The 288,358-nt window shown below is 46.7% G+C and overlaps 2 protein-coding genes across 2 annotated transcripts; both read left to right on the forward strand.

Annotated features, from left to right (window-relative positions):
* Positions 1-23,479: 23,479 nt before the first annotated feature.
* Positions 23,480-159,017, forward strand: LOC142243821 (neural-cadherin-like). The gene is made up of 35 exons (XM_075316025.1): positions 23,480-23,507; positions 24,781-25,434; positions 76,023-76,217; positions 76,452-76,677; positions 77,722-77,926; positions 80,691-80,802; positions 80,909-81,158; positions 82,700-82,842; positions 82,978-83,150; positions 91,198-91,366; positions 91,554-91,724; positions 91,816-91,988; positions 92,243-92,410; positions 94,171-94,420; positions 98,033-98,160; positions 100,904-101,090; positions 103,487-103,630; positions 108,516-108,799; positions 109,292-110,909; positions 115,862-115,952; positions 116,831-117,015; positions 122,993-123,228; positions 123,390-123,667; positions 126,194-126,408; positions 131,609-131,736; positions 132,447-132,571; positions 137,337-137,460; positions 137,587-137,767; positions 137,846-138,009; positions 146,451-146,715; positions 147,592-147,772; positions 148,350-148,603; positions 151,919-152,070; positions 155,313-155,372; positions 158,604-159,017. Exons 1-35 carry the CDS (start codon positions 23,480-23,482, stop codon positions 159,015-159,017), a joined length of 8,331 nt encoding a protein of 2,776 aa, XP_075172140.1.
* A 70,429-nt stretch (positions 159,018-229,446) lies between these two features.
* On the forward strand, positions 229,447-277,773 carry TP53INP1 (tumor protein p53 inducible nuclear protein 1). Its single transcript, XM_075316227.1, has 4 exons — positions 229,447-229,538; positions 270,219-270,476; positions 272,542-272,884; positions 276,839-277,773. Exons 2-4 carry the CDS (start codon positions 270,365-270,367, stop codon positions 277,089-277,091), a joined length of 708 nt encoding a protein of 235 aa, XP_075172342.1. The 5' UTR covers positions 229,447-229,538; positions 270,219-270,364; the 3' UTR covers positions 277,092-277,773.
* The last annotated feature ends 10,585 nt before the right edge of the window (positions 277,774-288,358 follow it).

Here is a 288,358-nt window from a genome sequence, read left to right on the forward strand (position 1 = left end):
TTGGAGGTGGTCTGTGGATTGTCCTTGACTGTTCTCACCATTCTTCTTCTCTGCCTTTCTGATATTTTTCTTGGCCTGCCACTTCTGGGCTTAACAAGAACTGTACCTGTGTTCTTCCATATCCTTACTATGTTCCTCACAGTGGAAACTGACAGTTTAAATCTCTGAGACAACTTTTTGTATCCTTCCCCTGAACAACTATGTTGAATATTCTTTGTTTTCAGATCATTTGAGAGTTATTTTGAGGAGCCCATGATGCCACTCTTCATAGGAGATTCAAATAGGAGAACAACTTGCAAGTGGCCACCTTAAATACCTTTTCTCATGATTGGATACACCTGCCTATGAAGTTCAAAGCTCAATGAGGTTACAAAACCAATTTAGTGCTTTAGTAAGTCAGTAAAAAGTAGTTAGGAGTGTTCAAATCAAGAAATTGATAAGGGTGCCCATACTTTTGCACCGGTCAAATTTTGTTTAAATGCGGATTGCACATTTTCTGTTAGTACAATAAACCTCATTTCAATCCAGATATATTACTCAGTCCATCAGTTATTAGATATATGAAACTGAAATAGCTGTTGAAAAAACCCAAATTGTTATAAAGAAAAAAGGTTAACATTAACAGGGGTACCCAAACTTTTTCATATGACTGTATCTAGGATTTGATTTGCTGTTAGAGGCAGCACTGTAACATGGGGACCCAGAACCATGAGGGATTTGGATACTGCATTTAAAGAGAAAGAGCGTGTAGTACCCTGTGACAACCTGATAGTCCAGGGGCGTCACACTAGATCTTGGAGGAAGAGTCAATCCTTATTTATTTGCTTTTAAGGGGCTAGAAAAGGCCTAGGTAAATGAGGCATTTAGCGTAGAATATTTAGCCCGGAACAGGTCAGTGCCGTAAGGTATTACCGCACATTTCACCAGGTCGGTGGTGACTTCATGGACTGAGAGGACCGACATGTCTATAGAGCAAATTTGTAAGGCGGCACCCTAGTCTTCTCTTTCCACCTTTTTTTTTACAAGCGTTGGTCCCTCCCTAGAGAATATTTTATCTAGCAGAATCTCTCTGGTAGTGCTGTCGCGGGCGGGGAGGAGGGTGTCAACACTGCGCTCTCCCACTGCTCGGGTCCGGCCGACGCTGCTCTGCGGCTGCTGCTGCTGCTCGGTGGCTCGAGCGATGGGCCGGATCCCGGGGACTCGAGCGGCACTCCTCGCCCGTGAGTGAAAGGGGGGTTGGTTGTTTTGGTGGTGGGGAATTTGGTGATTGTCCGTGACGCCACCCACGGTTGTGGTGATTTTAGTGACACCACCGCTGCTCTGAACGGGGATCCCGGGAGCGGTGACTGGAGCAGCTAGGTTGTTGGTCCTCCCCTCCGTGGGTAGGGGGTTGATGGTCCCGGGGCCCGGTGATGGGGTTGGACAGGGTGTCAGGCGGGTTATGGGGCCTGGAGAGGTGCAGGGACGCGGGGGCAGCGCTGTGCCATACGGAACTGTGGTACTCACTCAGCCTGAGACGTTGACACAGTTCACGGTAAAACACATGGCTGGAAAGATGGTTCCCACGGACGGCTGCTGTTGCTTTTCCCCGGTATTTAACCGTGACTGTCTCTTTCCCTGCACCTAGTACTTCGGTTGGTAGCGATGGGTTCCCACCGGTAACCCGCTCCCCGGCTTGGATATGGACCGGAGGAGCCCCTTCTTTGCCCGCAGGCGCTGGCCCTGAGAAACTGGTGCCTTGGCGGTGGCGGTGTCTCTCCCACACGGTTGGACTTTTGCCTTCAATCGGGACTTGGTTGTTTAGAGACCCGGAGGTCCCCCTCACTGACGGATTTGGCAAATTACGGCGACTCCAAGCCTTGCCGGGATCCGAAAGGCCCCTGCCAATGGTGCTGGCCTCACTTTGTGTACCGCTCCGGTACCGCCGGGCCACCACCCGTCCACGGTCCTTTCGGCAACTCTGATCGGCCACTCCTGCAGACGGTCACCGCCATCTGCTAACCTTGCTTTCTCCATCCGGGGCACACACCCGGACGCTCTCAGTCAGCTTGGCTTGCTCCACTGCCACTTCACTTTACTCCTTCTACTTTCACCTCCAACACTAATCTGAGCTCTTTTCCCGCCTCCAGGACTGTGAACTCCTCGGTGGGTGGAGACCAACCGCCTGGCTCCACCCCCTGGTGTGAACATCAGCCCCTGGAGGAAGGCAACAAGGATTTCTGGTCTAGCTTTGGTGTACCTATCCGGGGTGTAGGGTGTGGTGATGTAGTTACCTGTGACCCCTGGCTTGCCCAGGGCGTCACATTCCCCCTTAGCAAAATGCAGACCGTCCGCGGGCTGCCCGTCCAACACCGGTTTTATTTTTCTGAAAAAAAAAGGTAAGAAAAACACAATACATTTAAAATAACATCATCCCACAACGGGAGGCACTTTTCTTAAACGTTACGGTAACAAACGGTTACGGCTTCCGCTCTCACCCACCCAAGTAACCTTGCCCTGATGCTGCCCCTAAGAAACAGGCAGCACCCCTTGACCCCAGTCCTGCACCAAGTTACCCGAGCGGGATCTGTCCTTTCTAGGGGACCCACGTCCATGGGGAGCCCCTAGAACCCCCAGAGGAATGCCACCGGTTCCTGTGGTGGCTGGGCCCCAGCCTGCTCCACTGCGGGCCCTTCCTCCAATCTGCCTCTCCGGAGGCGGCAACGGTTGGAAGCGGTAACAAGATTAATTATTTACAACCCACTAATGTTTGTGGTTGCCCTGCAAGTTCACGGGCTTGTCCGTAAGGAGTCCCTTACACAAAACAACTTTTTCCAACGGTCCCCACGGGGACAACGGTGCCAGCAACGGCCGGTTTTAAATCAGCAGTTGACAATCAGATGACTTTTCAGCAATTATTCATTTTCATTTTTCAAAACTTTAAACTTTACAGCACACACAGGTGGTCCCAACGGGGACAATGACAACGGTATTCCGCTGCCTTTTGCTGCTCAACAGTCCATTCTCACTCGCGGGGCTCTAGTGCCACCTTCACATGGTGCACCGCTGTGGACCCCGATGGTAGCTCGCTGCGGGTGATCGTCCTCCATATTCATGCGGGCATGCACATCCGCTCTATACCCTTCTCGCACATCGATCTCCCTGCGCAGCTGCCTTTGCCGCCGCTCCCAGTATGGAGCACTTTCTGCTTGCTCCGGTTCAGCGTGTGCAGGGGACGGACCCAGCCAGAGTCCCTCCGTGTCGGCTACGACCGGCACCTCCAGTAATGAGGGACCCTGCTGTGACATGGCCTGCTCTGCCTCCTGGCAGCTGCATCCCCGCCGTGCCTCCGGTGCATCTTTGCTGACGGCCTCAGCCTTCGGCTTCTTCCATGGAAGCGGGTCAGGGTGGTCACGGGCTTCTGCTGCAGGTCGGTCCGCCGGGGCGGACTGGCAGGGTACCGCTACCGGTGGTGGTGGTAGCGGGCCTAGTGGCGGGGCAGCAGCAGCCAACACGGGTAGCGGGGGAGGTAGCAGGGCGAACGGGTATGGACCGGGTCCCTCAGCCGCGATGACCGACCCACTAGGGGTACAGGGGCGTGGGTCTCTTACCCTCCCTTCCAAGACTCCCTCCACCTCGCGTCTCCGTGTGGCCGCCACCACTTCCGCCATGTCGGCCTCCCACTCCTCCAGGAAGAGCTGCATGCAGACCTGCAGACGGCTGCTTAGCTGGACGGTCCGGACTTCCACCCACGCCACCGTGCCGGGCGCGGGGACCACGGTGTTGTTGGTCGGACTCAGCATCTTTAGCAGCGGCCTCTTCCAGGAACCAGCAAATGGCCGCAGGGTCCTGGCGTCCCCGCTTCTATCGCCGCACTCACATGCGTCCAGCCGCCATTTCGTCCCCCTTAGCCTCTTTCCGTCTCCTCCTTTATCGGAGCGGGGTTTTGGCCTTCGCGCCTCCACTACTCGAGAAGACGCTCGAGCGGGAACTTTCCGCGCCAAAGATGGCGGCTTCTGAAAATTTTCGGCCGGACACCTCCGGCGGTCACACAAGGCGCACTTCCACCAATCGGTAGAACGGTAGGATCCTGTTCGTGACGCCAAGTTGTCGCGGGCGGGGAGGAGGGTGTCAACGCTGCGCTCTCCCACTGCTCGGGTCCGGCCGCCGCTGCTCTGCGGCTGCTGCTGCTCGGTGGCTCGAGCGATGGGCCGGATCCCGGGGACTCGAGCGGCACTCCTCGCCCGTGAGTGAAAGGGGGGTTGGTTGTTTTGGTGGTGGGGAATTTGGTGATTGTCCGTGACGCCACCCACGGTTGTGGTGATTTTAGTGACACCACCGCTGCTCTGAACGGGGATCCCGGGAGCGGTGACTGGAGCAGCTAGGTTGTTGGTCCTCCCCTCCGTGGGTAGAGGGTTGACAGTCCCGGGGCCCGGTGATGGGGTTGGACAGGGTGTCAGGCGGGTTATGGCGCCTGGAGAGGTGCAGGGACGCGGGGGCAGCGCTGTGCCATACGGCACTGTGGTACTCACTCAGCCTGAGACGTTGACACAGTTCACGGTAAAACACACGGCTGGAAAGACAGTTCCCACGGACGGCTGCTGTTGCTTTTCCCCGGTAGTTAACGGTGACTGTCTCTTTCCCTGCACCTAGTACTTCGGTTGGTAGCGATGGGTTCCCACCGGTAACCCGCTCCCCGGCTTGGACCGGAGGAGCCCCTTCTTTGCCCGCAGGCGCTGGCCCTGAGAAACTGGTGCCTTGGCGGTGGCGGTGTCTCTCCCACACGGTTGGACTTTTGCCTTCAATCGGGACTTGGTTGTTTAGAGACCCGGAGGTCCCCCTCACTGACGGATTTGGCAAATTACGGTGACTCCAAGCCTTGCCGGGATCCGAAAGGCCCCTGCCAATGGTGCTGGCCTCACTTTGTGTACCGCTCCGGTACCGCCGGGCCACCACCCATCCACGGTCCTTTCGGCAACTCTGATCGGCCACTCCTGCAGACGGTCACCGCCGTCTGCTAACCTTGCTGTCTCCGTCCGGGGCACACACCCGGACGCTCTCAGTCAGCTTGGCTTGCTCCACTGCCACTTCACTTTACTCCTTCTACTTTCACCTCCAACACTAATCTGAGCTCTTTTCCCGCCTCCAGGACTGTGAACTCCTCGGTGGGTGGAGACCAACCGCCTGGCTCCACCCCTGGTGTGAACATCAGCCCCTGGAGGAAGGCAACAAGGATTTCTGGTCTAGCTTTGGTGTACCTATCCGTGGTGTAGGGTTTGGTGATGTTGTTACCTGTGACCCCTGGCTTGCCCAGGGCGTCACAGTGCTGTCATTGGGGAAGGGAACAAACTAAAATACATACCGGTAATGTATTTTACCAGAGCCCATGACAGCGCCACTACTCCACCCCCCCCCCCTTTTTTTTCCTGAGAATTTCGCGCTTGGTGTTTTAAGCCACAGTTTCGTGGCAGTGTAGTGTGATTGGTGACAGTAACTATTAATATGGTTTCTGGTAATCCTCTCTGGTCCTGTAACCTTACTGATGCGGAGGAGTGGTGCCACCTTTTTATTTCAGTGGGTTTCCTGTCCTAAGAATGGTGGACCTCTCTCTGATGGTGCTGTCATGGGCTCTGGAAAACACCATTACCATTAAGTAACTTAGATTTTCGTATGGTGTATAATAAATGCTCTTGCCATATTCATAGAGTTTTGTTGACAGCTCATAGCCTTATTTAGATGTCCATATCTTTTTTGGCAAGTGAATAAAAGATAGTCTTTCATCAGTGTGCTGGATCCAATTTTGTCTGTCTGTACAATTTTAGCATTACTATCTACTTTCCTAAGGGTATGTACCCACGATCAGGACTCACTAGGTCTTGGACGCAGTGAGTCCTGACCTTTGCATCAGCGGGTCTCCTCTGCAGGAGAACGCAGCTGCTAGTACCCACGATCAGGGTTCGTGCGGCTGCGGTCTGCTCGCTGTGTTCTCCCTATGGAGGACGCATGTGAATCAGCAGCAAACAATTGACCGTCTGCGGTCTGGAAAGCCGCACCGCAGGTCAGTGTTTGCTGCGGAAAAAACAAGCACAGTGGGCACGGGATTTCTAGAAATCCATCCACTGTGCTTGTACTGTACAACGCAGCGTTTTGGACGCAGCTGAAGCATGCTATGTCCAAAGCGCACCAAACACTGATTGTGGGCTCGCACCCTAATACCTAAAAAGTGGGAAAAAAAAAAGAATTAAAAAATTCAATCTACCCATTAAACAGTAAATAATGGACAACATCTATGTGATATTTTTTCAGATTTTTCCTCCAAGGACCAATTGATTTGAGTGACTCAGATTGATCTGTAACTTGGATCAAAAACCTGTACATCATCATTTTTTGGGGGGAGGGGGATACTTGCTCTGGAAAACCATATGGACATGTGAACAGCTCCATAAACTATAATGAATATGTTCTACTTGAGAAAACTCCGGCCAGAAGACACAAACACAAACATCAGAAGCCTTAGATAAGTGGTTTTCAGTGTGAACTGTGACATGGCTTTATCCGCATTTCCAGTACTCAGTAGAAATCTATCATTCAGCTTGATTTGTAATGTCTTGGTCATTAGCCCAGTAATTATCATCAGACAATGTTTTCGTGGCCTTTACTTCCATTTCTCCACTAATGTGTCCTCTTGTCGTCATGATTGTCATTTTGACAATCATAATCCCATTTGCTGGCTATGATCGTTCTGAGCTCCCCTGTACATTGGACATAATGAGCTTATTTTGGTAACTGAGAATTTAATTCCATTTTAATATCCTATATCAAATTCCCAGTAATGGATAACAATTGAGGAGTCGGTTACTATGTACATTGTATACTTTATTAAATTTTAAGGGGTTTACAATAACAGGGGAGGGGGTAATTGAAGTATTTAAAATGCATTCTTAAAAATATTGTTGAAATAACAAAGAAGGGGAAGAGGAAGGCTAAAAGTGGATGGGAAGGGGTATTGGAGGGGAAGTGGGAATGGAAGGAGTTAGGGAATATAAAGGGGGAGGAGAAAGGGAAGAAGGAAGACGTTGAGGCAATTCGTTAAGTTTCAAAGTCAAACAAGATTATAAACTCATATTCATTTAGCACAGTATATAAACACATTCGGAAATAACATATTACATTTATATTATTTAGATAATGTCAAGGAACTAATTCAAAACAAGGTTTGGCATGTATTTCTGGGACCAAAGAGACCATCATATTTTATATCTTTGATAGTTTTTTTCTTTTAACGCAATATTATACTCATATAAATTATGAGCTGAAACCCTGTCCATAACTTCTGAAATAGATGGGATTCTTTCTTCTCTCCAGTTGGCTGCTAATAAATTCTTAATAACTAAGAAAATGTGACAGACAATGTATCTATACTTTTTCTCATATTCTTCTAACCCTATGGAAAGAATAACCAATTCTGGAGTAAGATTTATATCTTTTGTAGTCAATTGCTTTAAGAGGTCTCTGACTTTCTTCCATAAGGGTTTAAGTAAAGGACATCCCCAGAAAATGTGGATAAAGGATCCATTTTTCCCGCAACCTCTCCAACATAGTGGTGAGTTTTCAGCAGAAAACTTGCACAACTTTAGAGGGGTATAGTACCATCTGGAATACACTTTATAATATGTCTCCTGAAGAGAAGCACAGGTTGTTACTATGTACATTGTACAACAGGATTGTGCCAATTCTTAGAATCATTATTATTAGTGTTATTAAAGAGGTGGTTCACTACTTAGTTTTCCAAGCCACATCGATATAACGTTGAGAAACAAGGCTTCTCTAAAATACATTGTGTTGGCAATTGTGCTTTTGAGCGGTCCCCATAACCCCGGGCTCCGTGACTTCTGATGTCCAGTTGACCTGACACCACCGAGGTGGCCCCAGTCTCCGTGAGTGACTGGGCTGTGGGCAGCGTGTCACCGCTCATCACAGCCCAGCATTGCTCCTGCTTGTGGCGCTCTGCAGTGAAGGAGAGAGTGAGTAGATGCTAGGCTGTGACGAGTGGTGAAACGCCGCCCACAGCCCAGTCACTCACGGAGACTGGAGCCAGCCCCGTGGTGTCAGGTCAACTGGAAGTTGACGTGATATCATCGGACATCAAAGCTCACAGAGCCCGGGGATCACGTGATGGAGATGAGCGGACCGCAATAGCTTCGCTCACAGGCACTATTGCCAACACAAGGTATTTGAGAGAAGCCTTGTGTCTCAACGTTATATTGATGTGGCTAGTAAAGCTATGTAGTGAACCACGCTTTTAAAGCTCTCATTTTAGGCCAAAGGGATTATTAGAGTCTGCATGTTCTCTGGTGTTAGTGGTTCGTTTGTGGTGAACAATTGTTGACTTTCACATTGTGTCTTGGGAATAAAGGTTCTTCAGGGTTGGAGCTGCAATACCAGGCCAGGCCATAAGCAAGAGTCGCGCTGTTTGTAGAAAAATGTAGACTCTTTTTCTGATCACAGACTACTCGTTTAAATCGTCAAGTGCAGAGACATTATGTCTGTATACTAATAATCGCTCATCACTCTGTATGGCAGCTTATTAACTAGAGCTATTTTAACAAAAATCAGTGGCCGGATGGATCCAAATGCACAGTATATGTTTATGTAATATACATAAAAACTAGGGATGAGTGAGCCCTGCCATGGTCAGGTTTTTGGTGCTTGAAACGATCAGTAGGATGCCCAACATAAAACCTTTATTTTGCCCAAAAACAATGCTGATCATAATTAGAGAACAGCAATGACTGTACCACAGAGAAAGATTATAAGTACATTTTCTGAAGGTAATAACAGTCACCAATCAGTAAGAAGTGTACAGGCCTTTGCTTTGAATGACTTCAGCACATCTGCAGCTACAGGACATCACTAGTAGAGATGAACGATGTTCGATTCGAACCGTTCACCAATTTCAAATTCAAATTGTTTTGGGCGGTGTACGAGTCCTTCGACGAACTCGAACAATTTGGTTCACGTTCGACCGTTCGAGTTACCGTTCGATAACGGTTCGCTCACCAAAAGCGTGTCTTTTCACAGTAAGGCTATGTGTGCACGTTGCGTATTTGCATGCGTCCTGCATCCCTAGCACAATCCCTCTCTCTTTCCTACTCACTGATCAGCTACCCGGCTGTCACAAAGCTCCGGCAGCTTTTCCTCTTTTGAAAATGGCTGCCGCTTATTATTCAATCTGGTATTGCCTGCTTACCCCGCCCACCGGCGCCCGTGATTGATTGCAGTCAGACACGCTCCCACGCTGAGTGACAGCTGTCTCACTGCAACCAATCACAGCCGCCAGTGGGAGAGTCTATATCATGCAGTAAAATAATAAATAGATAATTAAAAAAAAAAACTGCTGTTCGCCGCAATCTGAATACCAGCCAAGATGAAGCTACATGGCTGAAGGCTGGTATTGTCAGGATGGGGAGCGCCACGTTATGGGGAGCCCACCACCCTAACAATATCAGCCAGCAGCCGCATGGAATTGTCACATCTATTAGATGCGACAGTCCCGGGACTCTACCCGGCTCATCCCGAATTGCCCTGGTGCGGTGGCAATCGAGGTGATAAGGAGTTAAGTCCTAAGGTTAATCATGGCAGGCGTCTCCCCGAGATACCTTCCATGACTAACCTGTAAGTGAAAGTAAATAAACACATACACACCTTTATTTGGAATAAAAAACAAACAAAACCCCCTCCTTTACCACTTTATTAATCCCCAAACACCCATCCAGGTCAGAAGTAATCCACACGACGCTTTCAGCTCTGCTACATGAAGCTGACAGGGAGTGCCGTAGAACATGACAGCTCTGTGTCAGCTCCACGCAGCAACTGAAGTGAGCCGCGCTGTCACCGGAGACTTCACTCAGGTAGTGCCTGCGTGTGATCTCTCTCTCTCATGACCTGTCCCCAGCTGTATCGTGTCTCACATGTCTAATCACAGCCTGGTTTTTTATGTGATATTACCTATTCAAAATATGCTGCATCATGTGCTGTGATATTGCTGCGACCATTGTTCTTTTACACTGGGATTTCTTTGGGTCATGGCATTAATTACTGCATCTACACTCCCCATGTGGAAGGTGGACCCACGTGTTTTTCATCTGTGACATCCTTATGAACCTGATCATTGTTTAATGCACCTGTGTAACTGTATTTATGTCACTTTTTTGCTACTATATCTAAATTGAATAAATGTATTGTTATATTTTTGCAAAAAAGTTGTGTTGATCTTTGATTGATTGGTCTCACATGTGACCATGACTACGCTTTCCCCTGGTCATCCTAGTTTGCATACGCTAGTGGATGAAGTATGCGGAGCCTTGCAGTTCTGCTCCCCCTGCCTCTCCCTCCAGCTTACAGTCCTGGATGGAGGATGCTGAACATTGTAGTTCTGCAGCTCCTGTCTGCTATCCTCCATACACTAGTGGATGAAGTATGCTGATGTGACGCCCTGGGCAAGCCAGGGGTCACAGGTCACAACACCAACATGCACCCCACATTCCCTGCAGGAACACCAAGGTCAGAACACAAATCCTTGTTGCCTTCCTCCAGGGGCTGATGTCCACACCAGGGGGTGGGCCAGGCGGTTGGCTCCGCCCACCGAGGAGTTCACAGCTCTGGAGGCGGGAAAACCAGGCAGTTAGCTCAGGGAAGAGCTTGAGTGAGGCGTGAAGTTGAGATTAAGTGGAGAGTTCAAAGTGAGAGGAAGGAGAAGGAAGACAGTGAGAGTAGTGACAGAGAAAGTGACAGTTGAAAAGCCTGAAGTTAGTCCGGGTGTGTGCCCCGGACTGAGACAGCAAGGTTGGCAGACGGCGGTGACCGTCTGCAGGAGAGGCTACTTGGAGGTTGCCGAAAGGACCATGGATGGGTGGTGGCCATATACGAAGAGAAGCCAGCACCAGTGGCAGGGGCCTTTTCGGATCCCGGCAAGGCTAGTAGTCGCCATAATTTGCCAAATCCATCAGTGAAGGGGACCTCCGGGTCTCCCAGCAGCAAAGTCCCGATTGAAGGCAACAGTCCGACCGTGAAGGGGAGACACCGCCACCGCCAAGGCACCAGTTTCCCAGGGCCAGCGCCTGCGGGCAAGAGAGGGGCTCCTCCGTCTCATATCCAAGCTGGGGAGCGGGTTACCGGTGGGAATCCATCGCTACCAAAGAACCGTACTTAGGTGCAGGGAAGTGACCGTCACCGCTAACTGCAGGGAACATCAGCACCGTAGCCGTCCGAGGGACCCGTCCAACCAGCCGTTTGTTTACCGTGAACTGTGTCATCATCCTTGGGCTAAGTGAGTACCTCCGTGCCGGGCGGCACAGCGCTACTCCTGCGTCCCTGCACCTCCACAGGCCCCATAACCTGCCTGTCCACCATCCCAACCCCATAACTGGGCCCCGGGACCACCAAACCCCCTACCCACGGAGGGGCCAATCAACAACTAGCTGCTCCATACCACCACTCCCGGGATCCCCAGACAGAGCAGCGGTGGTGTCCATACAATCACCACAACCGTGGGTGGCGTCACAGACAATAAATTATCCCAAAAACCAAACCACTTTCACTCATGGGCGAGGAGCGCCGCTCGAGTCCCCGGGATCCGGCCCATCACTCGAGCCACTGAGCAGCAGCAGGCTGCAGCAGCAGCGGCAGCCGGACCCGAGCAGTGGGAGAGCGCAGCGTCCCCTCCTCCGCCCGCGACAACTTGGCGTCACAAACAGGATCTTACCGCTCTGCCGTTGGGTAGAGGTGCGCCTTGTGACCGCCGGAGGTGTCCGGCTGAAAAAGTTCAGAAGCCGCCATCTTTGGCGCGAAGAGTTCCCGCTCGAGCGTCTTCTTGAGTAGCAGAGGCGCGAAGGCCAAAACCCCGCCCCGATAGAGGAGGGGCCGGAAAGAAGCTAAGGGGAACGAAATGGCGACTGAATACATGTAGCCGCGGCTACAAAAGCAGGGACGCCAGGACCCTGTGGCCATCTTGTTGCTAGTTCCTGGAAAGCACGACTGCCGAGATGTCCGCTCCAGCTAATAACAGCGAGACCCCCGCACCTGGCACGGCTATGTGGTTGAGGGACCGGACCGTCCCACTGAGTAATCGTCTGCAGGCCCACATGCAACTCCTCCTGGAGGAGTGGGACACCGACATGGCGGACGTGGTGGCTGCTATGTGGCGACGCGAGGTGGAAGAGGATTTGGAGGAGCGGGTAAGAGACCCATGCCCCTGTATTCCTGAAGGATCGGCCATTGGAGCTGAGGAGCCCGGGACCGTGGCCTGGATGAAGGCCCGGGTAATTCAATTCCACCAGCGTCAGCAGGATCAGATCTTCCGGATGATGGAGCAGTGGACCAACGAGGTGGAGATGCTGATTACAACTGCCCCGATGTACGGAGGGGGAATAGATGTAACAGAGTCAACTGGTGACCCACGTCCCTATGTCCTACCAGGACCGGCCGCTGCGGCTGAGGGTCCCGGCCTGGTCTCGGCCTATGCATCACCCTTGCTGTTATTTATGGGGTGCCTCAGTGTAAACTCGCCTGATCTGCTGCTCCGTGCTACCGCAGAAGGGTCTGAAGTGCTGTATGCTGGAGGCCAGGAGGCTGCGGCAGCTGGCGGTAACCCGCCTGACGCAGGAACAAGAGATGATGACTCCGGCCCCAGCCCCGGGTCCGCTGCTGAGTTTGAAGAGGCAAGTGAGCGTTCCCGCTATGTAGGAGACCCAGTGGTTTTCCATACCCCGCGTACCGGTGGAAATGGGTACCGGGTACCCCTGTCACAGCAGGCATGTCAGTGCATGTTTGATATGCTGGTGGAGGGGGATGGATCCGCCTTAGCTGAGGACTCTGAGTGATGGCAGCAGGACACCGTTGCACAGTCCCCGTTGGGACCACCTGCTTGTTTTAAAAGTTTGAAAGTTTTGAAAAAGTTTGCAAATGAAAGTTGAAAGATGATAAGTGAAATGGGACCAAGGATTAACCTGATTGTCAACCGTGATTGGAAAACCGGCCGTTGCCGGCATTGTTGTCCCCGTGGGGACCATCCACAATGTTTTGCATAGGGAACTCTCTATGGACAAGCCCGTGAACTTGCAGGGCAACCACAAACGTTAAGTGGCATGTAAATAAAATATGTTTGTTGCAGCACCGTTACCGCCTCCGGAGAGGCAGGTTGGAGGGAGGGACCGCAGTAGAGCAGGCTGGGGCCCAGCCACCACAGCATCTGGTGGCTACCCTCTGGAGGGGAAGGACAGATCCCGCTCGGGTAACTTGGTTCAGGACTGGGGTCAAGGGATGCTGCCTGTTTTCTAGGGGCAGCATCAGGGCCAGGTTACTTGGGTGGGAGAGAGCGGCAGCAGCAACCGTTTAAAATGTTCCGTAACGTTTAAGTACCGTGCCTCCCGCTGTGGGATGAAGTTATTATACTTGTGTTTATGTTTTATCTTTTTCAGAAAAAAAAAAAAGAGGAAAATAAAACCGGTGTTGGACGGGCAGCCTGAGGACGGTCTGCGTTTTGCTAAGGGGGAATGTGACGCCCTGGGCAAGCCAGGGGTCACAGGTCACAACACCAACATGCACCCCACATTCCCTGCAGGAACACTAAGGTCAGAACACAAATCCTTGTTGCCTTCCTCCAGGGGCTGATGTCCACACCAGGGGGTGGGCCAGGCGGTTGGCTCCGCCCACCGAGGAGTTCACAGCCCTGGAGGTGGGAAAACCAGGCAGTTAGCTCAGGGAAGAGCTTGAGTGAGGAGTGAAGTTGAGATTAAAGGCTGCTTTACATGGTACGATCGATTGTGCGATTTCACAATCGATCGTACCCGCCCCCGTCCTTTCTGCGTCACGGGCAAATCGCTGCCCGTGTCGCACAAAGTTAGTAACCCCCGTCACACATACTTACCTCTCGTGCGACCTCGCTGTGGGCGGCGAATGTCCACTTCCTGAAGTGGGAGGGACGTTTGGCGTCACAGCGACGTCACACGGCCGCCGGCCAATAGAAGCGGAGGGGCGGAGATGAGCAGGATGTAAACATCCCGCCCACCTCCTTCCTTCCACATAGAGCCGGCGGCGGCCGCGGGAGGCAGGTGAGCTGGTCATCGTTCCCGTGGTGTCACACGGAGCGGCGTGTGCTACCACGGAAACGATGATCAACCAAATTAAACGATATTATGGAACCTAACGAGCAGTACCCGACTCACGATTTGTGAGCGATACTGCGTCGCTAGGAGGTGTCACACAGGCCGGCATCGCCAGCGATGCCGGATGTGCGTCACAAAAACCGTGACCCCGATGATCTATCGCACGATAGATTGTCTGGTGTAAAGCAGCCTTAAGTGGAGAGTTCAAAGTGAGAGGAAGGAGAAGGAAGACAGTGAGAGTAGTGACAGAGAAAGTGACAGTTGAAAAGCCTGAAGTTAATCCGGGTGTGTGCCCCTGACTGAGACAGCAAGGTTGGCAGACGGCGGTGACCGTCTGCAGGAGAGGCTACTTGGAGGTTGCCGAAAGGACCGTGGACAGGTGGTGGCCCGGCGGGACCGGAGCGGTATACGAAGAGAAGCCAGCACCAGTGGCAGGGGCCTTTCGGATCCCGGCAACGCTAGGAGTCGCCATAATTTGCCAAATCCGTCAGTGAAGGGGACCTCCGGGTCTCCCAGCAGCAAAGTCCTGATTGAAGGCAACAGTCCGACCGTGAAGGGGAGACACCGCCACCGCCAAGGCACCAGTTTCCCAGGGCCAGCGCCTGCGGGCAAGAGAGGGGCTCCTCCGGCTCATATCCAAGCTGGGGAGCGGGTTACCGGTGGGAATCCATCGCTACCAAAGAACCGTACTTAGGTGCAGGGAAGTGACCGTCACCGCTAACTGCAGGGAACATCAGCACCGTAGCCGTCCGAGGGACCTGTCCAACCAGCCGTTTGTTTACCGTGAACTGTGTCATCATCCTTGGGCTGAGTGAGTACCTCCGTGCCGGGCGGCACAGCGCTACCCCTGCGTCCCTGCACCTCCACAGGCCCCATAACCCGCCTGTCCACCATCCCAACCCCATCACTGGGCCCCGGGACCACGAAACCCCCTACCCACGGAGGGGCCAATCAACAACTAGCTGCTCCATACCACCACTCCCGGGATCCCCAGACAGAGCAGCGGTGGTGTCCATACAATCACCACAACCGTGGGTGGCGTCACGGACAATAAATTATCCCAAAAACCAAACCCCTTTCACTCACGGGCGAGGAGCGCCGCTCGAGTCCCCGGGATCCGGCCCATCGCTCGAGCCACTAAGCAGCAGCAGGCCGCAGCAGCGGCAGCCGGACCCGAGCAGTGGGAGAGCGCAGCGTCCCCTCCTCCGCCCGCGACACTGAGCCTTGTAGTTCTGCTCCCCCTGCCTCTCCCTCCAGCATACAGTCCTGGATGGAGCATGCTGAGCCTTATAGTTCTGCAGCTGTCTGCTCTCCTGTATACACTAGTGGAGAATGAAGAACATATTGAAGAAGGAAATGACATTAGACCTTTTTTTCTACAATCTTTAAAAACACACAAAAACGCAGTGAGCAAAACGCAGCCAAAAACGCAAAAAAAGTTATTTAAATAATTAAAAAAAAAATATGTGGGCTCCAGCTGCATTTTTTGTATTGGTAGCTAAGGATAATCCAAGCAGCTACTGGCTGCTAAACCCCACTGCTTGGTGTTACCTTCACTGGCAATTGAAAATCCAGGGAAGCATTTTTCATTTTTTTTAAGTTTTTTGCCAAAAAACTAAAAAAAAATAATGACGTGGGCTTCGCTATATTTTTGTATGTTAGCCAGGTACAGCAGGCAGGTAAGGCTGCCCGCAACTCCCAGCTGCCTATTTGTACCCAGCTGGGAACTAAAAATATAGGGAAGCCCTTTTTTTATTATTTCATGAATTTCATGAAATACTAAAAAAAAAAACCAAAAAAAACGACATCGGCTATGCTTCATTTTTGTGTCCAGCCAGGTACAACTAGGCAGCTGGGGATTGGAATCCACAGCACAGATTGGCCCGAGCTTTCTGGGCCCCTCCGCTGTGAATTGCAGTCCGCAGCCACCCCAGAAAATGGTGCTTTCATAGAAGCGCAATCTTTTGGCGCTGTATCCAACTCTTCCAGCTGCCCTGATGCCGGGTGGCTCGCTGGGTAATAAGGGGTTAATACTAGCTTTGTTTTTCTAGCTAGTATTAAGCCAGAGATTCTTAATGTCAGGCAAGTTTGACCCGGCCATTAAGAATCTCCCATAAAGGGTTAAAAAAAAGACACCACACAGAGAAAAAATACTTTAATAGAAATAAATACACAAACACACTTACAGACTCCATGTTTATTACTGCCTCTCACCCCTCCACGATCCTGGTCTTCTGTCTTCTTTCTCCTTCAACCCATGTAGCTCTGCTACATCAGACAGCACTGCATGGGATGAAGAACGCTGCTACTCCCGTGCAGTCTAATCACTCAATGAGTGAGCAGAGGCTGCGAGTTGGTAAGCGGTGACGTCACCGCTGCCACCGTTGCAATACTAACCTGACAGGCGGGTTACTATAGCAACGGTGATCTCCGATCACCTGATTCCGGATGCCGCTATTCACCGGCTGCGGCATCCAGTCCCTGCATGTGGGCTGACTCTGTAAAGAGTGCCGACATGCAGGACCGGCGAGCCAAGCATGTGCCCAAGCATCTTTCCGGTACTCGCCCAGTATACTGAGTACGGAGATGCTCAGGCGAGCACCGCATACTGGTGAGATGCACTGACAGGACCTAGCATGACGTCATAGCCATGTGACCAGTCTGTAGCCAATGAGATAATACACACGTGACTGGTCACATGGCTATGACATAATGGAAAGGTCCTATCATCAGTGCTGGTTACCGGGAGGACGCAGCAATGATCGAAAGGAGAAGCGGCGGGAGACAGAGTGCAGGATACGTCGCGGGACCTGTAAGTATAATGGCAATGTTTATTTTTAACTATGTGTATATGTATAATGTGTTTGTATGTATTTGTGTTTTCCTGCCATTGTTTTCAATGGGGCTCGAAGATGTTCGTCGAATGTTCGCCGAACACACCCGCCGTTTGACGAACCGAACTTGAACACTAGGGGGGTGGCTCATCTCTAATCACTAGTCTCTCCAGGACTGCCACTAGGAATTTCAGGGCCCCATACTGGCAACATTTTTTGGGCCCCCTTGACACTCCGCCTAGGCTCGACCCCAGCTCCACCTCCACCCCTCAAACCTTCGACAGTCTCACTGCCACTCTTGGAAAAACATGTATGTGTGTGTCATGGCCAAAAGTCATGGCCAAAAGTGTGAGCAGTCTTGAAGTTGTTCCAGAAAATTAAGTATTTTCCTCAGAAATGTAATAATACATCCCCTACACCGCCACTCTCCATAATATCTCTCCCACACTGCTCTTATGTATAATATTGCCCCAGACACCCTGCCTCTCTGTATAATATCCCCCACATACACTGAACCTCTGTATAATATCCCCCACACACACTGCTCCTCTGTATAATATCCAACACACACACAATGACCCTCTGTATAATATCCCCTACACACACTGCCCCTCTGTATAATATCGCCCCCACACACCACACACTGCCCCTCTGTATAATGTTTCTCCCATCTGCTGCCCCTCTGCATATTATCACCCCACACAAGCTGCCCCTCTTTATAATATCCTCCCACACAATGCCCCTCTGTATATCGCCCCACACACCCTACCCCTCAGTATACTATCCCCCCACACAAACATTGTTCCTCTGTATAATATGTCCTCCTCCTGGAATATATATCCCCTTCCGGGTATATGTGCCCATCCAGGTTTATTTGTCCCCTTCCTAGCATTTGTGTCCTCCTTCTGGTATTTATGTCCCCATTATGGGCCCCTCCTGGTATATAAGACCTCATCCTGGTTTATTTGTCCCCATCCTGGTATGTATGTCCCATCCTGGGCCCCTCCTGGTATGTATATCACTCTAATGGGCACATTCTGGGATATGTGTCCTCATCCTGGTTTCTGTCTCTTTCCTGGTATACATGTCCTTTTCTTGGTATACATATCCCCTTCCAGGTCTCCTCCTGGTGTATATAGCCCTCTCCTGGGCACATTCTGGTATATATGTCCCCATCCTGGTTTCTGTCCCTTTCCTGATATATTTGTCCTCCTCCTGCAATATATAGCCGTCTCCTGGGAACATTCTGGTATATATGTCCCCATTCTGGTTTATGTCCCCTTCCTGATATATACCAGAATGTGCCCAGGAAAATGGCTATATATACCATTGGGACAAATATATGTCCCCATCCTGGTTTCTTTCCCCTTCCTGGCATATTTGTCCTCTTTCTAGTATATATGTCTCCATCCTGGTATATATGTCCCATATGTCCCATCCTGGAGCCCTCCTAGCATGTAAATCCATCTCCTTGGCACATTCTGATATATATGTCTCCATCCTGGTTTCTGTCCCCTTTCTGATATATATATATTTTTATATATATATATATATATATATATATAAAAAAGTCCTTCTCCTGGTATATATGTCTCCCACCTGGGCTCTTCCTGGAATATTTTTATGCCGCAAAAAAGGAAAAAAAATTACTCACCCTCCCTGGCTCCCACGTCACGGGGTGAGCTCTCTGATCCGCAATGAATTTCAGCTGGATGTGCGCCCTCTGACACGCATCCAGTTGAAGCAAAGCAGGGACTGGGGTGAGCGGGCCCCCGCCACCCATGGCCATCGTCCGACTCCTGTCTTCAGCTTACTGAGCGCTTACCAATACCGGTCAGCTGCTGTGTCCTCGCCACCTCCATGGCTCTGTTATCCACAGCAGTGTGATGAAGTCGTAGAGTTATGACCTAATCACGCTGCTGAACGCTGGGCTGTGGGATGACGCATCGGCGCCCTGCTCTGCCTCACTGACCTTGCCAGCAGCACATGGATAATTTGCATGCGCTGCCCCTGAAGCACTAGTTGGCATGCAAATTAGCCAGTGCAGTGGCCGAAGTGATACTGCCGGGTCCCTCTGCTGCAGTGACCGGGTCTTAATAAAGCTAAGTACAGTGCCTACAAGTAGTATTCAACCCCCTGCAGATTTAGCAGGTTTACACATTCCCAATTAACTTGGCATTGTGACATTTGGACTGTAGATCAGCCTGGAAGTGTGAAATGCACTGCAGCAAAAAAGAATGTTATTTCTTTTTTTTTTTTTTTTTTTTTTAAATTGTGGAAGGTTTATTCAGAGGGTCATTTATTATTCAACCCCTCAAACCACCAGAATTCTGTTTGGTTCCCCTAAAGTATAAAGAAGTATTTCAGGCACAAAGAACAATGAGCTTCACATGTTTGGATTAATTATCTCTTTTTCCAGCCTTTTCTGACTAATTAAGACCCTCCCCAAACTTGTGAACAGCACTCATACTTGGTCAACATGGGAAAGACAAAGGAGCATTCCAAGGCCATCAGAGACAAGATCGTGGAGGGTCACAAGGCTGGCAAGGGGTACAAAACCCTTTCCAAGGAGTTGGGCCTACCTGTCTCCACTGTTGGGAGCATCATCTGGAAGTGGAAGGCTTATGGAACTACTGTTAGCCTTCCACGGCCTGGACAGCCTTTGAAAGTTTCCACCCGTGCCGAGGCCAGGCTTGTCCGAAGAGTCACGGCTAACCCAAGGACAACAAGGAAGGAGCTCCGGGAAGATCTCATGGCAGTGGGGACATTGGTTTCAGTCAATACCATAAGTAACGTACTCCACCGCAATGGTCTCCGTTCCAGACGAGCCCGTAAGGTACCTTTACTTTCAAAGCGTCATGTCAAGGCTCGTCTACAGTTTGCTCATGATCACTTGGAGGACTCTGAGACAGACTGGTTCAAGGTTCTCTGGTCTGATGAGACCAAGATCGAGATCTTTGGTGCCAACCACACACGTGACGTTTGGAGACTGGATGGCACTGCATACGACCCCAAGAATACCATCCCTACAGTCAAGCATGGTGGTGGCAGCATCATGCTGTGGGGCTGTTTCTCAGCCAAGGGGCCTGGCCATCTGGTCCGCATCCATGGGAAGATGTGTTATGGTTAATATTTTATATTAGGTTAGATTATCATTTAAGCAATTTATATATAAATATATCTTTGATAATTTTGTACTTTTATATTAGCTTCATAAGTGTTATTCATAAAAGCAATAACACAGGGTGTACTCTTTGTTATAAAGATGCTTTTAGTCTCAAAGGTCTTTGTTAATGAATGTCCAGAAAACTGGACAGAACTAGACTTAGGAATGCAGCAGGATCCATAATTTACGATCTTGTTTTTGTCAACCTATATACCCATTTAAGGTAATCTATTAGGTCATGCCCCTTTCTTTGTGACAGTAATAAAACTAGTGTCTTGGGCATCTGAGATTTCAGACAAAGCCTGGTACACGGACATTAACTGTGTGTTCGTGTGTTTGTCTCCGATGCATCGCTATTAATTGGACCAACACTGGCAGATCTGGAGATCACTTTGTATCTCACCCTAAATTAGCTCTCCCAAGAAAGTGGTTTCCACGACAGAACGATAGCACGGCCTACCTGGAGATTTTGGCCAAGAACCTCCGCTCCTCCATCAAGGATCTTAAGATGGGTCGTCATTTCATCTTCCAACAAGACAACGACCTAAAGCACACAGCCAAGAAAACCAAGGCCTGGTTCAAGAGGGAAAAAATCAAGGTGTTGCAGTGGCCTAGTCAGTCTCCTGACCTTAACCCAATTGAAAACTTGTGGAAGGAGCTCAAGATTAAAGTCCACATGAGACACCCAAAGAACCTAGATAACTTGGAGAAGATCTGCATGGAGGAGTGGGCCAAGATAACTCCAGAGACCTGTGCCGGCCTGATCAGGTCTTATAAAAGACGATTATTAGCTGTAATTGCAAACAAGGGTTATTCCACAAAATATTAAACCTAGGGGTTGAATAATAATTGACCCACACTTTTATGTTGAAAATTTATTAAAATTTAACTGAGCAACATAACTTGTTGGTTTGTAAGATTTATGCATCTGTTAATAAATCCTGCTCTTGTTTGAAGTTTGCAGGCTCTAACTTATTTGCATCTTATCAAACCTGCTAAATCTGCAGGGGGTTGAATACTACTTGTAGGCACTGTAATTACCCTGGGCCCGGCTGGGCCCCACTGTTCGCAGTGCCCCATACACCATCATAGTTGTCAAGCCCTGATGGCGGCCCTGAGTCTCTCACACTGCTCTTGTGTGATTTTGGTCTACTCTTCTTCCATACTCTTCCACAGTTCTTTGACTGTTATGGTTTTCTTGACCATAACTTTGTCACCTAGGATTTTCCAGAGATTTTCTATTAGGTTTATTGCTTCAATGTTTCATTGTTTCAATGTTTTCTGTTTCAAAGAACTGCTTTATCTGTTTTGCTGTGTGACAGGGGGCATTGTCCTGCATGAAAGTTGCTGACTGATTGAGTGATGAACGCAAGTAAGGAACCATGTGTTGTTAAAGAAGGTTGTTACACACTTGCATTCAATCTGCCATGTAGCTTTATGAGAGATTCAACTGCTGCAGAAAACATTTTCCAAACCCTGATACTCCCTCCATCTTTCACTGACTTCTTAACACAATTTGGGTTCAGTCTTTCCCCAGTTTGTCAACATACGTATATGCTTTAAAGCATCACTAAAATTAACTAAGGACCACATCTCCTCTGTCCACACAACATGCTCCTCACCAAAGGTGAGTCTAGCTTTATGATAATTTCTGCTAATGAGAGGTAGAGGTTTGGTCACTGTAGAGTGGGCTTTCAGTCCAAATGCTCTTAAATGTTATGACACTGTATAACGAGACAGATCCTTACCCTGTTCAGTGCTGAACTTGCGAGCAATTCCAGCTGCAGTGTTGAAACGATTACCCATGGAGATTCTCCGCATTATCTTGTCCTCTTTTGCATTTGTCTTTTGAGGACTACCAGCTTTCTTGGGGGATTTGAAAGAGTTTGTAATGTTGTGAAGATTCAATATTCTATCAATCACAGTCTTGGAAAGACCAACTTCTCTTGCTATGGCTGATAGGGTCACCCCTTTTACCTTGATCTGGAAAACCTGCTGCTGGAGGGTTTCAGTCACTTTGGAATGGCACACCATTTTTGCAAAGTCAGTGCAACCTGGAAAGTTAGGCTGCCAGTTAAATAGGGTTTGTCAGATAATTAAGGTGCCAGATTAACAACAATAACTTGCAAGTATCTGAAAGTGTTCTCTAATTTTGATCACAGTTCTTTTTCATTTATCTAATTTACATTTTTATTATGTGCTTTTGAAAAAAATAAATTTATGAAATAAGCTTAAAATACTGTTAGTTTACTCATGTTAGGATATAATCACATAGGACGACACAATGACTGCAACATTTAGGAAATTGTATGTTGTTCTCTATTTTTCTCCAGTGTACATGACATTTACATTCCATAATTCATCACATTTGGTATTTTGGTAGCATTGAAATCTCTGAAAATTATAACTTTTTCCCCATATTTCCTCCCCTGTCCAGACATTTAATTTCCTTTTCGTGCCAAAGAAACTAAATATCCCATTGTTACCACCATGATCTTCTAAGCAATAGAGATTAATCAATGTAGAATAATAAATGTAGAAAAGCATGGAAGGAATTGTACATAAGCTGTATAACAGGAGCAAAGTCAGAAATACACAGCCCAAATGAAAAAAAATAAATAAATAATAATTCAGCAAGATACAAATTAATCAATGTTTATTAACCGCCAGGAGATTTTCCATTTTCGTTTTTTTCACTCCCCTTCTTCCGAGAGCCGTAACTTTTTTATTTTTCTGTCAACCTTGCCATATGATTGCTTTTTTTTTGCGGGACGAGTTGTACTTTTAAATTAAACCATATGTTTTACCGTATAGTGTACTGAAAAATGGCAAAAACAATTCCAAGTGCGAAAAAATTGCAAACAAAAAGTGCGATTGCATGATGGTTTTTGGGATATTTTATTCACCGTGTTCCCCGCTGCATGCATTAAATCGCGCTGTCACATTTTGACAGCACGATCTAAGGGGTTAACAGGTGCGGGTGGATCACGGATCCACCTATGCCTGCGAGGCACACATGTCTGCTGTACAAATCATCAGACATGTGAGGGGATCACCGGAGACTCACCACAGCAGCCGGTGGTGATTACCCCAACATGATTTAGGACGTACCGGTACGTCTTCGGTCGTGAAAGGGTTAAATAAAATGACCAGAACAACAGGGACCAGATGAGGAACACCAGGGGGTAAGTGATGCAAGAATGAATGACAATATAATGAATATACAAAATAACATACCACAGTTTGGACATTTATCTGGTGTTGGGAGGCGTCTCTCTCCAGGCACCTCATTCTGGGTGATTGCTCTGCTTCATTAGGGAGCAACCTCATTCGGAATGCCGTCATTCGTAGTTCCTGACTGCAGTAAGTTCTTTGGCTACTGTTTGTGCTTTAATATTGTCCTCCTACCCGCACCTGTTGCGCCTCTCCTCCCGTGTCCCTGACTCTGATGTTGTTCCCCAGCTCCTGACCTCCAGCTTGTACCCTGACCTCGGCTCCGCTGCCCCCTAGTGTACCTTACGTGACTTCCAGGCTTCTGACCTCCGTCTTGTGCTTGGATTTCAGCTTTGCTTCATCCCTGTGTTCCATATGTGACCTCCTGCTCCTGACCTCCAGTTTGTTTGACTTCCCCGTCTCTAGTTGCATCTGGTGACACCTGGTGATAGCTCGTTATACTGTCTATATATTGTTCTTGCACAGGGGCCCATTTCTGTTTGTGTCCGCCAGTGGTCAATCCACACCAGAAGGTGGCTCTGCGGTTCCTGTGATGGTGTCGGTCAGCCCCACATTTTGGCACCGTCTTCTTTCCTCGTCATGACCCTCCATGGTCCTATTTTTATAATTATTTTATTATATATGATTAAAAACTGATGAATTTGTATCTTGGTGCAATGGACTCTTTTTCTGTTTTCTGCAAAGTGCTATAATGCTCCTGGTTTCTATTTCCATTTGCGAAATCTGATAAATGTTCCACTATTCTTATCTTTTTTTTTAATTTTGTATCCGATATACTTACTATTGCAGGATGTGATATATTGTGTGGTATACAGTATATGGTTGGAAAGACATTATTTATATGGAACATAAAGGAATTATTTTTCACCTTTATGTCGAATACTTAGTCTATGTTGGATTTGGTCATGAGAAGAATACGAGGCAATCCATCTGATCAGGAGTTGGGTGACATCAGCTATACCATTTATATGACGTACAATACATTGTCTATATTGTGCACATTGTCCATCATATTAAATATAAAAAAAATATTTTGTGCAAAGCGGGCAATTTTCAATTCTTTTTGGATGATTCTTGATGAAGACCATTCCTGGGTATCAGTGGTGTTTGATGCCATGTAATAAGAGTAATGCTGCCTGGCTGCGTTGCACATTGTCACTGGGGGTGGGGAGTGTCCTGAGTCTATGGAGCAGGATGACAGGAGCTTAGAGCTCTCACATTGCATCTGGCTGGATCTCACCCTTGAACTCCGCAAACTTCCCAGCCAGAATTCTCCTGCTGACTCCATACTCGGAGCTGTGTAATCTAATGATGCTTCTGTGGCCAGGGTCTGTGATCTGCGGCAGAAGACCCCATGACTACACTAGAAGCTTTCATATCCTTCTGATGCTTCTTGTCATAGAATGCTGGGCTGTCAACCAGCAAATGTCAACATTTAGGAAGCCAAATTTGGATCAAGGAATCCTCATCTGCCCTTTGAAAGAAGTAGAAGACATGGGGTATCAAGGACAGGATCTGAAGACACATGGTAACTTCACAAAAACAAGAAAAGTACCACTTAAATCAAGAAGGGGATGCAGAAAAAGAAATTTAGTGATGCAAGGTATCTTCACCAATGTAGCAAAATCTACTGTGAAGACGCCGGTCGTTGCTCTTAACGCCCATGCATCTTATAGACCGGGGATTGCTAGACATCTTTCATTTCCAGAGGAACCACGAAAGATGTCAACGGTTTCCACTACGTACCCCACATCTTTTCTACCAAACCCAGTTACTCTTATGCTTCCTCCCTTCACCTCCAAATATAGACATATTCGCTCCATATTCCCCCCAGCCATTTCTTCATCCTACACTGTGCGAGTTCCTTCAGGGGGAGCCCTTGGGGAGACCGTCTTTACAATTCCAGACAGGAGATACCGGGGTAAATGGTTTGAAATCAGCTGGCCCTCCAACCCTCCTGTGAGGATAGAAAGTGGATCTGGTCGGCTGTATCTAACCCATAAATTGCAAGGTGGACAGACAGAAATACAAGTGAAAGTGCATAATCTGGAGCAAGGTAAGGAACGGCCATCATGCCGTTATTGTAATGCATGGGGATCCCAATTTTGTCTAAAGCTTAAAGAACCATTCCCATTAAATTTTCTATTCCCAAAACCTGTGTAACTGTGCATGTAATGTATTGCAAGTGCCTTAATATACTCACCCCCTGTTTGGTTTTGAAAAGTAACCGTTACTGGCTAGCACATGATGTTTTCATGATTTTTTTAGTGTTTCTTAAAGCCAGAAAGTTGACATTTGAAATGACTTTAGTTTTGTGCCATGTCAGGTAAAGGCACTGGGGAGATGGCTGTCATTACATCTTCAATAAATGCCCAAGTTCACATTGAAATTTTGGACACTTTTCTTATCCCATCAATTGAAAGGATGTTTTGGGATGATGAAATCATTTATCAAGATGATAATGCATCCTGCCATAGCGCTGTCTTCCCGTTTCCAGCGCTGCTCCGATCCTCTTCTCACTCACATAACTGCAAATTCAACTAGCCAGATCACACTGGGGTTTATGTGTAAGCGAGGCTCCATAGACTTACATTGTAAGGGCTAGGACACACGGCGAGTAAAACGGTCCGAGTGGAATGAGATAAAAAAATCGCATTCCACCCGGACCCTTGTTATTCTATGGGACCGCTCCAATTGCCCATTATTTTCTCAGCTCTAATCGGACCGATCTGTTTTCACTCGCACCCATAGATAAACATTGCATTGCACTTGGATGACACCAGAGTGTAGTGCGATAATCGCATCAGCTGATATTGGAGGAGATAGGTAGATTAATACCTCCCTCTCCTCCGCAGCTGTGATCCGATCGCAAGATCGGATCACAGTGGCATGACACTCGGCTTACACTCGCAGCACAGCGGGAGCCAAGAGTCGCATTGGATGCCATACGCTTGTATGGGCCCAGCCTTAAAGTGACTTCGCACATAAACCCCAGTGTGATCCGGCAAGTCAAAATTGCAGCCATGTGAGTGAGAAGAGGACAAGAGCGATGCTGAAAACAGGAGAAGGCGTAGATCGGAGAGTGTATTATGGCTATGTGTGCATATTGAGTATTTGGCTTCACAAATTTCTGCACCACTTCTGACGAGAACAGCGCTGCATTTTTGCCTAGTTTTCGGTGCATTATAAAAAAACACTGCACAAACATTAAAAGAATTGATATTCTGCAGATTATTTTCTGCACCAAATCTTCAATGGAAAAAAACAAAGGCATAAGGATTTCACTGCGGTTTTGTGTCAAAACTGCACTAAAAAAGCATCAAGAACGCTATCAAAACTCTCTGTGTGCACACAGCCTAATGCAGGTGGGGTTGGATTACAAGACAATTTTCTGTCCATCCAAGAAAAACAGTCTGATCATTCTGATCAGATTATGATCTGACTTTGATCAGAGTAGGATTAGGTTTTCTCGGAAGTGAAAAGAAAAAAAATAGTTTCTCCACCTTCTCCATTATGTCAAATCTATGAAAATCAAACCACACTTGGACCCACAGACTTGCATTGATCACACTGGAATCAAAATCGGACATGCCTCTGATTTTTTCCTCCAACCACTCGGTTCAAGAAAAAAAAATTGTACTTGTACATAACCCTATAGATGATCATGGGTACAAGTGCTATTCATAAAAACCACGGTTAGCACTTGCCTGAGATAATCAGTTGTGTGCACAAGCCCTTACATTACATTACATATACATTTACACAGGTTTAGGGAATAAAAAAATGTTGGGAGTGCTTCATTAATTTCTAGATCATGAAAAATGTTACAACTTTCTAATTTACTTTGTCCTCGATTCATCGCCTATATTTTTTCTCTGTCTTGTCATTGTTTTTCCCTGGTAAAACCATCTAGCGGTAATATCAGTGTCATCTGCTGAGCTTCCACTATACCCACAATTAGTTTGTGCCACCGTAGTTATCATGGTTACCTGGTTAGGGGCTCACTCAGATGTTTTGCCTCCCCTGAGCTGAACCCGTAGCTATGCCACTGCCTGTATGACATGCTAATATGTGTAGGGACTGGTCGCATGGGCGTTAGTTCCTGCACTCATTCTGCTCTCTTAGCATGGTAGTACACCCAAAGGTACGTGCTAACATACTAGCCAATGCAGCATCATCATTGGTGACACACGTACCTGTGTCTACTGTCACCACAGGGCTGAAGTCCTGGCATTTCCAGTCATGTGCCATATGAAGCCGAGTGTACGCGCTTCAGAGAGGTCTAGTGCGCATGACTGGAAGTGGAGGGACTTCGGATCAGCACTGACAGCGAACACAGATACGTGTGTCACTGCTGATGATGCTGCAGTAAATAACATGTTAGCACGAACCTGTGGGCGGAATGAGCCCATGAACTAATGCCTTTGCGACTAATCCCCGCGCTCATTAGCATATCATAAAGGATCTTTAAAAATTCTTTTACTAAAGATCTCTTTATCTATTGTATGCTAGTGTATACAGGGACAGTTAGGCAGGGATTAGCAATATTGCATCTGACAGGTTCACCTTTATATACAACCCCTGACAAAAATTATGGACTCACCTGGCTCTGAGGATGTTCATTCAGTTTTTGACTTTTGTTTAAAAAAAGCAGATCACAGACATGGCACCAAACTAAAGTCATTTCAAATGTCAACTCTCTGGCTTTATGAAACACTAAAAAAAAATCATGAAAACAATGTGCTAGCCAGTAACAGTTACTTTTCAAGACAAAAAGAGGGAAAAAATTATGGAATCATGAAAAACAAACAAAAGAACACTCCAATACATCACTATTTTTGTGTTGCACCACCTCTGGCTTTTATAACAGCTTACAGTCTCTGAGGCATGGACTTAATGAGTGACAAACAGTACTCTTCTTCAATCTGGCTCCACCTTTCTCTGATTGCTATTACCAGATCAGCTTTGCAGGTTGGAGCCTAGTCATGGACCATTTTCTTCAGCTTGCACCAAAGATTTTCAATTGGATTGAGATCCGGACTATTTGCAGGCCATGTCATTGATCTCATGTGTATTCTTTCAAGGAATGTTTTCACAGTTTTTGCTCTATGGCAGGATGCATTATCATCTTGATAAATGATTTCATCATCACAAAACATCCTTTCAATTGATGGGATAAGAAAAGTGTCCAAAATTTCAATGTGAACTTGGGCATTTATTGAAGATGTAATGACAGCCATCTCCCCAGTGCCTTTTCCTGACATGCAGCCCCATATCATCAATGACTGTGGAAATTTACATGTTCTCTTCCGGCAGTCATCTTTTTATTGTTTAGCATTTCTGTATGTAAATCCCATTTCCTTTAGGCGGTTTCTTACAGTTTGGTCCCAGACATTAACTTCAGTTTCCTCCCATTCATTCCTCATTTGGTTTTGTTGTGCAGTTCCTGTTTTGGAAACATATTGCTTTAATTTTCCTGTCTTAATGCTTTGATGTCTTCCTTGGTCTACCAGTATGTTTGCCTTTTACAACCTTCCAATGTTGTTTGTATTTGGTCCAGATTTTAGACATAGCTGACTGAACAACCAACATCTTTTGCAACATTGCGTGACAATTTACCCTCTTTTAAAAGTTTGATAATCTTCTCCTTTCTTTCAATTGATATCTCTCATGTTGGAGCCATGTGTTATGATCCGGAACCATGGAAGACAACCATAAATCATTGGTAAAAGGTGACAAGAGCATTGACAACTAATCTGGCCGCCATCCCCTTACTAACCATCACAACTAGAAGTAGCCGAGGGGTGAACTAACATCCTGTGCACCGCGAACCCAGCCGGAGAACTAGCTATCCTAAAGGAAGGAAAGATGAATAACTCTCTGCCTCAGAAAATAGATAAAGAATAGCAAGCCCCCCACATTCAAAGACTGCGGTGATATAGGAAAACACAATACACAGATGATAGCATTAGCAAAAGGTGAGGCCCTACTGACTAAATAGGACAGGACAGGAAAGGGACTGATGGTGGCTAGAGAAAAACCCTGCAAAAATCCAACAACCTGATAGTACAAAAAAGCCCTCAGATCGCTAGATCTGAACTCCGTCCTATACCAGGCGCTCTTGTCATACCAATGAACAGAAAGCAGGAACCATTACAAATTCAAGAAGCAACAAACACATAGACTTATACGAGCAATACTCCAAACATAGCTGCAGGGAGCTTTCCAGCTAAGCAACTGAGAGGGAAGATCCCTGCATGCAAATAAACTGAAAACAACCACAGCAAATGACAAACTCAAATAAGAACAAAAAGAACCAAACAAAAATAAAGAGCCAAGCACTTATCTGGGGTAGATGTGGTCTGGAGCAGGATGAAGCAGGCTGGTGAACAAAGAACAACTGACATCCGGCATAGCCTGCTAAGAGACCAGGGTTTAAATAAGCAGAGAGTTAGCAATGGAAACGCCCATTGCTCAACACACCTGGTCTCTGTCCAAACCATTCCTAGCCACAAGAGGGAGCCTCACAGCAGCCAAAGCATAACTGACATTCACAACAGCCATGATTCATGTCAGTCCACTTGGTGCAACAGATCTCCAAGATGTGATCACTCCTTTTTAGATGCAAACTAACGAGCAGATCTTATTTGATGCAGGTGTTAGTTTTGGGAATTAATTTACAGGGTGATTCCATAATTTTTCCCCCTGTTTGGTTTTGTAAAGTAACCGTTACTGGCTAGCACATTATGTTTTCATGATTTTTTTTTAGTGTTTCTTAAAGCCAGAAAGTTCCCCATTGAAATGACTTTAGTTTTGTGCCATGTCTGTGATCTGCTTTTTTTAAACAAAAGTAAACAACTGAATTAACATCCTCAGAGCCAGGTGAGTCGATAGTTTTTGCCAGGGGTTGTGAAACAAAAGCCAAGAACATCTGGATAATGAAACTGGCACACATATTGTTGAAGGCTGAAAGAAACAGAAAATATCGCTATGACCATAATGAATTTGGTGCCAAAAATAAAAATGCTTAAAGAATAAATTCTTACTGCACCATTGTTTTTTTTTTTTTAAATAAAGATCTATGTTTGCTGTGAATGGTAATAGTTTAGACTTCAAGTGTAAAGGTGGCTTTACACGCTACGAGATCGCTAAAGCGTTCTCGTTGGGGTCACGGAATTTGTGACGCACATCTGGCCGCGTTAGCGATGTCGTTGCGTGTGACACCTATTAGCGATTTTGAATCATTGCAAAAACGTTCAAAATCGCTAATCGGTGACATGCCCCCCTCTTCCCAAATATCGTTGCTGCTGCAGTAACGATGGTGTTCCTCGTGTCTGCGGCAGCACACATCGCTCCGTGTGACACCGCAGGAACGAGGAACCTCTCCTTACCTGCCTCCCGCCAGCAATGAGGAAGGAAGGAGGTGGGCGGGATGTTCGTCCCGCTCATCTCTGCCTCTCCGCTTTGATTGGGCGGCCGCTTAGTGACGTCGCTGTACGCTGAACGAACCGCCCCCTTAGAAAGGAGGCAGTTCGCCGGTCACAGCGACGTCGCAGAGCATGTATGTGCGTTTGACGTTGCCGTAGCGATAATGTTCGCTACAGCAGCGATCACCACATATCGGGCATACGATGGGGGCGGGTGCTATCACGCTCGACATCGCTAGTATCGGCTAGCGATGTCGCAGCGTGTAAAGCGGCCTTTAGACAAATGTAGATACTTCTACAGGTTAGAGTTTGTCAATTTCTCATAATTGTGCAAAACACATACAGATCTCTCTATTGTTCTTATGGTTTGCTTCTATGTTTCAGTACAATTCATTTTAAATGTTCCAGTCTGCAGTCCACAAGGCAGCAAAGTAATGAGAACTATTAGATCAGTTCATGGTCTCAGTCTCTGGATATAAATAGAATGTAATGTTATTGTGAAGCCCCTGGACTAGTCAGGTCGTCACAGGGTACTGCACGCTCTTTATCTCTTAGTGCAGGACTCAACCCCCCATGGTTCTGGGTTCCCAACTTGTAGTACTGCCTCCATCAGCATCCAAAATCCCAACCACACCTCACACCACACCCTGTCAGACACACCAGTGGGCTGCTGAGCTGGAATAGGGGCGCCCACCTAGGAGTCGGGCAGACTGGTGGGAGGGAGGAAGTGGAGAGCAGAGCTTAGAGTCAGTTGAGAGTAGCCCTCGAGTAGTGAGGAGCTGGGGGAGTTTGTGGCTCCCTGGGTGTTAGAAGTTGGGTCGTAGACGGTGGTCCTGGCCAGGAGGAGTCGGAGATCTGGTCGCATGGTATTGGATCTGGGTGCCTGGACCTAGCCTTGGAGGATGGTCAGCAGCTCGAGTTTAATAGCCAGTTCGGGACCGAAAGCGGTACTAGACCCTAGGTTGGGGAGTAGCTTAAGGCAACCCGGCAATTAACCTGCGGAGGAAAGTAACTTTATGGACTGTCCCCAAGAAGCTCAGAGATCAGGGTAGTAGCGCAACGAGGGGTATAGGGCTTTCCAACCCAAGCAGCCCACTGAAATCCCACACGTGAGCCCTTGAGAGCACAGCTCCTTTATCCCAAAAAGGAGGGAGCGGGGCCCGGACAACTTTGTGCCTACGGGCCACACGGACACTAAACAATTTGTGCACGGAGGCAGGCTCCGGACCACCGGGCAGTACTGCAGGGGACGGATACCCAGATGGGCTCCCCCAAGAGGGCAGCGGCATCCAGAGACTTGGTTCACCTTGTTGTCAGTGTCTTCTTTGCAGCTGCACCACCACCAAATTTTCCTGAGTGATTACATGGTCCTCCCCTGCTTCCAGCTGGCCCTGCGCACCCCCCGCTTCACCATCTTTCAGAGTCCCGAGGTCTCCCCTACCCGTGGAGGGAACGTCATCTGGCTGCCCTGCTCCATCTCCTCCGGTTACTCCCATCAGCAGCGGCGGTACTCCCTTACTGCAAACCATGGGTGGCGTCACAAACTCTTATCCCCTGTAAATAGCCCCATTTACAGATTTGAGAGGCCGCAAGCCCCCCGAGTCTGGAGACCCTCAAGCCACAGCAGCAGACCCCGGATCCGAGCGGTTTGACCGCTGTAGTGGCGGTACATTGTCATTCAATGACAGAGAGCAGAGAATATGACTAGTGAGAAAACAGAACATGAAGTCTACTAGGAATTGCACATCTGTTCATCATACAGTTAAAGGGAATATGTCATCATGTTTTTACTATTTAATCTGAAAACAGTATGATGTAGGGGCAGAGACCCTGATTCCAGGGATGTCACTTTTTCGTCATCTTGCTGTAGTTTCAATACAATCAGCAGGAGATTAGCACTGCAGAACTAGGTGTCCTGTGCCAGGCAGTCCAGCTAATCTGTGTAACTCTTCTCTCACCACTGATTGACCGATATCGATGAGTTAGATGATGCTGTTTTTCTTTTCTTGGGAAATCTTCTTCATGGCTGCTCCTCGATTCGAACCAGTGAGCTTTCCCTCTAGAATCAACTTAATAACACCCTGATCTATTAGGGACTGTGAGAACAGGTTCTAATTTGTAGTATACAGGAAGAAATTTTTTTTCCACCACCAGGAGCAAAAGAATAACAATTCAGTGACATGACAAGAATCTGCATAGCTAAATAGTTGCAAGTCAAATTTATGTATGAGATATCCAAGATGATTGTCTATAAAATGAAGGTAGTCTCACGTTCAAAGCTGTAGTGGATGGTGAATATGGAGCCTGAAAGTAAATAGTTCAAAACATTGTTACCCTTTTGTGTCGCGGGCGGAGGAGGGGGGACGCTGCGCTCTCCCACTGCTCGGGTCCGGCTGCTGCTGCTGCTCGGTGGTGGCTCGAGTGGTGGGCCGGATTCCGGGGACTCGAGCGGCGTTCCTCGCCCGTGAGGGAAAAGGGGCTTTGATTGTGGGGATTTGATATTGTCCGTGACGCCACCCACGGTTGTGGTGAGATTGGTTACACCACCGCTGCTCTGGACGGGGATCCCGGGAGCGATGACAGGGAGCAGCTTGGATGTTGGTTCTCCCCTCCGTGGGTAGGGGGTTGGTTGTCCCGGGGCCCGGTGATGGGGTAGGGATGGATGGCAGGCAGATTACGGGGCCTGGTGAGGTGCAGGGTCGCGGGGGGCAGCGCTGTGCCGCACGGCACGGTGGTACTCACTCAGCCAGTAACACAGAGTCTCCGGTAAAACAAACGGCTGGATGGACGGGTCCCACACACGGCTGCGGTGTTTCTCCTCCCGGCAGGTTGATGGTGACTGCCTTTCCCTGCACCTGTGTAGTGTGTACGGTTCCAATGGGTTCCCACCGGTAACTCGCTCCCCAGCTTGGATATGTGCTGAAGGAGCCCCTTTTGCCCGCAGGCTCTGGCCCTGGGAACTTTAGCCTTGGCGGTGACTGTGTTTCCCTCTAACGGTTGGACTGTTGCCTTCTATCGGGATTTGGCTGCTGGGAAACCCAGGAGGTTCCCTTCGCTAACGGATTTGACAAATTGCACGGCGACTCCTAGCCTTGTCGGGGTCCGTAAGCCCCTGCCGGATGGTGCTGGCTTCTCTTTGCGTACCGGTCCGGTACCGCCGGGCCACCGCCCGTCCACGGTCCTTACGGCTAGCTCCAATAGGCCTCTCCTGCAGACGGTCACCACCGTCTGCCAACCTTGCTGTTCCGTCCGGGCCACACACCCGGACCACTTTCTGTCTGCTCCTCTACCACTTCACTCCTTCCACTTCCAACTCTAAAACTTAACTCCCTCCTTTTCCCACCTCCAGGACTGTGAACTCCTCGGTGGGCGGGACCAACTGCCTGGCCCACCCCCTGGTGTGGACATCAGTCCCTGGAGGGAGGCAACAAGGATTTTGTTTGACTTAGGTGTGCCTGACCGGGGTGTGGGATGTGTTGGTGTAGTACCTGTGACGTCCTGGCTTGTCCAGGGCACCACATTTGCTCCTCAGTGTACATTGTGTGTATAGCTGCGTGACTATAAAGCTATGGTGTAAGGGGTTGATCACTTTTTGACTATAAACTATTCAGCTGTAACGTATAGGGGGGAAGAAATCTGTAAGAAGTATTCAGTATCCTTCCAGTGCCACCAAATGGAAAATTAAAGCGCACCAATCACCAGGATTTTCCTATATAACCTAAAGCCAGTGCTATGCTGGCACTATCAGTTATCTAACTATTAGTTGTCATCTTGGATGCATAAGTTTTGAAACACAAGCAAGTAAAGATTGTAAAATGAGCAGCAGTTTGAATGACAGCAGCTGCCGATCAGCTGATGGTTGGGGTGGGTTTTCATAGTGATTCCCGCCCCCTACCTGTCCATCTCCTGTTATTTATGCTAATTCTATTATAATAATTAGCAAGCTGGACGTGGTAATAGAGATAATGAACAATTTAGCGATATACCACTAAATACCAAAATACGCCTAAAATATACCTTTTATTCATAAATGTTTAAAAACGTGATAGTGTATAGTAAAATCATAACAACTAGCACATGCCACCGTATGGTAGGGCGAGAGAATAAACAGTTCTCCCTCACTCCATGCACCATACACAGAGCTGTTATCTTAGATATATCATACGTGTGCGATGCACAACACACTATAGGGAAACTTGGTACAACATCATCCCCTTATACCACAGTTTTTCCCTTATATCCACAGCCTGTACCAAAACAGTGACTCACCCAGTATACAGCATTAATCAATCACTGTCAACCACCCACCGTCAGGGAAGCCCAAATAAGTAAAAGGAACAATCTCACCACGGTATCGGTGTTGTTTATATGGGGTCAAATCCTCCTACTGTGGTCACTGTTTAAACATCAGATAAGTGGGTCATTTCTGGGTCCCCCGGTTTTTTTTCCAGGTACTCCATAGGATCCAGTTCTCAACCACCTCTGACTCAATAAATCGCTCCACTCTCAACGCGTTTCCCTTCTCATCAGGAGAGCGGCGTATATGGATACAGAGAGTGTCCTCACACCAATGGACACATGCTATTAAAAAAGAACGGTAATCAGTCTCAAAAACATTCTACAATAATAATGGGCTAGCGGTGTTCCCCTATAGCCTACTTACCGCGATTATGGCCTCCTCCGTGTACCGACCTACACAGCCATATCACGTATGCTAAATCGCGGGTATTTAAAGCCGCCGCCGCTATGGCGTGTGACGTCACTTCCGTCTGAACCAACACGTGACCGGAAGTTGCGTGCGCCACCCGATGACGCGTGCGCGTCACCATAACGCATGGTGGAACGCATCCCATTGCGCTTGCGCAGTCGCCATGGGAGCGTTCACTCCCCGCATACACTCAAATTTATTTAACCCCATCACTCCTGAATGGGTAAAAGGTGCCAGGTTCAAGGGGCAGCTCCCTCAACTACCATGCAATTATGGGAACCCGCCGCAGTGTGGTAACCACCAAACGGCAGGCGGGTAGTCCAGATAAATACAGCATAAGCTTTTAGGGCAAGGAAAACCTCATTTCTGCGGTAAAAAAACAAAGGCAAAGTAAAGCCCCCCAGAAAAAGAAATTGATTGTACAAATCAGTGCACACCCCAAAAGCTACTTCAAAACAATTACAAAGACGTCATTCATTATAGTTAAAAACGGGACAAGGATCATCTTTCCCTCCAGACCGTTTTTGGCGAAGGCCCTACCGGGGCAAAATATGATAGGAGGAGAAAAAGAACCCTTCACCATGCTAACTATTAGTCTCAAAACACTAGTCCCAACTTTCTCCTACCTATCATGTGGGGGTCGGCACCCTAAAAGGACGGTGATTGGCGCCCCCACTCGGCCGGCGACTGGCCCTCCTACTCACTAGGCCTACACACTACACAAAGGGTGCAAAGGACAGTGTTTCATTCAAGCACCTTGGTTTTGTAGTGCCCAGCCAGTAGATCCATTTAGTTTCTTGTCTCAAGATCCTATTGTCCCAGTCCCCCCCCCTTGGTGGTACTGGTATCACATCAATTCCCTGGAAGGAGATAAATTTAGGGTCACCCTGGTGTTCATCATTAATGTGCCGTGCCAGAGAGGTATCATTTTTTAATCTGATGTCCCGGAGGTGTTCTCCTATTCTTCTTCTCAGCTCCCTCTTGGTTTTTCCTACATATTCCTTATTACATCTGCATGTAGCTTTGTAAATGACTCCTCTAGATTTACAATTGATGAAGTTCTTAATTTCATATTCTTTATTCATCACGTTCGAAAAGAAATGCTTACCAGTTTTTATAAAATTACAGGCTAAGCAGTTACCACATCTAAAGCACCCATTCACCTCACTTGGAAGCCATGTTTTTTTCAAGCTGTTATTCTTGGGGGTAGCAAAGTGGCTATGTACCAATCTTTCTTTTATCGAGCGCGCCTTTTTATAGGTAACCGATGGATAGTCTGTTAAAAGTGGAGCAATATCCTCATCCATTTTCAAAATGGACCAATGTTTTTTTAGTATGTTACGTACCTCCTCTGCGCCATTGTTGTAAGTTGTGATGAACCTGATGGGTTCCTCTTTTTTATCCTCTACTGATGAAGTACTCAGAATCTTATTTCTCTCTCTACACCTTACTTCTGAAAATGCCTGATTAATCACCTTGCTGGGGTATCCTCTATCTTTTAGGCGATCACTCAGGTCCGATGACTGTTTGAGAAAAAGCCCCTCCTCCGAGCAATTCCTCTTCAATCTTAAAAACTGCCCCTTTGGGATACCTTTTTTAAGGCTCGTGGGATGCCCGCTCTCCCATCGCAACAAAGAATTCGTCGCGGTGGGTTTTCGGTATGTGCTTGTGACAATCTCACCTCCTTCATTTTTTTCTATCAATACATCCAAAAACGGCAGTTTTTTACTATTCACCTCAAAAGTGAACCTAAGGCCCAAGTTGTTATCATTAAGTATCGAAACCATCTCCGAGAGTTCAGTCTCTGACCCTCTCCACAGCATGAAAACGTCGTCGATAAAGCGACACCATAAGAGAATTTTGTCTCTATCAATCATAGACTCCTCTCCGAACACCACAGTCTCCTCCCACCAGCCCAGGGTTAAATTTGCGTAGGATGGGGCACTAGGACTCCCCATCGCAGTCCCCCTGAGCTGGTGGAAGAAGGATCCCCCAAACAGAAATGTATTACATTTCAGGCCATAATCTAACAATTCCAACACAAATTGGTTGTGGTGTACAAACTGCCTACCCCTTTTTTTTAGAAAGTATTCAATTGCTCTTAGCCCTACACTATGTTCAATAGATGAGTATAGGGATTCAACATCTATACTAACTAGTAAGGTGTCATCATCAATTGTCACGTCTTCCAGTTTTCTCAAAAGATCAGTGGTGTCTCTTAGATATGAGTCTAAGGCCAAAACAAAGGGTCTCAGAATTTTATCAATATAGAGACCTGAGTTCTGAGTAATACTGCCTATCCCCGACACAATGGGTCTCCCCTTTAGGGGTTCAAGACCCTTGTGAATCTTGGGTAGACAGTAAAACGTGGGGATAATCGGGAAGGACGGAAGCATGAAATCAAATTCGGTTTTATCAATCAGATTATCAGTTATGGCTCTAGAGAGAATATCCTTCAGCCGTCCAAGGTATGAATACTTCAGCCGTCCAAGGTATGAATACCTTGGACGGCTGAAGGATATTCTCTCTAGAGCCATAACTGATAATCTGATTGATAAAACTGAATTTGATTTCATGCTTCCGTCCTTCCCGATTATCCCCACGTTTTACTGTCTACCCAAGATTCACAAGGGTCTTGAACCCCTAAAGGGGAGACCCATTGTGTCGGGGATAGGCAGTTTTACTCAGAACTCAGGTCTCTATATTGATAAAATTCTGAGACCCTTTGTTTTGGCCTTAGACTCATATCTAAGAGACACCACTGATCTTTTGAGAAAACTGGAAGACGTGACGATTGATGATGACACCTTACTAGTTAGTATAGATGTTGAATCCCTATACTCATCTATTGAACATAGTGTAGGGCTAAGAGCAATTGAATACTTTCTAAAAAAAAGGGGTAGGCAGTTTGTACACCACAACCAATTTGTGTTGGAATTGTTAGATTATGGCCTGAAATGTAATACATTTCTGTTTGGGGGATCCTTCTTCCACCAGCTCAGGGGGACTGCGATGGGGAGTCCTAGTGCCCCATCCTATGCAAATTTAACCCTGGGCTGGTGGGAGGAGACTGTGGTGTTCGGAGAGGAGTCTATGATTGATAGAGACAAAATTCTCTTATGGTGTCGCTTTATCGACGACGTTTTCATGCTGTGGAGAGGGTCAGAGACTGAACTCTCGGAGATGGTTTCGATACTTAATGATAACAACTTGGGCCTTAGGTTCACTTTTGAGGTGAATAGTAAAAAACTGCCGTTTTTGGATGTATTGATAGAAAAAAATGAAGGAGGTGAGATTGTCACAAGCACATACCGAAAACCCACCGCGACGAATTCTTTGTTGCGATGGGAGAGCGGGCATCCCACGAGCCTTAAAAAAGGTATCCCAAAGGGGCAGTTTTTAAGATTGAAGAGGAATTGCTCGGAGGAGGGGCTTTTTCTCAAACAGTCATCGGACCTGAGTGATCGCCTAAAAGATAGAGGATACCCCAGCAAGGTGATTAATCAGGCATTTTCAGAAGTAAGGTGTAGAGAGAGAAATAAGATTCTGAGTACTTCATCAGTAGAGGATAAAAAAGAGGAACCCATCAGGTTCATCACAACTTACAACAATGGCGCAGAGGAGGTACGTAACATACTAAAAAAACATTGGTCCATTTTGAAAATGGATGAGGATATTGCTCCACTTTTAACAGACTATCCATCGGTTACCTATAAAAAGGCGCGCTCGATAAAAGAAAGATTGGTACATAGCCACTTTGCTACCCCCAAGAATAACAGCTTGAAAAAAACATGGCTTCCAAGTGAGGTGAATGGGTGCTTTAGATGTGGTAACTGCTTAGCCTGTAATTTTATAAAAACTGGTAAGCATTTCTTTTCGAACGTGATGAATAAAGAATATGAAATTAAGAACTTCATCAATTGTAAATCTAGAGGAGTCATTTACAAAGCTACATGCAGATGTAATAAGGAATATGTAGGAAAAACCAAGAGGGAGCTGAGAAGAAGAATAGGAGAACACCTCCGGGACATCAGATTAAAAAATGATACCTCTCTGGCACGGCACATTAATGATGAACACCAGGGTGACCCTAAATTTATCTCCTTCCAGGGAATTGATGTGATACCAGTACCACCAAGGGGGGGGGACTGGGACAATAGGATCTTGAGACAAGAAACTAAATGGATCTACTGGCTGGGCACTACAAAACCAAGGGGCTTGAATGAAACACTGTCCTTTGCACCCTTTGTGTAGTGTGTAGGCCTAGTGAGTAGGAGGGCCAGTCGCCGGCCGAGTGGGGGCGCCAATCACCGTCCTTTTAGGGTGCCGACCCCCACATGATAGGTAGGAGAAAGTTGGGACTAGTGTTTTGAGACTAATAGTTAGCATGGTGAAGGGTTCTTTTTCTCCTCCTATCATATTTTGCCCCGGTAGGGCCTTCGCCAAAAACGGTCTGGAGGGAAAGATGATCCTTGTCCCGTTTTTAACTATAATGAATGACGTCTTTGTAATTGTTTTGAAGTAGCTTTTGGGGTGTGCACTGATTTGTACAATCAATTTCTTTTTCTGGGGGGCTTTACTTTGCCTTTGTTTTTTTACCGCAGAAATGAGGTTTTCCTTGCCCTAAAAGCTTATGCTGTATTTATCTGGACTACCCGCCTGCCGTTTGGTGGTTACCACACTGCGGCGGGTTCCCATAATTGCATGGTAGTTGAGGGAGCTGCCCCTTAAACCTGGCACCTTTTACCCATTCAGGAGTGATGGGGTTAAATAAATTTGAGTGTATGCGGGGAGTGAACGCTCCCATGGCGACTGCGCAAGCGCAATGGGATGCGTTCCACCATGCGTTATGGTGACGCGCACGCGTCATCGGGTGGCGCACGCAACTTCCGGTCACGTGTTGGTTCAGACGGAAGTGACGTCACACGCCATAGCGGCGGCGGCTTTAAATACCCGCGATTTAGCATACGTGATATGGCTGTGTAGGTCGGTACACGGAGGAGGCCATAATCGCGGTAAGTAGGCTATAGGGGAACACCGCTAGCCCATTATTATTGTAGAATGTTTTTGAGACTGATTACCGTTCTTTTTTAATAGCATGTGTCCATTGGTGTGAGGACACTCTCTGTATCCATATACGCCGCTCTCCTGATGAGAAGGGAAACGCGTTGAGAGTGGAGCGATTTATTGAGTCAGAGGTGGTTGAGAACTGGATCCTATGGAGTACCTGGAAAAAAAACCGGGGGACCCAGAAATGACCCACTTATCTGATGTCTAAACAGTGACCACAGTAGGAGGATTTGACCCCATATAAACAACACCGATACCGTGGTGAGATTGTTCCTTTTACTTATTTGGGCTTCCCTGACGGTGGGTGGTTGACAGTGATTGATTAATGCTGTATACTGGGTGAGTCACTGTTTTGGTACAGGCTGTGGATATAAGGGAAAAACTGTGGTATAAGGGGATGATGTTGTACCAAGTTTCCCTATAGTGTGTTGTGCATCGCACACGTATGATATATCTAAGATAACAGCTCTGTGTATGGTGCATGGAGTGAGGGAGAACTGTTTATTCTCTCGCCCTACCATACGGTGGCATGTGCTAGTTGTTATGATTTTACTATACACTATCACGTTTTTAAACATTTATGAATAAAAGGTATATTTTAGGCGTATTTTGGTATTTAGTGGTATATCGCTAAATTGTTAATTCTATTATAGAATAGTTTTACTGTGACGAGAAAGACCTGTGCTGATGTCATACCCATGTGACCAGAAGGGGCGGGGCCTCAGCCAACATAGCTGATACCAGGAACCAACATTATTTTTCTGTTTGCTGAGGCCCCGCCCCTTCTGTCCACATGAGTATGGCATCAGCACAGGTCCTTCTAGTCACAGTAAAACGATTCTATAATAGAATTAGAATAAATAACATAGGAAGGACGGACAGGCCGGGGGCGAGAATCATATATGAATATTCACCCCAGCTATCAGCTGATCGGCAGCTGCTGTCATTCAAAAAGCTGCTCATTTTACAATCTTTACTTGCTTGTGTTTTAAAACCTATACATCCGAGCGGACGGCTAAAGGTATGTATAGAATCAGCCTGGTGAATTAGACTAAAAGTATAATTTCAAAACTTACTTCCCTTCCAGATGTGGGGAGTCACATTATCAATACCCTCACCCTTATTATGGGTGCAAATGAAAATGTTTTTAAAAGGTTTTATATAAACTACACAATTCCAACTTAATTAGCTTTGCCCTTGGTTGATTGCACAATGTTTCTCTATGGTTAACAGCATCATATTCTATTAATGAACAATTAGTTATATAATTTGTGTTCCCTAAAGAAGACTATAAAATAGTCCTTCTTATTCCATTATGTTTTGTATATATTTCTCTTGAGTTACGTTTCATATGACTTTTTTTTTTAACTGGGTCGATGTTATAACAGGTCTCCTAAGTGTATCCGGAGCTCTGATGGCCATATATCGATAGTGTATCTGCCCTTAGGGAAGAAATGGTAATGAACGATGTAGTTCAAGGTTATTTGATTGTGTAACCATTTATACTGCGCTTTATGAAGAGTAAACACCAAAGGGGGCTGCTATGGTTTATTTCATAAGACAAATTCATATATTGTATATTCTTAGATGTTTATTGTGAACAACATTACATTCAATCCGAGGTGACCGGACGTTGCATTTTTATTAATAACTGCAATTTATAAATGTATTAATAAATCTTTTATTTAACACCGACTGTAACTCAGAACTACAAAACATATACAGCTGCACACTGAAATGCAAACAATGAATAAATGAACTCTGGCATTGCATTACTGCTATAGGAATATTTGAAAAAAGAGATGTTTAGCTTACAGTATGTATTGGCCAATGCATGTGAGCCTGATGACCAACAGCAAGGTAATCTCTATATCTGTAAATGCCACTATCTGGGTAAAAAAAAACTCCATGTCTGGGAATAATGCCACTATCTGGGTTAAAGGGGTGATTCACCCATATTTTTTATTGTCTAGTTCGATATTATATTGAGAAACAATGTTTCTCTCAAATACCTTGTGTTGTCAATAGTGCCTGTGAGAGGCGCTATTGCAGACCGCTGTTCCCCGTCCAGTGACGTACCCGTCCAATGCTGCCACGTCACATCCGTGCAGCCGGCTACAGTCTTCCAGACTCTGAGCTGTGAGCGGTGTTTCACTGCTGTCACAGCCCATTTGCTCCCCCCTCCTCCTCCCTCCTCCCTCCTAGCACAGCACGGCGCGTCTCCTGCTCCCCCCTCCCTCCTCCCTCCTCGCAGAATGCTGCAAATAAGAGACGTGCTGTGAGGGAGGTGGGAGGAGGAGCAGGGAGCAGATGGGCTCAGAATGTAGCCGGCTGCACGGATGTGACGAGGCAGCATTGGACGGGTACGTCACTGGACAGGGAGCAGCGGTCTGCAATAGCGCCTCTCACAGGCACTATTGACAACACAAGGTATTTGAGAGAAACATTGTTTCTCAATATAATATCGATCTAGACAATAAAAAATATGGGTGAACCACCCCTTTAAAACCTTCATGTCTAGGCAGCTAGATTCCAGCTATAAAGGGGAGTGAACACAGCCTAGTTATAGGGCGGAGTGCTCAATTAGAAAGAGGTGCTCTATAATTATACAAAAAGAATGACCCGCACATCCAATAGGTGTGAACAGGTGCTAGCTGAAAAAAACATTGTAACTACGAAACATATACAGCTGCACACTGAAATGTTAACAATGAATAAATGAATTCTGGCATTGCATTACTGCTATAGGAATATTTGAAAAAGAAAAAAAAAAAAAAGAGATGTTTAGCTTATGTATTGGCCAGTGCATAAGCTAAACATCTCTTTTTTCAAATATTCCTATAGCAGTAATGCAATGCCAGAATCCATTTATTCATTGTTAGCTTTGTAGTGTGCAGCTGTATATGTTTCGTAGTTACAATGTTTTTTTCAGCTAGCACCTGTTCACACCTATTGGATGTGCGGGTCAGTCTTTTTGTATATTTGTAACTCAGAACTGTCACTTGGCATAAATACAGTACTCGGAAACGTTTCAGGCAGCTGTGGATAAAATGCTGCAAAATAAGAAATAGAAGTGTTAATATTTTTGTATATTTATAAACATTATCACAATGCAAAGTGAATAAACAAAAGATAGATCTAAATCAAATCATTAATTGGCCTGACCTCCCTTTGCCTTCAAAACAGCAATAATTTTTCTAGTTACTTGCACTAAGTTCTGAAGGAACTCTGCAGGGAGGTTGCTCCAAACATCTTGGAGAACTAAAGCGGGCTTTACACACTACGATATTTATAGCAATTGCTAGCGATATCGTACGCAAAAGCACCCGCCCCCGTCGTGCATGCGATATCGTGTGATCGCTGCCGCAGCGAACATTATCGCTACGGCAGCGTCACATGCACTTACAGTCAGGGCCAGAAATATTTGGACAGTGACACAAGTTTTGTTATTTTAGCTGTTTACAAAAACATGTTCAGAAATACAATTATATATATAATATGGGCTGAAAGTGCACACTCCCAGCTGCAATATGAGAGTTTTCACATCCAAATCGGAGAAAGGGTTTAGGAATCATAGCTCTGTAATGCATAGCCTCCTCTTTTTCAAGGGACCAAAAGTAATTGGACAAGGGACTCTAAGGGCTGCAATTAACTCTGAAGGCATCTCCCTCGTTAACCTGTAATTAATGAAGTAGTTAAAAGGTCTGGGGTTGATTACAGGTGTGTGGTTTTGCATTTGGAAGCTGTTGCTGTGACCAGACAACATGCGGGCTAAGGAACTCTCAATTGAGGTGAAGCAAAACATCCTGAGGCTGAAAAAAAAGAAAAAATCCATCAGAGAGATAGCAGACATGCTTGGAGTAGCAAAATCAACAGTCGGTACATTCTGAGAAAAAAGGAATTGACTGGTGAGCTTGGGAACTCAAAAAGGCCTGGGCGTCCACGGATGACAACAGTGGTGGATGATCGCCGCATACTTTCTTTGGTGAAGAAGAACCCGTTCACAACATCAACTGAAGTCCAGAACACTCTCAGTGAAGTAGGTGTATCTGTCTCTAAGTCAACAGTAAAGAGAAGACTCCATGAAAGTAAATACAAAGGGTTCACATCTAGATGCAAACCATTCATCAATTCCAAAAATAGACAGGCCAGAGTTAAATTTGCTGAAGAACACCTCATGAAGCCAGCTCAGTTCTGGAAAAGTATTCTATGGACAGATGAGACAAAGATCAACCTGTACCAGAATGATGGGAAGAAAAAAGTTTGGAGAAGAAAGGGAACGGCACATGATCCAAGGCACACCACATCCTCTGTAAAACATGGTGGAGGCAACGTGATGGCATGGGCATGCATGGCTTTCAATGGCACTGGGTCACTTGTGTTTATTGATGACATAACAGCAGACAAGAGTAGCCGGATGAATTCTGAAGTGTACAGGGATATACTTTCAGCCCAGATTCAGCCAAATGCCGCAAAGTTGATCGGACGGCGCTTCATAGTACAGATGGACAATGACCCCAAGCATACAGCCAAAGCTACCCAGGAGTTCATGAGCGCAAAAAAGTGGAACATTCTGCAATGGCCAAGTCAATCACCAGATCTTAACTCAATTGAGCATGCATTTCACTTGCTCAAATCCAGACTTAAGACGGAAAGACCCACAAACAAGCAAGACCTGAAGGCTGCGGCTGTAAAGGCCTGGCAAAGCATTAAAAAGGAGGAAACCCAGCGTTTGGTGATGTCCATGGGTTCCAGACTTAAGGCAGTGATTGCCTCCAAAGGATTCGCAACAAAATATTGAAAATAAAAATATTTTGTTTGGGTTTGGTTTATTTGTCCAATTACTTTTGACCTCCTAAAATGTGGAGTGTTTGTAAAGAAATGTGTACAATTCCTACAATTTCTATCAGATATTTTTGTTCAAACCTTCAAATTAAACGTTACAATCTGCACTTGAATTCTGTTGTAGAGGTTTCATTTCAAATCCAATGTGGTGGCATGCAGAGCCCAACTCGCGAAAATTGTGTCACTGTCCAAATATTTCTGGACCTAACTGTACGTGGTCGGCGGCATCGCTGTGACTGCCGAACAATCCCTGGCTCAAGGGGGAGGTGCGTTCGGCGTCACCGCGACGTCACTAAGCGGCCGGCCAATCAAAGTGGAGGGGCGGAGATGAGCGGAACGAACATCCCGCCCACCTTCTTCCTTCCTCATTGCCGGCGGGACGCAGGTAAGGTGAGGTTCCTCACTCCTGCGGTGTCACACTCAGCGATGTGTGCTGCCGCAGGAACGAGGAACAACATCTTTAAACAACCATTAACAATTTTTGGTTTTAGGACGACCTCTCCATGGTGAATGATTTTCACCACTTTGAAGGACGTTTAAGGTCGCTGGTAAGTGTTACACGCTGCGATACTGTTAATGGCGCCGGATGTGCGTCACTAACGACGTGACCCCGACGATAAAACATTAACGATATCGTAGCGTGTAAAGCCCCCTTAACCCCAGATCTTGTGCAATCCTTCTGTCTCTTTATTTAATCCCAAACAAACTTGATGATGATGAGATCAGGGCTCTGTGGAGCCGGATCATTACTTCAAGGACTCCATCTTATTCCTTACCCTGTATATAGTTAAATACATTGTCTAAGTGTTTGGAGTCATTGTTTAGCTGCAGAATGAAATTGGAGACAATCATACACCTCCATAATGGTATGGTTTGATGGATACAGTGACAAGCAAAAGAGCAACAATGTTTTGACCTTTTTATTTTCAGGCTCTGTATCTCACCATCCATTACAGCTTTGAGCGTAAGACAACCTTTATTTTATAGACACTCATCTTGGCTATCTCATACATCAGTTTGACTTGCAACTATTTAGCCCATGATTAGTTATGCAGATTCTTCTCATGTCACTCTATTGTTTCCATTATGCTCTTGGTGTTTGAAAATCTTTTTCTTCCTGTATACTACAAATTACAACCTGTTCTCACATTCCCTAACAGCTCAGTGTGTTATTAGGTTGATTCCCAAGCAAAAAGTCACTGTTTCGAATTAAGGAGCAGCCATGAAGAAGATTTCCCAAGAAAAGAGAAACAGCATCATCCAGCTCATCGATAGTAGTCTTTTCGCCAAGAAAATTGGCAAAGCGCGTCATGTGAGTGCCATGACAGTTGGAAGAATACAAAATGAATTTGTCTATCCATTCAAAAGCCAAGAGGTGATGTCCAGGCAAAATATCGGAGTCAACAAGTCGGCTCATCACAAGGTCTATCAGTTCTGGTGTGACAAACATGGCAGTGGAGGCGGCTCATATGCTTCGTAGTAGTAAGATCACAGGCCTAAATTTCAAGCACCGTGAAGAAGCCTCAACTTCAATATCATCATAAGACACCTCAGCTCGACTTTGCAATGAAATATGAAAAGTGGACAGTAGAAGATTGGAAACAGGTGATTTGAAGTGATGAGACAAAAGTCAATATACTAGGCTCTGATGGGTGCAAATAGCTCTGGAAGAAACAAGGGAAAAAGGGGCTAACGGATCAAGAAACTGATAGAACCGTCAAGTTCAGTGGAGGAAGCCTGATAATATGATGTTCTTTCACAGCCAAAGGCGTTGGATATTTGACCAGGATCGATGGTGGTCTCAATGCTGAGCTATATGTTAGTATCCTACAAGATGAGATACTTCATACAATCGAGTACTATGGGTATAAGAAGGACAACGTAGTCTACCAACAGGTCAACGACCCAAAGCATACGTCAAGATTGGAGAACAAAAGGTTCAATGACAATGAAGTACAGGTGCTGGATTGTCCCATACAGTCCTCAGACCTCAACCCAAGCAAATACTTGTGGGTAGAGTTGAAGAAAAAGATGTATACATACCCAAGTAATTCGACCGGTTTGCACCATTATTGTCCATGTAGAAGAGCCCTGGAATCATATTTTGGTCAAGACATGCTTGTATCTGATCAAGAGCATGTCCAGAAGAATTCAGGCTGTCTTGAAAGCCAAAGAAGATTGACAAAATACTAACAAAATAATAAAAAATTAAATTTAAATTTTTAGGAGCAAAACCTAACCTAATAAATAACACCCTGATCTATTAGGGACTGTGAGAACAGGTTGTAATTTGTAGTATACAGGAAGATTTTTTTTTCCACCACCAGGAGCAAAAGAGTAACAATTCAGTGACATGACAAGAATCTGCATAACTAATCATGGACTAAATAGTTGCAAGTAAAATGTATGTATGAGATAGACAATATGATTGTCTGTAAAATGAAGATAGTCTCACTCTCAAAGCTGTAGTGGATGATGAGTATCTGCTTGTATTTTTCAGCATTGAGGACACCCTTAATCTTGACCATATCCCTAATTCCATTTGCTGAAATGCAGCCCCTAACCTTCTAGTATCATCCACATGCTTTTCTGTTCCTGCAATCAATATTGTTCCACTCTCCAGCCCTCCACCCAACAAACTGCCTTCCATTACAGCCATACTTTTCACATTTTGACTCATCGGTCCAAACCATCTGCTGCCATTTTTTTGCATTCAAGTTCCTGTGTTTTCCTGCATAGTTGAGTCACTTGGTGTTGTTTCCATGTCAAAGGTATGGCTTTTTGGCTAGAAGTCTTCTATGAAGACCACTTCTGGACAGACTTTTCTAAACAGTAGATGGGTGTAGCTGGGTCCCACTAATTGTTGCCCTGAGCTCATGGCACTGCAATACATATTCCAAAGTGGAATGAAATTAAGAATGATGTGTCTTTAATCTGCTGCACCAAGTTTTCTTGATCAACCACTGCGTCCATGGTCTTCAGTATTGCAAATATCTTGGTGTCCTCAAGACTTGGAAAAACAGACAGATACTTATCCATTTTACAATACCATTGACTTTAAATTCATCAGGATTATGACTTCAAAAATTTGCCTGGGAGAGAACTTGATGATGCAGTATAACTACCTTGTGTCTTGTTGCGGAGCTCAGTCTTGCGTGTGTGACCTGTGACCCTCACCTTAGTAGCAGAGTTTGGCAGTTTCAACCTTCATATGAAATAATGATCGTTATCACCTGTTTGATACAATTGATACGGTCCAACAATATCCGTTGAGTTTTTGACGCTGCAGAATTTCTGCATCATATCCGCACTTTAGGTTACTGCATTTTTATTGCGTTTTTGACTGAGTTTTTAGTTTTTGTTTGGTGTGCCAACCTTTGAATAAAGTTGTTTTGTTTTTGAAACTTCCTGGTATTTACATTATTAGATGCGGATTATATGCGTTTGTGATGCATTTCCACCTTGTAAACACAACAAAAATGCATGTGTGTCTTTTACCTGCGGATTTTCTGCATCTAATCCAAGTCTATGAGGAAAATCTGCACTGGAAACGAAATTGACATGTTATGGATTGGAAAAACGCACCGCAGGTCAGTTTACGCAGCGTAAAAAAGAATCACAGAGGATATGAGATTTCTATTAATCCCATCCACTTTGCTAGAACTGTAAAATGCTGCATTTTTGATGCAACAAATAAAACGCGGCATCAAAAATAGGAGTCACACTGATCATGGGTACATACCCTAATCCTGCAAAATCCCAGACTTTCTGCAAGTGTATCTTGATAATTGATGCTTTGATGCTGGTTTGAAGGTAAAGAGTGGTCACACCAAATATCGATGTGATTTATAAAAATATACAGTATATGTACAGGGTGGTCCAAAAGTAGGTGGACAGAAAATAATAACATTTATTTTGATTTATATATAAAATTATATTTACTAACACAAGCATAACATTGACAATTAAATTTTATTCCGAACAATCATACAAAAGCCCTTAAATTTTATCAACGCAGGTGCTGAAACTGTTTTCCATTACAATTTGCTTTGCTTTGACGTCTGCCTATTTCGCTTCTACAAACATTTTTGCACAAGTCTCTTTGGGTATTAATTTCTTGAAATGCATCTCTTATGTAATTTTTCAAATCACTGACTCTTTTTGGTTTTCGACTATAAACTTTGTCCTTGAGTACAGCCCAAAAGATAAAATCCATTGGGGTCAAGTCTGGTGAACGTGCCGGCCAATCAAGTGGGCCTCTTCGGCCAATCCATTTATTAGGAAATGTTTCATCAAGATACTCGCGGACTACTCTTGAATGGAAATAAAGGTTGGAAATGAAGGTCATTTGAATTAGGTTGTTGCGGTAACTGGGGAAAAACTTGATTCAACAGAATTTCGAGATACTTATCTCCTGTGACTGTTCCATCAAAATATATTAAATATAAATCCAGCGCAATCACATGGAATATTAAAAAGTTGTCTTCTTTATTGATAGTTTTTCATAAAATCCAAAAGGTACATGCAGCATAAAAATAAAGGATGCCCAGGTCAGAGCGACGCGTTTCAACAAACTGTCTTAATCATGGTCAAAAGATATTGGTCGGGGGCGTGGCTTGAGCTTGATGGCAGGCAGACGTGCTCTGTAGGAGCTCTTGCAGGCTGAGGTGGCAAATAACATAGCAAAACCCACCTGGCACTCTCTAACATGCCGGGGAAGAGAGGCACAGCACCACAGACCGGACCACCAGCCCTGAGAAGCAGCAGCGCAGCAGTGGATCGTCTGTTCAAAGGGGGGAAGCTCTCTCCGGTCTCCAGGCCTGCTCCAGTAATGGCACCTGCATCCATGAGGCAGGGGCCTGCAGCAACAGCAGCCGTCAGTGGTGGCAGCGGGACAGAAGTGGCGGTGGCGATGCATAGCGTGCAGGTACAGGGCGGTACCGTCAGAGATCAGCTGGGACCGAGATCTCTGCTTTCGTCACAGAGACCAGTGGTGCAGGGGTATACAGGAGGTGAGGCTGCTGCACAGAATACTCAGAAGGAGGGGGGCGGTGGAGTTCAGGCCCCACAGCAGAGCTTGATGAGCCAGGCTGGTGAAGAGAGCAGGAGTCTGGGCACTGATGGAGATATGCATGGGGGTAATGAAAGCAGGGCCTCCCAGGCATGTCAGGAGTTGTCAGGCTCCCAAAGCAGTCAATCCCCACACAGTCAGGGGAACCAAAATGGAGGTCAGATCACACAAGGAGTTAACCCAGGAAGCTCCACTGTGGATACAGAGCGCATCCTGCAGCTGCTGGCTGCTCTCCCCACTAAACATGACCTGGACAATCTAGTTACTAAAATGGAGGCGGCACATGAGAGGGCTCTGTCCATTGTGAAAGGGGACATTGATGCTCTGGATACACGCACCACTGCAGTGGAGAATGATGTGTTTACACTATTTGAAAGAGTTAACACACTGGAACAAACTCTATCCAAAGCCAGTACACACCTGCAAAATGTCGCCATCCTGTTAGATGATCAAGAAAACAGGGGGAGGCGAAATAATATTCGTTTGAAAGGCATCCCAGAAGAGATAGCAGCAGCTGCCCTCCTTAAGTCTGTAACTTTAATTTTCAACAAAGTGATGGGAGCTGCAGAGGACTCCACTTATGTGATCGACAGAGTCCACAGAGTGTTCCGCCAGGGGCCGGGTGACACAGCACAGCCGAGAGATGTTCTGTGCAGACTGCATTACTACACGGATAAAGAAGCCATACTGAGGAAGGCATGGGTCCATGGAACCGTCTCTTACGAAGGGTCTGAAATCAAGCTTTTTCCTGACATATCGGCCAGAACCCTATATATGAGGCGTCAGCTCCTCCCTATTCTACAAAAAATTAAAGAGAAAGGAGCATCTTACAGATGGGGACATCCATTTCACCTAATAGTACGCCATAATGGAGACCAATATCTGCTGAAGCGGCCGGAGGAGGTGCAGGGTCTCTTCCAATTTCTTGATACACCGGCAGTGGAGATCCCTAACTGGCTACATATGGACAGACCCGCCGGGTTACCCCAAAGAAGAAGAGAACGTGGACGCCGCCGTGCAAGACCTCAGAAGAGTTCCAGGGATCCCAAGCCGGCCGGAGAATCTTCCCAGGAGAAGCCAGATTGAAGACTTGGGTCTGATTGCGGTTTTCTATCTTGTGGTGGGGGGAGCGGGAGATGTGGGAGGATGGCCCCTTATAGGCCAGACGCGAACTTAAATATTGGGTTAATTGCTACTTGAAATGTATTTGTCTCTCTTTTCTTGGGTGGCAGGGAGAGAGGTGGAGAGATTATTATTCCCCCTCTATGCTCTCTTTTATCCGTTTGTGTTCCTCCCTTTTCTCTCTTTTTCTCTCCCTCTTCTCTCTCTCTCTTCCCTCTCTTTCTCCTCTCTCTTCTTGCTCCTCCTTTTCTCTCTCGTCCCTTTCTCTCTTTCTTCTCTCTCTGCTCCGTCGTTTCTCTTTCGCCCCTTTTTCTCTCTTCCTCCACTCTCTCTCTTCTTTATCTTTTTCTCCCCTTTTCTATCTCATTCGCTCTCCCTTTCACACCCCCTCTCTTTGTCTCTCTCTCCCCCTAAGGGGGTCTCACATGGACCCTTCAATTGATAATGTTGATGGATAGTCTGATAAACGTGTTGTTCTTCTAAAAAATGTGCCTCTCACTGCCCTGTCGTGTAACGGGGGGGTGAGACGTGGGTTTTCAGTTCACTATAATATTGTCATTTCTGCCTCGAGCTTGTTTAGCTTTTGCCCTTGGTCTTCCACGCACCCCAAGGGTGGTTCTCCCATCTGGAGAGCACCAGGTCTCTAAGTTCTTCAGAGACTGCATAGTTTTATTGTGTGAAACTTACTGGCCATTCCTTTAGGCCAGCTGTTACTGTTCATATTTTCTGTCTGCTAATACTTATCGCTTTTTTTTTTTGTTTCTCTCTCTCTGCTCTTTCTTCTCTGCTGCTAGTTCTTTTTTCTACCTGATTCTTGATTCCCCCCCCCCCCCCCCGATCCTTACCCCACTTTCCCGTATCCGGTCAGTGTTTTGTAGGGGGTTCAACACTGTTCCTGACCCAACATGCATAAACCAGGGAACTCGGAGGTGAAATGTGGGACATTGAATGTGAAAGGTTTACATAGCCCGGGTAAGAGGTCTATCCTGGCAAATACGTTAAAAAAAATGGGGGTCCAAATTGCTTTCTTGCAAGAAACGCATCTCTGCAAACATAAACCGTTTAAATTGACATCACGCTGGTTCCCTGAGGCGTATCATAGCTTCTTGCCGGACCCGAAGTCTCGAGGTACTAGTATTCTTGTCTCGCGCTCCATCCCTTGGGAATTCATGGACTCTCGCAGTGATGACAGGGGACGGCTATTGTTGGTGAAGGGCAGGATCGCTACGCATATTTACACATTAGCTTCTATATACCTCCCCAATGTGGGGCAAATTGATACCCTGGCCGGATTTGTTGAAACTATGGAGGATTTCGTGGAGGGGACACTCATTATGGGGGGGATTTCAATATTGCTCTAAACCCAGCTCAGGACACCTCCTCGGGGGCCTCTGCACATCCTACATCAGCCCTCCGCAGGCTGCGGTACTTATTACATGAGCAGCAGCTCGTGGACACATGGAGATTGTTGCACCCGACTGACAGGGATTACTCTTTCTATTCAAATGCACATGGTGTATACTCCAGATTGGACTACTTTTTTGTAAAACATAAAGACCTCAAAAGGATCTCCAAAGCCCAGATAAATAGCATAACATTCTCTGACCATGCACTTTGCACTGTGTCTATGCTGCTACAGTCTCCGTTTCCACAGCAGTGGCAATGGAGACTGAACACTTCCCTACTGGAGGACCCTGAAAGCCTTCAGTCAGTACAGAACTCCCTGACTGAATACTTTACGTTAAACGCGGGTGGGGATACATCACCAACGACGGTCTGGGAGGCCCACAAATGTGTTATTCGAGTGGTTCTCATACAGCAAGTGGCAAGAAGAAAGAGGGAAAGGGAACTAGAGGTTAACAGACTGCTAACACAGCTGAGAGATCTGGAGACACAACATAAGCAGATGCCCTCGGCGGAGGTGGGGGGAACCTTATTCAAAGTCCGGGACGAGCTACGGAAACTACTTAACAGCAAGGCAAAAGGGGTCCTTAATAGATGCCGTAGACATTTTTATGAATACGGGAACAAGTGTAGCAAGACATTAGCGAGAGCACTCAGACAACAACAGGCGACAACCTTTATATCAAAAATTTCCCCTACACACCCTCAGGGATCAATATTACATTCTTCGGCAGAAATTGCGGAGACGTTCCAAAAATTCTATGCATCCTTATATAATTTAGAGACACATGACCCCACTTTGTCAAAATCATCTATTAAAAGTAACATTTCAGAGTACATCAGAGAAGCAAAAATGCCGCGGTTGACAGACTCCGAGATAGCCGCATTGGAAACTCCAATTTCAAATCAAGAGCTGGTGGGCGCAATAGGGTCATCCAAATCGGGAAAGGCACCTGGGCCTGATGGACTCCCCCTCGTATACTACAAAAAACTTAGGAGATTATATCCCCACACCTCCTGTCAGCCTTTAATTCTAGGGCTTCAGAGGGCTCAACTCCCAATGCAGATTCATTGAGAGCACACATCACGGTAATACCTAAGATGGGGAAAGACCCAACACAATGTGCTAGCTATCGCCCGATATCCCTGTTGAATGTGGATACAAAATTATTTGCTAAAATCCTTGCAAGCAGGCTGGCACCTCTGATCTCTCAAATAATCCACCCAGATCAGGCAGGGTTTATGGCGGGTCGTGAGGCACGTGATAACACAGTTAAGGCCATTAATTTGATATATAAAGCTAAAAGTGGGGGTCTACCCTCTATCCTGCTGTCAACTGATGCCAAAAAGGCTTTTGATAGAGTGGATTGGACCTTTATGGAAGCCACGCTCGGGTGTCTGGGGTTGGGAAGTGGAATGATGGGTTGGATCATGTCTTTATACTCGGTACCCTCGGCGAGAGTCCGAGTGAATGGGATTCTGTCGGACCCGATTAAAATATCTAATGGCACCCGTCAGGGATGTCCGCTGTCTCCCTTAATCTTCATCTTGACGCTAGAACCCTTCCTCAGACACGTACGAGCCAACTCAGATATTGCGGGTATTGGGGTGGGCCATGTTACGCACAAAGTAGCTGCATATGCGGACGATCTCCTGTTTTTCGTTTCAGCCCCCAAGATCTCCCTGCCCAACTTAATGAGGGAATTCCGGAGATACTCCAGTTTATCAAATTTCAAGATAAATTTCACGAAATCTGAGGCCCTTAACATAAATCTCTCATCCAAAGAGGTGGAAGAGTTGAAGGGATCGTTTAATTTCCGATGGGCATCCCAATCTCTAAATTACCTGGGGATACGGCTGACTGGGGATCTCGGTCTGCTCTACTCTCAGAATTTCCCGTCTCTGCTGTCTTCCATTAGGTGAGACTGTGACAGATGGGGGAAATCATTATTCTCTTGGTTTGGCAGAAGCCAGATTTACAAAATGAATATCTTACCTAGAATTCTATATCTACTGCAGGCGCTCCCAATCAAAATACCCTCAGGATTTTTCAAATCTCTGGAGTCCATTCAGTCCTCCTTCATTTGGGCAGGTAAATCGGTACGAATAAAAAGAGCTATTTTGCACAGGACCAAGTGTAGGGGGGGGATTGGGCTGCCAGACATGAGAAGGTATCATTTAGCAGGTCATCTAACTAGAATGATTGATTGGTGCAGGAATGGGTCTCAAAAGGCTTGGATACAAATTGAACAGTCCTTTTCCCCAATTCCCCTCAACAAATTGCCATGGGTGCTCTCGGAGGTCCCTGCAAGCTTGAAAACACATCCAACTATCGGGTCAACTGTGAAATACTGTAATACGGGGAAGGTGCAATCAGAAATGTTACCCAGGCAATCGAGCTTGACGCCAATCCTGAGCCATCCTGCCTTTGAGCCAGGCAGAGCGGATGCAGTTTTTCAGTCTTGGGTTCGGGGCGGGGTGGATCGGGTAGAGGACTTTGGAAACCGGGACACCTGGCCGTCGGTAGAGGGATTGGCAGCTAAACAGGATCCCAGCTCACTTGGTCATTGGAGATGCTTGCAACTGGCACACTTTTTCAGTAGCCTTCCAGCCAGATCCCTCTTTCAGCGACCCAAGACACAGTTTGAACAAATATGTATGGGACCAGGCACGATACGGCATTCTCTTTCGGCAGTATATTCGCTCCTATCTTCGCCCCCGGACCAACAAATCCCCCCTTTTGCTTCACAGTGGGAACGGGATCTGGGAATCCAGCTGACACCAACACAGTGGGAAAGGGTCTTAAGATTGGCGCACACATCCTCCATCAGCTCCAGGTTTCAAGAGGCTAGCTACAAGCTGCTAACCAGATGGTACAGAGTACCTTCGAGGTTACATGCGATGTTCCCAACGGTTGATCCCATGTGCTGGCGGTGTGGCACAGCAGAGGGCAACATTCTACACGTGTTCTGGGAATGTGAGGCGATCCGGCCCTTCTGGAGGGGAGTGTCTGATATAATTTCACGGGTGACGGGTGGAGAGGAGGAATTGGGACCTGCTGCCGCCCTGTTACATCACTGCGGGACTTCTGAAAAAATATACAAAAAATCTCTGAGGAAATTCCTCATCATGGCGGCGAGAGTGTGCATCCCAGAGAGATGGAGGAGCACGGCACCCCCCTCGCTGGTTCAATGGATCAATAAGGTCAATGACCTCATGTATATGGAGGATCTAACTTCATCATTACACAACTCATATGAGAAATTTTGGGCCACGTGGAGGGAGTGGATGGACTTCCAGCACTCGGAGGACTATGGTGCTCTGGTGGGCAGTGTTGAGGCGGCTGAGGGAACCACAGAAGGTAGTACATAAGCGGATCCCCAGACCCCACCCCACCCCTTGTTACCCTCACCTGGCCCCTCCACCTCCCAGCCCCCCCACCACCCCTTCTTACCCTCACCTGGCCCCTTCACCTCCCAGCCCCCCCCACCCCTTCTTACCCTCACCTGGCCCTTCCACCTCCCAGCCCTCCCCCCCACCACCCTCCTCCTTTTCCCCAGTTTCTCACTCTTTTCCATTCTTTGTTTTATTTCTCTTGCTTTCTTTCTGGTCTTTTCCTCTTTCGCTTCTTACTATTCTTGGTGAGTTACGTATGTTACCTGTTAAATGTGAATTTATTCTTTGAAAAAGCTAGATGGAACCCTGAATGTCTATACACCTGAAAGGGAGCATTTGCGGGAACATTTTCTGTCACAATGTAAAAATGTAAAGTGTGCCTTATGTCCTATTTTTTGGTGTGTTGAATGTATCTTACAAAGGTCCATTTGATCTTAAGAACTGTTACGTGTACTGTTAAAGGATTACATTTATAAATAAAAGAATTTAAAAAAAAAAAAGATATTGGTCCTAAAATACCAAAACTTGAAATACCACCCCAAACATTGACACCAGGTTCACTTAGTTCTTGCTCTAATGTTAAATGCATGTTCTCTTTATCACTCCACATAATGTTATCTAAAATTACTGGATTTTCTTCAATTTCGTTAAGCATAATCTCACTAAATTGCAGCCGCGTGTCTGGATCATCCTCCAATAAACCATGAATTAGACGTGGACGATAAGCTTTCCACCCAATAGATTTCAGGATTCACATGATAGAAGCTCGTGAACTTCCCAATTCTAAAGAGACTCTTCTGATGGACTTTTTTGGACTCTGAACAAATGTTTCAGGAACAAGTTGGTTATTATTTTCTGTACAGGCTGTTTTGGGTCGACCAGTTTTTGGAGCATTAAGGATTGAGCCAGTGGCATCGAATTTGTCACGAATGCGGTAAATGGTTTGTCTCTTTGGGGCTTGAGTACCAAATGTTTCAACCCAATTTGCTCTAACGGTTTCAGCATTTTTAGATTTCCAATACTCTTTTAAAATCCATTTTCTTTTATCTGTATTTAAATTATTTGTCATTATGGGTTATCTGAATTATCCAAAAAGAAAACAAATTTGGGGGAGATTTATCTGTGAAAACTGGATCTGGAAACTGACTCAGTTGCCCTTAGCAACCAATCAGATTCCACCTTTCATTTTCCAAAGAGTCTGTGAAAAATGAAAAGCGGAATCTGATTGGTTGCTAAGGGCAACTGAGTAAGTTTCACTTTACACCATGTTTGATAAATCTTCCCCTTCATAACCCTATTACACATACTGTCCACCTACTTTTGGACCACCATATATATATATATATATATATATATATATATATACAGTACATACCAAAAGTTTGGACACACCTTCTCATTCAAAGAGTTTTCTTTATTTTCATGACATGAAAATTGTAGATTCACATTGAAGGCATCAAAACTGTGAATTAACACATGTTGAATGAAATACTTAACAAAAAAGTATAAAACAAATGAAAATATGTCTTATATTCTAGGGTCTTCAAAGTAGCCACCTTTTGCTTTGATTACTGCTTTGCACACTCTTGGCATTCTCTTGATGAGCGTCAAGAGGTAGCAAGAGGTAGTCACCAGAAATGGTCTTCCAACAGTCTTGAAGGAGTTCCCAGAGATGCTTAGCACTTGTTGGCCCTTTTGCCTTCACTCTGCGGTCCAACTCACCCCAAACCATCTTGATTGGGTTCAGGTCTGGTGACTGTGGAGGCCAGGTCATCTGGCATATCACCCCTTCGCTCTCCTTCTTAGTCAAATAGCCTTTACACAGCCTGGAGGTGTGTTTGGGGTCATTGTCATGTTGAAAAATAAATGATGGTTCAACTAAACGCAAACCGGATTGAATAGCATGCTGCTGCAAGATGCTGTGGAAACCATGCTTGTTCAGTATGCCTTCAATTTTGAGTAAATCCCCAACAGTGCCACCAGCAAAGCACCCCCACACCATCACACCTCCTCCTCCATGCTTCACGGTGGGAACCAGGCATGTAGAGTCCATCCGTTCCCTTTTCTGCCTCGCACAAAGACACGGTGGTTGGATCCAAAGATCTCAAATTTGGACTCATCAGACCAAAGCAGAGATTTCCACTGGTCTAATGTCCATTCCCTGTGTTCTTTAGCCCAAACAAGTCTCTTCTGCTTGTTGCCTGTCCTTAGCAGTGGTTTCCTAGCAGCTATTTTACCATGAAGGCCTGCCGCACAAAGTCTTCTCTTAACAGTTGTTCTAAAGATGTGCCTGCTGCTAGAACTCTGTGTGGCGTTGACCTGGTCTCTAATCTGAGCGGCTGTTAAGCTTCTGAGGCTGCTGACTTGTATAAACTTATCCTCCGCAGCAGGGTGACTCTTGGTCTTCCTTTCCTGGGGTGGGCCTCATGTGAGCCAGTTTCTTTGTAGCGTTTGATGGTTTTTGCCACTGCACTTGGGGACACTTTCAAAGTTTTACCAATTTTTCGGACTGACTGACCTTCATTTCTTAAAGTAATGATGGCCACTCGTTTTTCTTTACTTAGCTGCTTGTTTCTTGCCATAATACAAATTCTAACAGTCTATTCAGTAGGACTATCAGCTGTGTATCCACCGGACTTCTGCACAACACAACTGATGGTCCCAACCCCATTTATAAGACAAGAAATCCCACTTATTAAACCTGACAGGGCACACCTGTGAAGTGAAAAACATTTCCGGTGACTACCTCTTGAAGCTTATCAAGAGAATGCCAAGAGTGTGCAAAGCAGTAATCAAAGCAAAAGGTGTCTACTTTGAAGAACATAGAATATAAGACATATTTTTAGTTGTTTCACACTTTTTTGTTAAGTATTTCATTCCACATGTGTTAATTCATAGTTTTGATGACTTCAATGTGAATCTACAGTTTTCAGAGTCATGAAAATAAAGAAAACTCTTTGGATGAGAAGGTGTGTCTAAATGTTTGGTCTGTACTGTATATATATACTGTATATAGATGGATATATATACTATGATGGCCGAAAGTGTAGGAAACCTTGATATTGTTCCAGAAAATTAACTATCTCTCCCAGACAAATATTACTGTTACACATGTTCTGTTGTACTTGTTAATTCCTTTAAAAAAAGACAAATTTGACATGATTTTTTGCAAAACCCCCAAAATGGACCAAACTAAATTGTTCGCACCTTTCCAATTTCAAATAGTGGGTAAAAACTTTGTTTCAAGCAAGTGAAGCTCGCTCAAAGTCACCTATGGCCAGTAACAGGTGTGGGCAATATGAAAATCACACCTTAAAACCACATAAAAGATGAGAAGTTGACTCAATCTTTTTATTGTGTGTCTGTGCATGCCACACTATGTATAAAGAACAGAAAGAGTAGAAGAGAACTTTCTGAGGACTTGAGAAGCAAAATTTACCCACAATTTTGGAAGGTGCCAACAATTTTTGCCCTTCACATTTTTGGGGTTTTATGTGAAATTATGTTTTGTTTTAATAACACAAAGAAAATAAACATGTGGGTAACAAATTGTGTAATTCCAGTATTTTTATGGGACAATTTCAAGGGTGCCAACACTTTCAGCCATAACTGTATACGGTATATATGGAAGAACCCATTCGTAATAGTTCATTTTTCCTGAAGTTCCTCCCAGGAGAACTGACGCATTACACAGTTTCCATTGAAGTGGATATAATGGGTTATTTAGAGGGAAAGGCTGTTTGGCGCTCTAAACCAGACTCCCCATTAAGTGTAAAGTCTGAAAAAATCCTCACTATGCAAATTACAGGAATATAAAGAGGTAAAGTCATTTCAATAATGAAACCAAGTGAGTGAAGTAATATAAACTGATCTCAGCCGTAAAAAACATTTTCATCCCTAGCAGTTGGCGGAGCCTAAAAATTCTTTTGTGGACCTATATGAGTGAATAAACATCAAACCGTGACTTTTTCTACATGTAGTAACTCAGGCTTACTTTTAATTACACCTTCAGTGAGGCTCATTTTCATTATATCCAGACAGTCGAGTGCAGACAGACGTGGTGGTCACAATAAAGGATAAAATCAACCATGCTCAAAAGATTAAACACGTATTGAATATGGCACATATTAAACTCACTAATCCCAAGACCCTACAAGTTGCATCGTGGTCTTTCTCCTAAATGAATAGGAGAGCTTCAACCTGACTCAATGAGCCACTTGATTGGATTATTTAAGATTTTTCCTGTCCGATTCCTTTTGTTGTTCCCTTTTCACACAGAGATCCCATATTCCTTAAGCACTATAATCATTTATATGGTCTAATGAAACATCTGGGTAGCCGTTCCTGTTCTAAAGCAGGAATGTTGTTCTTCTATTTGCAGGATTTATGGATTGCTTCACTTTCATACGTAAAGATTACATTATGTGCATAACTTAAGGGAAAGTTTAAACTAACTTTGTAATTATTATTATGGTTTATTATTAAAGTGGCATTTATTCCATGGCGCTTTACAAGTGAAAAGGGTATAGATAACAAACAAGTACAGTACAATAATCATGAACAATACAAGGCACAGACTGGTACAGGAGGAGAGAGGACTCTGCCCACGAGGGATCACAGTCTACAAGGGATGGATGAGGATACAGAAGGTGAGGGTAGAGCTGGTTGCACAGTGGTGTACTGGTCTGAGGATTATTGTAGGTTGTAGGCTTGTCGGAAGAGGTGGGTCTTGAGGTTCCTTTTGAAGCTTTCCATGGTAGCTGAGAGTCTGATATGCTGGGGTAGAGCGTTCCAGAGTATGGGGGAGGCACGGGAGAAATCTTGTATGCGATTGTGGGAAGAGGAGATAAGAGAGGAGTGGAGAAGGAGATCTTATAAGGATCTGAGGTTGCGTGCAGGTAGGTACCGAGAGACTAGGTCACAGCTGTATGGAGGAGACAGGTTATAGATGGCTTTGTATGTCATGGTTAGTGTTTTGAACTGGAGTCTGTGTGCAATGTGAAGCCAGTGAAGGGATTGACAGAGTGGCGAGGCCAGGGAATAGTGGGTGGATTAGTCGGGCCCCAGAGTTTAGGATAGATTGGAGGGGAGCAAGAGTGCTAGAAGGGAGGCCAGAGAGCAGGAGGTTGCAGTAATTGAGACGGGAGATAATGAGGGCATGTGTCGCGGGCGGGGAGGAGGGTGACAACGCTGCGCTCTCCCACAGCTCGGGCCCGGCCGCCGCTGCTCTGCGGCTACTGCTGCTCGGTGGCTCGAGCGATGGGCCGGATCCCGGGGACTCGAGCGGCGCTCCTCGCCCGTGAGTGAAAGGGGCTGATTGTTGGTGGGGGATTTGGTTAATGTCCGTGACGCCACCCACGGTTGTGGTGATTCCGGTGCCACCACCGCTGCTCTGTACGGGGATCCTGGGAGCGGTGACAGGGAGCAGCTGAGTTGGTGATTCTCCCCTCCGTGGGCAGGGGGCTGGCTGTCCGGGGCCCGGTGATGGGGTTGGGATGGTTGACAGGCGGGTTATGGGGCCTGTTGAGGTGCAGGGACGCAGGGGCAGCGCTGTGCCGCACGGCACGGAAGTGCTCACTCAGCCCAAGGATGATGACACAGTTCACGGTAAACAAGCGGCTGGTTGGACGGGTCCCTCGGACGGCTGCGGTGTTGATGTTCCCTGCAAGTTAGCGGTGACTGTCTCTTCCCTGCACCTAAATACGGTTGTTGGTAGCGATCGGTTCCCACCGGTAACCCGCTCCCCGGCTTGGATATGGGCCGGAGGAGCCCCTCTTTTCCCGCAGGCGCTGGCCCTGAGGTACTGGTGCCTTGGCAGTGGCGGTGTCCCTCTCTCACGGTTGGACCTTTGCCTTTCATTCGGGACTTTGCTGTTTAGAGACCCAGGAGGTCCCCTTCACTGACGGATTTGGCAAATTGTACGGCGACTCCAAGCCTTGCCGGGATCCGAAAGGCCCCTGCCAATGGTGCTGGCCTCTCTTTGTGTACCGTATGCACACCAGTGACTATGTAAGGGAAATACATGTAATAGCAGAAACTGCTGTGTGAATACTGACTTGAAAAATCCAATAGCTATATGTAAGAGTGAAAATGTGAAAAATGGAATCTGCATTACTGCCATGAACATATGAATCAAGAGAAATTTAGCTACTGAATTGATCAATGCAATAGAGCCCCAACACTACGCCAAAGTATTTCTCTACGTTGGGGTCCCTAGCTTGTGTATGTCCTCTCATGCAGTTAAAAAACTTACCGTGTATGGGAAGCTGAGACCCAGGCTATTTATGCGTATGATATGGATTGGCAATAGGTGTGGTTGGGGAGGGTTCACAAACGAAAAACTACTAACAAATAAGGAATAACGTTTGGAACACCATTCTAAGTCTGAACTGGGTGCAAAAACCTAAAAAAAACATCACTATGGGGATATAAGGTATGCACACCAGTGACTATGTAAGGGGAATACATGTAATAGCAGAAACTGCTGTGTGAATACTGACTTGAAAAATCCAATAGCTATATGTAAGAGTGAAAATGTGAAAAATGGAATCTGCATTACTGCCATGAACATATGAATCAAGAGAAATTTAGCTACTGAATTGATCAATGCAATAGAGCCCCAACACTACGCCAAAGTATTTCTCTACGTTGGGGTCCCTAGCTTGTGTGTGTCCTCTCATGCAGTTAAAAAACTTACCGTGTATGGGAAGCTGAGACCCAGGCTATTTATGTGTATGATATGGATTGGCAATAGGTGTGGTTGAGGAGGGTTCACAAACGAAAAACTACTAACAAATAAGGAATAACGTTTGGAACACCATTCTAAGTCTGAACTGGGTGCAAAAACCTAAAAAAAACATCACTATGGGGAGATAAGGTATGCACACCAGTGACTATGTAAGGGGAATACATGTAATAGCAGAAACTGCATGTATTCCCCTTACATAGTCACTGGTGTGCATACCTTATCTCCCCATAGTGATGTTTTTTTAGGTTTTTGCACCCAGTTCAGACTTAGAATGGTGTTCCAAACGTTATTCCTTATCTCTTTGTGTACCGGTCCAGTACTGCCGGGCCACCACCCGTCCACGGTCCTTTCGGTAACTCCAATCAGCCACTCCTACAGACGGTCACCGCCGTCTGTCAACCTTGCTGTCTCGTCCGGGGCACACACCCGGACGCTCTCAGTCAGTTTTTGGTTGCTCTACTGCCACTTCACTGCTCTCTCTTCCACTCCTCAACTCCTCTCCAACTAATCTGTTCGTTTTCCCGCCTCCAGGACTGTGAACTCCTCGGTGGGTGGAGGCCAACTGCCTGGCTCCACCCCCTGGTGTGATCATCAGCCCCTGGAGGAGGGCAACAAGGGTTTGTGTTTTGACTACGGTGTTCTTGCAGGGAATGTGGGGTGTGTGGTGATGTTGTGACCTGTGACCCCTGGCTTGCCCAGGGCGTCACATTCCCCCTTAGCAAAACGCAGACCGTCCTCGGGCTGCCCGTCCAACACCGGTTTTATTTTTCTGAAAAAAGGATAAGAAAACGGTAAACAGGTTTACAAATATACTAACTTCATCCCACATCGGGAGGCACTTTTCTTAAACGTTGCAAACGGTTAACGGTTACGGTTTCCGCTCTCACCCACCCAAGCAACCTGGCCCTGATGCTGCCCCTAAGAAACAGGCAGCACCCCTTGACCCCAGTCCTGCACCAAGTTACCCGAGCGGGATCTGTCCTTTCCAGGGGACCCACGTCCATGGGGAGCCCCTGGAACCCCCAGAGGGTAGCCACCGGTTCCTGTGGTGGCTGGGCCCCAGCCTGCTCCACTGCGGACCCTCCCTCCAATCTCCCTCTCCGGAGGCGGCAATTGCGGAAACGGTAACGGAACTTATTTACAAGCCACTGAGTTTGTGGTTGCCCTGCGAGTTCTCGGGCTTGTCCATAGGAGTTCCTATGCAAAAACTTTTTAAACGGTCCCCACGGGGACAGCGGTGCCGGCAACGGCCGGTTGCAAATCACGGTTGGATAATCAGGTTACTGTTCGGTAATCATTCACTTTCATTTTCAAACTTTTAAAACTTTTCAACACAAACACACTTTTTCATTCCCCCTCTTTTACAGGACAGTTTCCCTGTACACAAGTGGGGGTCTACCTAGGTTGGGATGAGTGGACCTCCGGGGTCCGGTGTCAGTGGTGACAGACAGCGGGGAAGAAGTAACAATCAGTTCCTCTTCCCTGTCAATGTGTGGGGCAGACAGAGGCATAGGGGGATTGGGCACAGATTCATCCCTGGGCACTGACACTGGCTCACGGTTGACCGCTTCCATCACTTCTTCATCCACGGGTTGTGGGAACAGTATCACTGGAAGAATCACCGCGCCGTTCTGCGTAGGCCAGTCTGCTGGGAAGTCACCCATCACAGTGTGGATTACCTTTTTTGCTTTCTCCGCCGGTCTAGGAGCTGGAACTTCAGCCACTGCCCTTAATGCTGGTGGGCACCTCTTCAGATGGTCCCTGGAAACCGTGGTCGACGTGCCCCCTTGGTCTCGGCTGATTTGGTAGGCCTTCCCATCTCCCCATTCTGTGGGCTGTATAACATATGGGGTTTGCTCCCATTGATCATCCAGCTTGTGGGTTCTCCTCTTCCGCTTCAATACTACATCTCCGGGTTGCAAAGGGCCAGCAGCCACCTTCTGGTTGAAGCGTCGCTCCTGCTGCTCCCGACTCCGACTCAAGTTTTTCTCAACAAAGTCTTGAATCTGTCGGTACTGTGCCCTCCGCCAGGTATCCCATTCAGCTGTCGAAGGGAGTGCTTCTGGGGCTTCCAATCCCATTTCCAGGTCCACCGGCAGTCGGCCGGGGCGAGCCCTCATCAGGTATGCTGGGGTGCACTTCGTTGAGCAGGAAGGGATGTTGTTGTACATGTCGACCAAGTCAGGTAGCTTTTCTGGCCACAAGTTCCGCTCCTCTAGCGGCAACATCTCGAGGAGGCCAAGGACCAAATGGTTCATCTTCTCACACATGCCGTTGGTTTGGGCATGGTAAGGTGTGGTCCGGATCTTCTTGCAGCCGTACAGCTGGCAAAACTCCTGGAACACCTCCGCTTCAAAGGCTGGGCCTTGGTCAGTGAGCACCTTCTCAGGGTATCCATGTGGTCGACAGAAATAAGCTTGGAATGCTCTAGCGGCAGTACGGCCTGTCAGGTCTTTGACTGGAACAACCACCATGAATCTTGAGTAGTGATCCACTATGGTGAGAGCGTAGGTGTACCCACTTCGGCTGGGGGTTAGCTTCACATGGTCCAGGGCGACCAGCTCCAGCGGTTGATGTGTGATGATCGGGCGTAGGGGCGCCTTCTGGCTGGCTTCGTCTTTCCTCCTCAAGGTGCACGGGCCGCACTCTCGGCACCAAGCCTCTACAGACTCCTGCATCCCGCTCCAATAGAACCGCTCTCTCAACAGCATCTCCAGTTTCTTCCATCCGAAGTGTTCAGCACCGTCATGGTATGCCTGTAGAACGGTGGGCACACTAACTTGGGGAATCACCAACTGGCGGATTTTCTCATGAGTCTTTGGGTTAATTAGCTCACGGTACAACTTTCCTTGGTGTAGGTACAGCCGAGTCCGCTCTTTCCACAGGCGTTGGGCTTCAGCTGGGGCGGCAGGGTCTATTCCAACAGCGCCTTGCTCCACCAGGATCTTGACTAGGCGGACAACAGGTGCCTGGTTTTGAGCTTCCTGCCACTCTTGTCCGGGCAGCGTATCCAGGTTCACTCGTTGTTGGTGAACATGCACCTTCTCAGTTGGTGGCTGATGAAATGCAGGCAACTCGATCTCTTCGTGGTCGTCATCCTCGCACCCTTCTTCTGACAAGTGAGGCATCCGAGAGAGTGCATCAGCATTAACATTGGCACGGCCGGCCCGGTATTTGATGGTGAAGTTGTAGTTGGCTAGTCTGGCCACCCACCGCTGTTCTAACGCGCCCAGTTTGGCCGTGTCCAGGTGGGTCAGCGGGTTGTTATCCGTGAAAGCGGTGAATTTTGCTGCGGCCAGATAATGGCGGAACCGCTCGGTGTTAGCCCACACCAGCGCCAGGAGCTCGAGCTTGAAGGAGCTGTAATTCTCAGGGTTCCTTTCAGTCTGTCGGAGCTTTCAGCTAGCATAAGCAATCACTCTTTCCTTCCCGTCTTGGACCTGGGATAAGACGGCCCCCAAGCCCACATTGCTGGCATCGGTGTAGAGGATGAACGGGTGACTGTAATCAGGATACGCTAGGATCTCCTCCCCGGTCAAGGCCGCCTTCAGCTGGTGGAAGGATTCCTCATGCCTCCCTTCCCACACCAGCGGGGCTCCAAGAGGTTTACCACCTTTGGTCTGTCCCACGAGGAGGTCTTGCATGGGGGCAGCCATCTTCGTGTACCCTTTGATGAAGCGACGGTAGTACCCCACGAGACCCAGAAACTGCCTTACCTCCCTCACTGTGGTTGGCCTCGGCCAGTCTTGGATGGCAGTGATTTTCTCGGGGTCAGGGGTGACACCTTCAGCACCTACCACATGCCCCAGGTACTGCCCTCTGGGTTTCAGCAGATGACACTTGGAAGGCTTCAACTTCATCCCGTACTTGGCAAGAGACGCAAACACCTCAGCCAGGTGCTCCAGGTGGGCCTCATACGTCTGGGAGTACACAATCACATCATCTAGGTATAACAGGACGGTCTCGAAATTCAGATGCCCTAGACAACATTCCATAAGCCGTTGGAAGGTTCCAGGGGCGTTGCACAGCCCAAACGGCATACTATTGAACTCACATAGCCCCATTGGGGTGGTGAAGACAGTTTTCTCCCGGTCTTCGGGTGCTACAGCTACTTGCCAGTACCCGCTGGTGAGGTCAAGGGTAGAGAAGTAGTTTGCGGTTCTCAGTGCGGCCAAGGACTCTTCAATACAGGGCAGTGGATAAGCATCTTTATGCGTTATTTGGTTAATCTTCCGGTAATCCACACACATCCGCATGGTGCTATCCTTCTTCTTAACCAGCACCAACGGGGCGGCCCAGGGACTACAGCTGTCCCTGATAACCCCTGCCTCTTTCATGTTCCTCAACATGTCCTTGGCACACTGGTAGTGTGCAGGGGGAATAGGCCTGTACCTCTCTTTGATAGGGGGGTTTCCACCGGTGGCGATATGGTGTTGAACCCCTTTAATCTGCCCAAAGTCTAGGGGATGTTTACTAAAAACCTGCTCATACTCCTGTACCACCCGGTATACCCCTTCTTTGTGATGTGTAGGGGTATCGTCAGTGCCTTCATGTAGTTGTTGACACCACTCATCTAACTCCCTTTGGGGTGGGTGAGTGCTGGCAGTCGGTGGTGAGGTGGGGGGAACTGTCTCGTGGATGGTGTGGGGATCCAGAGTGAGCAACTTGGCAAGTGTAGCATATCGGGGAAGTCTGACTTCTTCCTCCCCGCAGTTCAGCACCCTCACAGGCACTCTCCCCTTCTTTACGTCTACCACCCCTCGGGCGGCCATTACTGTGGGCCAGTGCTCGGAGGGCATGGGTTCTATCACAGCGGGGTAGTCACGCCCCTGGGGTCCTACTGCTGCCCTACACCAAATCATCATCTCACTCCTGGGAGGCACAATCAATGGGGCAACATCCATCACTCTTACCCCACCAATCTCTCCTCCTGTTGAGTTCACATGTTGACGGTACATTAATGCTCGGATCTCACGCTGTACAGCTCTCTGTCGACTCCCTGCCGCCGTGGCGGCCAACTGCTGCAGTAGGGCCAACACATCACTCATACAGTGCTCCATCACATTGGTCCCTAGTACTATCTTTGGGTTATGATCGCTGGGTTCATTCATTATCACAATCATACCCTGGTGTTGCAGTTCAGCTCGTCCCACGGTCATGGCTACTTGTTTGTATCCCACCTGGGTCAATGGGAGTCCATCAGCAGCAATCAGCGTGATACTAGTATCTGGGGGAGCCAACTCGTCTGTCCCCCAATACCGTTGATACAATGTGTATGGTATGGTGGTTACCTGTGATCCAGTGTCCAGGAGAGCCATCACCGGTATGCCGTCCACAGCCACGGGGATGATGGGTCGGGCTCCGATATTCCGGTTCCGCCAGTCCGGGGGGCCATGGGGTTCTACTCCTGAGGATTGGCCCGTGGCCCCAGGGGTTGCTCGTTTAACGGGCACTGTCGGAAGTAATGGCCAGGTTTGCTGCACTTGTAACAGATTAGGGGTCTGTTCCGTAGATCATTAGCCCTTCTCCGCTGCATCCAGGGAACATCCTCAGGGCTGTCGGCGAGTTGTATCTTTGCCGGAGGCTGAGGTCTGGTCAGAGGCTGGAGTGCGGCGAGGATCTTGGCAAGGTCTCCATCCATGCGGCGGACCTGGGCAGCCAGTTCTTCTACTGTGCTGCTTGGAGCTGTAGGTACTGGAGATGCTGGTAGGGCAGGGGCCACTACAACGGGGGCTGTCTCAACTGGCCAGGGGGCGGATTCCAAGACTTCCGAAGCTGGGGGCTGCAGAGCTTTAATGGCCCGTTCCTTTAACACAGCAAAGTCCACATCAGGGTGCTCTAGGGCCCACAGCCGGAGCTGTTTGCGATCCTCATCCCCTGCACAAACTGCTCTACCAACATTTTGTTGCTGTCCGCCTCATTGATGGTGTCTACCCGCTTCAGTGTGCGGAGGGCGGTTTGCAGACGTAAAGCGTAGTCCCGAAACACTGTCCGCAGGTCGTTGCCGGCATTGGTAAAACTGCATCCTCAGCTCGGCCTCAATACGGGTCTCAAAGGCAGTCTGTAGTTTCTCAAAGATGGTGGCTACAGAGGACCGGTCCCCCTCGGCCCAGGTCTCCGCCTCCTGCTCAGCCGCGCCGGTTAGCTGCCCCAGCACTACCGCTGCACGTTGCTTATCAGTCATGGGGTATAATTCTAAGAGCGGGCTAAGCTTCTTCCGGAAGACCTGTAACGCATCAGGTTTCCCGTTGTACTGCGGCAGCCAGGTAGCTCCGGGCACATAGGGCAAGGAGAACGGCATTACCTGAGTGAGAGCTGGGGCCGTGGTGCCCCCCGCCAGCGCGGCAGGGACCTGGGCAGGCCCGTTCCCATCCACGGGTGCCCCGGCGGCTGCGACCGCCGCTCCTCCAGTGGCTCCGTCGGGCGCAGACATCTTGTTTCCGTCCCCCTTAGCCTCTTTCCAGCTCCTCCTCTATCGGGGCGGGGTTTTGGCCTTCGCGCCTCCACTACTCGAGAAGATGCTTGAGCGGGGCTTTTTCGCGCCCAAGATGGCGGCTTTCCAAATTTTCCTGCCGGACACCTCCGGCGGTAACAAGGCGTACCTCTACCAGACGGCAGAGCGGTAGGATCCTGCTCGTGACGCCAAGTTGTCGCGGGCGGGGAGGACGCTGCGCTCTCCAACAGCTCGGGCCCAGCCGCCGCTGCTCTGCGGCTACTGCTGCTCGGTGGCTCGAGCGATGGGCCGGATCCCGGGGACTCGAGCGGCGCTCCTCGCCCGTGAGTGAAAGGGGCTGATTGTTGGTGGGGGATTTGGTTAATGTCCGTGACGCCACCCACGGTTGTGGTGATTCCGGTGCCACCACCGCTGCTCTGTACGGGGATCCCGGGAGCGGTGACAGGGAGCAGCTGAGTTGGTGATTCTCCCCTCCGTGGGCAGGGGGCTGGCTGTCCCGGGGCCCGGTGATGGGGTTGGGATGGTTGACAGGCGGGTTATGGGGCCTGTTGAGGTGCAGGGACGCAGGGGCAGTGCTATGCCGCACGGCACGGAGGTACTCACTCAGCCCAAGGATGATGACACAGTTCACGGTAAACAAGCGGCTGGTTGGACGGGTCCCTCGGACGGCTGCGGTGTTGATGTTCCCTGCAAGTTAGCGGTGACTGTCTCTTCCCTGCACCTAAATACAGTTGTTGGTAGCGATGGGTTCCCACCGGTAACCCGCTCCCCGGCTTGGACATGGGCCGGAGGAGCCCCTCTTTGCCCGCAGGCGCTGGCCCTGAGGTACTGGTGCCTTGGCGGTGGCGGTGTCCCTCTCTCACGGTTGGACCTTTGCCTTCAATCGGGACTTTGCTGTTTAGAGACCCAGGAGGTCCCCTTCACTGACGGATTTGGCAAATTGTACGGCGACTCCAAGCCTTGCCGGGATCCGAAAGGCCCCTGCCAATGGTGCTGGCCTCTCTTTGTGTACCGGTCCAGTACTGCCGGGCCACCACCCGTCCACGGTCCTTTCGGTAACTCCAATCAGCCACTCCTACAGACGGTCACCGCCGTCTGCCAACCTTGCTGTCTCGTCCGGGGCACACACCCGGACGCTCTCAGTCAGTTTTTGGTTGCTCTACTGCCACTTCACTGCTCTCTCTTCCACTCCTCAACTCCTCTCCAACTAATCTGTTCGTTTTCCCGCCTCCAGGACTGTGAACTCCTCGGTGGGTGGAGACCAACCGCCTGGCTCCACCCCCTGGTGTGATCATCAGCCCCTGGAGGAGGGCAACAAGGGTTTGTGTTTTGACTACGGTGTTCTTGCAGGAAATGTGGGGTGTGTGGTGATGTTGTGACCTGTGACCCCTGGCTTGCCCAGGGCGTCACACATGCACTAGTGGTTTTGCGGATTTTTGGTTAAGGGAGGTGTGCTGCCCAGTTCTCGGCAGCCGAGCCGCTCGGGTCCGGACCTTCTGTGGGTGGCTCGAGGGTCTCCGGACCCGGGAGTCCTGCAGTCACTTCGATCAAAAGGGGGCTGGAGGTTTGGGGACGTAGGTGTATAGCCGGAGCCGTGTTAAGTTCGTGACGGGATGTGGTGAAGGTGGACACCACCGCTGCAGTAACGGGGCACCTGGGGGAGATGTTGCGCAGCAAGATGTTAACCCCTCCGTGGGTAGGGATTGTGGCCCCGGGACCCGTTTGGGGGATGGCGGTGCAGGGAGATGGTGGAGGAAGGTTGAACTAGATGGACCTAGGTCTTTTTTCAACCTAAGTAACTATGTAACTATGTAACTATGTAACTATGGTGGTCGGTGCCCGCAGCCGGCTGTAGTCTGGTCCACCAACCCGGTTGGTGGTCTCTGCCTTTCTCCTGCACCTGTTTGTGATGGTGGACTACCTGCGCTTGCAACTTCAGGAGTCCGCTCCCCGGTTTGTGGTTGCATGAGGAGCCCTTTGCCCGCAGACGCTGGCCGTGGGATCTCTCTGCCGTGGCGGTGGCTTTCTATCCCCCTCGTTGGGCTGTTGCCTTTAGTCGGGACTTTGGATGGGACAGGACCTCTAGTCCTGCCGCAATCAGTTAATTAGCTACCCCCCAGTAGCTTCTGGATCTGAGTACCCCCCATTGTGCTCCGGTTTCCAAGTTGGTTCCCCGGGTCGGTACCGGCGGGCCACTAACCTGTCCAGGTCCACCTCGGTTCCACCGAGCCGTCTTCCTGGCTCCTGCAAACAGAGGCCTCCGTCTGCCTCCTAGCCAGCAGTACCAGGGCTCCTACCCTGGCACCGGTTCAGTTTGGGTCTTTCCTTTGCTGGAGCTGCACACAGCTTCAGCCCACACCTCTCCTCTTGACCGCTCGACTTCACTTCTCTACTCGACTACACTTTCCCACCCCAGGCTGTCTGAGACTCCTAGGTGGGCGTCTTCCAACCGCCTGGTTTCGCCCCCTGGTGTGTCCATCAAGCACTGAGGGGGGTGACTAGGGTTTTAAATGTTTGGCTGCTGTCACCTTGTTAGGGGACTGGTGTAGTGTGGGGCCCTATCTGTGACTACCTGGCTCGGCCAGGACGTCACAAATGCACGAATCCGGGAAATATTTTTTGAGTTGTAGTCGGCAGGAAGTGAAGAGGGCTTGGATGTGTGGCTTGAAGGATAGAGCAGATTGGAGGCTTACTCCGAGGCAACAAGCTTGCGAGACTGGGAAGAGTGAGCAGCCATAAACGTTGATTGATAGGCTTCTTATTATCAGACTAGTCCCATACACAAATTGCATATGTGACTGGGGTGCACGTGACGGTTCATGGGCTTGTCTGCATTGCTGAGGGGAGAATGAGTTACATACCATTACATGTACTTTTCTATTTCATGAAACATATGAGAATAGTGAGTGCTTTTGTATTTTTTCTATGTGAACCTAAGTTAGTCATGACAACTTTCACATTGTTTAAAATTGGTCATTGTTGTGTAAACTAGAGCCAGGTCCACTAAGTAAATAATTAGTCTCTTGGTAGTCTACGACTTAGAGGAAAGTGACGGCCTGTCTCACTTGCAAGATGCCCTTGGGAAAGATGTCTGTTCTTCCGTCTCTGGTATTAAGTTTTCTGGCTATGGTACTTGACCACACAGTCTGGTCCTCTTGCAATGGTGATATTCAGTGTTCATTCTTTGGGTTTCTCGATAATGGAATGAGGTTTTCAGCCTTCAAGTTCTTCGGTAATGGGATGGGGTAGTCGGTTTATGGGTTTTTCGTCGATGGGATGGGGTATTCTGTCTTCGGGTTCTTTGCCGATGGGATAAGGTATTCAGTCTTCGGGTTCCTCGGTGATTGAATGGGGTATTCAGTCTATGGGTTCCTTGATAATGGAATGGGATATATAGTCTCTGGGTTCCTCGGCGATGGGATGGGGCATTCCATCTTTAGGTTCCTCAGAGAGCTGTGGGACTTATGCCTTCTATGGTCACAGCAAACTTCCAGATGCCTTCCACTGAAGATGACACAGACTCACTCTGTAGCATGTTTGGCCTGTCCTCAAGTTCCTCTTCCCTCTTGCTGGTTTGCCTTTTATATTTCACAACTGCACCACAGTTGTCAGCTGACCCGGTGCTCCCTGCTAATCTTTCTTTCGAGTAAACACATTCCTTACTAACTGGTTACGGTATACTCTGGTTCATTATCAGAGGGCGATGCAAGCTTCCCAATGTTGTAGAGCATGGAATAAGGATCTCTCTCACAGTTGTCCACCTGGACATCACGGTGACCAAAAATAAGTGTGTCTGAATCCAACATTGCTTTCTTTAGGCTGGTTTCACTCATTTTCATTTTTACTGTCTTTTTGTATGCAGTTTTCTCAGCTAAGTACATGAGTGAATACAAATGGGAGATTGGTCAGTCTTTTTTCTATACTTTCCTTCATTTTGAATTTACTCTTGTGTTTGGTAAATAAAAAAAAACTTCACCAAAAACTTATAGAAAACAATAAAAAGTGAACTATCTTGGATGTTCACTACATAATTTCCAGCTTAGATGGTGGACATCATGTAAGCTCCACTCGTGGTTTCTTGCAACGTTGAACTTGGCAGTACAACAAATTATTTTCCTTTGCTTCACCCAGATGTTGTACAATACTAGTGTTGTACTAGTTATAGCTGTAGGGGATGCTGAGGTAGTTGCCTTGCATAAAAAAAATATATATATTAAATATCCCTCAAGGGCTATTCAGTTTTATATATCCTTGGTCAACAACAATGCCTTTTATATGATAAGCATATCTTAACAGATCAAGTCAACAAACCTTGCATAAATCAATAAAAATTGTCGCATATAAGAAACATTGTAATTTATCTTATCAAAGAAATATAAAAATAATATTTTTTTTTCTCCATTTTTGAGCCACTTTTTCCACTCTGTCTGCCTTACCGTAGAATGGATGGTAACCAGTAGTAATCAACAGCTCATTTAAGAACACTGATAGACTTTTCATGTTTTCTTTTTAATTAACAAATAGTCCAGAAATTATCCTTCTTCTCATTAATTTTTAACCAGGCAGCCCACTCTGTCCTGAATACTGACTTATACTGATGGTGTCGCTGTCAGAAGTAACATCATTCTGCTGTGACAGAGATGAGTGGGTCACCATGCATTCCATAACTTTCTCCATTTTATCCACACTTATACACTTGCCAGAACCAAAGGAATACAATTGTAATGTGTGTTTAGTAGTACTACTCTGGATCACTAAAGTTGGTGGTGGTGCATCTGCCAGCAGCTGCCAAATTCCCTCCTTTGCCATTGTCACTTTTACCGTACATTTTGTATAACACTAAAATTAATTTTAGACATCCTTTTCAACCCCAATTGTTTCATCTTTGCCAAAGACACCAATACAAGAAATGCTACGCAGCTAGATACACGTACAGGTAGCAAATGTAAAACAGGAGTGCAAAAACAGACATACAAAGCTAAATGTCTACTTTTTTATTCTTTTTTATTCTTAAACAAAATTCTACTTTGTTTCCAAAAATGAAGTAATATGAAATGCTAGGTAGGTAGATATCCAAAAAGTTGGTACCACCTGCAACACAGTGTAACATGTTCAAATGTAAAATTGTATTAGTAAAATATGTAAAAACAAAAAATGTTTGCCATACACACACTTTGTAAAAAATGTTTCTTCTTTGTAAAATATATTTGCCATACACACACTTTGTAAGCTAGAAAGTTAAAGCAAACAGTTAAAGCTAGGCAGTTAAAATAGTCTGGACTTTGGATAATTTTAATTTGTATTTTTTAAAAAAAAAATTACTGCCCCTTCACAAGGATTGCACAAGAAATTCAAAGATTCAATACTGTTGCTTGTGATAAACAAGCACACTGTCTCTAATGTCAGATTATTTTTTTATCTATAAAAATATTTGTGTTGTCTTGCAGCTGCTTCTAGTGCTTTAACAGTGAATAAAAAATGTAGAATAGTAATTCAAATGCACTACTGATGCCAGGTATTGCCCCTTCAGAAAGATTGCACAAGAAATGCAAAGATTCAGTACTGTTGCTTGTGATAAGCAAGCACACTATCTCTAATGTCAGATTATGTTTTTTTTCTGTAAAAAATATTGTGTTGTCTTGCAGCTGCTTTTAGTATATTAACAGTGAAGACAAAAAATGTATAATAGTAATTCAAATGCACTACAGATGCCAGCTATTGCCCCTTCAGAAAGATTGCACAAGAAATGCAAAGATTTGGTACTGTTGCTTGTGGTAGGCAAGCACACTATTGCTAATGTCAGATTATTTTTTTCTGTAAAAATATTGTGTTGTCTTGCAGCTGCTTTCTAGTGCATTAACAGTGAAGAAAAAAATGTATAATAGTAATTCAAATGCACTACAGATGCCAGCTATACTATATCACTGATCAAGCACACTGAGTCTGACACTGCTGCTGACATCTCTTCTATCTCTCTCGCCCACTGTCAATTGAATCTTTGTATTATTCATTGCAGACTGCTACACTCATCCTCTTCTGTACTGCAGTTGTATTACACATTACTGTGTACAATATTTGTCCAATGTTTTAGTGCTTTCTCTTCCTATTTCTATTGGTTCTGACGTTGTCTCTCTTTCCTGATTCACCCTAAAATGGCTGCTGCATTCATTAATCCCATTCATTCTCAATGGGACTGCCGCAGATAGTGAGCGCTTTGCTTGAATGGTCTTCAGCATGCACACGCATGTTTGATTTCTGCTCCATACAGTTCTTCATTCTTGGGATCAGTAGGGATCCCCAGGGGTCGGAAATAGGGGATAACGTCTAAACTTGGCACAACCCCTTTAATCCAACTCAAGGATGATTTCTTAACACAATGTAACATTTTTCTGTTTTCAGATGGTGACTGGTATATGTGCCATATCACCATTGTTGTTCCAAGAGAGGAGAGCTTGGAGTGGACCATGTACCCATTCCCTTACCTGGCTTGTGTGGACCCCGAAGCACCAAAAGGCACTATTGTATACCAGCTGTTAGCACATTACTACAATGATGAAAGCTCCGGGGGTGGCATATCTTACCATCTCATGGAAGGTAATTTATATTTTAGTTTATGCTATATCTTACCTACCAGCATTATACTCTTGTAAAACTTTACTAAATGTTTTCCACTATTCTTTTTTATTACCCCAGTAACTCTAAAATACTTTGTAAGGTTTTGTGTATACAGCTCATATGCCAAGCAATGGCTATCTGAAAATCCAAAAAATCACATGTAAACAAAAGTTATATTTTGCCGTGTTCTGAAATTTTTACCTTCTATAAAAGGTGCCGACCAATGCTTTAGGGTGGATAAAGAATCTGGAGTTATCAGTACAACCGGTTTACCATTAATGTGGAACAAGGAATATGCCCTGACCGTTCAGGCCACGGACAAACATGCAAAAAAGAGTCCTTATGCTTCTATCTCCATCTTGGTTGGATTACGACCACCACAGTTTACCAATATGACGTACAGTCTGTTTGTCCCAGAAAGCACAGCTGTTGGGGAAAAGTAAGTAGAAACCTCAATTATATGAAGACTTTTGGTATTGATAGGGAAATAGACATGTAAGTGCAGGCAGCTCGATGGGCACTGCTCCATACTCAAAAAAGACAATAAGCTTCTCCATTCATGATGATTTCATTCCAAAGAAATGATCATGTAAAGTTACTCCAGTGCCTCATTCAGTTATCCATTTTTATGTACATGTCCTATCTGTGTTTTTCAAGGATTGAACACAACCAAGTGTTCAGAAAAATGGAGACTTGTCCGTTTTTTATCTAATTCATGGATCATACTATCACGCTGAGTATGTGGAAATACCAAGCGAATGGCGAAAAGGGAGGAAAGGGAAAAGGGAAACCCTGTGTCTAGGGAAAGGGAACATAGTGACCCCTGAGCAAACCTTCCACTGGCTCCTGGCTCCCCTGACCACCCTAGATAAGTTCTGCACCTATGCACTCAGCAGGATACTTGGTCCTTGCTGACCCTGAACTTGGCCCTAGGTAAGAAATGGATGGGATGAGTGCTAGGCAACCCCACTAAGTTCTAAAGAAGACAAAGGGAGCACAAACAGGGGAAAACAAAACAAACAACTTATTTCCAAGATGAATCAGTGAGGGGAACAGCAACAAACAATAATGTTTCTCCAGATGAATACAAGCCAACTGCTTGCACTCAAGACCGGATAGAAATTTAACTCTATCACCAGAAAACATCAAAGGGAAATGCAGGTATTTAAGCATTTAGAAAGAGAAAAGACAAAGCATAGAAGGAGCACACCACCAACAATCACAATAAATTATTAAATTTTCTTAATACAAAACAACCATAGGTTAAAACACACAAAATCACTAAATGCCAAAGATGTTAAACATGAGCCAACAGTAGATAACGAGAAACCCCATCAGTAGTACAATGCTATAAAGGGATATCATATTTCAACCTCTATTGTAAAAAAATAGAATAAATGCTGGACACCACACTGGAAAGTTGTTTTTTTTTATATGCAAAATGAATTAAATTTTAAATCTTTTTGATTATTTTTTTTTCTAGGATGGCGGTTGTGGAAGCTGTGTCCTTCCAAAGCAAGTCTATCACTTACACCTTACTAATGAATCCAAGTGGTCTGTTCAACATTAATCAAGAGAGCGGGGAGCTGAGCCTGACACAGTCTGTGGATTATGAGAGTGAACATCATCTTTATCACTTGTTGGTGAAGGCTCTGGAGGCAGAAAGTGGACTCAGCAGTGTCACTGAGGTATTGGGCTGACCATGCTGTTAGGGGGTTAACCAAAGAATCTACTTTAGATTTCTAATTGCCATTAATCAGGGAATATATGTAATTGAGGTAAGGTCATATATAGAAAAGAGGTAGCCTCATAGCAAATCTTTCAATGAGTCCCTTAGTATAGGTGATCAACATTTTGTGACAAGACACCCCCTTTAATTACTTCCAAGCAGGCCACCCATAGACTATTAACATCCTGGGGGTCTGTGTTCTATCGTTTTAAAAAGCCATTGTAAACTAGAGCACTGTACGCAATCGTGCTGCTCTTGGAGATAGTAGACGGCTATCAGACACAGTCATAATCCCCATTGAGAAGGCAGAGACAGTTTGTGACCACCTATGCCTTCTCTATTGGTACAGTATATACTGTACATAGTGCTGAACAAATACAGTGTATAGAGTAACAGGAAGCATTTACCATGTTTCCTCCTCCAGTCATGTAATTGCTGGCTGTAGGGATAGAGCAGGAGTGTCTGGGTCCTAGGAGACTCAGTCAGTTCTGCCATGCAGACAGGAGGCTGAATTTCCCCTGTAACTGGGGCTAATATACCAGCCCTGGTTACAGTGGAAATCAGATTTAAAAAATAAATATATAAGAGATTAAATGCCCACCAAAAGGTCTTTTATGACATTATTATTATTATTATTATTATTATTATTAATAATAATAATAATTAATAAACACATTTTAAAAAAATATTTGCAAAAGTCACATTGCATTAGATCAATTAAAGGGGTTATCGGGAACTTTTGTGCTCTATGGGGATAAGAACTTATCTGCATGTAGTTGCTAACTACCTACCTCTTCTGCCATGCAACGATCTCGCCTGGCTCAGAGCAGTCATTAACTGCTCCTTGCAGTAACTCTCCTGCTTCCTGTGACGCATCAACAGAATAGTTTCTTTTTTTACACTCTGACCTGTCAACGGGGCATTACTCCCAATGTCCTGTTGATTGACAGCTGGCTCCACACAGTTGGATAGGATATATTTTATCCCAATTCTAGTTATCACTGTCAGTATCAACAATGGAAAAAGTTGGGAAAGGGTTGATTAAACCCAGGAAGAGATTGTTTTAGTTTAGACTTTAAAGATTGATCAGGAACTGCACTAGCTAAAGTGGTGAAGTTAGCCAGTAAAAAGGAGTAAGAGTGTAAAAGGAGTAGAGATGTAAAAGGGATAGGTATGTGTCATACCAGGTGAAAGGGGGCACCTGGCGAATGGTGCAACACAAAGCAAAGACCAGGGAAGATGTAACGGAAAGCCCTGATGATAGGCAGGGTCAACTAACACTCACCTCAGTCTGAACCTTGCACTGTCTAATGCCCTAGACGGGTCCTTCCCCCATGCACCGTCATGTGCCTAGGTCCTTGCTGGCCCAGAAATTGCCATGGCTAGTGTGTGTGTGCTAGTCTCGCTACTGCAATAAAACAACTCGAGGAAGGCAAGAGAAATGGGTGGGAAAGACACAACAAATAGCGCTCCTAAGTTTCTCCAGCAGGAAACTTCACAGCCTGCAACTGAAATGAACATCTCAGCTTCTCCAGAGACAGGCTCCTTCAAAGTAGTCGGCTATAGAAGATTTATAAAATCTATCACCGGCATGGAGTGAAGCCAGGAGTGGGTAAATATAGTGGAAGGGAGTCATAATAAGAGGATGCAGCTGTGATTAAGACTATGAGTAATCACAACCAGAAAGGAAAAGGTCCTTAACCCTTCCACTCCAATACTCTTTGGATTCCACAGAGGACCTGCGGTCAATTGAGAGTTGATACCTACTGATCCCAGATCCCCTAAAGGTAACACTTGTGACGTTATGACTTTACACCAAATTGCACCTTTTAAAGAAATTAGCGCATCTTTCAGCTTCTGTGCGCCAAAGACGTAAATGTTTTCAAGTCACTGAGTAAATTAAAGCTACTTTAATGGAGTAACATTATCAATAATTTTTCGAGCCACACACCCTCCTGCTAACCACCATTTATTTTTCAAAAAAGTTGGCTGAGCTGGAGGAAAAATGCCAAAATTGCAATACTTCAAACTGTTTTACGACATTTGATGAATCAGCCCCTAAGGGGTACTTTGCACGCTGCGTCATCGCTAGCCGATGATAGCGATGCCGAGTGCGATAGTACCCGGCCCCGTCGCACATGCGATATCTTGTGATAGCTGCCGTAGCAAACATTATCGCTACGGCAGCTTCACACGCACTTACCTGGACGGCGACGGCGCTGTGACTGCCAAAGAATCCCTCCTTCAAGGAGGCGGTGCGTTCGGCAACACAGCGACGTCATCGCGACGTCACTAATCGGCTGGCCAATAGAAGCGGAGGGGCGGAGATGAGCGGGATGTAAACATCCCACCCACCTTCTCCCTTCCGCATTGCCTGTGGACGGCGGGCACAGGTAAGGAGATGTTTGTCGCTCCTGCGGCTTCACACACAGCGATGTGTGGAGCTGCAGGAACGACAAACAACATGGTACCTGTGGACACACCGACATTATGAAAATGAACGATGTGACACAGATCACCGATTTTTGACTGTTTCACGCTCGTTCATCTTCTCTCCTAGGCTTTACACGTTGCGATGTCATTACCGGCGCCAGATGTACGTACGTCACTTTCGATTTGACCCCGACAATATCGCAGTAGCGATGTTGCAACGTGCAAAGTACCCCTTAGTGTTTAATTAAAAATGTCTTCTAGATTTCTGCTGTAATTATCTTAATACTCAGGTCATAATACACATCACCGATGATAATGACTGCTCCCCCGAGTTCCGTAAATCGATTTACAGTCAGGACAGCATTGTAGAGGATATTCCCGTGGGCACATCCATCTTACAAGGTGCAGTATATTTTTCAATTCCACCAATCAATAGAAGTCCTATGGTTTATTGTGCATTTGTATATAATGTAAGTCCATAACAGCTATTATGCTATTTGTACATTAGTTACAGCACAGGATTGTGACTCCGGGAGCAATGCAGAGATTTCTTACTTCACCCAGATCTCTGAATTCTCCATCACATCACAAGGAGTTATCCTGTCCAGGCAGAGATTGGACTATGAACGAGCCCACCACATGTATGAGTTTGTAGTGATTGCTGTTGACAAAGGAAACCCTCCTCGTACAGGAACAGCGTCAGTGCGTCTGCGGATGTCCAATATCAATGACGAAGCGCCTGTTTTCTCCCAAACTTTGTAAGTACCATTACATTAAACCATTAATATCCAATCCAGCCTTAGTACAGCAGCTGGGCAGCAATGTAACACTATTATACACTGTAGATTATTTCTATATATGAGGGAAGTAGTGTTTTCCAAAATGACAGGTGTGAGGAGCTGGCCATGGATTAAAAACTATATGACCGAAGGACGTAGAGCGGACCTTTTCTAGCACAGAGTGCCGGCTATGTCGATCTTATTGCTGTTTGATTCGAGATGTGCTGGCTCTCAGTTTAAGATGCTTTTGATGGAGGGTCTCAGGGGCTTAAGCCATTGTTTTCCCTGAAACAGAATGTCAATCCCAGCCTGTCTCCATGGACTCTAATATAATCAGTCCTACAGTAAGATTCATTGTCCTGCACTTAATATGTGGTTCTGCATCTTTGGCTTCCTCAATACACAACTTTTTAGACTGGGCTTCTGGAATCTACTCCATACTTTCAGCTACATGTAGAAGATATTTATAGGCATGGGTGTCAGCACTTCTGTCCTTCCATGGTGCTGATCCCAGGAGAGGGCAATCAATAAGCCACATGTTTGGACAGTGATTTGGTGCTTTGACATGCAGGGGTGAGGAGCTGTTGCTTCGGCCAGGTACTGGTGCCAATGAATGGACTATAGAGATTGGAGCTGGATACATGTGCTACAGTCGTGATATCCGTCATCTGGATTTGAGCAACTATCCTGAGGACAATTGTTGCTGTCTGTAGCTTGAAATATGCTGCCGTCTCAGCATCCATTGTGTCTGGAGGAGCATAGGCTGTCACTGCAGACTACCCCTGGAAGATATAAAAGCTGTGACCCAACCAAAGGTGGGTAGACAGTGGGTATCACCTGGTATCACCGGTTTGAGATCTCGTAGACTGGGGTCATCTCATTTTGACCATCTACCCGAAGTTTCTGTAAGACCGCATACGGAAAAAATAAAAATAATTGCATCGTTAACCTGTCTAGGTGATTAATACAACCAACAACCTCAGTTCTTCACAACAGGTTCTCTTTAAAGGATCTATTTATAAAAGAGGTGTTTCTGAACATATTTAGAGACCAATTCATCAAGACTGACATTTCTGGAGTAGAAAATGGCAGCAATGAATTGAACAAGTAGCCGTGGCCACTCAGAGGACGACCCTTTCCCAGGCAATTCTCATTTCGACGGAGCTAATTCAAGATGGCGTGAAAACGACAAAAGTCTCAACATTTTTGTACAATTCCACATTATGCAAACATTTTGCAGATTTCAAATGTTTTTATACCATCCCTCTGGCGTAAAAGCTTTGATAAATCATCCTGATGTTGTTCTGGACATGTCCAGTGCTAAAAAAAAAATCAATGTATCTCGTACTGGAAAGTTTCTTTCCTTTTTTTGTGATCCCAAAATGTCCTCAGGCCATTTTTTGATTCCACGTTCCCTTTAAGTGGTTATTGATGTAGAATTGACTTACATATCTTTTGATAATTGTTCCTCACAGTCTACTTTATAGTAATTATGATCATGTCTATATAATCATTTCTAGATATAACACCTTCTTGTCAGAAGATGCAGGACCAAACACATTGGTGGCCACGGTTCATGCAAAAGATCCCGATGGAGACAACGTATCATATTTCATTGTTGAAGGAAATGAAGAGGGAAATTTCGAGTTGGACAGTCAGAAAGGTAGAAACCACCTAATTTCCACGCAAACGCACATAAATATCTACTGCTATATGTTGACTATGCTATACTATGTTACTATACTATGTTTTATATGAGGAATAATTCTCATTACCCATAATTCAATGTGTCCTACAGGTATCTTAAAACTACGTAGAACCCCATTGCCAAGGTTGCCGAAAACCCAGTATATATTGAACGTCTCTGCAGTGGATGATAACTCCTCGGGTGGACCTTCAAGTCTGAGCAGCTTTTCACAAGTAATTGTAGGGATAAATGATGTTAATAACCACAAGCCCATCTTCCGTGAGGTGAGAAGACCATTGCAGATGTGTATTGTCATTCAAAATATTCACTTATGTTTTCTAAAAGGTCAAATTTATATTTTTTTTCATAAATCAATTAAAGACATGAAAAAAAGACATTTTGTAATATATCTTATCAAAATAATCTTTCTCATAATTCTCAAATTACGTGTAGAATCCGACTTTCCAAGAGGTAGGACATGACAGTTTGTGAACTTGCAGCAGAATGTCTCCATAGAAATTTAAAAACACCAACTGTCATCTCCTATTTCAGTATGGATATGTGAGAAAGCTCCAGAAAGTTTCTGCACCAAAAAATGCATTTTGTGGCTGAAAAACGCACCAATAACTAGAAAAAAAAAAAAATGTTTTTGGAGTACATTTTTATTACCTTTTTTAAGAGAATTCATTTACTGGAAGGGCTAAAAAACGCAGGAAGGAATGGACCAACAATTGACATGCTGCTTTTTTTTTCTGTACTAATAACTGCAAGGAAAAAAGAAGCAACGCGCGCACAGCACTTCTGATTTCTTATAGACTTTGCTGGCATAAGGACAGACATACAGATTTCAGCAACAAACTGTACGATAAACTGCAATGAAAACTACACCGTGCACCAGGGTCGCCAGTAGGAACTTCAGGGCCCCATACTGGCAATATTTTTGGGGCCCCTTGAGACTCCGCCCAGGTTCCATCACAGCTCTGCTTCCACCCCTCAAACCTTCCACAGTCTCACCGCCACTCTTGGAAAAACATATATACACAAAGTCATGGCCAAAAATGTTAGCACACTTAGTTATTCCAGAAAATGAAGTATTTCCCTCAGAAAATTAATAATACACCTACTACACCACCCCTCTCCATAGTACACCCTGTACACAATACACCCTCTACACCGCCCCTCTTCATAATATCTCTCCCACACTGCCGCTATGTGTAATATCCCTCCACACACACTGCCCCTCTGTATAATATACCCCCACACAATGCCCCTCTGTTTATCTCTCCCACACACAATGCCCCTCTGTATAATATCCCCCATACACACTGCTCCTCTGTATAATATCTCTCCCACACACTTCCTCCCTGTATATCCCCCAAAAACACTGCCTCTCTGTAGAATATCCCCCCACACACTGCCTTTCTGTATAATATCCCTCACATACGCTGCCCCTCTGTATACTATCCTCCACACAAGCTGCCCCTCTGTATAATATACTTCCACACACACTGCCCCTCTGTATATAACCCCACACACACTACCCCTCTCTATAGCATCCCTCGCTGACACACACTGCCCCTCTGTATAATATCACCTAATACACACACTGCTTCTGTGTATAACATCCCCCCCCACACACACACACGCACACACCATGCTCCTTGCAACACTTTGTTAAGAAAGAAGTAGTGGGCACCACAGTGTAATAAATATAAATAAAGGGAGGGGTGCTAACAAAAACTATGCAAAAAATGAATTGTAACATGAGCGGAAAAAAACTGCATAGTAAAAATGCGCACACCCAGCTATTTATATACAGTATAAACATGTCTTTTATTGATACAAAACATACAAAACATATAAGGCTGACAAAAACAAAAGGTTAAAAACATGATTGACAAGAGAAAAAGAATGGATGAAATAGGGGGATGGACATAATAATCCTATACTTCAACCTTTGTTTTATCTCAGCCTTATATGTTTTGTATCAAGAAAAGCCAAATATAACTATCTATCTATATATACACACATATATATATATATATATATATATATATATCCCCCTCCTGGTATAATCCCCATCTCGGGTGAGTCCTGGTATATATCTACTCCTCCTTGTCTGTATGTCCCTTTCTTTGTATATATATCTACATCCTGAGCCCTTCTTGGTATGCATGCCCCCTCCTGGTATATATGTCCCCATCCTTGTTTATTTGTCCCTTTTCTGGTATATTTGTCCTCCTCCTGGGCCCCTCCTGGTATATACAGTATGTCCCCATCCTGGTTTATACAGTTGTACAGGAAAAAGTCTGCATCTTTCAAGAAAATCATGATTTATGTAAGACAATGCTTCTTCACATGAATCAAAGACTCTACTCGGCTGCCAGTAAAGGCCTTAAAAATTAAAAAATAATGACTTGGCCTCATCCTCACTGGACCTAAACCCTATTGAGAACTTGTGGGCCATTCTCATAATGGGAGATTCATGGTGAAGGAAAATAGTCACCTCTCCGATCAGTATCTATGATTGGTGCTGCCCAAAAAGTTGATAATCGACAAATTAAGAAACTGACAAACTCCATGGATGGAAGACGAATGGCTGTTATTGAAAAGAAAGGCGACTACATCACAATATTGGTCACTGATCATTTTTTGAAATGTATTTTTGTACATTTTGAACTGGTAATTATTCACATTTTAACACATGAAAATATACAATCAAGATGGGAAAACATACGTTTTCATTTAGTTGCCCAATAATGCTGCACATATAGATATTCTGCTAAGGAACATATAACTTTTCACTTTCTTAAATATTCAAGTCCATTAAACTTTTGTATTAACAGCCTGTGCACTGTAGTACAGACCAGACGTTTGGGCACACCTTCTCATTCAATGAGTTTTCTTTATTTTCATGGCTCTGAAAACTGTAGATTCACACTGAAGGCATCACAACTATGAATTAACACATGTAGAATGAAATACTTAACAAAAAAATGTGAAACAACTGATAATATATCTTATATTCTAGGTTCTTCAAAGTAGCCACCTTTTGCTTTGATTACTGCTTTGCACACTCTTGGCATTCTCTTTTTTTTTAAATTCTTTATTTTTAAGTGAAAACCTTCAACATAACATAATACAGTTCTTATGACCAATCAGGCCAATTTGCGTTACAATACATATATCATTAACAAGATGCCAAACGGGAAATATATATTTGTATCTTGCTGAATAACGTTCCTTCATATATCTCCTCCCAGGTTCCTGATAAGTCTAGGTTCCACCACACTAGGTTCTTCAAAGTAGCCCCGTTTTGCTTTGATTACTGCTTTGTACACTCTTGGTATTCTCTTGATGAGCTTCAAGAGGTAGTCACCGGAAATAGTCTTCCAACAGTCTTGAAGGAGTTCCCAGAGATGCTTAGCACTTGTTGGCCCTTTTGCCTTCACTCTGCGGTCCAGCTCACCCCAAACCATCTCGATTGGGTTCAGGTCTGGTGACTGTGCAGGCCAGGTCATCTGGGGTAACACCCCATCACTCTCCGTCTTAGTCAAATAGCCCTTACACAGCCTGGAGGTGTGTTTGGGGTCATTGTCCTGTTGAAAAATAAATGATGGTCCAACTAAGCGCAAACCGGATAGAATAGCATACTGCCGCAAGATGCTGTGGTAGGCATGCTGGTTCAGTATGCCTTCAATTTTGAATAAATCCCCAACAGTGTCACCAGCAAAGCACCCCCACACCATCACACCTCCTCCTCCATGCTTCACGGTGGGGACCAGGCATGTAGAGTCCATCCGTTCACCTTTTCTGCGTCGCACAAAGACACGGTGGTTGGATCCAAAGATCTAAAATTTGGACTCATCAGAACCTAAGCACAGATTTCCACTGGTCTAATGTCCATTTCTCGTGTTCTTTAGCCCAAACAAGTCTCTTCTGCTTGTTGTCTGTCCTTGGCAGTGGTTTCCTAGCAGCTATTTTACCATGAAGGCCTGCTGCACAAAGTCTCCTCTTAAGAGTTGTTCTAGAGATGTGTCTGCTGCTAGAACTCTGTGTGGCATTGACATGGTCTCTAATCTGAGCTGATGTTAACCTGCGATTTCTGAGGCTGGTGACTCGAATAAACTTATCCTCCGCAGCAGAGATGACTCTAGGTCTTCCTTTCCTGGGGTGGGCCTCATGTGAGCCAGTTTCTTTGTAGCGTTTGATGGTTTTTACCACTGCACTTGGGGACACTTTCAAAGTTTTACCAATTTTTTGAACTGACTGACCTTCATTTCTTAAAGTAATGATGGCCACTCGTTTTTCTTTACTTAGAATTTGTATTATGGCAAGAAAAAAACAGCTAACAGTCTATTCAGTAGGACTATCAGCTGTGTATCCACCAGACTTTTGCACAACAAAACTGATGGCCCCAACCCCATTTATAAGGCAAGAAATCCCACTTATTAAACCTGACAGGGCACACCTGTGAAGTGAAAACCATTTCCGGTGACTACCTATTGAAGCTCATCAAGAGAATGCCAAGAGTGTGCAAAGCAGTAATCACAGAAAAAGGTGGATACTTTGAAGAACCTAGAATATAAGACATATTTTCAGTCATTTCACAATTTTTTGTTAAGTATTTCATTCCACATGTGTTAATTCATAGTTTTGATGCCTTCAATGTGAATCTACAACTTTCAGAGTCATGAAAATAAAGAAAATTCTGAATGAGAAGGTGTGTCCAAACTGCTGGTATGTACTGTGTATACATATAAATATATATATACAGTCATATGAAAAAGTTTGGGCACCCCTATTAATGTTAACCTTTTTTCTTTATAACAATTTGGGTTTTTGCAACAGCTATTTCGGTTTCATATATCTAATAACTGATGGACTGAGTAATATTTCTGGATTGAAATGAGGATTATTGTACTAACAGAAAATGTGCAATCTGCATTTAAACAAAATTTGACCCGTGCAAAAGTATGGGCACCTCAACATAAAAGTGACATCAATATTTTGTAGATCCTCCTTTTGCAAAAATCACAGCCTCTAGTCGCTGCCTGTAGCTTTTAATGAGTTACTGGATCCTGGATGAAGGTATATTTGACCATTCCTGTTTACAAAACAATTCCAGTTCAGTTAAGTTTGAGGGTCGCCGAGCATGGACAGCACGCTTCAAATCATCCCACAGATTTTCAATGATAATCAGGTCTGGGGACTGGGATGGCCATTCCAGAACATTGTAATTGTTCCTCTGCATGAATGCCTGAGTAGATTTGGAGCGGTGTTTTGGATCATTGTCTTGCTGAAATATCCATCCCCTGCGTAACTTCAACTTCGTCACTGATTCTTGCACATTATTGTCAAAAATCTGCTGATACTGAGTTGAATCCATGCGACCCTCAACTTTAACAAGATTCCCGGTGCCGGCATTGGCCACACAGCCCCAAAGCATGATGGAACCTCCACCAAATTTTACTGTGGGTAGCAAGTGCTTTTCTTGGAATGCCGTGGTTTTTTGCCTCCATGCATAACGCCTTTTTGTATGACCAAACAACTCAATCTTTGTTTCATCAGTCCACAGGACCTTCTTCCTAAATGTAACTGGCTTGTCCAAATGAGCTTTGGCATACCTCAGGCGACTCTGTTTGTGGCGTGCTTGCAGAAACAGCATCTTTCGCATCACTCTCCCATACAGCTTCTCCTTGTGCAACGTGCGCCTTATTGTTGACCGATGCACATTGACACCATCTGCAGCAAGATGATGCTGCAGGTCTTTGGAGGTGGTCTGTGGATTGTCCTTGACTGTTCTCACCATTCTTCTTCTCTGCCTTTCTGATATTTTTCTTGGCCTGCCACTTCTGGGCTTAACAAGAACTGTACCTGTGTTCTTCCATTTCCTTACTATGTTCCTCACAGTGGAAACTGACAGTTTAAATCTCTGAGACAACTTTTTGTATCCTTCCCCTGAACAACTATGTTGAATAATCTTTGTTTTCAAATCATTTGAGAGTTCTTTTGAGGAGCCCATGATGCCATGTGGCGCCCTGGACAAGCCAGGGGCCACAGGTAACAACACACACACACACACCCACCCCCAGCAGTTCACAGCAGTCATCCCCAGTGAGACCTGATTTCTTCCTCGGGTTCAGAAGGACACACCAGGTGGGCGGAGCCAGGCAGATGGGCACGCCCACCGAGGAGTTTAGCTGGCCTGAGGCAGGAAACAAGTGGAGACAAGTCCAGGCAGAGGAAGAGAGAGGAGGTCTGCAGAGAGGCAGACTCAGACTGGGGCCTAGGTTGGAGCCTAGGTCCCTCGTGTTGTCAGTGAGGCAGAGGTAGTGGCCGTCTGCAGGAGCCGGGAAGACAGTCTTGGTGGAACCGTAGGTAGCCGGGACAGGGTAGTGGCCCGTCCGGTACCGAACCGGGGAGCCAGCTGGAAACCAGAGCACAGGAGGAGCGTACACAAAGGGGCAGGAAAGGACTTATACTATCAAACTGGGTCAGGGGAAAAACACCGCAGCCGCCTGTGGGACCCATCCATCCAGCCGTTTGTTTGACCAGAGACTCCGTGTAAATTACTGGCTGAGTGAGTACCACCGTGCCGCGCAGCACAGCGCTGCCCCCGCGACCCTGCACCTCACCAGGCCCCGTAACCCACCTGCCATCCCTAACCCTCACCCGGGCCCCGGGACGACCAACCCCCCTACCCACGGAGGGGAGAAACAACATCCAAGCTGCCCCCTGTCACCGCTCCCGGGATCCCCGTCCAGAGCAGCGGTGGTGCCACAACCTCACCACAACCGTGGGTGGCGTCACGGACAACATCAATCCCCAAAACCATTCCCCTTTTCAATCACGGGCGAGGAACGCCGCTCGAGTCCCCGGCATCCGGCCCACCGCTCGAGCCACCACCGAGCAGCAGCAGCCGGACCCGAGCAGTGAGTGAGCGCAGCGTCCCCTCGTCCGCCCGCGACAGCCACTCTTCATAGGAGATTCAAATAGGAGAACAACTTGCAAGTGGCCACCTTAAATACCTTTTCTCATGATTGGATACACCTGCCTATGAAGTTCAAAGCTCAATGAGGTTACAAAACCAATTTAGTGCTTTAGTAAGTCAGTAAAAAGTAGTTAGGAGTGTTCAAATCAAGAAATTGATGAGGGTGCCCATACTTTTGCACCAGTCAAATTTTGTTTAAATGCGGATTGCACATTTTCTGTTCGTACAATAAACCTCATTTAAATCCAGAAATATTACTCAGTCCATCAGTTATTAGATATATGAAACTGAAATAGCAAAAACCCAAATTGTTATAAAGAAAAAAGGTTAACATTAATAGGGGTGCCCAAACTTTTTCATATGACTGTATAGTATATACTGTATATCTTTCTACCTATCTATATATACTATGAATCTTTTCAGCTTCTCCTGCTATATTGCTATATAACATGTTGCCCACAGATTGCACAGAATTTCCAAGCTGCTTTGCGTTTGCAAGTTATTTCTTAGGTTCATTAATTATTCATGCCTTAAAGGGAAGCTGTCAGGTCCAATATGCACCCAGAACCACGAGCAGTTCTGTTTGCATATTGCTAATCCCTGCCTAACTATCACTAGTAGCATGAAGATATCTTTTGAAAAATTATTTCTAAAGATCCCTTATGATATGCTAATGAGCGCAGGGATTAGTTGCAAGGGTGTTACTTCACCCAACTAGTTTGCATTCTTAGCATGCCCACAGAGACGGTGATGCGTGTACCTGTGTCCATCGTCACTGCCTCAGAAGCTGGGTTTAGGTTCAGTGTTCTCCCCCGGCACTTCCGGTCATACGCACTATGAAGTCAAGTGTACGCGTCCCGGCTTCAGAGAGGTTTAGTGTGCATGACTGGAAGTGCAGGGAAAGCGCACTGAGCCTAAATCCAGTGTCTGAGGCTGTGACAACAGACACAGATACACGCGTCACTGCTGATGACGCTAGGCATTGAGTAGCATGTTAGGACGTCCCTGTGGTTCTGCTAACATGCTAAGAGGGCGGACTAGTCGGAGTAGATAACATAATTGCGACTAGTCCCTGGGCTCATTAGCATATCATAAAAGATCTTTAGAAATACTTTTTCTAAAGATTTCTTTATCTATGCTAGTGTATACAGGGACAGTTAGGCAGGGATTAGCGATATGCACCCAGAACTGCTCGTGGTTCTGGGTGTATATTGCACTTAACAGGTTCACTTTAAAAATGTGAGTTCTTGTGTCTTTCCTCTCACTTTTAACAACTCAAATAATTGTCTTTTCCAACTTCCCCTCCCCCTATTTTATATTTCTATATATTTCCATAGTGTTTGCAATATAGTAAGAATTCACGGGTTTTGGAGAATCAGCCTCCTGGTACCTTTGTGCTACAAGTAGAAGCTCATGATGCAGATAATGGTTTAAATGGAGAAGTGAAATATGGATTAATGCGTAGAGAAGGCTCTAGCCCTGCATTTACTATTGAAGCCTATACGGGTAAAATAAACTCATAGTTATTATGAATTCTAAATAGTTTGCAGAAAATAAAAAATATAGGCAGATAAAAGTATCCTATCCTGAGATTATCCTGATCTGCAGGCTACACATAACTTATAATTAATATAATAAAAAATATAAATGTTCCACAATTTGAGTAGTCATCTGACCATTTTTGTAAATGTAGGTATAATCACTACCGCTAAGAGCTTTGATCGAGAGAAGCAAGGGGACTATACCATCTCAGTGACCGCTACAGATCAAGCTCAACATCCCTTAATTGGTATTTGCCAAATTACAATTTTTGTGGCTGATGTGAACGACAATGACCCCAAATTCGAGAACAGTCGTTACCAATGTGAGTGGGCCCCACATCTCAATAATGGCTAATAATGTAGGAATACCAGTAAGATCTCATCCTTACCTTACCTTTATCTTATCCTTTCTAGATTTTCTTTGTGAAGACACACCGGTTGGTACAAGTTTTCTTCGGATTGCTGCTCTAGATGATGACCAAGGAGTCAATGCTGCAATCAGATACTCAATTTTAGTGCAACAGCCAGAATATTTCAAGATCAACCCCAGCAAAGGATGGGTTTATGTCAACCATCCAATATCCCAAGTAACTATGAAAAAGGGTCTGCTTTTTCTTCCGTTAACAGCACCAATCTTGTCCATAGGCTGTGTCTGGTACAGCAGCTGATCCCTATTTAGTTGAATGGGATGGAGCTTCAAGTATTCGAGAGTGCAACCAAAAGAGCATGTATTCCAATTCACTTACTACGTGCACAATTTAAACATATTTTATTTGAAGTAAATAATATGTAAGATTTTTTTCCATGTTAAGAAGGTTTTCCATCTTCTAATTTTGCCTAGATTTCTTGTATCACTCGACACATTATTGCCAAAGATGGAGGTAACCGAAGCTCAAGTGTGGAGCTTTCAGTGACCATCACTAATGTTCTCAACCAGCCTCCTCGGTGGGAACAGGCAAGATACTGGGTGTCCACCCCTGAAAATATTACTTGTGATTCAAAAATTGCGGTATGTAGTAAAACATCTGAAATTCACATCAGTACTAGTACACAGGCTCTATATATACTAGTGGCCATCATTCACCTACACACACCACAATCCCTTTTTGTTAACAGCGTCCCTTGATAAAATTAGTCTGATCACTGGGTGTACTGCTTAAACCCCGAATCTGCAGGATAAATATTCCACTCCGCTATAGAGCCACCACTAGACTAATAAAGTTTATAAAGTCTATATACCGTGCTACCGGAAAATAAGACAGGGTCTTATATGTTTTTTGCTCCGAAAGATGGGCTAAAGGGTGCTTTACACGCTGCGACATCGCTATCGATATATCGTCGGGGTCACGTCGTTAGTGACGCACATCCGGCGTCGTTAGCGACATCGCAGTGTGTGACACCAAGGAGCGACGATCAACGAGCGCAAAAACGTGGAAAATCGTTGCTCGTTGACACGTCGTTCCTTTTCCAAATATCGTTGCTGCTGCAGGTACAATGTTGTTCGTCGTTCCTGCGGCAGCACACATTGCTGTGTGTGACACCGCAGGAACGACGAACATTTCCTTACCTGAATCCACCGGCAATGAGGAAGGAAGGAGGTGGGCGGCATGTTCCGGCCGCCCATCTCCACCCGTCCTCTGCTATTGGGTGGCCGCTTAGTGATGCCACTGTGACGCCGCACGAACTGCCCCCTTAGAAAGGAAGCGGATCGCCGGCCAGAGCGACGTCGCAGGGTAGGTAAGTCCGTGTGACGGGTGTTAGCAATGTTGTGTGCCACGGGTAGCGATTTGCCCGTGACGCACAACCAACGGGGGCGGGTACGCTCGCTAGAGATATCGGTACTGATATTACAGTGTGTAAAGTACCCTTAAGGCTTACTTTCAGGAGATGTCTTATTTTTTTATGAGCTGCAATCCACATTTATTCTTGAACGAAAAAAACAACAATAATTCAAATATAGTCATATCGCATTCTGGAACATCAACATAAGTCTCCAAACCCTGTGTGTAACACGTGTGTATCTATCTATTTATTATCTATCTATTTATCTATCTATGCACACACAAATGCCTGTCTCCTCTTCATCTTTATACTCCTACAATTAGAGAATTTTGGTCACATGACATGATGTCACAAAGGTCCTTAAGCAGTCTTATCATCAGGATATAAAGGCTGGAGGTACTGTGAAATTGGCCAGCTCACTCTCCTTCTCCCAAATGCCAGTCCTGCATACCAGCCTCTGTCCTGTTCAGTTATTTTAGACTTCTGCAATTAAGAGTCCTTTGGTCACATGACTGTGAAGTCATTAAAGGTCCTTAAACAATCTTAACCTTGGAATACAAATGTTGGGCTCCCTAAAAGAGTGGGGGCACAGTTAGATTCTGACCCTGACTGTAAGTAGGGATTATTTTTGGAGTAGGTCTTATATTTCAGGCATACTTCAAAAATCCTGTAAAATCATGCTAGGGCTTATTTTCGGGGTAGGTCTTATTTTCAGGGAAAAATGGGTAGCTTGTGGACAGGTTCAATACTCCAGAATGGGGGAGGTTCTCCAATCTGAACTTTACAGATGTAAAAACTGACTAATTTGGGACTAGAAAATGGGTTTTTACAAAATTAAACAATCTCTTTGCATACACATTATATATACACATTCCAAAATTATAAAATCACCATTGTTGACTTTTTTTAATGTTATTGAATTCAGATGAGCTAACTACCGTAGATTTTGAATAGATAGTGTACAAGTAATCTCTGTTTTTATTGTAGACCGTGAAAGCTACATCTCTGCTTGATGATCCTCAAGTCACATACAACATGGAGGAAGGCCTTGTACCAGAGACCAATAATCCCATCTTCTTCTACCTGAAGACTAACAAAGCGGTTGGTTCAGCCTCCATATTTGTGTCTGAACCATTGGATTATGAAAGGACCAAGTTCTATACCTTGAGGATCCGAGCTCAGAACGTGGCCACTGTTCCTCTAGCTTCTTTCACAACTTTTTATGTCAACGTGACTGGTGAGCAGCCTAGGGTGTAATGATGAGTGTACTTCAGTTTGCTTAGAGCTTAAAAACATATACACTGCTCGAAAAAATGAAGGGAGCACTTGGACATCACAGTATAACCCCAAATAACTTACACATTGGGGATATGAATCAGGGATAGCCAGCCTAAGGCAGGCTTTGCACACTACGACATCGCAGGTGCGATGTCGATGGGGTCAAATCGAAAGTGATGCATATCCGGCGTCGCAAATCGATATTGTAGTGTGCAAATCCTTTTTGATACGATTAACGCGCAAAAGCGCCGTTATCGTATCATCGGTGTAGGGTCCGATATTTCCATAATGCCGGTGCAGCGACAGGTACGATGTAGTTCCTCGTTCCTGCGGCAGCACACATCGCTGTGTGTGAAGCCGCAAGAGCGAGGAACATCTCCTACCTGCGACCCGGCTGCAATGCGGAAGGAAGGAGGTGGGCGGGATGTTTACATCCTGCTCATCTCCGCCCCTCCGCTGCTATTGGCCGCCTGCCGTGTGACGTCGCTGTGACGCCGCATGACCCGCCCCCTTAGGAAGGAGGCAGGTCGCCGGCCAGAGCGACATCGCACGGCAGGTGATTGCATGTGACGTCGGCGTAGCGATAATGTTCGCTACGCCAGCAATCACAAGATATAGCTGCTGTGACGGGGGCGGGGACTATCGCGCTCGACATTGCAGCATTGGCTTGCGATGTCGCAGCGTGCAAAGTACCCCTTAGTTATTGTGAACCATTTTCCCCTTCTTTGGTGCAAATGACAGTGACAGCAGGAACACTGGTGAGAAAATAGCAAGACCACCCCCAAAATGGGAATGGTTTTGCAGTTGGTGGCCACAGATAACACTAGGCAACAACATTTCAAAACTTGTCTGGTTCAGAAATCAAATTAACCATTTCTTAATGATTTTGATGTGCTGAATTCAAATATGACTAGGAAAACTGTTATTTGGCTCTAGTTTCCATGAAATCGAAGAGTTTGCATCTTACTGTTACATAAATTAATAAATAATTATAACATGTAGTTATTACTTCTCCAAATATAAAACTGCACATGTATTGTCAAACAAATTTTATTTGTATTTAAATCTAGTATATAAATAATTCACATGTCTAAGCACTTTGAACAATTATAATTTTAACTATTAATATATGTTATTGCACAATACAAAATATGTCCTTAGTCACTGGATACTCGGCTCCTTTTTACTTGTCTCTTGTATTCAAGCATTGGATTATATCTCTGGTGATTGTCCAACAGTAGTCTGCAGCATCGAAGGGTTCCAATTACCCTGATATGTTTTCCATAGTCACAATTTCTTGGTGAAATCGCTCACCGTGCTCGTCACTCACTGCTCCCCAGTTTGGTGCAAAGAAGTCTAGATGCAAATGCAAGAGATGAATCTTTAATGACAAGTTACAGCCAAGATTATGATACGCCTGAAGTTTTACCACCAGCTCTTTATAGTTGCCTGACTTGGTGTTTCCAAGGAAATTTGTTACCACTAACTGGAATGCTAACCATGCAACCTTTTCCTTGCCACGCAGTAAACGGTGAAACTTCTCATCTTCGGAAGCACACGACTCTGAGGACCAATGAAGACTCCTTCCTTTACCTTTCTCAACCTTGGAAATTTACAAATGAGATACTTGAATGCGTCTGCATTTTTGTCCATTGCCTTTACGAAGTTTTTCATGAGACCCAACTTGATATGCAATGGAGGTAACAAAATTTTCTGTGGTTCAACAAGTGCTGGATGAAGAACATTTTTAGTCCCCGGCTGCAGTGCTTTTCTGAGGGGCTGGTCTCTTTTCTTGTAGTGTTCTTGTCTTGTTCGACTGTGACATTCACATAGGAAACAACAGTACTTTGTGTAACCAACCTGGAGACCAAGCATCAGGGCAACCACCTTTAAGTCATCACAGAGGAACTGATCCTGATCCTTGTCCTGATCCCCTATTTTGCAACCAAAATACAGGTTGTAGGCTTTCTTAATTTCTAGAAGTCAAGTTTCAAATTTGTGACTCAAAAGTCACCTCACCAAAGATATAGCAGACGTTTTCTGCTTTATTAATGCAAGTCCGAGGCATCACTGAATAGCTGAACGATGATATCAGTCGACCGCTGAAAATGCTGTGTGACTGATAGAGGGAGAACATGCCCCTTTTATAGAGTTGTGTGATGCATGTTTAATTAGGACTGCAACATCTTTCTTTCTTTGGCATCTACCATTGGTCATTAGAGATGATGAAATACTTATGACTCAATTCACTAGGCATTTGGAGATGATGCAATATTGATGAAGCAATCCATTAGTCAGTTGGATGGTGCAAAACTGATGATGCAAAGCTGATGATGTATTCCTTGCCTAGCGTTGTATCAAAAGCTGTGAGAAATATTGACGCACCCCTGTATCATAAAAACTAGAGCCAATTTCAAAATTTAAGCATCATTTTCATTTTCAGCACCCCAAAATTAGTTCAGTCCAACTGTTTACATGTCTGAACCAATTTTGCTGTTGACTAGTGTAATTACTTTTTCCTCTAGTTTAGCATTTAGTTAGTGTCCTTGTCACTACTGGTGACACGAGAAAGCACCTGCAGACCATTCAGGTTGCACAGGTAGTCCAGCACCTCCAGGAAGGCACATCCATACATATAATTTCAAGCATGCTTAGACTAGCCACATCATGGCAAACATCAAGCATCGTTGGACTAGCCACAGCAGGTTTGAGCTAGCAATGAGACATGGACTTAGTTTTGGATACAATAATGAGTCCTAACTAAAAACGGTACAACATAGACAGCTTCGGGTGGAAATCATTAGCTGATGGGGTCTTTTATACATTTTTTAGGGTATTTCAGCAATAAGATAAAACTCTCACGATGATATGACCAGTGTGAGAAAAGCAGGCTTTATACGCTACAACAAATCTGACGAGGTGTCGGCGGGGTCACGTCGTAAATGACGCACATCCGGTATCGGTATCGCGATTGAACGTAAAACTGTTCATCGCATACACGTCGTTCATTTCCTTAAAATTGAATATCGGATTGTTCAATGTTCCCGAGGCAGCACACATCGCAGTGTGTGAACACATCTTACCTGCATCCCACGGCTCCCACCGGCAATGCGGAAGGAAGGAGGTGGGTGGGATGTTTACGTCCCGCTCATCTCCGCCCCTCCGCTTCTATTGGCTGGCTGCCGCGTGACGTCGCTGTGACGCCGAACATCCCTCCCACTCTAGGAAATGGATGTTCGCCGCCCACATCGAGGTCGTATGGAAGGGTAAGTACGTGTGACGGCAAATAATCGTTTGTGCGACACGGTCAACAAATTGAATGTGCCGCACATACGATGGGGGCGGGTACGATCGCATACGATATCGTATGTGATATCGTAAAGTGTAAAGCAGGCTTAATGGCACCATTCACAATGCAATTTATTGTAAATTAAACCAGTGCTGACAATAGACCCGATACAAGAGCATGGATATCAGTAAGGAGATCGTTTTCACCATGTTGCCTTAGCTTCTGCTTACTTACCTGCTACCAACTTGCTAGAGAGACTTCTTCCCTTTGTGTCCTTTACAGATGTCAATGACAATGTCCCGTTCTTCACCTCATCTACTTATGAAGTGACTTTGCCAGAGGATACAGACATTGGTTCATCGATAGTAGAAGTTAAAGCAACTGATCAAGACTCAGGACTTCACGGAAAGGTCCTCTCTTGTACTATCACTAACTGAAACTTACAGAGAACAAAAAGGTCAAATAACAGTTGGGAATTGTGCACAGAGATCAATTACATATGTTGTTCCAAGCATAGAGGTTCTCCCTTATCTATACTGTCTTATAGAAAAGCATGTTCTACTACACCAGGGGTCTCCAATCTGTGGCTCGAGAGCCCATGATGTGTGGCTTTCGGCTATCTGCCAGCTACAGTAGGTGGATTTGCACCAGATCTTGCAAACATTTTCTGATGGTGACATTTGTGAGTAGCCCCAGATAGAAGAGCAGATCTAAATGGGGTATGAACCCCCGGATATTGCTTTACTGCCTTGGTGTGGTGATTTCTGTGGAAAGGCTTTGGCTGTCATTATACTGGTAATGGGGACATTGTGTGTCACTACTGTGAGTGGCGGAAGCTAAATGTGGCTTTCGACCTTCTCTCAGAGCTGAATGGAGCTCTCGACCCTCTCTCAGAGCTGAATGAGGCTCTCGACCCTCTCTCAGAGCTGAATGTGGCTCGCAACCCTTTCTCAGAGCTGAAGGTGGCTCGCAACCCTCTCTCGGAGCTGGATGTGGCTCGCGATTCACTCTCAAAGCTGGATGTGGCTCGCAACCCTCTCTCAGAACTGGATGTGGCTCACAACCCTCTCTCAGAGCTGGATGTGGCTCGCGACCCTCTCTCAGAGCTGGATGTGGCTCTCGACCCTCTCTCAGAGCTGAATGTGGCTCGCAACCCTTTCTCAGAGCTGAAGGTGGCTCGCAACCCTCTCTCGGAGCTGGATGTGGCTCGCGATTCACTCTCAAAGCTGGATGTGGCTCGCAACCCTCTCTCAGAACTGGATGTGGCTCACAACCCTCTCTCAGAGCTGGATGTGGCTCGTGACCCTCTCTCAGAGCTGGATGTGGCTTGCAACCCTCTCTCAGAGCTGGATGTGGCTCGCGACCCTCTCTCAGAACTGGATGTGGTTTGCGACCCTCTCTCAGAGCTGAATGTGGCTTGTGACCCTCTCTCGAACTAGATGTGGCTCTCAAGGTCAGAAAGGTTAGGGACCACTGTACTACACTATTCCATCCTTTTTGTTTTCAGTATACCATATAACTGCTTTGCAGGGTTAAAAAGCATATTGTTTGGGCTTTTGTTGGGTGCAAAGAGCGGATGTACTTTGCATTTCCCAGTGTGCGCAGTAGGCCATTATCAAAATCCTAATGCAAACAGACCCCAAAACTTAACTCCACCATACTTACTTGCTTATATTCTGCTCTGTCCAATTGTTTATCATGAGGAAGACATCAGAAGGCATCTAAAAGTTCATGGTGTATTTCCATCAATTAGTTGAAAGGATATTGACATGTTGGCTATTTATAAGGATTCTGTCACCAGGTTTTAATGCTCCATCCAAGAGCAGCATAATATAGGGACAGAAACCCTGATTCCAGTGATGTGTCACTTACTGGACTGCTTTCTGTCATTTTGATAAAATTAATGTTTTATCCACTACAGATCTCCCTTTTTGTCTGATAGCCGAGCTCTGTAAAGCCCCCCACACCAGTGATTGGCAGCTTTGTGCTCATGCACAGTGGACATAGAAACCTGTCAGTCAGTTGTGGTGGCAGCGGAGTTATACAAAGCTCATAAATATAGTTGACTACCTGGAAGCAGGTTTACTAGTCCTCTAATGATAATCTCCTACTGCTAAAACAGTGATTTTATGAAAAGTACACTAAGCAGTTCAGAAAGTGACACATCGCTGGAATCAGGATCTCTGTTTATATATTATGCTGCACTTAGATTTGGTGTCAATATCTTGGTGACAGATTCCTTTTAAAGGAATGTGCCCCTATAAGCTGCGACCACCACCAGTGAGCCCCTATATACCGCATTCTAGATACTGTATATAAGAGCCCATTCCACTCTGTACAAGGTAAATAACAGCTTTTATTATATTCACTTGCGGATCAGTCTGGTTGGATGGGCGTTGCTGGTCTCGATCTGGCGTCTCCTATCTTCTTGTAATCGCCGTCCTCCTTCCCTGCTGTGGATGACATGTCTTACATCATCTACACAGTGTCCGCCATTGTGTTCCTCTCCCTAACCTTCTGAAAAGAGATCAAACAATTGTAGTATATATGTGCAGGCGGTCCTTGACCTTTCACTGCGCCTGCGCATGACAATACTTTGCTCCACCTGCAGCACGGTAGAGCTAATTGCGTATGCGCTGGAGCGCAATGGAGGACACCGTGTGGATGACGTTGGAGGCGTCATGCACATGGAGCTAAGAAAGAGGACGGCGATCGCAAGAAGAGAGGAGGCGCCAGACTGAGATCAGTGACGCCCATCGTATTTGGCCGCCCGGCAGGTGAGTATAATGAAAGATATTTTTTTACATTATACAGAGCAGCCTTGGATCTTATATACAGTATTCTAGAATGCTATATATAAAAGCTTACTGGTAGTGGTCGCAGCTCATAAGGGACAAATCTGGTGACAGGTTCCCTTTAAGAAGTATGCAGAGGATATAGCATGTATTATGTATGTATGTATTATAGATGTTGGGCCTACAAATATCTTGAGACGGAGGCCCCACATGGAGTTTCAAAAATTGGCAAACAAGTATAGTCATTCATGAAATAGGTGGAACTCACATCCATCAGACATTTATGGCATATCACGTGGATAAGCCATAAATGTCTGAATTGGAAATACCCCTTTAATTTTTCTTTTGTTATGTACAGGTACAATACGTGATACTGAAAGATGTCAATGAAGACTACAAACATTTCACAATAAACCCTGAGACAGGAGTGATATACACAGCAACTTTGTATGACCGGGAGAAACAAGCTTCCTATGTGATTGAGGTTCAGTCTCAGGATGGCACGGGGTCAGCTCGGCCTGGAGCACAAGGACAGCCCAACACAGGTTAGGACAGACGATCTTTCTAACAATTGTAATTTCCAATGAGTAAGGAATATGCAAACGAGTAAGGTCCTGCCGCGCTAAAAGTTGTACAGCAGACAACTGCATACACATATATACACAGTCAGCGTCGGACTGGAGCACCCTGGGCCCACTAGAGAAAATCATTCTTGGGGCCCACTATCTGGTTACATAGAATTAAATATAAGACCACCAATTGTGTGGTAAAACCTGCTAATATCAGGGTATAATACAAGGTAATATACTTCTTAAAGCCCCTCTCCAGGGTATTTTTTCTTCTACCGCTGGATTGGGGGTTCTCATCCATGGTCCCTGACCTAACTTTTATACTTGGACTGCTGGCCCTGTTTTCAGCTCATGAAGCGCTTACCTTTCCCGCTGCGGCTTTACATTGCCTGCAGCAGTGTGATGATGTCGCAGCTTGATGACTTCATCAGACTGCTGCACACTGGGCTGTAGAATGACATGCCCTGCTCTGCTCCATTGACCCTGGGCCAACCACATGGCTAATTTGCATGGGAAGTGCATCACATGCAAATTAGCCTTGTGGTAGCGTTGCTGTGGAGTTGGGCCCGACACGGGGTTTAATAAAGCAAAGTAAGTACTTCGGCCGGGCCCAGACCCCTCTTCACCAGGCTCCATCAGTAAGGGCAGTAATGCCTGATGGTGGCCCTGCCAGCAGATGACTGTGCCTGGGCCCACCGGAGGAACCTCCGGTTCTTTATTAGGCCAGTCCAACCCTGGGCACAGTGTACAATGACAAGCTGCACTAGCCCAGAAAGTAACATTTAGTATATTATTGCGGAACAAAGAAACATTATCTAATTGAGTGGTATATGTACAAGGTACTGGAATGACAGGAACTTGTTTTAAGTATCTATAAATAGAGAGTATGCAAAAAACAATGTCTATACAACAAAAGGGAGGTTCTGGCAACATCCACTTATTAATAGTGATGTCCTGTATCTGGAAAGACAGGGTATTCTTGTTGTTGTGTACTGTCCAATGTGTGGGGATCCCCAACGTCCTATGCAGTGTACATGTATAATAAAAAAAGGACAGAAAAAAGTACAAAAAGCTAGGTGTAAATAAGCCCCAAGGGTACATTCACTTAGGACAAAAAAAAAATCTATCATAGATTTTATCATAAATTCCATGACAAATCCTCAAAGAACGATTTTGTAGCAGATTGTGTTGTGGATTAAGGCCCTGTTACATGCAACGACGTATCTAACGATATATCGCCGGGGTCACGGATTCCATGACGCACATCCGGCATCGTTAGCGACGTCGTTTCGTGTGACACCAACGAACAGCCGTTAACTATCAAAAATACTCAACTTATCGTTGATCGTTGACACGTCATTAATTTTCATAAAATCGTTGATTGTTGAGGTCGCAGGTTGTTCGTCATTCGCGAGGCAGCACACATCGCTACGTGTGACACCTCCGGAACGACGAACTACAGCTTACCTGCGGCCGCTGGCAATGAGGAAGGAAGGAGGTGGGCGGGATGTCACGGCCGCTCATCTCCGCCCCTCTGCTTCTATTGGACAGCTGCCGTGTGACATCGCTGTGATGCCGCTCAAACCGCCCCCTTAGAAAGGAGGCGGTTCGCTGGCAACAGCGACGTCGCTAGGCAGGTAAGTCCGTGTGACGGCTCCTAACGATTTTGTGCACCATGGGCAGCGATTTGCCCGTGACGCACAAACGACAGGGGCGAGTGCTTTCACCAGCGATATCACTAGCGATATCGCTGCGTGTAACACCCCCTTTAGCCACAGAAGTTTTCACTTCGGAAACTTTGGCTGTTTCACAAGGGTTTCATAGGCACCATGTGTACATGTCCTTAGAGCTTATTCAGAGATCATTTTTTCTTGTAGAAATTACATTCGTGTTTTTCTCACCTATGATTGTCTATGGCCCTATGGGGATATTTTCATGTCCAATTTCTTTGTTGGACCGAGTGGTCTGCACAAAAGGACAGAGACATGTTCGAGTTTCATCTGAGTCTGAGATCAAACTCGCCAATGCAAGGCTATAGGTCCATGAAAAAATCAAATCCCATCCATATATCACTTCACGAACTGTTGGATGCTTGAAGCTGGAGAAACCTCCATCATTTATTTTTTCATCTGAGAAAAACTAATCAAATTCTGATGGTAAAAACTGACAAGGACCAAACTCTGCTCAAGAGCACTGATGAAATTCGGACCGTTTTTTTGTGTACGAAAAAAATCAGTGGCGTGTGAAGAAGCCCTTGCAGAAAAATTGCAGCAAAAAACTCACATAACAAGGAACATCACATCCTAGATAAGATGATCGCATTGGGGTAAAGCCTAAATGTGAAAATGACTTGTGATCTGTCTTCTCCTTAGATACGGCCTATGTGAGAATATTTGTAAGTGATGTCAATGACAATGCTCCAATGTTCCCACAGCAGAGATATGAGACCAGTGTGCAAGAAGATAAGGATATGGGTTATGTTGTCATGACTGTAAGTGCTGTTGATGAAGATGAAGGTAAAATCTTTATTATTTTAATTTGCCTTATTTGTTTTTAATGGGGTATTTTTGTCACAAAATTAATGATTCTCATAGACAAAACATGTCTAAATAAAAATAGTGTCATGCAGTGTGCTGCTCTATATGCACCAGATATCATGGCGACTTTGAACTCTGTTCACACTGCAGAGTCTGACTTGCCATCTGGTACCTCTGTGTTGATTAGTGAGAGCCGGACGTCGACCAGTTTTGTACTCGCTGGTGGTCAGTCTGGCAGGAGTTAATTCCTGTTAGCCTGTGAGTTGCTGCTGGAGTCACAGGTTACTGAAGACCTATCACACCCGCCTCCGCTCTTTAAAAGATGGTGGATCCTGTTCCTCCATGACAAATATAGCAAAAGCAATACCGGTCTTGGTGCATGGTGATTCAGCTTCTGAAGAACTGCTGTATATTATCATGGTGTGGAGATACTCTTCTCATTGTGTATTTCCTTCCTTTTCTTTATTCCCCCCCCTGCACATATTGTCTTTACCTCCAGGAGTGACTGCAGTGCGTTAGCTTTAGTTCCTCCCTGTCTGTCTATTTGTGTGGGGATTTATCACTCCAGTCCCAGCCCCCTCCTGTGGTGGGGATATAAGACCAGGGCTTGTCAGAAGTTAGGGTTAAGCTGGGGGTCCAGATCTCGCCACCATCATGTGTACCTCTGTGATAAGAGACAGTTAGAGGCTCCCCTAGCCTGAGGGCCAGTTTAGGATCTCCGAATCCTAGTCACTTCAGTACTATCGTGACAATTATCAATACTTTGACCAACCCTAATCACCCTTAACCATGCTTTCAATAATACATCCTCTAGACAAAGCCTTTTAGGTTCATTTAAACGGGTTGTGCACTATTAATGCAAACCCCTTCTTATTCAATGTTTCCCCCCAGGGAAACTAATAAAGCCTATACTCGCCTACCATACTTGCACCCTTCCAGCGGTGTCTGAGATTACAGTGGTGTGAGGTTGTGATGTCACGCAAGCCCTACGCCCAATCAGTGCTGACTTCCTACTCCCTGCCTTCTGGCTAAATGAGTTAATCAACAGGAAGTGACCACTGCGGCTGCCCTCACTTCCTGTTGATTGTTCATTTGGTCCGAAGGCAGGAAGTAGGAAGTCGGTGCTGATTAGATGTGGGGCTCACGTGCCATCACAACCCCACGTGAACTCGGCACCATAAGCCCGGACACCGTTGCAGTGGCACCGACACAGGAGGCAAATATAGTCTTTACTATTTTACCTGGGGAAAACATGTGGAATTAGAAGGGGTTGTCCTAATAGTGCACAACCCTTTTTAAGTTCATATCTATTAATGGATGTCTGCCTTTGCAATACAATACATAAGTGCCAATACAGAAGTGTCAGTAATGTCATCCACATAGTAATTGCTATATCATCGAGAAAGTAACATTGCTGGATGCATACAGAATGAACTGCTATTGTAACATCTATAGACAACCAAACAGCCAATTAGAACAATTGCAAAAATCCCTAAAGTTATTATGCAATGATTAAAGAGATTGTCCAACTCTTTTTTTTTTTTCTTTAAGCAATCAACATCGTGTAAAATTAAAATAAAGCTTCTGTGTACTCACCTACGGTGAATATGTCCTCTTCTAGTCTTCACTCACCAAAAACTGTCTGTCTAGAGAAGGAAAAGGTTTGATAAGGGGAAATCTGCAGCACTCAGGGTATGTGTATATGATGTCTTACAGGGGATTCTGTCAGGAATCAACCTGAAAAAGCGCTCAATAAACTTTAAAAAAATAAAGATATGCACTGCAATGTCAAAACAACTTGCTGTGGTTATGTTCTGTCTTTTCCAACTCTGGAGGCAGATTCTCATGCAGATCATTGTCCAGCCATAGCCAGGAACAGGTAATTTACATGTAAGAAAAACATGGATTTCTCTCTAATAAGACATAGAATCACAGACATCAAGGTGTCATTTTATTCAACTTGAATGACCTACATGCCCATATAGATGGCTCAGGAGGGGTGATCCTACTAACAGATTTCCTTTAAGACCCTCTTCACACGTCAGTGAAAAACACACGTTTTCACTGACTTGATAAAAGTGAGTATGTCCCATAATTTTGGCACACATGTGATCTCCATGTGCTAATAGTGATAATACACAGAGATCAAGCACTTATACCTGTCCACGCCGCTGCTGTCCGTGGTGCTGAAGTCTGCCGCGATGCTGTGTCCGGCTGTTGCTGTCTCCAAACTGCTGCTACTTCCGAGTCGGCTGTGCAGTGAATATGCATGGGCATAATTAGCCGGCCTGGAAGCAGAGACAGCAGTGGCTGAAGATAGCATCACTGGAGACGGGTGAGTTTAAAAAGCTTTTTATTTTAAATGTACATGTTTTTTCTGGTACGTTTTTCATCGTGGGACATCAGTGATGCCGAAGAAGAACGGACTTGTCACTGTTGGGAACACACGGACACACATGTGCGCCACACAAAAACACAGTCAGTGAGAAATCACTAATGTGTGCGCAGTCCCATTGATTTTAATGGCTCTACCTATGTCCGTGAGTCTGGTATGTATAAAAACTTCAACATCCGTACCAGAATCACTGACGTGTGAGAGGGGCCTAAAGCGGGCTTTACACGAGACAAACTATCTTGCGATGCATCGTCGGGGTCACGGATTTCATGACGCACATCCGGCATCGTACACGATGTCGTCTCGTGTAACACCTCTGAGCAACGCAGTATCGCTCACAAATCGTGAGTCGTGTACGTGTTACTCAGTTCCATAATATCGTTTATTTTCAATGGCGCTGATTGTTCATCGTACCCGGGGTAGCACACATCGCAGTGTGTGACACCCCGGGAACAATGAACACATCTTACCTGCATCACACGGCTCCCGCTGGCAATGCAGAAGGAAGGAGGTGGGCGGGATGTTTACGCCTCGCTCATCTCCGCCCCTCCGCTTCTATTGGCCGGCGGCTGGGTGACGTCGCTGTGACGCTGAACGTCCCTCTCCCTTCAGGAAGAGGATGTTCCCCGCCCACAGCGACGTCGCCCGGGAGGTAAGTATGTGTGACGGGGGGGGTTACCGACTTTGTGCGCCACGGGCAACGATTTGCCCACGACGCACAAATGACGGGGGCGGGTACGATCGATCGTGAAATCGCACGATCGGTCGACCCGTGTAAAGCAGGCTTTAGGCTGTGGTCAAACAATCATATGAAAAATAGTCTGATTTTCATCCGTATTGTCATGCAGGTGTCTGTATTTGACATCCACGTGACGTTCTTGTGGCATCTGTGTTTATACATGAACATTTTAAAATGTACATGATCAAAAACAGTTTCCTAGGGGAATAAATGCAATAAATCTGTAAAAATCAAACGTAATATGGATTTTTTTTTTTCATGCACTCATAGTGTCATCTGAGACATGGAAGAGAACAGTGCATACTCTGTCCATGTGAAAAAAACGGTCATCTGATCCGGCCTATTGAATTACATTGATCTTATTGCAGTCCAATTTTTACGTGGACATCTGCATAATATTCTTGTCTGAACAAGCCCTAAATGTTACAGCAGCAGTTAACAAATTTTAGTCTCTTCAATTCCCCTTCAAATCTCAGTCCATCTCATGGCCACAGCATAACAGTATAAGCTCTTGCGTTCTTTCACTTCTCGGTTACTTTCTCACTCTCTCCCTGACAGACGCTTCTGTTTGCAGCCCTTCTGGCACATGTTTTTACCATATTTATTAACACACTCATACAACAGGCCTCACAATCTTGGTGGCAACTTTTCACCATCTAGATTCTTCACAATCTCGGTGACAATCTCCTCACCGTCCACCATGACACAGGCCTCTTGACTGATACAGCCCAGCTATGCTTTTCCTGGGATTAAGTAGTCTCTACTTCAGGTGGCATCCCTTCTAAGATCCACATTTACACTTATTGGGTGATCTCTTCCTCCTCCACCCAAGACATTCAATGAGGAAATCTGTGACTATTGTAACTATTACCCTCTCCACATGCCGTCTGCAACTGACCGTGAAAGCCAACCTCTGGCACCATATCCCAGCCACACTCAGGTCTCCAAACAGGCAAACGCATTACCCCCCAGGTGGAGACCAGCACGACCAAGATTGGAGGGGAGGAAATTATCTCTTGTAGACCACTTACAGCATATTAAAAGGACGAAGTTGGGGTGGAGCATCACCATTCCCACTCTTTTGGGACAGTGTGATAGTCCCATCCATCCTCCCTAGGAGAAAAATTATTTACGAGTGGGTTTTCAGGGGTGGGGAAGGTTTATCGGGTCATAGTGAGCTTAGGCAGTTTTTGGTGGGTCGTAGAAGTTGTTTAAATTTGTCTGGTGGATCCAACTGGGTATGGATCCCCTCATTAGCAAATAATGGTTGGTTACCTAATGATTTTTGGGGGGATCCCGGTGTAGATTGTCGGGCCCCCAAGTGTGTTTGTTTAATGGAGAAAAATAACACTTTGAGTTTTGGTGCTCCCTAGCCTGTGTGGGTAACAGCAGGGAGTAAGTTGGTTTACGGTTTGGTAATATGAATCACCAGGTTTTGTAGCTTCAAGGACTTTATCTAGTTTTTTGTATTTTTCTGTTATGTGCTTGTTCGATAAAATGGCTGCCATGGCCAAAATTATCCCCAAAAAATAGTGTCGGAGTCATTATTGTTAGATAAGGAGGGATCCGTGGGGTGGGATGTCTCTGAGGGGAATTCCTGAATCTACAATGCTAGGGTCATGGACAACACACTTTAGGTGATAAGTATTCTTTAATATTATGAGAACCTTTGTTATGCCATGTGGATTATGAGGAGATCTTTGGTTAAAATGTTGTATTATTCTATTCAGGTGCCAATGGCAAACTAAGATACCAAATCACCTGCGGGAATGACAAAGGAATATTTGATGTGGAGCAAGAGACTGGAAGAATATATATAACCCAAAGACTGGACTATGAGCAGGAGACACAATTTGAGCTTAGTCTGGTGGCATCAGATGGAAAGTGGGAGAATCATACCTGTGTCGTTATCAATGTGATCAACCTAAATGATGAGCCGCCTGTCTTCACACAGAGTGAATATCAGAACAGCATTCTGGAGGAACAGACAGATCTCCCCATACTTGTACTGCAGGTAAGCATTTGGCTCCGATTCATCAAAGTTTTTGTCATATTTCTGGTATAAAACACCTTAAAAAGTCTCAAAATGCTTGCGCATCTTGAGGTTCCGCAAAGGTTTTGTGACTTTTGGCATCTTCATGCCACTCCTGGTCAGATTTGCCAAATTAGGCAGGATGGTTGAGTGGTGATGACCTCCTAATTTAGTGGCGTAACATACACCAGAAATATACTCCAGTTCCTCTTTGGAGTAACATTCCTGGCCTAGAATATGGAGGTGGACACCAGTGCCGCCAGTGATAAGATGCACCTAAATCATTAAGTAATGATTGCCGGGCATCTGACTCCTAAACTCCCCTTCATTAAGATTAGCATGAACAATGCCAGTCTTCGTTAATCGTTCCCAAAGTATTAGAAGTTTTAGGGAGGAAATGGAACCATTGATCTCGTTGTACTCAATTGTATCTGCAAAACTGTGTTTATATTGTCTCTTATCAATTTTATGCAGGTTTCAGCTATCGATCCTGATGAAGACGCAGATTCAAGTTATCTCCGATACAGTTTACATGGGCAAGGTGCCAACATTGAATTTGTCATTGACCAACTCAATGGAAAAATCTTTGTACATAAGACTCTAGACCGAGAACAACGTTCTACTTGGTGTCTCCTTGTTCTTGCCACAGATGAGAATGGTGAAGGACTGACAGGTTTTGCTGACGTTATTATTGATATTAAAGATGTAAATGACAACCCACCAAGGTTCCTTTGCATGTATGATGGCTGCTTCATGGGATACATCCCAGAAAACTCCCCAGCAGATACTACAGTTATGGAGATTTCGGCACTAGACTTAGATGATCCAAAGTCTGGAAAGAATGCCATTTTGACGTACAGAATAGTCCAAAATGTCAAGAATGAAATAAACCTAAACTTATTTGCAATTCATCCATCCACAGGCGCCATATATACTGTGCTGGGTTCTTTGGATCGGGAGAAGGAGGATAGATATTTAATTGTGATAGAAGCAAAGGATGGAGGAGGTCTAACCGGGACTGGCACTGCCACCATCCTAGTATCAGATGTGAATGACCATGCTCCAGTGTTCACACAGAAAATTTACACGGCCTTGGTTCCTGAAAGCTCTGGTATAAACAGTGAAGTGACTGTTCTACAAGCCTGGGACAACGATGAAGGAGAAAATGCAATGATGGTGTTCAGTATTATTGGAGGAGATGATGACCGCAAATTCTTTATAGAGACAGATAAAATCCATAAACGGGGTATCATTCGTCTTAGGAAGAGAATGGACTATGAAAAACCCCATGAGAGATCCTTTAATCTGACCATAAAAGTAGAGGATATGGACTTCTTTAATGTTGCCTCCTGTATTATTCATGTCGAAGACTCAAATGACCATGCCCCTTTGTTCTACCCACAGTTTTATGACATTGCCCCATTGCCCGAAGATGTTCCGGTTGGCACAACAGTGGCTCAGATATCAGCCTTGGATCTAGATTCAGGATTGAATGGCATGTTTTCCTACCGTATTCTGAATTCTTCAGATCCTGGCTGCCAGTTTTCTCTAGTTGGTGATGGATACATTGTAGTCTCTAAACCATTAGATAGGGAAACATCTCCCCATCACCGGCTGGTGGTATTGGCTACCGACATGGGAGAACCAGCGCTTACAGGAAGTACAACCATATTCTTAAGCCTTCAAGATCTCAATGACAATGCTCCTGGATTTGAAGCCCAATATAGTCCCATGATTTGGGAAAATACAGAGTATCCGCATGTCGTGCAAATAAATAAAACATCAACACTTTTATATGCTGCAGACAATGACACAATGGAAAATGGTTCTCCTTTTGCCTTCTACTTATTGACTGATCCTCAAGACACCAATGACTTCAGTTTAAAAGACTTCCACAATGGGAGCGCCATGATCACTGCTCTGCACAGTTTTGACAGAGAATTGCAAAAAGTTTATTACTTAACAATCTTAATCACTGATAGTGGACGTCCTCCCATGACTTCAACCAATACCTTAACAATCCTAATAGGGGACAGAAATGACCATCCTCATTCTGCTGGAAACATGGATTGCATTGTCTACACATATAAGGGTAAGACCACATAAGACCACAAATTGAAAGTTCAGCTGTCTTATTTCAAGAAAATAATAATTTGCTTATTCTGCCTTTTTGCAAATTTGTTGGAACAGGAAGTGCAGTCACACCGATTCTTACTTTTGACTTCGCCTTTGATTTAGTTCATGTTACATGGAGGACACTGGAGCCTCTTCCAATGTTGCCTCCATAACTCCAGTAGACTCACTGGATAGGGCCACATGGATGTACAGCCACCCTTCCCAATTCTGGCAGCAAGAGGGTGTGGGGTTCGGCTTCCCAACATTTCTTTTTTGCTCGGTGAGCTCCACTTATTACCCATTAGTTCTTAAAAAAAAACCCACAAAAAGCTGCATCTCCAAATATAGCAAGTGTGAACAGGTGCTATCTGCTAAAACTACACAAAATACAAACCAAGGGATATAGCAGCACTCTGTAGGCGCTAATGTAGCACCCCACGGGGAAGGTGGTCAACCTACTCGTTGTCGAGCAGTCGCAGGTTGGGTCAGGCGATGTCACGGGTGGCCTTGCCCGCTTCCGTTGCCCCAAGGCGTACAACAAATGAAGGGAAAGCAGGGTGGTTGGGAAAGTTTGTCGTGACGCCACCTGTGGTATGCGGCCAGGAAGTAGCTGCAGCAGAATTCCTCACTGGGGCAGGTGTTATGGTAGCCGGGATGGTGTCGCTCCCCACAGGCCGAGCAGGTCCTGGGTGGATGACGAGGGCAGTAGTCCACGGGAGCACCGACGCGTGGGGTGACGGCAACGGCAAAGACAGGGACAACACAGGGGGCTGCAGTTCAAAGTTTTTTTACTCACAGTTCTTAAGAGGCCCCGGTCTCTGCTGCGAAGGGCCTCAGCCGGTCACAGGTAAATCAGAAGCAATCACAGGTGTCTGTGGAGTGTGAGACCTCCCTTCCTTGCACTTGGTTGTGGATCCCCGTGGCTTGGGGACCCCAGTGTCTTTGTTAAGTGTCCTGTCCTGTATTCAGGTGGCGCGGATCTTCGCTGTGGGGCTTGGCTGCAATCCCAACCCTGGATCATATGTGTCACTGTGCTCCAGGAAAATGGGTGGTGGGCGATAGGACTTGAAATCCCCATCCCCTGCAGATTCTGGCAGACAACATAGAGTATAATCTGCCCTAGGGCTTCTGCACCCTGGCACTGTGGGAACGGTTAGGCTCGACCTCCATCTACCATGTTCTCCTTTGTCTCACCATCTCCACTGGTTACCTCTCACCCTCTTCCAGTCTGGCCGGTTCCACCTAGAAGAGCTCTGAAGCACTCCTTCCAGGTACCGTGTTGTTCAAAATCTCAGACTATTCTCCTTTCCCGAGATAGCTTTGAAGCACTCATCCTGTGCGGTCTCCCTGAGGGGAGCTGGGTTGCACCCCCCCCCCCCAGGGACCTGTTTTTGCTTCTCTGTACCAGAATGATCTGACCAGAAACTGTGTCTACTCAGTTCTTCAGGCAGCCCCCACTCTTAGGATGACTACTTGGTGGTTGCCCTGGTAATCGGGAACTTCCTGTGTTGTATATCTAGCTGACTCATGGGCTGGGGATTGTGTAAGTGAAACAAACACCAGTGATTAACCCCCCTCTTACCCGGAATGAATACTACATCTTAAAAGAGATGCAGTACCCTGTGGCGACTGATCCGCAGGGGTGCCACACTAAGACATAGGCAAACATAGAATATATGAAAATTAAACTGCATTAATGCTATATAAAAAATACTTAGAAAATTTAAGGTTCTTTGCTCAAAAATTTTAGTATGAGAAGATTTAGATATAGACGGATGCTCTTAGTTAATTGACCATTCAAAAGTATGTCGACCCATTAAAAATATTTAACTTTATTATAGATAATTAAAATATATAATCAGACAAACACAAAAACACACAATGTGGTTGTCAGATGTGATTAATACACACTACGTAGTAAGGTGTTTGGGATCAGTTGTAAGGGATCAATGTGCAGTGAGGGAATATACACGGTATATATTACCTAATGTAGGTGTCGCGGGCGGAGGAGGGGACGCTGCGCTCTCCCACTGCTCGGGTCCGGCCTCTGCTGCTGCGGCTGCTGCTGCTAGGTGGTGGCTCGAGCGGTGGGCCGGATCCCGGGGACTCGAGCGGCGCTCCTCGCCCGTGAGTGAAAAGGGTGGGGATTGATTGTGGGGATTTGATTATTGTCCGTGACGCCACCCACGGTTGTGGTGATATTGATGACACCACCGCTGCTCTGGACGGGGATCCCGGGAGCGGTGACAGGGAGCAGCCTGGATGTTAGTTCTCTCCTCCATGGGTAGGGGGTTGGTTGTCCCGGGGCCCGGTGATGGGGTAGGGATGGATGGCAGGCGGGTTACAGGGCCTGGCGAGGTGCAGGGTCGTGGGGGCAGCGCTGTGCCGCACGGCACGGTGGTACTCACTCAGCCAGTAACACACACGGAGTCTCTGATGAAACAAACGGCTGGATGGACGGGTCCCACAGACGGCTGCGGTGTTTTCCCCTGACCCCAGGTTGGTAATATAAGTCCTTTCCTGCACCTTCCGTACACTCCTCCTGCGCTCCGGTTTCCAGCTGGCTCCCCGGTTCAGTACCGGTGGGCCACCGCCCAGCCCCGGCTACCTATGGTTCCATCAGACTGTCTTCCCGGCTCTCGCAGACGGCCACTACCATCTGCCTGACTGCTGCACGAGGGCCCTAGGCTCCAACCTAGGCCCCAGTCAGCGTCTGCCTCTCTGCAGACCTCCTCTCTCTTCCTCTGCCTGGACTTGTCTCAGCTTGTTTCCTGCCTCTCTGGCCAGCTAAACTCCTCGGTGGGCGTGCCCATCTGCCTGACTCCGCCCAACTGGTGTGTCTGTCTGAACCCGAGGAAGAAATCAGGTCTCACTGGGGATGACTGCTGTGAACTGCTGGGGGTGGGGGTGTGTGTGTGTTGTTACCTGTGGCCCCTGGCTAGTCCAGGGCGCCACATAGGGACTCCGGGGGTATTGCCTTTCCCTCCACTTGGTCCTACCTGACAATGGGGCTTTAAGCACCCTATATGTATGGTGCCCCCATTCCACGACGACTGTCCCTTTTTGTCACTAACTACCTTCTAGGATCCCTTACAACTGATCCCAAAAACCTTTCTACCTAGTGTGTATTAATCACACCTAACACGCACATTGTGTGTTTTTGTGTTTGTCTAATTATATATTTTAATTATCGTGCTCCATCCCCCATGCTGCGCACTCCCCATTGTGCTCCATCCCCCATGCTGCGCACTCCCCATCGTGCTCCATCCCCCATGCTGCGCACTCCCCATCGTGCCCCCATGCTGCGCACTCCCCATCGTGCTCCATCCCCCATGCTGCGCACCCCCCATCGTGCTCCATCCCCCATGTTGCGCATCCCCCATCGTGCTCCATCCCCCATGCTGCGCACCCCCCATTGTGCTCCACAGTCACACATCAGACAGTATACACGCACACATCTGATCGCATACACTCACACACACACCCCACTTCTCCTTGTGCCCACCGGTGGGCGGTCCCAGCAGCTGTGCTGCACGCCGTGCTCCTCTGCCGACACTCACAGATCCGATCGCATACACGCACACACACACTCACACATCAGAACACACTCACACACATCCGATCGCATACACACACACACACTGACGATATCGCACATACGCGCTCACCCAATCACAACATCCGGAGATACCACATGCTTCCGGCCATGTGATCCTCAGGCAGGTCCTGGAAGGTCACTGCACAGTATCGCCGCCGAGAAGCAAGCGATATCACGGGATGTTGTGAATATGTGGATGCGATCTGATGTGTGTGAGGTGTGTGTGAGAGTGAGTGTGATCTGATGTGTGTGTGTCTGTTCTTATGTGTGTGTGTGTGTGTGTGTGTGTGTGTTCCGCCGCTGCAGGACCTTGATGCGCTCACCTCGGGGCGAGAGGCCATTCCGTGTGGGGGGCGGAGCCTGGGCGAGCGGCCAATCCGTGCGGAGGGCGGAGCTGAGGCGAGGCGAGCGGCCAATCCGTGCGGGGGGAGGAGCTGAGGCGAGCGGCCAATCCGTGAGGCCGAGCGGCCAAACCGTGCGGGGGTCGGGGCCATGGCGACCCAGGAGCCAATCCGCTGTTTGTCACCGTAAGGACATGGCCAATCCGTGCGGGGGGGCGGAGCCGAGGCGAGCGGCCAATCCGTGCGGGGGGGAAGAGCCGAGGCGAGGCGAGCGGCCAATCCGTGCAGGGGGGCGGGGCCATGGCGAGCCCAGCGGCCAATCCGCTGTTTGTCACCGTAAGGACACAATTTTGGAGCAAGACAGACAGACAGAATAAGGCAATTATATATATAGATACTTAGAAAAATGAATGTTCTTTCAGATATTCTTTGTTTGCATATGCCTTGGCACTTACAGAGTGCTGCTATATCTTTTTGTTTTGTGTTTCGTGTAGTTTTAGCAGTTGACACCTGTTCACACTTGCTATAGTTGGAGATTTTGGGTTTTTTCTTGCACTATATATTGAGGTGTAGACAACCTCCTACTCTGACTGTGCTCTCCGCCCATCATGTGATTTTAATTAGTGCCAGATCCTACCTGCCCATATATCTGTAGACTTTTAGTCCAAATGAGGTACAACACTAGGATAGGGTCCCATCAGAGAAAGGCCACCTTGCCGCGGTTGATGGGCACACAACTCTTTTATTACTAGCAAATAATAAGTGATAAAGCTTGCACATCCTGATTTGTTACTTTTGCCAAATCCACATGATCCACCCTTTCTGTCCTTAAATTTATTATAATATTAGATATATTGCTTTCCATTTTTATTTTAGGATAAATTTAGGTTTGTCCAAGGTATGTCTAATATCACTCGCTGATGATTTTTTAACCTAGTCAGGTGTAAGATCCTATGTCTAGAGTTTCTTATGTGTTGTCTTTTATGACAGGCATACTTCCCACAATCATCCTTGGAAAAGTTCCAGCGCCTGACCTAGATGACTGGGAGCATAAAATGTATTATTTAGAAAGTAAATCAAGGTAAATGCATGGTGCAAAAATACAAATAACTCTAAATTTATAAGTACATGTATCCACTTTGTAACATGATCTACATCTGTTAGAGACTCAGGTGGTGAACAAGCTACTCTATGTAATGTGAGTGCATGGAGAAGAGATAGCGATACACGCCGCAGTTCTTTCAGTGTATCTTAACATCTGTCATGAGCGACACTAGGTTCTCGTGATTGCCTACAGTGCTCCCTCTTAGAATGTGACCTTAATATGTCCCTCTCACAATATGACCTCCATACGTCCCTCTTAAAATATGACCACCATTTTCCCCTTGTACTATATGACCTCCATATGTCTCTCTTACAATATGTACTCCATGTGTCCTACTTACTATATGACCTTGAAATGTCTTTACAATATGGCCTCCATTTGTCCATCATTCTATGACCTTCATATGTCCATCTTAAAGTAAGACCTCCATATGTCCCTCTTACAATATGACCTCCATATGTCCCTCTTACAATTTGACCTCCATATGTCCCTCCTACAATATGACCTCCACATGTCCCTCTTATAATATAATATGACCTCCATATGTCCCTCTTACAATATGACCTCCATATGTCCCTCCTACAATATGACCTTGATATGTCCCTCTTGCAATATGACCTCCATATGTCCCTCTTAGAATAGGATCTCCATATGGTCCTCTTACAATATGACCTCCATATTGTCCTCTTACAATATGTCCTCCATATGTCCCTCCTACAATTTGACCTCCATATTGTGCTTTTACAATATGACCTCTATATGGCCCTCTTACATTCAGATGCCAGGCCTGCACCTACACATCATCAGGCCTGGTATTTAATCTCTTTTTCTCATATTTTCTGTTAACTTGACAGGATCTTTTATGTCCATGATGCATCCGGTTTGCTGAGCATGCGAGAAGGGGCCATACCAGGTGTTTATAAAGTCAGGGTGAGAGTGACGGATGGAGTGTGGCCAGACGTGGTCTCCATTGTTAAGGTTGTACTGATTGCCATAACTGAAGAAGATACAAATAATGCTATTGCCATAAGGTTAAGAGGTAAGTCCACCTATAGTCCAGCAAAACAAACAATATGTAAAGGATGGGGGCAGACATGATCACCATGAGGGTCATTGCCAGTGTAGCACCCAGGGGGCAGGGGTTGTCAGGCACGGGGAGTTTTGTACTTGAATTACCCATCACAGGGTGTGATGATCTGGGATGTTGCGGTGGCCTGCCCGGCTTCGTGCCCTGAGGTGTACACCAATAAGGAGGGAAGGCGATTGGGGTAGTAGTAGGATGAATGTTGTGACGCCACCTATGGTATGCGGCCAGGGAGTAGCCACCGCTGCAGAATTCCTCGCCGGGGCAGGTGTTAGTAGCAGCCAGAGATAGTATAGCTCCCCACAGGTGGAGTGGGCCCCGGGAAGGATGATGAGGGCAGTAGTCCACGGGAGCGCCGAAGCGTGAGGCGACGGCGACGGCAAAAACAGGGACGACACCGGGGAGGGGCTGCGGTTCAAAGTTCATTTTACTCACAGTTTGTAAGATGCCCCAGAGGTGCTGCTCTCTGCTGCAATGGGCCTCAGCCAGTCTCAGGTAAATCAGAAGCAACCACCGATGTCTCTAGAGTGTGAGACTTTCCTCCTCTGCGCTTAGTTGTGGATCTCCGTGGCTTGAAGCAACTTGGGAACCCCGGTGTTCTTGTAAAATGTCCCGTACCGTATGCAGGAGGTGTGGGTCATCGCCGTGGGGCCCAACTGTGATCAGGATCCCTGACCCATGTGTCACTGTGTTCCGAGAAAATGGGTGGTGAGTGATGGGACTTGAAATACCCATCCTCTGCAGATTCTGGTAGTCCAACATTGAGTACGTCCTACCCCAGGGCTCTGCACCCTGACTGCGCTGGCACTGTGGGAACGGTTAGGCTTGACCTCAGCTACCATGTTCTCCTCTGTCTCACTAGCTCCACTGGTTGCCTCTCACCCTCTTCCAGTCTGGCCGGTTCCACCTATAAGAGCACTGAACCTTCTAAAGACTGTGTTGTTCAGAGTCTCAGACCTTTCTCCTTTTCCCGAGAAAGATCTGAAGCACGCATCCCAGGTGGTCTCCCTGAGGGGAGCTGGGTCACCCACACCCCCAGGAACCTGTTGTTGCTTCTCTGTCCCAGACTGCTCTGACTAGAAACTGTTTGTGTTTGCTCACTTCCTCAAGCAGACCCCACCTTTGGGATGACTCTTAGTGGCGGGAATTCCCCAGGCTATCTAGCTTCCTGTGTTGTATAACTAGCTAATTCATGGGCTGGGGATGATGTAATATCTCTGTGTGAATATTTTGTAAGTGAAAACCAGTGGTTAACCTCTTCTTACCTGGCTAAGCATTACACCTTAAGTCAGATGCAATACACTGTTGCAACTGTAGCTACACCAGCAAGTTTGTCTTCCTTTATGTTACATATATAAACGGGGAACAAAAACTGGGGTTGTCACGGTGACCCATAGTCCAGGTTTATGTTGTTTGTGGCAGTGCATCCAATGATCTGACTCTGAAGGCCTCCATATATATTAGACTAAAGTCAACCAAACCCAGTGATATCACTGGGATTGCCAATAGTCTAAGGGGTACTTTGCACATTGCGACATCGCTACTGCGAGATCGTCGGGGTCAAATCGAAAGTGATGCACAGCCGACGCCGGTAACGACGTCGCAACGTGTAAAGCCTAGAAGCACCAATAAACGATCGCAAAAGCGTCGAAAATCGGTGATCTGTGTTGTGTCAGTCATTTCCATAATTTCGCTGCAGCGACAGGTACGATGTTGTTCCTCGTTCCTGCGGCAGTACACATCGCTGTGTATGAAGCCGCAGGAGCAAGGAACATCTCCTTACCTGCGTCCTGCCTGCAATGAGGAAGGAAGGAGGTGGGCGAGATGTTTACTATTGGCCGCCTGCCGTGTGACGTCGCTGTGATGTCGCACGACCCGCACCCTTAGGAAGGTATGTTGTATATGTTATACCTCATCTTATCATACCCTCATTAGAAAAAAACTATACAAGGATACATATATACGAAATATAAACATATACCCAATATATATACCGTGATTAACAAGCAGACGTGCCTCATAAGAAAGGCGCAAAACTAATATTCTCATTGAGGCCAGATGGACACATGGTATTCAATGTGTATATCCATCTGGCCTCTAATTGGGCCAATCTCCTACTCACCTCACCACCCCATATCCTAAGATCGATCTAATCAATCCCTAGGACTCTAAAAAAGGCACTATTGGAACCATGATGTACAAGAAAATGGTTTTCAAAGTGGCCACATCCAGCTGGCTGGGTGCCGCCTCAATCCCCACATGTTCGCGTACTCTAACCTTTAACTGACGATTAGTTAATCCTACATACATTTTTGGGCATGGACATGTCGCATAATAAATTACAGCTTTTGATGAACATGTAATAAATTTCTTTATTTGATAACCTTTGCTGCCAGTAGAGTCAGTAAAGGTATTTCCGCGACATATGTTGAGGCAGGCGACATATCTGCCGCAAGGAGAGCAGCCTCTTGGATTGCTGGGTCCAGCAGTGCCTAAAAAAGTTTCATCTTTATTGGATGCTGCATGATGGCTATGTACCAACATATCTCGGAAGGTTTTACCCCTCCTGATAGTGATCTTTGGTCTACTGGGTAGAACCTTCTTTAGTATGGGGTCAGCCATTAGGATAGGCCAAGCTCACTCCAAACTGGACCTCACCACATGGCACTGTGAATTATAGTTGGTAATAACACGGACCTGATCGGTTGGCCCCGGGATCATGTTGGTGTACAGCAGTTTATCCATCTGGGAAACTTTGGCCCGATGATAGGCCCTTTTGATCATTCTCCTGCTGTAACCATGCTACCTGAACCTATCCATCAGGTCCAAAGCCTGCTTTTCAAAATCTGCATCGGTTGAGCAGATCCTGCGCAACCGAAGGAATTGACCCATAGGGACAGGTTGTATCATGAATCTGGGGTGTGCCGACGAAGCATGTAATAATGTATTCGTTGATGTCGGCTTCCGGTAAAGATCAGTTTGTGAAGTAAATTGAGCGTACTTCTTGACAAGAACATTCAGGAATTCTACCTGTTGATCAGACCACTGATAGGTAATAAATATGTTGTGTGCAGTGGAGTTCACCTGTGACATGAATTGATGTAGATCATCCACAGACCCCTGCCAGATAAGGAAAGTATCATCAATGTACCGCGCCCAAATGAGGACGCGGTCCATCAACAATTCCCAATTTGACAGGGGGAGGTCCCTCTCCCACAACCCCAGGAATAGTGTAAGAAGTATTGAGGCCTCCTACTCACCCCAATATAAAATGAGAGAGGCACTCCATGTGTGGAATAGTAGGACAGGAGAAAAATGAATACAAGGTGAAGTTGCTCACCTTCTCCGGTTGTCAATACCATACACAACAATGGTGTCAGCTTGTGAAGACTCCCTGACTGTTAGCTGCACCGACCTCAGACACATAGCAGGCCAGTGTAACAATGACTTTGGGGTAGCAGGGAATCGGAGCTCCTAAGCTGTCCCTAAAGCTAAGGTACCCTGCGCTATCACTAATCTCAGGGATACTCCTGATGGTGGAGAGGCATGAATCTCCTTTATGGCCCTGCTCCTGACCAGTCCTGATCTGATTCCCCTTTCCCCCAGGGAGCGACAGAACAGGAGAGTGTTGAAACCACAAATAAAGACAAGCATGGGAAAAAACAAAACTCTGTCACACGGCACGCACACACAAAGGTAAAGAAAATAAGGGATTCAGGAGGAAAAATAAGAGCAGGAAGGAAGTACAAAACAACAGAGATAAACTCCACAAACAATCCAAGTAATAGGCACACCTAAAGCACAACTTTCACCAGGGAGTCTAGGACACTATGCCTCACAGACCAACATAGAATAAGCTATAGCTGGCATGGGTGGAAGGATTCCACCACCACAAATAGTAGAGGAGCAGATGTGTTAGGTCTCTCCACAACATGTGATTAAAGGATCAAGCAGACCATCAGAGATTAACTCTTGCTAGCCTGCTTATGAATCAGCACACAGCAGGTCGACACTCAAGTCTGCCTGGGTTGATCCCAGACACCAGAGAAACCATCGAGTGGAGTGTCAAAATCTGCAATCTGAACAGAGTCCAATGCCGCCATGAAAGTCAGCAAAGTTTGTGCAAAGCTCCCTTTGACAGCAAGCTGTGGGCTGGAGGATAGGAAATTATGAAAAAGATGTGGTCTTGTCTGGGCACTTCACAGATGTCAAGCACCCAGACAAGACCGCATCTTTTTCATCATTTGCTATCCCTACTCACCCCGACAGATGCGGAGAGAAGGATCTTGGTCGTGGGATTTCCAATGGCGGAGTATAGAGGAGTCAGTGGAGATAGATTTCATTTGAAAGATCTTACAGTCAAAGCTATTTATGAGGGTCTTTAGCATCAGAGCTTTCTGTACTCACATTAGTTGTCCAGCAACAGCCAACTGACGCTGAACCTTATATCCATTCAGCCTCCCACTTCCATAGTCTGTAAAAAGCTCTTTGGCAAAGTGCAGGCCAGGAAGCCTCCCTAGGACTTTCCGTCTCTTATCGGCACAGACTCACTTGCTGACCATGCCAAGCTGGACAGATATCCTCCCTTCCCTACAATTCACACTCTTGTCAGGGAAGAGGTTCTGCAGCATCCTTTTATCATCCCTGTTCTGCATCACTGATGATGTACTCAGAGCTTAGTGTGATGCTTTGGAGGGATATGGGATGATGGATCCTTGTCACATCATTAATCTACAGGAATGGAATCTTAATTATTTTAATCATCTGGTCATGGGTCTAAATGAATGAGGTTGTCCAGTTTAGATAACCTATCTTCTCAAGGAACCGACTGCTGGGAGCTGCCCCGATCGGCAGAACGAGACATTTTACTCTCGTTACAATGGTGCGTCAGTGTACATGGTGGAATACAGTGACGTAGCAAAGGGGGGCAGAGGGGGCGGTCCGCCCTGGGCGGCACATGTCAGGGGGGCGGCATTTTGGGGGTAAACAATAAATAATAGAAAATAGAAAAACATAGAAGAAATAAAGAGCTAAGTAATAAAAGGCTAAGTAAGATTTGCCGCCCCCGCTTGATCTTGGGCTACATATAATTTACATATTAGCTGATAGAAAAGGGCCATCCGCAGTTCAGTGCATTCCTGAACATCTTTAAATTCTATTCATAGTAACGCAGTTAACCACGCCCAATGCATCCCCACTACGGTGTCAGCTTCCTCTCTATGATTGGCTGCACGTGCTAGTGAGCTGGGTTCGCGCTGCACAAAAAAATCCAAATTTGATTGTAGTTCCATGAAAAATAAATATTTTGATGGCTTTCCGAATTTTTTAAGGTTGCTGGATTATCGATGGCCAACGGAGGGGGGGGGCAAATTTGACAACCGCCCCGGACGGCAAAATCAGTTGCTTTGCTACTGGTGGAATACCACTTCATTCATTCCCTATGGGGCTGCAATAAAAGAAGAATGTAGCCATAGGGCATGAATCAAGCGTCGGTCAGGGACACACCTTTGCTGTTCCATTCTAACAGGAATAAAAATGCCCTTTCTGCTGATCATTGTGGGTCCCAGCGGTCGGACACCCACTGATCCATGTTATCACCTATCCACTATATAAATTATCTTTTCAATCTGTTTCACCTAAAGCTTGATAAAGCGCCCTCCTATTCAAAAGTTTGGAAATGTTTCCCTGCCCTTTCCTAGCTATGACCTAGAGAGAATGACATATTTCAGACCAATATCTACCTATCACCAGTAGACACTGGTCTAAAGGATCTCATGCACCTTAGCCTAGAGGACGCAGGACAGACCACCTACTGGTCATTTAATGTGTATTTGAGCCGACCCATTCTCCATTGAACTCAAACGTCTATCTATCTTAGATCGGTAGATTCATTTGATTAGTGGAGCCATAACAGTTTTTCCTGTTTATCCAGGTATCAGTGCAGAACATTTTATAGCCCAGACCCAAGGGATGATGGTCAGTAAATACGAGCAAATAAAGAACCTCCTAACAGAAATCCTGTCCTGCACAGAAGATGATGTCCAGCTCTTCAGTGTGCTGAATGTTCCTGGTCTCTCCAATTGTACAGACGTTTGGATTTCCTTTTCCAGACTCCCCTATCACAGATCTGGAAAGTTGAATGGCATTATTGCTTTGCATCGGGACAAGGTCTTACGTAAACTTTGTATCTAAGTCAATGACTTTCTGTTTTTGGTAATGTGTCATATTGGTAAATGATGCCAATTTAATTATTCTTTGAGTAAAGCTACAATACATGTATATTACTTTGTGTAATGGTTTTACTAACGCAGAATACATATTCTTCACAGTTAGAATCTACATTGGGCGTCCAGGTGACTCAGATCGGAGAAGAGGAGTGCAGGAACGCACAATGTAGCCACAAGACGGGATGTGTGATTAGAAACCTATATAAACATGTCCCAACGATGGTCAGAACTGACAACGTCTCCTTTGGGTCAGTGACCGTTGCAACCTACATCCACTGCTCCTGTCCTTCTCGGGAGAAAGAGCACCTTTCCTGCCCCTTGTATCTCACCAATCCTTGTCTGAATGGGGGCACCTGTGTGGACACAGAGCTCGGATATAGGTAATGTATGGAAATCTGGAATATCTCATAATTTCTTGGATGGTATGATTGCTAAACATTAATATGGGTGCTTCATCCAATGGTTTTCATGCCAAAGAGACTGTGATGGATGGGAACCCTGTGGAGTGGGAGAACTGTTGTGGACCATAAAGGCACTACTATACATTTCTTATAAATAATTGAGAGAAGAATTGACCAAATACTTATACCATTCTCTTTTTCTTTAATTTATGTAAAGGGTAGAAGGTGGTACCTAGCATGATCTTGTATGGTGGTGTGAATGTGCAGTAGTAATAATCATTTTTTTTATTTTTATAGTGCCTCACAAAATAGATGTGTTTTTAGAGCTCACTTAAAAATGTGAGGACTAGGTGTTACTCGGATTCTCTGGGGTAGTGCATTCAAGAGAACTTGCACAGCATGAGGGAAGTCTTGGAGCTGTGGGAGGTTCAGGTTATGGAGGTTGTTAGTATAAAGGGGGCTTTACATGCTACGATATCGCTAATGCGGAGTCGTTGGGGTCACGGAATTTGTGACGCACATCCGGCCGCATTAGCGATGTTGTTGCGTGTGACACCGATGAGCGATTTTGCATCGTCGCAAAAACGTGCAAAATCGCTCATCGGTGACATGGGGGTCCATTCTCAATTATCGTTACTGCAGCAGTAACGATGTTGTTCCTCGTTCCTGCGGCAGCACACATCGCTCCGTGTGACACCGCAGGAACGAGGAACCTCTCATTACCTGCCTCCCGGCCGCTATGCTGAAGGAGGGAGGTGGGCGGGATGTTACGTCCCGCTCATCTCCGCCCCTCCGCTTCTATTGGGCGGTCGCTCAGTGACGTCGCTGTGACGCCGCACGGACCGCCCCCTTAAAAAGGAGGCGGTTTGCCGGTCACAGCGACGTCGCCGGGCAGGTAAGTACGTGTGACGGGTCTGGGCGATGTTGTCCGGCACAGGCAGCGATTTGCCCGTGTCGCACAACAGGTGGGGGCGGGTACCCACGCTAGCGATATCGGTACCGATATCGCAGCGTGTAAAGTAGCCTTTAGGTTATGTCACAATTCACCTTTGGTTCTGATCCATGAAGAGCCATTAAGTTTTGTCTATTGCTCAGTTGTTTGTATTCCCTGGGTCCTTGCCTGTGGGCGGGGCTTGTTTGGTGCCTCGTTCCGGTAATCGCCTTGGTTTATCTGCGGGCTGTTTTCACCAGAACTTCGCCAGTGATAATTCCTGCTCTGCAGTGTGCGCTTCTGGTTCCTGTGAGTTCGTTCTGATCTTCATTCCGCTACCCCGACTCCTCTCCCTGTCCTCCTCTCTGTCCGTTTTGTCTGTGCTCCCTGACTTCCTGACCTTCCGTTTGTCTGGTTCCCTCAGCTCCGCTTCCCCTCTTTTGTACTTTCGTTCCCCTTTGGCTTCTAACCTCGGCTTGCTCTCTGACTGCTCACCAGCTGTACCTGACGTTACCTCCTGGCTAGTGACCTTAGGCTTCCACGTGACTTCTGCTCCTCTTCCTCCTTTGCACTGACATGACTTTCTGGCTCTGACTCTTGGCTTGTACAACCATTCTGCTATCTCCCCATCTAGATACTGGTGACATCTAGTTGGCAGACGCCGCCTTACACCTAGGAGCTCTACATCTATTCTGTGTACCTGCGCCCCCTGGTGCTAGCATTATAGGTTAGTTGCAGAATGGAGAGCAAGCTTGGGTAGGGTGATAAACAGATATGAGGGAGTAGATGCAGGGTGGTGTAGAACTGTGGAGAGCTTTGTGAGTGAGAGTGATACATTTATATTATAGTGGATGGGAAACCAGTGCAATGGCTGGCACAGATTGGAACCATCAGTATAGCAGCTGGACAGAAATACAGCCCTGGCTGTTGCATTAAGTATGGATTGGAAAGAGGAAGCATTTAGTATGAGGGAGACCGATTCTTAGAGAGTTGCAGTAGCCCAGAAGAGATTGAATAAGAGCAACAATAAAAGATTTAGCAGTTTCTGAGGCGAGAAAAGGTCGGATTCGGGAGATGTCTTTAAGTTTTTAAGATGCAGGTGACATAAGTGAGTGACTGATTGTTTATAGAGAATAAAGAAAAATTCTGTCAAATTTGACCCCCAGACAGCGAGTATATTGCACTAAAGCTTGCACCCCGCTACTTTCTTCGTGCTCTTGACAAAAAAACAAGTGACAAGACGTTATCACCTATTCAATGTGATGACATTCTCTCCTATCAATGAGATAACATTGCTGAAGAAAGCAAAGAACTGTGCTCTGTTTCCTCCAGTTGTCCCATAGCCATATTGTGGGTTGTATGGGGTGTAGATGAGCTAAAACATAATTATGAGGGGGGGGGGGGGGACAAAAGTTCACGTCTGAGTTTGGCTGCAGAATCAAATGAAAAACTGTAGAGGGGAAATAATACTTAGGACAGAAATTGCTGACAAAAGCCTATGCACTCTCATGACATTAGTATTTTAGGATTATGCCTATAGGCCAGGGATAATGGTTGTCTCATTTGCTTGTCAGGTGTGAATGTTCCCCTGCTTTCCATGGACCAGAATGTCAACAAACAAAGCGTTCATTTTCAGGACAAGGCTTTGCCTGGTTCCCTCCAATGTTCCTCTGCTTTGAAAGTCATATATCCCTGGATTTCATCACTGAAGAAGCTGATGGTCTTTTGCTCTACAATGGTCCTATGGCATCGAAAAACCATGGAGAGTCAGAAGATTTCATTGCTGTAGGTGAGACTGTAATACAACATTGTTGGCTTTGATCAAGGGATATCTATATCATCTCTCACTTTGTTCTTCACATCCCATTACATGGATGCTCTAGAAGCTTAAGATTTCATACCAAACCCCTTATTGTCAGGCTTCCACCAGGGGGCACAGAAGCAGAATGGAAATAGAACTTCAATGAGCAGTTAGACTAAAGCTCACAAGGGGGCACACGCACCAGTGAAAGGGTAGTCAGCAAGCCTAAGAGGTACTTTGCACGTTGCGACATCGCTATTGCAATATTCGTCGTCTGGGTCAAATTGAAAGTGACGCACATACGGCGCCAGCAGTAACGACGTCGCAACGTGTAAAGCCTAAATGCACAGATAAACAATTGTAAAAGCGTCGTAAATCGGTGATCTGCGTAGTATCGGTCATTTTCATATTTTCGCTGCGGCGACAGGTACGATGTTGTTCCTCGTTCCTGCGGCAGCACACATCGCTGTGTATGAAGCCGCAGGAGCGAGGAACATCTCCTTACCTGCCTCCACCGGCTATGCGGAAGGAAGGAGGTGGGCGGGATGTTTACGTCCCGCTTATCTCCGCTCCTCCGCTTCTATTGGCCGCCTGCCGTGTGACGTCGCTGTGACGCCGCACGACCCGCCCCCTTAGGAAGGAGGCGGGTCGCCGGCCAGAGCGTCGCAGGGCAGGTAAGTGCGTGTGAAGCTCCTGTAGCGATAATGTTCGCTACGGCAGCTATCACAAGATATCGCATGTGTGACGGAGGCGGATACTATCGCGCTCAGCATCGCTAGCATCGGCTAGCGATGTCGCAGCGTGCAAAGTACCCCTAAGTCTTAACCAGGAAGTCATGTCTGAACAGGGGAGTGAGCAAGCTGTAAACAGGTGGAAGCATGAGGGTCAGGAGCCAAGAGGTCATGTCAAAAGCCAAAAAGTGGAAGTAGAGCCGTGGTCAGGAAACATTACCGTGATCAGTGGCCGGGAGAGCAAGTAATTACACAGGATCGGGAGGGGACCGAGACACAGAACGGGACCGGGGTCAGAGAGACAGGGTAGACAAAAAGTACAAAGGAAATGGAGGTCAGAGAGAAGTAAGCTGGGTAGCAGGAAGGATCAGGGCTAACTCACAAGAATCAGTTGCGCATGCTGCAGAGAAGAAACTATTACTGGAGGTGTTCTGGAGGAGTCCACACTAAAATAAAGCGGCGTGAGTCCCGGAACAAGGCACAGAAGAACAGACCCCAGCCACCTGGCTTAACCCTGTAAGAGCCAAGCTACAGTCATGACACTTATTACATTAATGGGCCTAGGAAGGTGTAAAGGCTACTTTACACACTGCGATATCGGTACCGATATCGCTAGTGTGGGTACCCGCCCCCCATCTGTTGCGCGACACGGGCAAATCGCTGCCCGTGCCGCACAACAGCCGTCACACATACTTACCTGTCCGGCGACGTCACTATGACGGGCGAACCGCCTCCTTTCTAAGGGGGCGGTCCGTGCGGCGTCACAGCGACGTCACTGAAGCGTCACTGAACCACCGCCCTATAGCAGCGGAGGGGCGGAGATGAGCGGGACGTAACATCCCGCCCACCTCCTTCCTTCCGCATTGTGGCCGGGAGGCAGGTAAGGAGAGCTTCCTCGTTCCTGCGGCATCACACGCAGCGATGTGTGCTGCCGCAGGAACGAGGAACAACTTCGTTACTGCTGCAGTAACGATTTTTAAGAATGGACCCCCATGTCGCTGATTAGCGATTTTGCACGTTTTTGCAACGATGCAAAATCGCTTATCGGTGTCACACGCAACGGCATCGCTAATGCGGCCGGAAGTGCGTCACAAAATCCGTGACCCCAACGACTCCGCATTAGAGATGTCGCAGCGTGTAAAGCCCGCTTAAGGAAAATATTACTCACCTCTTAGACCATTGTCACTCTTCTGTAGTCAGCAGTGCGTCCCTCGTTGGTCTACTGAGATTGGCATCCAGCAGGGGAGTCTCACAGCTAGTGGTGAGCAGACCCGTGGAAGGTTTGGTGGGTGTAGCCAGACTTTAGATAAAGTTCAGTTTGAATCCTGGACTTGACCTGAACCCCAATGGAAGTCACTAATTGGGCAGTTGGGGATTTCCGCCTACATGCAGCCAGCCATAAACAGAAAACTTAAAATACAGTCCAACAGTGGCATACCTAGAAATAATGAAAAAATTCCCTCATATATTAAGATGGCCATCACAGCACCCACAAAACATATATGATGGCCACCACACGGAGGATATAGATGCCATTAAATGTATGTCTATATGACTGTAGAAGTTATATTATTTGAGTTTTGGTAGTGAAAAATTGCCTTTTAAGAGAAGATAATGTTACTATAGTTGATGGCATTTTCCATACTGTACATATTGTATGGTGGAGATATATAATGGACAGCTCTTATTAACTGTCCCAGTCTATAAAAGTGTAAGAGGGCTGAACAGCAGAAGACACATGGAAGTATCATCTTACAGTGACTGTGGCAGAAGATCACCATCTACTCCCCAGAAGGGACCAAACAGTGATATGAGTGTTTCCTTGAGGGAAGAGTATAGAGGGGACGCCGAATCAGCTAACAGCTATGTCAGAATTGCTAAATATAAAAAGGCCGCTCCCCACCGAGAAGGGCAGAATCTGTACCAGTTATGTGCTGCGGCAGCAAAGTAGGTTGACGGTCACCATTACTGCAGACAGGCCCATGAGAGGTCGGATCCCAGAGACGGCCTGATCTAACCTACACCAGTAGAAGAATTGTAACCTACACCATAAGAAGTACCATAACCTACGTCAGTAGAAGAACCATAACCTACAGCAGTAGAAGAACTGTAACCTATGCCAATAGAAGAACCATAACCTATGCCAGTAGAAGAACTGTAACCTACACCAGCAGAAGACCGTGACCTACGCCAGTAGAAGAACCATATACAGTGCCTACAAGTAGTATTCAACCCCCTGCAGATTTAGCAGGTTTGATAAGATGCAAATAAGTTAGAGCCTGCAAAGTTCAAACAAGAGCAGGATTTATTAACAGATGCATAAATCTTACAAACCAACAAGTTATGTTGCTCAGTTAAATTTTAATACATTTTCAACATAAAAGTGTGGGTCAATTATTATTCAACCCCTAGGTTTAATATTTTGTGGAAAAACCCTTGTTTGCAATTACAGCTAATAATCGTCTTTTATAAGACCTGATCAGGCCGGCACAGGTCTCTGGAGTTATCTTGGCCCACTCCTCCATGCAGATTTTCTCCAAGTTATCTAGGTTCTTTGGGTGTCTCATGTGGACTTTAATCTTGAGCTCCTTCCACAAGTTTTCAATTGGGTTAAGGTCAGGGGACTGACTAGGCCACTGCAACACCTTGATTTTTTCCCTCTTGAACCAGGCCTTGGTTTTCTTGGCTGTGTGCTTTGGGTCATTGTCTTGTTGGAAGATGAAATGACGACCCATCTTAAGATCCTTGATGGAGGAGCGGAGGTTCTTGGCCAAAATCTCCAGATAGGCCGTGCTATCCATCTTCCCATGGATGCGGACCAGATGGCCAGGCCCCTTGGCTGAGAAACAGCCCCACAGCAGGATGCTGCCACCACCATGCTTGACTGTAGGGATGGTATTCTTGGGGTTGTATGCAGTGCCATCCAGTCTCCAAACGTCACGTGTGTGGTTGGCACCAAATATCTCGATCTTGGTCTCATCAGACCAGAGAACTTTGAACCAGTCTGTCTCAGAGTCCTCCAAGTGATCATGAGCAAACTGTAGACGAGCCTTGACATGACGCTTTGAAAGTAAAGGTACCTTACGGGCTCGTCTGGAACGGAGACCATTGCGGTGGAGTACGTTACTTATGGTATTGACTGAAACCAATGTCCCCACTGCCATGAGATCTTCCCGGAGCTCCTTCCTTGTTGTCCTTGGGTTAGCCTTGACTCTTCGGACAAGCCTGGCCTCGGCACGGGTGGAAACGTTCAAAGGCTGTCCAGGCCGTGGAAGGCTAACAGTAGTTCCATATGCCTTCCACTTCCGGATGATGTTCCCAACAGTGGAGACAGGTAGGCCCAACTCCTTGGAAAGGGTTTTGTACCCCTTGCCAGCCTTGTGACCCTCCACGATCTTGTCTCTGATGGCCTTGGAATGCTCCTTTGTCTTTCCCATGTTGACCAAGTATGAGTGCTGTTCACAAGTTTGGGGAGGGTCTTAATTAGTTAGAAAAGGCTGGAAAAAGAGATAATTAATCCAAACATGTGAAGCTCATTGTTCTTTGTGCCTGAAATACTTCTTAATACTTTAGGGGAACCAAACAGAATTCTGGTGGTTTGAGGGGTTGAATAATAAATGACCCTCTGAATAAACTTTTCACAATTTAAAAAAAAAAAAAAAAAAAGAAATAACATTCTTTTTTGCTGCAGTGCATTTCACACTTCCAGGCTGATCTACAGTCCAAATGTCACAATGCCAAGTTAATTCCGAATGTGTAAACCTGCTAAATCTGCAGGGGGTTGAATACTACTTGTAGGCACTGTATTTCGCTAGTAGAAGGACCATAACTTACACCAGTAAAAGAATTGTACCTTACGCCAGTTAAAGAACTGGAACTTACATCAGTAAAAGAACCATAACCTACACCAGTAGAAGACCGTGATCTATCCCAGTACAATAACTGTAACCAACACCAGTAAAACTGTAACCTATGCCAGTAGAAGAACCATAACTTATGCCAGATGAAAAACCGTAAACTATGCCAGTAGACGAAACCTAATCAGCACCAATAGAAGCCCATGACTAGCTCTAGTGGAATCTGAATTTCATCTACAGAAGGAACCCAAAGACTGAACACCAACAGTTAAATATTGAAGACATAACATACTCCTCAAAGCAGCTTTCGAGTGAGCGAGCCCATTTCCCAGAATTGGGTAATTATTGAGGGAATTTGTTTATCATAATATTTAGTAATTGTATGCAACTGATTAGTCGATTGGAACTGTGAAACTTGTCAAATGTGATTTGATCACTTTCAATTTCTGTACCACCTTTCATTTATCCATTCTTTTCCCATCTCCCTGTTCCTGTAAAATAAAAATAACCTGTTGCGAGCCACCACTGAGTCGCCTCTATTGCACTGTTGCATTATTCATACCTTTTTTACACAAGTTTGCATTTGTTTATTTCATACAGAGCTTCAAAATGGATCCCCTTCCTTGTCTATTAACCACGGCTCTGGATCTCTCCTCGTGAAGTTTAACAAGAAGTGGAATGTGTCAGATCGCCAGTGGCATAACATAAAGATCCTGAGTAATGGAAAGGTATAAAAAAAAACGTGTGCATCACTTTATTATATTCACAGCTTGTCTTTTATACCAAGACACAAATTTTGTTATATTGGACAAATTATAGAGATGAGGATTTGAGGATTTGAGGATTTGGTTGAACTTTGGAATTAGGAAACCAACTTCATTTGTCAAATTCCAAGTTATTTACTCAATGTTTTATGAAAGTACTGCGTTTTTCATGGATCCATTACAATTAATTGAGGAAATTGTATTTGGCCTTTTTGTTATTTCTTAAGTTGTTTGTGTAAAAAATGGATGCCACGTAAATGAAAAAAAACTAACAACTTTTTGCCAACGTATTGCTGCTGGATCCGTTCTAGCAAATGATTACTGGATATGTGAACTCAGCCTTATAGAGTCGATGACCAGGCTGCAGCTTCACTGTATGTGTAATATGGCAGACAAAGGTAACAAGATCTTAAAATGGAAAGGCTTTACTTCAAGTGCTGTATATGAGCAATGCAAAGTATTTATTTTTCAGAGAAGGTATACTATGTATTTTATAGATAAAAATGGGCACAAATGTTACATGCCCAGTATTGAATCAATAGTATGAACAGTAAAATAGATTATGAAAGTCCTCCGCAGTCTGTTCTATGAGCAATAGATAGTATAGTCTGGGATATAGCTGGTGATTCTTTATATGTTGGTGATTTAATCGTTGGCTTTTTGTATTGTGTTAGAAAGTGAAGATGATCCTCGATCACTGTTCAGATGAAGTATCTGTGACTGGAGTTGATGACCTTCCTGGAATACCTGGGGATCGCTCCTGGTGTGAAGTTTCTGGAGAGACACCCGGAAAAAAGAGGTGGTTATAAATAACATGGCCCTCTTACTAAAGTAGGTATTTTCATAGTATTGAGTCAGATAAACTTCCCGTAGTGATACAATTCTAGGTACGTGAAAATAATGGACAACGTTCTGCATCACCAGTGGCAAAACCAGGAAAACCTGAGCAGACACTGTGGGGGCCCACTGAGCGTGGGGCCCATGGTGATAAAAGTAGAGTGGTCTAGGCAGCAGGCCCACGGTAACTCTGTAGTTCTGTCATGGAGCGAGTTTTAGTGCTGAGTCTAAAGGGGGCTTTACACGCTACGACATCGCTAATGCGAACTCGTTGGGGTCACAGAATTGGTGACGCACATACGGCCTCATTAGCGATGCTGTTGCGTGTGACACCTATGAGCGATTTTGCATCGTTGCAAAAACGTGCAAAATCGCTCATCGGTGACATGGGGTCCATTTTCAAAAATCGTTACTGCAGCAGTAATGAGGTTGTTCCTCGTTCCTGCGGCAGCACACATCGCTCCGTGTGACACCCAGGAAAGAGGAACCTCTCCTTACCTGCCTCCCGGCCGCTATGCGGAAGGAAGGAGGTGGGCGGGATGTTACGTCCCGCTCATCTCCGCCCCTCCGCTTCTATTGCGCGGCGGTTCAGTGACGCAGCTGTGACGTCGCTGTGACACTGAACGAACCGCCCCCCTTAGAAAGGAGGCGGTTCGCCGGTCACAGCGACGTCGCCGGGCAGGTAAGTAGTGTGACGGGTCTGGGCGATGTTGTGCGGCACGGGCAGCGATTTGCCCGTGTCGCGCAACAGATGGGGGCGGGTACCCACACTAGCGATATCGGGACCGATATCGCAGTGTGTAAAGTAGCCTTTAGGCAATGTTCACACACCGCATTTCTCCATTTTTCTGTAGATGTTTGATATTTCAACAACAGAAAGTTTAGTATCTGTATACCCGGAATTGTAAGTGTTCCGCATAATCCCTACTACAATACTGTGGGATATATTAGCCATATTTCTGGCAGAAAGAAAGCATCAAAATTTGGAGCAAGCCAAAAGAAAACTGTTTTAAGAAAAAAAATTACTCGACGCTTCGCACTTTTCTACTTTGCTCTATAATCTATCCAAGAAAGTATTGTAGGAATCTAGGCCTACCAGCTCTCAGCTGCCATAGATTTTAATTTGTGGTATATCAACAGCCCAAGATGCAGCATATGTATCTGTTTGTCACATCCGTCTCTAGTGGGCTTCTGTATAACGCGGGTAATCATGTTTTAAAGGGTAGCTAAATGTTTAACTATATATATATATATATATATATATATATATATATATATATATATATATAAAGAGGGAGAGAGAGAGAGAGGGAGAGAGAGCAAGAGAGATATACTGTAATACAGTATATCTCGAGAACTAAGTATTGAACATGTCACCAATTTTCTAAGTAAATATACTTCTAAAGGTGCTATTGTCATTAATTTCTTATCAGATGTCTATAACAAACCATCCAATCCACACAGGGAAAGAAATCAAACCACACAGTGGCAAAGTTTGGGCACCCCTGGTCAAAATTACTGTTATTGTGAACAGTTAAGCAAGTTGAAGATGAAATTATGTCTAAAAAGGCATATAGTTAAAGATGACAAATTTATTTTGTATTTTAGGAATTAGCTTTTATGTTTTAAAAATTACAAAAAGGAAAATGGGCTGATGCAAAAGTTTGGGCATCTTTGGAGATTTGCATGCTTAGATAACTTGACAAAGGTTTCAGACCTTAATTAGAGTAGGGTTATGGCTTGTTCACTATCATCATCATTAGGAAAGGTCAGGTGATGCAAATTTCACAGCTTTATAAAAACCCAGCATCATCTAATCTTGTTCCAAAATACAGCATGCATGGGTTCTTCTAAGCAGCTGCCTAGCACTCTGAAAATAAAAATGGTGGAAGTCCATAAAGCAGGAGAAGACTATAAGAAGATAGCAAAGCATTTCCAAGGTGCGATTTCCTCAGTGGGCTGCTGCTCTATTTTATTCAGTTGCAGACCGAACCGAGGTGTCCCAATCCTTGGTATAGGTCCTGGAGCGCCTGCCTAACCAGCCCGTCACCATTGATGTTCCCATGATTCCACAGGACGAATCACATGCAACTACTTACTAGTCTCAGTATGGCAGATTGTGTACAAGGACCCAGAAACGGGCATACTCCAGTTCCTTGTCTGGATCGCCCTTGCCTTCCACATCCTCCAGGTTGGCCTTGGTATCCTTCTCTTCTCTTAACTCTCATGTAGGGTCTGACCTAGGTTCCGAGTCAGACTCCGATTTTGACCTGGATCAGACCTCCAAACTTAAGGACATGGTTGACAGCATGATATCTGCTGTTAATCACACTTTCAAGGTCAAAAAAGACGAGCTTCGTCTTCCAGGGCACTCAGTCCCCTTCAAAAAAGGTGAAACGCCCTCCTCGAGTTTTTCCAATTATGAGGTGTTTGATGGAATATTCTCTAAGCAATATGAGGACCCAGAAAAGAGTTTGCATACTAAGAAGCGCCTGGATATTTTATATCCTTTTGGACCCGACTAACTCAACAAATGACCTGAGTCTCCAGCTGTGGAGTTCCCAGTCTCCTGACTATCCACCAATACCATCCTATCTCTGCCAGATAAGGCCTACCTCAAGGATCCTACCGATAGGCACATTGAAGTTCTATCCAAGTCCACCTTTGAGGCTGCAGGTGCCTCCCTTTGCACCACCTTCGCTTCCACGTGGGTAGCTAAGTCGGTCTCCGCCTGGGCAAAATTCCTTCAGCATGGCATTCTATCCGTGGCCTCGTCCGACAAGCTTGCTGATCTCGAAGACCAAATAGCCCACACCAGGAAGTAATTACTTGCGTTGTCCTTATATGCCGCCGGTTGTTTTGCTCTTGCCACCAGCAACATTGTAGCTATCAGTAGAATTTTATGGCTTAATGGCTGGAACGCAGATATGGCATCCAAGAAGTTTCCCTGTGGCCTTCCTTTCTAGTAGTCTTAGCCCTCTGGTACTTTGCTTGATGAACTTATCTCAGACTTCATGAGCGGTAAGAGTACATCTGTTCCCCAGCCCATCCCAAGCATCCTCCCCACCAAAAGACCCCCTCTCCGGTTTTGCTCCTTTGAGAAGATCTCATCCCCTGGGACCTCCTCCCAAAGAGACCAATTCCCAGGCCATCAGACAAGAAGAAAGACGTCTTTTAAGCCTATGCCTTCCTAGCATCTATGGGCCATCGAGCCACGTCACTACGGTCCAGGTCTAACAGATTCTTTTCTGCATGATAATTTGCCTCCACCTGGGTGTCCACTTATGGTGGGTGGCCGCCTTCCTCTCTTCCAGAATGTGTGGCTCTCCATAGTTGAATACGCCTGGGTCACTGGTTATAGAATAGAATTTTTTCTCTTCCCTATCAGCGCTGTTTTGAATCCCATCTCTAAGGCTCAGATCCCAGGTTCCTGGACTCTATCAGGCCATCGCTTACCTCCTTCAGGCAGGCGTCATCATATCCATCTCAAGAGCGTTCAAGTTTCTGTTCCAACCTTTTTATGGTCCCAAAGAAGGATTGCTCTTTCCATGCAGTCTTGGACCTCAAGCTCTTAAACCAGCAAGTTTTTCTCCTTCATAGAATTGAGTCCCTCAGCTTGGTAATTGCCAGTATAGGATAAAAGGAATTCTTCTGTTCAGTGGACATTTAAGATGCCTAACGCCACATTCCAATTTGTGCCATTCAACAGAGGTTTCTTTGCTTTGCAGTCCAAGATTCCCACTACCAATTCACTTCTCTTCTCTTTGGTCTACCCGCAGCATCCAAAGTGTTCACAAAGGTCAAAGTGGCCATCATGGCATTTGTTCACCCCAAGGGGATAGCTGTCATTCCCTTTCCCGACGACTTCCTGATAAAATCTCCATCCTACTCAGACTGTTACAAGAGACTTCTGATCACTCTTGACACTCTTGCCCACCTGGGCTGGATGGTCAACACAGCGAAGTTCCTGGTCCAGCACCTAGTATTCCTAGGCATGCTAATCAACACCTCTTGCGCCAGGATTTATTTTCCGGAAGTTCTTCTTTTTGGGATTCACTTTCTTAGGCATCCGTCACCCTGCTCCTTTCAGCTCTACATGAGTATTCTAGCAAGATGGTTGCTGTACTGGAGGAAAATCACAAGGTCATAAAGGGGTTATATTGTTTAGTTGCTCTATAAACTTATTACCCTTCCATAGGATTTGTGATAACTTGCGGCTTTCTGAGGATCCAATCTCAACAATCTCCAACAATTTTGGGCTATCCTTGGTTTCCTATGGCAGTGCTACATATTAAAATTAGTGGTGCGCATGTTTGCCCTATTCTTAAGATTTGTGGGAATCTTAACTATCAGATTTAGACATATCATTGGTGCAGCCTGTGCAACTGCAAAAGGACCCAAGAGGTAAGGGGGGTCCATTATTACCTCCAAAGCAGGAGGAATTGTCCATTTTGATGAGGTATTGGACTGAAAAGAGCCCCTATATTGTTATTGCACAGGGGCCATTTTCTGTGTGTGTCTGCCAGTGATCAGATATATAGGTGATATGTATCCTATGGATAGGTGATAGCTTTTTAAAACTTGGCACACTGTTTTAAAACTGGCTTGTGAAAGCCTTCCTTAGTGGCTTCTCTCCAGTGCATAGTCGATGACATTTTGCACCTTCCATCAAGTATATACTGTATATCATTGAATGTTTTATCGTTTTTGTCTTCTGGTCTATCTAGGTTCCTTAATGTTTATCAGCCTCTACAACTTGGCGGAGTAAAACTCTTTCCAGCCGGTGTTCATCCTTCCTTACGTTTTAAAGCTTTTACTGGTTGTATCAGGAACCTGCAGGTTGATAGCAAGGTAAGATGAAGTAGACAGTCGAGGGTAGGCTAGCAATCAGGTCCTTGAGTCATCAGCGTATCTGCAGTATGTTTCTTGGATATTTGCATTGTATTGTATAGAATTTCAATGTGTCTTTTTCCTAAGGTCTACGACTTGCAGCAGCCTGTGGATTCAGTGAATAGCGCTGCAGGCGGCTCTACAATGGATGATCAGTGCAGTATTACTGGATCGCCCCCTTGTGGAGGTCATGGGTTCTGCATAAGTGAATGGAGCTCAGCAAAATGCGACTGTAATCCAGGATTTTTTGGAGAACACTGTGACTTAGGTAAGGAAATTATGCACATAAACGTAATAATATTCTGTCATAATGCAGAATATTCCTGATTTTATGTCCTCATTACAGCTTTGCAGGAATGGAGCTTTGAAAGGGGAAGTTGGGCCCATTTTGTGTTACCTCATCCTCTCAGCCCTCACACTACTCACATACAACTCCTGGTTCGTACACGAATGGTTTCCTCTACTATTCTTCATCTGGTGTCAAACGACAAATCTTTCCTGCGGTTGGAGGTGAGCGTCATGGGTCTCTCAGATCTGGGTGTCATTTCCTGGTAGTCCTGCACCATTAAGAGGTGAAAATAGACAAATGAATCTACTCAAAAGTGTGATATGTATCAGTTCAACAGATTTATAAAAACTGGTGCAAAGGAAATGTGGAGTAGTTTCCACTTACAACTAAAAGGGCGTCTTAGAAATTACATTTTGCAGTTTCAGATTTGTCTCTTTTGTGGCTGTCTCTCCCCATTATATAGGCTGGATGTGAGATTTGTGTGTATCCAGGGTGCACCTGTTGTCATTAGCTCACATACCAACACAGGATTTATCCTGCATGTATGTAACGCTAGCCACTACCTTACGGGATCACATGGGCGGAAGGGTAACCAGGAGAGCTGGTGTCTGGTAACAGGAAGTCACGTATAACCATAAGGGTTAAACAGAGGTGTTGCGGGCGGGGGCCAGACCGTAGCTAAGGGGCTGCTCGGGGATGCTCGGATTCGGGGCTTTACTGTGGCTCGAGTGGGGACCGGACCCGGGCTCGAGCAGCGGTCCGCCGCCCACAAGTGAAAATGGGGTTATTTACAAGGGAATTTGTCTATGACGCCACAAATGGCTTGCGGTGATAAGATGGTGGCACCGCTGCCTCTGGGGACCGTGCCCAGGACTGATGGAGCGGGGAAGCAAGGTGGGATCCCCTCCACGGGTAGGGAAGTTGTAGTCCCGGGGCCCAGTTGGGAGTTCTGGTGGTGGCAGGGATTGCAGGGAATAGTACACTCACAGCTCGGTTGTCCTGGTGCTGGATGAGGCTGTATTGATGTGGAGGGTCAGTAAACACTGATGTGGTGAGTTCAATAAACACAGTCTTTTGTAAACCAAATTGCTGGTAACTGGTGCCCTCGGCTGCTGTGAGGACGGGCCCCTCACCCAGGGGTGTAATACGGGTGCTCTTCTCCTGCCTGAGGTCTGTGTCTGCTCCGTGCACAGGTCCGGACCGGGTCCCGACAGTCGGCATCGGGAGGGCCACTACCCTGTCCCGGTCCACTTCGGGTCCCCACAAGCGGCTGGCCTATTCTTGAGGCCCTTACTGCCCCTCTTCCCAAGCTCCATACCGGAGCTCCTTCCAGACTCTACGCTTCCTGCAGACTGACTGCTCACTGCAAACTGGAAACTCCCTATATAGTTTCCTCCCAGACACTTCAGACCTCTCAGCTCCGCCCACTGGTGTTGTGTGTCACTGTGTTGAAAACTCCCCAAGGGAGAGTGAGATCTGCACCAAGAAGATGGATGCAAACCTCTGTGACACCCTGGTTTTGCCAGGGCGGCACAGAGGCGTAGTCAGGTCACAATCCGAGGGTCAAAATACAAGAAGAGCGCATAGTAAATAAAGGGAGTAAGCAGAGATGTGGTCAAGTAACGGTCCGGGTCAAAGGCAGGAGATTACAACAGGAATAGGGAGAAGTCCAATAACAGTCGGGGGTCAGAATACCAAGATCAGAACAAATACAGACACACAAGCTACAGCAGAACCAGATAGTATAACTGGCAGAGTGCTGGTGGAGCATGCTCAGTAAAGAAGCCTGAGCAATTACCTGGAAGGTGGAACAGCTGAGTAACCAGCACCTCCCAGAACCAAATTGGACTCCTGTGTAGTAACCAAGCTGCCAGTTCAGTATCAACAACAGCACCACAGAACATCTCCAAAGGCAAGATGCTCTGCACAAAGGAATAGACACTGCCAGATATGTACGCGACACAGAGCATTTCCAAGTCTGTGAGATGCTCTGCACAGAATCGTGACAATGTATTTCTGGTTCATGTGCTTTCCTCCCTATCTGCAGCATGTTTCCTCTGCCCTTACTGAAACTGTAGCTACTTTCACCTTTCTCCACTCTTGAGACCTATGTACAAATTCTTCCCTGCTGCTATCTCTAACACTGAGAAGTCTTCTGAATGAACAGGCGCTGTGATAGATTTGTAATTTTTGTAAAAGCAAACGACTTCCAGACACCTGCAGCAACTAAATGGTAAAACATTTTTAACGAAGACTATTTAGAAAGTTACAAAGGTGTACATAGCCTTTAAGACCTGTTGCAATAAGTGGCCATCATGGATTGGACTTATTTTTATTGCGTATCATCCCATAAATGTTTGATGTGGATTAAGATTTGGAGAATCTGGAGGATAAGTCATCAACTCAAATTCTTTGCTATGTTCCTCCAACCATTCCGGAATATTTTTTTCCAGGATGACAGGGCCATTATCCTGCTAAAAGAGTCTGCTATTATTTGGGAATACCATTGAAAGATTGTACTGTGCAGCAATGTTTAGCTAGATGGTATGTGTTTGTAGAGTGTCACAGGGTGATAGTCATGGGTGAGGGATTGACTCGTAACACTCTGGCGCGCTACATGAAATACCTGGTCCTGTCTGAGTGTGTGGACTTTGGCCATGTGGGCTGGCAATCCTTGCAGGTCACAAACTGCTTCTGGTGTTGGCAGCCAAGACCGGATGATGACTCATGCACACAAGGAGACCAACAGTTCCCTTTACCACAACTCTTTACTGGATGATTATCATTCACAATTTCACGTTCCAGATAGCGGACACATATCGTCCATCATGGAACAGTTTTACTTAGCATTAACAGACACAGTTTCACTTCCCTCGGGCTTGCGTCCTATCCAACTGTGCCGTTGAGTCCCAATCCAGCGTTACAGCACACCGTGATGGGCCCCCTTCTTTCAAGCAGTCTCACTTCCAGTCTCTTTAGGGGTTCCATGATGACTAGAGTCAAGGTTTGCACACCTGAATGTGTAAACAGGAAAGCACTTGGTTGGTTGACTACTTTCACATGCCAGTTGAGGTTAACCTGGTACCTTGAAGGTTAAAAGGCCTGGCCACTAGAGTCCTGCACCTAAAGAAGTCAGCTGGTACCTTGATGATTTAATGGGCCTGATTGTTAGGTTTCTGTCCTCCGGCGCCAATCATCTAGGGCCACTCGTTTCAAGGATTGGTCTCTAGTTACACCACTGTTCACACCCTGTGTGTCCGGCCACACTTAAAGGCCCCTTTACACACTGAGACTTTCTAGCGATCCGACCAGCTATCTTGAACTGGCCGGGATCGCTGGAAAGTCTCTAACAGTCGCTGGTGAACTGTCAAACAAGCAGATCTGCCCAACGACGCAGCAGCGATACGGGCCTGCAGAACGACCTCGATGGAAAGGGAACGCTAGCATGCCTATGGGCTGGGTCGCTAACTATGTCGTTGTAACAGTGTCAAACACACCGATACATGCTGCGCAGCGGGAAACAAAGGACCAAAGAATGGTCCTGAACGACTTGTAGCAATCAGCGACCTCACGGCGGGGGCCAAGTCGCTGATGCGTGTCACACACTGCAATGTCGCTGGGGAGGTCGCTATTACATCACAAAACCGGTGACGTTACAGCGATATCACTAGCGATGTTGCAGTGTGTAAAGGGGCCTTAAGAATCACGCTATCTTGCCTTCTGTCTCCTTTATTCCATTGCCACAAACCACCCGCTGTGTGCCGCCCCGTGCTCGGCTGCAACCGAGCCGCTTAGGTCCAGACCTTCAGTGGGTGGCTCGAGGGTCTCCGGACCCAGGGGTCCTGCGGTCACTCCGACCAAAAAGGGGTTGGCGGTTTGGGGATGTAGGTGTTCGGCCGGAGCCGTGTTTTAAGTTCGTGACGCCACCCACGGGATGTGGTGAAGGTGGACACCACCGCTGCAGTTACGGGGCACCCGGGGGAGATGGTATGCAGCAAGTTGTTAACCCCTCCATGGGCAGGAATGGTGGCCCCGGGAGCCGTTGGGGGTGTTTTGGCGGTGCAGGGAGATGAGCGGCCGGAGGGCACTGGTGTACTCACTATTAGAATGAAACACTCGAGTCTCTGGTAAACCAAGATGATGGTGGTCGGTGCCCACAGCCGGCTGCAGTCAGGTTCCCCCACCCGGTTGGTGGTCTCTGCCTTTCTCCTGCACCTGTTTGAGTTGTTGGACTACTTGCGCTTGCAGTGTCAGGAGTCCGCTCCCCGGCTTGTGGATGTCGGAAGAGCCCGTTTGCCCGCAGACGCTGGTCCGTGGGATCTCTGAGCCTTGGCGGTGGCTTTCTATATCCCTCATTGGGCTGTTGTCTTCTATGAGGGACTTTGGGTGGGAAAGGACCTAAAGTCCAGACCACAATCAGTTAATTAACTCAGTCCAGTAGTTTCTAAACCTCGTTTCAGGGTCTGAGTACCCCCTCTTGTGCTCCGGTTTCCGAGTCGGTTCCCCGGGTCGGTACCGGCGGGCCACTACCCTGTCCCGGTCCACCATGGTTCCACCGAGCCGTCTTCCCGGCTCCTGCAGACAGAGGCCTCCGTATACCTCCTAGCCAAAGGTCCCCGGGCTCCAACCCTGGCACCTGTCAATCTGTCACAGGCCTGACCTACAGGCCTGACCTCCTCCACTCCACTCTCAAACTCTCCGACTAAACTGCACTGTTTCCTGCCTCAGGCTCTCTGAACTCCTTGGTGGGCGTGTCCAACCACCTGGCTCCGCCCCCCTGGTGTGTCTATCCAGCCCTGAGGGAGGTGACTAGGGTGATATGTGGTTGGATGGTGTTACCTAGTGAGGGGACTGGTGTTGTGTGGGACTCTATCTGTGACTACCTGGCTTGTCCAGGGCGTCACACTCCCCCTTGGTTAACCACAGGCCGTCTGCGGGCTGTCCGACCACAACCGGTTTATTTTTGCTTTAACTGAAAAAGAGAAAATAACATATTACAAGTATAATAACATATTTACATTATATGAAAGCTTATGTTCTTCCCTTGCGGGAGGCAGTTTACTTTAATGTTGCAAACATTTTTATTAACCGGGAACGGGACGGGAAAAGGGTCCTTTCCATTTTGCCCACCCAAGCAAACCTAAACCTTGATGCTGCCTCTAAAAACAGGTCAGCACCCCTTTTCCCCAGTCCAGGAATCGGGTTCGGGTGTTGCCCACACGGGCCGGGTAATAAGTTCCTTACCCGGCAGTCTCTCAGAGGCCCCACTTCCAGGGGATCCCTGACCCGGAGGGTAATCACCGGTCTGCATGGTGACGGGACCTCGGCCTACAACATCCCGCAGGCCCTTCCTTTAACCAGCCTCTCCGGAGACTGCAGGACAATGAAAAGGTGGTCCAGGAATTATTTACAAGGCCCAAGAATGTTTTTGGGTGGCCTGTAAGTTCTCGGCCTTGTCTCTATGTGAATGGGGGTTAAACTGAAACGGGGAGTCAACAAAGTCCCAACGGGGATGGGCAGTATGGTAGCCGGGAACCGCTACCTCTCAATATTTTTCTTCATCCTCGGGACTGTATGGCGGGGGAGGGGAATGGGTGTGCCTGCGGCTCACCCTCCTCTTCACATCGAGGGCGAACCATCCCCTCTCCCTGCAATGCCGGGTATAGGTAACAAGCTCACCGGGTTCCAGGTCTCGGTCTGGGTGACCCATTGGAAGATGGGGTAAACGTCCTGCCGGGACACGAAGATCTCTGCGTCCAGGTCCGGTTCGAAGATGAATCCCCATCCACGTTGGGGGTCGAAGTGCCAGACCTGGCCTTTGTGCATCAGGCCCCGTACCAGATAGGTGGCGCTGTGGAGGTTGTCCTTCTCACGGATGATCCGGGCCAGCACCTCCGCTCTCCTCTTTTCCCGGGCCGCAATCTCACGGCCCAGCTGGTTCTGCTGCCGCTCCCAATACGGAGCGTCTGCCTGCTCCGGGTCACTCTGCGCGGGGGTCGGGCCCAGCCGGAGCTCCACTGTGCCGGCTACGACCGGCACCTTCTGCTTTGGGGAACCCCGCTGTGTCGTGGCCTGCTCGGCTGCCTCGCAGAGGCAACCCTGCGATGCCTCAGCCAAGGCCTGGATCCTAGGAGCGGCCAGCTTCACCCGCTGGGCCCACTTCCGATCAACATCCACCTCCATCTCAGCCGGGCGGACTGCCGGGGCCTTGGGTAGCTGGGGCGCGGCTTCTTCCGGGACCGGCTGGTTCACTCCGGGGCCGGGCACCTTCCTGGGGTTAATCTTCCACGGGATCGGTATTGGCGCCGGTCGGGTGACTGGCCGTCCGCGGGCTGCTTCCACAGGCAGGTCCTCATGCTCCGCCACCGTTGTTGGGGGCAGCGGACCGAGCGGGGGGTCAGCGGCAACCGGTACAGGCAGTGAGGGAGGCAATATAGAGGGCAGGGGCAGACCGGGTCCCTCAGTCAAATCGGCCGGTCGCTCGGGGACATAGGGGCATGGGTCGCTCACCTGCTCCACTAAGGTCGCCTCCATTTTGCGTGCCCGCACGGCCGCAGCCAGCTCCTCCATCTCGGCCATCCTCCGCTCCAGCAAGAACTGCGCCTGGGCCTGTATCCGACGACACATCTGTGTGGTCCGGGCTTCCACCCACGCGCTGTTCCGGGCTCGGACTACAGTACTGCGGGCTTGCGGGACTGGTCGGCCATGTCGCTCTCACGGGGTCCAGGAACCAGAAGAGTGGCAGGGTCCTGGAGTCCCTGCCCTTTATCAGCTCGGTCACATGTCGCTGAATCTTCACCCGCCCCCCCTTGGTCTTTTCACGGCCTTCCTCTCTCCGGCCGGTAAGTTTAGTTTTTCCACTTCCGGCCTTGCTTTACGGCCATGTTCCCAAGGGGTGGGGCTTCAGCCTTCGCGCTCTTTTCGCGAGGAAGAAGACTCTGGCAGGAATCTTCGTGCCAAAAAATGGCGGCAAGATGGCGGACTTCGAAAATTTTGCAACGGATCATCGCTGACTGTCCATATAAGGCGCACTTCACTAGGTAAGTGACTGGGTAAGTATCCTGCTCGTGACACCAGAAATCGGGGTGTGGCGCCCCGTGCTCAGTTGCAACCGAGCCGCTCGGGTCCAGACCTTCAGTGGGTGGCTCGAGGGTCTCCGGACCCAGGGATCCTGCGGTCACTCCGACCAAAAAGGGGTTGGCGGTTTGGGGACGTAGGTGTACGGCCGGAGCCGTGTTTAAAGTTCGTGACACCAACCACGGGATGTGGTGAAGGTGGACACCACTGCTGCAGTTACGGGGAGATGGTATGCAGCAAGTTGTTAACCCCTCCGTGGGCAGGGATGGTGGCCCCGGGAACCGTTGGGGGTGTTTTGGCGGTGCAGGGATATGGGCGGCCGAAGGGCACTGGTGTACTCACTATTAGAATGAAACACTCGAGTCTCTGGTAAACCAAGATTATGGTGGTCGGTGCCCGCACTTGGCTACAGTCGGGTTCCCCCACCCGGTTGTTGGTCTCTGCCTTTCTCCTGCACCTGTTTGAGTTGTTGGACTACCTGCGCTTGCAGCGTCAGGAGTCCGCTCCCCGGCTTGTGGATGTCGGAAGAGCCCGTTTGCCCGCAGACGCTGGCCCGTGCGATCTCTGAGCCTTGGTGGTGGCTTTCTATCCCCCTTGTTGGGCTGTTGTCTTCTATGAGGGACTTTGGGTGGGAAAGGACCTAAAGTCCAGACTGCAATCAGTTAATTAACTCAGTCCAGTAGTATCTAGACCTCGTTTCAGGGTCTGAGTGCCCCCTCTTGTGCTCCAGTTTCCGAGTCGGTTCCCCGGGTCGGTACCGGCGGGCCACTACCCTGTCCCGGTCCACCACGGTTCCACCGAGCCGTGTTCCCGGCTCCTGCAGACAGAGGCCTCCGTATGCCTCCTAGCCAAAGGTGCCCGGGCTCCAACCCTGGCACCTGTCAGTCTGTCACAGGCCTGACCTCCTCCACTCCACTCTCAAACTCTCCGACTAAACTGCACTGTGTTTTCTGCCTCAGGCTGTCTGAACTCCTCGGTGGGTGTGTCCAACCACCTGGCTCCACCCCCTGGTGTGTCTATCCAGCCCTGGTGGCCCCGGGACCCGATGGTGCTGGTACTTGTCAGTCAGCTTCAGGCCTGACACACAGGCCTGACCTCCACTCCACACTCATCTGTCCTTGAACTCCAAGACTGAACTCTAAGACAAACTGACTGTTTTCCCACCCCCGTGCTGTCTAGACCCCTGGGTGGGCGTGTTCCAACCGTCTGGTCACGTCCACTGGTGTGTCTATCTTTCCCTAAGGGGAGTGACTAGGGTTTCTGGTTGGCTGTGTTTCCTAATGAGGGAAGGTGTTATGCAGGGGCCTATTTGTGACTACCTGGTTTTGCCAGGGCGTCACAGGGATACAGTATATTCAGTTTAAACACACACAATAAACAAATCCGTTGTCCATAGACTCCCATGTTAAAAAAACCTGATCCGGCTGAAATCAGTTTCCCAATAGATCCGTTCTAACGACTACAGACTACAGGACATGTGAACATAGCCTTACTAATATGGCTGATTATTGTATGTGTGCCTAAGTAGGCATACTGACTGGAGCTGCTTTATACAATGTCAATTTGGGTTTTCTATATCTTGCAGGTCTCTGAGGGACATTTTGCTGTTCGCTTTAACTTTGGAGAACGAAACTTTGTTATCAAACTGCCCGACATTCGGATAGATCACGGGCAATGGACGCTTGTGAGCCTGGAGCGTTATGACAACACGTTCACCTTACGCATTGAAAGAGGCGGTGGTGTCCGAGAAGTGACTTCAACCGTCGGGAAAAACAAGCTGTTCAATGTTGATCCATCCCATGTTGTACTGGGGAACAGCTCACCACAGCAAACGGAGAACGATTTTCAAGGTGAGGGTCAGCCCTGAGAATGGTAGCAGAAAAAAAACCAAATAAATGGGACTGCGCGCCTGTGGGTATGAGTTCAATGTGTAGGCGCACATTCACATTGTGGCCAACAACAGATAAACACAACCTACAGTAGAATAAAGTAAAAATGAACATATCCACAGTAGGAAGTAAATGATCACGCAAGATACAGCAACGACACTAGATACCAATAGGAGAATAGCTATTGGCAAATCAGCATGTCATTGGACTGGAAAGAAGTCACTGGACGAGGTCCTCAAATCAAACATTTCCCTGGTGATGAAGACATATCGTATTTTCCGGATCGTAAGACGCACTGCAAGCGTGCCATGTTCTTGAAGTCCATCTCGTCAACTGCCGGCGCTTCCAAGGGACTGCCAACGCTAGTCATCCCACCCGGGGCCCGCTCTGCATGTGGGGAGCGACGCCATCTCGGCTGCCATAACACCTGCCCCGGTGAGGAATTCTGCAGCGGCGGCTACTCCCTGACCGGATACTACAGGTGGCGTCACGGCAAACTTTCCCCATCACCCTGCTTTCTCTTCCTTTTACTGTACACCTCGGGGCAACGGAACCAAGCAAGGCCACTTATGACATCACCTGACCCGACCTGCAATGGCCCGGCAACGAGTAGGTAAACCACCTGCCCCATGGGGCGCTACATTAACAACCCTAAAAACTATAAAGGGCATAGGTACATTTTCCATCTGTGAAATATGGACTTCTGGATGGGACCTAATCTAGATACAAAAAGTGGGTCATTTTCTAACATTATTTCCCTGCTAGGCACCAGGGCAACAATAGTGACATCTGTCAATTAATTATTGGACAACAGACCTGTTTTGCATTTTTCCACAGGATGTCTGTGTGACGTGCGGATTAATGGGCACCAGCTGCCAATAGGCGGAGAGGGAAATGAGCAAAGTATGGTGGTCAGTACCGAGGGGATAAACAATGGCTGTCACTCGGAGGTTTGTAGGAACCAACCTTGTCAGTCTCATCTTAACTGCATAGACTTATGGAGAAAGTATGAATGCAGGTACGTGGTATGAAAAATGTTATAACTATAGGACATCAAAGCCTTCTATATAAGAGAAGAGAAACACAATGAGGCTCAATGACTAAGGGCTCAAGTTAGTGTCAACAAAGTATCTTAACCCCTTCCCAATTTATGATGTAGTAGGACTTATTTCGTTGGGTAGGGTTTATGTTTTCTCTATATGACATTGTATGAATTCAGTGAGGATACATGTAGTGCTGTGTTTTTTCTTTGTCCAATCATAATTATGTTACGTAAAGGGGTTTTAGAATTAGGAGCATACCCTTATAAGCATATGCTGGACCTGGTGTTCAGCTTGTTGTCATCGATCTAGCTTCTTTATTTCCTGAAAAATCAGATAATCACTGAGCAAGCAATTTCAGGGAGACCCACCTCTATGATGTCCTTGTGCTCTAGTAGAGCTCCAGCTCCTCACAATACCACTATTGGATAGTACTGTATTTCCAAGTGGACAGGTGCCCTTTAAGATCAAACGTATATATGTTATGTGGATCAGTTAAACAATTATTTACAATTTACTTTTTATGATTTGATGAGTTGACGTCTTGTTGTCCAGATGTCCAGCAGATAAGGTTGAGGTGATGAACAATGTGACAGGACAGAAGCAGTGTCATCCATCACCATGCACAAGATGGAGCTGCCGAAATGGAGGCACTTGTGTAGTGCGATCCCAATATAAATATGGGTGCCAATGCAAGAACGGCTACAAGGGAAGGAGCTGTGAGAGCACTTTGACCAGGACAGGGAAAGCCATTGGTCTGAGCTCAGGATCCATCCTGGCCATCAGTATGTGTCTTCTAATTTTTATAGGTGAGATATCGCTCATTTTCCTCTTTTTCATAAGTTTGTGTTATTAACAAGAACTTCTTAATTTCAGTTTATTATCTGAGATATAGACTATTAAATAGATACAGCACAATAAAGACTCTAAAGGGGGCCTTACACGCAACAACATCGCTAACGAGATGTGGTTGGGGTCACGGAATTCGTGACGCATATCCGGCCTCGTTAGCGACGTTGTTGCATGTGAAACGTACGAACGACTGCTAACGATCAAAATTACTCACCTAATCGTTGATCGTTGACACGTCGTTCTAATCCAAAATATCGTTGCTGTTGCAGGACGCAGGTTGTTCGTCGTTCCTGAGGCAGCACACATCACTACGTGTGACACCTCAGGAACGAGGAACCTCACCGTACCTGTGTCCTCCGGCAACGAGGTGGGTGTCACTTTCTTTCCGCTGCTCTCCGCCACTCCGCTTCTATTGTACGGCTGCCGTGTGACGTCGCTGTGACGGCGCACGAACCGCCCCCTTAGAAAGGAGGCGGTACGCCGGCACAGCGATGTCGCTAGGCAGGTAAGTACGTGTGACGGGTCCTAGCGATGTGCGCCACTGGCAGCGATTTGCCCGTGATGCACAACCGACGGGGGCGGGTGCTTTCACCAGCAACATCGCTAGCGATGTCGCTGCGTGTAAAGCAGCCTCAAGGGTTCGGTTCCACTTGCGTATGGTATCTGATGCAAGAGAATCGGATGTTATATGCGAATGACCCTCAGCTCAGGTTCTCATGCGACTGTGATCCAATCTTGCGATCAGATCACAAGTACGGAGAAGAGGGAGGGAGTATTTTCTCCCCATCTCCTCTGCTGCCTGTCTGTGTGTGTATTACACTGCACTCAGATGATATCCGAGTCCAGTGCGATGTTTCACATGCAACCAAAGACTTGTATGGGTGCGTGTGATGCAAGACTCGCTGCCAAACACAACATGCTGCTATTCTTTTCTCATGCCAATCCAGCATGAGAAAAAAATAGCAGATGGACACTGCTCCATAGTTTAACACTCGTGCGAGTGAAATCCGATGTTTTATAGGATTGCACTCGTCTGTGAATACCGCAAGTGGAACCAAGGCCTTAACGTGAATATATCCATGTACTCAGCGACTTTTGGGTTTGGGGTTATTGGGTATAACTTTCTAGTACTGTGTTAGATAACTTGTCATACATGTACGGATCTGTGACGACAAGGGCTTAACAGTAGTAAAGAAAATAAAAAAACTCTAGAAAGGTAGTTATACAAAAAATGACACGCAGACTAAACGTAACATGTCCTATGTATCAGAAGGTGAATGACGTAAGCAATTGCGGAATTGCAGTCACTCTTCGGGCGGCTGTGCACGTTGCAATATCGCACGTGCCATGTCGGTGGGGTCAAATCGAAAGTGACGCACTTCCGGCGTCACTTTCGAGATTGTAGTGTGTAAATGCTAGATGATACGATTAACGAGCGCAAAAGCGTCGTTATCGTATCATCGTTGCAGGCTCCGACTTTTTCATAATTATGCTGCAGCGACAGGTACGATGTAGTTCCTCGCTCCTGCAGCTGCACACATCGCTGTGTATAACGCCGCAGGAGCGAGGAACATCAGCTTACCTGCCGCCGGCGGCTATACGGAAGGAAGGAGGTGGGCGGGATGTTTACATCCTGCTCATCTCCGCCCCTCCGCCGCTATTGGCCGCCTGCTGTGTGACGTTGCTATGACGCCGCACGACCCGCCCCCTTAGGAAGGAGGCGGGTCGCCGGCCAGAGCGACGGTCGCAGGGCAGGTGAGTGCATGTGAAGCTGGCGTAGCGATAATTTTCGCTATGCCAGCTATCACAAGATATCGTACCTGCGACGGGGGCGGGGACTATCGCGTACGACATCGCACCATCGGCTTGCGATGTCGCAACGTGCAAAGCCCGCCTTCTATTCTCCATTGCAGAATGGTCGACTTAAGAACAACTTTTCTTGCCAGTAACAAGTCTTTATGGCAATGTGGACTGAGAGACTAAAGAAGTAGAGCCTTCAAAATGAGGAAATGAAAAACAAATTACTGTGTCACTAAAGGGACCCTGACAGCAGATTCATGCTGCCTGAACCATAAGTAGCGTGAATCGGTTACGCTATTGCAGACATCTATGTTTCATTCTTGAAACATTCTGGTGTTTTAGAAAGACATGTTTCGGTAAACCACCCTGAGATGAGGTGACTATGTTGACTAGTCTAAGAGGCAGGTCTCCCTTAGCTTCCCTCAGCCACACTTCCATTGGTAGAGACAGCCTCCTGTATGGTGTGCACAGGGAGCGATCTGTCAGTCAGGAGGTGCTGGGTGGGGAGAAGACATCATAGACCGGCCTCTTGGATGAGTCATCCTAGTTGTATCATCCCTCACTGGCTTTAAAAAGCTATTTTCACACTAGGTACGGGGAAGTACCAAGCACACGGCGATAGGAAAGGGAAACCCTGTGTCTAGGGAAAGGAAAGATGGTGACCCCCTTACTGAATCTACTGCTTGTCCCTGGGGTTCCTCATCACCCTAGATAGGTTCCGCACCTATATGCCGAGCCGGACACCTGACCCTAGGTATCCCTAGTGCTGGGCCCAAAATATTGAATGGGTAGGATGAGCTCTTTGTCAACCCCATTAAACAACTATAGAAGACACAAGGTGAACACATAGGGAGAAAACCATGAACTACTTATTATTAGATGACTCAGGTAGGAGTTCAGCAGAGGTTTCACCAATGACACCACAGAGGAGTACAAGCCACCTGCTTGTAACCTAGGCTTGAAGGAACTGAAAATATCACCAGCACCAGTCCAAAGGAAGGAAGGGGTATATAAACACCAAGGGAAGGCTGATAATCAACAGCTGGGTGGAAGTAGAGCTCATGTTGGGTCTAAAAGGGAGAGAGATGAATCCAGCAGGAAAGCTACCTATACCAATGAATACTGACAACATAACAATGGAAAGTCAGGGAGCATTCTGCGCAGCCAGATGCTATGACCTTCTATAGGCAGAAACCACCTGACTGTCTGTCACTCGTGACACACCCATGACAGCTACATTTTAATGCCCCATCTATACGGGAGGTCCCAGTAGGTGACATTCTGATGACCACTGCAGCCCCTGAATTCTAGTGAAAATTGGAGGTCACAGCACCAGCACCTCACTGTTATGAATACGTGTTGTTCCCATGTCTGATGGGCTGGAGGTTCACTGGAGTCTAAAAAGTCCATAATATGCTTCCATGTGGTGCCCAACAAATCAAAATGCGGCATCCTCTTCTGTTTGGTTGCAGCTTTGTTGGTGTCCTATACAGTGTGGAGTCAGTGGGGACGGTCTAAGTTTCGGAAAGGAGGACTTTACCATTTACCTGCTGAACATGAGACCTGGGAGGAAATGCGAAGAACCGTCATTCATTGTAACGAAGAAGGCGGACTTCATGACCAGGTACAGACTACAATGCAGCTTAATATGGCAGGAATAAAATGTCTCTTTTAAAGTAGATTGGGAAAATAGGTGTCTGTAGAGAATTATCTCGAAGAGCCAGTATTCATCATCGAGGGGCATCATTGCTCCTATTTTGCTTGATGTCTTATTAAAGTGACCCTCCAGATAAAAATGGAAACAACGATAAATGGTAAATGTAGAGTCATCTTGATGCCCCCTATAAAGCATTCATCTGCTGTTCGTGTTTTCAAAAAATAGCCGCCAATTCTGGGGCACAAACCGCCCAACCCTCCACCTCCAAGAGATCAGCGCCAATGATGCAAATGTCCTCCTGCCTGACTGACAGCCTCTATGCTGTGTGACTTCAGACAAAGGAGCCATCAGTCAAGCAGGAGGAGGCATCTCTGGGTGGAGAATAGAGCTGGAGTGACGGATGCTTCAGATCTACAAATAGCTCTTCAGCCTCCTTTCCATATCAATTCAAACACTGATTTCTCACTGACGGAGGAACGGAGTGGCACATTATTCTCAGCTCCCATCTGTGCTCCTGTGATGTGATCACGGGGAGCCGATGGTTTGTCATGATAGCCAAGTTCAGCTGATGACCCCTGTATCTGTCATCATGATCCTACTGTGAACACCGGTTGCGGGCCGTCATTCATAGGAGATCGGAATTTTAGCTATACACAGCAGTGCTGATGCACTGCACTGTACAGCACAAGTGATTAGACAATCGCAGCTTCAAGTTCCCTAAGGGGACTTTTAAATACAATAAAAAGTCAGGAAAAAAATGTTTTAAAATATGGAAAACAATGTAAAAAAAATACACAAGTTCAAATCTCCCCCCCTTTTGCCCCATTAAAAATAAAACAATAAAAATACACATATTCGGAAACATTGCCTTTAAGGAACCTGTTATCAGGATGTCAGACCTCTAAAGGCATGAGTGTAATGATTACATCCATATCTTGCTTGTAGTCTTTAGTTTGGGAACTTTAGAAAAATCCAGCCTTGAAGTTTCACTCTCAGAGATGGAGAGGACGCTGCACCTCCGGCTGTCCTGCCCCACTCCCTATCTCCACTCATCAGAGGTGACAGGGCCTGCGCAGACTGATGGGGCACGCTGTTGCAACGTCATCAAGAGCACATGGTGCCGATTCTTGGGCGGGGGACATAGGACACAGAGAGAAGTGATCTGTATGTGACCAGAAGTCGTCTGCAGGAGGGGAAATATGTCCGCCTATTACACTTGTGATTAAAACATCAATGCTCAATTATTTTTTACAATTTCCAAAGGAAACACTACAAGGAAGATATGGATGAAATCATCATTACTACTAATATCGTAATAACAGCTTCCCTTGAAGACAAATTTACAAATTGTGACTTTTTAAAAAGCCGCCAAAAAGTAACATTTTTCAGTCCACTGGACGAGTAGCATAAAAAGTGGAAAAACATCGAATTATTGTATCTAACGACGTGCCAGATTTATCACACATTGTGCAACGTTTTGTTATATTTGGTGCAAAAATATGCAGTGCAAAATTTCAGCAAAACTGACTTAAAGCCTCACTCCAGCGGGGGTTTTCAGCACTGGAGCGGTGCTTTTAATTCTAAGGGGTACTTCTCACATAGCGAGATCGCTGCTGAGTCACAGGTTTTGTGACGTACCAGTGACCTCATTAGCGATCTCGCTGTGTGTGACACTAAGCAGCGACCTGGCCCCCGCTGTGAAATCGCTGATCGTTACACAGTGTTCTGGTTCATTTTTTTGCTCGTTGTTGTATTTGACAGCGGGAGACCAACGAGCACCGACTTCTGTAAGCAGCGTACGCTGGTAACCAGGGTAAATATCGGGTAACTAAGCAAAGCGCTTTGCTTGGTTACCCGATATTTACCCTGGTTACCAGCGTACACCGCTTAGCGCTGGCTCCCTGCATACGTAGCCAGGGTAAATATCGGGTAACTAAGCAAAGCACTTTGCTTGGTTACCCGATATGTACCCTGGTTACCAAGCGCAGCATCGTTACACGAGTGGCTGGTGGCTGGTGAGATCTACCTGATTGACAGCTCACCAGCAACCATGTAGCGAAGCACCAGCGATCCTGACCAGGTCGTATCGTAGTTGGAATCGCTGGTACGTCGTTTAGTGAGACGGTACCCTAAGTCACCTATCATATATTCACTTTTTCTTTTTCTTTTCTGTTGCTCCTTTCCCATGGTGCCATCTTGCGACTGTAACCTCTGACTTACTGGAAGTGAGACGTTACCGTATCTTTCGGATTATAAGACGCACTTTTCCTCCAAAAACTTGGGAGGAAAATGAGGTGTGCGTCTTATAATCTGAATGTAGCTTACTGGGGGGTGGTGGACAATGGTCACAGGAGATGCTGCGGGCTGTGGGTGCTGTGCTGCGGACTATGGGTGCTGGGGCTGCGGGCTGCTCTGGGACCGTGAGCCAGGGGGCGCCATTCTGAAAATGTTGGTGGTGTGGGCTTCAAATAATGGCGCCTGCAGTCGGCGCGTGCGCAGATGGAGCTCTCGGCTCTAGATCTCATCTGCGCACGCGCCGCCTCTGGTCCAGTGATCTCCCCAGCAGACTTAAGTAAAATGGCACCCGGATGTGGCACGTGTGCAGATGAGATCATGGTCAGCACCGCCGACAGTTTCTCGATGCTTCTCCTGCCTCACAGTGCCCGCAGCCAGCATCTGGGACACCCGCCGTACCGCACACAGCATCGCCTTACTCCTGCACCGCCCCCGCCTTCTGCGACCCCGCTCCGCCGGATTATAAGATGGACCCCATATATTTTTTCCCTTTTTTTTTTTTTCTCTCTAAATTTGGGGTGTGTCTTATAATCCTATCTTATCCTCTAAAATAAAAAATATGGTACATTACAAGCACTCAACAGAATTCTATGAGAGCCAGAACAAGGCTAGAACGAGGCTCCCATAGACTTTTATTGAATTGTGACCTCAAATGCGCTCTATGAAACACTGGAGCTGCCAGCAGGTCACAAACTCCTGTAGACCGACTGGATAAAAACAGCGTGGGTATGTGTAAGATCGGGGACGGGGGACTTAAGGAATAGCTCGTTCCCATATTGTCGGATGCAATGTTCAGCCCCTCCACTTTCCCACCAGGAGATAAGGAGATTTTATCAGGGAATCTACATGTCATTACATCTCACTACTTTAGAATAAAATGTCTAAATCCATCAATTCTACTGTTTTTTTTGCAGCGCTGGAAGAAAGCGGACAGAGTTAGAGGAGCCGTGAACAGCAGAGGCAGAAAGGTCATAGTAAGCAGAGACGTATTGTGTTCTACTAAACATCTGCATTATTCTACTTCAAAATGGCTTTATTTTATGTTACAGGGGAGCACTTTTACCAAAATATCTGCAGAAAACTCCAGCCTGCCGGTCTCTGCGGGCAGCCATTTGTCATGCTTTTGCTGTGACTCCGTCCCTTGACAGTGAACCAGTCCTGATTTGCATGACGTAAGTGAGCAGGTGAGATCCCAGCAACTATGAATATGAGAGCGCGTGCGGGGACATGATAAATAACTGCTGGCAGAGACCGGCATAGACTCGTTGTATTTCACAAAAACAGTGCTTTGCCCATAACCTACATAGTCTGGGTACACAGTCTGGGCACATAGTCTGGGTACGTCTTGTGATGACATCTGCTGATATTGACGTGGAACTTTACCAAGACATACGGCAGTAATAAATCAAGAAAACACTGTACTACGTCCGCCCTGCTTTATATGCTCCACTACAAAAACCTCAAACATAACGTTACTCTTCAGGCTACCTAATCTTAGCCTATATTGGGGTCATATAGACTCCCATTCATTTTATGGCTAAACCAAAAAAAAATCATTAAATTACAAAACTTTTTATACATTTTTAAATGGAGGTCATAGAGGAGGTCATGGAGGTCACAGAGGAGGTATTAGAGGTCATAGAGGAGGTCATAGAGAATATCCCAGCTCCAATGCCAGGGCAAAGATCTACCGCATGCTCTAATGGACCATGGCCCACCCATATCTTAGACCCCTTTCACACTCGGACATACGCAGGCTCATTATAATCAATGGGTCTGCGCACATATCCCTGTTTTCTCGCTTTCTCACGGACGTGTGTCCACATGAATCACGCGTGTCTGTGTACTGCACACGGCGATATGTCCGTTTTTTCTTCTGACAGCATGGGTGTCACATGGAGCACACACTAATGTGATCCATGTGACATCAGTGTGACACGCAGCGGAGAAGACACATGTCTTTGAAATAAAATGATTTTCTATACTCGCCTGTCTCCAGCACTGCTGTCTTCGGCGCTGCTGTCACTTCCTTCCGGGCCCGCTCATTATGCTCATGCATATTCACTGCACTGCGGACCCGGAAGCAACAGCGCCTGAGACAGCGACGGGGACAGGTGAGTATAGGAGTTCCTACTGCCCGTGTGCTATCACAGATAGCAAACACTGAACACACACACAGACACACGAACACGCACCCACACCACGGAAAACGTGCGTTTTTATCACGGATGTGTTAATGGGGCCTTATATAAAAATGCAAAAGTACAGACACCACTACAGGGGAACTGTATTACCTGCTAGAGGTTCCCAGACAAATTGCAAACGTTTTATTAAGCCGGAAATGCTGGTTGCTGGCTGGTAATACCTACAAATGTGTGCAAAATAATCAATTTTTCATCCAGAAGAAAACCAGATGATTTTTCAACTGTATTGTCATCCGTATACGTTTATGCAATCCACGTGTCCTTTTTTACGTCCATTTGGCACAGCTTTTACATGAACAATTTATTAAGTAATATAGTTTTCAATATTAGTAATTGTAATGGATCCATGAAACACACGACGTTCAGATAGTAACTAGTAACTCATATGTGATCCGTTTCCTGTACATTCATAATGGGTGAATTTTATTACAAAAAAATGATCAAAGTACTGCATTCTGCGATATTTTAGATGCATACCATCAGTCCTGGTGTAAAAACATTCACTGTGAATGAGCACCTTGACTTGCATTGGTCAGTGTCCTCAGATACACCCTTTAGGCTATGTGCGCACGTTGCGTCGGAGTACCTGCAGTTTATTCTGCACGTTTTCCTTCCCTTGGTTTTTGACCAAATGGCTTTTGGCCATTTTTTATCGCTAAAAACGCATGCGTTTTTACCGCGTTTTGAGTGCGTTTTCAGCGCTTTTTACCTGCGTTTTCACTTGCATTTCTGCAGATGCGTTTTGTAGATCAAGACACTGAGAAATAAAGTTGAAATAGTCAAAAAGAATGAAAAAAGAGAAAAAAAGGATAAAATTAACTTTTAATAAAACTATATGGAAAATTATCAATTTTAATGAAATAATAGTGGTTATGCACATTTTAACAGAAAAATAGGTAAAGTTTATTATTATTTAGCATTTAAATTTTCGGTTATTGTGTGTGTGTAAAGGAACATTAGAACCCTTTAATTTTTGGCCAGAAAAGCATGCGTTTTTGGAGCCAAAAACGCAGTGGAAAAGCAGGTAAAAAGCGTGAAAAACGCAGGAATTGTGCTTTGGATTGCATTTTGCCATTTCTCATTGACTCCAATGTTAAGGAAACGCTGCAGAAATGGCAAAAACAACTGACATGCTGCTTCTTTTTCAGCATGGTTTTTGACCACAAATATGCAAATTAAACGCTGCAGAAAAAAAAGCAAAGTGCAGACAAGATTTCAGCTTTTCCCATAGACTTTGCTGGAAAACAAAAACGCATGCGTTTTTGCACAAAAACGCTGCAGCTAAAAACGCTGCAGAAACGCGGTAAAAAACGCAACGTGCGAACATAGCCTTACGGTGACGACATCCATGGTATCTTGCAACATGAGACCAAAACGCTGTCTACAATAATGCCGTGTTGAAGTAATTCTCACTCCAAATAAAAGTTTCTACGGCATTGGTGAGAATTAAGGAAATATACATGCATGTGATTTCCAAAGCTCTCCAAGTGATTTTAATGAGAATGATATCTTTTGTACTCTTCAGAAATATAGGCGTACCATATAAAAATGTAGGTGTTTCTTACATGGTAGCAAATAGTACAATACATAACGGCATAATAAGTAAAGCCACTCCCAGCATCCATCCAGCTTAGCCACACTCCCTGAAGAAGTCTTTATTCTTAAAGTGAAATTCGAAACCTTAAGAACTTTTTTGACAGGCTTGAAGACATTAACTGTTTCCTTACTTTAACAGCCGAATGGCCACATGAGCTACCACAATCCCACTTCTCCTACTTCAGAGACCGGTATAAACATGACAATTTACAACATGAAAAATAACGGTGCAAATGCTATGTAGCTAGTAAGGCAGAAAGGAGTACTGCAAGATTACAGCTCTGAAGCCAGCTGAATAATATTAAAAATGTATATATACATATACTGTATATGTATACACAATCTCTTCTATGGAAACTATGAATAACAGCCCACTAAATGTACATATATGATTTCTCGTTATAGGACGGCTATGATCTGCAGAAACTAAAACAACCTACACAAATATATACCCATCGGCTCTGTTCTACCTCATTTGAGCCAAGAACATCAATGGTTAATCGCAAGCCAAACCATCTGCTCAGTGTCGATAGATCCAGAGTCCGTTCTGAAGAGACATCAAATAACGAGAGCAGTGTCTCCAACTTCCAGGAGTACGTGGCTCATATTGTTTGGGCGGCTGATAATGTTAGGACGTTTCTCCCTCCCGATACTCTCCATAATTTCTGTGCACAGGGCAGCAACTCAATATTTGGGAGCCTGAGCTCATTATATCCTTCTAGCACCGATGATGACTTGAGTTTTGGGGACCTGAGGGAATGGGGACCAAAGTTTGACCAACTCAGCCATCTCTACCATCCAACAGACACTCAAGATTAGCTATGTGTAGATGTATTTTGTAGCGCCTCAGGCTTCATTAATTAATAACATAGGGGTTTTTATATATGGAACCGATATAATAAATATGCTAGGTGAATTACGTTGTTGACCTGGTGTATCTTTATTTCACTTCTGTCCGTAAGTTTGGTGGAAACCTGCTTGTCATAGGGGTCCCATGTCAATAAACTAATCTAAGGAAATCGCTGTGATCTGTAGGAAAGTGTAGCTCCGGCATCTCTGCAGAGACGCCAACTTACTCACTGCCTCGGCGGGTTGCATCCTATTCCTCTCCCCCACTCCCCTGGCTATCCACGTGTGCTGCTGCCTCTTTCCCCTCCTGGGCCCTGTACACGCCACACAGGGTTTCTGGGAGTGTACCTAAAACAGGCGCACGCACACAGGCCCTTCTCTTAAAGTGCTGAGGTGCCATTTCCCAGAAATGCCTCTCAGCCTATGGTTGAGAGGTAATGTATATTTAAGGCACCCTCCCATTAGGGGAGGTGCCTGCGCAGCACACCTAGTTAGTCAGTGTGTCAGTCTGCTATCTAGCTAGTTGTCAGATCCTGAGCTCCTGTACTGTTATCTCTGTGTCCGTTTCCAGTACCTGCCTTACCATACCTGTCTACCCCTGCCATGCCCACCTCAGTCATCCCACCGGTACCTGAGTCTGTTACCTGTCCTGGGGGTTAGCTGCCACAGTCCCGGTCACTGTCCTGGGAGTGGTACCTGGTGTTTGACTCATGGTGGGCACTAGTTATGCCCTCCCACTAAAGGGTAAGCCCAGGTCCCGCCTGTGGTCTAGTGAGTCCACTAATCTCGCTCGCTGCCTCCACAACGGCCATGAGCATTACAGAAAGCCTGGAAATAAGTGTTCCTGCTCCTGCAGCACCACCATTGGTGAAATTCAGCATTACACGCTGCCCATTCACATCAATGTAGTTTCTGTGTAATGCAGGACATGGACGGGCCATTGTAATTGTTTTCCACTGTGTCGCTCTAGGACAGGGGTCGGGAACCTTTTTGGCTGAGAAAGCCATGAATGCCACATATTTTAAAATATAATTCTGTGAGAGCCATACTCACCAGGGGGGGAGTGGCGGTGGTGGAGTGGCTCAGAAGGTCCCAGGAGGCAGGGTAGGCAATGCTGTGGGCATGCAGGAGGGGGTATCGCGGCTCCAAAGGGTCAGCGATACTGCTGCGGGCTCGTGGGGTGTCACGGTAGCGGGCACCATTGATCTGCTGGCGTGCTGCTTTGAATCTCTCGCAGTTGACGAGATCGACTTTAAGAAAAGTGCCACGGCGCATGCGCAGATCTACACGATGGACTTCAAGAAAATATCTGCGGAGTCTTATCTGTGCATGCGCCACCTCTGTGGCCATTTTCTTGAAGTCGATCTCCTCAACTACGGGATAAAGTTGTGGAGAAGAGTAAAGCAGGGTTAGGTTATAAAAAAAATAGTCCAAGCGCTGAACAATTCGTGGAGTACTATTCAATCCGTCATCCAAAAATGGAAGGAGCATGGCACAACTTCAAACCTATCAAGACATGGCCGTACACAACACCTAAACTTACATATCAAGGAGAGCACTAATTAGAGAAGCAGCCAAGAGGCCCATGGGCACTCTGGAGGAACTGCAGAGATCCACAGCTCAAGTGGGAGAATCTGTCCACAGGACAAGACAACTCTAAAGGCCTCGTCACAAACAGAGATAAATCTTTGGCAGATCTGTGGTTGCAGTGAAATTATGGACACATAGTTCCATTTGTACACAGCCACAAACCTGGCACTGATTGTCCACAATTTCACTGCAACCACAGATCTACCACAGATCTACCACAGATCTACCACAGATCTACCACAGATCTACCACAGATCTACCACAGATCTACCACAGATCTATCTCTGTGTGTGACAGGGCCTTTAGTCATATACTCCACAAATCTGGCCTTTATGGAAGACTAGCAAAATGAGAGCATTTTTGAAAGCAAGCCATAGGACATCTCATTTGCAGTTTGGAAAAAGCCATTTTAGGGGCATAGTGAGCATGTGAGGAAGGTGCTCTATAAATGAGACCAAAGTAGAACTTTTGGGGTCAAATACAAAACGCTATAGGTACCAGAAAACGAACACTGCATATCACCCTGAAAACACCATCCCCACCGTCAAACATGGTGGCAGCATCATGCTGTGAGGAGGCTTTTCTTCAGTAGGAACAGGAAAGCTGGTCAGACTTGATGGGAAGATGGATGGTGCTAAATACAGGGCAATACTGGAGGAAAACCTGGTAGAGGCTGCAAAAGACTGGAGACTGGGGTGTAGGTTCACCTTCCACCAGGACAACAACCCTAAAGATACTGTCAAAGCTACAATGGAATGTTTTAGATCAAAGCATGTTCATGTCTGTGAATGGCCCAGTCACAGTCCAGGCATAAATCACATTGAGAATCTATGGCAAGACATGAATATTACTGTTCACAGACACCTCCATCCCATCTCAATGAGCTAGAGCTATTTTGCAAAGAAGAATGGGCAACATTTTCAGCCTCACACACACATATGAGATCGCACACCCACATCAGATCACACACACATGAGATTGCACACCCACATCAGATCACACACACACTCATGCATCAGATCACACACACACGAGATTGCACACCCACATCAGATCACACACACACACACATGAGATTGCACACCCACATCAGATCACACACACACACACGAGATTGCACACCCACATCAGATAACACACACGAGATTGCACACCCAAATCAGATAACACACACATGAGATTGCACACCCACATCAGATAACACACACATGAGATTGCACACCCACATCAGATCACACACATGAGATTGCACACCCACATCAGATCACACACCCACGAAATTGCACACCCACATCAGATCACACACATGAGATTGCACACTCACATCAGATCACACACCCACATGAGATTGCACACCCACATCAGATCACACACACACACGAGATTGCACACCCAAAATCACAAATTAGATTGTGCACACACACTCAATCACACATTAGATCTCACACACACACAGAAAATCACACATTAGATTGTACATACTAATGCCTGCTTTACACGCTTCAATAAATCTTTCAATCCGTCGTCGGGGTCAAGTTGTAAGTGACGCACATCCTGCATCGTTCGTGACGTATTTGCGTGTGACACCTACATGCAATCAAGATTGAACTAAAATACGGTGATCGCATACACGTCGTTTATTCCTCATACATTGGACGTTTTGTTGTATGAACCTAGTGAATTGTAACGTGTGACATCCCTCATACGATTTTGATGTCTGAGGCTATGTGCGCAGGTGTGCGCTCTGCACCGCAGCTTAAAAAAGGTCCGCTTCAGAGCGCAGCTGAAAAGCTGCGTTCTGAAGCGCCTCACAATGTCTGTCATGCACTAATCTCTGTCAGTCGGTCACTCTCTCTGTCCCTCTCTCTCTGTCCATGTCAGTCTATCCCCCTCTCTCATATACTCACCGATCCCCGATCCCCGGCTCTGCACGGCATTCACACTGCTCCGGCGGCTTTTACTGTTTTGAAAAAGCCGGCCGCCCATTAAACAATCTCGTATTCCCTGCTTTACCCGCCCACCGGCGCCTATGATTGGTTACAGTGAGACACGCCCCCACGCTGAGTGACAGGTGTCACACTGCACCCAATCACAGCAGCCGGTGGGCGTGTCTATACTGTGTAGTGAAATAAATAATTAAATAATTTAAAAAAACGGCGTGTGGTCCCCCCCAATTTTAAAACCAGCCAGATAAAGCCATACGGCTGAAGGCTGGTATTCTCAGGATGGGGAGCTCCACGTTATGGGGAGCCCCCCAGCCTAACAATATCAGCCAACAGCCGCCCAGAATTGCCGCATACATTATATGCGGCAGTTCTGGGACTGTACCCGGGTCTTCCCGATTTGCCCTGGTGCGTTGGCAAATCAGGGTAATAAGGAGTTATTGGCAGCCCATAGCTGCCAATAAGTCCTAGATTAATCATGTCAGGCGTCTATGAGACACCCTCCATGATTAATCTGTAAATTACAGTAAATAAACACACACGCCCGAAAAAAATCCTTTATTATAAATAAAAACACACACATATACCCTGGTTCACCACTTTAATCAGCCCCAAAAAGCCCTCCATGTCCGGCGTACTCAGCTCAGCTGATCGCACGGCTGTCTTCATTAGCTGCGTGGAGGTGACCGGAGCGGCGGTGTCTGCTGCAGCTCCGGTCACCTCCATGCAGCAGCGCTGGATGCGACGCTGGACCATCCTGGAGTACGCCGGACATGGAGGGCTTTTTGGGGCTGATTAAAGTGGTGAACCAGGGTATATGTGTGTGTTTTTATTTATAATAAAGGATTTTTTTCGGGCGTGTGTGTTTATTTACTGTAATTTACAGATTAATCATGGAGGGTGTCTCATAGACGCCTGACATGATTAATCTAAGACTTATTGGCAGCTATGGGCTGCCAATAACTCCTTATTACCCCAATTTGCCAACGCACCAGGGCAAATCGGGAAGAGCCGGGTACAGCCCCAGAACTGTCGCATATAATGTATGCGGCAATTCTGGGCGGCTGCTGACTGATATTGTTAGGGTGGGGGGCGCCCCATAACGTGGAGCTCCCCATCCTGAGAATACCAGCCTTCAGCCGTATGGCTTTATCTGGCTGGCATTAAAATTGGGAGGGGACCGCACGCCGTTTTTTTTTAATTATTTATTTATTTATTTTAATGCACAGTATAGACACGCACACCGTCTGCTGTGATTGGGTGCAGTGTGACACCTGTCACTCAGCGTGGGGGCGTGTCTCACTGCAACCAATCATAGGCGCCGGTGGGCGGGGAAAGCAGGGAATAGGAGATTGTTTAATGAGCGGCCGGCTTTTTCAAAATAGTAAAAGCCGCCGCAGCAGTGTGAATGCCGTGCAGCGCTGCGCCGGAGATCGGGGAACGGTAAGTATGAGAGAGGGGGGGAAACTGACCGACAGACTGTGAGAGAGGGACAGACAGACAGAGAGACCGACAGAGAGACAGAGAGACCGACCGACGGACTCAGGGAGATTGACCGACATACACAGAAATAGAAAGAATAGCCGACATCACTAGAAATAAAAACACCAAACGGACACGGACTATAGGTAGATGCATACGTGTTTACTAACGTGTGTGCACATACCCATAGACTTTCATTGTGTCCACGTGTGCGTGCTCCGTGCAGATAACAGACATGCATCCGTGCAAAACGCAAACACATACGGATCACGGACACGCACACACGGACATAATGAAATAACGGACGTGTGACCACAATCATAGATTAACATTGGTGCACGTTTGGACGTGTCTCCGGTATATACGGAAACGGACCAAACACGCACGTGTTTCACGGACGTGTGAAGGGGGCCTAAGGCAAACCTGCTCCAATGACATGAAGTGAGGAGGGAGAGACTGAAGGTGGCTCCGGCTGGTGCTCCGCCTCTGCTGGTGGATCCTGCTGTGGCTCCTGGTGTGGTGTAGGCTCCAGCTGTGGCTCCAGGTCTGGTGGAGGCTCCAGCTGCGGTTCCGGGTCTGGAGGTGGGTCCTGCTGGGGCTGCGGCTCTGGATAAAATTATACCTTGTAATATTTGCACGTGGGGGTAACTCACAAGAAGTACTCTTGTGGTACTACTCATGTGCTGTGTGTCATGTGGGTGTAATTACTCATGTGGTACTACTCATGTTAAAGAGCCACCATATAATGGGCTAACCAATGTTAACACTAGTGCTGAGCGTACACGGACTGTTATGCTATGTGCGCACGTTGCGTACAGTCACTGCCGAAAATTCCGCAGCGATCAGAAGAGCACATGTGCGCTTTAAATCGCTGCATAAATGTCCGTGGTGAAAGCCTGTCATAGACAGAGCAGGAGCTGCCGGCAAAGCGCAGGAAAGAAGTGACATGTCACATGTCATGTAACTGCATGTATTTACGCAACGTGCGCACATAGCCTTAACCTCCACATACGCAATGTTTATGCGCTATCCCGGACCCCATTGACTTATATGGCCACTGGATTACGGCGCAGATCGGACTCTTTTATAAATATGTCAGTGATCCGCCAGCCCCAAGATTATTGGACATTCAAACAACTTTCGTTAACACCACTCACCAGGTTGGAGCTGGCTCTGAGAACGGATGCTGGCAATGCGTTCGCTAGACCTGTAACGCAGATCTGATAGCTTCTTCCTTATTTGTGTAGTTGAACGCTGCACCCCAAATTTTCTCAAAAGGCCCCGACTAATCCTCCTCAGCACTGCCTTCTTGTGGAGCACAGGATGGACATGGTGTTCAACACAATCATAATCTCTGCTGTCCACCATTTTAATTAGATATGTGACTTCTGCCTCTCCCCAAGCTGATGACCGACTTCTGGCTGCCATATTTCAGTAGGCCACAACAACACCATTAGACCCGCCCAACTAAAATCAGCGCCATCCAATAGAATTCTAACGTCGACGCAAAGGACTTGCGAGACGCAATTGCGATCAAGAAGTCCTAACCGGGGACGCAGCTGCGTTCGCTACGTGACCTGAAATCAGCGATTATGGCTACTTTCATGTATTTTTACCACGATATAATAATGTCTGTGTTGTCCATTCTGAATTGTCGGCCATTCTGAATTGTCATTCTCTATAGTGGCCACTGATGCGTTGTCATTCTCTGATTGGTGGCCACTGATGCGCTGTGATTGGACGACTGATGCGCTGTGATTGGATGACACTGTCTATATAAAAGGGAGCGAATTAGCGATTCCAAATGCATTCATCTGGATTTACCTCTGCGTTCCCATCTGAGTCGCAAGTCTGTACTTTGTGGATCTAAACCATCTACTTATTTTGCAAGGTATGTTTGCGATCTCAAATTGAGATCGTAGTTGCGTTCTTGTATTAATTATATTACTTTTTAAATATTTAATAGTATGATATATTATATATTTGTTGATATTAATTCTATGCAATCATGATTGTGTTCTGCATTGTGCTACGGCTTTTTAGGCTTGCAAGCAAATGGAGGGAGGCCTAGGTTTTGTTGATTGCCATATTCTTCCAATGCTTGGGCATTTCTAATGTGGTTTATGATTTTTCAAATATGCTTTGCCAAGGGCAACCATTGTGTAGTGCCATGCCTTTCAATGCTAGGGCTTTTCTATTGTGGTTTGTGATTTTTCAAAACTGTAACATGTATTCTTTTGGTAACACTGTTCACTTTTCTGTTTTCAGATGTCTTCTAATAGCCAAGACTTTATTAGAGACTTGATAGAGATGTATCGCTCCATGCCCTGTTTATGGAAAATAAAGTCAGCCGATTACAGTAACAGATATTAAAAAAGGGACGCCTATCTCAAACTGGTCGACCTGGTAAAGAAATACAACCCAACAGAAACCGTGGATGAGACAGTGGTTAAAAAGAAAATACAGGCCCTCCGCACTGTCTTTAAAAGAGAATTAAATAAGGTGGAGCACTCATCCAAGTCAGGTGCCGGAACTGAGGAACTATATGTTCCAAAGCTCTGGTATTATGACTTGATGAGCTTCACTAGAGATCAAGAGCTTCCTCGTCCACTGGAATCAATGATAGCGGTGGAGGAGGAAGAAGAGGCTGAGGTCCGATCACACTCTCCTGTCCGTGATGTAAGTACCTTTTTTTTTTATTACCTTTAATTACCATTTAAACTTTGTATTTTGCATACTGTTGAATGACATTTCTTATCCTGTATTAGTTCCCTCACGTGTACCCATGTGCCTGCTGGTTGAGATATCCAATTCAAAAACACAATACTGTATTTGGGTGTTGCTGTAAGTTTTAAAATTATTTTCTGGGTTTGCTTTAATATAATATTTGTCTTCTTCGTGCAGGACCACTTTCAAGCTGCGGACACACCAACAGGTGCGAATGATGCTATCACCATCACCCAACATGTTGAATCTGCCGAAGAACAACACAGTCCAGCTGTGCGACAATGCGCATCCCGTAAAAGAAAATCCACCACTTCGTCTTCCAGCTCTAATTCGGCCAAACTTATCGCTTTGGCCAACACTATTTTAAATCAAGGAAAAAATAACGCCAAGTGTGGTTTTACACAATTAGCTGATGAACGACTACAGCAGCTCAACCCAATACAAAGAAGGCATGCCGAAAGAGTAATGTTAGAGGCTCTAAATCAAGCAGCAGAGGGGAAACTGACAGACAAATCAACCGTGTTAGACCCGACTCAATTGTCATACCCTTCATGGAATGCCACTCAAGAACATATACAAAGCACACCAAGGAGGCTTCACCCACATTATCCCATGGGTCAATCGCAATCAACCCAACATTTTCCGATACCTGGTGAACGATTTTCCTTTTCGGACTCTTATTATCAAGATTTGTAGTTTTTTGTGGTTTTTTTCAAATGGTTTAATATGTTGTGTTTGTTTGCTTGTTGCCTTATTTGTTTAATTTTAATAAACATGTTTTTTGATTTAAAAATTGTTGCTGCCTTTAATGCATACAGCTAGTAGCTGCCCTAATAAGGCTGGGTAATGTGCTGGGTTGAGGTCAGGTCAGTGAAGGGGTGGGATTCTGCTAGGGGAAGATATGGGTAGATTGACTGAAAAATTGGAAAGTTATGTGTGTTGAAAAAATGAGAGGGGGTTTATTTCAGAAAGATAGGCACTAGAAATACACACACATATGGCTTGAACACTGGCAAAAAGTATAACATTTCCAATAATGTCACTCTGATATGCATCATTATACTAACTATAGTCAGGGCAATGGACAATGCGCATGAGTAATACCACATTAGTAGTAACAGCATACAGTGCACACATGAGACATAGCACATGAGTACTACCACATGAGAAGTACTGCCATACAGTGCACACATGAGACATTGCACATGACTAGGACCACACAAGTAGTATCACCATACAGGCCACAGGGCCTACACACTACAAGATGCACAAAGCTGGCTCACAGGTCAAGCACAAGTGATACTAAAGTCCTGAGGAAGCAAGACCAGTACCATAACTGTTAACTTTCACGGTGGCCAGCACCCGTGAGTGGTTTACAGAGACTGTTAGTCAAAACCCGGCCAATAAGAATCTCAAATCAAGGGTTTAAAAATAAATACACATAAACACCTAGGGACCACATCTTTATTACTTCCTCTCACCTATGAAACTATGCTGATCTTCTGTCTTCTTCATGCTGATGCTGCCCGTGCTGTCATAACACGTCAACGCTGCCTTAGTAACCTAACGAGCGGGTTACTATAGCAACGGCGATTAATGAACCAGGAAATCAGAAATTCAAATGAAGTTCTCGTACCGGAGCCTGCTCTGATCCGGAGTCGCTGGGTGGTGGCTCGAGCGTCTACGGACCCAGGGGGCCCGGTGGTCCACTCCGATCTGAAAGGGGGCTGGCACTTTAGGGGACGTAAGTGTACAGCCAGAGTCGTGTTTTTAACTTCGTGACACCACCCACGCCGCACCAGGACACACACACCAACTGCACATATACACACATAGCAGACACACATGGATACACCGAGCACATACATACATAGCGCACACATAGCATAGCGGGGAGAAGGCCATATCTGGAGAATTGGTATTCGGAGTAGACAGGGTAGAAGATGGCGAAGGCCCATCTGTGCAATAATCATGCTGGCTAATCAGCAGCTTGATATGTCACACCTGTGAGGTGGGTGGATTATCTTGACAAAGGAAAAGTGCTCACTAACATAGAGTTAAGCGGGCTTTACACGCTGCGACATCGCTAATGCGAACTCGTTGGGGTCACGGAATTTGGGACGCACATCCGGCCGCATTAGCGATGCCGTTGCGTGTGACACCGATAAGCGATTTTGCATCGTTGCCAAAACGTGCAAAATCGCTAATCGGCGACACGGGGGTCCATTCTCAAAAATCGTTACTGCAGCAGTAACGAGGTTGTTCCTCGTTCCTGCGGCAGCACACATCGCTGCGTGTGACGCCACAGGAACGAGGAAGCTCCCCGTACCTGCCTCCCGGCTGCTATGCGGAAGGAAGGAGGTGGGCGGGATGTTACGTCACGCTCTTCTCCGCCCCTCCGCTGCTATTGGGCGGTGGTTCAGTGACGTTTCAGTGACGTCGCTGTGACGCTGCACGGACCGCCCCCTTAGAAAGGAGGCGGTTCGCCGGTCACAGCGACGTCGCCGGACAGGTAAGTATGTGTGACGGCTGTTGTGCGACACGGGCAGCGATTTGCCCGTGTCGCGCAACAGATGGGGGCGGGTACCCACACTAGCGATATCGGGACCGATATCGCAGTGTGTAAAGTAGCCTTTAGACTAATGTATGAGCAATATTTGAGAGAAAAACACCTTTTGCATACATAGAAAAAGCCTTAAAACTTTGAGTTCAGCTCATTAAAAATGGAAGCAAATACAGTGTTGCATTTATATTTTTGTTCAGTGTATCTATCTATGTACTGTATCTACTGTATCTATCTAGCTAGCTAAAGATAGATAGATGAATATAGGACTCCAGGACACCAGGACACACACACCAACTGCACATATACACACATAGTAGACACACATGGATACACCGAGCACATACATACATAGCGCACACATAGCATAGCGGGGAGAAGGCCATATCTGGAGAATTGGTATTCGGAGTAGACAGGGTAGAAGGTGGCGATGGGGTAGAATGTGGAGATGGGGTTGCAGCAGGATATGGTGTAGGAGAAGGAGAGGGTGCCTCAGCAGGAGATGGTGCAGCAGGTGGAGGTGGGGGATCCCCAGGAGATGGCGTACCTGGAGAAGGTGGAGCAGGTTGCGGTGGTGGTACATAGGAGAAAACTTCTATTGAGCGGATAACTCCAGGCCTCCATGGCTTAAGCCTGCTGTACACCATACAATTCCACATACGATTTCGTACTGTACTGCGGTATGAGCTGTACTGAGGTATGCTGTCGTTCAATGTTCCCGGGGTGTCACACACTGCGATGTGTGCAGACTCGGGAACATTGATCAACCCGACGTTCAATTTTTAGCTTTTCAACGATGTACAAGCGAGGAACGGTTTCACGTTTAATCGCAATCGCACATAGCTGTCACACCATACAACAACACTAACGACGACGAATGTGCGTCACTTGTGACGTGACCCCGCAGACACTTCGTTAGATTTGTTTGTGCGGGTAAACCCCTTTTTCTGAAGTATGTTTTACAAACCTTTTCTCATGGGGTACCAGACACATGGTGACCCCTTGCCTCAAAGTATGCTGCATTCATTGAAAAAACAAGGCACAAAAAGCAATGCCCAATCAGCAAAATTCTTTGATTTAATTTAAATAGAAGATAGGCTTGTGCACAAGGCTTCTACTGTCACTCTGATATGCACTGAGATAACAAGGATAGCCAAGTCAATGGACAATCCTACAAACGCGATTACACAGCATGTTTTTTGGCAAAGAGGGTGTTGATGAAATGCTAATATATGCAAAGCGAAAAAAATCCCATTATACCACAGGAGCATTGAATTAGCACCAAAGGTATCAGAAATGTACGTATAATCAAGTTTGCATATCAGACTGTTCCAAGGGTAATTAGCTCTTTTTTGCCACCTTCTCCCTCTGATATGCAAACTGTATTTCAAATGTGATTATTTTCTTTTGAATATATTAGCATTTGATCTACACTGTGCATTGCAATGAATAACTTACAGGCCTCCATGACCCTATTCCACCACAGCGGGACCATTAGTTCTCTAAATTGTTTTTTATTTGCTCACAGCAGCCTGGGCTCCTATACAGCATGTTAAAATGATGTATATAACAGCTCTGTGATGTTGATGGCCACAACTTATTTTCAGCCCAAAAAAGTGGTGACAGGTTCCCTTTTAAGGAAACCATAAGTTTAACCATACAGTGGTACCTCGCTAATCGAGTAACCCACTTAACGAGAATTTCGCTTAACAAGCAAATCTTTCTGTAAATTTGTAACCCGCTTTACGAGAAATCTTTGCTGTACGAGCAAAATTCTCACCGCACACACTTCCGGTTCTGTACATCCACCACACTCTGACCCGCACTTGCAGTCCACACAAACACACACATGTACGCGCAAACACACACGGACGCACACACATACAGTATTAAGCTCACCTTACCTTCCGTTGCACCGCCGGCATCATGGTTCTTGTATTTCCCGGGTACATCGCGACGTCCTCACGGCGAACTACAAGACCCAGGAGGCATGCGACGGAACGGAAGGTAAGGTGAGCATATAATATGTGCATGTGCATGCGTGTTTGTGTGAGTTTGTGTGTGTTTGTGTGTGTTTCTGTGTGGTTGTGCATGTGTGGAATGACAGAATAGGGGATCAGGATGGGACATTTTAGAAGTTGTGGAACGGATCGTCAGCATTGCAATGATTTCCTATGAGGAATCTTGCTTTGCTGAACGAGTACCTAGATTAACAAGCACAGTCCCAGAACGGATTGTTCTCGTTAAGCAAGGTTCCACTGTATAGTGTTCTTGAAAACGGGAAAAAACAAAAAAAACGAGTCGAAAATCTTTAAAATAAAGGGTGATACTACCATTTTTTTTGTTAGAGGGATATTATATTTACCATGTTCACTAAATGGTAAGGCTAGTTTCACACACTGCGTTTTTTTAACGCTGTGTTTTTGTGTGTTTTTTGCACCAAAAACCACACTAAAACGCACCCGCGTCTAAAAAATCCCGGCAAAAAACGCACGCATTTTGCTGCGTTTTGTTGCGTTTTTGCTCACTGCGTCTTTACGCGTTTTTTATCAGTGAACAAAAAAAAAGGTCTGATGTCATTTCCTTCTTCAATGTGTTCTTCATTCTCCAATAGTGTATGCAGAAGAGCAGACAGATGCAGAACTACAAGGCTCAGCATACTCCATCCAAAAGTGTATGTAGAAGAGCAGACAGCAGATGCAGAACTACAAGGCTCAGCATGCTCCATCCAGGACTGTATGCTTCAGGGAGAGTCAGGGGGAGCAGACCTACAAGGCTCAGCATCCTCCATCCAATAGTGCATGCAGGAGAGCAGACAGCAGCTGTCGAACTACAAGGCTCAGCATCCTCCTTCCAGGACTGTATGCAGGATTTCTTTGCCCCCCACAAAAAAAAAAATGACGTGGGCTTCGCACAATTTTTGAGTCCAGCCGGGTACAACTAGGCAGCTGGGGATTGGAATTCATAGTGCAGGTTGCACATGCTTTCTGGGCACCCCCGCTGTGAATTGCAGTCCGCAGCCACCCCAGAAAATGGCGCTTTCATAGAAGCGCCATCTTCTGGCGCTGTATCCAACTCTTCCAGCTGCCCTGATGCCGGGTGGCTCGCTGGGTAATAATGGGGTTAGGGCTAGCTGTATAGCTGGCCCTAAGCCCGAAATTCATGGTGTCACGCCAATATTACACATGGCCACCATGAATTTCTAGTAATGATAAAAAAAAAAAACACAAAACACACCGAAAAATATTTTTATTAGAAATAAAACACAACACAATTAGTGACTCCATCTTTATTTAAATAAAGAACCCCCCTCCGCAGTAATCCTGGGTCAAGTGTCCCGCGCTGTCCAATCCGGATCCAATATCATCTGATCGGTTTGCTGGAAGGCAAAGCGATCAGATGATGTGTCAGGTTCTAGGGGCTGAAGCACATCACACATCAGCTGATTGTATAAAAGCCAGTTATACAATCAGCTGATGCATCGGTGCCAAAAAAATAAAATACTCACTTATGTGCTGATTACCGGCAGATCCTGGAGCGATGGGAAGAGAATACCGGCAGCTCCAGGAGCAATGGGGAGGGAGTTTGATCCCGTCCGATCGCTGCAGCAGCTGCCGGTAATCAGGGATGAAGTCTCCTGACGCATCCGCTGATAACCGGATGGGCGCCGGCGTCAGCCAGAGACTTACGATCATCTGATGCGTCAGGTGACTGCATCAATTGATCCATCGCCAGGTCCTGCATCCTGCAGGCATATGTACCCGGGGAGACTGCCCACACCCGGAGCGGTGGTACCAGTAGGAGGATCTGGGAACGTGCATGGCACCAGGAGTCTGCAGACAGGTGAGTATAACTTTTTTTTTTTCTACTGTTCACTTTTGTTTTCGCAGCCGCCTTCACCAACCGCCCAAACATGGCACCGCACGGCAGCATACATGCACAGGACGGGAGGTGTAAGCGGCGGTGACGGTACCGGGAGGATTCACGCTTCTGCGTTTACTGACAGAAGGAATCCTCTTCCTGTACACGTCACTTTACTACCCACCTCCTGCGTTTATAGCTGCGTTTTTGGTCTTAGAAACGCACCAAAACGCACCAAAATGCAGCTATTTGCGTTTCTCATTGCGTCTTTCAACATCCCATTGCACTCAATGGATGAAAAGCGCAGTGAAAAATGCGGGAATAATTGACATGCACCACAAAAACGCAGCTGAAAAAAAAAGCTGTGTGCAGACAGCAAAAATGAAAACTCATAGACTTTGCTAGGGAAGCTCAGATGCTCATGAGATGCTCATGTTCTGCCTCACAAGAATAAGCTTTTTTAATCATCATTCTGATGAGATAATGCACCTCAACAGGCCCCCAGGGAGAACAGCGCCTCCTGGCCGCCATGTTCCCACCTCTAAACAGAACAGAAAATCAACACCGCCCATCAGACTTCAAAAACGACTGGAAAAACGTCATGACGTGTGTCGCACGAGCGCCCACAAACGGCATAAACCACGTCGCAGCAGTGATCCCGCTAGCGGTTTGTATATAACAGCCCTGAGTACTCTACTGCGATCTGCAATCCAGAACCTTATCGCTGGAAGAAGAGAAAGTCACCGCCCAGTCATAACGTACTTACGATTACCAATAGGAGCGGAGGGGGCGCGGTGAAGGCAACGTAGATGCACGCCTATATGTTGTTAATCGTACAATGTGACAGGTCTCAGTGACCAACGATGAGTTGTTTATGGATCTCAGGATCGTTGTTGCGTTGTTGTGTGTGACATCTCACCAGCGACCTCTTTAACAACTTACCAGCGATCCTTATCAAGTTGAGTTGTTGGTTGGGATCGCTGGTAAGTTGTTTAGTGTGACTGGACCTTTAGAAATAAAAAACACAAACATATACCCTGGTTAACCACTTTAATCAGCCCCAAAAAGCTCTCCTTGTCCGGCGTAATCCAGGATGGTCCAGCGTCGCATCCAGTGCTGCTGCATGGAGGTGACCGGAGCTGCAGCAGACACAGCCGCTCCGGTCACCTCCACACAGCAAATGAAGACAGCCGGCGATCAGCTGAGCTGTCACTGAGGTTACCCGCTGTCACTGGATCCAGCGGTGGATGCAGCGGTGGCCGCGGGTAACCTCAGTGACAGCTCAGCTGATCGCGCTACTCACCTCAGTTGCTGCGTGGAGGTGAGAGGAGCAGCGGTGAGTAGCGCGATCAGCTGAGCGGTCACTGAGCTTACCCGCGGCCACAGCTGGATCCAGTGACATCGGGTAACCTCAGTGACAGCTCAGCTGATCGCGCGGCTGTCTTCATTTGCTGTGTGGAGCTGATAGGAGCGGCGGTGTATTCTGCAGCTCCTGTCACCTTCATGCAGCACAGCTGGACGCGACGCTGGACCATCCTGGAGTACGCCGGACAAGGAGGGCTTTTTGGGGCTGATTAAAGTGGTGAACCAGGGTATATGTTTGTGTTTTTTATTTCTAATAAAGGATTTTTCGGGTGTGTGTGTTTATTTACTGTAATTTACAGATTAATCATGGAGGGTGTCTCATAGACGCCTGACATGATTAATCTAGGACTTATTGGCAGCTATGGGCTGCCAATAACTCCTTATTACCCCGATTGCCAACGCACCAGGGCAAATCGGGAAGAGCCGGGTACAGTCCCAGAACTGTCGCATATAATGTATGCGGCAATTCTGGGCGGCTGTTGGCTGATATTGTTAGGCTGGGGGGCTCCCCATAACGTGGAGCTCCCCATCCTGAGAATACCAGCCTTCAGCCGTATGGCTTTATCTGGCTGGTTTTAAAATTGGGGGGGACCGCACGCCGTTTTTTTTAATTATTTAATTATTTATTTCACTACACAGTATAGACACGCCCACCGGCTGCTGTGATTGGGTGCAGTGTGACACCTGTCACTCAGCGTGGGGGCGTGTCTCACTGTAACCAATCATAGGCGCCGGTGGGCGGGGTAAGCAGGGAATACGAGATTGTTTAATGGGCGGCCGGCTTTTTCAAAACAGTAAAAGCCGCCGGAGCAGTGTGAATGCCGTGCAGCGCCGGGGATCGGGGATCGGTGAGTATGAGAGAGGGCTGCTCAATTCACTTACTCAGGAGATTAGCGGTCACCGGTGAATCCTTCACAGGTGACCGCTAATCAGGACGCGACACAGACAGAGCCGCAGCATGACCATGAAGTCGGGTGAGGTTCACCCGAGTTCATTCTGACAGTGCGGCTCTGTCTGTGTCTGCTGTCATCTGCCATTCAGCTCTGCTACATGGCTGTCTGTGTCTGCTGTCAGCGGCCATGTAGCAGAGCTGAATGGCAGATGACATAGTAAAAACGCATCCCTACACATTACACACACTTGGCAAGTCAATAAATAAAAAAAAAAGGGTGTCCAATGCATACGTCACAGAACACATGATCTAAAGGATCGCACACAAAATTAATCAATTTAACATAGACTACTAACGCACGTGTGACAGCAAATGAACGACCTACGTGCAATCTCATTCAATCGCATATGCGACCTGGGCGTGTCACATCGCATACGACATCGCATACGTAATTGTAAGGTGTAAAGCTGGCTTTACACTCACCACATCCAGCGATATCAATTGCTTCTGGCCAGCATAAGGACCTTGGATGCTGTGAAGTGAAGCATCAGGACGTGCGGGTGGGAAGCATGGAGGACCCAGCAGTGGAACACATCGTAGAGTCAAGAACAGAGAGTGCCCTGCTGGCTATAAGCAAGTGGTATCACCGGATGTGGTGAGTGTGTGCGCGATTGTATGTGCGATCTCATCAGTGTGTGTATGTGTGTGTGTGTGTATGCGATCTGATGTGTGAGTGTCAGCCAGAAAGAAGGGAGGGCGGCGTGCAGCATACTTGCTGGGAGCACCGGCCAAGGATTGCAGCAGAACCTGGGAGCCACGCAGACACCTGGTAAGTCAAATGTCCACAAAAAAGAAAAAATAGTATCCACTCACCTGTAGCCGAGGGAGACCACTATATCCAGGATTTGTTCAGGGAAAAAGAAGCTGGCAATCTTGTCCATAGAGAATCCGGAATTCCAGCAACAAAGTCCAAGAAATCAGGTTAAAACTTAAAAAATTTATTGAGGCATATTAAAAAGTCCAAACATGGTTCAGAGCGTGACCGAGAGGATGCATTTCGAACAAGGTAGTTCTTAGGCGGGCTATGCACGTTGCGACATCGCAAGCCGATGCTGCGATGTCGCACGCGATAGTCCCCGCCCCCGTCGCAGGTACAATATCTCGTGAAAACTGGCGTAGCGAAAATTATCACTACGCCGGCTTCACATGCACTCACCTGCCCTGTGACCGTCACTCTGGCCGGCGACCCGCCTCCTTATTAAGGGGGCGGGTCGTGCGGTGTCACTGCAACGTCACACGGCAGGCGGCCAATAGGAGCGGAGGGGCGGAGATGAGCAGGATGTAAACATCCCGCCCACCTCCTTCCTTCCGCATAACCTACGGAAGCCGCGGTGACGCTGGTAGGAGATGTTCCTCGCTCCTGCGACTTCACACACAGCAATGTGTGCTGCCGCAGGAGCGAGGAACAACATCGGACCGTCGCGTTAGCGTAATTATGGATTACGCCGACGCTGCACCGATGATACGATTACGACGCTTTTGCGCTCTTTAATCGTATCATCGAACCTTTACACACTACGACGTCGCATGCGATGCCGGAAGTATGTCATTTTCAATTTGACCCCACCGACATCGCACCTGCGATGTCGTAGTGGGCAAAGCCCGTCTCAGTTTGTCTGAGACAGACTAAGAACTACCTTGTTTGAAACGCGTCCTCTCGGTCACGCTCTGAACCATGCTTGGACTTTTTAATATGCCTCAATAAATTCTTTAAGTTTTAACCTGATTTCCTGGACTTTGCTGCTGGAATTCCGGATTCTCTGGGGTCTGGTAAGTATGATGATCCAGGGAAGGGGAATATGCATTTTTTAGAGGGATAAACGTTCCCCCAATCATGTTTCCCTGAGAATAAACCCTCCCTCGAAAGTAAGACCTAGCGCTTTTTTCGAGGCAGAAAAAAATATAAGACAGTGTCTTATTGTCTGGGAAACAGGGTAGTCATAGTATTATAGTTTTTAAGGTTGAAGGGAGACTCCAAGGGCGGCTTTGCACGTTGCAACATCGCACTAGCGATGTCGGTGGGGTCAAATCGAAAGTGACGAACATCCGGTGTGGTGTGTAAATCCTAGATGATACGATTAATGAGCGCAAAAGAGTCGTTATCGTATCATCAGTATATTCTCCGACATTTCCATAATGCCGGTGCCGCGACAGGTACGATGTTGTTCCTCGTTCCTGCGGCAGCACACATCGCTGTGTGTGAAGCCGCAGGAGCGAGGAACATCACCTTACCTGACGCCGGCGGCTATACGGAAGAAAGAAGGTGGGCGGGATGTTTACATCCTGCTCATCTCCGCCCCTCCGCTTTGATTGGCCGCCTGCCGTGTGACGTCACTCTGACGTTGTACGACCCGCCCCCTTAGGAAGGAGGCGGGACGCCGGCTAGAGCGACGACGCAGGACAGGTGAGTGCATATGAATCTGGCGTAGCGATAATGTTCGCTACGCCAGGAATCACCAGATATCGCTGCTGCGACGGGGGCGGGGACTATCGCGTGCGACATCGCAGCATCGGCTTGCGATGTCGCAATGTGCAAAGGCCGCCTAAGTCCATCTAGTTCAACCCGTAGCCTAACATGTTGATCCAGAGGAAGGCAAAAAAAACCAAAAAAAAACAATGTGGCAAACAAGCTCCAATGGGGAAAAAAAATTCCTTCCTGACTCCGCATTCGGCAATCAGACTAGTTCCCTGGATCAATACCCTGTCATAAAATCTAATATACATAACTGGTAATATTACATTTTTCAAGAAAGGCGTCCAGGCTCTGCTTAAATGTTAGTAGTGAATCACTCATTACAACATCATGCGGCAGAGAGTTCCATAGTCTCACTGCTCGTACAGTAAAGAATCCTCGTCTTTGATTATGATTAAACCTTCTTTCCTCAAGACGTAGCGGATGCCCCCGTGTTCCAGTCGCAGGCCTAGGTGTAAAAAGATCTTTGGAAAGGTCTCTGTACTGTCCCCTCATATATTTATACATTGTGATTAGATCCCCCCTAAGCCTTCGTTTTTCCAGACTAAATAACCCCAAGTTTAATAACCTGTCTTGGTATTGCAGCCCACCCATTCCTCTAATAATCTTGGTCGCTCTTCTCTGCACCCTCTCCAGTTCAGCTATGTCCTTCTTATATATCGGTGACCAGAATTGTACACAGTATTCTAAGTGCGGTCGCACTAGTGACTTGTACAGAGGTAGAACTATATTTTTTTCATGAACACTTATACCTCTTTTAATACATCCCATTATTTTATTAGCCCTGGCAGCAGTTGCCTGACACTGTCCACTAAAGTGAAGTTTACCATCCACCCATACACCCAAGTCTTTTTCTGTGTCTGTTTTACCCAGTGTTCTACAATTAAGTACATAATCATAAATGTTATTTCCTCTACCCAAGTGCATGACCTTACATTTATCTACATTAAACTTCAATTGCCACTTCTCAGCCCAATCCTCCAATTTACATAAATCTCCCTGTAATATAAAATTATCCTCCTCTGTATTGATTACCCTGCAGAGTTTAGTATCATCTGCAAATATTGAAATTCTACTCCGCATGCCCCCAACAAGGTCATTAATAAATATGTGGAAAAGAAGCGGGCCCAATACTGACCCCTGTGGTACCCCACTATGAACTGAGACACAGTCCGAGTACGTACCAGTAGTTAGTAGTAGTAGTTGTTAACTTTAGAGAATAACAGTGCAATGAGTTTTAGTCTGTAGTCTATATTCCTTCATTTATTTTCAGATCCCTAGATATCCATTTTGTTGCCTGTTTCAATCAGATTCTCTTTTGAAAGTGTCCCTCCCAGACATATACAGTACGTTGGATGTGAGCTGTGTGTATCTAGGCTGCTGCTATCTCCATTAGGTCATGCATCAGAACAGTTTCTTTCCTGCTCTTGCTTCTTCTTCATGCTTTCCTCCTTTTCTGCAGCCTGTTTTCTCTGCCCTCTCTGAAACTGTAGATACTTTCCACTATTGCCTACACTAAGGAGATCTGTATAGAACCCACTCCCTTCTGCTATCTCTAACAATGGGAGAAGGGATGGGAAGCAGAAAGAGACTGCAGGGTTTGTTACATTTTTGCAAAGCTCTCTGTGAGATAAAAGACTTAAGGCCGCTTTACACGCATCAATTTATCGGGAGATACAGTCAGGGCCAGAAATATTTGGACAGTGACACAAGTTTTGTTATTTTAGCTGTTTACAAAAACATGTTCAGAAATACAATTATATATATAATATGGGCTGAAAGTGCACACTCCCAGCTGCAATATGAGAGTTTTCACATCCAAATCGGAGAAAGGGTTTAGGAATCATAGCTCTGTAATGCATAGCCTCCTCTTTTTCAAGGGACCAAAAGTAATTGGACAAGGGACTCTAAGGGCTGCAATTAACTCTGAAGGCGTCTCCCTCGTTAACCTGTAATCAATGAAGTAGTTAAAAGGTCTGGGGTTGATTACAGGTGTGTGGTTTTGCATTTGGAAGCTGTTGCTGTGACCAGACAACATGCGGTCTAAGGAACTCTCAATTGAGGTGAAGCAGAACATCCTGAGGCTGAAAAAATCCATCAGAGAGATAGCAGACATGCTTGGAGTAGCAAAATCAACAGTCGGGTACATTCTGAGAAAAAAGGAATTGACTGGTGAGCTTGGGAACTCAAAAAGGCCTGGGCGTCCACGGATGACAACAGTGGTGGATGATCGCCGCATACTTTCTTTGGTGAAGAAGAACCCGTTCACAACGTCAACTGAAGTCCAGAACACTCTCAGTGAAGTAGGTGTATCTGTCTCTAAGTCAACAGTAAAGAGAAGACTCCATGAAAGTAAATACAAAGGGTTCACATCTAGATGCAAACCATTCATCAATTCCAAAAATAGACAGGCCAGAGTTAAATTTGCTGAAAAACACCTCATGAAGCCAGCTCAGTTCTGGAAAAGTATTCTATGGACAGATGAGACAAAGATCAACCTGTACCAGAATGATGGGAAGAAAAAAGTTTGGAGAAGAAAGGGAACGGCACATGATCCAAGGCACACCACATCCTCTGTAAACCATGGTGGAGGCAACGTGATGGCATGGGCATGCATGGCTTTCAATGGCACTGGGTCACTTGTGTTTATTGATGACATAACAGCAGACAAGAGTAGCCGGATGAATTCTGAAGTGTACAGGGATATACTTTCAGCCCAGATTTAGCCAAATGCCGCAAAGTTGATTGGACGGCGCTTCATAGTACAGATGGACAATGACCCCAAGCATACAGCCAAGGCTACCCAGGAGTTCATGGGTGCAAAAAAGTGGAACATTCTGCAATGGCCAAGTCAATCACCAGATCTTAACCCAATTGAGCATGCATTTCACTTGCTCAAATCCAGACTTAAGACGGAAAGACGCACAAAAAAGCAAGACCTGAAGGCTGCGGCTGTAAAGGCCTGGCAAAGCATTAAGAAGGAGGAAACCCAGCGTTTGGTGATGTCCATGGGTTCCAGACTTAAGGCAGTGATTGCCTCCAAAGGATTCGCAACAATATATTGAAAATAAAAATATTTTGTTTGGGTTTGGTTTATTTGTCCAATTACTTTTGACCTCCTAAAATGTGGAGTGTTTGTAAAGAAATGTGTCCAATTCCTACAATTTCTATCAGATATTTTTGTTCAAACCTTGAAATTAAACATTACAATCTGCACTTGAATTCTGTTGTAGAGGTTTCATTTCAAATCCAATGTGGTGGCATGCAGAGCCCAACTCGCGAAAATTGTGTCACTGTCCAAATATTTCTGGAGCTAACTGTATGATGCACTTATTAACATGACCACAAGAGGGCAGCATAGGTTAAAACATTATAACTTCTATAGACTAGGTAAAAGGGCATTTTATTATTTGTGTAATTTTTGGCTTTTTACCCCTTTATTTTATTTATAATTAACACTAGAAGTCCCAGAGAGGGGTCATTTAACATTTCTACCATTGGAACCATATGGAGCTCGAAATTTCTGGGACTTCAAGTTTAAGCAACAAAACAAGTTTAATCATTGCTATTTTATGAAGACTATATATGAAGTTCCTGAAAACAGTTGTACTTTAAGGGAACCTGTCAAGTCCAAAAATGTCAGTTGTCTGCAGATATAGAAGTGATCTGCAGGAAAATAGTTAAATTTATCCATTACTAACCCTTAAGGCCCCGTTACACGCTACGATTTAACTGACGATATGTCGTCGGGGTCACGGTTTTCGTGACGCACTTCCGTCATTGTTAGCAACGTCGTTGCGTGTGACACCTACGTGCGACTCTGAACGATCGCAAAGAGGGTGAAAATCGTTGATCGTTGACACATCGTTTAGTTTCAAAATATTGTTCGTCGTTTGGATCACAGCAGACATATTGCTACTTTTGACACCCTGCCAACGATGAACAACATCTACATGACCACCTTGGTCAAACAATATATCGCTGAACGATGTAGCGTCGTTTGTGAGATGGGTACGTGTGACCGCTACAAAACGACCTATGAGCGATCTCGGCAAATTGTAACAATGATCTGGGCGTGTCACATCGCTAGCGATATCGTTGTGTGTAAAGCAGCCTTTAGGCTTGATGTCAGCTGACAATTCACAGTTGACATCAACCCTAAAAAATATTACATCCCCCCTGACTGCCAACACACCGAGGCAATCAGGAAGAGTTGGGGAAAAACATCAGAATTGGCGCATCTAAGATGATGCACCAATTCTGGGGCAGCTGCAGGCTGGTATTTTCAGGCTGGGAAGGGCCAAATTCCCAGCCCGCAGCTGTCTGCTTTGCCTTGGCTGGTTAAAAAAAATGCAGGGGACCCCATGCCATTTTTATTATTAATTTATTTATAAATAATTTAAAAAATGGCATGGGGTCCTTGCTGTTTTTGATAACCTGTCTACTTTATTTTGGCTGGCTATCAAAAATAGGAGAAACCCCATGCGCTTTTTTTTTTTAAATTATTTAATTGTCTACTTCCCAGAAGCAACCAAGGAGCCAGAGATGCGTCCAGGTGTCTTCCCCATTTTTCTTCCCCCCTCCCCCAGCCCTTTAGAGGGGTCTGCCGGAAAAATGCTCAAGTTCAACATAGACTTCCAATATATTGATTACTTGAATCGAACGGCTTTGAGCGTCTCGAGCACTTTAGTACTTATGCATCACTAGTAGTGGCATCAATGCACATACTACACCTATACTCATGCACAGGCTTATTGGTAGAACCGGTAGCTGATGGCTCTCTCCTCTATATAATATATAATAAACACGTGAAGTAGATGACTCTGTGTGTAATGACTCTATAATATATAAAAATAGATCCCTCTGTGTGTAATGACTCTATAATATATAGAAGAAGGGAATTTTGTTTACTTACCGTAAATTCCTTTTCTTCTAGCTCCAATTGGGAGACCCAGACAATTGGGTGTATAGCTATTGCCTCTGGAGGCCACACAAAGTATTACACTTAAAAGTGTAAGGCCCCTCCCCTTCTGGCTATACACCCCCAGTGGGATCACTGGCTCACCAGTTTTAGTGCCAAAGCAAGAAGGAGGAAAGCCAATAACTGGTTTAAAGACCAATTCAATCCGAGGAAACATCGGAGAACTGAACCATACCACATGAACAACATGTGTACCCGAAAAAACAGAAAAACCCCGAGAAAACAGGGCGGGTGCTGGGTCTCCCAATTGGAGCTAGAAGAAAAGGAATTTACGGTAAGTAAACAAAATTCCCTTCTTCTTTGTCGCTCCATTGGGAGACCCAGACAATTGGGATGTCCAAAAGCAATCCCTGGGTGGGTAAAAGAATACCTCATGATAGGGCCGTCAAACGGCCCTCTCCTACAGGTGGCCAACCGCCGCCTGAATGACTTATCTACCTAGGCTGGCGTCTGCCGAAGCGTAGGTATGCATCTGATAATGCTTGGTAAAAGTAAGTAGACTCGACCAGGTGGGTGCCTGACACACCTGCTGAGCCGTAGCCTGGTGCCGTAATGCCCAGGATGCACCCACGGCTCTGGTAGAATGGGCCTTCGGCCTTGAGAGAACCAGAAGCCCAGTAGAACTGTAGGTTTCCAGAATTGGTTCCTCTAGCCCCCGAGCAAGGGTGGATCTGGAAGCTTGCGACTGTTTACGCCGACCAGCGACAAGGACAAAGAGTGCATCCGGGTGGCGCAGGAGCGCCATGCGGGAAGTAGAACCTGAGTGCTCTCACCAGAACCAACAGATGCAAATCTTTCTGAAATTGATGGACTGGACGAGGACACAAAGAAGGTGAGGTGATATCCTGATTGATATGAAAATGGGATACCACCTTAGGGAGAAATTCCGGAACCGGACGCAGAACTACCCTGTCCTGGTGAAGGACCAGGAAGGGAGTTTGTATGAGAGCGTTGCTAGCTCGGAAACTCTCCTAAGAGACGAGACCGTTACTAGAAGGCCACTTCCCGTGAAAAACGGGAAGGGAGACATCCTTCAAAGGCTCGAAAGGCGGCATCTGGAGAGCAATTAGAACCTTGTTCAGATCTCAGGGCTCTAACGGCCGCTTGTACGGAGTGCTGAGAAGACAAACTCCCCGTAGGAACGTGCGTACCTGAGGAAGTCGTCGTTTCTGAAAAAATACAGATAGCGCTGAGACTTGTCCCTAAAGGGAACTGAGCGACAACCCATTTTCCTACCTAGATTGCAGGAAGGAAGGAAATATAGACGATGCAACCGGCCAGGGAGAAACACCCTGCGCCGAGCACCGAAATAAGAACATCTTCCACGTCCTGTGGTCAATCTTGGCGGACGTTGGTATGCTAGCCTGTCTCATGGTGGCAACCACGTCCTGAGGTAATCCTGACGACACTAGGTTCCAGGACTCAATGCCACACCATCCGGTTGAGGGCCGTAGAATTCAAATGGAAGAATGGCCCTTGAGACAGCCAGTCTGATTGGTCTGGTAGTGCCCCCGGTTAGCCTACCGTGAGGCACCACAGAACCGAGTACCACAACATCCTCGGCCAATTTGTAGCGACGAGGATGGCGCGGCCGCAGTCGGTCTTGATCTAGCGCAGTACTCTGGGCAACAATGCCAGAGGTGGCACCTAAGGTAGCTGGAACTGCGACCAATGCTGAACTAAGGCGTTTGCCGCCAGAGCTCGATGATTGTGAAACCGTGCCATGAAGCTGGCACATTGTTGTTGTGCCGTGACGCCATTAGATCGACGTCCGGCCTCTGTCAGCGGCGCCAGATCTCCTGAAACCCGTCCGGGTGAGGAGACCATACTCTTTCGGCCACACCTCAGCGACTTAGGAAGTCAGCTTCCTAGTTTCCACACTTGGGATGTGAATTGTGGATATGGTGGATGCCGTGTCTTCCACCCACATCAGAACCTGCCGGACTTCCTGGAAGGCTTGCCGGTTGCGCGTTCTTCCTTGGTGGTTGATGTATGCCACCGCTGTGGAGCTGTCCGACTGAAGTCGGATATGCTTGCTTTCCAGCCGCTGTTGGAAGGATTGTAGGGCAAGATACACTGCTCTGTGTTCAAGAACATTGATCTGAAGAGTGGACTCTTGCTGAGTCCACGTACCCTGAGCGCTGTAGTGGAGAAAAACTGCTCCCCACCCTGATAGACTCGCGTCTGTCGTAACTATCGCCCAGGACGGGGATAGGAAGGACCTTCTTTTTGACCAAGAGGTGAGAAGAAGCCACCACCGAAGAGATTCCTTGGCCGCCTGAGAAAGAACGACGACTCTGTTGAGGGACGTCGACTCCTCGTCCCATTGGCGGAGAATGTCCCATTGTAGTGGACGCAGTAAAACTGCGCGAAAGGAACTGCCTCCATTGCTACCATCTTACGTAGGAAGTGCATGAGGCGTCTCAATGTGTGCGACTGGTTCTTAAAGAAGAGCTTGCAGCCCGTAGTGAATGCTGTTTGTCTAGCGGCAGCTTCACTATCGCTGAGAGAGTAAGAAACTCTATGCCTAGATATGTTATCGATAGGGTCGGGGTCGGATCTGACTTTAAAAAGTTGATGATCCACCCAAAACTCTAGAGAGTCTCCAGCGCAACGTTCGGGCAGTGTTGGCATGTTTCCTAAGAAAGTGCCTTGACAAGTAGATCGTCTAAATACGGGACCACAGAGTGACCCTGAGAGTGCAGGACTGTGACTACTGCTGCCCTGACCTTGGCGAAGACCAGTTGGACTGTCGCTAGCCGGAAGGTAGAGCTACGAACAGAGGGTGTTCGTCTCCTATAACGAAGCGTAGAAACGCTAGTGCTCTGGATCAATCGGCACGTGTGGATAAGCATCCTTGATGCCTAATGATGCTAGGAAATATCCTTGGGACCTTGAGGCGATGACATGGCGGAGGGATTCCATCCGGAACCGCCTGGTGTCCACGAGCTTGCTGAGCATTTTTAGATCCAGAACGGGACGGAACGGCCCGTTGTTATAGGTACCGCAAAGAATTTGGGGTAAAAACCGTGACCTTGTTCCTGAAGAGGAACGGGGGTCACCACTCTTTCTGCCTATAGAGTGCACCCTGTTTGCAGAAGAGCAGCGGCCCGGCCGGGAGGTGGAGAAATTCTGAAGAATCGAGTTGGAGGACGAGAAGTGAGCTCTATCCTGTACCCGTGAGACAGAATGTCTCACACTCAATGGTCATTGACCTATGGCCGCTAAATATCGCCAAGGCGGGAGAGCCTGCTACCGACCGAGGCCGCAAGTCATGAGGAAGCCGCCTTGGAAGCGGGTTTTCAGACTGTCGCTTTTTTGGGCGAGACTGAGCCCGCTAAGAATCTTAGCTCCTCTGATCCTTTTGAGTCCACATCGGACGAGGAAAAATGGGACCTGCCGGAGCCTCGAAAAGGCCGAAAACCCCGACTGCCTCTTGCTCTGTTGGGGTTTGTTGTGTCCGGGCTGAGGAAAGGATGAATCCTTACCCCTGGACTGTTTGATGGTTACATCCAACGCTCACCAAACAGTCGGTCAGCAGAAAAAGGCAACTGGTTAGGCAACCTTTTTTGGAAGCAGAATCTGCCTTCCATTCACTTAACGAGCAGACCAGGCTCTGCTTAAAAACACGGAGTAGCGGAGGCTACCGCCGCACGGTTCGCAGAGTCCAGGACAACCTGAATCGCGTAAGAAACAAATGCAGACATTTGAGAGGTTAAGGATGCCACCTGCGGCACAGATGTACGTGTAACCGTGTCAATCTGTGTAAGACAAGCTGAAATAGCTTGGAGTGCCCCAAGGGAGAGAATGCCGGAGCCAACGGTGCGCCGACAGCCTCATAGATGGCTTTCGACCAGAAATCCATCTGTCTGTCAGTGGTATCTTTGAGTTTGCAGTTCCATCTCCCACTGCAACTATGGATCTAGCTACAAGCCTGGAGATTGGAGGATGCCGCTCGGGACATTGGGTCCAGTCCTTGACCAAGTCAGGGGACAGGGATAACGTGTATCCTAAGCCGTTTGGAGAAGCGCATATCTGGATAAGCGTGGTGTTCCTGGACTGCCTCTCTGAAGGCAGAGTGGTCCAGAAAAATACGTGAAGCTGACTCCTCCACTGGAGGAGCTGTGAGAAATAACCCACATTCTATAGATGGACGCTATAAGATTATTTACTATGGCGTCACAATCAGGTGTATCCAGATTGAGAGCGGTCTCAGGATCAGAATCCTGAGCCGCTACTTCCGCCTCATTACACAGCGAGTCCTTCTGTTAGGACCCTGATGAAACCGAGGCCGCTCATAGCGAGCCCACTTAGGCTGTCTGGGACTGACGTCCGTGCAGAGCCGTGACTCTGGGATGCGTGTGACATTCCCGGAGCTGTTAGTTATTCACACTGAGGGGGGCCATGGATCAATGATTCAACAGTGCCCATATTGTGAGAGACATGTCCGGACTGCTAGGCTTCTAGTATCATAGCCATAGTCTCAGAAAAACTGTCAGTAAATACTGCAGACACCGTCCTCATCCCCTGGCCATTAGTGCATACAATGGGAGTCTATGTACCTGCCGGCCGTATAGCCGTACATGCTGTACCAGCTGTATAGAAAAACATGTGGTTCTGCACCTTTGTTTTACACAGAGAATATGCTGATAACTCCTCCGCATAATCCAGGAGGGTATATACAACGTGCGACCAAACAGTGCAATGTATATAGTACAAGCATATCTATAAGTGCACTTCTGCACTAGTGGGGTTAGCACCACAGGTGCTGCTTAACGCCTGTTACAGCGATTGTGTGACTATCAGAATGCCAGGGTCTTCCACACTTGTCTCTGTATCGTACAGAAACTGACACTAATGGCTGCCGGTGTCCTTGTAGAGAAGGAAGCCGTGGGCGTGCCTGAGAAAGTGCGGGAATCCGGATTCACAGTGCACACAGTGAGAGGGGTGGAGTATGCAAAACATACTCCAGCTCTCAGCTCTGCTCTATGCAGCGTCACGCCCCTACCCTGACTGTCAGGGCTGTGGGCGGTAACGAAGGGAGACTAGGCCCAGAAGCCGGGGACTCGAGTTAACAGCGCGGCCGCCGTAAAAGCGCGGGCCGCGCTGAAGTCCCCGGCGCACCACAAGTGCCAGCCGCGCCGCAGTTCCAGCGGCCGGCGCGACCGATTCATAGAAGTGGCCAGCGTCCCGCCCCTCTCCTGACTGGCAGGTCTGGGGGCGGGAACGAACGGAAGCAGGCCGCAAAAGCCGGGGACTCTAGTTATCAGCGCGGCCGCCGTAAAAGCGCGGGCCGCGCTGAAGTCCCCGGCGCACCACAAGTGCCAGCCGCGCCGCTGCCAGCGGCCGGCGCGACCGATTCCTGGAAGTGGCCAGCGTCCCGCCCCTCTCCTGACTGGCAGGTCTGGGGGCGGGAACGAACGGAAGCAGGCCGCAAAAGCCGGGGACTCTAGTTATCAGCGCGGCCGCCGTAAAAGCGCAGGCCGCGCTGAAGTCCCCGGCGCACTACAAGTGCCAGCCGCGCCGCAGTCCCAGCGGCCGGCGCGACCAATTCCCATAAGTGAGCCTGCTTCAGCAAAGCTGAATGAGGCCATGGCACAGGCGCCGCAGCGCTGATGTCCCCCGGCGCACTACAACACCCAGCATGCTGCGGTGTGAGCGCCAAATGCACGGGGACACAGAGTACCTTGAGGAAGCAGGGCCATGTCCCTGATGTACTCCGCTCCATCCAGCATCTTCTCCAGGGGCTGTAGATGGAGCACGGTCTCAGTGCCTGGAGACCGGTAAATCCCACTTCACCCAGAGCCCTGTAAAAAGGGATGGGGAAGGAATCAGCATGTGGGCTCCTGCCGCCGTACCCGCAATGGGTACCTCAACCTTACAAACACCTCCGACATACAGTGGGGTGAGAAGGGAGCATGCTGGGGACACTATATGTGTCCTCTTTTCTTCCATCCGACATAGTCAGCAGCTGCTGCTGACTAAAAAGTGGAGCTATGCGTGGATGTGTTGCCTCCTTCGCACAAAGCACAAAACTGGTGAGCCAGTGATCCCACTGGGGGTGTATAGCCAGAAGGGGAGGGGCCTTACACTTTTAAGTGTAATACTTTGTGTGGCCTCCAGAGGCAATAGCTATACACCCAATTGTCTGGGTCTCCCAATGGAGCGACAAAGAAATAGATCCCTCTGTGTGTAATGACTCTATATAATATATAGAAACAGATCACTGTGTGTAATGACTCTATATAATATATGTATTTCCCTTTTTGTATTGAATTACTGAAATAAATTAACTTTTTGATGATATTCTAATTTATTGAGAAGTGCTTGTATGTGCATGAAGACTAAAGGTATGTTCGCAGTGAGTTATTTTCAGTAGGTTTTGGAGCAGAAACTCTCCAATTAAAGCTCAAAGCTTTTGAACTTTTGATGGTTTTTGGAGAGCTCCAGCTCCAAAAATTGATGAAAAAACAAAAGTGTGAACAAGCTTTTACAGATACAGCGTTACATGTGGACATGAACAGACACGTAGAAGTTCGGTTTGGCGGGTTCAGCTGGACTTTAGATAAAGTTTAGTTTGGGACCCGGACTTGACCTGAACCCCAATGGAAGTCACTAATTGGGCAGTTCGGGTCTCCACCCACATGCAGCCAGACATATACGGAGCATTTCTGGGGAGGAAGAGTGGCATTTTTTAATTTATTTTTTTCGGGGGGAGGGTTAAAATGTATCCAAAAATTCTGTTGTTACCCCCAGTGTGAGCCATTCAAACACTGAAAGCGATTTGCAATTGGCTGAGCACTGAGTGTACCCAAGCACAGCGATGCTCGCAAGAGTGGTCGGCATACGTAAAACACATGATGTCCCAACACATATTTGTTAGGAAAGTTCGTGTTCGGTACGAACACCAAATTTTATTTTTCAGGTTTGCTCATCTTTCACTCCTCTTAGTTGCCAAGAGTCGTTTTTTTTAGGAAATAGTTCTGTTAAATATGGGAACATCCCTGGTTATAAGTTGGGTGGATATACACAACCTTGTTACAAGGTGCTTATCAGTGGCGTAACTAGAGTTGGATGGGCCCCGGTGCAAAGTTTAGACCTGGGCCCCCCCTCCACATACACAGACACTTGGGGTAAGGCATACCTCCCAACTTTTAAAGAAGGAAAAGAAGGACAAAGTTTGCGGCGCGCGTAGCGCGCCGCGGCAAATTTTTAGGCCACGCCCCATAACCACACCCATTTCACAGACACGCCCATATCCACTCCCCATCCACACCCATTCAGCATGGACACGCAGGCAGCCGGCGGGCCTCCAGCATGGACACGCAGGCAGCCGGCGGGCCTCCAGCATGGACACGAAGGGAGCCACAGTGAGGCGGCCGGTCGCCCACACAGTGAGGTGGCCGGTCGCCTTCACAGACAGGCGGCAGGGGGGCGCCCGCACAGAAAGGCGGCCGGCCGACCGCACAGACAGGCAGCCGGCCGACCGCACAGAGAGGCTCCGGCCGGGGGTGAGGGGGGGGGAGGGAGGGAAATCAGCGCTGGGGAGATTTTACTGTACCAGCAGCAGCACAGGCAGCGCTCCTCTCTGTTATGCCACGTCTACTGGGATGGTAGGAGGGAAAAGCAGGGAGGCGGAGAGAGAGTGGGTGGGCGGAGCCCGGGAGCCGGCCGTCCCGATCGTGGCAACGGGACAAACAACGTAAAGCGTGAAAGTCCCGCTGTATCCGGGACGGTTGGGAGGTATGGGGTAAGGGATAATGACACTGACACTCGGGGTACAGGATAATGACGCTGACACTTGGCTCTCACCCACAGCACCCTGAAATCCCTCTATCAGCACCCAGCTTTCCTATGTTCTGATATTTATCTTGTCCTCAGCACCCAGCTTTCCCATATCAGAGCATGAGAAAGCTGGGTGCTGAGAGATGTATATCAGAACATGGGAAAGCTGGGTGCTGAGAGATGTATATCAGAACATGGGAAAGCTGGGTGCTGAGAGATGTATATCAGAACATGGGAAAGCTGGGTGCTGAGAGATGTATATCAGAACATGGGAAAGCTGGGTGCTGAGAGATGTATATCAGAACATGGGAAAGCTGGGTGCTGAGAGATGTATAGCAGAGCATGGGAAAGCTGGGTGCTGAGGGAAAGAGCCTTTTTCCCTCAGCACAAAACATTCCCATCCCATACTTGTATCTTTCTCCCCCCTGTATAAAGTTCTCAAAATACTATAACAGCCCCCACATAGCCTTCCAAATAATTGTATAAAGGGTCCCACATATATTAGAATGCAGATACATAGCCCTCCATATATTATAATGCACCCCCATAATCCTCCATGTATAAAGTAGCCCTTCAATTATAATGCATTTCCCATAGTTCTCCATGTATTAAAATTCACCCCATAGTTCTCCATATATTATACTGCACCACATAGTCCTCCATGTTTTATAATGCACTTCCATAGTCCATGTATAAGGTAGCCTCCATAGTCCTCCATATATTATAATGCAGCCCCCATAGTCCTATATGTATTATAACACAACCCCATAAAACTTCAGATGGTATTATGCAGCCCCATACTCCTCCATGTATAATTCACCCCTATATTCCATGTATAAGGTGTCCCTTCATTTTGTATTATACAGCCCCCCCCCCACCTCCATTTTAATGCAGCCCTATAGACCTCCAGTATAATGCAGCCTCATAGACCTCTATGTATATTACACCTCTATATTCAATGTATAAGGTGTCCTTGATGTTTATTATGCAGCCTCACCAGGCCTCCATATATAATAATGCAGCCAACCTCTCCAGGCCTCCATGTATAATATAGCAGCCAGCCTCCCAGGCCTCCATGTATAATATAGCAGCCAGCCTCCCCAGGCCTCCATGTATAATAATGCAGCCAGCCTCCCCAGGCCTCCATGTATAATAATGCAGCCAGCCTCCCCAGGCCTCCATGTATAATAATGCAGCCAGCCTCCCCAGGCCTCCATGTATAATAATGCAGCCAGCCTCCCCAGGCCTCCATGTATAATAATGCAGCCAGCCTCCCCAGGCCTCCATGTATAATAATGCAGCCAGCCTCCCCAGGCCTCCATGTATAATAATGCAGCCAGCCTCCCCAGGCCTCCATGTATAATAATGCAGCCAGCCTCCCCAGACCTCCATGTATAATAATGCAGCCAGCCTCCCCAGGCCTCCATGTATAATAATGCAGCCAGCCTCCCCAGGCCTCCATGTATAATAATGCTGCCAGCCTCCCCAGGCCTCCATGTACAGTATAATGGAGTCTCCCCAGGCCTCCATGTACAGTATAATGCAGCCTCCCCAGGCCTCCATGCACAGTATCATGCAGCCTCCCCACCCCAGGCCTCCATGTACAGTATCAGGCAGCCTCCCCACCCCAGGCCTCCATGTACAGTATCATGCAGCCTCCCCACCCCAGGCCTCCTTGTACAGTATCAGGCAGCCTCCCCACCCCAGGCCTCCATGTACAGTATAATGCAGCCTCCCCAGGCCTCCATGCACAGTATCATGCAGCCTCCCCACCCCAGGCCTCCTTGTACAGTATCAGGCAGCCTCCCCACCCCAGGCCTCCATGTACAGTATCATGCAGCCTCCCCACCCCAGGCCTCCATGTACAGTATCAGGCAGCCTCCCCACCCCAGGCCTCCATGTACAGTATCATGCAGCCTCCCCACCCCAGGCCTCCATGTACAGTATCATCCAGCCTTCCCACCCCAGGCCACCATGTACAGTATCATGCAGCCTCCCCACCCCAGGCCTCCATGTACAGTATCATGCAGCCTCCCCACCCCAGGCCTCCATGTACAGTATCAGGCAGCCTCCCCACCCCAGGCCTCCATGTACAGTATCATGCAGCCTCCCCACCCCAGGCCTCCATGTACAGTATCAGGCAGCCTCCCCACCCCAGGCCTCCATGTACAGTATCATGCAGCCTTCCCACCCCAGGCCTCCATGTACAGTATCATGCAGCCTCCCCACCCCAGGCCTCCATGTACAGTATCATGCAGCCTCCCCACCCCAGGCCTCCATGTACAGTATCAGGCAGCCTCCCCACCCCAGGCCTCCATGTACAGATGCAGCCTCCCCACCCCAGGCCTCCATGTACAGTATCATCCAGCCTTCCCACCCCAGGCCTCCATGTACAGTATCATGCAGCCTCCCCACCCCAGGCCTCCTTGTACAGTATCAGGCAGCCTCCCCACCCCAGGCCTCCATGTACAGTATCAGGCAGCCTCCCCACCCCAGGCCTCCTTGTACAGTATCAGGCAGCCTCCCCACCCCAGGCCTCCTTGTACAGTATCAGGCAGCCTCCCCACCCCAGGCCTCCATGTACAGATGCAGCCTCCCCACCCCAGGCCTCCATGTACAGTATCATCCAGCCTTCCCACCCCAGGCCTCCATGTACAGTATAATGCAGCCTCCCCACTCCAGGCCTCTGACCACCGTGTACTCATATATATATATAAAAAAAAAACCAAGTACTCACCGCTCTCCTCCTTCCACTGCTGCTCTGTCCTGACGTCTCCTTGTTCCACTGATGCTGTACTCCCGAGTCCCTGCTCTCCTCCTTCCACTGCTGCTCGTCCTCCCGGTGCTGCGGTCGGCGTCCTCCCTCCCTGCGCTCTGTGCACTCAGCACAGCAGTCGCACAGGAGTGACGTCACCGCACAGGCACAGGGGCAGAATGATGATGCAGAGCGGCGCCGGCCGCTCTTTGCTTCATTATTACTGTGCGCGGTGACGGGGGAGGGGGGCCCCGGTGCCGCCGCTGACATCGGGCAGGAGGGCCCGGTGTCGGGGGCGGCAGCGGGTCATATAGTGGGCCCGTGCACTGTGATAGATCAGCGCAGCTTCTCTCTCACTGAGAGGAGCTGGCTGCTGATCTGCCGGGTCCCCGCGGGCCCCAAACTGCCCGGGCCCGGTCGCGATCGCGACCGCTGCGACCGCGGTAGTTACGCCACTGGTGCTTATGCCAATTTGTTTGAATGTGTCCCCAGGCAGGAAAGGGGCATTGCATAAAAACCCCTATTTTGCCTGCAGCAACATTAGTAAGTATACATCCTGGTAACATTGTCACTGAAAAAAGCTTGAGCACATGGGTGCACAGAAAACTCAACTTTAGTGGCCAGTGCCAGGCAGTGTTGGCAACCAAGTGGAAGTAAGAAAAGGGGACATGTAACACTGTATATGTAAGGGACTAAGGGTGCATTCACATTGAGTTTTTTCAGGTGTTTTTGGAGCAGAAATGCCCCAAAAACAATGGAGAATTCAAAATTCACAAGTTTTGATTGGAACGTTTCTTATACAAAAGCTCCTTAAAAAAAAACTCATTGTGAACATAGACCTTTTGCACATGCAGCAGGCGAAATAAGTACTGAATACGTTACCAATTATTTAAGTAAATTTATTTTCAAAGATGCTATTGACATACATTTCTCACCAGATGTCAATAACAACCCATCCAATCCACACAGGCAAATAAATAACAAATATGGTGGCTATTATGGCATCCAAAGAGTTCAATTTTCGTCTTCTCTGACCTTTCTATATTTTCATAGTAATTCACAGACTTGTCTAAATGGTGTAAAGCAAACTTTAAACTCTCTTGAACATGCTTTTTCTTCTGCAGTAGAGTCTTACATGGTGAGCGTGCATACAGGCCATGGAGGGTGAGTGCATTACTTTTCTTTGAAAAAAATGTACCAGCTGATTTCAGGTCGTTCTGTAGCCTTCCACAGGTGGTTCTTGGCTGTTGGACAATTTTTTTGATAATTCTTTTCACTCCCCTGCACCAAAAAAAAAATAAATATTGTGGGGACCATCTGGTTGTGGATGGTTTATGGTGAAATGATGCTCTTTCCACTTCTGGATTATTTTCCCAACAATGCTTACTGGAGCCTTCAGTAGTTTAGAAAATCCTCTGTAACCAATGCCATCAATATGTTTTGCAACAATAAGGTTGAAAAGGTCTTGAGACAGCTCACTGGTTTTACCCATCATGAGATGTTTCTTGTATGGCACCTTGGTAATGAGACACCTTTTTATAGGCCATCAGTGTAACCAGGATAGTTAGGGATAGGGGGCTCCCATGCTGTCCCTTACGCTAAGGAACTCTAGGCTCTCATGTCTGGATTACTCCTAATGGTGGAGACGCCAGAGTCCCATGCCTTTCTATACTCCTGAGAAATAATACTCTAATACCCCTTCTCTCCAGGAAGGGACAGTACAGGAATGAGTTGATAAGCAGATATGGACAGAGGGTGGAAAGACAAAACTCTGACACACTGCACACACAGGAACAGACAAAAGATACTCAGGAGAAAAACAAGAGCGGGAAGGTAGCAACAAAAATGGAAAACTCCATAACCGCACACAGCAACAGGTATCACACCAGATAGTCTGGATTACCACTCCTCCCCAGACCAACGAAGATAACCTATAGCTGGCCTAATGGAAGTATAAAGCCAGCATATATAGGAGGAGAGCAGATTTGATTGTCCTCCCCCACAACGTGATCAAAGATGACTCACAAACAGTCCAGCATTGATTATAGGGTTATTCTCATGTGCAACATCCTATCCCAATATGTAGTAGATGTAATAATATTAATATTAGCAAATACTTCCAAATATAAATCCTCCTGATCTAGCCATGTCTCTTAACTCTTGTGCAGGGCATAACAGCAGCTTACGTATCCATGGTTACGACTATGAGCAATTAACGGTCAGTGGATGAGTGGATGTAACCATGGATACCAAAACTGTAATGCCCTGCACATGAGGTACAAGACATGGCTATTTCAGGAGAATGATACTACATTTCTAATTGGAAGTATTTACTGATATTATTATACCTACTACATATTGGAATAGGATCTTGACAATAAGAATACCCCTTTAACTCTTGCTAGCCTGCCTTTGAACTACCAATGTGTTTGTCTATGTCCAAATCAGCCTGTGCTGATTACAGGCCGCAGAGAAGTTATCAGGCAAAGTGTCAGAATCACTACCCTACGCCGTCATGGCAATCGGCAAAGTTTGTGAAAATCTCCGTGTGACAGGACCCCTCTCTCTAAGAGGGGCCTCTGGAGCCGGTCTCTCCATATGGAGAAGATGAGAGATCCGAACCAGGTGCTCAGCATGGATATCAGAGGCTGGTACCCAAGTACCCTGCCAATAAACCAAATATTGCAATGTATGGTGAACAAAATGAGAATCAACAATCTTGGACACATGGAATTCTAAAGACCCATCGACTAAGACCGTAGGCAAAGGTAGAGGAAAAGATGTTCCTGAACCCTTATATTTTTTCAACAGAGATCTGTTGAATATATTATGAATCTTGAAAGATGCAGGTAATGCCAGATGTAAAGCAACAGGATTAATGACCGCTGGAATTTTGTATGGACCAATAAAGCGGGGTCCTAATTTCAATAAAGATATCTTAAGCTTAATGTATTTAGTAGATAACCACAACAGAGCACAGGTCTGGGCCAGGCACATGTCTACAGTCAGTCGCACGTTTATACGTAGAACCCATGTCTCGCAAATGCTGCTGAACCATCTTCCATGTAGACGATAATGATGAGAAAATTAGGTCCTACCCAGGTACCCCTGACGAGTGCCCCTCCTGAAACGTACAGAACTGGGAATGCCAACCATAAACACAAAAAAAGGAGATACCCCAGAAGATTAATGACGACGATTATTAATGGCAAATTCTGCTCCAAATTCTGATTTACACATTCTGTTTGCCCATTAGACTGAGAATGGAACGCCGAAGAATGAGATGGCTTAAAGGGAACCTGTCACCAGTTTTTTCACTATTAAACCAAAAGTGTCACCTTCTGCAGCTCCTGGGCTGCATTCTATGAAGGTGCACCTTGTTGCTGACCCCCCCTTGCAGACCCCAAAAAGAACTTTATAAAATCCCACTGTGTTGTATGCTAATGAGCTGTGTTGGCCAGATGGGCGGGCTCTATTTCGGCTCATGTCCCTTCTTGTCACCTTGTTTGCCGTCCTCCTGTCATGATTGACAAGGATGGCGCCGCTGTCATCATCCCACGCTGCTGTCCAAGGCTTGCGCAGGCGCCGTTCTCTCTGCCCCTATTGTGGGCCGAGCATAAAAAACAGTTTACCTCGCGCACACCAGTGATGTATCTGCGCAGGCGCGGGATCATGGTCGGCGCTGTGCATGACAGCAGCGTTGTCCTCGTACTGTGTGCCTGCACAGATACATCACCGGTGTACGCGAGGTAAACTGTTTTTATAACATTGGAGATGCTAAGGGCATACACATCACAGGAGGGGCTCGGGGCATATCTAACACAGGAGGGACTGACGGCATATATGTGGCGCTCCTGAGGCTTCTGTTGCCACAGGACATTGCACCCCATCCAGCGGTGTGATGCCCCATTCTGGGTGAGGAAAGGAGTGAACGCCGGTCCCCTGGTAAATCTACACAACACCCATTGTTAGGTACACACTGGGACCAGGGACAGTGGCAGTAACCCTCCCATGCTGCATGCTGGGAGGGGCCGTAAGACCCATCCCTGCTCCTATAGGGTACAGCTTAGCAACTGGGGAGGTGGGAGGAGCCACCAGAGTGTAGTCAGAGAAAGGAAGGTCAAGTTTGAGGAGTCGGAGAGAGAGTGGGGAAGGAGGAGGAGGTCTGCAGGAGGCAAACGAGAAGGAGAGAAGGAAAGACAGCTCTAGTCAGTCAGGAGCTAAGAAGAAGAAAGAGACGCTTCCTGGTGAAGATCCTGGGACTCAGAGGGTCCAGGTGACACCAAGCAGAGAGAAGAAGGGATTCCAGGGCCACGGATAGCTGTAGAGCTGTGGTGGCCTGTTCCACAGGAACAACGGTGGAGGGATCAAGCTGCAACAGGGTACGGTCCCTAGAAACCGGAAGAGTGCAAAATCATCTCCAAACAGTAAAAACCGAGGCCCAGGGAAAGTTGTAAACTCCCCGGACCATAGCCCACCGCAGAACCTCTAGAAAGAGGACAATCATCCGACAGGTGACCCCCCAGCCTGGAGGCTGTAGTGGAGGCCGAGCAGGTTCATCCTAAAAGAGCTAGGCTTAGGAAGACAGCTGAAGACAGAGATACCTTAGAGAGGAGGGTACCGGTTTTCACTCCAGGAATCACCCAGAAACGGCGGAGGTCCCTGACAATGGGTTCCAGTTGTCTGAGGGCACCAGTGTGCGCATACCAGGATGTGTGAGTAAACAACTTGAAACTGCACCCTTGGTGTTGCCTCTGTTATTCCGTCTGCTTAGATTTCCACTACACCATAGACTCTCACGAGCACCAACTGTGCCCCAGGGCACCGCTCCACCTGTGGGGAGCAGTACCACCATTGCTGCCACTTAATCACCCCGGAGGCCTCACACAGCAGCGGCGGCTTAATAGCCGCATACCACAGGTGGCGTCACGAACACAAACTTTATTCATCAGCCATATTTAATTGACACCCACCAGGGCCACGGAGCCGGGCCCCGCCACCACTGACGACCCCCGGACTAGTCCGGCCCGGCACCGGGTGTCCCATAGCCCTGGGGTGGGCGAGTCATATATATCACAGGAAGGGCTGGGGGCATACACATCACAGGAGGAGCTGGGGGCATATGCATCACAGGAGGGCCTGGGAGCAAATACACCACAGGAGGGGCTGGGGGCATAGACATGTCCCCAGCCCCTCGTGTGATGTATGTGCCCCAGTGTCTCCTGTGATGTGTCTCCTATGTGATGTATATACAGTAGTCCCAGCGTCTCCTATGTGCTGTATGTTTCTCCTGTGATTTATATACAGCAGTCTCTGTGTCTGTTATGGGATGTATAGGATTTACCAATCTTATTATCACAAAGAGTTGACCGCACTACAGACTGAGACATACCTGGAAAAGCAGTTGTGAGAATCAACATGATTAGAATCACCGAAACATCACAGCCACATCAAAGAGAAGCTCCAGGCACCACAATAGGGGTGAGTAAATTAATTGTTTGACCAAATATAGCCGGGTCATTTTCCCATTGCTAATTTTGTGTGCCCCCAAAGGTTGATAGAAATCTACAAATGGTAGAAAAAAGGTTCCCCGCCCTTGCTCTAACCCCAGGGTGACCAGCCAGGACAGAATCATAATGCTGTTCCAGAACCTTAAGATGAAGATTCGGAGGAACAAACAACTTGTTCATCGGAATTCCAGACAGTGCATCACTTTGAGACTTATTGATTTCAGACTCCATATCAGTCCTGAGCTTGGAAACTACAACTCCTTTCTGAAGAATGGAGACAGCTTCCCCGCCCTGCCGCATCCAACCTGGGTCTATGAGTTTTCCTGACTGCCGTCCTTCCCTGGCCACAGAGGGGCATTCACTGATAAAGTGTCCCACAGAAAAAACATACTCTGCCTCTTTTTGGAGGAGTGTAGGTTTTCCCCTCACGGAATGTCCCTCCAAGCTGCATGGGCACGTGTGAGGCCTCCAGAGGTAATGCCGGTACAGAAACACATTCCCAGAAAGTTGTAGTTTGAAAGAACCTCTTCTGAAATCTGTGATCAATACGTATTACCACAAACATTGGCACACTCTAAAGAATGCGGAGTCTCATACATCACCAATGCCTCCTATACCCTCTCGCACAAACCCTAGAAACACTGGCTTTTAAGCACAGGGTTGTTCCACTGTGTGTCCTTAGACCAGCGCCAGAATTCAGAACAATAATTCTCTGCAGGCCGATTCCCCTATTGCAGTGAACAGACCTTAAACTGAAGATGTTTTATCCAGATCATCATAGATGAGACAGATTTCCGAGAAAAACCCATCAACTGTTAAGAAAAAAACAGAGACTCAGCCGGCAAAGAAAAGGCCCATGCTTGTGGGTCCCCACTCAAGATCGAGACAATAATTCCCACCCGCTGTACCTCACTACCAGAGGAGTGGGGATGTAAACGAAAGTACTACTTGCACGTCCACCTAAAAATAATAAATATTTCTTGGTGAAGCAGTTTGGGTTCAGATGATGCAGCGACCCGGACAGACTGCTCTGGTGTGGCGGATTCAGCTTGCTGCTGTACCGCCCATTTTAATTCATCCACCTGAAGAGACTGCAGACATATAAGCCCTTACAACGTGTACAATGTGAACTACAAGGATTCTCCTGTTTCAGAGCCGGAAATGGCGGACACGTGGCCACGAGTATGTGATATGCAGATAACTGGCCAAATTCACAGTACAGGCACGCGGCCTCACTCAACACAAGTGTATTGAGCGAGGCTGTCGCCCTCTACCCAGATTGTGGCCGGGAGTCTGCAAAATCACATACTTGAGGCCACATGCACACCGTTCCCGCGTATGAAATCGGCAAATCCTCACAGTGCCCAGTGTATGCGATGTGAGGATTCACAAGCTTGCAATCACATAGACTCTAAATCATAGCAAATCTTCATACCTATGGATTTTGACCGGACAACCCCTTTAAGCATACTTTAAAACTTTAAAACATATCATCAGTGTTGACAGTGATGATTTAAGCTTTTCCCTGCATATTTTCCACCACTAGGGGCGCCATTAGAAATGTGTTTTGTACTTTATTACGGCAGTTCTGGGAAAAGCAGAAGAACAGAAGGAGGGTTCTAATCTTTTTGCTGTTGTTTTTTCCCTGTATATTTTCTCACAATATAATATTCTGAATGTCATATGCTCACACCACACAATATGACGTGTCACATGCAAGTGTTGTCACATAGCTCATACTTGAGATATTAGAGCCTGTCTCTAATTGGCTCAAAATCAAATTTCCTTACCTCATACAGGGCCAATTTTATAGGAAATAACCTATCATTACACAAAAGGAAATATATAAGAAGTTGGAGAAAACCCACACAACCGAGAACATGCACGCTCATGAAGATGCTCTTTGGTTGACTCAAATCCGGGACCCCGGTGCTGAAGGGCAATAAAGGCTTATTGATACAAGCCGCACTATGGCCATAAACAACTAACATTTTTTTCGTACTACCGTATAAGACGCATTTTTTGTTCAAATCAAAGTTTATTAGAATAGAAGAAGATAATCAAACAATTGCACAGCGCGCAGGCTGAGGGTATATATCCAAGCTAGCTGCTAAAAACACAACAGTTCTTTGACTACACCTGCGCCACTGGCGACCAAAAATAACAAGTACAATTCGTATGTGTTTGAAATAGGAAGAACAAGTTGAAAAAAAAAGAGATAAAGAAGAGGAGGTGGAAGAAGAATTTAGAGACAGTAAAGACAACAGAAACGTGGGAAAGTAAGATGAAAGGGGAAGGGTACAAAGAGTTCCCACCCGAGTGGACGCGCCCTCCTACATCAAAACCACATTTTCAAGGCTAACCTTCTAGGTACAGAAATAAGAGAATGGAAAATTACCTACATACCTGCCCCCCCGTGAATCCATAGACCCATATCCGGTGAGTCCCTGAACATGATCCACGGGGCCCACGTAGCATCAACTTTGTCCTTGTTGCCGAGTGTCTGACCTATCAAGGTCTCCATCCTGAAGATCTCGTTGCACTCTGCTATGAATTCATCCCGTGATGGGATTCTAGTTTGCTTCCAATATCTTGGAATTAGGTTTCTGGCAGCTGTTAAAAAATGTCTTAATAAACCTTTCCTAAACCCTGAAGCAGAAACATTCCCGAGGGACAGGAGAGCTAACTCTTTTGTGGGCCAGATCTGCCTCAAGGAGAGTTTATTGAGTAACTGGAAAATGCTCTCCCAGAATGATCTCACCGGGGGACATGACCACCAGATATGAGTGAGGGTTCCCCTCTCCTTTTGGCATCTCCAGCACACATCAGAGGCTGATGGAAAGGCAGCATGGATACTCACAGGACACCTATACCACCTAGATAGGATCTTGTAGCACCTCTCCTGTGATATCACATTCAGCGAAGTTTTACCAATAAAGAGAAGGATTTTGGTCCGCTCCTCAGCCGAGAATGACCTCCCCCACTCTCTCTCCCATTTCCCAAAGTACCCAGGCAAGCCGTCCCTCGCACCTCTGCATCTGAGAAACAAGTCATACAAGGTCGAAATAGTATGGCCTGGAGGATCCTTCTCTAGGCAAAGGGCCTCAAAGGGTGTGAGTGCCCTATAGATGTCTACCCTCCTAGCCATAGACACTATAAAACTTTTCAGCTGTTCGAAGAAGAACCACATATCTTGAGATTTGGTGATATCTGAAGAGTAATTATCTAGGGGTGTAATACCTGTGTCTGAGATAAAGTCACGAATAATAGGATGGTCACTCTTCCTTTTATGGAGGAATGTTGATCTATGGAAACCCGCCTGAAAATCTGAATTACTATGGACCGGTGTCAATGGGCCTGGAATGGAGGACAAGTCAAGATATTTATTACCTCGGGACATAAAATTCCGCAATTGCTTTGTGATAAAGGGTACTGTGATAGAGCTGGAGCTGGGTGGTGCTCTGGTCCAAATAACTACCTTCGGATCAACATCAGATTGCGCGCTTTCGGCTTCCACCCATCTTTTCGTTTCACCTGAGTTAAATAGATCCAGAACCCACGTCCCTAAAGAGGCGTAGCTATACAAAAGGAGATTAGGGAGTCCAGTTCCTCCCATATCCCTTGATCTACTCAATATTTTGTGGGAAATACGTGGGCGTTTATGTGACCAGACAAATTTGGTTATGCTAGATTTCAGACGTGAGAAAAAAGAGGCCGGCAATACTAAGGGGATGGTTTGGAAGTAATAAAGCAGCTTCGGTAACAGGTCCATTTTGATCGCATTTATCCTCCCAAACCATGAAAGCTGGAGTTTGTTCCAGTTATTGAGGTCTAATTCTAACTTCCTGGAAATGTGGCGGTGATTTGATTTAAAGAGGTCAAGGGGATCTGCCGTCAGTTTAATTCCTAGGTATGTCAATGAATCCACCTGCCATTTGAAGGGGAGAGAGGCTTTGAGCTGAGTCACCAGCATTGGAGGAAGAGATATATTCAGTATTTCGGATTTATGAGTATTTATTTTAAAATTACTCAGAGATCCGAACCTCCGCAATTCAGCCATTATGTTGGGTAGACTAATGAGTGGAGAGGTAACGTACAGGAGCAGATCATCTGCGAATAAAGCTAATTTATGGTCCTGTTTGTGAAATGTAACCCCTTTAATTGATATATTGCTCCTCAATGCCACCGCCAGATGTTCCATGGTCAGAATATATAATAATGGGGAAAGGGGGCACCCTTGTCTTGTTCCATTACATATTGTAAAGGAATCTGAGAGGGAGCCATTTATTTTGATTTGTGCTGTGGGCGAAGAGTAGAGTGCTGTAACTCTGTTCATCATGTGCTCTCCCAACCCTATGTTTTTAAGGACCTGAAACATGAAACCCCAGTGCACCCTGTCAAACGCCTTCTCTGCATCTACCGACAGGATGCACATGGGGATCCTGTGACGTCTTGCGCCGTCAATCAGGGAGATGGTCCTCAGGGTGTTGTCCCTGGCTTCTCTTCTGAGCACGAAACCCACCTGGTCTGGATTTACCAGTCTGGGAAGAAGGTCTCGTAACCTATTTGATATCATTTTAGAATAAAGCTTGATATCTAGATTTATGAGCGAGATCGGTCTATAGTTGCAGCAAAGAGATGCGTCCTTCCCTGGTTTTGGTATAACTGTGATGTGGGCCATCAACGCCTGGGGAGGGAACGCACCCCCTGCAGATATATATCTACAGACCGATAGGAACAGAGGATTTAGAAGTTCTGAAAATTGTTTATAGAAACCCGCTGAGAACCCGTCTGGACCTGGGCTTTTCCCTGACTTCAAATCTGAGACTACCGCATTGACCTCCTCCAGGGAGAAGTCCTCTTCCAGCTCCAGTAAGGTATCATTTGAGATGGAAGGGAGATTATGGGATTTCAGGTAAGCTTTAACATCATCTTGAGTCCCATATGTCGCTATGTGTCCCGATTGTCCCCTAATATCATAAAGCGCCTTGTAGTATGTGCGGAAGCCTGCTAAAATGTCCTGGTTGCTATGCAAATGACCATCACTTCCTGGGTCTTTTATGAAAGGGATGTAAGTATTCATGGAGCGGGGATGGAGGGCCCTTGCAAGAAGCTTCCCACTTCTATTTCCCAGTTGATAAAAGCGGCTTTTGAGACGTTCTCTTAAGCCCCTGGATTTCTGGTCTAATACCTCTAGTAATTTATGCCTGGTTGTAGAGAGTTGTGCGTAGGTTGTAGGAGATGAGTCCCGTTTGTGTTTGCTTTCTAGTGAGGCAATCTGGTTAGATAACTGCGTTATTTCAATGGCTCTTTCTTTTTTCAGGCGGGTACCATGTGAGATCAAAATGCCCCTTAATACACATTTCAGTGATTCCCACTGGATTGCAGGAGAAGTGGTATCACATTCATGATCTCTAATAAAGTTATGAATTGACTGGGTAAGGTCCGCTTTGCATAACTGATCCTGTAATAGGTTTTCATTCAGTCGCCAGGTGAAATTTGATTTGACACGAGGCCCTAACTGAATCGATAAGTAAATGGGAGCGTGGTCTGACCATATTATATTACCTATGGTCGCTTCTACTGTCATGTCTAGGAGGGCATGAGAAATGTGGAAGGAGTCAATTCTGCTATAGACAGAATGGACCGAGGAATAGAAGCTGTAATCTTTGGTGTCCGGATGAAGAATCCTCCATATGTCCACCAATCTCAGACCATGCATGTGCTTTTTGACCCTTTGTATGACTGAGGCCGGATAGGACGACTTACCCGAGGACACATCGAGGGCCGGGTTCATTGGTAGATTAAAATCGCCTCCTAATATCACCGGAGAGGAGTCCGCAAAATCTTCCAGAATTTTCCTCCCGTCTGCACAGAATCTGTCCTGCCCCTGGTTAGGAAAGTACATGTTAGCAATAACAAAGATATTGGTTTTCCAAGAAAGCTTTAAGAAAATATATCTTCCCTTGGGGTCGATACAGGAGTCTAACACCTCTGGTATGAAGGACCTATGAAATGCCACGGAAACCCCCTTAGACTTAGCATCAGGATTCGAGCTATGGTGCCAAATCGGGTAGTAAGCCGAGGAACACTTAGGAATTGCATCTGACCTAAAGTGAGTTTCCTGAAGCATCAAGATGGCCACCCGTTGCTTATGACAGGAATATGCTATCTGTTTTCTTTTTTCAGGGACATTCAAACCTTTAACGTTGAAGGAGCAAAACTTGACACTATCCATAATGCAGGTCAGCTGGAAGCATGATGTGGTATCTGGGGGCTGGTCCAGTCAGGTGAGAGGGAAGGATAGAGAAGAAAGAAAGACAGAGAAAAGAAAGAGCAAGGTTTAGGTCAAAGGACCTAAAAGGTGGGTAAGGAACCCTAGTATTAAGTGGTGCAAAATTTCCATGGCAATGGATTGCCATTTGCACTAAGGGGGGTTAGAGGAAGCCAAGAACGGCAGCGAGTCCGTTCCTTACCCCCCGCCTCTAATACAATATGATATATCATTATAAACTGCACTAACTATATGCTCCCGCTAAAACTTTATCATCTAAAGAAAAGTAAACATCATAACAGGCTATTATTCTAGGCATTGACCCCAATCAGCATTCCCGGTAGGTAAGCAAAGTGTTCAGATCAGGGACAAGATTCTAGTAATTGTAAAAAACAAGAAAATCACATGGGTCTCCCGGGCTTATTTCTCAAAAGGCCCAAATCTTCGCCTCTAGACGGTCCAGCCCCACAGGGTCCAGTCAGTAAAGGCTAGGGGAAGACACTCCAAACCAGGTCCACCAGGTGGAGGGTCCAAGTGGATGTATAACACAAACAGTTTACTGCTTCCTCCTATGAGGTTTAAGTAGTACTTGACCCAATGTCAGAACCTCTGATAACACCTGTGAAATAACACAATGCTAGTCTGGAAAGAAGCAATATTAGGTGACAGGAGAAAGACTTTCAACAAATCACAGTAACTTGCAACGATGCCTTTGATGCAGTTTCATGGTAAGGCCCTCCCCTGTGGCTCCAGGGATAATTGGCTATCATGCCGGAAGGGCCCATGAAGGTTATCCCCAGTAGGAAACAGGGGTGCTACACAGGACCGCTACCCTGTCGGATTGCTCTTGTCAGGACCTCTTTGTCTCCCATGGCGACGGACTGGCTGCCATACTGGGGGTTCCACAGGGAGTTGGGGGCCTGAGGGCCAATCCGGCAGTGCTACCATAGGAAGCTCGAAAGTCCCCAAGAACTTAGCCAGATCTCCGAGTTTGCGAAAGATTGCTGATTTCCCATCCTTATGCGCTGTCAGCTGGAAGGGGAAACCCCATCTATATGGAATGTTTCTGTCCTGGAGGTGTTGGAGCAGGGGTTTTAATGCTCTTCGCAGCTGCAGAGTGCGTCTAGCCAGATCCGGTAATATCTGGACCTGGGACCCCTGGTAGTTGATGGATCCTGCCTGCCGCACCGCGGACATGATGGAGTCCTTTACCTTATAAAAGTGACTCTACATATTATGTCCCTTGGACGTGAATCTGGAGGGGATTTGGGACCCAGAGCCCTATGTATGCGGTCTAACTCAATCGGCCCAGAGCTTTGTTCTCCCAGAATTTGAGCAAAGAGCTTCTGTGCCATGGCCTCCAGTTCAGGCGTGCCAATACTTTCAGGGATGCCACGGATACGGACATTATTTCGCCGATTGCGGTTCTCTAAAGGCCCCGTCACACTAAGCAACATCGCTAGCAACATCGCTGGTAACGAACAACTTTTGTGACGTTGCTAGCGATGTTGCTGTGTGTGACATCCAGCAACAACCTGGCCCCTGCTGTGAGGTCGTTGGTTGTTGCTGAATGTCCTGGGCCATTTTTTAGTTGTTGCTGTCCTGCTGTGAAGCACAGATCGCTGTGTGTGACAGCGAGACAGCAACAACTAATGTGCAGTGAGCAGGGAGCCAGCTTCTGCTGAGGCTGGTAACTAATGTAAACATCGGGTAACCAAGAGGCCCTGTCCTTGGTTACCCGATATTTACCTTTGATACCAGCCTCCTCCGCTCTCACTGCCTGTGCTGCCGGCTCCTGCTCTGTGCACATGTAGCTGCAGCACACATCAGGTAATTAACCCGATGTGTGCTGTAACTAGGAGAGCAAGGAGCCAGCACTAAGCAGTGTGCGCTGCTCCCTGCTCTGTGCACATTTAGCTGCAGCACACATCAGGCAATTAACCCGATGTGTGCTGTAACTAGGAGAGCAAGGAGCCAGCGCTCAGTGTGCGCTGCTCCCTGCTCTGTGCACATTTAGCTGCAGCACACATCGGGTTAATTAACCTGATGTGTGCTGTAACTAGGAGACTGGGGGCTGGTCACTGGTTGCTGGTGAGCTCACCAGCAACTCGTGTAGCCACGCTCCAGCGATCCCTGCCAGGTCAGGTTGCTGGTGGGATCGCTGGAGCGTCGCAGTGTGACAGCTCACCAGCAACCTCCTAGCAACTTACCAGCGATCCCTATCATTGTTGGGATCGCTGGTAAGTTGCTTAGTGTGACTGGACTCTTAGTCCTCTTGCCCTGAAGTGAGCTCATCAATCTTTGCTGAGCGGCTAAGTAATATTTTCCTTTGTAGGGACAACTCAGCAGTGATGGCTTCCTGGGACTTCTCCACTTCCTCTACCCTGTATGTGAATTCAGACTTCAGTGCCTGCAGCTCTTTCTTATAAGTATTCTCAAGCCTGCTAGCAAATCTGTCCAAATCTTTTTTTGTAGGCAAAGCCTTGATAGATTTACTTATCTCATGTAGATTAGGCAGATCTCCCTCATTGTCCTCCTCACTGGAGAAGTCCTGCTGTGATTTCCCCAGCTCCTGCTGTGTCTGTGTTTGACTTTCCCGGGGCTGTGAGTTTTCCATGAGGGAGGCAGACGCCATCATTGATCTAGTGTTCCTGAGGGCTGCTGAGGTGCTCTGGCTGAGGAAACGATCCATGCTGCTCACTGTCTCCTTTATCTCACCTCGGTGTCGGGTGACTTTCCTGGATCTGCCCATAAGCAGGGAGATGTTAATGTGCTCTAATAGAGGCTAATGGGGGAAGTTCAGGACAGAGCTCCCAGCAAGTGCAGCTCACTCGGCCATCAGCAAGCCACGCCCCCCCAAGACGCATTTTTTAACAAGAAAAAAATCATGCTGAATCATGTAATAAGTGTGTGCGTCTTATAGCTCGGAGTCAGCTTCTTGTGAAGAAGGAGAACACTGACTCTGTCTCCTCCTCAATGACTGAGAGCTGCCCATTCTCCTCGGGAGCGGAACGGATAGATGGACGCTGAAGGAGCTGAGCAGCTGCAGGACCTTTAATATAAGTATTTCCAGGATGACTCATCCCATGATCTGAAAGGTCCTTCAGCTGCTCAACTCCTACAGCCTCCATTCAGGTATCAATCAGGAACTACAAGATGGGGCAATGTATAGTGTGTGTGTGTGTGTGTGTGTGTGTGTGTGCGCAAATGTGCATGTAGCAGAGCTGTGTATGCAAGTGTGCCGCCCCCACATCAGTAGCAGCCGGGCTATTCGGATCCGGACCCGCAGTGTGGCTCGAGGGATTCTTCGGACCCGGGGGTCACGCAGACATTCCAAATCAAAGGGGGACGTATTTGTACGGGATTTGCCGCAGTCAGTCTGTGACGCCACCCACGGTGTGTGGTGAAGTATGGCACCACCACTGCTGCTGTGGGACACCCGAGGCGATGGGATGGCAGCTGGTTGTTAACCCCTCCATGGCTAGGGATGGTTGCCCCGGGACCCGGTGACTTGGTGCAGGGGACGGTGATGGCAGGGGCCAGCGCGCCTGGTCAGACCAGGGAGTCTCAGCTTACTCACGGTTAAAGAAATCAGACAAGTCCAGTTGTTAACCAAAGTGCTGGTGGCCGGCCGCCGCGGCCGGGTGTACTCTGGTCCCCCACCCGTACTGGTGGTCTGTCTCACTTTCCTCTGAACTGTGTTGTGACGCTGACACCGTGGGATCTACCGGGCCCTGGTGGATGCCCTATTCCTCTCTGTGGATGGTTGTCTGCTTTTGGGACTTTGATTGGGACCTATAATCCTGCCCTTAATTGGTTAATTAGCTAGGCCGTTGGTTCTGGTCCTGGCTTCAGGGTCCAAGAACCCCCTCTGTGCATGGTTTCCGGGTCGGTTCTCCGGTGTCGGTACCGGCGGGCTCCAACCCTGCCCCGGTCCACCTCGGATCTCTGGCTGCCGTCTTCCCGTCTCCTGCTAGACACGGACCACCGTCTGCCACCTAGCCAATGCACCAGGGCTCCAACCCCGACGCCTGTCAGCTTCAACCTCCTACTCCACTCAACTTCACTGAAATCACTTCACTGAACTGACTGCTTTTCCCGCCCTGGGCTCTCCAGACCCCTAGGTGGGCGTTTTCCATCTGCCTGGTCCCGCCCACCGGTGTGCCTGTCCTTCCTGGAGGGGGGGGTGACTAGGGTTTCAGGTCGGCTTTGTCTAACCCTGTGAGGGAAGGTGTTGTGCAGGGGCCTAATCTGTGTGACTACCTGGTTATGCCAAGGCGTCACACAAGTGCAAATTTCCATGTAGTCGAGCAGTGTATGTAAGTGTAAATGTGCATATAGTAAAGCTGGGTAAATGTGCATGTAGCAGAGCTGTGTATGCAAGTATAAATGTGCATGTAGCAGAGCTGTGTATGTACATGTGTATGTAGCAGAGCTGTGTAAATGTAGCAGAGCTGTGTAAATGTAGCAGAGCTGTGTATGCAAGTATAAATGTGCATGTAGCAGAGCTGTGTATGTACATGTGCATGTAGCAGAGCTGTGTAAATGTAAATGTAGCAGAGCTGTGTATGCAATTGTAAAGTGCATGCAGCAGAGTGGAGAGGGAAAATGATAATTGAGCCCAATGTAAGCATTTTCACTTGGGGGTGTACTCACTTTTATGCCTAGAGATTTAGACATTAATGGCTGTGTGTTGAGTTATTTAGAGGACACACCAAATGTACAGTTATACACGCTGCACACTGATTACTTTACATTGCAACAAAGTGTCATATTTTCAGTGCTATCCCATGAAAAGATGTAATAAAATATTTCCTAAAATATGAGGAATTTGCTCACTTTTGTGATATACTGGAAGTGTAAATGTGCATGTAGCAGAGCTGTGTATGTAAGGTTAATTTAACTGTCTAATTAGACAGTTAAAAGAGCAATCATTAATAGATTATCCGTAGTACATAGTCTGCCACTGTTCTCAGCAGCACATCATCTATATTACACAGGATGATGTGCTGCCGAAAACGATGATTTCAAGCTTAAGAATAGTGTCACTAGTCAAACAAGTGTTTTTCTCATGTTCCTGGTAATATTAATTTCCCGATAACTGGCAATTGTAAATGCACCTGATGTCACTGTTCTGCCCATGTAAATAAATTAGCTTTTTGCCATGCAGTAAAGGTGAAGAACTAATACCAAAGCAGGTGAATGCAACTCAGGGCCCCAAAACATTAGACAACCCTGCTAATTTAGGTGGCATTGGCCAACCATCTAATGTGTATGGAAGTCTCCTGACTCTTACTCAACAGATGATGTTGGGTAATGAGGACTCGCAAATGAAATGTTATGGCTCTATTGCCCGATCCTTTTATTTTTTTGTCAGATTGTCTCAATGACTCTGGGACACCGGGGATCATAAGCTGTCTCTCAAACTAAAGAGCCCTATGCCCCGCTATACTCAGCGATACCCCTAATGGTGGGGATGCCTGAATCTCCTTCCTGGCCCTGCTCCTGTCCAGCCCTGATCTGATTCCCCTCACCCCTAGGGAGGGACGGGACAGGAGTGTAATGAAAATCACAGATATAGACAGACAGGGAAAAAACAAAACTCTATCCCACAGCACAAACACAAGATAAGGCAATAAGAAGGAAAAACAAGAGCAGGAAAGAAACTACAAAACAACAGGGGTAAAACTTCCACAACCGCAACAAGCAAATAGCACAATTTTCACCAGAGTATCTGGGACACCGTACCTCACAGACCAACATAGGATAACCTATAGGTGGCATGGGTAGTAGATTTCATCCAGCTTCAATAGTAGGGGAGCAGATGTGATCAAAGGAAGCTAACAAGCATCCGCTAGCCTGCCTATGAATCAGCACACAGCAGGTCGACGCCTGAGCCTGTTTGTGTTGATTCCAGACACGAGAGAAACCATCGGGCAGAGTGTCAGAATCTGCAATGTGAACAGAGCCTGACGCCGCCATGACTGTTGACGTTTGTGGAAAACTCGGTGTGACAGATAAACTGCTGGCAATAGCCTATCTGCTCTCCATAATTGAAACATAAAAACGCTCGGCCGAACCAAACATTTCAGTGTATGTAAGAATTATGCAAAATAGCATTCTTGTACCTAATTGTCACAAGATATGGTTAGCACATGGGGAGCCCAGCTCAGGACCCCCTATATGAGCCATAGAGTAATGTCTCTCTCTCTATCAAATTTAAAGGGTTGGTCTTATAATGCTCACCACCGGTGTTGCTGAGGCGGCAAGCAGAAGTGCACACACTGGACCACATGGGGGACCCGCGCTGTGAGGCAGAACACCAGGTACCACTCACAGGGCAGTGACGGTGACTGTGGCAGCTGACGCTCAAGAAAAGAGACACATTTAGGTACAGACAAAGGTGCAGGCAGGTACAGGTGGGATGACTGAGGCCTATAGGCAGGTGGGTATGGACAGGAGAGATGGGCACGGCAGGGTAGATAGGTATGGGAAGATGGACTCAGGTACAGGACACAGGGATAACAGGACTTGACAACTAGCTAGCAGATTGGAAGACTGACTATCTAAGGACATTGTGCAGGCACTACCCCTAATGGGACAGTGCCTTAAATACTTATTGCCCCATTTCCGGGAAATAGCGCACCGGCCCTTTAAGCGTGCACAGGCCCCAGGGGGAGGAGAGCAGGAGATCACATGGACAGCTGCAGGGCAGGGGGAGGACACAACAGAGCTGGACGGTAAGTCTGCGTCAATGTAGGGACATCGGCGCTACACGTCTACTACTAGGACAACCCTTTTTTATTGTACACATCTCCCCCAATTAAAATAAAAGAGCTTATACTCTCCTCTTCTGATGGTGCCGTTCCAGCGGTCTCGAGGCTCTCTCGATCTTGTGACCATGCCAATCACCGCCGGCTTCTCTCTCCCTACCTATGGACACAGGAGTAAACAACAGGAAGTGAGCGGCCAACCACAGTTCTCACTTCCTGTTGATTAACTCATATGTCCAAAATTGGGGAGAGAAGAATCGTTAAGGATTGAAAGCAGCGCTCGCGTGACATCACAGCCTCACCTGAGCGGGAGGCATGAGCTTATATTTTTTTTTAATTGGGGGGATACATTATGAATGAGAAGCGGTTGTCCTAGTAGTGGATAACCCCTTTCTGCTGTCCATATATTACATGGATGTAAATTATATATGACTGCTATATTTATCTTGTAAAACTGCTGCAGAGGAAACGATCAGCGGGGTATAAGATTAGGTAACGGATAGAGGATAACTTGGCGGTTCCAGTGCTAGTACAATAATAATAATAATAATAATAATAATAAAAATATATATTGATTTATATAGCGCTATTAATTTCATAGCACTTTACATACATTGGCAACACTGTCCCCATTGTGGCTCACAATCTAAGATCCCTATCTGTATGGGTTTTTTTTGTAGTGTGGGAGGAAACCAGAGAACCCGGAGGAAACCCACGCAAATATGGGAAGAACATACAAACTCCTTGCAGATGTTGTCCTTGGTGGGATTTGAACCAAGGACCCCAGCGCTGCAAGCCACTGAGCCACCATGCCACCCACAGAGATCTTGAGAATGGGGGGTCCTGTTCCAGAGAACTGAGCTCTGCAGGGTCCCATCTTAAAAGTAACAGAGGTGAACAAGCTCAACTTCTGAAACAGGGCAGGAGGAAAAACGTGAGAACAGTGCACGACCATTTCCAGTAGTACTATAGACAATGAATGGAGTTGAAGTCGAGCATGTGCATCGCTGCTCCATTGAAGATGAGGCCTTGTAGAGACCATTCTCTGGATCCGATCCTGGATCACTGGGGGTTCCAGAACCTAGCGAGCAGTAAGTGCTCCTCTAGCACATGGATAGGGAATAACTTTGTGTTCTGAAATACGACTTTCAGTAGACAGTGCTACTGCTTTAGCATTTACATACAGTATGGCTGTAGTTTATTCCACCGAACCCATGGACATTACTAGGGAATAAGGTTTGCTTTCAGACCGGCATCGCTTGTGCTGGTCTCCTGGGGAAGGATCCTACATCACAGCTGCTTCAGGGCTCAAAGGACACTGCAAAGAAAACTGCAAATGAAAAAAGGAGGGGCGTATACACACAAAGGCCATATGTATTCTCAGTTTCACTCATAAATTAGCACCTGCTATTGTTTGGCTTATGCTGTAAAACACATCCAACTGCAGAGCAGCAGCGCAGCACTCCTTTCACAGAATATTAACCCCCACGTGGGGGAGTATATAAGGTATCACCTTTCCTGCATGCTATAGAGAAGGGGGGGAGGGGTTGCTATGTTTTGGTGTCTCTGGCCCACATCGGAAGAAAATAGTTGTCCTGAGCCGGACAATAAATCAACAAACATTAAGAAAAGCTGATGAGCAAAGGAAAGGTCTATGCATATGTGGCGCCCTGGACAAGCCAGGACGTCACAAGCACTACACCAACACACCCCACACTCCCGGTCAGGCACACCAAAGTCAAACAAAAACCCTTGTTGTCTCCCTCCAGGGGCTGATGTCCACACCAGGGGGTGGGCCAGGCGGTTGGTCCCGCCCACCGAGGAGTTCACAGTCCTGGAGGCGGGAAAAGAAAACAGACAGTTTTTGGAGTTTGGGAAGTGAAGTGGCAGTTGAGGAGTCTGAAGTTGGTCCGGGTGTGTGACCCGGACGGAACAGCAAGGTTGGCAGACGGTGGTGACCGTCTGCAGGAGAGGCCAATTGGAGCTACGGCTACCGGTACGCAAAGAGAAGCCAGCACCATCCGGCAGGGGCTTACGGACCCCGACAAGGCTAGGAGTCGCCGTGCAATTCGTCAAATCCGTTAGCGAAGGGAACCTCCTGGGTTTCCCAGCAGCCAAGTCCCGATAGAAGGCAACAGTCCAACCGTTAGAGGGAAATACAGCCAAGGCTAAAGTTCCCAGGGCCAGAGCCTGCGGGCAAAAGGGGCTCCTTCAGCACATATCCAACCTGGGGAGCGGGTTACCGGTGGGAACCCATTGGAACCGTACACACTACACAGGTGCAGGGAAAGGCAGTCACCAGCAACCTGCCAGGAGGAGAAACACCGCAGCCGTCTGTGGGACCCGTCCATCCAGCCGTTTGTTATACCGGAGACTCTGTGTTCATCATTGGCTGAGTGAGTTCCACCATGCCGTGCGGCACAGCGCTGCCCCCGCGACCCTGCACCTCACCAGGCCCTGTAACCTGCCTGCCATCCATCCCTACCCCCTCACCGGGCCCCGGGACAACCAACCCCCTACCCACGGAGGGGAGGACCAACATCCAAGCTGCTCCCTGTCATCGATACCGGGATCCCCGTCCAGAGCAGCGGTGGTGTCACCAATCTCACCACAACCGTGGGTGGCGTCATGGACAATATCAAATCCCCACAATCAATTCCCCGCTTTCACTCACGGGCGAGGAACGCCGCTCGAGTCCCCGGGATCCGGCCCACTGCTCGAGCCACCACCGAGCAGCAGCTGGACCCGAGCAGTGGGAGAGCGCAGCGTCCCCTCCTCCGCCCGCGACACATAATTTGTGGGATTTCTGCCACCCAGATAAACAAAAAAAACCTTGCATAATAATCCTAATTGTGCAGCAGCTGTTCAGAGAGTGTTATAATATAATTGAGCAAGTCACAAGATTATAATCACTAATAAAGATAATGTAGGATAAAACTGTACAATGGGACTGCTGTATACATCACATAGGATACATCGAGACTGCTGTATATTAATCACATAGGACACACTGAGACTGCTGTATATCACATAGGACACACTGAAACTGCTGTATATTAATCACAAAGAACACACTGAGACTGCTGTATATTAATCCCATAGGACACACTGAAACTGCTGTATATTAATCACATAGGACACACTGAAACTGCTGTATATTAATCACATAGGACACACTGAAACTGCTATATAATTATCACACAGGACACACTGAAACTGCTGTATATTAATCACATAGGACACACTGAGACTTCTGTGTACATTACATAGGATACACTGAGACTGCTGTATACATCACATAGGATACACCGACACTGCTGTGTACATTACATAGGATACACAGAGACTGATGCATATTAACCACATAGAATACACTGAGACTGCTGTATACAACAGACTACGGTATATACATCACATAAGAGATATTGAGACTGCTATCTACAACACATATGATATCAAAACAAGAACAAAAGAAATGTGGCAGGACAAGGTGATCACCCAAAAGAGAAATTTTATTACAGATACATAAAATGCAAAAAATACAAAGAATAAATAAATAATGAGCACACTAACAAAGTTATACCATTAAAAACATTTAAGAAGACAAGCTCTTGGTCTAGTAACATGCCTCCCTCAAACTGCACCTATAATATAGTGCCATTTAACCCCTATACACAGCAATCCCATTTGCAGATACAAAAGGTTATATAACCATGAGGATGGAAGCCAAAAGGCTATGAAAATCAGTATACAAATATAGGATATTTAAATGAAAAAGCATCCGCTCCATATATCGACCCGAGAGGGTCAGACACCACTCTGGTCACCACCATGAAACCAATAGACCTCACAATTGACCCTTATAATGGAAAAAGCATATGATATTAGAGACACCTTAAGCCCTCAGCCATAAGAAAAATACAAAGTAATACAGTTAGGTCCAGAAATATTTGGACAGTGACACAATTTTCGCGAGTTGGGCTCTGCATGCCACCACATTGGATTTGAAATGAAACCTCTACAACAGATTGTAACGTTTAATTTGAAGGTTTGAACAAAAATATCTGATAGAAATTGTAGGAATTGTACACATTTCTTTACAAACACTCCACATTTTAGGAGGTCAAAAGTAATTGGACAAATAAACCAATCCCAAACAAAATATTTTTATTTTCAATATTTTGTTGCGAATCCTTTGGAGGCAATCACTGCCTTAAGTCTGGAACCCATGGACATCACCAAACGCTGGGTTTCCTCCTTCTTAATGCTTTGCCAGGCCTTTACAGCCGCAGCCTTCAGGTCTTGTTTGTTTGTGGGTCTTTCCGTCTTAAGTCTGGATTTGAGCAAGTGAAATGCATGCTCAATTGGGTTAAGATCTGGTGATTGACTTGGCCATTGCAGAATGTTCCACTTTTTTGCACTCATGAACTCCTGGGTAGCTTTGGCTGTATGCTTGGGGTCATTGTCCATCTGTACTATGAAGCGCCGTCCAATCAACTTTGCGGCATTTGGCTGAATCTGGGCTGAAAGTATATCCCGGTACACTTCAGAATTCATCCGGCTACTCTTGTCTGCTGTTATGTCATCAATAAACACAAGTGACCCAGTGCCATTGAAAGCCATGCATGCCCATGCCATCACGTTGCCTCCACCATGTTTTACAGAGGATGTGGTGTGCCTTGGATCATGTGCTGTTCCCTTTCTTCTCCAAACTTTTTTCTTCCCATCATTCTGGTACAGGTTGATCTTTGTCTCATTTGTCCATAGAATACTTTTCCAGAACTGAGCTGGCTTCATGAGGTATTTTTCAGCAAATTTAACTCTGGCCTGTCTATTTTTGGAATTGATGAATGGTTTGCATCTAGATGTGAACCCTTTGTATTTACTTTCATGGAGTCTTCTCTTTACTGTTGACTTAGAGACAGATACACCTACTTCACTGAGAGTGTTCTGGACTTCAGTTGATGTTGTGAACGGGTTCTTCTTCACCAAAGAAAGTATGCGGCGATCATCCACCACTGTTGTCATCCATGGACGCCCAGGCCGTTTTGAGTTCCCAAGCTCACCAGTCAATTCCTTTTTTCTCAGAATGTACCCGACTGTTGATTTTGCTACTCCAAGCATGTCTGCTATCTCTCTGATGGATTTTTTCTTTTTTTTCAGCCTCAGGATGTTCTGCTTCACCTCAATTGAGAGTTCCTTAGACCGCATGTTGTCTAGTCACAGCAACAGCTTCCAAATGCAAAACCACACACCTGTAATCAACCCCAGACCTTTTAACTACTTCATTGATTACAGGTTAACGAGGGAGATGCCTTCAGAGTTAATTACAGCCCTTAGAGTCACTTGTCCAATTACTTTTGGTCCCTTTAAAAAGAGGAGGCTATGCATTACAGAGCTATGATTCCTAAACCCTTTCTCCGATTTGGATATGAAAACTCTCATATTGCAGCTGGGAGTGTGCACTTTCAGCCCATATTATATATATATTGTATTTCTGAACATGTTTTTGTAAACAGCTAAAATAACAAAACTTGTGTCACTGTCCAAATATTTCTGGACCTAACTGTATATACTGCACTATACTATAGACCATATGCCTAAGTTTTCCCCATACAGAAAGTGGGGCGGGGGGACAGGGAGGTCCCTATATTGGTATACCATCCACATGGTTATATGCACTGTCACCTTTTGTATTTGCAAGTGGGGTTGCTGTGTATAGGGGTTAAATGGCACCATATTATAAGTGCAGTTTGAGGGGGGCATGTTACTAGTCCAAGGGTATGTGCGCACGTTGCATTCTGGCGTGACAAATAAAAAGTAGTGTTTTGTCACTGCATGTGCGTTTCAAAAAGCATACAAAACGCTGCATTTTGGATGCATTTTTGACAATGCGTTCCCACTCGGCTCTGCTACATCCCCATAGAGCATGGCTGGCTGCGAGACAGAGCTGCGCGATCAGAATGAACTTCACCCAACTTCATTGTCATCGCACGGCTCTGTGTGTGTGCCGCGGCCTGATTTGCGATCACAGGTGAAGTACTCACTGGTGACCGCAAATGCCCTGAGTGACTGAAGTGAGCCCGCGCGATCAGTGGTGTCATCACTCAGGTTACCCGCAGCCAGCTGGAGTCCTCCACCTGAGAGCTGTGGCCGAGGGTAACCTGAGTGACGTCACAGCTGATCACGCAGCTCACAGAGAGCGCAGTGTTCTATGGCCGCTCCTGTCAGCTTCATGTAGCAGAGCTGGATGCATCGTGGGATCTCGTGTGGATTACGCCGGACCTGGAGGGGTATTTGGAGATTTTTAATAAAGTGGTGAAAGAGTGTTTTTTTTGTCTTTTATTCCAAATAAAAGATTTTTTTCTGGTGTACAGTACAGACCAAAATTTTGGACACACCTTCTCATTCAAAGAATTTTCTTTATTTTCAGGACTCTGAAAACTGTAGATTCACATTGAAGGCATCAAAACTATGAATTAAAACATGTGGAATGAAATACTTAAAAAAGTGTGAAACAACTGATAATACATCTTATATTCTAGGTTCTTCAAAGTAGCTACCTTTTGCTTTGATTACTGCTTTGCACACTCTTGGCATTCTCTTGATGAGCTTGAAGAGGTAGTCACCGAAAATGGTTTTCCAACAGTCTTGAAGGAGTTCCCAGAGATGTTTAGCACTTGTTGGCCCTTTTGCCTTCACTCTGCGGTCCAGCTCACCCCAAACCATCTCGATTGGGTTCAGGTCTGGTGACTGTGGAGGCCAGGTCATCTGGCGTAGCACCCAAACAATCTCCTTATTAGTCAAATAGCCCTTACAAAGCCTGGAGGTGTGTTTGGGGTCATTGTCCTCTTGAAAAATAAATGATGGTCCAACTAAACGCAAACCGGATGGAATAGCATGCCGCTGCAAGATGCTTTGGTAGCCATGCTGGTTCTGTATGCATTCAATTTTGAATAAATCCCCAACAGTGTCACCAGCAAAGCACCCCCACACCATCACACCACCTCCTCCATGCTTCACGGTAGGAATCAGGCATGTAGAGTCCATCCGTTCACCTTTTCTACAAAGACACGGTGGTTGGATCCAAAGATCTCAAATTTGGACTCATTAGACCAAAGCACAGATTTCCACTGGTCTAATGTCCATTCCTTGTGTTTTTTAGCCCAAACAAGTCTCTTCTGCTTGTTGCCTGTCCTTAGCAGTAGTTTCCTTGCAGCTATTTTACCATGAAGGCCTGCAGAAAGTCTCCTCTTAACAGTTGTTCTAGAGATGTGGTGTGTCCAAACTTTTGGTCTGTACTGTATGTGTTTATTTACTTTTACTTACAGGTTAATCATGGGGGTGTGTCTCAGACGCCTGCCATGATTAACCTAGGACTTAGTGGCAGCTATGGGCTGCCATTAACTCCTTATTACCCCGATTGCCACCGCACCAGGTCAATTTCGGATTAGCCGGGTAGAGTCCCGGGACTGTCGCATCTAATGGATGCGGCAATTCCGGGCGACTGCTGGCTGATATTTTTAGGCTGGGGGGCTCCCCATAATGTGGGGCTCCCCATCCTGAGAATACAAGCCTTCAGCCATGTGGCTTTACCTTGGCTGGTATCAAAATTGGGGGGACCGCACTTTTTTTTTTTATTATTTGTTTATTTTACTGCACTACATAGACCCGCTCACCGGCGGCTGTGATTGGTTGCAGTGAGACAGCTGTCATCACCTATCACTTTCCCCCATGACGAAGCGGTAAGCGACCAGCCGTTAACCGCGAAACGTACGTCGGGCCTCTCTTCACCACCGCACTCTGGTAATTATGTTCCTCTTATGGGCAACTTTGCCCAGCTCCTCCGCTGACATTTGATTTTGTTCTAATACGTGTCCATAATATTTTTCTGGATAACTTCTGCCTTTTAACTATTCCCAGCATTGCCCCTCATTGCTATTTAGTGCATATTAGACGACTGTCACTTCAGTGTCTCTACACATCTTGCACTTGCATGTATTTGAGCCCAACAGGGTTATCAACATTTATGATCTCCAACCCCCCCCCCCCCTCCCCCCTCTTTGGCCGCGTGGTTTTCCTGATAACCTTGTATTTATCATACATATTGTTCCACCTTCCTGGTGGAACAATCTCATATATATCTACCCCTTACACGACCTCAGGCTTCTTTATCCAGTCTACATATTAACTTCCTTTCTTCACTCATTTTACCCAGTGCATGTCAAGGATATAGGAGCCTTTACCTTTCTTTTTGGGAACATTCTCTTCCTGTTTGTCTGTACCAGGCCACTGTTCTGCTCATATCACCTGCCCCCCATCCTCCCTTTTTTCAACATATCATCATTTATGTTACCTATGTATTGCACTTTGCACTTTGAAATTCTGTATAATAAACTTGTGATATTTCTTCAGCAATTTTTGCTCATGTTCTCCTTTGTTGTCAGCTGTCACTCAGTGTGGGGGCTCATCTGAATGCAACCAATCATAGGTGCCGGTGGGCAGGGGAAGCAGTGAAAACGAGATGGAATAATGAGCAACCAGCATTCTCAAAAGCAGGAAAAGCCGCCAGAGCTTTGTGAGATCCGTGCAGTGCCACGCAAGTGATCGGTCAGTATGAGAGAGGGGGGGAGGGAGAGACCGACAGAGAGAGACCGACATGGACAGAGAGAGAGAGACAGAAAGACCTGCGTTCTGTTTGTCAAACAAAACATGCAGAACGCATCGATTTTGTCAAATATTTGGCATCCAAAACGCTGCGTTTAAAAAAGCAACGTGCGCATGGAATTTGCCGACTTCTCATAGACTTTGCTGGGGAAGCACAACGCATGCATTTATGCTGCTGTTTTAAACGCTGCGTAAACGCGGGAAAAAAATGCAACGTGCGCACATAGCCTAATAGCTTGGCTTTTTAAATGTTTTTAATGGAATAGTTTTCTTAGTGTGCTCATTATTTACTTATTCTTTGTATTTCTTACACTTTGTGTATCTGTAATAAAATGTATGTTTTGGGTGATCATCTTGTCCTGGCACATTTCTTTTGTTCTTGTTTGGATACTTGTCTTTCATTTGTGCCTGGGGTGATCCGCTTGTGGAGCAGTGCCCTCTGCTAATTTTTTTGTGTCTACTACACATATTAGGAACAGAGACTGCTTTATATATATCACATAGGATACACTGAAATTGCTATATCCAACATATAGAAGAAACTTACTCTACTATATATACAGTGCCTACAAGTAGTATTCAACCCCCTGCAGATTTAGCAGGTTTACACATTCGGAATTAACTTGGCATTGTGACATTTGGACTGTAGATCAGCCTGGAAGTGTGAAATGCACTGCAGCAAAAAACAATGTTATTTCTTTTTTTTTTTTTTTAAAATTGTGAAAAGTTTATTCAGAGGGTCATTTATTATTCAACCCCTCAAACCACCAGAATTCTGTTTGGTTCCCCTAAAGTATTAAGAAGTATTTCAGGCACAAAAAACAATGAGCTTCACATGTTTGGATTAATTATCTCTTTTTCCAGCCTTTTCTGACTAATTAAGACCCTCCCCAAACTTGTGAACAGCACTCATACATGGTCAACATGGGAAAGACAAAGGAGCATTCCAAGGCCATCAGAGACAAGATCGTGGAGGGTCACAAGGCTAGCAAGGGGTACAAAACCCTTTCCAAGGAGTTGGGCCTACCTGTCTCCACTGTTGGGAGCATCATCCGGAAGTGGAAGGCTTATGGAACTACTGTTAGCCTTCCACGGCCTGGACAGCCTTTGAAAGTTTCCACCCGTGCCAAGGCCAGGCTTGTCCGAAGAGTCAAGGCTGACCCAAGGACAACAAGGAAGGAGCTCCGGGAAGATCTCATGGCAGTGGGGACATTGGTTTCAGTCAATACCATAAGTAACGTACTCCACTGCAATGGTCTCCGTTCCAGACGAGCCCGTAAGGCACCTTTACTTTCAAAGCGTCATGTCAAGGCTCGTCTACAGTTTGCTCATGATCACTTGGAGGACTCTGAGACAGACTGGTTCAAGGTTCTCTGGTCTGATGAGACCAAGATCGAGATCTTTGGTGCAAACCACACACGTGACGTTTGGAGACTGGATGGCACTGCATACGACCCCAAGAATACCATCCCTACAGTCAAGCATGGTGGTGGCAGCATCATGCTGTGGGGCTGTTTCTCAGCCAAGGGGCCTGGCCATCTGGTCCGCATCCATGGAAAGATGGATAGCACAGCCTACCTGGAGATTTTGGCCAAGAACCTCCGCTCCTCCATCAAGGATCTTAAGATGGGTCGTCATTTCATCTTCCAACAAGACAACGACCCAAAGCACACAGCCAAGAAAACCAAGGCCTGGTTCAACAGGGAAAAAAATCAAGGTGTTGCAGTGGCCTAGTCAGTCTCCTGACCTTAACCCAATTGAAAACTTGTGGAAGGAGCTCAAGATTAAAGTCCACATGAGACACCCAAAGAACCTAGATAACTTGGAGAAGATCTGCATGGAGGAGTGGGCCAAGATAACTCCAGAGACCTGTGCCGGCCTGATCAGGTCTTATAAAAGACGATTATTAGCTGTAATTGCAAACAAGGGTTATTCCACAAAATATTAAACCTAGGGGTTGAATAATAATTGACCCACACTTTTATGTTGAAAATTTATTAAAATTTAACTGAGTAACATAACTTGTTGGTTTGTAAGATTTATGCATCTGTTAATAAATCCTGCTCTTGTTTGAAGTTTGCAGGCTCTAACTTATTTGCATCTTATCAAACCTGCTAAATCTGCAGGGGGTTGAATACTACTTGTAGGCACTGTACACATCATAGGTGACAAAGACTGCTGAATATACACAACATAGGAGACACTGAGGCTGCTGTATATACATTATATAGGAAATACTAAGACTGCTGTACACATCACATAGGATACACTGAAACTGCTGTATTCAACATATAGAATAAACTTAGACTACTATATAGGCATCATAGGCAGTGGTATGGCAATCGGCCAAAAGCTACGTGCGCACTGAATTGGGTCGATGGAGGGAAGAAAGGAGGCCAGCTCTGACAGCCATTTCATTTCCCATCTGGGTAATGCCCGGCAGTTATATTTATTGAAAAGCTTTAACATGCAAGTCAGTACACTCCAATATTATTGGTTACTTTTCATTCCTTACACAATGATTGGTTACACCCTTGTCTGATGTTATGATTGGCTCTTTGGAGTATTACATAAATCTGAATCCACATCATATAAATGGATGCCAAGATAATGTACTTGGCATGGTGTATATCCCTTAAGCCTGCATTACATGTTACGATTTCGCATACGATATCGTATGCGATCGTAACCGCCCCCATCGTATGTGCGGCACGCTCAATTTGTTGAATGTGCCGCACAAACAATTAACCCCCGTCACACGTACTTACCCGTCCATACGACCTCGATGTGGGCGGCGAACGTCCACTTCCTAGAGTGGGAGGGACGTTCGGCGTCACAGCGACGTCACGCGGCAGCCGGCCAATAGAAGCGGAGGGGCGGAGATGAGCAGGATGTAAACATCCCACCCACCTCCTTCCTTCCGCATTGCTGTCCGGGAGCCGCAGGACACAGATAAGATCTGTTCATCGTTCCCGCGGTGTCACAAACTGCGATGTGCGCTACCCCGGGTACGATGAACAACCTGACGTTCAATTTTTAGGAATAGAACGACGTGCATGCGATGAACGTTTTAACGTTCAATCGCACGTACCTGTCATACACTACAATGTACCTTACAATGCCGGATGTGCGTCACTTACGACGTGACCCCGCCGACACATCGTAAGATATATTGTAGCGTGTAAAGCCCGCTTTACAGTCCTTATCTTATTCTGACGTAAGTTTTAGGGGCTTTTAATAAATCTTAAGTGTAGAACCCGCAAAGTCATGTTCTTCCTATTTTTGTATGGTGTTATTATATATGAGGTAATGTATTAGGCCAATATCATAACATGGTGTATATAATCAATGTCAGGTATCTCATTATAGCACAACAAATTCAAACAATAATATAGTAATATCCAGCTTATAGATCACATTATTTCATTAACAGCAGCACAGACTGCTGTATATACACCACATAGGAGACACTGAGACTGGTTTATATATCACATAAAATACACAAATTGCAGTATATACAGTATCCCATACATCCCATGAGAGACATTGAGACTGCTATATACAACATAAAGGAGATATTGAGACTGCTGTATATACACAACATAGGCGATATTGATAATGCGGTATGCAATACAATATATATTGAGACTGCTGTATATACATCATATAAGAGACACATACATCACATAGGATATAGGACATAGCTGTATAAATCATAGGATATGAGACTTAAATTGTTTGAGAAAATTAAGTATTTCTCCCAGAAAATTATTGCAATTACACATATTTCGTTATACATGTTTATTTCCTTTGTGTGTATTGGGACAACCCCACAAAAACAAACAAAAAACATAGAAAAGGCAAATTGGACATAATTTCACACAAAACTGGTGTGGACAAATTGTTGTCCCCCTCAACTTAATAATTGGTTGCACACTCTTTGGAATAAATAACTTCACTGAATCGCTTCCTATAACCATCCACAAGCTTCTTGCACCTCTCATCTGGAATTTTGGACTCTTCTTTTGCAAACTGCTAAAGGTATCTCATATTTGAAGGCTTCTCCCAAACAACAATTTTAAGATCTCTCCATAGGGGTCAATGGGATTTAGATCCTAACTAATTTCTGCCTCTTCAGAACTCTGCAGCACTTTGTTTCCATCCATTTCTGGGGGCTTCTTGAAGTATGTTTGGGGTCATTGTCCTGCTGGAAGACCCCTGACCTAGGATGCAAACCCAGCTTTCTGACACTGCACACTACATTGCTACCCAAAATCCTTTAGTAATCTTCAGATTTCATGTCTTTCACACAGTGAAGGCACCCAGTGCCAGAGGCAGCAAAACATCCCCTAGACATCTTTGAACCTCAGTCATGTTTGACTTTAGGTACTGTGCTCTTTTCTTTGTATTCCTCATTATGTTTTCGGTAAACAGTAGAATGATGTGCTTTATTAAACAGTTCTATCTTGGTCTCATCTCTCCACAGGAAAAAGGTGAATTTGCGCGATGAGACAGACTAGGCTCTGATGGGTACAAATGGGTCTGGAATAAACAAGTGTAAAAGAGGCTAACAGATCGAGAAATTGAAGAAACTGTCAAATTCGGTGGAGGAAGCCTGGTGACATGGGGTTGTTTAATAGCCAAAGCCATTGGATATTTGACCGGGTTTGATGGTGGTCTCAATGCTGCGTCATATGTGAGTACCCTACAAGATGAGATACTTCGTACACTCGAGTACTACGGGTATTAAAAAGGACGACACAGTGTTCCAGCAAGACAACGACCCAAAGCATTTGTCGAGATTGGCAAATAAATGGTTCAATGACAATGAAGTAGAGGGGCTGGATTGTCCCCTCAGTCCGCAGACCTCAACCCAATTGAACAATTGTGGGTAGAGTTGAAGAAAAAGCTGTATACATACCCAATTGAGTCAACCAGTATGCACCAACATTGGGACTGTGTAGAAGAGACCTGGAATCAGATTTTGATTGAGACCTGCTTGAATATAAATACTCAAGAGCATTCCCAGAAGGATTCAGGTAGTGATTAAAGCCAAAGGTGGATTTACAAAAAACTAAAAAATTACTAAAAATTAAAAATTTTAGGAGCAAAACAGTAACAATGCAGTGACATGACAAGAATCTGCATAACTAATCATATGCTAAATAGTTAAAAGTCAAACTTATATATGAAATAGCCTGGATGATTGTGTATAAAATGAAGGTAAACTCACGCTAAAAGCTGTAGTGGATGGTGAATACGGAGCCTGAAAGTCGGTATATACAGACAGCAGTGTCAGTGTCTCCGAGGTGATGTATACACTTTACATAGGAGAAATGAAACTGCTCTATATATCATAGGATACACTAAGGCTCTGTGCGCACTGGGAAATGGAATTTTCTTGAGAAAATTCCGCATCCTCTCAAAGATTACCGCACCCGCGGTAAAAAACCGCGGGAAACCGCACCCGAAAACCGCATGCGGTTTGCCGCGGCTTTACCGCGGTATTGTTCGCGGTATTGCCGCGTGCGGGTTGGGATGTGCTTTATTGCATTCAATGCAATAAAGCACATTGAAGAAAAAAAAAAAAAAATACATTTAATTCTGATAGTAGATAGACAGAAGAATAGATAGAGGGATAGATAGATAGACAGAGGGATAGATAGATAGAGGGATAGACAGATCGCTGCATTTCCCACGGTCGGCAGTGAGTTCACATTACCGGCCGTGGGAAATGACCGGTAATTACCTCTGCTGTCTGCTGCATTCAGCCTGTGTCTGTGACAGTCGCGGCTGGATGGAAGCAGTGCAGGACGCAGGAGCCGGAGCTGTGTGGATTACGCCGGAGCTTTGTTTGGGAGGGGTTAATAAAATGGTGAACGAGGCTTGTTGGTTTTATTTAAAATAAAGGATTTTTGGTGTCTGTGTTTTTTTCACTTTACTTACGGGTTGATCATGTCAGCTGTCACATAGACGCTGCCATGATCAAGCCTGGGGTTAATGGCGGTGGTCCCCCACCATCATTAACCCCTTGTATTACCTTGTCACCACTGCTACACGGTGGCAAGAAGAGCCGAGGACACGCCGGCAGTGCCGCATAATGCATGCGACAGTGCCGGGGCAGCTGCGGCTGATATTCTCGGCTGCCGGAGGGGGAGTGAGGCGGGGGACATTACCCCTGCCCCTCTCCCTCCCCAGCCTGAGAATACCGGGCCGCCGCTGTGTGCTTACCTCGGCTGGACGGTAAATATGCAGCGGAGCCCACGTTCTTTTTTTTCTATATTTCCGTTTTCTTTCTATGTGTGTTCTATGTGTCTGTGTCTATGTGTCTGTGTCTATGTGATCTATGTCTGTGATGTGTTCTGTGTCTGATGTGTGTGTGTTTACTCTGCACGGCTTCCTGTTCCTGTAATGACATCACTTCCCTGCAAAACCGCAAGCAAGTGATGTACATTACCGGAGGTAAACCGCAAAATACCGCAGGGAATAACGCAGGAAAACGCAGTGAACCGCACAGAATTTGCTGCCTGCGTTATTCCCTGCGGGATTTCACGATTAACATTGAGTCAATGGAGTGAAATCCCGCAGCGACGTGCGGAAAAGAAGTGACATGCACTTGTTTTTGCTGCGGGATTCCCGCAGCAAAACATGCAGCTGTCAAATTCCGCACTGGGCTCGCACAGGATTTTTTTTCTCCATAGGATTTGCTGGTGATTCACTGCAGAGATGTTATGAACATTTTCTGCAGCGAAACATGCAGCAAATCCGCGAAAAATCCGGTAAGTGCGCACATAGCCTAAAGGTGGCTTTACACGCTACGAGATCGCTAAAGCGATCTCGTTGGGGTCACGGAATTTGTGACGCACTTCCGGCCGCTTTAGCGATGTCGTTGCGTGTGACACCTATTAGCGATTTTGAATCGTTGCAAAAACGTTCAAAATCGCTAATTGGTGACATGCCCCTCTCTTCTGCAGTAACGATGTTGTTCCTCGTTTCTGCGGCAGCACATATTGCTCCGTGTGACACCGCAGGAACGAGGAACCTCTCCTTACCTGCGTCCTGCCAGCAATGAGGAAGGAAGGAGGTGGGCGGGATGTTCGTCCCGCTCAACTCCGCCCCTCCGCTTTGATTGGGCGTCCGCTTAGTGACATCGCTGTGATGCTGAACGAACCGGCCCCTTAGAAAGGAGGCAGTTCGCCGGTCACAGCGACGTCGCAGGGCAGGTATGTGCGTGTGACGCTGCTGTAGCGATAATGTTTGCTACGGCAGTGATCACCACATATCGGCCGTACGATGGGGGCGGGTGATATCACGCTCGACATCGCTAGCATCGGCTAGCGATGTTGCAGCGTGTAAAGCGGCCTTAAGGCTGTGGTATTTAGACTGACACAGAACCTGACGATGCAAAGCAGCAGAGTTACAGAAGCAGGACAGAAGGGTGTCAGACTTAATCCAGTCTATTGTGCACCGCAGTAGAGTTCAGTATAGAACAGGACGCGCACGCTCACAGTTCTCTTTTTTTTTTAGCCTAATGGAAAAACTGGGCCAATGGCCCATAACATATTTGAGCATGGCTGACCCACCCACAACTGTCCTGCGGACAACGTCTATGCCCCATCCCGCTGACCCCCTCCCCCCACTCCGTCCTGCTGAACCCCCAACACTCCGTCCTCCTGAACCACTCTATACCCCCTACACGCCATCCTGTTGACCCCTCCCTACACAATCCTGATGACCCACCAACACCCATCCTGCTGACTCCCTCTATACCCCCTCCTGCGGACCCACTCCCTCATCCTGCTGTCCTCCCCTCCCCCAACACACAGTCCTGCTGTCCTCCCCTCCCCCAAACACACAGTCCTGCTGTCCTCCCCTCCCCCAAACACACAGTCCTGCTGTCCTCCCCTCCCCCAAACACACAGTCCTGCTGTCCTCCCCTCCCCCAAACACACAGTCCTGCTGTCCTCCCCTCCCCCAAACACACAGTCCTGCTGTCCTCCCCTCCCCCAAACACACAGTCCTGCTGTCCTCCCCTCCCCCAAACACACAGTCCTGCTGTCCTCCCCTCCCCCAAACACACAGTCCTGCTGTCCTCCCCTCCCCAAAAAACACACAGTCCTGCTGTCCTCCACTCCCCCAAACACACAGTCCTGCTGTCCTCCCCTCCCCCAAACACAGTCCTGCTGTCCTCCCCTCCCCCCTCCCCCAAACACACAGTCCTGCTGTCCTCCCCCCCCAACACACAGTCCTGCTGTCCTCCCCCCGACAACACACAGTCCTGCTGATGCTGACGCCTTTATACCCCGTCCTGTTATCCTCCCCCCACACTCCGTCCTGCTGACCCCTCTACACCCCATCCTACTGGCCTCCCCCCTTACACTCCATTCCGTTGACCTCCTATATAACCAGTCCTGCTGAGCCCCGTACACCCACCCTCCCTATACCCCGTCCTGCTGTGCCCCATCCGTCCAGCTGTCCTCCCCCGACACTCCGATCTCTGCCCGGACTTGCCCTCTCAGCTGCACATTGATTGACAGCTAAGCTTGTGTATAAGCCTCGCCGTTCGAGTCACGTGCGTTAACGACAGCCCGCCCGCTGCATCGGATTGGTCAGCGGCCTCCAGCAACGTCACGACCCGATCAGCTGTTTGCAAACTGAGTTGTACAACAACAAAAGCTTCATCAGTCGGAAGACGAGAAGCAAACGGAGAAGAAGCGTCCGCTCCCCGCCACCTGTGACTGCTGAGAAACGCTGACAGGTGCTTACAACTACCTCAGTAACGGACAGCGAGTGAGTAATAACGGAGGCGCCTCGCACTTGTCTTGTTGGCAGCGGCTGTGAGAGGAAACTTTTCCATGGGCTGCCGGGCTGGTGTCCGGTGTGACCGTTGGGGATGGAATGTTGACCCGCGCGCGGCTGTTTAGAACGTTTGTATTTCAGAACGTTGGCGTTTTAGACCGTTTGTATTTTAGACCGTTTGTGTTGTGAACCCTCATCTGGACGTTGTGTCCGCGCTGTTGCTTTCCTTTTTACAAGTAGCTGCCCCTTTTCTTTGTGTGACATGATGACGTTATGGGATGGAGTGGTTTATAACTGGACTCCACCCATACTGCTTCTCCCTACCTATCGAGCGTCCTTTAACTGGTGACGTCATGTGTACGCAGTAATGACGTCCACGCCTAAACCCCGCCTTCTTTACTTTGATTTCACTGTTGTAGGTGTCAGCAAGTTAAAAGCTCCACGTTGTTTTATTAAAGGGAACCTGTCAGCAGAAATTTCGCAATTAAACATAAAAGTTTCCCCTTCTGCAGCTCCTGGGCTGCATTCTAGAAGGGTTCCTGTTATTATTGTGCCCCCTTTGAGACCTAAATAAACACTATAAATTCTTACCTTTTTGTATGCTAATGTGGTTTTTATGGTCACGGGGGCGGGCTGTATTTCATCTGTTATTCGCACCCCTGCCGCTGTACGCCATCCCCCATTGCTCATTTACATACATGAGGATGCCCCCCTCATGTAACTGTGTGCTCCGGAGGTCTCACGTGACTCGCCCACCCCAGGGCTATGGGACACCCGGTGCCGGGCCGGACTAGTCCGGTGGTAGTCCGTGGTGGCTGGGCCCAGCTCCGTGGCCCTGGTGGGTGTCAGTAAATATGTGGCTTGCTTGTTAATGTTTGTGTTCGTGACGCCACCTGTGGTATGCGGCTAATAAGCCGCCGCTGCTGTGTGAGGCCTCCGGGATGATGTTATGGCAGCAATGGTAGTACTGCTCCCCACAGGTGGAGCAATGCCCGGGGCACAGTTGGTGCTTGGGAATGTCTATGCAGGTGAAATAACTGAGGCAACTTCAGAGGTGCAGTTCAAGTTCTTTACTCACAGTTCTTGTCAGGGCAGGCAGGACCCTTGGACTGCTGTGACCGCTGTCAGGAACCTCCGTCTTCTGGGTGATTCAGAGCGTGAAATCCGGTACCCTCCGCTTAGTGTCTCCTTCTCTGCTGTCTTCACTAGCCTTGCCCGAGTTTGGATGGCCCTGGCTTGGCCTCCACTACAGCCTCCAGGCTGGGGGGTCACCTGTCGGCTGAGTACCCCTTTTCTGAAGGTCTGCTATGGGTTCTGGCCCTGGGAGCTTACAACGTCCCTGGGCCTCGGTTTTTACTGTTTGGAGATTGTCTTTGCACTCCTCCAGTCTCTAGGGACCGTCCCCTGTCGCAGCTAATCACTCCACCGATGTCACTGTGGATCAGGCCACCGCAGCCTGCAGCTACTCGTAGCGCCTCTGGGCCCTCGGCTTCGGTACCCAACAAGGACAGCTCGTGGTACCTACAGGACTACCCGCGGCCCTGCGACCCTTTCTTGCCTTCTCTTCTTTCTCCTCCTTGCCTGCTTCCAGCAGGCCTCCTCCTCCCTCCTTTCTCTCGTTCTTCTTCTCCAACTACATGCTCACTCCTCACTCTCACTCCCCGAGCTAACTGACTAAACTTGACCTTCCTATCTCGGTCTGCTCTCCTTGGCTCCTCCCACCTCCCCAGTTGCTAAGCAGTAACCTATGGGAGCAGGGATGGGTCTTACGGCCCCTCCCAGCATGCAGCATGGGAGGGTTGCCTGCCACTTTCCCTGGTCCTGTGTGTCCCTAGCAATGGGTGTAGTGTGGATTTACCAGGGGACCGGAGTTCACTCTCTTCCTCTCCCAGAATGGGCATCACACCGCAGGTGGGGTGCAATGACCTGTGGCGACGGAAGCCTCAGGGGCGCCACACTCCCCCACAGCAAATCCCAGCACGTCCTCGGGCTGAAAAACAACAAAAACATGTGGAGAAACTGCAAAAACATTTTTGTATGCAATAACCTAAAACAGTAAAACATTTCTTCCCTTTATGGGAGGCACATATCATGAACGTTGCAAACTTCTTATAAAGAAAACTCTAAGTGTGCACTTCCAGTTCATTGCACGGTTCAAGCAAATCCCCCATAATTCTGGTAGGGGGCACAACGGGTGCAACTAATTACATTTTTGGCTACTACAAGTCCAGTAGCCCGGCAGTTCGTTTCTTTCAATCAAACAAAATGACATAATCAACCAGCCATTAAGTCCAATGGCCTGGTTACATAGGACACATAAACAACATACCAGCCACTAAGTCCAGTGGCCTGGTATGACATGCCACATACACTTCCACCGGGGCCCACATTCCAGTTCAGTGGCCCGGTAGCACATAACATGGGGGGTGACGTCTTCAAAAAGAATAAGGGGCAAAACACAGGGACTTCTTCAAAAAGAATGAGGGGCTATGTACAACTTGGCAGCTCTTCATCTTCCTTACTCTCGAGGATAGATGTCAGGATCCCACTCCGGCATGGCTCCTGGCAGCAGGTACGCTGATGAGATCATCGTCTGGGTCCCTTGAGCACTGGTCCCTGACCTTCTGCGCTGTCCTGCAGCCTGGGTTGGAGTGGGGCTGCCTGTAGGCGTTGCGCGGCGCTGCTGTAGAGGGCTGCTTGTCTGCAGGGGGCTATTGCTGTGGTCTCTAGGGCCCTGCTTTGGCCGGGCACCCTGCATCACACGCGCCATGGAGATCCTGGTCTGCGTCTCCTGGGTAACTGTTGCAGGCCGGCTGCAATGTTCTGCGGCCTGGGTCCGTCTTGAGGTGGCGCTGCTGCTTGGGGAGATGCTGCGCTCTTGTGCTGTGCGGCGCCACTCTGGCTCTTCTGGGGCCGCTTCTTCCTGCACAATGTGCACATGCAGCGCATACCACCCGCGGTCCCCCATCAGCCGGGTATACTCCACCTCATCACCCGGCTTGGCGTCGCGCCCTGGGTGGCCTCTGGGCAGGTGCTCCTCAATGTCTCTCCGGGCTACAAACACATATTTGCCCAGGCCAGGCTCCCGGATGAAGCCCCAGCCACCTTTCTGCCGGAAATCGACTACGGTGCCCCGTTTCACCGGGCACTCAGTTCTCTTCAGGGCCTTCCTGACCTCTTCCTTGGAGGCCAGATTGGCGACTTCTCGGGCCCTTCTTTTCTCTTCCCGGAGTTCCCGCTCCCGCTGGTACTCAACCACCAGCCTCCGGCACGTCAGCTCGTTGGCCAGGGGAGTTTCCTTGGGGCGCAGCGGCCGCTGCAGTCCCTTGGTTTCTATGGGCGCCGCGTCCCAGTTCACTCCCGGGGATGCCATTCCCAGAAGGCTCACAGGGGGACTCGGCAGGGGGCCCACTAGTGGTTCAGGGTCCACCCCTCCCCAGGCTCCGTCTGCGGGGGTCTCAGGCAGGCCTCCGGTGCCCCACCGGGCGTCAGCGGGTCCGGCGGGGGAGGCCAGGGGGTCGGTGAAGTGACCGGTCAGGGGCGCGTGGCGGGGCCATGGGTCCGGACGGGTCGGGGTTTCCGTTAGCTCACCCTTTTGCTGCTCCGCGGCATCCATCCACCGGCCCAGGCCTTCCGGTATCAGCGGTGTCTCTCTCTGCCGGTCTGCTTCCACCTCCACGCTGCTCAGCCTCTGGGCCAGGACTCGCACTTCCTCTCTCAGCAGGTCCAGCTCGGGATCCTCTCCTCCGGTCCCTGGTGCACCTCGCTGCAGCTCCTCCGCCATGCTTCCGACCTGGTAAATGCTGCCTGGAACACTGCTCGAGTGCTCGACCACGCCACTCGGCTGCACCCTTTCCCTTCTTGGAGGCGGGGCCGGGGGCTGTACGAGTAGCTGGCGCCAGACTGGCGCCCAGCCCATCATGGCCGGCAATACTCCGCTTGCGATAAGGTACATTTTCGTTGTCTGCTGGTCTGGCTTTTTAAACTCTGTCTGCCAGCCGGCCAGCTTGTTTGGTCACCACTTCTTTTTCTTCCGCTTTCTATGGCGGGCACCGCTTCGCGCGCTTTTCTTGGACAAGGGGGCGGGGCTTCTCTTCGCGCCCTTTCTTCTTTCACGCCTCCCTTCTTCCCGCGCTCAGTGGCTTCAATGGCGGCAGTTCTTCACAATGACACAGTCTTTTTCACGATTCTTCAGGCGCACAGTACTCGGTGTGACCGGGCACGAAATCCTGTTCGTGACGCCAAAAGTTGACTCGCCCACCCCAGGGCTATGGGACACCCGGTGCCGGGCCGGACTAGTCCGGTGGTAGTCCGTGGTGGCTGGGCCCGGCTCCGTGGCCCTGGTGGGTGTCAGTAAATATGTGGCTTGCTTGTTAATGTTTGTGTTCGTGACGCCACCTGTGGTATGCGGCTAATAAGCCGCCGCTGCTGTGTGAGGCCTCCGGGATGATGTTATGGCAGCAATGGTAGTACTGCTCCCCACAGGTGGAGCAATGCCCGGGGCACAGTTGGTGCTTGGGAATGTCTATGCAGGTGAAATAACTGAGGCAACTTCAGAGGTGCAGTTCAAGTTCTTTACTCACAGTTCTTGTCAGGGCAGGCAGGACCCTTGGACTGCTGTGACCGCTGTCAGGGACCTCCGTCTTCTGGGTGATTCAGAGCGTGAAATCCGGTACCCTCCGCTTAGTGTCTCCTTCTCTGCTGTCTTCACTAGCCTTGCCCGAGTTTGGATGGCCCTGGCTTGGCCTCCACTACAGCCTCCAGGCTGGGGGGTCACCTGTCGGCTGAGTACCCCTTTTCTGAAGGTCTGCTATGGGTTCTGGCCCTGGGAGCTTACAACGTCCCTGGGCCTCGGTTTTTACTGTTTGGAGATTGTCTTTGCACTCCTCCAGTCTCTAGGGACCGTCCCCTGTCGCAGCTAATCACTCCACCGATGTCACTGTGGATCAGGCCACCGCAGCCTGCAGCTACCCGTAGCGCCTCTGGGCCCTCGGCTTCGGTACCCAACAAGGACAGCTCGTGGTACCTACAGGACTACCTGCGGCCCTGCGACCCTTTCTTGCCTTCTCTTCTTTCTCCTCCTTGCCTGCTTCCAGCAGGCCTCCTCCTCCCTCCTTTCTCTCGTTCTTCTTCTCCAACTACATGCTCACTCCTCACTCTCTCACTCCCCGAGCTAACTGACTAAACTTGACCTTCCTATCTCTGTCTGCTCTCCTTGGCTCCTCCCACCTCCCCAGTTGCTAAGCAGTAACCTATGGGAGCAGGGATGGGTCTTACGGCCCCTCCCAGCATGCAGCATGGGAGGGTTGCCTTCCACTTTCCCTGGTCCTGTGTGTCCCTAGCAATGGGTGTAGTGTGGATTTACCAGGGGACCGGAGTTCACTCTCTTCCTCTCCCAGAATGGGCATCACACCGCAGGTGGGGTGCAATGACCTGTGGCGACGGAAGCCTCAGGGGCGCCACATCACGCATGCCCAGTGGCACTCTCGCTAGACTGAGCACTGTGCAAAGCATGAACGCTGGTGAGGTGATTGCGCAGGCGCGAGATTATGGGCGGCACTGTGATTGTCATCAGCAGCGTCATCCAAGTACCCACCCATAATCTCGTGCCCGCGTTTCTCCCTCTGCCTCCACTGTTATGCGCAAGCGGTGGCCATATGAACCGTGTTACCTACCCTGGAGCAGGAAATAGATGTGAGGAGCAGCACACCACCGATCAATAAAGGAGACGTGCTTGCGTATAATGGTGGAGGCAGAGGGAAAAGCGCGGGCACGAGATTATGGGCGGGTACTTGCATGACGCTGCTGATGACAATCACAGCGCCGCCCATAATCTCGCGCCTGCGCAATCACCTCACCAGCGTTTACGCTTTGCACAGTGTTTAGTCCCGCAAGAGTGCCACTGGGCATGCGCGAGACCTCGGGAGGACACAGTTACATGAGGGGGCGTCCTCATGTATGTAAATGAGCAATGGGGGACGGCGTACAGCGGCAGGGGTGCGAATAACGGATGAAATACAGCCCGCCCCCGTGACCATAAAAACACATTAGCATACAAAAAGGTAAGAATTTATAACGTGTTTTAGGTCTCAAAGGGGGCACAATAGTAACATGAACCTTTCTAGAATGCAGCCCAGGAGCTGCAGAGGGGGAATCTTTTAGTTTAATTGCGAAAATTCTGCTGACAGGTTCCCTTTAAGTGAAAGATCCTTCACTTTTATTATAGTGCTTGTGTTATGTCATTAGAGTGTATCTAAGCAGTGGTATCTATATGTTATACGGTAGCCACATAAAGTTCACATTGAGAGGCTTGTAGCCACTGTTTGCCCATGAATAATACAACTGTGACTCTACTGATAAGAATTCAAGCACTCTGGATTTTGGTTTGAGTTGCATGTGTCAAACTGCACCTAAAATGGAGTCCGTCAGCAGGATTTGATATGTAATCTGAGTGCAGTATGGGGTAGAGGCAGAGATCCTGATTCCAGTGATGGCACTTATTAGGCTTTGTGCTGCTGTTTCAATAGTGTTTTAATGAGCAGTAGATTCTCACTACAGTTCTAGGGGTCTTGTGCCTCCTTGTCTACTTGTTCTGTGTACTGTGCTCCGACCACTGATTAGCAATTTTTAGCTTATAAACTATGTATAGAGAGAGCTGCCAATCAGTGGAGTTATGAAAGGGTCAGCATTCAGAGCATAACTAGATCTGCAACAGAGAAAACTGCAATTGTATCAAAATGACAGTATACAGACCAGCAAGTAACACATTGCAGGAATCTGGGTCCCAGCCCCTTCATCATGATGCTCTCAAATCAAATAGAAAATATCTGGCAACAAATTCCCATTAATAATAATAAATTAATAAAAAAGCATTAAGACTAACTGCACAGTTTGTTTTCGATTTAATGACAAGAGATGACGTGTAGTCCTAACCTGTGTGATAGACCTGGAGTCGTCCATCTGTCCCCTGGCTTCCTTTTCCGGTGAGGAGTGGGGTATTAGGTGACCATTGCATCCAATCAGTGGTCACCTGATACCCCCCCCCCCCTTCCTCAAAAGTATAGAGGAGTGACATGTGTACATAAGTATATTCATGTATTGTTTTTGCTTTTGTTTTTTGTTTTGTTTTTTTTTTTTTTGTTGTTTTTTTTTTTTAACATTGCATTATAGGCAATCTCATGAATGATTGCTGGGGTCTGATCTCTGAGGTTCCCACTAATCATGAGGACAGGTTAACACGTGCGTATAAAACTCGTCAGATTCATCCAGAAATGGCCAATTTTTATTTTTATATCATTTTTCTCCCTTGTCATCCATTTTCAGTATGTGTGTGTGTGTGTGTGTGTGTGTGTGTGTGTGTGTGTGTGTGTGTGTGTGTGTGTGTGTGTGTGTGTGTGTGTATGTATGTACATACACACAGTGTGGCCCTGATCCACTCTCGCCTTGACTACTGTAACTCTCAATTAATTGGCCTCCCCCTAACTAGACTCTCTCCTCTACAGTCCATCCTTAATGCAGCAGCCAGGGTCACCTATCTGGCTAACTGTTAGGCTGTGTTCACACACTGCGTTTTTTACCTGCGTTTTTGGTCCGTTTTTGGTCCGTTTTTGCTGCAGAAATTTCTTGAGAAATTCTTGTAACCTTTCTGCAGACATTCCCCAGCAAAACCTATGGCAAAAAAAATTAGCTGTGCACACACTGCGTTTTTTTCTTAAGAAAATTCTTTCAGTAGATTTTCTTAAGAAAAAGAATGAGCATGTCACTTCTTTTCTGCAGCTAACTGCGTTTTTTGCCATAGATAATTGGCACAATAACGCAGGGAGCAACCAGCGGTAAAAACGCACCAAAAACGGACCTAAAACGGACCTAAAACGGACCAAAAACGCACCGAAAACGCGGCAAAAACGCAGGTGCGTTTTTGGTGCGTTTTTTAACACAGGTGCACTCTTAAGAAATTTCTTAAGAAATTTCTTAAGAAAAATCATTTTTCTAGTGTGAACATAGCCTAACTCGGATGCCTCTGCTCTGTGCCGGTCATTGCACTTGTTTCCCCTTATATCACAGGATCCAATTCAAACTGCTTGTTCTCACCCACAAAGCTCTCTACAATGCAGCACCCCCTACATCTCCACCCTCCTCTCTGTCTATCACCCTACCCATTCCCTACGCTCTGGAAATGACTTTTGACTAATATCCAAACTAATCCGAACCTCCCACTCCCGGATCCAAGACTTCCCCCGAGCTGCACCAAACCTCTGGAACGCTCTACCAGAAGAAGCTAGGACGAATCACAACTTACTCAGCTTCTGACGCTCCCGAAAAATGCTTCTTTTTAGGGTGGCCTATCACACTCCCTAATCGCCTCCAATTCACATAGTCCCTCTACAACTTCTCACAACATAACCACACGTCAAACTCCATGGCACCCAAATGCATCTCAAGGTTGTGGCCAACTGGTCCAGGCAGCCATTATCTATCCCTCATTTCCTTGAGATGGCTGGATTGTCATTGTAAATAAGCCCCTGTACCTTGCCCCCCCCCCATCTCATTGTAGATTATAAGCTTTATAAGCTCTCACGAGCAGGGTTGTCTGTTTTTCATACTCTAATTATTGTATTTTCTATAACTGTTATTCGTTTATATACGAACCTCCTGAATTGTACAGCGCTGTGGAATATGTTGGCGCTATAGAGATAAAGATTTATTAATAATAATAATATTATTGTATGTATATTATATAATATATTTATTGAACTTGGATGACAAGGGACAAAAAGTGTAAAAATAAAAATTTGTCAGTTTCTGGATGAAACTGATGAGTTTTATACACACGGGTTAACCTGTCCTCGTGATTAGTGGGGACCCCAGAGATAGATATGTAGGTATCGATACCATACACTCCTCCTGTTCCAGCAGTGTATACTCTACCGGTGCACTCTGTGAGGCTGACGACAGGTAGAGTAAATACACTGCTGGAATCCCGCTGGCACGGGAGAGGAGTATGAGGTTTTTTTTTATTAATATTATTATTATTAATATTATTATTATTGCAAATGCGAAGTGGTTGCTCTATTAGTGGACAACACCTTAAATAATTTACAACTCACATTGCAGTTCTGTTACTGACCCATAAAAAAAAATAATAAAAAATAAAATGGATGCGTTGCTAGGTTTTTTTATGGCATCCAACTCCACCCCTCCTCCCGTTTTTTCATCTGCACTGCCCAATTAAATAACATAGGTCCTAGTGCTGTCCAATTTTCTTATGGACTGCGCTCGGACGGAAGATACGATCTTGTGAAGAAGCCCTGAGAATGAAGACAACACAACGCTACTTCGGTATTGCATTGTGTTGAGTTTTCTCTTCACAATGGCGCCCCCAGCCAGGCTGTGCTGGGAACTACACCTCTCTCCGTCTGCTTGTACGGAGCTGCGCTGCTGCAGGTGGCTGGAAAAACTGTGAGATTGCAGTTCGCCTTTTGACCAGGGTGTGCCATTTTGATTTTGTATTTTTCTATTTTTGTGCCTGAGATATGGATCACTCTTCCTTTTTATACCTTGTATGTAAATCTAGGCTTATTGGTCCTTAAGAAAAAAAAAACAAACACCAGAAGAGAATAGTTGAGGATCACACCCCACTCCGCTAAGAAAACTATATTTATATATAGTGTAATATATATACAGGTGGTTGTGCAGGGCTGAACTTCACAACTCCATCAACTGTTACTGGCTTTTGTAGATCATATCTACATTTATTTGAATTGGAGCTGATCTGCAGCACCCGATGTCCCCGAAACTCCACTGTTGTCCACTAGTGATGACCGAACACTACCATTCTTGGGTACTCGACACTTGTAATGAGCGATTGGACACTTGGACTGGCATAACTCGAGTACCCGAGTGTAATGGAAGTCAAAGGGGAACTCAAGTGGTTTTCTGGAAAAATGCTTGAGTTCCCCATTGTCTTCCATTATACTCAAGTTGCACCCGTCTGAGCCTTCGACTGCTTGTCACAAGTACCGAGCACCCTAGCATGGTAGTGCTCACCCATCACTAGTTATGAGTACAGAGCACCCTAGCATGGTAATGCTCACCCATCACTAGTTATGAGTACCGAGCACCCTAGCATGGTAGTGCCCGCTCATCACTAGTTACGAGTACCGAGCACCCTAGCATGGTAGTGCCCGCTCATCACTAGTTACGAGTACTGAGCACCCGAGCATGGTAGTGCCCGCTCATCACTAGTTACGAGTACTGAGCACCCGAGCATGGTAGTGCCCGCTCATCACTAGTTACGAGTACAGAGCACCCGAGCATGGTAGTGCCCGCTCATCACTAGTTACGAGTACTGAGCACCCGAGCATGGTAGTGCCCGCTCATCACTAGTTACGAGTACAGAGCACCCGAGCATGGTAGTGCCCGCTCATCACTAGTTACGAGTACCGAGCACCCTAGCATGGTAGTGCCCGCTCATCACTAGTTACGAGTACTGAGCACCCGAGCATGGTAATGCACGCTCATCACTAGTTACGAGTACTGAGCGCACACAAGCATGGTAGTGCCCGCTCATCACTACTGCCAACTCCACTAAACAGTTGATGTCACAGGTCAGTTCAACTCCACAACTATTTGCATCCAGCCACTGCAATAGCTAATAACATCTGACCAGTGGGGATGCCAGGTGTCGCACCCTCCCCGATCTTATATTGAGAATCTTAAGGATAAGTGATCTGTATCCTATGCTTAGACAATGGCTTTAATTATATTGCAGTCAAAAGTGCATTACCTATATCCAGAGGGGGAAAAAACTGCTAGATACGCTTCTTTTGTTGGCACTAGGTGGGCATGGGGTATATATACCTTTTTTTTTTTTTTTTGCTTTTGGTCCTGTGAAAGTGTGTGACGAGGTGGGGAGGGGCCTAAAGGCGGCGTTACACGCTACGATATATCGTGCGATCACACCCGCCCCCGTCGTTTGTGCGTCACGGGCAATTCATTGCCCATGGCGCACAATGTCGTTAACCCCGTCACACATACTTACCTCCCTAACGACGTCGCTGTGGGCGGCGAACATCCTCTTCCTGAAGGGGGAGGGACGTTTGGCGTCACAGCGACGTCACACAGCGGCCGCCCAATCGAACCGGAGGAGCGGCCGGAACATCCCGCCCACCTCCTTCCTTCCGCATTGCCGGCGGGACGCAGGTAAGCTGTGTTCGTCGTTCCCGGGGTGTCACACGGTACAATGTGTGCTGCCTCAGGAACGACGAACAACCGGAGCACAGAAGGAGGAACGACATTATGAAAATGAACGACATGTCAACGAGCAACGATAAGGTGAGTATTTTTGCTCGTTCACAGTCGTTCGGAGATGTCACACGCTACGATATATCAAACGATGCCGGATGTGCGTCACAAATTCTGTGACCCCCAACGACATATCATTAGATATATCATACCGTGTAATGCCACCTTTATTCACATAAGCATGTAAACCATAAGTTTCCTAAAACACTTTATTTTTTTTTGTATAATTGCTGCTTGATCCATTTTCCTAGCTTGGACAGGTAGCTGAACTGTGTGTTGACTAAACAAAGGTTGTTATTGTCACTGACAAGTGTTTGTATTTCTTCTGACGTAGATTCCCAGCTCGCAGCGCTGCCTTTATTATATTCTACATGGTCGTGCTGGGTATTCAGACTGACTTCTGGATGGTTTTTAGCCTCTGGCAGAATGTTAGTGTGTGTTAGATATGTATATGTGTATGTAAGTGTGTGTATGCATGTGTGTGTGTGTGTGTGTGTGTATATATATATATATATATATATATATATATATGTGTATGTGTATAAAAAAAATTCTCTGATCTATGCAGTGTGTAAATGTCCTGTATAGATGCAGCACAAGAAGAATCCTCCTATACCCAATACCTAGAATACCCAAAATATTTATTTCCAATATCCAAGTTCAAGGACCTTTACATATTCTTTATTTTTTTGAGAATATCTTTAAAATTAAAATGTGACCATATATATGAGCCACGCTTCGTATATATCTAACGCCAGCCATATGCAGCCATATGCAGAGCAAGGTTGAAGCATGACACAGAGAAGAAATCTTTGGAAACAAATCTTTCAACATACGGAGACTTCAGACAGATGTTATTGTTGGACTCTATTGTTTTGTCTTACGTAGACAGTGGATTTTCAGGAAGAATAACAAACCTTACTTATCACGAAACTTTTCTTGCCCGGATCCCTGCTTATTCTTCAGGCAGATAGATCCAGCCAATCAGTGCTCTTTAACGTGCGCGGACGAATGATACTTAATAACTGCTGTTTTTATCTCCTAAATCAATAATTGGCATATAAATAAGACACTTTGTATATGTGTTCTCAGAGAAATCTGCTTCTGTTACACTCAATTCATGGACAAAAACTCTTTTCTGTTACTATTTCAATAATGACAAAATCTGACAGGTGGTGCTTGTAAAATTCTATGGGGAGGGAGGAGTTATAGAAAGAGACAGATGTTCTCCTGGCACTTGGTGCTCATAAAGCTCTATGGAGAACTATACCTGTCTCTTTGATGGCAAAATCTGTATTTACTGAGAGATTTTACCCACCATAAATTGAAATTGAGAAAAGCTAATTTCTCTGATAAGGTGTCTCACAGTTGTGGCATATTATTTTTTTTTTTATTTTTTTTTTCTTCACCTGATTTTTATGAAGGGGGGAAAATGGTAGTCTTTTTTAAAGGGGTCTTCAAGTTTCAGAAACCCACTGCCCCCTCCTGACTGCAGTGTTTTTGTTTTTTTTTTTGTTTTTTTTGAATAAAATTAAAAGCCAGACTATGCTGAGTACACAGGCTACAGCGCTAACAGAAGACCGTGGGGCCCCTGGTGTGTGTGTGTGTGTGTGTGTGTGTGTGTGTGTGTGTGTGTGGCTGGCTTTTTTTTTTTTTTTTTTTTCTCTCCCTTATTTATAGACTAACCGCAGCTGAGTACAGAAGTTTTCCAAAACTGGAAAATCCCTTTTGAGATATTGTACCATGTAAAAAGGCCGATCCCATACAGAGGATGATGGAATGGCAGATAATGTGGCGCCCCTGCGGCCTCATGCGCCACAGGGTACTGCACATCACTCGAGCTGCAGTATTCATCGCGAATACGGAGCAGGTCGTCACTGGTAACAATTGCAACCACACTCAACCAACACATAACACGGGGGTTCTGTCACTGGGACTGGGCTAGGGTAGGTGCTGGGGTGGCCATCACGAGGTATGGGACCTATTGCCCACTAGTTCAGGGAGCCGGGAAGTGGGGCACCCAGAGGGGAAGTGAGGAGCCATCTGACACACTATAGGCAGTTAGCACCAGACGGCGTCCGAGTCAGGTCCTACTCCAGGACAGATGCAAACTCACTAGTTATTAGGCATGTGAAATAATAACATCCCTAACTATAAATTAACATTTAATGATAATATTAAAAGGTAAAAAAACACATCGTATAGATAGAATGACCCGGTGCACAGAAGAGAGGGAAACTCAGTCCCTACAATGTCCACTCCCTCCTGCGCCCTACCTAGCCGTGGAGGTTGGCACCCTAAAGATACGTTGTGGTGCCCCCACTCACCGACGGCTGTTCCTGCTATGTCCCCACTAGTTCAGGGAGGCGGGGCACCCACAGGGGAAGTGAGGAGCCATCTGACACTGAAAGGCAGTTAGCACCAGACGGCGTCCGAGTCAGGTCGGACTCCGGAACAGACAAGCACGCAAAGACACTTAAAGTTCCGGGTCCGTGGTCTGGAGACAGAGGCTCGACCCGGGTTCTGAGGAAAGAAGGGGGATCACAGGGTTTGTGGGGAGTGCAGAAGGCACCTGTGACCCGTTCCATGGCCCAGGAGCTGGGGTGGCGAGAAACCATTGAAGGGAGACGCACAGAAGGAACCACCGGCCACAACCTCCCAAGTACTGTATCTGGGGTCGGCTGAGGCCCATCGCAGCATAGCCCGGTACTGCAACGGCGGTGTGCTTCCAGTGAGTAAAAGACCTTGAACTGTTCCGCCTGTGTCGTCCTGTTACTGCCGGCACCCTCCCCATCGCGCCATCAGCGCCTGAGACTCGCCACCATCCCTCCCTGGGGCCATAGCTCTGCCTGTGGAGAGCTGTACCATCCGACTTGCGTTGTCATCCGCCCCAGGAGAGAAGCCCCACAGCGGCGGCTAGCACTGGCCGCACACCACAGGTGGCGTCACAAACAGTTACCCCCCCCCCATCATCCCCATCCCTTTTATTGACACCCGGGGTCACTGAGCCGGGCAAGGCCACCGCAGCGTCCCAGGAGAAGCACCGTGGCCCGGTGACGAGCAACCCCCGACCCCCGTGAGCGCGTGAACTACACTAATCCTAGCTACGATACATGATCTCTGGGCTCTGTAGTTGAAAATCAGGGTTATGTGACTCACTGCAAGAATCACAAACCTCCAAAACCCTACACTTTAATTTTCCTGTATGGGGCCATTAGAGAGATTCTTCTGCTCTCCTCCAGTAGGCCCAAACTAAAGAGCTAGACCCGCTGTGCTATCACATGGAACACTTTGGGAGTTGGCACGTATTGGTTGGTTGTGGCTTCCTCTTTAATAAAAAAAAAAACAAAACAAAAAGTTAAACGAAGAACTTCTGTTACATACACTTGATGGCTACAACTCCCGAAGTGGCACAACGTGCTTGGCGGTTACAGGTCACACTTGAATGTTGTAGCGAGACCTAAAACCTGGTATAAGGCTACTTTCACACATCCGGTTTTTGCTCTGCAGCACAATATGGCGCTCTGCAGCACAATACGGCGCTCTGCAGAAAAACCGCAACCGGTTTTTTTTGCCGCCGGTTGCGTTTTTTTTTTTTTTTTCATAGACTTACATTAGTGCCGTATTGTGCCGCATGGGCTTGCGTTCGGTCCGGTTTTTGCCACATGCGGCAGATTTAGCCGATGCCGCGGGCTGATGGAACGTTTTTGCTCCGGCAAAAAAAACGCATCGCGCCGCATCCGGCCGCTGTGGCGCATTTTTCAATGCATACCTATGGACGCCGGATGCAGCGCGATGCGGAAAAAACCGCATCCGGCCGCCGCATGCGGTTTCTTCCACTGCGCATGCTTAGTAGCGTGCCGCAACCGGAAAAAAACGGACCGGCCGCATGTAAAAACTTATGCAAAGAATGCGGTGTTTTCGCCGCATCCGTTGCATAGGTTTCACAACCGTATTGAGCCGCACTGCTCAAACCGGATGTGTGAAAGTAGCCTAAGACCTGAGTGTTTCAGAAACAGAACTTGAGGTTTTGTTCACGAGTGGTCTGTTACCAGGGTCTATGACTTGTGCAATAATAATTCACAAAACCACCACGTCAAATGGCACCCAAAGTGACTGTTGGTTTTTGCTGGGCGTTTCCAGTTTTGTTGTTCAGATCTGCCCCATGGTTCTGTGACCGTGAAGTTACTACTGGTCTCCAGGTCAGAGATCTCAGCACCATTCCTGGTGTAATGTGCCGCCCATGCAGTGGATCGAATCTCTCGGATCCGGGGGTGGTGATTACTCGTGGATCGAGGGTCTCCAGACCCGGGGGCTAAGGGCCACATTCAAATGCAAAAGGGGGTTATTTACAGTGGAGAGGTATAGTTCGTGACGTCACCCGTGGTGTGCAGTAATTGGGAGTACCCGGGGTGATGGGAGTGGGGCAGCAAGATGATGTTACCCTCCACGGGTAGGGTAGGCCACGGGACTTATGGATGGTGATGCGGGGTGCCGTACAGGGGAGCGCAGGCTCGCTGGTTGCAGGGGTTAATCAGGTACTCTCTCAGCAATGAAGCAGACGCTGACAACAGGATAAATCAAGTCTCTGACTGCCGTTGCCTCTTGGGGGGAGCTCGTCCGCGTCCCGTCCCCTGCAGCACTTCCTGGTGGTCTGTAACCTGCCTCCTGGCGCACAATTTAGATTGTCCGTTGTGGCCCGGTAGCTTCAAGCTTTCTGGGTCCCGCTCCCCACTGTGGCCAAGTGAAGGAGCCTGCTCTCAGGAGCTTACGCTTGGGATTTCAGTGGGCCGCTTGCTAGGAAAGCCCTATCCCCTCGTTGCGCTAGTTTTCCCGATCTCTGAGCTGGGTAAGAACAGTCCATAAAGGCCCTGTCCTCCGCAGGTTAATTGCCGGGTTGCCTGAAGCTTCTCCCATGCCATGTCCGTGTACCCCGCCGTGCCCGTGCCTTCGGTCCTGGACCGGTGATAGGACCAGGCTGCCGACCGTCCTCCTTGACGGGTTCCAGGCACCTAGCCTCAATCCCCTGCGACCGGGGGTCCAACTCCTCTAGGTCCAGACCACTGTCTGCAACCTAGTCTGCTTCTCCCCTGGGAGCTACAACTCCCAGCTTCCTCAGAGCTCCTCACAGCTCGAGGGTTCCTACTCGACTCACTTGACACCTTCCTGCCTGACCCCTAGGTGGGCAGCCCTATTCTAGCTTCAGCAGCCCACTGGTGTGCCTGACAGGTGTGGTGCAGGGTGTATCTAGGATTTGTGAATGCTGGTGGAGGCAGCACTGCAGGATGGAGACCCAGAACCATGGGGGGGTTGAATCCTGTACGAGAAGAGAAAGATTGTGCAGAACCATGTGACGACCTGAATAGTCCAGGGCGTCGCAGTAATATGGACTGGGACAGGGGCTGTTTCTTTACTAACCGCCTACATTCCAGATAAAGACTCAATACGACAGTGCACTAATAAGGGGTCTTCACTTAGGAGAGTTTCAAGTTTACACAGGTCATTGTTGGCTTCATTGCGGAAAGGTCGTTCCATGTCATTTGTCACCTACAGTGCAACATTCTCCGTGGTCTGGAGGAGGGTTACCCCCATCATTGGCTGATTGCTATATCCTTGTGGGTGGAAGGCCCAGCCAGCTCAGCAACTGGCCCTCTGTCCTTGAGGCTAAACCCTATAGCACTTCTAGTCCTTGGGGTCGTTGACCATTTCAGAAACCTTTCCATGCGCCACTTGGTTTAACTTCCAGCACATTGAAAACCTTTGTGATGGACAGGTCCATGTAGGCCTGCAGTCCCTGTGGGCCAACTACAAATTTCACAGGCCCCTCAATCTGCCTCATCATTACCATTGCTCCATCTGGTGGCATGGCACAGCTACATTATTGCTCCATCTGGTGGCATGGCACAGCTACATAATTGCTCCATCTGGTGGCATGGCACAGCTACATCACTGTTGAGGTCTTCACATGTCCCCTCAACGTGCTGATTGGAGGGCAGGGCAGAATACATTAGACAGGCACACCCCATGTATTTAGTGTGTAAACAGTAATGTCATTAAAGTATGTAAAATAAAGAGATAATACAGGACACTGACAACTAAGCCATCTGGTGTGCAAATAACAGTACCACCATAAAATGCAAGTATGGTGGCAAAACTGGTGGTGCCTCAAGTAATGTCTACATAAGTATTATACAGTGTGCAAATAAATGTCATATAGAGTGCAAATACTGCCATCCACATCTGATATTACAGCAATGGATAAAATGTCAATAATACCTGTCTGATACAGTGGAACCTCACTAACGAGTAACCCAGTTAACGAGCATTTCGCTTAACAAGCAAAGCTTTCTGTAAATTTGTAACTGTTTACGAGAAAGCTTTGCTGTATGAGCAAAACACTCACCGCACACACTTCCGGTTCCGTACATCCACCGCGCTCTGACCGGCTCGTGCAGTCCGCACAAAACACACACGCACGCACGCACACACATACAGTATTATGCTCACCTTACCTTCCGTTCCATTGCCGGCCTCATGGTTCTTGTAGTTCGCTGGTACATCGCGACGAGGGAGGAATCCTCATGGCGAACTACAAGACCCAGGAGGCCGGAGATGGAACGGAAGGTAAGGTGAGCATAATATGTGTACCTTCCATTCCATCGCTGGCCTCCTGGGTCCTGTAGTTCGCCGCTCCAAGATGTGTATCTGTAACCATCGCGATGAAGCAGGAACTTCTGCTATCAGCCGCTACTCAAAGGCAGCCCGCTGACCAATCAGAGGCAAGCGGCTCCTACCTTTGATGTCAGCGCTCTGGCAGTGGAAGTTCCTCCCTCGTCGATGATGGTTACCAGATACACATCCTGTACCAGCGAACAGCAAGTCACAGGAGACCGGCGATGGAACGGAAGGTAAGGTGAGCATAATGTGTGTGTGCTTGTGAGTTTGTGCATGTGTGTAATGGCGCAATAGGGGACCAGGATGGGACATATAACAAGTTGTGGAAGGAATTGCCTGCATTGCATTGTTTCCTATGGGAAATCTTGCTTTGCTGAACGAGTAACTTGGTTATCAAGCACAGTAAACCATAAAGAAATTCCTATATTAAAAATTATCAATTTTTATTAGTCATTTTCTAAAAAACTGTCAGTGCAGTCAAAAGAGGAATAGCCACTTAAAAGTGGTTGGGCGGGTGAATGGGAACACGTGCGCCAGATGTCGATATTGAGGATATAGGAGGGGAAGGGGGCCTATCCTAGCCCTATGAATTTCCCCCTACCTACCAGCGGAGTGTAAACACCCTAACATTCGGTGCCCCCGCTCCTCGGCGGCTGTCCCTTACTATCCCTCCAACCATAAAACCACCATCACCAAATAGTGTACGTGCAAAAACGGTGCAGGTCGAAAAAACCTAAAATAGTCTGGGTGACCACTCAGTATTGTTAATACATATATAATCAAGTAGTTCCCCTATCAGGGTGAACCCAAATTGCAATAGTTCCCTTAAGGATAACCAGGAGGTACTTCCATCCCAAACGACACAAACCTAAATAGTCTGGGTAACCACTCTATATTGTTAATACATATCAGATCAAGTAGTTCCCCTATCAGGGTAAACCCAAATTGCAATAATTTCCTTAAGAATAAACAGGCAGTACTTCTATCCTACAGGACATGTTAATACAAATACCAGCTCAAACGCCTGCACACCCATCTCAGGTTATAGTATTTAACATCTCGGAATGATTAAAGTACTTATCATATCCCTTGTCATGTCATATCATAAAATTTATCTCACAATGATTAAAGTACTTATCATATCACTTAGCATATCATCTCAGCATATCATCTCAACGCGTTTCTCCCTCAGGATGTCTGGGGGTTCATCAGGAGATTTTCAGTCTGTAAAGCCGATATCACAATGGAGATACGATTGCTGTGCCTGGTAACGCCACTCTGGACCACAAGAATCTGGGTCCTAGCTCATTAGTGGTATCAGAGGTAATGCCTCATTTGGCCATACACCACCTCCACTTATATCAGCTCGATCAGTGCCATTTTACCCCGCCCCCATGAGGCTTACCGTCCATATTACTTTCATGCGCCGCGCCATTTCGCCGGCGGTCACTTCCGGTATGAAGTCTCTGTGACGTAGGACAGGAAATCAATATTCCCCACCAGGCCTTGCACACACTTCCAGGCCTCCGACGTCACACCGGAAGTTATGACGCGTGGAACGCGCATTGTGTTCCACTTGTAAGGAACACCCTCATAGCAACCAGAGGGTCACATGTAGTGGGAGGATAATTGGCTAGTCACATGACTTTACAAAGAGTGGAACGCACACTGTATATGTCTCATATGGTCTGTATATGTCTCATATGGTCTGTATATGTCTCATATGGTCTGTATATGTCTCATATGGTCTGTATATGTCTCATATGGTCTGTATATGTCTCATATGGTCTGTATATGTCTCATATGGTCTGTATATGTCTCATATGGTCTGTATATGTCTCATATGGTCTGTATATGTCTCATATGGTCTGTATATGTCTCATATGGTCTGTATATGTCTCATATGGTCTGTATATGTCTCATATGGTCTGTATATGTCTCATATGGTCTGTATATGTCCCATCTGAATTGTAAAGCGCTGTGGAATAGGTTTGTGCTATATAAATTAATTAATATGGTTTGGGGAAGGGTAGGTTTCTGGCAAGTTCCCTTTTAACACTTCTGGTGGCTTTCCAGGCATAATGGGATTACCTAGGATTGAAAAATTGAATATGAATTGGCCCATTTAAACCATGTAATTTGGCATGAGAGATCCTGATCCAGTAGATCCACATCATTGGCGCTTGTTTACACAAGTCCTCTCCAGACAATACGAATAGAATGATACTGTATCATGTTATTAACAGCATATTACCCCAGACGATGTGCTCCTGATAACCATTTTATGCTGATGTATAAATGATCTGTAAGCAGTAACTGGAGCAGGAGCCGCGCGGTTCTGTGTGTAGTCGCCGTGCGGCAGCTCCAGTCTCTTCACCGTGCACGGAGCGGTGCTGGTGTGGGACGGCCACACAGCTAACATTGATGACCTCATCTAAAAATCCCTTTTTAGATGACCCAATTTCGAAATGTTAACGAGCGCAGATTAACCATACCCGAGATGATTGGCGCTCGTTTACACAGGCTGAACAATGATGGGAACAGATTGATCATTAATGATGTTATCGGCAGGACATCTGCTTGCACAGAACACTGCGCTGCCAATATCGCATGTTTTTGTTTTTTTAATGCTTGCATAAGCCATCTCCTCGCCTTTCGACTAAGCGTTTTGCTTGTGATCTGCGTCCTATTTGCACGAGCCAACAATCGTGATCGGATGTTCTTCCAGCGCTCGTTTCCTGATAATCGACCTGTCTTAATGCATCTAAAAGATTTCATAGCCCCTGGATTACATTATTAAATCTGCAGCAAGTCAAAATCTCACATAAAATCTCACTTTACAATCTAGAGGGTCAATTCAATCTGAAAAAGAAAAAACAAAATCCTTATGTCATACAGGTGGGCTTTTCTGTAGATTTCTGTCCCGTCTGCTGCTGTTCTAAGGAATCTGTTCATTCATAGGTCCATGCATTAAAAAGTAATCTGGAATCAGTCAGCAGGTTTTTGATATGTAATTGTGGCACCCCTGGACGTCAGGCGCCACACGGTATTACACCACTTTTAAGGGGTAATATCCATCCCGGGTTAGGAGGGGGTTAACCTGCCAGTGCCTTCACAAAACCACACACACAAAATAAGGTGCTTCCCACAGGGGGATAGATTAGGGCAGACAGGATAGTTAGCCATCACAAAGCATTGGACTTCCCCAGTCGCTAGGATAACCACGGGGGCAGGCACCACATGGGGTAGAAGAAGGCGCAAGCATCTCACTAGAACAGACTTTCCCAGGCACAGCTTGGGATAACACCTAGTACTGACAACAGGAGTCGAGTGTTTCTTTTTTCGTGGGGCCCGTGGCTTAGAGCTGGAGGCTCAGCCCAGGTTCCAGATAGCAAACTGGGGACATCACTAGAAAGACTTCCATGGGCACCGGCGGTGACCACCGACTATACGGTATCGGCTGGAGCCCATCGTGCCTCTGCTTCTCCTTTTACCGGCGCCATCGCCCAGCGCTGCGGCACCAACGGGGACTACCAGCACCCTTGTCCGTCATCCTCCCCGGGGTAACACCGCTCCGCCTGTGGGGAGCGACACGATCCCGGCTGCAACCTTCACCATCCGCTAGAGAGCAGCACCCGCAGCGTTGACCCATCTCTGGCCGCCGACCACAGGTGGAGTCACGATTTTAAAAAGACTTTCCTCAGTCACTTCCTTTCTTCTTTTTCCTTTTCCTTTTCCTTTTCCTTTCCCTTTCCTGTCTTTTATCACACTTTGTGCTGTTAACATGCAATGTGTTTAATCTTCAGGAGATTATCATTGCTAGACTAGGTCAGCTAGTCTGGCACACCCCCTGTTGTGAATGGTGGTCGCTCACTGTCGATAGACCTTGTACATACAGAGCCTAGGTTGGGCGGGGGCAGCTTTCTCAGCTCTGCTGCATTGCTAAATCTAAAAACTGTCAGAACCTCTGCACCCACTAACCTAAGTGATACATCATTGGATTCAGGATTTCTTTGTCTACATCATGCTTCTCTCAGATGAAGAGCAAAACCTACTGACAGATTGCCTTTAACCTGTTGCTTTCTTCTGTATGTAGCTGCCGTCAAATGGTTAACTATTTAGCTGGCATCCTTCTTGCATGTGAGGCAGCAGTTGCCAGAGCAGGAGGGCGATCTCCACGGCCAATTTAATCCTTCTGCTTAGTAATTGTTCAGGTCTCTATTATTTTGCATTGTAAGGGAACAAGGTGTCCTAGAAGTCACAGCTTTTCTTATAACTGATGACCTTGCTATATTTTATTTATTTATTTTTTTTATTTTACTGCATTTATTTAAAGGGATTTTTTTCAGCCCTTTAGAAGAACTCCCAAAATGCTCTTTAGGGGTAGAAATGACAAAATCTACTGCTGTGTTCTTCCCACAGCTGCTGAGTCTTATGGAATTGACAGAGAATGTACATTATAATGGAAGGAATTCCACTTGGTATTCTCATATATTCTGCAATGTGTTCTGGCAATTGTGCGGAGTCTTCCCCATGTGGGTAATGCACAACATCAGATTTTGTGATTTTAAAAAGGGAACTTTCTGCAAAGGGGTATTCCCATCTCCAAGATCCTATCCTAATGTGTAGTATTATTTATTATTAGCAAATTCCTCCAATTAGAAATGTAGTATAGTTCTTCTGATTCACTGTCACTTAATGTTCAGAGCATTGCAGGACCTTAGGTATCCATGGTTACAACCACGAGCAACTGACCTAAGGTACTGCAATGCCCTGCACATTAGGTAAGAGACATGGCTATATCAGGAGAACTATACTATATTTCTAATTGAAGACGTTTGGTAATATTACACGTACTACATATTGGACATGGGAATACCCCTTTAAGGCTTCCTCCCCTCTTTATGGTGCAGGTCCTATAGTAGTAAATAACACTGCATATTTTACAGCAAAGACCCCATAGGATTGCGCTCTCATCAGGCTTGTCAAGAGACATGAATCCTCCCCACCCCCCACTAATATAGTAGTTATCCACCACTTGGACAGAACATCAGTAGCCCAGGATGGCTCATTAGTATTGTAATCTGGTGGTCCAACACACTACTCTGATCAGCTGTATGTATGGAGCCCGTACAACACAGCGCCCCACACTGAAGTGGCCGTTCTCGGTACTGCAGCTCAGCTCCTATTGATGTGACAGGTGTCGGCTGTATAAAGCCCCCTACATGATTTGAAGCTAATGATATAGGAGAAGCCTGATATTTGCTCAGTCCTGGGCACTGTAGTCTCTTGCGGATTTCTGCAGGTATACTGTAGTTGTGCTTCATCCAAGGTCTTAGTTTGGCCCAGTCCCTGATCTTTCTTAAGCAGATTTGATGTAGCCTTACTGCTTTGTTTTGGCTACTGTAGATGACAATGAGGCCAATTCCGCTCCCGTTTCTGCTCGGACCCCCTCCTGGTCTGGGCTTTATGTAAATTCACTCTAATTGTTGTATAATTAGTTCTGCTTCTAATATATCCAAATCCTCTCCCACGTTCTTCTTCCAGTCTGTGAATGTAGACTTTTTACCCAGAGACTGGAATAGGAATCGGACCCAAGGCTCCATATACGAGCGTTGTCTTTCAGCTGGAAAATCAGAAGACCCTGACATGACAATATATAGGAGCATAGGAACCTATAGAAATAATAATGTGGCACATGATATCCAGGGGGAGGGGGTGATGATGCACACAAGTCTTGTGTACTCACAAAGGACACTGCCTTACACTGCGTCGATGGGGTCTTGGGGGACCTTACATGGTGCATGCGCTGAATGTTCTGCACTCGTGAAGCATGAACACTATTGTTTCCATACTTCGCTTATCCAGTCCGGGCGGCCGATACATTTTTCCTTTTTAAAGGAGTTTATTATCATTTATCCCATGAATCATTTTTATTCCAAAAGTCCTGAGAAAGTTTATTAGCTGTTAATGTAACTTGATGTTCACAGCTTACAAAATATCATATGGTGCCCTTATGTGCTTCTGTAGACCCTGGACAGAATCGGTCTCCTGGTAGCTTAGGCTGCTTCCACACATCAGGTTTTTCCTGTGCGGCACAATCCGGCGCTTTGCAAAAAAAAACGCAACCGGTTTTATTTTTTTTTTTTTTTCCGCCGGTTGCGTTTTTTTTGCAGAGTTTCATTAGTGCCGGATTGTGCCGCATGGGCTTGTGTTCGGTCCGGTTTTTGCTGCATGCGGCAGATTTAGCCGATGCGGCGGCCGGATGGAATGTTGCCTGGCACGTTTTTTTGTCCGGCAAAAAAAATTGCATCGCGGCGCAATTTGCAATGCATGCCTATGGACGCCGCATGCGGCGTCCTGCGGCAAACACCGCATCCGGCAGCCGCATGTGTTTTTGTTTCCACTGCGCATGCTCAGTAGCGTGCTGCAAGCGGCAAAAACCGGACGGGTCGCATGTCAAAAACTTATGCAAAGGATGCGGTATTGTCGCCGCATCCGTTGCATAGGTTTTAGAGCCGGATTAGCCGGCTCTGCTAAAACCGGAGGTGTGAAAGTAGCCTTACAAGGAGCAATGTACAAGTCTACAAGAGCCCCAGTGGCCAGTGTGAAAATTGCAAGATTAGTGTTAAAAGTGTAAAAAAAAAAAAAAAAGTTTTCACCTTCCTGAGGAGGCCATTTATTTCCATTCTGACTAGTGTCACTTTATAGGGTAATAACACTGGAACGCTTCAACGGATCCCGGTGATTGATTCTGAGATTTATTTTATTGATTTATTTTTTTCATATTGTATTTCATTTCAGTGGTAAACTTGGGACAATATTTTTTGCATTAATTTGTGAAAAGAAAAAAAAAAAGAAAAAAAAAATATATATATATATATAATAAAATGTAGTGACTATTTATAAAATGTTGCAATTTTTCAAACTTCCAACTTATTTTTATGTCTCTAAACCAGAGCGTTCTGGTACACAAAATGGTTAATTAAAATTACATGAGCAACTCACATCAGCAAGTTTTGAAACTACTGTATTAAAAAGTTTCAGCTAGTTATTTATTTACTTATTTATTTTTTTTCCAACAAAGTTTACCGAACCGTGTGTGTGTGTGTGTGTGTGTGTAAAATTATTTATATATATGTATATGTGTGTGTATGGATATAGAGATATATATATATGTGTGTACACATATATACACATACATTAATATACATATATGTAAATATATTTACATGTATATTAATGTGTGTGTGTGTATATACACACATAAATATACACATAATGTGTGTGTGTGTGTGTTGACTAGATTAAATTTTATTTTACTTTTATTTTTATATTTTTTTGGCATCACATCACATTTGAAGTGAATTTGAGGAGCCTATGTGACAGAAAATACCCAAAAGCGACACCATTCTAAAAACTGCACCCTTCACAGTGCTCAAAAAAGAAACAATATCCAATAAGTTTATTAACCCTGTAGGTGCTTCACAGGAATCAAAGCAATGTGGAAGGAAAAAAAAGAACCCCCTGATGTGCCTAAACAATGAAAACACCCCCCCCCCCCTCCCTCTAATAACTTATTTTCCTTGAGGTGGTCTAGAAAAAAAACATCTACAGTGCTGGCCAAAAGTATTGGCACCCCTGCAATTCTGTCAGATAATACTCGGTTTCTTCCTGAAAATGATTGCAATCACAAATTCTTTGGTATTATCTTCATTTTATTTTGTTTGCAATGAAAAAACACAAAAGAGAATGAAACAAAAATCAAATAATTGATCATTTCACACAAAACTCCAAAAATGGGCCAGACAAAAGTATTGGCACCCTTAGCCTAATACTTGGTTGCACAACCTTTAGTCAAAATAACTGCGAACAACCGCTTCCGGTAACCATCAATGAGTTTCTTACAATGCTCTGCAGGAATTTTAGACCATTCTTCTTTGTAAACCGCTCCAGGTCCCTGAGATTTGAAGGGTGCCTTCTCCAAACTGCCATTGTGAGATCTCTCCACAGGTGTTCTATGGGGTTCAGGTCTGGACTCATTGCTGGCCACTTTAGTAGTCTCCAGTGCTTTCTCTCAAACCATTTTCTAGTGCTTTTTGAAGTGTGTTTTGGGTCATTGTCCTGCTGGAAGACCCATGACCTCTGAGGGAGACCCAGCTTTCTCACACTGGGCCCTACATTATGCTGCAAAATTTGTTGGTAGTCTTCAGTTTTCATAATGCCATGCACACGGTCAAGCAGTCCAGTGCCAGAGGCAGCAAAGCAACCCCAAAACATCAGGGAACCTCCACCATGTTTGACTGTGGGGGCCGTGTTCTTCTCTTTGAATGCCTCCTTTTTTTTTTTTTTCCTGTAAACGCTATGTTGATGGCTTTTCCCAAAAAGCTCTACTTTTGTCTCATCTGACCAGAGAACATTCTTCCAAAACGTTTTAGGCTTTCTCAGGTAAGTTTTGGCAAACTCCAGCCTGGCTTTTTTATGTCTCGGGGTAAGAAGTGGGGTCTTCCTGGGTATCCTACCATACAGTCCCTTTTCATTCAGATGCCGACGGATAGTACAGGTTGACACTGTTGTACCCTCGGACTGCAGGGCAGCTTGAACTTGTTTGGATGTTAGTCGAGGTTCCTTATCCACCATCCGCACAATCTTGCATTGAAATCTCTCATCAATTTTTCTTTTCCTTCCACATCTAGGGAGCTTAGCCACAGTGCCATGGGCTTTACACTTCTTGATGACACTGCACCGTAGACACAGGAACTTTCAGTTCTTTGGAGATGGACTTGTAGCCTTGAGATTGCTCATGCTTCTCACAATTTGGATTCTCGAGTCCTCAGACAGTTCTTTGGTCTTCTTTCTTTTCTCCATGCTCAATGTGGTACACACAAGGACACAGGACAGAGGCTGAGTCAACTTTAATCCATGTCAACTGCTGCAAGTGTGATTTAGTTATTGCCAACACCCAGGGCTGTATTTTGCCTTCGTGCTGCCCTAGGCACTTTAAGTGGTCGCGCCCCTTATTGACAACGTAAAACTGAGTTTTCGCACACGACCTCTGTTTAAGGCAGATCTACTCTGTAAAACACTTGAAAAAGTATCAATGAGAAACGAAGGGCACTAACCCCCCCCCCCCCCTAATGGGGATCACCACAGGCACATCAAAACATAGCATGAGTATAAAATATTCCCACCACACAGTCCCCACTTATATACTGTGACTGTCACACTGCCCCTAATAAACTACACACTGCCCTCCCTTATAAATTATATCCGCCACACCTTCCTCGAAATATGATCTGCACATTGTCCTCACATCATGCTGCCCCCTCCTCACAGTGTCCCATGCATGCTGCCCCTCCTCACAGTGTCCCATGCATGCTGCCCCTCCTCACAGTGTCCCATGCATGCTGCCCCTCCTCACAGTGTCCCATGCATGCTGCCCCCTCCTCACAGTGTCCCATGCATGCTGCCCCCTCCTCAGTGTCCCATGCATGCTGCCCCCTCCACAGTGTCCCATGCATGCTGCCCCCTCCTCACAGTGTCCCATGCATGCTGCCCCCTCCTCAGTGTCCCATGCATGCTGCCCCCTCCTCAGTGTCCCATGCATGCTGCCCCCTCCTCACAGTGTCCCATGCATGCTGCCCCCTCCTCAGTGTCCCATGCATGCTGCCCCCTCCTCAGTGTCCCATGCATGCTGCCCCCTCCTCACAATGTCCCATGCATGCTGCCCCCTCCTCAGTGTCCCATGCATGCTGCCCCCTCCTCAGTGTCCCATGCATGCTGCCCCCTCCTCAGTGTCCCATGCATGCTGCCCCCTCCTCAGTGTCCCATGCATGCTGCCCCCTCCTCAGTGTCCCATGCATGCTGCCCCCTCCTCAGTGTCCCATGCATGCTGCCCCCTCCTCAGTGTCCCATGCATGCTGCCCCCTCCTCACAGTGTCCCATGCATGCTGCCCCCTCCACAGTGTCCCATGCATGCTGCCCCCTCCACAGTGTCCCATGCATGCTGCCCCCTCCACAGTGTCCCATGCATGCTGCCCCCTCCACACAGTGTCCCATGCATGCTGCCCCCTCCTGACAGTGTCCCATGCATGCTGCCCCCTCCTGACAGTGTCCCATGCATGCTGCCCCCTCCTGACAGTGTCCCATGCATGCTGCCCCCTCCTGACAGTGTCCCATGCATGCTGCCCCCTCCTGACAGTGTCCCATGCATGCTGCCCCCTCCTGACAGTGTCCCATGCATGCTGCCCCCTCCTGACAGTGTCCCATGCATGCTGCCCCCTCCTGACAGTGTCCCATGCATGCTGCCCCCTCCTCAGTGTCCCATGCATGCTGCCCCCTCTTCACAGTGTCCCATGCATGCTGCCCCCTCTTCACAGTGTCCCATGCATGCTGCCCCCTCCTGACAGTGTCCCATGCATGCTGCCCCCTCCTGACAGTGTCCCATGCATGCTGCCCCCTCCTGACAGTGTCCCATGCATGCTGCCCCCTCCTCACAGTGTCCCATGCATGCTGCCCCCTCCTCACAGTGTCCCATGCATGCTGCCCCCTCCTCACAGTGTCCCATGCATGCTGCCCCCTCCTCACAGTGTCCCATGCATGCTGCCCCCTCCTCAGTGTCCCGTGCATGCTGCCCCTCTCCATGAGCTCCTAATACTGCCTTCCTCTTTTCCATAATGACACCTCCATGCTGCCCCATTCATCCTAAGACCACCACACTAACGCTTATGCTGAGACACACACACACACACTACCCCACTCTTGATATTGACTCCCCCTACATTGTTCCACTCCATACTGAGCCCACACATGCTGCCCCTTCTCCATAATGAGCTCCCAATGCTGCCCCCCTCTTATTCTGAGTCCTTACACTCCCCCCCCCCCCCCCCATCGATATTGTCATTGCTCTATCCCTCAACCCTTGTCCTCTGTCTCTAGCATTGGCCCCTCTCTCCCATTCCCCCAGCAGCAGCCGCTCTCCCCCGCCTTCACCAGCAGCCTCTCCCCCAGCATCAGCCTCTCTCCCCCCAGCCTCCCCCAGCATCAGCCTCTCTCCCCCCAGCCTCCCCCAGCATCAGCCTCTCTCCCCCCAGCCTCCCCCAGCATCAGCCTCTCTCCCCCCAGCCTCCCCCAGCATCAGCCTCTCTCCCCCCAGCCTCCCCCAGCTTCAGCCTCTCTCCCCCCAGCCTCCCCCAGCTTCAGCCTCTCTCCCCCAGCCTCCCCCAGCATCAGCCTCTCTCCTCCCAGCCTCCCCCAGCATGAGCCTCCTCCAGCATCAGCCTCTTTCCTCCCAGCCTCCCCCAGCATCAGCCTCCCCCAGCCTCAGCCTCCCTCCTCCCAGCCTCCCCCAGCTTCAGCCTCCCTCCCGCAGCCTCAGCCTCCCTCCTCCCAGACTCCCCAGCCTCAGCCTCCCTCCTCCCAGCCTCCCCCAGCCTCAGCCTCCCTCCTCCCAGCCTCAGCCTCCCTCCTCCCTCAGCCTCCCTCCTCCAAGTCTCCCTCAGCATCAGCTTCCCTCCTCCAAGCCCCCCCCTCCCCCTCCCAGCCTCCCTCCGCATCAGCCTCCCTCCGCATCAGCCTCCCCCTCCCAGACTCCCCCAGAATCAGCCTCTCTTCTCCCAGCCTCCCCCCCAGCTTCAGCCTCTCTCTCCCCCCAGCCTCAGCCTCTCTCTCCCCCCAGCCTCTCTCTCCCCCCAGCCTTCGCCTCTATCCCCCCAGCCTCCCCCCCCAGCCTCAGCCTCTCTCCCCCCAGCCTCAGCCTCTCTTCCCAGCCTCCCCCCAGCCTCAGCCTCTCTGTCTTCCCAGCCTCAGCCTCTCTCTCTCTTCCCAGACTCCCCCCAGCCTCTTTCTCTTCCCAGCCTCCCCCCAGCCTTAGCCTCTCTCTCTTCCCAGCCTCCCCCCAGCCTCAGCCTCTCTCTCTCTTTCCAGCCTCAGCCTCTCTCTCTCTTCCCAGCCTCCCCTCAGCCTCTCTCTTCCCAGCCTCTCTCTTCCCAGCCTCAGCCTCTCTCTCTCTCTCTCTCTCTTCCCAGCCTCCCCCCAGCCTCTCTCTCTTCCCAGCCTCCCCCCAGCCTCTCTCTCTTCCCAGCCTCCCCCCAGCCTCTCTCTCTTCCCAGCCTCCCCCCAGCCTCTCTCTCTTCCCAGCCTCACCCCAGCCTCTCTCTCTTCCCAGCCTCACCCCAGCCTCTCTCTCTTCCCAGCCTCCCTCTCTTCCCAGCCTCCCCCAGCCTCAGCCTCTCTCCCCCCAGCCTCCCCTTGCATGATTACAGTGGACAAAAAGAGGCATCGCAATTTGCAACGATCATCAACTAACCTGTAAGGTGCCCATACATTCTAGGCTCTGCCTTACCTGCTCCTGTGCTCGCCGCCCTGCTCTGGCTGGCTCCTCTTCTGGCTTGCTCCAGCTGCAGACGCGTCCTCCTCCGCGGCGTGTGTCATCTGCAGGATCAGTGAGCTGATTGTCGCGCCCGCGCGCCTCTGACCCCGGAAGTGCAGGCCATGGAACTTCCGGGGTTAGTCAGCTCACTATGCCTGGCGCCCGCCATGTATTTAAATAGACAGCAGAAGTGCGCCTCTCCTCCCTCCCAACCCTCCCCCCCCCCCCCCCCCCCCCCCCCCCCCCCCCCCCCCCCCCCCCGGAACACTGCCGAGTGTAACGGAGGGAGGGACGGGGGGCGGGGATGTAAAAAAAAAAAAAAAAAAATTACGATGTGTGTATATATATATATATATATATATATATATATATATATATATATATATATATATATATATATATATATATATATATATATATATATATATATATATATATATAATATATATTTTTTTTTTTTTTTTTTTTTTTTTTGCTGCCAGAAAGTGCCGCCCCCCGCAACGTGCCGCCCTAGGCACGGGACCACGGGTGCCTAGTGGCAAATACGGCCCTGCCAACACCTGTTAGGTGCCACAGGTAAGTTACAGGTGCTGTTAATTACACAAATTAGAGAAGCATCACATGATTTTTCAAACAATGCCAATACTTTTGTCCACCCCCTTTTTTATGTTTGGGGTGGAATTATATTCAATTTGGCTTTAGGACAATTTTTTTTTTTCATTGAAGACCATTAAATGAAAATAATAATACCAAAGAATTGGTGATTGCAATCATTTTCAAGAAGAAATTGAGTATTATGTGACAGAATTGCAGGGGTGCCAATACTTTTGGCCAGCACTGTATATTTGTGCTTCACAGAATTTTGTAACATTGAGCTGTGAAATTTAAAAATCACATTTTCCCACAAAAAAAATGTTGCTTTAGTCTCAAATTATTATTAATAATTTTAATTTTTATTTTATTCAAAAGGGTAACAGTAAAAATGTGGTGGGGAAAATTATTGTTTGGGTGCACAGCAGGGCTCGGATCGAAAGGATTGCAATTTAGGGTTTGCAATCTATTCTAGCCAATCAGATTTAAGTGGCCCTGACATGTCAAAACTGCAGAAACCCCCACAAGGGACCCCATTTTTAGAAGCTACACCTCAAGGAATTAATCTATCGGATAAGTGAGCATTTTTAACCCTCGAGCGATTCACTGAATTGTGTACAATGAAAATTTTTGTTTTCTTTTTTTCTTTTTTCTCAATAATGTACACTCTGCACCTCATCTTGACAGAAAAAAAAAAACAAATGTACAAATTTTTGCAAATATATTAAACAAGAAAAACTGAAATATCACATGGTCATAAGTATTCAGACCCTTTGCTCAGTATTGAGTAGAAGCACCTTTTGAGCGAATACTGCGATGAGTCGTCTTGGGAATGATGCAACAAGTTTTTCACACCTGGATTTGGGGATCCTCTGCCAGTCTTCCTTGCAGATCCTCTCCAGTTCTGTCAGATTGGATGGTGAATGTTGATGGACAGCCATTTTCAGGTCTCTTGATAGATGCCCAATTGGGTTTAGGTCAGGGCTCTGGCTGGGGCAGTCAAGAATGGTCAGAGAGTTGTTCTGAAGCCACTCCTTTGTTATTTTAGCAGTGTGCTAAGGGTTATTGTCTTATTGGAAGGTGAACCTTCGACCAAGTCTGAGGTCCATAGCACTCTGGAAGAGGTTTTCTTCCAGGATATCTCTGTACTTGGCCGCATTCATCTTTCCTTCAATTGCAACCAGTTGTCCTGTCCCTGCAGCTGAAAAGCACCCCCATAGCATGATTCTGCCACCACCATGTTTCACTGTTGGGATTGTATTGGGCCGGTGATGAGCAGTGCCTGGTTTTCTCCACAGATACCACTTCTAATTATCACCAAAAAGTTTATAATATATTTTTTTTTTTCCCCTTCCCTTCCTCCCCTTCTGACCTACGGCTCTGCGATGCCTTTAACATTGTGATTGTGGGGAATCCGATCAATGACTGGCACACAGGGAGGAAGCATGTCAGGTACTGCTGTATGACCCATATCAGGCCCCCCCTTAACTGAATGACCCAGTAACTATTTTTCAGGCCAGGGTCACCATGAACACTCTTGGCAGGACACTATTGCAATTGCATTGTGCTGATCTGAGCAGAGAGGGAGCCTCCTCTACAAGCTTATCAGTGTCACTGTCACCAGTGACAGACATCGGAGGGATGAAATGCCTGCGATCAGTCCTAGCACTGATCGTGCGTGTTACAGCAGGGTGTCCACTATACGTAGCTGATCTCGCTGGTGCGGCACTTGAGCAGGAGTGATCGTACCACCAGGTTTTCGGGACTGCAACTCCCTAGGCAACGTACACGTATGGTGGATGTCATTAAGGGATTGAATTAATCTGTCACCAGGTTTTTGCTATGGAATCTGAGAGCAGCATAATGTAGGGACAGCAAACTTAATTCTAGGGAGGTGTCATTTGCTGGACTGCTTGATGCTGTTCCTCTGCTGTAGATGTAGCAGTGCTATGAATGCTGAGCTGTGCATAACACCTCCCATACCCCTGATGGCATGTGGCAACTAGTCTTGCAGTGATTATCTCCTGCTGATAAAACACTGTACTCAAACTATAGCAAGCTGCTGACAAAGTGACACCTCAGGCTTTCTGCTGTGAGATTAAATGGCAAAAAAACATTCTGAGAGATTCCCTTTTTTAAGCGTGGCTCGTTTTCTAATGGCTTTCTTTTAAATTTTGTATAAAACTATCCAGTGTCATATATTTGGCTCACAGGAGATATTTTGCACTGGATACAGAACAATCTGCTGTGAAAGGTATGAGGCTCCGTCTAGATTAGAGCAATGGGACATCTGGAAACTGATATAGGGTTTAATCAAACGCCTTGACCGGTTACTCTGAGATGTATGATGTCGCTGTGTCCACAAATCTTGAGACTCAGGCAGCGCCTGGAATGGAGAAGTGGTGGCGGATGCTCTCGTTTCGCTTTTATGGGAGTTCCGAGCACCAGATCCTTCCTGACCTTTCTTACCATTATAGTCCTGAATAGAGAGGAGCCAACCTGCAGATGTTCGGGTCCGGTGGGGACGCCATTGTTACCTTTTAACATAAAAGGGTTAAAGGAGGAGAATATACTTAGCGAGCCTCCCGTGTGGCTATACCGCTACTTCAGGGTCCGCTTATCAGTCCTCATGTTCACTGCTTTCCCCGTCTACTTTCTGCTCTGATTGGCTGCCGGTTGAATGCCCCCCCCCCCCCTTCTCTAACAGCGTCTGTTGGTTGGGGGTGGCAGCCTGTAGCTGTGTCTTTATCTGTGCTGGTATTACTATAAAGGGGATCCAATGCCATTTTTTTTTTAATTTATTTATTTTACACTCCACTATAAGCATGCAGACAACATCTGTGATTCCAAGCAACCGTTCGCCCACCAGCGGCTCTGATTGGCTGAGAAAGCCGTGAATATGTATGAGGACTGATGAGTGAACCCAGAAGTAGTATTACAGCCACGTGGGAGGCTCAAAGTATATTCTCCAGCTGTAACCCTTTTTGTTTTGTTTTTTTTGTTTTTTCGGGTGTTCATCTGGGTGCCCGAACTTTAACATTAGACTTCTTTGAGAAGTCTGTGTCAGGTCTGGGACCCGAACACCTGCTGTTTGCTATGGACGCCGAACTTGACAGTTTGGATTCGATCATAACTAGTCATGAATTATTGACCATAGAGGTTGGTGAGACCTCAAAAACTTTGGATGTTAGGATATTTTGGAGTAAATTTTGGCTGACTAGTCACACCTGGCAAGTTCAACACTGCTCCACTTTTTCTCCAGCAGTGACAATGGCTTTTATTGTGGTTTGATGGCATATCCGTGCCCAAAAAAAGTCTCCATAAACCCCTCTAGACTAACGAAACTCAGAATTTACTTTTACCGAAGTTGACGCCACCTTTGTACAGGGGGTATATTTTCAGAGAATGAAATATTATTTATGAGCTGCTTTATCATAATTACAGCTTCTTGGTTTTTGCATGACTAGCTGTCCAAAAAACGTCTTGAAATATTACAATACTCATTGTTCTTATTTGTCAACTTTGCTGTTTAGACTGGGACCGAATGAATAATCTCGTTACTATTTGAGGACTGTCTTGTGTTTGGGAGTTGACCCCCGATCCTTCAGAGGACAGCTTCCTTTTTTTTTTCTCAGTTCCCCACCGATCTCTAGAAGCGGGGGCTCTGTGAATAAAGCTGCGGTCAATTGTGCACATCTGCTCCATCCAGTCATGGCAAGACTGAAGACCCTCCAAAAGCGGCATCGGCGATCCCATTAAGAATGCAGCGGATGTGCCCGTGATCACCGCTCCATTCACATGATGCTCTCCAGAGCCCCATTCTTGGGTTTGGTGGAGGTCTCATAAGTCGGACACCATGGAATTAAGAAGATTTTCCCCTGATCATGGTCCAAACTTGAGACAACCCCTTGTTAATGACCACTCTTGTACTATTCCAGACTTGAGTAAGGAGGGAACTAAAGGCCTCTTTACACAGGTTGATAATTGGTAACAAATGTTTGTTTGAATGTGTTTTTGATTACACTGGTCTATAGCCAAAATGAGTTCAGGCATAGAAATGGTTGTACTTAAAGGGTTTGTCCATTTCTCTGACAACCTCTTATCAAGCACCTTATTTTCCACCATGTAAACTAATAATATAATATATTTATTAATTTATGTAGCACTATTGATTCCACAGCGCTTTACATACAATGGCAACACTGTCCCCATTGGGGCTCACAATCTAAGGTCCCTAGCTGTATGTTTTTGGAGTGTGGCAGGAAACCGGAGAACCCGGAGGAAACCCACGCAAACATGGGGAGAACATACAAACTCCTTGCAGATGGTGTCCTTGGTGGGATTTGAACCCAGCGCTGCATGATTGCAATGCTAACCACTGAGCCACCGTGCCGCCCATAATAGTAGCTATATTCGTTCCTGGTTCTATTCCAGGGGTTTTGGTGCCTGTTCTCCTGGGCCTCTCCTGACGTTGTCACATGAGCCCTGCAGACAGTCAGCCGCTGCTTCACTCTTCTCAATCGGATGTAACTAATATTTGGAGGAAGCTAGAGACCCGCTCACGCCTCCCATACTTTTTTTTTTTTTTTTTTTTGTCCATTCCATCTGATGGAAGTGAGTGACGCGCCGCTGATTGGCTGCAGGGCTCATTTGACGCAACATCGTTTTCAACATTCCACATTAAAGGGCCTCTTGGGATCTTAACATTTGATAATTGGCTCTAATTAGTCAAAATCCAGGGTTATTTTTTTTTTCTTTAAAGGCTTATTTTCCTTTTTGTTTTTTTTTCCTTCTTTAAACACAATGACATTATTAACAATAGCAATCATTAGTGCTGCTTATTTATGACCGTGTTTGATGCAACTTTAGGGAGCGATTGAATCATCACAAGTATATTGAGCCATCAGAATTGCTTCATCTCTGTAAGGCTGCTTTCACACATCCGGTATTAGCTGAGCGGCACAATCCGGCTCTTTGCAGAAAAAACGCAACCGTTTTTTGGGGTTTTTTTGCCGCCGGTTGCGTTTTTTTTCCGTAAAGACTTTCATTAGTGCTGGATTGTGCCGCATGGCCTTGCATTCGGTCCGTTTTTTGCCGCATGCAGCATATTTAGCCTATGCGGCGGCCGGATGGAACGTTGCGTGGCACTTTTTTTTTTTTTTTGTCCGGCAAAAAAAAAGCCGCATCCGGCCAATGCGGCGCTTTTTCCAATGCATGCCTATGGACGCCGGATGCGGTGCGATGCAGAAAAAAACGCATCCGTCCGCCGCATGTGGGTTTTTTTTCCACTGCGCATGCTCAGTAGCCTGCCGCAAGCGGCAAAAACCGGACGGGCAGCATGTAAAAAAACTTATGCAAAGGATGCGGTTTTGTTGCCGCATCCGTTGCATAGGTTTTAGAGCCGGATTGGCCGGCTCTGCTAAAACCGGAGGTGTGAAAGCAGCCTTAGGCTATGTGTGCACGTTGCGTACAGTCACTGCAGAAATTTCTGCAGCGATCTGAAGAGCACATGTGCGCTTTAAATCGCTGCAGAAATGTCCGTAGTGAAAAAAAAAAAAGCCGATTCCATGCGCTCTGCCTGCAGCTCCTCCCATAGACAGAGCAGGGGACACAGGACGCATGCAGTTACGCTGCGCTACAAAGCGCAGCGTAACTGCATGTATTTACGCGACGTGCGCACATAGCCTTACTCTGGAACCTGCCATTGGAGCTCCTATGCCACAAGTATAATTCTTAAAACTATATCACTTTGCTTTCTAAATTCTTCCTCTATTAGACATTTGGCTTGTTTCAGATCATTTCTGGTTTATAAGTTGAAAAGTGATTTTTGCATCACAAAACGGGAAACTTCACTTCCATGGTTAGGAAAAATCTGCACCCTGAATTTTTGCTGCAGAATAGCTGATCCGGGCAAGAGTTAGACCGGACATATGCTGTGATATATGTACATCACATCTTATGGAATAGCTGAATGGGAAAAGACATTTTGCAGTCCCAATGGTCTGGAGAAAGCTAACCGATCACTACCATGAGCTAGTTCTCCATTGTGCACTCCAATTATAGCTTGAGTGTTTGGATACATATGTTAGAGGAAATTTGGCCATAATTAAATTTTTGTTTGCTGCAATAACAATGTTTTCGGGTGAGTGCCCAGGATCCGGCTTCCTGGCATTATAGACGCAGCGTACTTTCTCTTGCGGAGATGCTACTGACCTCTGCAGGAGAACACACAGCGTTTCGTTCCCACGATCAGGATTTGGTGTGCAGCATATTTTTCTCTTCATTTTCCCCCTCAAAACACTTGCGTCTCTGCAAGAAATTGACATGCTGCAACTCTAAATCCCTGCGTTAAGAAGCATAGTGGGCGTGGGATATCTCTAAATCCCATCCACTGTGCTTGTACTGTACAATGCAGCATTGGAAATGCTATTAATGCTGATCGTGAGAACAGGCCTAAAAACGTATTACATTTCTGTGCGTTATCGGCACAATTTATGTGCTAAAACAAGATCTCTATTGAGATAGCCATAACTAACACTGATCAACTTGCTGATCAGAGGTTGTTTGAAGGGGTTGTCCAATCGTGTAACATATGTACATATGTATTTGTGTGTGTGTGTGTGTGTGTGTGTGTGTGACGCCCTGGACTAGTCAGGTCGTCCCAGGTAGTCCCATGCACACACACCCCTCCCCCTTAGTAAGGTGACGGCAGCCAAACTACAAACCTTTGTCACCACCCTCCGGGTTTGATGTTCACACCAGGGGGCGGAGCCAGGCGGTTGGTTCCACCCACCGAGGAGTTCACAGGCCTGGAGGCGGGAAAACAGTGAGTTAGAGTTTAGTCTTAACAGTGGAGTGAAGTGGAGTCAAGTTCAAGGGCAGAGCTGTGCTCAGGCCTGCCAAAGTCTACACCAGGTGTCTGTGTTGGAGCCCAGTCACCTCTGGCAAAGAGGCAGACGGTGGTGGCCGCCTGCAGGAGCTGGGATTACAGCCGGTGGAACCGTAGGGACCGGGGACAGGTGGTGGCCCGCCGGTACCGAACCGGGGAACCAATTGGAAACCCAAGCACCAGGAGGGGTACTCAGACCCAGTACGAAGCCCAGAAACAACTAGGCTAAGTCAAATCAACTGAGGACTGGACAGGCAAACAGGGCTCTCCCGACACACAGCAAGTCGGGGAGCGGACTACCGTTGCTTAGGCATAAGAGTCATAACTTTCACACGAGAGGTGCAGAAGAAAGGCAGAAACCACCAACCTGTTAAGGGGAAACTGCAGCCGGCTGCGGGCACCGTTCACCATCTTGTTTGGTTTACCAGAGACTCCAGCGTATTTTCTCATAGTGAGTACAACAGTGCTTTCGGGCTGCGCACCGCACCGACACCCCAACACCATCCCTCGGGCCCCAGGGACCATCATCCCTCCCCCCCCATCCCCCTACCCACGGAGGGGGTCAACACCAAGCTGCGCAACACCGTCCCCAGGAGCCTAGTCAACGGCAGCGGTGGTGTCCATCCAGTCACCACAACCCGTGGGTGACGTCACGAACTTAAAATACCCTACATTAAGGAATAACGTTTGGAACTCCATTCTATGTCTGAACTGGGTGCAAAAAACCTAAAAAACATCACTATGGGGAGATAAGGTATGCACACCAGTGACTATGGAAGGGGAATACATGGAATAGCAGAAACTGCTGTGTGAATACTGACATGAAAAATTCAATAGCTATTTGTAAGAATGAAATGTGAAAAATGGAACCTGCATTACTGCCATGAATATATGAATAAAGAGAAATTTAGCTACTGAATTGATCAATGCAGAAGAGCCCCAACACTACGCCAAAGTATTTCTCTACGTTGGGGTCCCTAGCTTGTGTGTGTCCTCTCATGCAGTTAAAAAACTTACCGTGTATGGGACGCTGAGACCCAGGCTATATATACGATGTGGATTGGCAATAGGTGTGTGTGGGGAGGGATCACAAACGAAAAACTACTAACATTAAGGAATAACGTTTGGAACTCCATTCTATGTCTGAACTGGGTGCAAAAAACTGCATGAGAGGACACACACAAGCTAGGGACCCCAACGTAGAGAAATACTTTGGCGTAGTGTTGGGGCTCTTCTGCATTGATCAATTCAGTAGCTAAATTTCTCTTTATTCATATATTCATGGCAGTAATGCAGGTTCCATTTTTCACATTTCATTCTTACAAATAGCTATTGAATTTTTCATGTCAGTATTCACACAGCAGTTTCTGCTATTCCATGTATTCCCCTTCCATAGTCACTGGTGTGCATACCTTATCTCCCCATAGTGATGTTTTTTAGGTTTTTTGCACCCAGTTCAGACATAGAATGGAGTTCCAAACGTTATTCCTTAATGTTAGTAGTTTTTCGTTTGTGAACCCTCCCCACACACACCTATTGCCAATCCACATCGTATATATAGCCTGGGTCTCAGCGTCCCATACACGGTAAGTTTTTTAACTGCATGAGAGGACACACACAAGCTAGGGACCCCAACGTAGAGAAATACTTTGGCGTAGTGTTGGGGCTCTTCTGCATTGATCAATTCAGTAGCTAAATTTCTCTTTATTCATATATTCATGGCAGTAATGCAGGTTCCATTTTTCACATTTCATTCTTACAAATAGCTATTGAATTTTTCATGTCAGTATTCACACAGCAGTTTCTGCTATTCCATGTATTCCCCTTCCATAGTCACTGGTGTGCATACCTTATCTCCCCATATTAAAATACCCTACAGACCACCGCGTCTCCGGCCGTGGACCTCCCCACCAAAGTCCCTACGTGCAGCGCCAAACTCCCTTTCAGAGCGACGTGACGCCCGGGTCCGTGGAGAGCTCGAGCCACCCACCGACGAGCACGGATCCAAGCGGCTCGGCAGCCGGCCGAGCCCCGGGGCGGTACAGATGGATAGATAATCTTAGAATGAGTAAAAAATGGAGACATATATTTGCCTACCAGCTCCGCCATGGTTCCAGCACAGGAGGCTGCAGAGGTCGGCACTGGCTCTGAAAGTGGTGTCTGCCACGTTTGGGAAGTCACAGTATTGCTGCGGCCATAACTGGCTACAGTGCTCTGGTGACTAGAAGAGCGCTTCTTCAGAGACATGCACTATTAACTACCTGCCCGAATGCCTGACTTAACGGGACGGATACTGCTTCTGGAGCCATTGCACAACAATGACGCGGCTCTGTGTCCATAACGGTGTAGTTAGGTGACTGTCTCTTTTTTTATGTTTATCAATCTATGCCTTAAAAAAAGGATATATTTTACTACTGATCAACCCCTTGAATCGGCCTTAGTAGCATAACTTTACATACACAGATAAGGCCAAGTATTCTTGTTGCCCCCTGGGCTCTATAGAAGCGACTGTACTTCTGGATACTGGAATGATCTAGGACTTAGGTCATTTGTCTCATTCATTTCAGCTGCCATAAAGCGCTCACTCCTTGCCGGACTCCGTACGAAAGGTGGCCATATGTGTTTCCAATATGGCCTCTACTGTGGACTTAAATCTAATGAAAATTGTTAATAAATGAGACCTTCCCTTTACATGTATGAAAAGCCGATTGAGATTGTCTGGAATCTTGAGTAAGTTTTGTAAAATATGTGGAGAATACATTTTTATTTATATTTTTTTTTTTTTTTTTTTTTTTTTTTTTTTAAAGATTTAATTTCTATTTGTACCACTTTTGTCTTCCAGGTTTTGTACAACCCTGAGACCTTTCGGGTGCCCCTCTGTGCCAGGACTGTATGCACTTTATCACTGCCTGTGCCACCTTGCTATCCCTGAGCCACCACTGTGCCCTGTGAAGGACTGGCAGGAGGAGACCCTGCTATATTCTTATAATGTTTCAGAAGCTGAACAGCATGTTTATAGGAGACGTCCGCAGCGTCCGGCACCAGGAGCCAGAACTCACTGAGAAAGATGACGACGAATGGATTGTGGTAGACTTTATAGGTAAGGATGTTGTGTGGGGGAGTACAGTGATCCAGGATGGATGCCGTTCCACCATCACATTGGTAAGTGATCTGTGTGGTAGAATATGCTGTTTGGGCTAAAGAACTGAGCCCACACCATCAGTAACGAGTGGCAGCTGACACTATGGGGCAATGGCCAAGATCGTAGATAATGGATCCAGGCCGTTTAGGCTCTCACATTCTTCGATCAATGTTATTGACAACACTTGGGAAAAAGAGGGCTTCCCAGGTAAGCACATTCGCCATTGATTGGGGAACAATCGGTGCAAAACGTTGCAGCCACTGTACAGTTTGCCAATGCCCAGTAGACCTCTTGCACTTTCTGCATTTTAGAGTGGTCAAAACTGCTGCCAGATGCCTTTTAAACCCTGACGTACGACTTACCAGTACATCCTGTGTGTCTAGTGCAAAGTGTGTCGCCCAGGGTTATGGGGTACTCTGTCCCAGGTGGTGTATATCTGGGGAATGTCACTTTGGTGGCCATTGCTCTGTTCCATGCCCTGTGCGCTTTTTGTAAAGGGGGAAATATTTACAGGGGTATGGAACAGTGTTCACACTTGACGCCACTTGCGGGTTGCGGCTATGTGGATGGAGCCGCTGCTGCACAATGTCCACTACTGGGGCTAGTGTTACTGGCAGCCTGGATGTTGGGTCCTCCGCAAGCAGGGCCGGACCCCAGAGGGTAGGTGAAATGATGTGTGGACTACCTTCTTCCGACACCCAAGGGGTTCAGTGCAACTGGTCTTTTACTCACTTTTTCTGGTGGTAACTGGTCACCCAAGGATGGCTGGTTTCACCTTCAGGTCCCCTTAGTCCCAGTACCAGTTTAGTAATCTTGTAGTCTTCCCCTGCACCTGTCTCTGGTTGGTGGGTCCCCATGGCGTAGAGCAACTGGGGGTCCCAGTCCGGTGGTTTTCCACTGCAGTCCGTATGACTGTAGCGTGAACCCTGTGGGGTTGGAGTCTCTGGTCCTGTCCCTGGTTCTACCTACTGAGTCTCAGATAAAAGTGAGGTCCTTGATGGTCCCCTCGCTGTGCAGGTGTTAACAGGCCTGCCTGGAGCTTCAGCCTGTCCTAGGGTCCTGTACCCCGTTAGTGAGTAGTTCCGGGAGTACTCCACCGGCAACTACTCTCCTGGGCACCAGGTTACTGCTCACTCAAAGTCAGTCCGTCTCTTCTCGTCCACCTTCACTCCTCGACACTTTCTTCTACTGTCTGCCCCTCCCACCTGGTCAACTAGTCGACTGGACTGGCTCCACTTCTAGTCGGCCATCCATTGGTCCGACCCTAGCTCTGTACCATTTTATGGGGGATGGTTGAGGAAAAACTGGGATTTTGTGAAGTGTTTGTTTGTGACTGGCACTGGTATTCCGGGGTCCTAGGGGGTAGGCCCTGCATCTTGGTGAGGATGCAGAATTTGTATCTTCCTGATGGCTTCAGGGGTGCTACACAGTGCCCACCCCGCCACCGTTGGTGGTCGATGTCAGCTGTGTAATGCAGCCTGCGCCTGTAAATCCCAGTCCCCACTCTTCTTCCTCAGGACATAACGAGGCACCAATGCTTTGCTTTTAAGACTGGTGACTTGGGGTAGGCCTCGGTCTCTATCTTGGTGATCCTATGAAGCTCAGCCTGTGGAGATCAGTAATTTTTAAAGAATCAAAGAGTCAAGTTAGTTTTGTGAGAACTTATTATTTTTGTATTTTTACTTTTTTTTTGTTATTTGAAGAATTGTGACTTTTTTTAATTCCTCCCGATCCCAAAGGATGAGTGCTGTATATAAAAATAAAACTGTGGTGGTATTAAATTTTTTATTTTTTTTTCTCCCCCCCCCCCCCCCCCCCTTGCTATTTTTTTTTAATACATCATATGGTAAAATGAGTTGTCATTCAAAACTACAACACTAGGTGAAAAAAAAAATCCCAAATTGATGGAAAATTTTAACTGGACTGGAATAAGTTAATCCTCCTCAAATAGCTTTTGGAATTGAATCTATAATTTAATATTCTAATGTGATTTCTGTTTTTTCTTGTTTCTTCTCCACTAAAGTTAATAACTGCACTAAAACACCAGAAGAAGCCTCTTCCTTTGAAGAAATCGACCGCCCAAATGAAGAACCCGTCTTGACTTTTGCACCAGGTGCCTTTGAACAGCTTGAAGATATGATTGACTCTTATGTCCACTTTGATCCTTGTCCTTTGGAGGAGAGTTGGTTTGTTACTCCACCACCCTGCTTTACTGCTGGAGGGTTGGCCACTACGGAGGTGGAGACTAGCCCATTGGAGAACCTGCTCATCGAGCACCCGAGCATGTCTGTCTATGCTGTGCACAACCTTTGCACTAAGCAGACGAGGACGTGTGACTCAGAGATCCAGAACTCACGTTCTTCACGGTGAGTGATTTGTCTCTTGATCATAACCAGTCTTTTAACCCCTTATTGATGTGTGGCCTAAATATGCATCCTGTAGGGAGTGGGGCCCAGGAGCTGAGCTTGTACCATACCCAGCAGATGCCAGATGCATTACACAGCCGGTATATCTCTTCAACGGCTAATGTTTAGCTCTGACAGTGGCAATTAAATGGTTAAACAGCAGCGATCAGTGATGTCTGCATATAAATAGTGAGTTGGCCAATGGACGCGTACACCAGCCCCCATCACCCGTGTCTGTGATGTAATTGTGACGCCCTGGCCTATCAGGTCGTCACAGGGTATTGTTCAATCTGCCCTTCTGTGCAATATCCACCTCCTCCTTGGTTACGGGTCCCTAACCTTTGGGGTTGCCAAGAACAGCTAATCAAAATCCTAGGAACACTCTGCACCACACCCACCAGACACACCAGTGGACGGCCTGAGTGTAATAGGGTCGCCCACTTGGGGGGTTGGTTAAAGGAGGGTCAGGAGTGTCAGGAGACAGTCAGTTGAGCAGTGACTCTCAAGAGGAGAGGTCACAGGAGAGTGTAGTGTTGGAGGAGAGAGAGAGGAGGTCAGGAGCTGGGCTCCTTAGAACTTCTAGGTAGCAGACGTTGGTCTGGGCCTGGTAGGAGCTGGACCCCGGTCGCAGGGGATCGTGACAAGGGGCACGGACTGTTGAGGAGGACAGCCGGCGGCCTTGTGCCATCACCGGGCAGGGGCCAGGGCACGACTGGGTACGTGGACCCTAAGTCAGGGAGTAGCTTCAGGCGTCCTGACAATTTACCCGACGAGGACGGAGCCTTCAAGATCCGTTCTCCACCCGCTCCAAAATCTGTGTACTAGCGCAATGAGGGGGATAGGACTTTCCACACATACGGTCCAGAAAATCCCAAGCGTGAACCCTGAGAGCAAGCTCCCTCAGTTAGCCAGACTGGGGAGCGGGACCTGATTAGTTTCAAACTAAAGGGACCAACTAAAAGACAAGGTGCCACAGAAAAAGGTCACAGATTAACAGGCAACACCAAGAGAAACGGGACCCAGGCGTGCTCCCCTTTCAGCGGCAGCGGTGTCCAGTTTGGTTTACTACAGTTGTCGGTGTCAGCGTTATTGGACTGAGTGAGTAGACAAGTGACCCTTACCGTCCCAACGGCACATCCCCCGTCACCATCAGAGTCTGGGTATTCCCCTACCAGCGGAGGGGGTAAAAACCTGGCTGCCCACACCATCGCCACCGGGTACTCCCAGCCGCAGCGGTTGTACTCCACCTTACCACGCACCATGGGTGGCGTCACGAACTTTCCACATCATCCCCTGTATATAACACCCCCCCCACCCCCCTTCGTTTGAGGAGCTGCACGACCCCTGGGTCTGGAGCCCTCTCAAGCTACCGCGGATCCAGATCTGAGCAGCCCGGCTGCTGATGCGGGGGCGACACGTAATCTTGGGTTGTAATGGCAGCCAAGGTGTTTCTCAGTGCTATAAATCGACAATAAACAAGCCTTTGCACAGCTACATCAACTGAAAAATAAAAATGTTAGTCATATTTGCGTTTTGTTTTTGTTTTTTTGTTTTTTTGTTTTTTTTTTTTAAGTATTGATCACGTCATCAATTTTTAAGTAAATATATTTTTAAAGGTGCTATTGACATGACTTTATCACCAGATGTCGCTAACAACCCATCCAATCTACACAAGGAAAGAAATCAAACTATAGATGTCCAGAAATTTATTGTTGTGTAATAATGATAAATTACACCAGGGAATAGTATTGAACACCTGAAGAAAGAGGTGCAAAATGCCATGGGAAGTCATGACACCAGCTGAAAGCTATCAGTAAGTAGAAAGCAATCCTGTCATTTAGTGAAAAATTAAATCAGCCGTTTCAACTAATGGCCTATAAAAAGGTATCTTATTACAAGAAACCTCTCATGACGAGTAAGACCAGTGAGCTGTCTCAAGACCTTTGCAATCTTATTGTTGCAAAATGTATTGATCGCATTGGTTACAGAATTTCTAAACTACTGAAGGTGATGGTGAACTTTGTTGGGGCCATAATTCGGAAGTGGAAAGAAAATCCTTTCACTATAAACCAGCTTCTTTCCTCAAGATTTCACACAGGAGTGAAAAGAACTATCAAAAGAGTTGTCAAAGAGGCAAGAACCACTTGTGGAGAGCTACAGAAAGACCTAAAATCAGCAGGTACAATTGTTTCAAAGAAAACAATAAGTAATGCACTCGCCCTCCCTGGAGACCAAAAATCAGTGCGTAGAACCCCAAAAATACCATACAAAGAGTGTGGCTTAGAGGTGGGAACATCATGGAGTGGGGTTGTTTTTCAGCATACAGCACTGGAACACTTAATATAACTGAAGTAAGGATGAATGGACAAATGTACGAGACATTCTTGATAAAAAATCTGCTGCCATCTACCAAAATGATGATGAAATGAGGGTGGACATTTCAGCAAGATAATGATCCCAAACACAGTCAAGGAAACTCTTAATTGGTTTCTCATAAAATAAAGCTGCTAGAATGGCCAAACAAATCACCGGATTTGAATCCAACAGAAATTTTATGGAAGGAACTAAAGCGGAATACATAGGACCCCACAGAACCTTAAGGATTTGGAGAGTGTGTGGAAGAATGGACCAAAATCACATCTGAGCAATGTAGTCTCCATAAAGGAAGTGTCTGGAAGCCGAAATCGCCAACCAATTCTTGGGTATGAAGTATTAGATGCATTTCAGTAGGCGCGTTCAATACTTTTTTTTTCTCCTGTATCACTTCTATGGTTTGAATTCTAATGTCCATATCCCCTTTAGAAATCTATTTTCTTAGAAGACTATTGACGTGGCCAATAGCAGTTTCACAAGTCTGTAGTCAGTGTATGGGTAGAGAAACCTATTCCGGTTTTGAATGTTGCTTAATCTGTCAGCAGGTTTTTGCGAACTCCTTTAAAAACAGCATAATGTAGGAAGAGACCCTGATTCCAGCGATGTTGTATCACTTAGTTTACGGAGTGCAGTTGTTGTGACAGTGTTTTTAGATGCTGCATGTAGCAGAGCTCAAAGCTAACCCCACCCACACCAGTTTTCTGTGTATATTGACAGTGAGTTGCTTATCAGAGAAGGGGCATGGTCAAACTACTGCTCTTGGGGCAATGATAACCACATAGTGATAAAAACTTAATTGTAAGTCAACAGAGTAATAAGTGACACACCAGCGTTTTAACCCCTTATCGCCTGCTGAGAGAGAAGCAGGTATCTGTAATTTTTATTTCATAAATGAATAATGACGGTTAAGGCTACTTTACACACTGCGATATCGGTCCCGATATCGCTAGCGTGGGTACCCGCCCCCATCTGTTGTTCGACACGGGCAAATCGCTGCCCGTGCCGCACAACATCGCGCAGACCCGTCACACATACTTACCTGCCCGGCGACGTCGCTGTGACCGGCGAACCGCCTCCTTTCTAAGGGGGCGGTCCGTGCGGCGTCACAGCGATGTCACTGAGCGGTCGCCCAATAGAAGCGGAGGGGCGGAGATGAGTGGCCGGAACATCCCGCCCACCTCCTTCCTTCCTCATAGCGGCCGGGAGGCAGGTAAGGAGAGGTTCCTCGTTCCTGCGGCGTCACACATAGCGATGTGTGCTGCCGCAGGAGCGACGAACTAAATCGTTACTGCTGCAGTAACGATAATGGAGAATGGACCCCCATGTCACCGATGAGCGATTTTGCACGTTTTTGCAACGATGCAAAATCGCTCATCGGTGTCACACGCAGCAACATCGCTAATGCGGCCGGATGTGCGTCACCAATTCCGTGACCCCAACGACTCGACTCCGCATTAGCGATGTCGCAGCGTGTAAAGCCCCCTTTACTCTTGAAGCTTTTGTATATAATGTTGTTTTAATTTTTTTCTTTACGTTTTTCAGGTTGGATCCAGGTCATGCTAATCTAGCTCAGCATGTACGCTGTTTTGTTGCAACCCTCTCTGCTCGGACAACTCGCCTGAACCCGGAAAAGACCATTCTCTTCTCTAAATTGTCAAAACCGCAAATGGAAAAAACTCTTCTCAACCGAAAGAGCCTTAGACGTCAAAATCGCATTCGAGGTTGCCATTCACAGCAGGTCAAGCACAGCAGGGTCATCGTTCAGCAGCCTTCCCAGCGTCGGTACAATTATTGAGAACATGTCTGACCACTTCTTTCTTTCTTTTTCCCTCCTCTCCATACAACTGTTACCGCTCCTTATTGGAGCCCATGTTATGTAGTGTCTGAGCACAAGTCTCCAGGGAGTCCACACAGATCTGGGGGCAGCGTCTTGTTTAGACAATTGTAGAATTTTTGTCTTTTCGGCAATGTCTTGCATTTCATATTAAGAGGTCTTAATGACAGATACATTCATTGTGATGGACGCGGTTACAAATTCTAAAACCTTTAACAGGTTGAGAATGGTTTCTGACATGTCATGGCAGCTGGCACCATCATATTGGCACAGTTGGGCCCAAGTAAACCTTCTAGTATGATGTCTTATGTAATACAGCTGTACTTGGGGACGAATACCACCCTGCCCCCCCCCCCCCCCAAAAAAGCCATTCCTTACACTTGAGCAAGAATACGATCTCTGGTTTCCACCAGTCCATTATGCAACTAGAAGACTGTACACGAGTCTCAGATGTTTTCGATTCATTGTCCTTTTGCTGGAAACCAAAAATATGCATTTATTTTTTTCCATATGTAAGTGAAAACCTGTTACCTCCTCATTTTGAGATGTAACTATCATTCTTAATACCAGCAGACATTTTTTTTGTTTTTATTAATCCTTCACTGACAACCAAACTGGTCATTGTTGTTGTCTCATCTTGAAACCGCCATAGAATTTATTTTGTTTTTTATTATTTCATAATACATTTTTGTTTTTGTATTTTTTTTTTTTTTTTTTTTTGTATTTTTTTTTTCCTCTTAGGGCATTGTATAGAAATTACAATATAGCTATGGTATATGTATATGGTATTCTAAAATAGAATAGTCATTTTTTTTTTTGTTTTTTTTTTTTTACATTCTAGTTTATTTGCCATTGATTTTAAATGAAGAGATAATTTTGCAGGCACCAAGAGACTTGGATCCAGCGGAGCAGTCTGTCGCCTCTTCTGCCATACACGGTTAACCCTTCACGTGCATTCTCTTGCGCACCAGTCCCATGACTGATACATGTGCACGGGTGCCATTGTTGAAGTGTTAACAGTAGCTACGTGGATATTTTTAAAAGGACTATAACTTCTATTTTACAGGACGTGGTACATGTTAAGCGTGGTTGAATATTATTCTAGAAAGCGTATAAGAAAATGACAAATGCTTCATTGCTGCTGGCGGTATACCATTGCCCAGTGCAAAAGGCCATCGTATAGGAATGGATGAGCATTGCCCGAGATTCACACTGACTTCTGGTGGAGTGATGTTACGTGTGCAGCCATTGCAGTGCCTCCTGGTATGATGGGATGCAAGCCTTGTAATGGATTATGGCGTGGCATTCCCATGCCAGGTTGTAGTTTTTTTGTTTTTCTTTAAGTACCAATTGCCTTCTAGTAACCCTATGCAGTTATCCGTCCATGGGACACAAATGCCTCATCTGTCTACCACGTTCCAGAGAAAACAGCGATTGCAAACTTCTCGGTCACTTGGGACGATCTATAATCTCTCCATCAGAGATGCTCAAATGTATCATGAAATACTTGAGAACTTTAATAATTCTTCCTTATGTGTCTACATTGTGATAATAGAGACCTAGGTGTATATTGTCCAATGCAGCAGAACATTTCATTCACCCGTTGTCTCCCTTTATGCTTGGCTGAATGGAGGTGTAGGATTTTTGTCTGGGGACGAGTTTTCACAAACCACAGTGTATGGGCCTACATCAATTAATAGGGCGGCCGTCCCGACATCGGTAATTTTGGCCACATTCTGCTGTCGTGTGTTGTGAATCCATGGTTAACTCAATTATTGTGCGGAGCTGTGATACAATCCTGATACTCTGTTCATTATTATTTGTTCTCCACTTGGATGCTTGGATGGGCACGACTCAAGTACCTCAGTATAATGGAAGTCAATGGGTGGCTCAACCATTTTTGTGGAAACATGCTCAAGTTTCCCATTGACTTCTTTTATACCCAGTACACAAGTTCGGCCCATCTGAGTATCCAACCGCGAGTACTGAGCATAGTAGTGCTTGATTTATCGCTAGTAGTTAACAATAAGTGTACACACATACCTCATGTTGGTAATCTATTGCAGCATTAATCCATATGCAATCAGGCCTGAAAGAGCATTGAGCGTGATATTGCACTTCTGGAGCCTCCCCCCATGTTTATTTCCCAGTTAGGGCCACCCTCTTCTACTTGGCTGAAGCCTTGCTGTCTGAAAAGGAAATCTTGTGCATGCGCCGTTCTCCCTTCTAGTACCTGCGCAGTGCTCCTCCCCAACTGTTGACACAAGTATCGGAGTTCTGTGGATGCACCTCCCACGTTTCTTTTAACATATTACGTAAAGTTTTTACATAGCTGGGATATAGCTATTTCTAGTTTGTACCTAGAGGCAATGTCCAGAGTGTACAACGGTTGGGTCCATTGGCCACTAGTGCCGCTACGGTAATAAAACACAACATTTCAAATTCTCAGTCGCTAACATTGCATATCGGGCCACTTTATTAATGCACAGATGCAAAATGGTGATGTTTGATTCCAGTCTTGGGCCTCTCAAAAAAAATTTTATGAATGTATTCCAATTGGGGATTGGTTGGTAACTAACCACTTTATAGAGGTAAAAAATTAGAGGTTGCATAAAAAAACAGGTACTTTTATAGAAATGCTCTGCAGTATTGGGGTATGTGAGCATCGCACGCTTCTTCAGGTGAATTATGCCTTATGTTCACCTGAAAAAGCGCTACAAAAAAAACATTAAAAATAATGAATGTTTGCACTGCAATGGCAAAGTGACTTTCCGTCTAAACGTTTTGTTAACCACTTCAGACTCTGAAAGTTGTTAAACATATAATTGAGAAGAGGAAAGGAATATATTCCTGCAGCAAGTAGAACGGTCACAGCTGTAAAAGGTTCCAAATCTGTTGGGTTTTCTGGACGTGACGTTTGTGTCCCAGCTGATTGCTTGCTGCCATTGTATCTTTCTTTTTGAAAGAATGTATATATTATTTCTTATAGTAAAGTTACTAAGGTTTTTTTTCCGCCCTGTATGTTTGTCCTATATTTTCCTGACCATTCACAAATGTGTCCTTTACCATTTTCAGTCCTAGATTTCTGGTTGAACAATGTCTCATAGTGTTTATGTAGGTTCTAAATCTCCAGATTTTGAGAAACGACAACTCTCAGCATTTCCTGGCATAGGCGAGCTATTAAAGCATTGAGGATTGTGACATCCGTAGTTTTCAACACCTCCGATGTAGGTGAATCTCTGCCTTTTTATTATTCATTGGTTTCCACTCACCATTTTACAGGTCATTGAATTGTCGGCACAACTTGTGGGGGGGGGGGTGTAGCATTTTTTACACAGCATAAATCATTAATTTTGGTCTTCATACATATTTCTTAAAGGGATTGGGAGAATCGTAAAGGAAAACAATCCGGGGGGTAAGGCTACTTTCACACATCCGGATTTTTGCTCTGCGGCACAATACGGCGTTCTGCAGAAAAACCGCAACCGGCTTTTGTAACGCCGGTTGCGTTTTTTTTTGCATAGACTTACATTAGTGCCGTATTGTGCCGCAGGGGCTTGCGTTCGGTCCGGTTTTTGCCGCATGCGGCAGATTTAGCCGATGCCGCGGCCAGATCGAACGTTCCCTGCAACGTTTTTTGCTCCGGCAAAAAACACCGCATCGCGCCGCATCCGGCCGCTGCGGCGCATTTTTCAATGCATACCTATGGAGGCCGGATGCGGCGCGATGCGGAAAAAAAACGCATCCGCTCGCCGCATGCGTTTTTTTCCACTGCGCATGCTCAGTAGCATGCCGCAACCGGAAAAAAAACGGACGGGCCGCATGTAAAAACTTATGCAAAGGATGCGGTGTTTTCGCCGCATCCATTGCATAGTTTTCACAGCCGGATTGAGCCGCAGTGCTCAAACCGGATGTGTGAAAGTAGCCTAAGTCTGTGCTTGAGGCACCTCTATTCTAGAAATAGGTAAGAAACCTTTCTCTGCCCTTAAACTTCCCGATTCCTTTAGCTTATTATAACCTACAGTCCAAAAAAAGTTTTAAAAAAGCGGATTTGTCACTAAACTACTCCGTCGTGTTAGTGAAATAGGTCTTCCAGCTCATCTCTACGTCACACCAAGGATTCTGTAAAAATCCAGTGGAGCAGATATGGTGAAACTAACTCCTTTTCTTGCCTATAGCCGTCAGAGCCATTTTCGGGCCTTATATCGCTGTTTGAAAATTTTTTTAAAGCTGAACTTTGGCTTCTCCAGGCAAGAAACATTCATAATCCTTCCCTCAAATGTTGTGAAGCAGCAGAGCAATCAGGACGGTAGGAGCCACTGCTGGGAGATTCCGACAATGGCTGATTTCCTGGAAGAGTAGGATTGGCCATGCTGAAATCCAACATGCTCAATCCTCATTTCGTCTCATCTGCCATTGATGGACAGTTAGGACACCGTGGTGTGAGTTCGCGTTACTAGACTGCTTCATATTATATGAAGGAAGATGGTAAAGCCTTGCCGCTGATTCTGATAGGAAATTTTAGAGGCTCATTTCAGGTGTCCGTTTTTCTGACATGAGTGCTGGCCATAGTGTTCATATGTCTGTGTGCGCAACTTTGACACTCACCCAGTTCCCCACCATCACCCACACACAGGCACAGTGACTTGTCCAATATTGATCTGGGTGTCAGATCAAACTTGCTAATGCAAGTCTGTGGATCTCTGAAAATAAAAATCAGTCCTTGGATGCTGTCCGTTTTTCACAGACTGATTGATAGGAGAAACTTGCGAAACTTCTGAAATATTATTTTTTTCTTATTATTTTCTTTCTCTAAGAAAAGCTGGTGAACTTGTGATAAAAACTGTCTGTTTCTGATCAGATTTTCATCTGTGTTTTTTGATCCCTTTTAAATCTTGAGGTGTTTTTTTTTTTTTTGCTTATGGGGAAAAATCACTGATTTCCGAATGAGCCCTTAGGCCATGTGCCCATGGGAGTTTGTACCGGCGGATATATCCGCAGGTTTCCCGCAGCTGCTTGCCGGAAACCTGTGGACAGCGAAATAGCTGCGGTAAGCCTGTGGACATTCATGCGGCTTACCTACGGAAGTCCCAGCCCTATCTCCATAGTGGAGGGCCGGGAATTCCGCAGAAATAATTGACATGCAATTACGTGCGGCTGCAGGACATCCGCAGCATATTCCACAGTATGGACAAACACTCCCCATGTCCCATGGGATAACATGGTCAGTGTCTGTACATGCTATAACCTGCGGATTTATCTAGAAAATCCAGATAAATTTGCAGGTTTTCCACAGCAAAATCCGCAGCTGCGAGCTCCCGTGGGCACATAGCCTTAAAGATATAGGGGATTTATCAGCACCCAGGTAGTGAAGCAGTAGCCTATAGTAATGAGGGTAATTCCAGAGATTTCTAGATCTTGTCTGGCTGTGTGCAGGTGGTTACTAGCGGCTTTCCTTTTTAGAGAGGTTACCAGTGTCAGCGTGGCGAATTTATTTACTTTTCTCTCCTATACAAGGCATTTATCAGGCCTCATTCATTTGCTTATGAACAATATTTCAGTTTGTTCCTTTTTACAGAATATTTTATGCTCCAGTTCCAGATCTGTGTCACCGGTAAACGGCCAAGTATTGTTTTATGTTAGTGACTGTTCTCAGGGTTAAAGCAATTCAGCCAAACACATGAAGAAGTCCGTACTTAAGATGAGAACCTATAAGTTGTGAGAGGAGCATTTGTTCTTTGTTCTTATTTTGTCAATATATTTTATTTATTATTTTTTTTTTCCTACTCAATAAAACTTTGCACAACCAGGTCCCTTGTTCTTTGAAGATTAAATAAGTTAAACCGCTGCAGAAAATCCTACGATTTCATGAGTTGAAAAATGCGTGTGCGTGCGTGCGTGCGTGCGTGCGTGTGTGTGTGTGTGTGCGCGTCTCTTGACTATCCTTACACTCACATTTGGTATTGGAGATCAGCCATGTTGAGATTTCAACATGCCCAATCCTATTTACCTTCAGTAGGTGCCATATTTTTGTTGTCCTTAAGATAATCTTGCACTGTCAGCCAAGATAGAAATAGCTTTTCAAAGAAGATGGATGGGGATGAGGGTGAGCTTCAGGACTCTTCCCCTGGCATTTTCTGTTGAGGGAGAGTGAGACGTTTGAGGCAGATTGAATTTTAAACATTTTCCCTCTTGTCCTTTTCTTGTCTCTCCCATTGGAAAACCCATGGCCAGCTTCAGGCGGCTATCTGTTCTGCCAAAAGGCTCACCATCCATATAAGACTGTCCATAACAGTTATACCAAGTCTATGCCCTGTACTTTCACAGATACTAAATCATAGATTTTTGCTTGTTGTTTTTCTTATAGGTCAGATAGCTGCATGGTTGGTATGACTTGACTGTTAGGTGTCAACACTGTATAGCTATTAATACACATCACCTTGGGTTTAACTTGTGCGAGTGAGGTGCATCTGTAGGGTGAGGGTGGCGGGCAATAGTAGCTGTGTGTTCAGGGATTAACCACATACCTGCCGGACCTCACTCCACTTGAAGGGCAACTTCTGTGCCATTCTCGCCTGGTTTCAATCACGCTGCGACAGAATGACACACTTGGGGAATATTTTCTAACAACGCAACTTTACTTTTCCAGTCTAGCACATCAATTATCGCATTCACTTTCAGGGCACCGGTAATGGTCCCACAGGGGTTCCTTCTTACCGTCACTTCCATGAGTATAAGGTATACTTTGGTAAAAGGAGTATAAGGTATACTTTCCATGGAGTATAAGGTATACTTTGGCTGGCCGCTTCCCTGGCACCCACGTACCTACAGGCTCTCCCAGGCCCCTCATCCCCCTGGCTAACGTCACACGTGCAGGTTCCGGATCATTTAGTCTCCTGGACCCCTTCATCCCACCTACAGGAATTGCATTTTACCTGAAAGGGTCCACAGCGTATCCTTAGACGCCTGCTCTGGTCAGGACTAGATTTACCCTAGTCCAGAGGATGCAACTGACCTTCGGCTGCCAGGGGGGTTCGTTGGGCAACAGCAGCAGGGGAATGGTCGCCTTCTCGACCGGCTGGACTATACCTCACCAAAGGGGATACAGTTGCACACAGTCCTATGGTTCCAGGATCCCACGTATCCATGTGTCCAGGATTGACCCTTGGGGGTCCAATAATTTTACTCCAAACAAGCTCCACGTCACACCTCACACAGATGTGGTATCTCTGTATCCTACTCTGGGGGACTCTCTTCCCTTATTTCCCTGTCTCCCCTTTTAGTCCCCAGTGCTCCACCCCACTAACCCCTTACTGTCTCACAGCACCAGGGAAGTGGCCAAGCACATCTGGGTCATCTTGTGGCCGTTTACTAAAATACTGTTACACAATAAAACAATCATACAGGTTAGGACAGTCTGTAGGTCTGAGCTGGGCTGAGCCCTGCACCCCCCTACACACCAAACTCTTCAGGTATTACAGAATATTTAGTGCTGCCCCTAATACTTGTTATAAATGTACCCCTTAATCACTGTATTCTGTATTTTGTTGATTTGTGTATACTGTCTATTGCATAACAACATCTATTCCCATGTAATATACTCAAAAAGACAAAGTATGACCACTTGTGGCACAGCCCTATATCCAGAGTCACTGTATTGTATACAGATCACAATCATGAAGTTTCGGTTTACTTTGTATTTCCAGTTTAGTATTTTATATGCTTATAATATATAGAAGGAAGTTTTTGGCCATATTCTCCGAGTTTAAATGTGGCGAAGGTTAGTGATTGTGCATCCTAATCGGGACTTCCTTTTAGACGCAGTACAAAGTTACAGATGTATCACAGTTACTTCCTATATGTAGCTGAAACCGGTGATGACCTGAAGCCTTCACACTGCAGTGCCTTTCTCTGAATATGCCACGACTTGAATATAAAGGCCTCGCCAATGCTACACTTTTAATTTTTCCCCTGTCAATCTGAAAAAGCTTACTGTCGGTAAAAAGTGTGTGTGTGTGTGTGTGTGTGTGTGTGTGTGTATGTATGTATGTATGTATGTATGTATGTATGTATATATATGTATGTGTATATATGTATGTATATATATGTATGTGTATATGTGTGTATATATATATATGTATGTGTATATGTGTATGTATATATATATGTATGTGTATATGTATATATATGTATATGTGTACGCGTGTCTGTGTGTAATATATTATATAATTTTATTTTTTTTAATAAAGCTGTTTATTGCTTTATTCCCCAAACAGTGTATTGATTTAAAGCATATTCCCAACGCCCCCCCGCCTATTATGTTAACATGATTGTGAGTGCAATGGTTATTGCCCTGGCTGCTGTAATAGCTTCTCCTGGTATACAGGGTGATCTAAAAGTAGGTGGACAGTATGTGTAATAGGGTTGTGAAGGGGGAGATTTATCAAACATGGTGTAAAGTGAAACTGACTCAGTTGCTCTTAGCAACCAATCAGATTCCACCTTTCATTTTCCAAAGAGTCTGTTAAGAATGAAAAGTGGAATCTGATTGGTTGCTAAGGGCAACTAGGTCAGTTTCACTTTACACCATGTTTGATAAATCTCCCCCTTCATAACCCTATTACACATACTGTCCACCTACTTTTGGACCACCCTGTATAAATTCAGCGTTTATCCTATGCCCCTATTCATCAAACCTCCAGATTCAGAAATTAAGTCGCATGACCGACATTAGTCGCTGTATATTACAAGAGAGTAAAATACTGTGTATATATTAAAGAATGACACTATATATACAATAAAGAGTGACTTCTTAGGCTATGTTCACACTGCAAAAATTATTTTTCTTAAGAAATTTCTGACGCCGAACGCCCGTCCCCCTTGAAGTGGGGATTATTCGGCGGTCACAGCGACGTCGCTGTCAAGGTATGTGCGTGTTACGCTGCCGTAGCAATAGCTACGGCAGCGATCACCAAATGTCGCACGAGCAACGGGGGCGGGTGCTATCGCGTTCTACATCGCTAGCAATTGCTAGCGATGTCGCAGTGTGTGAAGTACCGGTTAGGATGACAGGTGTGAAACATTCCTGCTCTAGGTTTTGTACAGGCCTGTATATATTCCTGCCCTATATGTTTGTACTGTGTGACACCACATCTTCCAGAATAAAAAATAATGCAGTGTAAATGGATCTTTACTATGTACACCATTAAATGACCCTATGTAAGTGAGGTTTGGTTATTCAATAGCCAGACATGGGGCTACGTAGCCACTCTAAAATCTCTTTTCCAGCTCGGACTGCAAAATTGTTAGTAATGTGTGTAGATCTAGAAGTGTATCGCCTTTCTGATCTTAATTACTGACAATCGCTGATGGTTCTCATTGAGGCACAGTAGGGAGTCGAGATCTTCATCTAAATGTAGCGGTCAGCCGGCCTCTCAGTGAATGGAGAGCGATTCTATAGAGCAGACTGTTCAGCACGGATTTCCCAGCAGATGGCAGCGAGTGGAGGAACAAAAAACATCTGCACTGAAATTGAGGCTTCCAAATGACTGCTGTGCAGACCTGGCTCCTAAATTAGACCCTAGTCATTTTGGGTTTTTTTTTTTTTTTCATAGAACATGAAAATATACACTTTTTTTTTTTTTTTTTTTTGGTTGCCAATCAATGATAAAACATGTATGTATGCATATCGCAGAAGAGTAAGGAGGGATGTTTCTTATTAGCATGATTGTATAAAACTAACGAGAAATTGTACCAAATTTACCAGGTTGGCTATATGCATATTGCCTCTTCCTGGAGGACAAGGACCCTAAAAATGCTCTTTAGCCTACTGTGCCCACAGGACAATGTACCCGTGGATGTATCCGCAGGTCTGTCCGCAGGTTTCCCGCAGCTGATCCTCGGAATCCACAGCTATCCATTGCTGCGGGATTCCAGCGAAATATCTGCGGTAAACCTGAGGACATTCGTGCGACTTGCCTGCGGAAGGCTCGGCCTCTATCTCCATAGTGGAGAGGCGGGAATTCCGCAGGAATAATTGACATGCAGTTACGTACGGCTCTGGGACACCCCGCAGCATATTCTGCAGCCGCACATACTGCAGCATGGACACAGCACTCTTCATGTCCCATAGGATAACATGGGGAGTGTCTGGACTTGCTAAAAACTGCAGATTTATCTAGAAAATCCAGATAAATCCGCAGGTTTTCCGTGGCAAAATCCGCGGGTACATTGTCCCGTGGGCACATAGCCTTGGGGTTTGCTAACATCTGTGTATAAATACGCTGAGTGCAATGTGATAAAAACATCGCACTGCACGAGTGTGTGTGTGTATGTATGTATGTATGTATGTATGTATGTAAAAAATCCCCATTCATAGGATTAGCGGCTTTTAATATTTGCTCTACGTTGTGGATGGTGCACTATATTATGCGCCAAAAATATGCCCCACTCTATAAAAGAAATCTGGCATCCTTTTATAATGTTGGCAAATTGTTTTTTGTTTTTTTTGTTTTTTTTTTTTTACCATTTTCTCTCCTCATTTTTGGTCCAATTTGGGTGACTCCACTTTTTTCTTGCAGTTTACTGTTCAGAATGTTGGCGCCATCCCCCGCCCTCTGTATAATGCAGACTTGGACTAGATATATTGATACGGGCGTTGTCCATGGTCGCCCCCATCATGGGACGTTGCATTTCACGCTTTTCCCTTCTGCTTACACAGTTGTGTATGACACCTGCCAACTGTCCGTAAAGTTGTAATGTCCCCTGCATTGCTAATGAGCTGAACATCATAGGTGGCGGGAAACGCTGACAGCTGTCTGAGCTGCACACTGCCTCTATACATGCCATTACCATGCAGATCTCTATTATGCTTTATGTGATGTCCTGGTGCATTAACCCCTTCATTACTGGTCAGATTTATATGTAAATTACGGTGGTTATGAAGCAGACTTTGGTCCATTGTATTAAAGAGGCATCGGCGGGAGAGATTTCATATGCTAGTAAAAAAAAAAATTGGCACAATCTGAGTTGTCTTAGTTTAAAAAATTAAATCTACGTTTGGTGCAATTGCAAAAAGTTGTTTTAAAAAAAATGTCCGTCCTCCCCCCCCCCCCCCCCCCCCCCCCCCCCACCCCCCCCAACACCTTCCTCCGCAAAAGAAGATGCACACCAAGCCCTGTTAAGCTTTTGTCAGACTCCTCTGGCAGAATCTTATCTTTGAGGGAAAG

The sequence above is a fragment of the Anomaloglossus baeobatrachus genome, chromosome 6, assembly GCF_048569485.1.
Source record: "Anomaloglossus baeobatrachus isolate aAnoBae1 chromosome 6, aAnoBae1.hap1, whole genome shotgun sequence".
NCBI classification, from domain to species: Eukaryota; Metazoa; Chordata; class Amphibia; order Anura; family Aromobatidae; genus Anomaloglossus; species Anomaloglossus baeobatrachus.

Coding starts and splice junctions, on each gene's coding strand:
- LOC142243821 (XM_075316025.1), top strand. CDS start 23,480: ATGCCGTCATTCGTAGTTCCTGACTGCA. Junction 94,421..98,032: donor TTTTTATGTCAACGTGACTG/GTGAGCAGCCTA, acceptor TGTCCTTTACAG/ATGTCAATGACAATGTCCCG. Junction 123,668..126,193: donor GACACAGAGCTCGGATATAG/GTAATGTATGGA, acceptor TTTGCTTGTCAG/GTGTGAATGTTCCCCTGCTT.
- TP53INP1 (XM_075316227.1), top strand. CDS start 270,365: ATGTTTCAGAAGCTGAACAGCATGTTTATAGGAGACGTCCGCAGCGTC. Junction 270,477..272,541: donor GATTGTGGTAGACTTTATAG/GTAAGGATGTTG, acceptor TCTCCACTAAAG/TTAATAACTGCACTAAAACA. Junction 272,885..276,838: donor CAGAACTCACGTTCTTCACG/GTGAGTGATTTG, acceptor TACGTTTTTCAG/GTTGGATCCAGGTCATGCTA.